This window comes from Microcaecilia unicolor, chromosome 11 (assembly GCF_901765095.1).
Source record: "Microcaecilia unicolor chromosome 11, aMicUni1.1, whole genome shotgun sequence".
NCBI classification, from domain to species: Eukaryota; Metazoa; Chordata; class Amphibia; order Gymnophiona; family Siphonopidae; genus Microcaecilia; species Microcaecilia unicolor.
Window position 1 is genome coordinate 195,446,856 of NC_044041.1, and position 217,941 is coordinate 195,664,796.

The 217,941-nt window shown below is 45.6% G+C and overlaps 5 protein-coding genes across 16 annotated transcripts; 3 read left to right on the forward strand and 2 right to left on the reverse strand.

The window, feature by feature from the left end:
* Positions 1 to 18,750: 18,750 nt before the first annotated feature.
* Positions 18,751 to 37,378, forward strand: PAFAH2 (platelet activating factor acetylhydrolase 2). 4 transcript variants are annotated; one of them, XM_030217351.1, is made up of 11 exons: positions 18,751 to 18,824; positions 24,348 to 24,460; positions 26,420 to 26,570; positions 26,868 to 26,964; positions 27,220 to 27,288; positions 31,590 to 31,731; positions 32,495 to 32,608; positions 33,566 to 33,657; positions 34,626 to 34,796; positions 36,295 to 36,443; positions 36,705 to 37,378. In XM_030217351.1, exons 2-11 carry the CDS (start codon positions 24,371 to 24,373, stop codon positions 36,797 to 36,799), a joined length of 1,170 nt encoding a protein of 389 aa, XP_030073211.1. In that variant the 5' UTR covers positions 18,751 to 18,824; positions 24,348 to 24,370; the 3' UTR covers positions 36,800 to 37,378. The 4 variants fall into 4 exon arrangements, with proteins under 4 accessions (XP_030073211.1, XP_030073210.1, XP_030073212.1 ...); XM_030217350.1 differs by having other exon boundaries at positions 18,751 to 18,820; XM_030217352.1 differs by lacking the exon at positions 18,751 to 18,824 and adding an exon at positions 18,837 to 18,968.
* Positions 37,379 to 51,675: 14,297 nt separating this feature from the next.
* STMN1 (stathmin 1) lies at positions 51,676 to 66,785 on the forward strand. Of its 3 annotated transcripts, XM_030217357.1 has the most exons (6): positions 51,693 to 51,709; positions 52,879 to 52,881; positions 58,354 to 58,422; positions 61,311 to 61,483; positions 61,765 to 61,956; positions 66,101 to 66,785. In XM_030217357.1, exons 3-6 carry the CDS (start codon positions 58,410 to 58,412, stop codon positions 66,158 to 66,160), a joined length of 438 nt encoding a protein of 145 aa, XP_030073217.1. In that variant the 5' UTR covers positions 51,693 to 51,709; positions 52,879 to 52,881; positions 58,354 to 58,409; the 3' UTR covers positions 66,161 to 66,785. The 3 variants fall into 3 exon arrangements, with proteins under 3 accessions (XP_030073215.1, XP_030073217.1, XP_030073216.1); XM_030217355.1 differs by lacking the exon at positions 52,879 to 52,881 and having other exon boundaries at positions 51,676 to 51,709; XM_030217356.1 differs by lacking the exon at positions 52,879 to 52,881 and having other exon boundaries at positions 51,697 to 51,715.
* Positions 66,786 to 77,304: 10,519 nt separating this feature from the next.
* AUNIP (aurora kinase A and ninein interacting protein) lies at positions 77,305 to 85,380 on the forward strand. The gene is made up of 3 exons (XM_030219080.1): positions 77,305 to 77,439; positions 81,048 to 81,201; positions 83,362 to 85,380. The coding sequence occupies exons 1-3, from the start codon at positions 77,368 to 77,370 to the stop codon at positions 84,399 to 84,401; spliced, it is 1,266 nt and encodes a 421-aa protein (XP_030074940.1). The 5' UTR covers positions 77,305 to 77,367; the 3' UTR covers positions 84,402 to 85,380.
* Positions 85,381 to 86,904: 1,524 nt separating this feature from the next.
* Positions 86,905 to 98,460, reverse strand: MTFR1L (mitochondrial fission regulator 1 like). 4 transcript variants are annotated; one of them, XM_030218003.1, is made up of 7 exons: positions 98,271 to 98,460; positions 98,015 to 98,131; positions 96,494 to 96,598; positions 95,735 to 95,844; positions 95,297 to 95,508; positions 93,672 to 93,984; positions 86,905 to 89,364 (listed from the first exon to the last, which is right to left on the reverse strand). In XM_030218003.1, the coding sequence occupies exons 2-7, from the start codon at positions 98,030 to 98,032 to the stop codon at positions 89,262 to 89,264; spliced, it is 861 nt and encodes a 286-aa protein (XP_030073863.1). In that variant the 5' UTR covers positions 98,033 to 98,131; positions 98,271 to 98,460; the 3' UTR covers positions 86,905 to 89,261. The 4 variants fall into 4 exon arrangements, with proteins under 4 accessions (XP_030073863.1, XP_030073860.1, XP_030073861.1 ...); XM_030218000.1 differs by having other exon boundaries at positions 93,672 to 94,005; positions 98,271 to 98,459; XM_030218001.1 differs by having other exon boundaries at positions 93,672 to 94,005; positions 98,015 to 98,100; positions 98,219 to 98,459.
* Positions 98,461 to 117,105: 18,645 nt separating this feature from the next.
* MAN1C1 (mannosidase alpha class 1C member 1) lies at positions 117,106 to 203,054 on the reverse strand. Of its 4 annotated transcripts, none has more exons than XM_030218791.1 (13): positions 202,580 to 203,054; positions 199,727 to 200,477; positions 171,985 to 172,081; positions 164,945 to 165,060; positions 163,095 to 163,175; positions 158,526 to 158,620; positions 156,280 to 156,403; positions 152,614 to 152,707; positions 135,868 to 135,983; positions 132,177 to 132,396; positions 126,519 to 126,691; positions 123,515 to 123,630; positions 117,106 to 119,718 (listed from the first exon to the last, which is right to left on the reverse strand). In XM_030218791.1, exons 2-13 carry the CDS (start codon positions 200,285 to 200,287, stop codon positions 119,598 to 119,600), a joined length of 1,914 nt encoding a protein of 637 aa, XP_030074651.1. In that variant the 5' UTR covers positions 200,288 to 200,477; positions 202,580 to 203,054; the 3' UTR covers positions 117,106 to 119,597. The 4 variants fall into 4 exon arrangements, with proteins under 4 accessions (XP_030074651.1, XP_030074652.1, XP_030074653.1 ...); XM_030218792.1 differs by lacking the exon at positions 202,580 to 203,054 and adding an exon at positions 202,046 to 202,097; XM_030218793.1 differs by lacking the exon at positions 202,580 to 203,054 and adding an exon at positions 201,995 to 202,047.
* Between the last annotated feature and the right edge of the window lie 14,887 nt (positions 203,055 to 217,941).

Consider the following 217,941-nt stretch of genomic DNA (forward strand, 5'->3'; position numbering starts at 1 on the left):
GTAGTTGCAAAAAACACAGAAAGGCAGTATATCAAGTCCCATTAACAAGATTCCATGCACAATCAAAGAGTAGCAACATTCCATGTAGAACCCCAAAGAATAGCAAGATTCCAGAATCCCAAAGAGTAAGGAATGGAGGAGTAGCCTAGTGGTTAGTGCAGCAGACCTTGATCCTGCGGAACTGGGTTTGGGTCCCACTGCAGCTCCTTGTGACTTTGGGCAAGTCACTTAACCCTCCACCGCCCCAGGTACAAATAAGTACCTATATATACTACCTAAATGCTTTGAATGTAGTTGCAAAAAACACAGACAGGCAGTATATCAAGTCCCATTCCCTTTCCCCTATCTCTCTGCCTTCCCTCTCCTTTGATTTTATCCATCCCTCTTGCCCTACTCCCTAACACACATTCTCTCTCTCTCCTTCCCACTACCTCTTCCCCTGTCATGGTTCTCCAAATCTGCTCCAGTGCAGGAACTGATCACACCTTCTGCTTGTTTTCTGGAATCACTCTTTGCCATAGCAACAAAACTTGACCTCATTTGAAGAGAGCTGGACCTGGTCAATCACTAATAAGCCATAAAGTCAGCCTATGTTATCATAACCTTTTTAAGGTACCCATGTCAGGATCCTTCCTCAAATGTGCCCTCATATACATTGGCAATAAGAGAGTAACTCTATAACAATGTGTCCATATATACAAGCATTTCCAATATACAGAAATGTAGGCACCTACTTAATACAAGTGTAACTGGTGAATTAGGTGTGAGCACTAATATTCTATAAGTTAGATGCTAAGGGGGTAATTCTCTGTAGCAGTTTTTTCCAAGTCCAGTCCTGGAGTGCCTCTTGCCAGTCAGGTTTTCAGGATATCCACAATGAATATGCATGAAAAACATTTGCACATAATGGAGGCAGCGTATGCAAATCAATTTCACGCATATTCATTGTGGATATCCTGAAAACCTGACTGACGAGGGGCACTCCAAGACTGGACTTGGAAAACACTGCTCTATAGATTGCCTCAAGTTAGGCATCAGAAGGATATGCACTAAATACAATTTGTATCAGGGCAAATGTGCTGACAATATTAGTGTAATCCACAGTTGATCCTAACTTGATTTGTAAGCACATAAGGGAAATGGGACTTGATATACTGCCTTTCTGAGGTTTTTGCACCAACATTCAAAGCAGTTTACATATATTCAGGTACTTATTTTGTACCGGGGCAATGGAGGGTTAAGTGACTTGCCCAGAGTCACAAGGAGCTGCAGTGGGAATTGAACTCAGTTCCTCAGGAGAAAGGTCTGCTGCATTAACCACTAGGCTACTCCTGCACTAGCAACATTCCATCTAGAATCTCAAATAATAGCAACAGAATCGTAATTAGTAGCAACGTTTGATGTTCCACTGCACTAACCACTAGGCTACTTCACCACTCCACTCATTCCACCAATAAGAGCCAACCTCATCAGTGATGTCACAATGGCTTGATTGCCCAATACTTGACTCACTTCTGATATTGTGATGTCATAAGGGAAAGGGAAATGGGACTTGATTGTCATGTTTTCAAAGCTGGAAACTGGGTTGTGAGCCCTTGGACCACTGCCGAGGAGCGGCAGCGGCAGGCAAAACCACCCCACACAGGAGACTAAGCAGATCAGGACTGGACCCAGGACTGGAGTTGCAGCAGAGGCAAACAAGCAGGACTAAAGCAGAGCAAGTACCCTTAAACTTCACCTGCACTAGGCCACTTTTCACCAAGAGTTGAGCTCCTGGCTTCAGGTGGCCGGCAGGACTTGCTGGACAGGGCAGGACTGGATAACAGCTAGGCAGCACAGGGACTGAGGGTCAGAGGGAAAAGGCATAAACAGGGACAGCAAGGCAGGGAAAGGATAGGCTAAAGGACAGGACTGAAAGCTGCTAGCAGCCACTGAAGCAGGGAACAAACACAGACAAACCCAAAACTAGTCAAAGACATACAAACAAGACACCAGACTGGGAAACAAGCAATACCCCAAACTAAACATAGACTAACTAGAACAGGCAAGATTTCAGGCTAGAACTAGAGCAAGGAAACAAAACTCAGGCTGAAGTGCAAAAGCACCAACATACCAGGGCCTTAGACGCAATGCAAATGCAAAGGCAAAGAAAGGCAAAGGCAGAGAGTATCAAAATGGCTAATAAGCCCAGCAGAACCTGGAGCTCAGCTGCAACAATCACCAGGCAACTAAGGGTGCTGTGCAGGTTCAAACAAAACAAGCAGGTCTGGCAGTCTGGAAGATCCGGACCGGACTGCGCTGAAATCTGGAACGGGTGACAGCACACAGACAATCTAATTCAGCCAGCACACAGAGACAGAACTAACTCACAAAGAACAGACAGAAGCCAGCTCAGAAGCTGACTACAGGAAATAAGGTGAGTCTGAGAGGGGTCACGGCCACAGACGTGACATTGATATACTGCCTTTCTGAGGTTTTTGCAACTACATTCAAAGTGGTTTACATATATTCAGGTACTTATTTTGTACCGGGACAATGGAGGGTTAAGTGACTTGCCCAGAGTCACAAGGAGCTGCAGTGGGAATTGAACTCAGTTCCTCAGGAGAAAAGTCTGCTGCATTAACCACTAGGCTACTCCTGCACTAGCAACATTCCATCTAGAATCTCAAATAATAGCAACAGAATCGTAATTAGTAGCAACGTTTGATGTTCCACTGCACTAACCACTAGGCTACTTCACCACTCCACTCATTCCACCAATAAGAGCCAACCTCATCAGTGATGTCACAATGGCTTGATTGCCCAATACTTGACTCACTTCTGATATTGTGATGTCATAAGGGAAAGGGAAATGGGACTTGATTGTCATGTTTTCAAAGCTGGAAACTGGGTTGTGAGCCCTTGGACCACTGCCGAGGAGCGGCAGCAGCAGGCAAAACCACCCCACACAGGAGACTAAGCAGATCAGGACTGGACCCAGGACTGGAGCTGCAGCAGAGGCAAACAAGCAGGACTAAAGCAGAGCAAGTACCCTTAAACTTCACCTGCACTAGGCCACTTTTCACCAAGAGTTGAGCTCCTGGCTTCAGGTGGCCGGCAGGACTTGCTGGACAGGGCAGGACTGGATAACAGCTAGGCAGCACAGGGACTGAGGGTCAGAGGGAAAAGGCATAAACAGGGACAGCAAGGCAGGGAAAGGATAGGCTAAAGGACAGGACTGAAAGCTGCTAGCAGCCACTGAAGCAGGGAACAAACACAGACAAACCCAAAACTAGTCAAAGACATACAAACAAGACACCAGACTGGGAAACAAGCAATACCCCAAACTAAACATAGACTAACTAGAACAGGCAAGATTTCAGGCTAGAACTAGAGCAAGGAAACAAAACTCAGGCTGAAGTGCAAAAGCACCAACATACCAGGGCCTTAGACGCAATGCAAATGCAAAGGCAAAGAAAGGCAAAGGCAGAGAGTATCAAAATGGCTAATAAGCCCAGCAGAACCTGGAGCTCAGCTGCAACAATCACCAGGCAACTAAGGGTGCTGTGCAGGTTCAAACAAAACAAGCAGGTCTGGCAGTCTGGAAGATCCGGACCGGACTGCGCTGAAATCTGGAACGGGTGACAGCACACAGACAATCTAATTCAGCCAGCACACAGAGACAGAACTAACTCACAAAGAACAGACAGAAGCCAGCTCAGAAGCTGACTACAGGAAATAAGGTGAGTCTGAGAGGGGTCACGGCCACAGACGTGACATTGATATACTGCCTTTCTGAGGTTTTTGCAACTACATTCAAAGTGGTTTACATATATTCAGGTACTTATTTTGTACCAGGGGCAATGGAGGGTTAAGTGACTTGCCCAGAGTCACAAGGAGCTGCAGTGGGAATTGAACTCAGTTCCCCAGGCTCAAAGTCCACTGCACTAACCACTAGGTTACTCCTCCACTAGCAACATTCCATGTAGAAGCCTGCCCTTGCAGATCAGCAATGCGGCCGCGCAGGCTTCTGTTTCTGTGAGTCTGACGTCCTGCACGTCAGACTCACAGAAACAGAAGCCTGCACAGCCACGTTGCTGATCTGCAAGGGCAGGCTTCTACATGGAATGTTGCTAATGGAATAGCAACATTAACATTCCATTTAGAATCTGAAATAGGGAAAAGGCAATTGGACTTGATATACCACCTTTCTGAGGTTTTTGCAACTACATTCAAAGAAGTTTACATAGTATATTCAGGTACTTATTTTGTACCAGGAGCATTGGAGGGTTAAGTGACTTGCCCAGAGTCACAAGGAGCTGCAGTGGGAATCAAACTCAGTTCCCCAGGATCAAAGTCCACTGCACTAACACTAGCCTACTCCTCCACTCCACTAGTGCAAAGGCTGGTATAAATGCTCAGGCGTGTAACTAATAGAACTCTATAAGTGCTGGCCACACCCCTGACCTGACCATGCCCCTCCCAGGTCCACACCCCTCTTGCAGTTGCATGCAACAGATTTTGCACATGCAATCTGCAGAATCCCAAAGAAGAGCAGTTAATGCACGTAACTGTTAATTAGTGCCAATTAGCACCAACTGTAGCCAATAATTGGTAGTTAACAGCAATTAGCAGCTAATTATAATCACCACAATCAGTTAAAAAAAAACTGACCACAGAGGCTGAATATTAACTCATTATCTCATGCATATTCATTGTGGAAATCTTGAAAACCTAACTGGATTGTGGTCCTTCAAAACCACAGTTGACCACCCCTGCTATAAAAGAAAGTATGCACCTACCTTCTTTTGTAAAATCCTAGTGTACCTGGATATATACACACATATGGGCAAGCTATAGATCTGGTGTGTGTGCACCTGTCCCATTGATAAATTTGTAACTTATGGTATTCTATATGTTACATGTGTAAATGTGTGATCCACTGTCCACTCAGAGGTCATCCATGTGCACGCCCACCTGTAAAATCTATGCTATTGTAGATGTGTGTGTATTTACAGAATAGTGCATAGTTGCATATGTGGACAAGTTCCTGGAGGAAAAGTCTATAGTCTGCTTTAAGATAGTCATGGGGGGAAGCACTGCTGTCCCTGGGACTGGTAGCATGAAATATTGCTACTCTTTGGGATTCTAGAATCTTGATGCTCTTTGGGGTTCTGGAATCTTGCTACTCTTTGGCATTCTGGAATCTTGCTACTCTTTGGGGTTCTGGAATCTTGCTACACTTTGAGATTCTGGAATCTTGCTACTCTTTGGGATTTTGGAATCTTGCTACTCTTTGGGGTTCTGGAATCTTGCTACACTTTGAGATTCTGGAATCTTGCTACTCTTTGGGATTTTGGAATCTTGCTACTCTTTGGGGTTTTGGAATCTTGCTACTCTTTGGGGTTCTGGAATCTTGCTACTCTTTGGGATTTTGGAATCTTGCTACTCTTTGGGGTTTTGGAATCTTGCTACTCTTTGGGGTTCTGGAATCTTGCTACTCTTTGGCATTCTGGAATCTTGCTACTCTTTGGGGTTCTGGAATCTTGCTACACTTTGAGATTCTGGAATCTTGCTACTCTTTGGGATTTTGGAATCTTGCTACTCTTTGGGGTTTTGGAATCTTGCTACTCTTTGGGGTTCTGGAATCCTGCTATGGCATCCAGATTTGTGCATCTAAATTTGGGCATGCTCCTGAGATGTGCATGCAAATTAGTTGGCTAATGAGCTGTTAACAACCGATTATTGAAGCTAATTGTCACTCATTAGCATCTGAATGTGCATCTGGCTGTGTACTGTTCTATAAGGCAATGCATCTAACTCCCATAGCATAGCGAGTGTCTCAAAAGGGGGCAGGGCCATGGGCATGTCATGGCATTCCAAAAATTTACGTTCATAGTTATAGAATATTGGCTCAGCCTGTCCAACTTGGTTTCAGCAGGCATAAGTCTTGCGCTTAAAGTTACGAGAATGGACACTAATTTTTGAGCCTGATTTATAGGATCCAGCCCAATTTGTGCATGTATACCAAATGAAGCTTAATATGTAACAGTATGATGTCCTATGATGCATTTTACAGGATTATTCTGAGAGGGGGAGTGTTGGAATGTCATGATTGTTGAGTTCATTATCAAAATCACAGGGGGATGGGTAGCAGTGCAAAACCGGAAGGTCATCTAGGGTGATTGATGGCCTCGCACCAGTTCTAGCTTAACATACGGGTGCATTTTGATTTTCACAAGAACCTGCAAATCTTTCTTTTTCTTGCATGGTGGGCAGCAGTTCAGCCTACAGTAGGAACCACACATTTCTAATTTAATCTTACATACACTACAGTTTCAGTTTTTGGATGGGGCCCAACCTCCTTCCTTGAGACAGCAGTAATTATGGTAGCTCTGAGGTAAGATAGGAACTTTCTGTGAAAACAACCAAACACATTTTGTCATATAGGAAAATGGCTTCCAGACAAACTTGGGTTTCTTTCGACTTTGGGGTTAGCTTTGTCAGCATCATTTCTGTCTACAAACAATCACTTTAATTATATCCCTCCAGCTCTGATTTGGCATACTTATTTAAAATTAAAAAAAAAAAAAGTTAAATAAAACAATATTTGGAGAACTCAAATGTAACAACTTGGCGTCATAATGTTACAAAATTACTAACTCATGAATTCAGAGGTAGATCTGTAATTGGTGAGATGGGTTAGAAAGGAAAGTCAGCCACACAATGAAGTGCAATGAAAATTATACAACAGATGCTCATGCTTCCCTGATCCCTTCCAGACCCTGGCATCTGGGCAAATCTCCAGCACTATTGGCACCTAATTATCCATCTCATGTATCCAACACACCAGTGAAATCAGCAGTTATACAGGAACAAAGGCTGCAACTGAACAACCACAAGTTCCATTGGGCAAACCTTTTGCAATACTAAGAAGCCTCTGTATTTCTCCATTGCTTATATGAACTCCAGACTCTAGCAAACTGCTCAGGCATGATAGATGGAGGAAATCAATGGGTCAAATGAAGCCTAAATCAGGGTACAATATACCCAAATAGTATGCCAGCTCCCACGCATGGAAGGGATAAAGGATATTTCATTTATCCTTATTCCTTCCCTCTGTCTCAGCGATTCAGTGAATGAGGGTGGCTCTGGAGATTAGTCATAAGTTTTAGTTAAGAAATTAGTATTTTCCTGTTCTGTTCGGCAAGAAAACATGTAATCCAGATCAAATGAGGTTTTGCGACAGGCCCTATTGAAAAACATCCAAATGTTTTGGAAAGTTTCAGCCATAAATGTCCCCAACTCCTCTCACCCACACCCAAGTGCTCACAAAGGACACAATTCATTCATATTTCACAGGAAACTATTCATCAGCTCTAGCAAAAATAAACACATCCCTTATGAATTTAAAAACATGATTTAGAGGTTCAGAAAATTTTGAGGAAAGTCAATATGCAGGATTTTAGATCAGTCCCTGCATTGTATACGCACTACATGATTGCTTGTTGTCAGAAAACTCTTTCACACAGTTAAGACTTTGCAAACCCCAGACCTGAACATCTCAAACTACATAAGCTTTGTATGAATCATCTCACAGTAATTCTTCCTAAACCTCTCAGGATTGGAAGTTAGTCTAGATGTAATCAAGAACCATACTTAAACCAAAACTGCATAGAAAGTTTTAGCCAGGAACACACTGCATCATCCTTGTATTCTCCATTAGCCTCCTGTTTCAGAATCACTGAGCCTCCATTTTCTTTCCCGATAGATCATTAATTCGACCTGGTAGCTCTTTGGGATCTTGACATAGTTTGGTCTTATTAGCCACAGTGACTCCCCACTGGACAGAACAATCCAGACATTGCCCTGAGTGGCAAGAACAAATCAAACTCGGGTCTACATATAAAGTATCACGTACCATGTAAAATGAGTTTATCATGTTGGGCAGACTGGATGGACCGTTCAGGTCTTTATCTACCGTCATTTACTATGTTACTCTTTGGGGTTCTACATGGAATGTTGCTACTAATTGGGATTCCGGAATCTTGTAACTCTTTAGGATTCCAGAATCTTCCGAACTTTTAGTACAAGAACAGTGCTGGCAGACTTCTACGGTCTGTGCCCTGAGAATGACAAGGAGAAATCAAACTCTGGTATAAAGTATCACATACCATGTAAAATGAGTTTATCTTGTTGGGTAGACTGGATGGACCGTACAGGTCTTTATCTGCCGTCATTTACTATGTTACTATTGCTTTCACATTGCCAGAAATGTCTTCCTTTTCCACGCTGTGATTTCAGATTCCTGATCATCAATAGTCTTTTCCTTCTGACAGGACAGACAACCTGTACTTTGACTTTTTTCAGGATTTCTAACAGTTGAGGATAACTAGTGTGTTTGACATGTTAGTCCACTTTAAAGGTAATACATAAAACTAAAACTAAAAGATTTAATAAAAGCTTAAAAAAGATAAGGTAATAATGTATTAAGGGGCCCTTTTACTAAACCACATTAAGCACTAATGCGCACTTAGAGGTAAAATATATAAATGGCACCTAAAAACTCCTCACTGAAACAAAAACTTTTAAGTGGTATTCTATAAGCCACGCCTAAAGTTTAGCACGGTTTATAGAATGCATGCTTAAGTGGAGAGTTACGCGGCCATTTGCACCAGTGAAAACGCATGCCTAGATGTACACATGGAGCACCATCATTCTGTAATTACATGCATAACTTGAAGCCCTGAAATGGCCACATAACTTGAAGCCACGCCTCGTTCTGCTTTGAAACGCCCACATAACTTGAAGCCACGCTTCATTCTGCTTTGAAATACCCACATAACTTGAAGCCACGCCCATTCTGCCCTGAAATGCCCATATAATGAAGCCACGCCCCATTCTGCCTCAAAATGCCCACACAAGAAGCCACACACCCATTCTGCCCTGAAATGCCCATATAATGAAGACACGCCCCATTCTGCCTCAAAATGCCCACATAACTTGAAGCCACGCCCTCGTTCTGCCCTGAAATGCCCATGACCCTCTCATTTCCATGTCTCCTTTTTTGGACCACATATAAATTTTAGGCACGGATCCCTCGCCTAACTTTATGCACCAGTGGCATAGCCAGAGGGGCGTAGCCAGACAGCAGATTTTGGGTGGGCCTAGGCAAGAAGTGGATGGACACCAAGTGTTCTCAACCCCCACCTCCCCCACAAAAACCTATATCTCAGTTGGCAGGAAAATGCTTCTTTCCACCATGGCAGTCTGCAGCAGGCATACGCTGAAAACTGAGCATGCACAGGTGCCGGTTATCATGGAGAGTAGCGTTTTCATTACCATCAGAGGGAAGTCTTCAGCTGGCAGAGCTTGAGATCCCCACCAGCTACCGCTAAATGTGTGCTACTGTTGGGTGGGCCTGAGTTCTAAGTGGGTGGGGCCTGGTCCACCCGGACCCACCTGTGGCTACGCTACTGAGCCAGACCCAGTATTTTGGATGGGCCCAGAGCTAACTTAGATGGGCCCTTCCACGGCACAGCACTCCATAGCCCCCACCCCCTGAGATATGAACAAAATTATAGATTTTTTCACCTACCCCACATCAACATCTCTCCTTCTCTGCGGCATCCTGGCATCTGACTGCCTGTCGCTGAACCCTGTCCCTCCCTGGTGTACCTTACAGGCGTCCCTGGCGCCTGCAGTGATTCAATTATTGCTGCCTGTGCTGGCTCCGCAGGCTTCCATCATCCAGGTCCCGCCAGACAGGAAATGATGAAAGCGAGGGTGGGACCCGACCAATGGAAGCCTGCAGGGCCGGTGCAGGCAGCAATAATGAATCACTGCAGGCGTCGGGGATGCCTGTAAGGTACACCGGGGAGGAACAGGAGGGATGGGGTTCAGCGACAGGTGGGCAGATGCCAGGATGCCATGGAGGAGAGATGTTGATGTGGGGTGCTGCCACTGGGTGGGCCTGTGCCCACCCAGGCCCACCCATAGCTACGCCAGTGATGCACATTGGTCCTAATTAAATCTAATTAGTGCCAATAATTGCTTGTTAAAAAGCCAATTAGTGCCACTAATTGACGTTATTGAATGTTTTAACATGTTCTATTCAATTCTTATGTACCTGTTATGAATCATTTACCTATTTCTCCCAATTCATTTGATGTTTATTATCATATCTAATCTATGCAATATTTTCATGTACCTTGATTGTAGCACCTTTTTGTATTTATCATTCCGTTAATGGTGATCACCATTGCGGCATAATGTAAGCCACATTAAGCCTGCAAATAGGTGGGAAAATGTGGGATACAAATGCAGCAAATAAATAAATAAATAAATAAATTATCATGCTTCCACAAATCGGGAATGCACCTAAATTTGCGTGCACAATTTTTGACAATCTTTACAGAATCAAAGAGTTAATGTGGGGAAAAAAGACTTACCACGAAATGCATTAAAGCGTTTTGTTGCAATTTGCCTGTCAGTGCGCACTAATCGTATGCCATTTTTTTCAGGAGGAGAGTGTGTCATGGGTGGGGAATGGGTATGAAGCGTCATCCAGCTAGCACATTTGCATTGGCATGCCCTAACTGGATAACAGTGACTTAACACCGGAACATTTAGCGACTCCTGAGTAGGAGGTGGTAAATGCTCCCATGTTAATATTTTTGCAGGTCTCACACACTAATGGAAAAAGTTAGCGCAGGACCTGCAAAAAGAAAATATTTTTTTAAAACCTATTTTAGGGCATGCTAGAAATGGGCTTAGCATACAGGAAAGTCCCACATTAAAACACTCTAAGCTAGAGAATGACACGGGGATAAAATTTGTCCCCGTCCCTGTGGGTTCTCTCTCCATATTCACCCCATCCCCACAGGCCCCATCTCCATCCCTGTCCCGTCCCCGCAGGCCCTGTCTCCGCCCTCACAGGTTCTGTCCCCATCCCATCCCCGTGGGCTCTGTTCTCATCTGCAGAAGCCTCAAACACTTAAGATTTTATATTTAAATCTTTGTATTAAAGTATAAAAAGGAACAATGTGCTGTGCAACTGTTGTGTATAAATTACAAATAAAAAAACAATAACAATGAGCAACTACAATAAACCCTCCCACCACCACCCTCTACCCTTCCAACCCCAACAAAAGCTGACTTCTACTACCCCATGATGGAAAATGAACAGAGCAGATCGTTAAAAGACAAACGTAATTTATTGTTAAGAACCAATTTAAAAATATATATACATACACATATGTGTATACAGTGGTGTAGGAAGGGTGGGCGGTCCGCCCCGGGTGCACGCCGCTGGGGGGGTGTCGGCTCCACGCTGGTGCACTGCCCTCTCTGCCCTGCAGTCGGGGCAGATCGGCCCTCTCACCCGTCCCTCGCCGCAGGTATGCGCTCTGGGGGGGGTGCGCTCCAGCGGGAGGAGGGTGCACCATGCTGCACCCGGGGGGGGGGGGGGTGCACAGCGGCGACCCACCCCGGGTGTCAGCTCCCCTCGCTACGGCTCTGTGTGTATATATATATATATATTTTTTTTAATTGGTTCTTAACAATAAATTACGTTTGTCTTTTAACGATCTGCTCTGTTCATTTTCCATCTTGGAGTTTGCAGACCGTCTGCCTTTGTGCTTTCTTGGACTTCTACTACCCCATGAAATCCTAATCCACCCTGTTAAAATGTCCATGGGTACAAAATACAACCTGTTCTGTATGCCCTAGAGGGGAGAAATATGCCCTATGAAGCACTGTTATGATTTTTTAATGTGTGGATGAATAAGAAGTCATGAACAATCTCAGGATTCAGTCTAGCTCTCCTGTCTTCCACAGTCCCACCTCCAATGGAAGATGTCTTCTTAGAAGATGAGCTGGTAGCAGAATGTACAGGATCTCCCATGCAAATTTTGCTAGCTGTGGCCAGCGTGTTGTTTTTCCAAAAAATAAAAATATTGTCGTCTGCATCAATCAAATGTTCATGATATTGTATTGTAAAGTTGTTGGATTCTTACAACAAATTACTTTCTTATGCATTATTCTTTGTTATGTGTCCTATACTGTTTATTGTAAGCCACATTGAACTCAAACTCGTTTGGGATAATGTGGGATATAAATGTCACAAATAAATAAATAAACATAACAGTCCAGTTCATGGCCCAGAACCAAATATTTGGGGATAATTCTTCCCACAGCAGCCAGCGTTTAAAAAAAATTGCCACGGCTGCAAACTGGATATCGGCAGGGTTAGCCTTTTGTTACTTTCCATCTGTTTCTTTTGAGTTTGTGCATTATTCTGTTTTGGTTTATTGTAAATGCTTGGTTGTATCTAGCCTTGACCCATGCGATTTGGCGGATTATAAGCCTTGCAAATAAATACCACTAGCATAACAATTATAACTTAGAGTAAATATTTGGAAGAAAAATCAGGTGGTTTTTTTTTTTAATGTTAACTGCTAGATTAGACCCAAATCAGTGCTGGGCCATATCCAGAACATTAGTAGTGCCTGGAAATTATGCAGGCATGGCCAATATTCAGTGCCCCACAGTTCTACTTCCTTTTTTGTCTATAATTAAGCCCTGCCCCTAACATACTTGAAAGCAAACAAGTCTGCTGAAAAAAAACTGATATGACTGAACAGACCTTATTTATTAATTTATTGTATTTATATTCTGCCTAGGTGAACATAAGAATAGCCATACTGGGTCAGACTGATGGTCCATCTAGCCAAGTATCCAGCTCCCAACAGTGGCCAATCCAGGTCACAAGTACCTGGCAGAAACCCAAATAGTAGCAACATTCCATGTAGAGTCTCAAAGAATAGCAAGATTCTAGAATCCCAAATAGTAGCAATATTCCAGAATCCTAAAGAGTAACAAGATTCTGGAATTCCAAACAGTAGCAACATTCCAGAATCCCAGAGTAACAAGATTCCGGAATCCTAAAGAGTAGCAAAATTCCATGCTACCAATCCCAGTGCAAGCAGTGGCTTCCCCAATGTCTATCTCAATAGCAGACTATGGACTTTTCCTCCAGAAACTTGTCCAAATATTTTTTAAACCCAGACACGCTAACCACTGTTACCACATTCTCTGGCAACAAGTTCCAGAGCTTAACCATTCATTGAGTGAAAAAAATATTTCCTCCTATTTGTTTTAAAAATATTTTCATGTAACTTCATTGAATGTCCCCTAGGTCTTTGTACTTTTTTGAGAGTAAAACATCGATTCACTTTTACCTGCTCTACACCACAGTCTGTGCTTATCAGTTGCTTATCCCCTAGCAAATACAACTCTTTTGGGTTTCTACACCCCATGGGCATCACTCTGTTAATCTGTACATGGAGTTCCTCTCTCATCAAGAAGGGAGAAACATTCTATACAGATTCAGATAGACTTTATTGGCCTAATGCAGTGGTTCCCAAACCCGTTCCTTAAGGCACCCCAGCCAGTTAGATTTTCAGGATATCTACAATGAATATTCATGAGAGAGGTTTGCATACAGTGGAAGCAGTGCATGCAAATATCTTTCATGAATATTAATTGTGGGTATCTTGAAAACCTGACTGGCTGGGGTGCCTCCAGGACCAGGTTTGGGAACCACTGGCCTAACGTGTTGCCAAAGTATTACATGTGGTAAGTAATTTTACAACAAAAATAAAATTAAAAATCAGCCCATGTTGTGTGTTTAGCTGCCTTTATACAACAGTGCACAGATGGTCTCACAAAGAGTTACATCTGATTCAAGTGTGTGCATGTACTCTAATGCAGGTAGGTGCATATTTCATAAAATAAAATACACAATATGCAATAGCTTTTCCCAAATGCAGACCTCTTAAAAGTACAAATGCTCTCGTTGAAACATGTACTTGCACATATACATCCACACAATTTTATCAAAGCTTTTTACACACGTAGAACATGCCTCACACAAAGTGCACTTTCTAAACTTATCTTCAAAGGGAAAATAATTTGTATAATCTGCAAAAACAGTAAAATAAAACTACAGAGCATAGGAAAGGTCTTGCACGTACAAAGTGTGAGAATGTAGCGTGCATGTGCAAGTCTGTCCATATGTAAACTTGGGTGCAACTGCATGAATCTAGGAGATGCTTCGCAAGCTCGTAATGTTTATCATCAGACACACACAAGGACTATGGCAAACTGTGGCTCTGGACGAGACAGGACTGGAGCTCTCAACTTAGGGATTTCCACAGACGTGTGCGCTGCTGCTCCTCCAGCCAGCTCCTGGACACCCCCAACATGAGTCAAAGCTGACCCAACGTATCAAAGTCATGCGATGACAAATCAGAAGAAGCAGACCCTCTACAACCAACCAATCCTCTTCATAAGTACATAAGTACATAAGTAGTGCCATACTGGGAAAGACCAAAGGTCCATCTAGCCCAGCATCCTGTCACCGACAGTGGCCAATCCAGGTCAAGGGCACCTGGCACGCTCCCCAAACGTAAAAACATTCCAGACAAGTTATACCTAAAAATGCGGAATTTTTCCAAGTCCATTTAATAGCGGTCTATGGACTTGTCCTTTAGGAATCTATCTAACCCCTTTTTAAACTCCGTCAAGCTAACCGCCCGTACCACGTTCTCCGGCAACGAATTCCAGAGTCTAATTACACGTTGGGTGAAGAAAAATTTTCTCCGATTCGTTTTAAATTTACCACACTGTAGCTTCAACTCATGCCCTCTAGTCCTAGTATTTTTGGATAGCGTGAACAGTCGCTTCACATCCACCCGATCCATTCCACTCATTATTTTATACACTTCTATCATATCTCCCCTCAGCCGTCTCTTCTCCAAGCTGAAAAGCCCTAGCCTTCTCAGCCTCTCTTCGTAGGAAAGTCGTCCCATCCCCACTATCATTTTCGTCGCCCTTCGCTGTACCTTTTCCAATTCTACTATATCTTTTTTGAGATACGGAGACCAGTACTGAACACAATACTCCAGGTGCGACCGCACCATGGAGCGATACAACGGCATTATAACATCCGCACACCTGGACTCCATACCCTTCCTAATAACACCCAACATTCTATTCGCTTTCCTAGCCGCAGCAGCACACTGAGCAGAAGGTTTCAGCGTATCATCGACGACGACACCCAGATCCCTTTCTTGATCCGTAACTCCTAACGCGGAACCTTGCAAGACGTAGCTATAATTCGGGTTCCTCTTACCCACATGCATCACTTTGCACTTGTCAACATTGAACTTCATCTGCCACTTGCACGCCCATTCTCCCAGTCTCGCAAGGTCCTCCTGTAATCGTTCACATTCCTCCTGCGACTTGACGACCCTGAATAATTTTGTGTCATCGGCGAATTTAATTACCTCACTAGTTATTCCCATCTCTAGGTCATTTATAAATACATTAAAAAGCAACGGACCCAGCACAGACCCCTGCGGGACCCCACTAACTACCCTCCTCCACTGAGAATACTGGCCACGCAATCCTACTCTCTGCTTCCTATCTTTCAACCAGTTCTTAATCCATAATAATACCCTACCTCCGATTCCATGGCTCTGCAATTTCTTCAGGAGTCTTTCGTGCGGCACTTTGTCAAACGCCTTCTGAAAATCCAGATATACAATATCAACCGGCTCCCCATTGTCCACATGTTTGCTTACCCCCTCAAAAAAATGCATTAGATTGGTGAGGCAAGACTTCCCTTCACTAAATCCGTGCTGACTTTGTCTCATCAGTCCATGTTTTTGTATATGCTCTGCAATTTTATTCTTAATAATAGCCTCCACCATCTTGCCCGGCACCGACGTCAGACTCACCGGTCTATAATTTCCCGGATCTCCTCTGGAACCCTTCTTAAAAATCGGAGTAACATTGGCTACCCTCCAGTCTTCCGGTACTACACTCGATTTTAGGGACAGATTGCATATTTCTAACAGTAGCTCCGCAAGTTCATTTTTTAGTTCTATTAATACTCTGGGATGAATACCATCAGGTCCCGGTGATTTACTACTCTTCAGCTTGCTGAACTGACCCATTACATCCTCCAAGGTTACAGAGAATTTGTTTAGTTTCTCCGACTCCCCCGCTTCAAATATTCTTTCCGGCACCGGTGTCCCCCCCAAATCCTCCTCGGTGAAGACCGAAGCAAAGAATTCATTTAATTTCTCCGCTACGGCTTTGTCCTCCTTGATCGCCCCTTTAACACCATTTTCGTCCAGCGGCCCAACCGACTCTTTGGCCGGTTTCCTGCTTTTAATGTATCTAAAAAAATTTTTACTATGTATTTTTGCTTCCAACGCTAATTTCTTCTCAAAGTCCTTTTTTGCCCTCCTTATCTCCGCTTTGCATTTGGCTTGGCATTCCTTATGATCTATCCTGTTACTTTCAGTTGGTTCTCTTCTCCACTTTCTGAAGGATTGTTTTTTGGCTCTAATGATTTCCTTTATCTTACTGTTTAGCCACGCCGGCTGACGTTTAGTCTTTTTTCCCTTTTTTCTAATACGTGGAATATATTTGTCCTGAACCTCCAGGATGGTGTTTTTAAACAGCATCCACGCCTGATGCAAGTTTTTTACTCTGCGAGCTGCTCCTTTCAGTCTTTTTTTCACCATTTTTCTCATTTTGTCGTAATCACCTTTTCTATAGTTAAACGCTAGCGTACTTGATTTCCTAGTTTCACTTCCTTCAATGCCAATATCAAAACCGATCATATTATGATCACTGTTATCAAGCGGCCCTCGTATCGTTACCCCCCTGCACTAGATCATGAGCACCACTAAGGACTAAGTCTAGTATTTTTCCTTCTCTTGTCGGCTCCTGAACTAGCTGTTCCATGAAGCTGTCCTTGATTTCATCAAGAAATCTTATGTCCCTTGCGTGTACAGATGTTACATTAACCCAGTCTATATGCGGGTAATTGAAATCCCCCATTATTATTGTGTTGCCCAGTTTGTTTGCGTCCCTGATTTCCTTTAACATTTCTGCATCCGTCTGTTCGTCCTGGCCAGGCGGACGGTAGTACACTCCTATCACTATCCTTTTCCCCTTTGCACATGGAATTTCAATCCACAGTGATTCCAAGGAGTGTTTTGTTTCCTGCAGAATTTTCAATCTATTTGATTCAAGGCTCTCGTTAATATACAATGCTACCCCTCCACCAATCCGATTCACCCTATCACTACGATATAATTTGTACCCCGGTATGACAGTGTCCCACTGGTTATCCTCCTTCCACCAGGTCTCAGAGATGCCTATTATATCTAATTTTTCATTTAGTGCAATATATTCCAACTCCCCCATCTTATTTCTTAGGCTCCTGGCATTCGCATATAGACATTTCAAACTATGTTTGTTGTTCCTAAGTACATCATGCTTAGTACTTGACAGTATTAATTGGCAATCTTTTGTCTGATTTTTATTGTTATTTAAAGATACCCGATCTACTACAATCTCTTTTGCAACCTCACTATCAGGATACTCTATCTTCCCTGTTATGGTGATATCTTTGAAAGATACCTTATCCCGAACCATGCTCTTTTGAGCGACTGTCGGCCTTCCCCCCATTTCTAGTTTAAAAGCTGCTCTATCTCCTTTTTAAACGCCGATGCCAGCAGCCTGGTCCCACTCTGGTTAAGATGGAGCCCATCCTTTCGGAATAGGCTCCCCCTTCCCCAGAATGTTTCCCAGTTCCTAACAAATCTAAAGCCCTCCTCCCTGCACCATCGTCTCATCCACGCATTGAGACTCTGGAGCTCTGCCTGTCTCTTGGGCCCTGCGCGTGGCACAGGTAGCATTTCAGAAAATGCTACCCTGGAGGATCTGGATTTCAGCTTTCTACCCCAGTCCAACATCTCTTCCTCTCTCAACATACCCACCCTCCCTCCCCCAGTCAGGCATTTCCCCTTCTCTCTCAACCTCCTACTCCCTGCCCCCCCAACTGATATCTCTCCCTAACCCCTGCCCCCTCATCCTAGTCTCTCTCTCTCAACCCTTGCCCCTCCTACCATCTCCACCACTCCCCATCCCCTACCATCTCCACCACTCCCCCATCCTTGCATCTCTCCCTTAACCCCACCCCTATCCTAGCATCTCTCCCCTCAACCCTGCCCCATCCAGCATCTTTCCCTCTCTCGACCTCCACCCCCATCCTAGCATCTCTCCCTCTCTCTTAACCCCAGCTCCCCTCCTGCCCCTTCCCCCTAATCCAGCATATCTCCCTTTCTCTCTCATCCCCTTAACCCCTCTTGCCTTCTCCCCCACTCGACTCTCTCAACTTCTCCCTCCCCAAAAATCCAGCCTCTCTCTTTCTATCTTCTCAACCACCTCCGAACCTCCTCCTACTACTACTATAAATCACTTCTATAGCGCTACCAGTCCTATGCAGCCCTTTACAATTAAACATGAAGAAAGACAGTCCCTGCTCAAAAGAGCTTACAATCTAAATCAGGACAAACAGACAGGACCAAAAAGGAGAAGGGAAGGACAGACAGAAGGACACATAAGGATAAGATAAAAGTTACAAGTCAGGAATCGAATTCTCTCCCTTTCCCTCTCAACTCCTTCCCCAACCCAGCATCTTTCTCTTTCAACCCTCTCCTGGTCCGTGTTCTCTTCCTCAACCCCACTCTCCCTCCTATCTCCAAACCCAGCTTTAATGCAAAAAGTATTGTTAAACCTCCTTCTTGCCGGTTGCAGGAGCTCAGACACTTTCCCTATCTGTACGTCCCGCCCCCTCTCTGACGCAACTTCTTTCCCCTTCCGCGTCCCGCCCCCTCTCTGACGCAACTTCCTGCTGCTGGCCAGGTCAGGTGACCGTGTGGAACGCGGAAGTGGGAACGTTGCGGTCGCATTTGCTGTAGGTAACTGGAATAAATCGCAGCTGCAAGACGCGTTTGAAAGTAGGACTGGGAGGAGTGGAGGGAGAGGGGGAGCTGCATGTGTGTGTGACTTGGGATTTATGGTCCTGGACTAAAGTCCGTTGCCGGTAAGGTCCAGGGAAACAGGTGAGATCAGCTGGTCTCTCCAGTTCTGGGCAGACAGGGTGGGTGTAGAAAGCAGCCTCATGCTATATTGGCAGTATATCATCAAATGTAATAAAATAAATAAATGCCACAGGTTGCGGAATCGGACTTTTGCAGCCGTTTTTATATCATTGTCCATATGCCCAACATGTTTCTGCACAGACAATCCACCTAGGCAGCCACCCAAAGGGGACGGTGTAAAAGCCGGATCTGCGGGATCCTCCGGATCTAAGTACTACCTTAAGCGGTTGTTTGTTTTGACGGCCGCAGCGATCACCGGGATTCCGCTGTATCCGGTTTTTACACCGTCCCCATACAGACGTTTCCAAAACAGCAACTCAAAGCAGTACCATCTGGGACTGCAAGAGCACAGTCTTCCTTGGACTTAGGTTGTGCTAATTTTTATTCATTGTTCTATATCATACAGATGGCAGATTTCAGTGAGAATATTCTTTTTCCTGATCGGTTCATCTTAACTGGCTGTAATCTGCCTTGTAAAGCCTGGTGTTTATAAAGACGATGGAATATATAGACATTAAATTGAAGTAGAATTAAACTCTCCTTTTATTGAGTTTCATCTGTTTTGTAGATAGTACGGGGGCTCGCCCCGCCCCTTTTAAGGTGGACGAGATTGTGCGCAAATGGGAGGGTCAGGGAGAATAATGAGTAATGTCCTGAGTTAAATACCATACACAGAGAAAACAAAAAAAAACATTAGGAGGTTAGAAGTAAAATGTTCATATGTATACGACTACCAAAAGAAAAATGATGTTTTAAAATGTTGGCGATCGAATCCGGGACGATCCTGCTGTATCCAGTTTTTACACCGTCCCCACCCAAAGCACTTCTAAGTAACATAGAGGCATATTTTCAAAGTACGTAGCTTTCCAAAGTTCCATAGGTTTCTATGGAACTTTGGAAGGCTAAGTGCTTTGAAAATATGCATAATAGTAACATAGTAGATGACGGCAGAAAAAGACCTGCACGGTCCATCCAGTCTGCCCAACAAGATAATTTCACGTGTGCTACTTTTTGTGTATACCTTACCTTGATTTGTATCTGCCATTGTCGGGGCACAGTATAAGTCTGCCCAGCACCAGCCCCGCCTCCCAATCTTGGCTAAGCTTTTGGGGATCCCTTTCTTCCCAGCAGGATTCCTTTATGTTTATCCCACGCATGTTCGAATTCCGTTACCGTTTTCATGCCCACCACCTCCCATGGGGGGTATCCAGCCCCTTTACTTAAAACCGGGGACACGTTTTAAGTTTTACAGCAGGGGCAGGATACCCATATAGGTGCGACCTTAGAAGTGCTTTGGGAAACTGCTAGGTGGATTGTCTGTCTAGTTCACACTTTTAAAATTTGCCCCTGCAGCAGGCACTGTATGCCGAAACATGTTGGCCATGTGGACTGTTGTATAAAGTGGTTTGGATTTAATAGTTCCACTTTTAAGCTCTTTGAGCAGGGACTGTCCTATTTTAAACTGTACAGCGCTGCGTAACCCTAGTAGCGCTTTAGAAATGTTAAGTAGTAGTAGTAGTATTACATATAGCAGTGATTTAACCAGAGCTGAGATTGTGATGTCATAATGCCTCATTCCACCAATGCCTAAGAGCCAACCTCATCAGTGATGTCACAATGGCTCGACTGTCCTATACTTGGCCCACTTCCCCCCTTAGTGTGAAGAGTTTCAGTCTCTGGTATCCAGAGCTGAGATTGTGATGTCATAATGCCTCATTCCACCAATGCCTAAGAGCCAACCTCATCAGTGATGTCACAATGGCTTGATTGTCCTATATTTGTCTCACTCTTATCTATTAGACTGTAAGCTCCTTTGAGCAGGGACTGTCCTTCTATGTTAAACTGTACAGCGCTGCGTAACCCTAGTAGCGCTTTAGAAATGTTAAATAGTAGTAGTTTTAGATAAGGTTGTTTTTAATTTAAAAAAAATTTTTTTTAACTGCTAGTGGTTCAATATTTGCAGCTCTGTGTTTTTGGTCAATCAATAGGATACCATGAAACCTCCATCAAATGCCATTGTTAAAGTTGACACGTGTTCTTGAAGCAATAATACATCCTTCTCAGCTTTTGAGTTAAGGTTGTTGGGTCTCTCAGCCATGAGTTCAGGATGGTATTGAGGGTGAAAATGAGAGCCTGGAAGATTGGGGAGGAGGAGCTAACATGACACCATTGTGCAAACTGTGGAGGATTAAGCATCCTGTTCAAATAAGTAAAATATTGCTTTCTCATGTAGTATAAGTGCTACTAACACCTGACAATCTTTTCTATGTGATGATCTGCCATGCACAGTCCAGAAACTCTTGAGGATGCCTGTGTACCACTTTTACGTTCATTAATTATGCATTTATGACATATCAGTAAGAATGTTTTCATATGACAACTGTATTTGCCTCTCAGAAGCTGGAGAAAGAGGTGGTGTATTAGTACAGCAAATTAAAAAAAAAAATGTAAGAAACACCTTTCCCCCCTCTTAACGTTGAACCATTAAAAAGAAATCCAATCCTGGCAGTTCTGTTCATGTATATATAGTAAGGGCTAACCTAGTTGCAGGCAAGCAGCTTTTGCAGTAACTGGAGGCCTCAGCCTTACAATCCAGAGATCTGCAGAGCTAGAGTAAAATGAACATTTTTGGAAGTTAAAAATGTATATTTAAATTTGAGGAAAAAAATATAAGCCCTGGAAAGTAACATAATAAAATTCTATTTTTTAAAGAAGAGACAATTTGAGACTTCCACCACCTTATTTTTTAGTTTTGGAAGTAAAAAAACAAAACAAATAAAAAATCCCTTCAAATTGAATATAACTGAGGCTCTGAAATAAATATATTTGTGGGTTGTTTTTAACAGTATGAAAGCACATGTAGATGTATACCGAAACTGACTACATTCTCTGGCAGGTGCCATGTATTTATACCCATATATTGGACTATTAAGTGGCTCATTTTATTATTCATTAATAGTGGGAGATTGAAAGTCCCAGCAGTGTTTAAGAGGAGTCAGAAAGCGAAGTTACTTACCTGTAGCAGGTATTCTGACCTATGAACTGACCAACTTCCGTAAACTACTAAAGTCCCACCAAATGTCTATTCTCTTCTCATTTCCATTATCCATGATGTATTGTAAGCCACATTGCACCTGCAAAGAGGTGGGAAAATATGGGATACAAATGCAATAAATAATAATAATAAAATAATTCTCCGAGGACAGCGGGGCTTATATTCTCACAAGTGGGTGACGCCGACCCACGTCGCACAGTCCTGAACTTATAATTAGCATAAGTAGAACTTTATGGAGTGCGAAACACTCCACCATGCATGCACGAGAGCCTTCCTGCCCACTGCGCGACAGCGGTCTCCTCAGTTGTATACTACAGCAAAAAAGTAAAAATAAGAAAGACAACTCCAAGGGGAGGTGGGAGAGACTGTGAGAATATAAGCCCTGCTGTCCTTGGAGAATACCTGCTACAGGTAAGTAACTTCGCTTTCTCCACCAAAAACAACAAACATGGGTCAACTGGGCTTCACAACGGCGAAGACATAACGCAGATTAACCTGAAACTATATACAATCTGAATGAGACAGAGTGCAGCCTGGAACAGAATAAAATGGGCTTAGGAGCGTGGAGTTGGATTCTAGAAGCCAGATTCTGCAACACTGCCCGAACTGACTGTCGTGTTGAGTATTCTGCTCAAAGCAATAGTGTGATATGAATGTGTGGATTGAAGACCACGTCGTAGCCTTGCAAATTTCTTCAATGGAGGCTGGCCTCAAGTGCAGAAAGCCATCTAGCAGCTCAGGAAGCAAGGCCCGGATGCGCTCATTGAGGGCCAACACCGGGAAAGATGGAGGTGTCGTTTGAGGTACAGGTTGCAGAACTGCCGAGGCCGATACGGAAAATGGCTCTTGGTTGCTGGGAGACCGATGCATCGGCACTTCCTGTATGGAGGGAGAACAGTCCTCTCGCTGCCGACACTTGTCAGGTGCCAAATCCTTCGACGCCCAGGAGCTCCCGGCACTATGCATCAAGTGCGATCGATGTCAGTGCTTCTTGGCCTTTGCACGAAGCTTGTCATCGAGGCTCCTCAGTGCCGACGAGGACGATGTCAAATCCACACGTCGCCTCGGGGTCAGCTCTGACAATGGATGGTCCTGGGGGCCCTGCACAGCAGGAGGCCTCGAGGCAAGTGGAGACCCACTTGATGCTTCACTAATCCCAGTGTCTAAGGATCTAACAGCAGCCATGCTTACTGAAGCTCCCGATGCCGGTGCAATGCTCGACGTTGATGCCGACGCCTCTGACCTCGATGCCAATGCCAACATCAAGGAACTGGACTTGGCTCCAAAAATTCTCTCTCATTGAGCCTCTCTGGAAACCTGGGTCCTCTTCATATAAAGGCAGAAAACACAGATAGTCGGGCTATGGTCTGGCCTGAGACACTGAAGACACCAAGAATGGGTGTCTTTCCCAGAGATTGTCCGATTGCACCAGGTACAATGCTTAAAGCCACTGGGAACCTTCGTGGACATGGAAGGAAAAACTTCCTCAGCTAAATTAAACGGAGTCATGGTGCCTGAAAAAGGGGCAAGGAGCAAAAAGGAAGGGAAAAATTCCCAGCCAAAGTCAAGGCCTTATGATGACGAAAAAGAAAGGAAACTTAAAACAGGGCAAAATCAAAATAAAAAATAAAGAAAAAAAGGCAAAAAAAAAAAAAATGGGAACACAAAAAAGGACGAAAAAGTTGCCGAAAGGCACGAGAAAGCTCTTTGGATCAAGCAAAGTGAGGAGACGGTTAAAAAAAATAATGCACCCTCTCCTCACCACAGTAGAAAAAGAACTGAGGAGACCGTGCTCTCACGGTGGGCAGGAAGGCACTCGCGCATGCGCGGTGGAGCGTTTCTCGTGCCCCACAAAGCTCTACTTATGCTAATCATAAGACCTGGACCGGGCCACTTGTGAGAATTAATGCCCTGCTTGTCCTCGGAGAATTCTAATAAGAAGTAGATGGGATTTGATCCATTTGTGATGAGCAGGAGATTTTATTTTTATTTATTGCATTTGTACCCCACATTATCCCACCTATTTGCAGGCTCAATGTGGCTTACAGAGTGTTATTATGACATAGTCATGACAGGATCTGAGATACCTCAATAATACTCATTTTCTAGGAAGGTTTTAGGATTAGAACTCGTAGGATAATGAATTAGTAGGTGATTGTTTGTCAACAGGTTGCAGATGGAGGAAGTGTAAATTTACCGAAGGGTTGAGAAAGAATAGTTTGCTTTTGTTTAATGAGAATTAAGAACATTCTATACAGTGTTTTCTGCCTTTTTCATTTTCTAAGGGGAGCTGGCATGTTAAGGAGCCATGGGAGGCAGACAGTCACTGGGGTTGCCTCCCGGGACGGGACCCCACCAGGTGGCCTGCACTGATGTGATGGTAGGCCTAAAACAGAAGGTACAGAGACATCTCGCTTCTTCCTCTAATGGGAAGAAATTATGATTTCTTAAATGTGGTTTAAAGATTGCTTATAGCGGGATAAAACATCTACAGATGTAACATATAGCAGGTTTCCTCAACAACTTGCATTACACATTCAGACACAAGGAGGGGTGTTTAACAGTGCACATTTCACATTTACTGTTATGCAGGTATGTAGTAGCAAAGGTGCCTGTGACATGAAGAGCTAGCATACATGATTAAACAAGCATGTATGCAGGTGTTCACAGGATCTACTACTGTTATTAGATAACTAGTAAAAAAAGCCCCGTTTCTGATGCAAATGAAACGGGGGCTAGCAATGTTTTCTTCTGTGTGCATGTGGGAGTGTGTGTGTCCCTGCCCTCTGGCCTCTCTCCCCTCCCCCCTCTGAGTCCTTCACTGTTACAGAGCCAGCGATTTGATTTCCTGCTCTGCTGTTTTCCTTCACTGACTGTGTTACAGAGAGGGCGGGGCAGACACTCATAGGGAAACCGGATATCTCGCCCCCTTCACACTTCCGGCTGGAGGCTTCATAGAACGTTGGTGTTGCCTTTTATAGAGAGAGATAGTAAAAAAGCCCCGTTTCTGATGCAAATGAAACGGGGGCTAGCAATGTTTTCTTCTGTGTGCATGTGGGAGTGTGTGTGTCCCTGCCCTCTGGCCTCTCTCCCCTCCCCCCTCTGAGTCCTTCACTGTTACAGAGCCAGCGATTTGATTTCCTGCTCTGCTGTTTTCCTTCACTGACTGTGTTACAGAGAGGGCGGGGCAGACACTCATAGGGAAACCGGATATCTCGCCCCCTTCACACTTCCGGCTGGAGGCTTCATAGAACGTTGGTGTTGCTTTTTATATAGAGAGATTACTAGACATGAGACAGTCTCTGCTCTGTGGAGCTTATAAACTAGTTGGGACATACAGACCAGAGACAGACCTGTCTTTTAGATTGTAAGCTCCTTGAGCAGGGACTGTCCTTCCATGTTAAATTGTACAGCGCTGCGTAACCCTAGTAGCGCTTTAGAAATGTTAAGTAGTAGTAGTAGAGCCTGCGAGAATTTAATTTACTTAGAAAACATAAAGTTTAGGGGTCCTTTTCCTATGAGGAAAGGCTAAAGCGGCTAGGGCTCTTCAGCTTGGAGAAGAGGCGGCTGAGGGGAGATATGATAGAGGTCTATAAAATAATGAGTGGAGTTGAACAGGTAGATGTGAAGCGTCTATTCACGCTTTCCAAAAATACTAGGACTAGGGGGCATGCGATGAAGCTACAATGTAGTAAATTTAAAACGAATCGAACAAAATGTTTCTTCACTCAACGTGTAATTAAACTCTGGAATTCGTTGCCAGAGAATGTGGTAAAGGCGGTTAGCTTAGCGGAGTTTAAAAAAGGTTTGGACAGCTCCCTAAAGGAAAAGTCCATAGACCGTTATTAAATGGACTTGGGGAAAAATCCACTATTTCTGGGATAAGCAGTATAAAATGTTTTGTACATTTTTGGGATCTTGCCAGGTACTTGTGTGCCAAGACCATTTTTACCACAGCCATGAAAAAACTCAGATTTTCTATTTATTTCATTAATGGCCGTGTGCTAATGTTTAAAAAAATTACTATGGGAGCACTTACTGCCACCTGTTTTGGAGGCAGGAAGGGGCTCCCATTTTATCCGTGCACTAACGTGGTAACGTAGATGCGCTAACTGGTTAGCACAGGAATGCCCACCCCACCCCTAAAGAAATTCAAAAAGATATTTGCTGTACAGTTAGTGCACGCACGTGTAAAAATTAACACGGGACGCTTTAGTACATACCGTGCCAGGCCACGTTTGTTGCATTGGGCGCCTAACGCAGCTTTGAAAAAGGGCCACTTAGTATGCAGTATTGCAGGAAAGGCCATTTTCTGAAATGGTTGTAAGTAGGATGCTGTGTTTATTTTTTTGCACAGAGCTCCTTCTTCAGGTTATACTACCCCTGCCTTCCTCATGAAAGCACAGAGCAGCCACTCTGGATCCCAGAATACCAGTACTGCTGTGGACTCGTCGAGTTTCTCAACTTGAAAAGCAGATGGTGGGCCACACTGTTTAACATTGCCTATGGTAAGAGCTCACCCTGGCGCGATTTAACTAAAGTTCATTATTGCAGGGTCGAGCAGTGGGGCGTAGAGCATAGCATGCATACTAGGCATTATTAATAATAATTTTAATCATGATGCTGGAACAAAGAATCCCACATGCTCATTGGCTGATTGCCGGTGGAAATTATGTGAAGGGTCTGGATTGGGCCCATGCACCTGTGAATAACTGAGACTGGCCCCTCCCCTATGAACCATACCACCAAGATCTTGGCCTGCCTTCAAGCCAAGCACTCATGAATCTTATTACTTTTTTACACAGGTTCCTGTAAAGTGCCAGTGAGCTGGAATGGGCCTTTTAAATCTACTGGCTCCAAGTTCCCCCTGATTATCTTCTCTCATGGACTAGGAGCCTTCCGGTAAGAGGCCTCTGAAAGCGTCTCTCTGAAAAGTGCAGATTGAGATGCTCAACCACCCGTAGAGACTGTAAGTTATATATATGGTCAGATTTGGGTGAGTTAATACTCTGAGAACCCTCCAAAATAAATATTAGATTATATATGTGAGAGTTGGTTTCCACGGTATTTAAATTGAATGTGAGATCAAGCTACCACCTGCATTATGGTATCCACGTTTTTATAGTATCTGGTTTGTATTTTGTTTTATGTTTGTAGAACATTGTATTCATCAGTCTGCATGGAGATGGCATCGCGAGGATTTATTGTGGTGGCTGTGGAACACAGGTGAGCAAAAAACTAGCTTTACAAGCACTAAAGACGTGCGTCCCTGGGCTGGTGTATTCTGCATTGCCTCCTACAAATAAGTCAAAACCCCTGGAGGGGAGTTTTGAGGAGCGGAGCCTGAGATTCACAGGTACGTTTTGATTTTTTGTTGAAGAAAAATTTATCTTGGAGCAGGCAATAATTCAGGTGACCCCCATGGAAGTAGCAGTTGTCTGTTCTTGAGCATTAACCACATTTATAATATAAAGGTGATTTTTCCGCACCAGTGGCGTAGCTACAGGTGGGCCTGGGTGGGCTGTGGCCCACCCAATTTGCACCCGGGCCCACCCAAAGCTGTGGCTCTCTTGATGTGTGGCTGGTGGGAATCCTCAAACCCCACCAGCTAAAGATTTCCTCCTTGTTAGGCAGCCAGTGTTCTGCCACACACCAGCCCCTCTGCACGGGCTCAGTTTTCACCAGGCGGAAGCACTGAGCATGTACGGAGTACTGGCAGTGGCGTCTTGCTTCTGCTGTTTGGAAGAGCACTGGCTGCCCGAGGAGGAGGAGGAAATCTTCAGCTCGGGTATTTAATATTTTGTGTTTGAGGGTAGGGGAAGAGCAGAGTTGAGGGCAGCCAGGAGGGGCTGAATTCCGTGCCCATCCATTTTTGGCTCAGGCCCACCCAAAATTGGCTGTCTGGCTACGCCCCTGTTCGGCACCGTCGGGCCCATAAAATGCGGCCAGTGACAGGGTTGCGTTTCCACCAGTTGATCTGTGCAGAAAGGGATAATTCGGCCCCCGCTCTCCATTTGTCCTTCACCTCTTTGCCAGCTGTGGTTGTGTTCTGGTGATCTGGACACCAAAAGCAATTCTATAGGCAGGTGCCAGAATTTAGACACTGATAGCGCTTACACACGTCCTTGGCGCCAGTAATTGAGCGTTATCCCCGGGATTCTATATATCGTGCCGAAATCCAAGAGTATTCTATAACAATGTGTGTAACTTAATTGGCTTAACAAGCCAATCAATATTGATATCAGCGCTTAAGCAATTATGAGCACTAATTGGGCAATAATTAGAATTTACACGCATAACCTGCCAAGCATATTCTGTTACGCACCGCGCCTAAATTCTAATGCTCGCATCCAGAAAGGGGAGTGGCTATGGGCATGTCATGGATGTTCTGAAAAACTGTTCACATAGTTATAAAATGTACCTGCTCCACGTGTAATTTAGGCGCCAGTATTTACACCAAGTTTGACTTGGCATAGACACGCCTACAGTTAGGCGCAGTCATGGCCACTATGTGTATTCTCTATACCCTGCATAAGTCTAAGCAGAGTTTATAGAATACACCTATATTCTGCGTATATAGAATCTAGTCCAATGTGCGTAAGCGCTAGGTGCAATTCTGTAATCGCTGTGCATAAGTCACTTAGGGCTGGATTCAGTAAATGGCACCAAAAATTGGACTGAGCACTCTCTATAGCAGTGATGGCAAACCTTTCAGAGACCGAGTACCCAAACAACAACCCAAAATCTAATTATTTATCGCAAAGTGCCAACAGGGCAATTTAACCTCCCTCCCTCCCAGTTTCAGGCCCCCTCCCTCCAAATTTTAAAAGTCATCTTACCTCGTCGGGGTTAGGGCGGCAGCAGCGGTAAAAAGGATGCAGGCTCGGCTCAGTGCTTAGTTCAGTTTTCCCTTCTCTCTCTCTCAGCTCTGGTCCCGCCCTTGCGGAAACAAGAAATGAGGGCGGGACCAGAGCTGAGGGAGAAGGGAAAACTGAACTAAGTACCGAGCCGAGCCTGCATGCTGCCGCCCTAACCCCTACGAGGTAAAATAGATGACTTTTAAAATTCGGAGGGAGGGGGCCTGGAACTCGAAGGGAGGAGGGAACAAACTTCCGGTGGGTCTCTCCTCTGCTCTGACACAACTTTGAACTGCTAGTGCGATCGCGCCAGCAGTTCATAGCGGCAGTACGACTCTGGCTGAGGTGACGGCGCATGTGCCAACAGAGAGGGCTCTGCATGCCCTCTCTGGCACGCATGCCATAGGTTCGCCATCACTGCTCTATAGAATAGCACTTGGCGTGCATTCCGGCGCCCAACTTTGGGCATGAGGACTTACTGAAACCCGGTGTGAATCCTGGCATGCAACTTGGGCACAGCCCCCCCCCCCAAATTTGGTAACACTATACGTCATTCTTTAGAAGACCCAGGCCCCTTTTGGGTTGCGCGTCAAGAGGATTTGGCCGCAGATCTTTATAGAATCACACACAGCCAGATCCACCTTCAAATCCACATTAGCCAGTTAACATCAATAATTGATTATTAGCAGTCAGTTATTGATCGTTAGTGGCTTGTTAACTAAATCAGTGTTTCCCATGTCCAGTCCTGGAGTACCCCTTGCCAGTCAGGTTTTCAGAATTTCTGTGGGTGGCCCTCTGTCCATCCCAGTGGCGTAGCTATGTGGGGCCTGGGCCCCCGTAGATTCAGCCCTGGACCCCTGCCGACGACCCTCTTGAACCCCCTCCCGCAACCAACCCTCCCCTGCCGTCACCGCCCGCGCTGCTGCTGCATCAGGTACCTTGCTTGCTGGCGGGGGTCCCCAAACCCCGCCAGCCGAAGAGTCTTCTTCAGCGCTGGAGAGAGACTTCGGTGCCTTCGTTCAACGAAGTTCGTTGTCTGATCAGCTATGTCTGACGCCTTACGTCCTGCACCGTGCATGTAGCCCCGTGAGTGCTTGGCTTGAAGGAAGGCCAAGATCTTGGTGGTATGGTTCATAGGGGAGGGGCCAGTTTACTCCGGCGCTGAAGAAGACTCTTCGGCTGGCGGGGTTTGGGGACCCCCACCAGCAAACAAGGTACCTGATGCGTCGGCGGGGCGGGCGACGACGGGTTGGTGGCGGGAGGGGGGGTTCAAGAGGGTTGTCGGCAGGGGGGTCCAAAGTGGCGGCGGCGGGCGGGCGCGGGATGGTCGGTGGCTAAACAGTGCCCCCCCCCCCACCTCGGGCTCTGGCCCCCCCTCCCGGCGAGGTCTGGCTACGCCCCTGCTCCATCCCTACTTTTTTTCTTTTTATTCTGTATGTAGGGGTATTTATTTTTATCCTTTGTTCTTTTGTCCCTTCTGTAAAAAAACATGAGATTGAAGTCTGGAAACATTCTTTTAACTTCCAAGGTACAAAAATATGGAATAGTCTATCTACAACAGTTCGCTTAACTCCTCCTTACCGTTCTTTTCAAACGGTCTTAAAAAAGTTATTTGTCCTTAATGTAATGTTTTATAAAAATGACTTGGATGGATATTTTTAAATTAAGATTATTGATTTTAATGTAATTCTATCCAGTTGGGATATCTCTGCTCTGTGATCCGCTTTGAATCGCAAGTTAAAAGCGGAATAGAAATCGCAGACTGGAATAGAAGTACCCAATAAACCAAAAGTGGCAATAATTAATTTGTCCTTTTTTTTTTTTTTTAGTTAAGACGCTGACATAATTCTGTTGGCATTTAACAAATTGTTGGGATCCCTCTTTCTGTCTTTCACTTTCTTGTTTTATTCTCAAAGGTTTAGACTTTTTGGAAGCTGCTCCTGTTCAGTTAAGTAAATGATTCACTGTTGTGCAAAGTTTAATTAGAACTTTGTGTAACATCAGAGTAAGTCTGTGCAAGAGATTCAAGCGCCCTAGGTGAACCTTCAGCTTTTCACCCCTCTCAATTAATTCTCAGGCCCTTAATCTGCCCCCCCCCCCCCCCCCCCACAAAAAAAGAAAGACCTTGTGCTTTTAAAGAAATAGGTAAATGAACTATTTGAAAACTGCTCACTCTTCCTGTGGGGGGAAAAAAGTCATATTGATGGTTCTTTGAGTTAGTGTCACTCTCAGGACCTATAGTTTTGCTCTGACAGCAGCTGTTCTTTGCAAAACATCCCACCCCCCCCCCCCCCCCCAGCTGCTGTACTAAGCGACTGCCTAGTGTTGCCTAATGGTCTGGCCCATCCCTGCATAAACGGTAAGGACCTTATAGAAGCTATTCATTCCAAGTGTAAAAAGACAAATAAAAGGAACCTGAGAAAATGAGCTTTTGAATAAGGTTTAATGTAAAACTTCAGAATGTGAGACCACTGATGCTGTAGCAGAGGTAAGTTATCTGGGAGGGTCAGTAGGCTGTTCTTGGCCCTTAATTCCAGTTTCCAGTTGTTATCTCAGTGCTGAGCGAGTGTGCGTTGTATCAGTCTCTGCCAGGCTTTGATCCCTTGGGGTTTTTTTTTTTTTAACGATTCTTTGTTCAGCTCTACACTAAGTCATTGTCTCCTTCTCCAGAGACCGTTCAGCCTCTGCAACATATTTTTATAAGGCAGAATCACTTGGGAGTGAGTGTCCTGAAGCTTACCTGGAGAAGGAGTGGATTGCTTTCCAAAAGATGCAAGCAGGGCAGAAGGAGTTTCACCTGCGAAATTCCCAGGTGCTGTGTATTGAGGGAGTTGGGAGGGCATCGGGCAAAACCAGTGGACAGGGCAGACTCAGTGGTCCACGTCTACATGGGGAAGGGAGTTTTAGGTTTAGTTCTTGCCTTTGTGTAGTTGTACCTCAGGGTGAGTTATATTCAGATACAGTGGATATTTTCCTGTTCCCAGAGAGCTTACAATTTAAGGGCCCAATATTCAAATTGCTGTCTTTGAAAATCTATTAGGGCTCCCGTCCTAAATTTATACTCGGAATTTCACTATCCTAAATTCAGGAGCAAAATGTTTGGTGACAATAGGGGCGGATTTAGGGCAGGGAAAAAAAAACTTAGGGCCCAGTATTCGAAAGGGAAGCATTCACAGGCGCCAAAATTACCGCGGGACGTAATGCATTTTCCTGCACAATAAGTACGCGTTAGTGCTTATCACCGCTTAGTAAAGGGGACCCCCTTAAAGAAGAGGTTGGGAAACTCAGCGCTGATTGAGGTAGAAAATCAATGGTCAGCCGATCCATAAGTGCCTCAGTTTTTGAGGTGGCTAGACTTGAATTTAGAGCTCTCTTTCCAGTTAGAAATTAAAGCACCTAAATTCAGCTGAAAAGTCAGGAAGCTGGAGCCCTTTAAATGTCAAGCCCTGTCTTTTATAGTGCAGTTCTTATGTTGCCGAGCATGCTGCCCGGGAAAAGAAAGATTTTCTGGCAGAAAATATTGTGTTTACCTTTGATTTTACCTCTCGGTAGCTCAATCTGCCGCCTCATTGCAGGTTCACCAGAGGGCTAACGAATGTGTCCGAGCCCTCGGTCTCATGAGGGACATCAACAGTGGCAAAACAGTGACAAACATCTTACACTCGGGCTTTGAGCTCTCTGCGCTGAAGGTATTTCAAAACTATCTAATGCAAAGAGCACTGATAAGGCAATTAGTTAGAAATGATGACCCTGTTTGTACTGAAAGTTGATGTTACTCTCATCTCTCTCAAGAGAGGGTTGACTGTTTTTGGGGCCTTGTGGACATGCTACAACATGGCCTGGGAGTCTTGTTTTGCAGCATCAGAGGGGTCTGGGCATGTCTCAGCCTGGAAGAGTGCTAGCAAGTGCAAACTGCTTAGGTCAAACTTGTCCAACTTTTTTTTTTTTAATCAGGGGCCACATTTTATATTTCGTAACTTTTGAAGTACCAAGACATATATCTGCACATGCACACTTGTGCTCTCTCTCTGTGTCTTGCCCCCTGCCACAGCCTTCACCCAGTTTGTCTCTCATGCCCCCCCCACCAGCCTTCACCCTCTATTTCTCCCATGTAATCCTCCCCAGCCTTCACCCAGCTTCTATCTCTCAAGTCCCCTCAGCCTTCACCTAGTCTTTCTTTCTTTCTCCCATGTAAACCCCACCACCACCAATCACCCAGTTTTTCCCCCTGAACAGGCTTCAGAAAAAGAAAATATATTGGGTTCAGGTTGGGCTCACGGTTTCAGTCTTGCGAGGCTTGAAACCGCGAGACCAACCCAAAATTTCGGCACCACAGCTCAGTTTCTTGCAAGCTTGAGCCGCACAGTTGCCGGAGATTCAGGTTGGTCTCGCAAGACTTGAAACCATGAGACCAATCCGAATTCCTGACACCGCGCAGCCCAAGCTTTCAAAGAGCCGCGTCGCGGTGGGAAAGATTCTGAGAATTGCCGAGCTTCTGCGAGCTAGGAAGAAGCACTTGGCAGGCTGGGTTCTGGCCCGAGGGCCGTAGGTTGGACAAACCTTGCTTAGGTGGTTCTTGCTGGCATGTCACAACCCTCCACCAGCCAAGAGTCTTCAGCCCTCCAAACTTTTCATCTTGTTCACAGAACAGCATTGATCTGGATAAAGTTGCAGTAATGGGTCACTCTTTCGGTGGTGCAACAGCCCTGCTGGCTCTGATAAAAGATGACCTATTTAAGTGAGTATCGAGACTATGGTTTTCCTACACAAAACTTGCAACCTGCAGATCTTCCAGGGTTTTCCCATTTTTCTCCTAACAGTAAGACAGGTATTCTACCAAAATAACCCGTGGCACCAGCCAGCCTGGAATTTTCAGAGGCAAACTCCATCAGGAGAGGTTTTGTGAAAATGTTGCTTGCAAGACTGTGGATACTTCAGTATTATACATGTCAGTGGGATTAAAAATGACCCCCTGCATGGGTTAGAATTGGGTATGATCTAAAAACCCAAGTTTCAGGATTCAGGAGTTTGTGATGTGTTTCGTTTCAGCATTAGATTGTGTGTTTAGCATAGTTTTGTTCACCAGATATGTTTCAAAGTTTGAATATGGCCCTTTGCTCCCAATACTCTGAAAAGCAATGAGAAAATGACAGACTCCACTGCACTAGGAGATTATTTCACATTGTAGATTTTCACTTCTTTCATTTGGTTGCAGTCCTTGGTCGGCTGCCACCCGGGGCAGATTGCCGCTGTGCACCCCCCACACCCCCCCGGTTGCATTCTTCCTACCTGCTGAGAGCAGCCGCGCGGCTGTCGGCTCCGCTGATTCCCTGCTCCCTCTGCCCCGGAACAGGAAGTAACAGCAGAGGGAGCAGGGAACCAGCGGAGCTGACAGCCCCTTCACCCCTCCTGCCGCGCGGCTGCTCCCTGCACCCCTCCTGCTGCATGCACCCTGGGCGGACTGCCCCGCCCTCGGTACGCCACTGGGTTGTATCAAGAATTAATGTAAGAAAAGTCAGACTGCTAAAAATGGGCGACTGGCTTTCTGTGTGGAAAGTATCAACAGACAGGCTTTGAGGACCAGTATCTGGTGATTCTGTTAACAGAACATCATCTTGCAACCCACCTAGGGCACGGTTCAGAACTACTCCTGTGCTGACTCTCTGAAGATAAGCAGCTGTGCTGAATGGCTGTTTCTCATTCTAGGTGCGCAGTAACTCTTGATGCTTGGATGTTCCCGGTGAGAGATGATCTTTTTTCTAAGATTCGGAAACCTGTGTTATTTATTAACTCGGAGAAATTCCAGACTCCTACCAGTGTGACCAAAATGAAGCGACTGAGCTCCAGAAACAGCCAGACCAAGATAATCACTATTCTGTAAGTAAGGTGCTCTCCAGGTCTCTCTTTTCTCCCTGCAAGCCGAAAGCTTCTATCTGCAAGTCTGGATTCTCCAGCCTTGGCCTCTCTCTGCATCTCTGATCTGTATCTGTTAATATGGAACCCTCCATCTGTTTCATCTCTGTGAATTCTTGCTTTTTAGCATAGACTTACCATGCCTGGTCTGTATCTGAACAGACTTGCTCAGTCTCTTCCAAAATATGGATTCTATCAGGCTGATAGACGGAGCTGGCCACCTCTGTTCTTGGTAATTATGAGTCATGCATGCATGTTGTCATCTTTAAATACTTTTCTTATATCAGACATGTTGCTTCCATTACCCAATCATTTACTACCTCATGACTCTACCCACAGCATACCCCTTCAGACACACCCACATCACATCACCCTGCAAGTGACCTAGTTCAGAGATCTTCACTATTTTTTCAAGCAGGGGCCAGTTTGTCAGTGGGAGAACCAAGACTATCATTGGACAAAGCAGCAAAAACCTTGTCAACTTTTACCATCTTGTCTCCACCCCCTTCTCTTTCATTCTAGTTTTCCTCCCTCTCCAGGTCTTAACCCCCCCCCCCAATGCTTTCTTCTTCAGAAGCTTGTTTGTGGTTTCATCTTTTAAACAGCTTTTTTTTTCTGTGAGAGTAGAGTGGGGTTCTGGGCAGCTTATAGCTCATTCACCGAGAGCTACGTGGTTAAACAGAATAATTGCTATGGAGGTCTGCCAGCAGCAAGTCTGAGAAAAAGGTGGGGGAGATTGTGTATTGGGGAAAGAATCAGGGGGCTACACTTAGGGTTAAAGGGGGCCACTATTGACTATTGGGCCGTGCAATGAAGAACATGGATTTAGCTAGTCACTCGTTCACACAGGAGACTACCCTTACCACCACTGAATCAGTCAGTATGCAGGAAAGACCTTTCCCCAAACATCCCACAGACCAGTGTCCCTTTGAATGACCCCCATCAGCCAATCAATCTCATTCAGAAAGGCTCCTGTCGTCATTACCAGAAAGGGCTTTCAAGACTCAGAAAGCTGATGCGCCGAAACAGAAATGTGTGAACACCGATTTCTGTCCAACAGAAGATGCCCACAATGTATACTCTAGAGCATCCAACGTTAGTGAAACGAGGGTTATGCTTATAGTTTAGGGAGTTGTCTAAGCAGTCCAAAGACTAGCGCGTCCAAGTTGTAGGTGATACCTGTTCATTCATTGATGAAGAGAGGATAACTCTCAGAAGCTTGTTGAAAATACATTTAGACCAGTAAAAATTATCACCCACAACTTGGTTGTTGACCCTCTTTGGCAATCACAATTCTCTGTTCAAGATGTGTAAACTTTACTGCAATTCTCTATGCCGTGTTCGTAGGAAAAGGTTTTTGTGTCGTTGCAATCAGCGGGCTTCTTTTTTTTTTGTTGATAATGTTTTATTAACCACCACCAACAGTTTACAAACCACCTTGGTTCTCTGTTTTTGTTTCCAGAGGGTCTGTGCATCAGAGTCAGACTGATTTCACCTTTTTGGTGGGAGCTGTACTAAGCAAGGTCTTTGAAACAAGGGGCACCATAGATCCATACGTGGGCCTGGAGATCAGCAATCAAGCATCACTGGCATTCCTTCAGAAACATCTTGGTAAGCAGGAGCAGTGCACGAGTACTTTTGCACATGTGTATCTTGTGTTATATCTGAATCAAGATTGCAGAGTATCTTTTTTTTTTTTTTTTTTTGTAAGCTGCTGGATCCTCCAAGTTTGTTTGATAGAAGCCCAAATTGAATAGAGGGATGGGACACTGCAGTCATAGAGCATCCTTATTTCCAGTACATCTGTTGCATCTTTCTAACATGGACGAATTGTTGTCTCCTTACCTGCCCTTAATCTCTGTCCTCATGTAGATCTGAAAGAGGAATTTCATCAGTGGAATGACCTGCTAGAAGGTATTGGCAACCATGTCATTCCAGAGGCTCCCTTCCTCCTGTCCAGCCTTTAACCAGTCTGAAGTCTAAGATGCAGAGAGATTTCGAGCAGTCTGCTGGAAAGAGTGACGGTCCACTCTCATTGCTGTTCAGCTGATAATTCAGCCTGTTAATTCATATATAGTTGATCATAAAGCCCTGGATGTACACTTCAGCTATTTGAACTGCACCCAAACACACAGTTTGGTAACCACACTGGAAAGAGAGTGCACATCTTCCTGACAGCAGCCACAAGAGTGCAGACTTGGAGCAAATTGAACAGCACTCATTTTTGGTGGCAGAGTCAAAGCTAGCCAAAGATCCCAAGCTTGAGCCATCAGAGCTGCCTAGAGAGAGCACAGACGTGGCCAGCATGTGTACGTTTGGGCCACGAACCAGACCTGAGAGCACACGCTTGTGCCATCAGAGCTGGCCAGAGATTGCAAACTACCCAGTGACTAAAGCTGGCGAGAGAGCACAAATCTCAATTACCTGAACTGGCCAAGGATTCTTCCTCTGTGGAGACTGTGGATGAGGCTCAGACTTTGCAGCACTGATATTACACAATGTACAGACATGTTTTAAAATTCATTAAATAAATATTTCTGAAAGTATTTTCTCACAGAACTCTTCTGATTTAAATTCTTAATTTCCCTGAACTTCCAAAACAACTGTGATCTGAGCTAAACAAAATTCAGGTTCCTTTTGCCAGTTGGGTTGAAAGGTTCTAGTTTGGTCTAGTTAGGCTGTGTGACTCTCAGAAAAAAGTATGCCAGCATAGCTGAGATTGTCCTACGAAACTAGGACTAGTCAATACTCGACACTTAGACTGATCCTCCAAATCTGAGTAATATGCAAGAGTTGCTTCTGTCATTTGTTATGTTTATTTAGAGAGGTGTGGTAGCCGTGTTAGTCCACTCTTAAGGTTATCAATAGAAATCAAACAAAATAAAACATGGAAAAGAAAATAAGATGATACCTTTTTTATTGGACATAACTTAATACATTTCTTGATTAGCTTTCGAAGGTTGCCCTTCTTCGTCAGATCAGAAATAAGCAAATGTGGTAGCAGGTAGTATATATAAGTGGGACATCCAAGCATTACTTTGACAGTCTGGGAGGGTGGGGGTGGGTAGGAGATATGCATGGGGACATTAAAGCATTTCATTGATATTCTAACAGGATGGGTGTGGGTAGGTGAGAGGAGGGTGGTAAACAGAGAAATACAATTTTATGGTTTATAATGGGCTAGGAACCCCAGATCCTTGTTAAGTCCTGTCTGTTGGGTGTCAAAATATTCAATCATTCTGACTTCAAAGGTCTTACGTTCCTGTATTGTTTTAAAGTTACCTTTCAGGATTCTAACTATGAAATCACTGGTGCAGTGTCCTGGTCTTGTAAAATGCTGGCCCACCGGGGTGGGAACCTGACTGGCACCGGCTATCTTCATGTGATGTCTGTGCAGATTGAATCTTGTCTTAAGCCTCTGGCCTGCTTCTCCAATATAGCATCCTTCATTCCATTTTTTACACTGAATGATATATACCACAAGAAATGCATAAAGTTATGTCCAATAAAAAAGGTATCATCTTATTTTCTTTTCCATGTTTTATTTTGTTTGATTTCTATTGATAACCGTATGTTTATTTAAAACTTGATATATTGCCTTTACATAATAATAGGTCAAAGCAGTTGACAGGATAAAATATTGACATAAATCAAAGAAAAAGAATACCATTACCACTAGGAAAGTAGATAATCATCTACACAAAGATAAAATAAAGTACCTACATTTAAAAATTGCAAGTTACAGTATGTGCAATCCAAACAGGAACAGGCTAGGTGAAGCTAACAAGAACTAGACTGAAAAAAAAAACAGAGCTTTAATTTGTTTTGAAAATTTGTCAAAGAAAATTCAGACCTAATATCAGAAGGTAAATTATTCCATTTGGATTATTGCAAAATCATTTATTTAGGGATTTCCAATTCACTTCTCAAAAGATTAGACACATTGCAGAATACAGCCCATGTCTCGTCCACTCTGAAAGATCACCACTTGTTACTGGTGACTTATCGCATTCAATTCAAAACATTGTTTTTGGCTTTCAAAGCTTTTCAACAGAGTACACCCTTTTATCTTTCCTCATTGACCATACCACGTTCTTCAGCACGTGTCTTGCGATCTATTAATGATCACCATATGGTACTACCAGGACCACGCTCTGCCCTAGAGATCACGTCATAGTGCTTTTTCTAAAGGTGTGGCTGTTGCAAGAGCAGTGAGTGAGACAGCCCTTTCAGGGGTGGGTACCGGGGAGATGGCAGGTATAAATGTTAGCACTGAATGTGGATGCTATTTTAATTCCCTTCTGTGCATGGTATCTTTCCTCAGTGGCATAGGAAGGGGGTGGGGCGGTCCGCCCCGGGTGCACGCCGCTGGTTCTCTGCTCCTTCTGCCCTGGAACAGGTTAATTTCTGTTCCGGGGCAGAGAGAGCAGGGAACCAACGGAGCCGACGCAGCTCCCAGCGACGTGCACTCGGGGGCGGATCGGCCCTCTCACCCGCCCCTTGCTTCCTAATTCAAGTAAAGGAGTGTGGTAGCCGTGTTAGTCCACTCTTAAGGTTATCAATAGAAATCAAACAAAATAAAACATGGAAAAGAAAATAAGATGATACCTTTTTTATTGGACATAACTTAATACATTTCTTGATTAGCTTTCGAAGGTTGCCCTTCTTCGTCAGATCGGAAATAAGCAAATGTGCTAGCTGACAGTGTATATAAGTGAAAACATTCAAGCATTACTATGACAGTCTGACAGGGTGGGAGGATGGGGGTGGGTCGGAGGTATGCATGGGGACATCAAAGCACATAATTCAAGTAAGAATGTGCTCGGGGGGGGGGGGAAGGGTGCGCGCTGAGGGGGGGGGGCGCCGTGCTGCGGCGACCCACCATGGGTGTCAGCCGCCCTCGCTACGGCACTGTCTTTCCTATGGCATTTTGTAGTTCTTTTCTATACTTTTTGTTTTGTTTGTAAACCGCTGTGATCTGTCCGTCAGTTTCAGCAATATATCAAGTCTTGAATAGATAAAAATAAAATAAATATTCCCCAGCTGGGCTAGAGAGGGCTTTGATGGCAACTCCAGTAATTGCAACTTGAAGACAGTGCCGGGCAGACTTAAGGTCTGTGTCCCACAAATGAAAAGATGGATTCGGATAGGCTGGAGTGGACTTTGATGGCAACTCCAATAGCTGGAACCTAAGGACAGTGCCAGGCAGACTTCTACAGTTGATGTCCCAGAAATGCTAAAGAAAGACCATGATCAAGTATTTTATATCACATTCATTGTTAGTTTAATCATGAATTGATAATGAGTGTGGCTGCTGGGCAGACTGGATGGATTGTTCAGGTCTTTATCTGTCATCATTTACTTAGTTACTATGTACATTTAACCAGCCAGGAGCCATAAACCACTTGTGCAGGTCTATCCACCGATATTCACCAGCACTTAACCGGTTAGTACCGGTGAATACCGTGTTTCCCCGAAAATAGGACATCCCCCGAATATAAGACCTAGTAGAGGTCTTGTTGCAATTGGAAAATATAAGGCCTCCCCCAAAAGTAAGACCTAGCAAAGTTTTTTTTCTTTTAAAGCAGGGCCGCTGAGAGCCGAACAGGGCCGTCGCCCCCCCACCCGGGGTCGCCGGGCCTCCCCTCCACCCACCCTCCATCGCTCCCGGAAGTTGGAACTAACCTTAAACGCCTCCTTTCACCTTCGCACTCGCAGCAGCAGGGCAGACCTCTCCTTCCTTCCGCGTCCCGCCCTCACCTGACGTAACGTCTGCGAGGGCGGGGCACGGAAGGAAGGAGAGGTCTGCCCTGCTGCTGCGAGTGCGAAGGTGAAAGGAGGCGTTTAAGGTTAGTTCCAACTTCTGGGAGCTACGGGGGGGGGGGGGGGGGGGGGAGGGGGCGCAACCCCGATGTTTCCCCCAAAAATAAGACATCCCCTGAAAATAAGACCTAGCGCGTCTTGGGGAGCAAAAATTAATATAAGTGTCTTATTTTCAGGGAAACACGGTATCAGTACTACCCACAGTCTGGGGTCAGAGTGCGATAATTAGCACTTATCCGCTTAGATTAACCAGGCAATTCAGACAACATAAAACACATCTTTATGCAGTGTCGATAGGGCAGTTAAGTGCTGAATATTGCACATCTAGATAAGAAAGAAACGGCCATAAACCTTGGTATTCAGTGCCAGTGCTGGGACATGGCCTGGAATTGAATACCCAAGTATAATGCCACCAGTTGAATACTCACCCTAGAGTGTCTAGTGCCGTGAGTAATGACCCTGTACTGTGCCAGGAGAAGATCTAGGAAGTGAGCGCAGATCCACTTTCCAGACAGTCACATGTATTTCCTCCTGCTCCTTTACCCTATCTATTGGGAAACAATAAAGCAGTAAGATTTTTATTCCTTCTGTTCTTCTTAAATTTTAAAGTAGTCCAGGAATTAGGAATGTGCTGCCAGGTGTTTTATTGCAGAGGCAACTGCATGCGAATTTCTGAATTACAATTTTAAGACTTGTCTGAATCCACTTTAGATGAAGGTATTGTACAATTATGGTACCTGAGAGACAACTCTGAGCTTATAGGGTACCTAAGAGACATTTAAATGATGATCCAGCTAAACTGGGAAACTGTATCTTAGAGATTATTCTGCTGGGACATGTGATTCTTCACCTATAGGGATCTGTAGCTAGCTTTAAAATATCTACCCCTAGTTCCATGGAGAATAGAAAGCTCTACCTGCTGGTAAAGATGATAAATATACTGTAGCACTAATTGTGGGGCATCAAGTCCTCAGACGTTGGGGTTGGATTTGGTTTAGAAGCAAGCAGATGATGGGAAGGTGTCTGGTTGATATTATTATTAACATTTGTATAGCGCTACCAGACGCACGCAGCGCTGAACATCCAACAAAGAGCTTACAATCTAAAAATAAGACAGACAAAACAAAGACAAGGGAAGTACTGGGTGAGAAGGAACAAGGGGGGGGGGGGGCAAATTGAGTAGTGGCTAGGAGCCAAAAGCAGTGGTGAAAAGGTGGGTTTTTAGCATAGATTTGAAAACAGAGATGGAGCTAGACGTATAGGCTTCCCACATCTTTGTGACAAGAGACAGTGACAAAAGCACGTCAAGTGATAATTTGCTGACTGAGTTCACTGGCCAAAATCTGCTCAATGGATATGTGGGCTCCACAGGGACAGTTGACATTATATCAGCCTCAGCCATGCAGGGCAATCCTTCAGAAGTGGAGTGTTTGCCAAAAGGATGACTCTGAAAACCAGGTCAGATGGGAAGGAGAAAGAGCAGCAAAACTATCGACTGAAAGACAAATCCCTAGTATGGGAGCTAAGTCCAAATCTCAAAGTCTTGAGACTATGACACTACTACTACTTAACATTTCTAAAACGCTACTAGGGTTATGTAGCGCTGTACAATTAAACAAAGAAGGACAGTCCCTGCTCAAAAGAGCTTACAGTCTAAAGGACACAAAAATACAGTCAGTCAAATTGGGGCAGTCTAGATTTCCTGAATGGAGGTATCATGGTTAGGTGCCAAAGGCGACATTGAAGAAGTGGGCTTTGAGCAAGGATTTGCAGATGGGCAGGGAGGCGGCCTGGCGTATGGGCTCAGGGAGTTTATTCCAAGCATAGGGTGAGGCGAGGCAGAAAGGGCGGAGCCTGGAGTTGGACACAAGTGACTTAATGAAAGTACATCGCATATGCTAAATAAACAGAGTACAAAAAATGGGACCAGCCACATCTTCTTGTGGGCTACGATCTGGGTTTAGTAATGTGTGTTAACATGTTAATGCGTGCAAACACCATTAATGAGCGTTATTAGTAAACAGGTCCCAGTGCATAACATGGGACCTGCAGTAAGTAATATGCATTAGCACACGGTAATGCCAGTAGTTCCTCTTACTAAATCTAGCCCTGAAGTTGGTAAGACACAATACTTTCTGTGGCCGGTCCCCAAAGAAACATGTTAAATAGGCTTTTATTGATGGGGGGCTTAAGTTGTCACAGTTAAGAGGCTCCTATGTTGCTAAAGCAGTTCAAGAGACTTAGAAAGGGGGGATACAAAGTGAAGGCCTACTGGCTTCACTTTTGCTGTAATAAGGGTGGATGAGCACAAGGTTCTATGTCCGAGCAAAACGAAAGCCCACATCTGTGCGTGTGCTGAATTTAAGGATTTTGAATAACTACTACAGCACGTGCTGATAGTGGAAAAGAAATACAAGCTTTGTTTTCTTGTTTGATGGTTAGCACTCAGAATCGAACTCAGAAAAAAAAAATAGCTGACATTACTTAAGACTTTGTGGTGCTCAAAAAACACAAAATTTAACTGAAGCTCCACTAGATGCTGTTCTGCCTTTTAATGGCTTGGTATCCACTCCGTCCTCAAGGACTACCAAGGTTTTCAGAATATCCCTAATGCATATGCATGACAGAGATTTGCATGTCTGCTACCTATATTGCTTGCAAATCTCTCAGAGTATCCCTATTCCAATCTAGTTAGTGTAAATTGAACATTAATCCAGTAACTATCATGCTTCTTTAATATTAATATTATTAAACCTTTAAATATTGATCTTGTATAAAACACGTATACAATATTGATCTCACATTTCTACCCAATCATTGTCATCATTCACTCCCTTATAACTCTCATACTCCCTCCCACATTACATCTATTGTTTTATGATTTACTCATTCCCTGTAATCGTTTCCATACTTTTATATCCATTATCAAAACACAAAATGCGCCGTTATCTGTAGTAATTGCAAAGCTCCTCTCAATTACTGCACATTTATTTCCACTTATCTCATTATAATGTTGCTACAAGTGTATTCTCCATATCTCATAACCAAATCCTCCGATGGTAATGTTCTTAGTCCAAAACCGACCAGTTCTCCATTTCCTCGGTTCTGCTCTTAAGTACATAAGCACCGCCATACTGGGAAAAGACCAAGGGTCCATCAAGCCCAGCATCCTGTCTCCGACAGCGGCCAAGCCAGGCTTCAAGAACCCGGCAAATCTGCTTCATCAACTTCACATTCACTCAAAACTACCGTCAATATTTAAAGGTGTAATAAAAGTACTAAATATTAAAGAAGCATGGTAGTTACTGGATTAATATTCTCATGCATATTAGGGATATTCTAAAAACCTGAACTGTTGGTAGTCCTTGAGGACTGGGTATGTGAAAGTCACTGTCTTAAAGAATGCCCTGTGATTTCCAAGTAACCTAGTAATTCAGTACACAGTTCTTTAGTCTTAGTACCTGGGCCATGTAGATCAAAACAGTTGGGTGAGGGAAATGGAAAAAGTACTCCAAGTAAATACTTGACCTTGGACCCTGAAAGGAAGTACAGGGAGTGGCATGACCTAAAACAGTGGTTCTCAACCCCATCCTTGGAACACACCTAGCCAGTAAGGTTTTCCCAGATACCCACAATGAATATGCATGAGATAAATTTGAATGTGCTATCTCCATGCATATTTATTATGGGTGTCCTGAAAACCTGACTGGCTGGGTGTGTCCCGAGGACTGGGTTGAGAACCATTAGTAAAAACATTACCTCATCATTGATGGCTGTGTGCAGTCTGGAGGGAATTGGGAGACGGGGGTGTTCATTTCATGAGTCTCTCTGTCTTGCCTGGATCTCAAGGATCCCAATAGACTTTGTATAAAATCCCAGTGGTTGATTGCTTTCTGATTTATTCATGTGGGTTCTGCAAAGAGTAATTGGGCAAGAGATCTCTCCTTCGGCAATCTATGGAAAACAAGCTGAACGTGTCTGAGATCATTTACTGACTATAAATTACAGTTAATATCACCAGTAATGTTATGTCCAAATGAATATTACTGTTTCAGCTCTGGACTACATGGAGCAGTCTTGTTAATGGTAAGCAAAAAGATGTGTTGGTAATAGTCAGCAGACTTTAAAACTATTATTTTAAAGGAAATTTCCAGAATTATAGGGGTATTTTTCCCCCAATGAGTTTTTTTTAATCTATAGAATACATTTTGAAAAACTGGCTGCATCATTTTAAGAGTTACCATCAATGTGCAGAGAAACTCACCTAGCTTTTTCCACCAAAGCAGTACTAATGTAAGAAAAAAAAACCATGCTGGCTCAGACCAAGATCCATTGAGCCCAGCATCCTGTTTCTGACTGTGGCCAGTCTAGGTCGCAAGTGCCTGGCTGCTTGTTTCCTCTAGCATAGGTAGGCCCAGTGCCAGAGGAAACAGGACATGGACGGGATGACGCAGAAAGTTACGTTAACCAGGATGGAGTCAGTCGGGTGGCTACTACAATGGTCAGTGGTCTTCATCACAAAGCATAGAGACAGACTCAGAGACCTCAATGTGTATGCCTTGAAAAAAAAAGAGGGAATATGATTGAGGCATTTAAATATTTATAAGACATAAATGCACTGAAAGGAAGCTCTGGAATGAGAGAGCATAAAATGAAGTTGAAGGGGGTAGACTCAAAAGTAACCTAAGGAAGTACTTCTTTACAGAAAGGGTGGTAGATACATGGAATGACCTTCCAGTGGAAGTGATGGAGACGAGGACTGTATCTGAATCCCTTAGGGGGAGGAAGAGATAGCAGATTATATGACTGTGACGACTGGATGGGCCATAGGACCTTTATCTGACATCAAAATGCTTCTATGTTGATATGCCTAAGCCCCCACACTTCTGACTTTGAAACAAATAATATTCAAAAAGGTCTACACCCTGCAAAGAAATAGAAGCACCCTAGCATGGGAGGCAATGTAACTAGAAATGTTGTTGATGTGTATAAGGTGTTAATTCTGAACATAGATCGCAAGTGTTGTTTTAAGGGATTATGTAAGGCTTGGCTTGCCTGGCACTAGATTTCCAAACAAGACTTCTAGGAGGGAAGGGACCAGTCTCTATTCAGATGTGAAATGAGCTCTTTGGAGGGACAGAGATGAAGCCTACCCATTTTCAACCAACAAATTAAAAGGATGGCTCCTTCTGCATGGGGTCATCTGGCCATTTAACATGTGAAAAGCAAATATTTCTTGGACAAAGCTTGAAAACAAGGCCTTAATTTTCAAAATAATAGGACTTCGCTAAGTTTTACTCGGAAACAAAGACGGCCTCTTAACAGATCATGGATCTTGTGTTTATTGTAGTTGAATGATTCCTGGTTACATGAAGATGTCTTATATTTTCCTCTTAACACGAGAACTGTGATCTTGTAGTCCTTTAAATCCTACCCATGGCCCCAGGGGTCTGGCCATCTGTCCTAGTTTGAAAGCCACAGATCCAAGCTTAAAAGAAGAGGTATTGCCAATTCAGGCTATACTCGTTCATTGTGGAAGGCAGAAAAAGGATAAGCTAGTGATGCTGTTCATGACAGATGCTATGCGTGCCTTTCAAGTCTCCCTATTTCATTGGTGTCCACAGTAACTGGGTCTGTATTTCTTATGCTTTTAATCGTGCTTCTTTTAAATGGAACTGTATACCACTAAGGTGGCTGTATAAAATGTTTGGGGAGTAAATATTACCCCTCCTCTCCAACCAGCAAACCTCCAGCAACAGAAGATTTCTGCTCTGCTCTCAGTCTAGACTCTAGAACAGTTCCACTTTCTTCCACTATCTCACAGTGCAACACATCGTTTTTTGGGCTTTGAACAAAATCAAATACAAGAACTGAGCTGTGCATTGAAACCTGCCAATCCTACCATATATAGATTCAGACCATCCAGAAAACTTTGAGCCGTGTCTTGCTATTTCTTACTGCATCTGCCTTCATCAAAGCAAAGTTGCACAGTTTTATGTTCAGGCGTGACCCAATTGTAAACATGCTGTTGACCTGCCACCCATGCAGGAAACTACAATTAGTAAACCATTGTTATCAGGCATTATGCTGAAATGAGAGAGACCTTGTCACTGGTTGCATTACTTATATGTGTTTCTCCGTGCCAGGCAGGTTGTACATTACAGAGAACGTAAGACATAGAAGATTTAGTGCATAAGTGTGATGCAAACCTGTAGCCTGGATAAACTGTTTTTATAGAAGATGAATGGAATGTCATTCCAAGCTTAATGTCACAACAGATGCAAACATATCTCCCCCAGCAAGCCTGCATAGTCTGGGCCTCCAGTCCTTCCTTATTCCCATCAACAGTTTCCATGGAGACCGAGATAGCACAGCAGCAGGTGCAGCAGTGGTGGTGGGGGGGTGGGATCAGAGTCTTGCCAAGGGTTGAGATGGGGGGGGGGGGGGGGATCGGAGTCTTGCCAAGGGTTGAGATGGGGGGAAGGGGTAAGCCAGAAACAACCCAGGGTTTCTGCTGCTGTAACAAATTACCCCATATCCTCCACCTTCCAATCCATTTTATCAGGGGATCTTGCTGGGACTTCAGAAGCCATCGCAGGTGATCAGAGTCAGTTGTCCACACACATGTCAAACAGAACAATCACAACCAGACATAATTGCCTACCTAGATCAATTTTGGGACAACATAGGTTCCCTCAGAATTAGCTATATAGTAATATGCATCCTTCTTGGGATCCACTGTTATCAGTAAATACACGTCTTTTGCATCACTCTAAGTTACGGACAAGCATGATGTTAAGGAGGTCAGATATATTTTTTTTACCCATAATGATGTGCCACGGCAGACTGATCTCCCACGAATTAGCTGACATCTGTGCAAATTGAACTATATTTGAAGGTGTTAAAACAGACTGTATAAATAGATATTGAAATTGTTAAGACTGCACTGTTCTTGGTACATCACTTTATATTTCCTCAGTCAAAATTATTTTGAAGTTTGAAGCCCATGTTGATGGTACATTCAACAAAAGATTTTATGTAACCCAAAGTATTCAGCATGATTTCAAACAAGAACGTAAGACCTTTGAAGTCAGAATGATTGAATATTTTAACACCCAACAGAAAGGACTTAACAAGGATCTGGGGTTCCTAGCCCATTATAAACCATAAAGCTGTATGTTTCTGTTGATCACCCCACCCCTCACCTATCCACACCCATCCTGTTAAAATATCAATGATATGCTTTGATGTCCCCATGCATACCTCCTACCCACCCCCATCCTCCCACCCTGTCAGACTGTCATAGTAATGCTTGAATGTTTTCACTTACATACACTGTCAGCTAGCACATTTGCTTATTTCCGATCTGAGGAAGAAGGGCAACCTTCGAAAGCTAATCAAGAAATGTATTAAGTTATGTCCAATAAAAAAGGTATCATCTTATTTTCTTTTCCATGTTTTATTTTGTTTGATTTCTATTGATAAGCAGGAACTACAAAATGCTCTTCTGAACATAGCTCCTATTCTGCTGTTTTTAATAGACAGACTTGATCTAATTTCTGTTTGAATAGGTGTTATTTAACTGTTTCATGACCGAAGTGGTTTGAGAACATTACTATATTTAAAGCAAATTGTACAAAAGGCTAATTAGGAACTGTGACATAAGTAGTTCTAGCTAGGTCATTTTTCTTGTTTACCTCCATTTTCAAAGCAATAACAAAGATGCATTACCGAAATTTTCTTTTCCCTGTTAATATTTAATAATCGTTAGCAATTGACTCGCTGCTCAAGATCCCAGGTGAAATCTTTCTCTCTGACACTTTTAAGTGTTATATTGCTGCTTACCACGGTAGTAGCAGGCTTTGTCTTCATCCTCTGAACAGAACCTGCTGAGCAACTTTGATTATCGATTTCTCAAAGATATCCGAGTCATCAGTTTCATTTTACAAAATACTCAAAAGTAATGCTGAACGCAAATTAAAGAGGACAGTATATATGAGATTTGGGATACTAATTTTGAATCTACAGATTGTCTCATTAAAGTGGCCTGTAATATGTTTGTAGATCGCAATAAAATGCATAAATATCGAAATTTGAAGAGCTTACTAGTTGGGGATGGAAAATGGGTTGTGCTTAGATAAAGGAATTGGTACCATATAGTTCTTCCTTTTCTCATAATGGGGACTAGATTGGTATATTAACTTTTATGAATTTTTAAGTACATGTGTATTGTTAGATATGTATATACTATGATGTATATTATCTTTTTCTTGCCATTTTAAAATTATTTTGTAATATATTTACAGAATTCATTTAAAACAAAAATATCACATCATTTTATATAGCACAATTTGTGGAATATTTAAAGGAAAATTGGCATTTCCTCTGATTTTATTCAAGCTGAAATTGCAGTGAGGGAGATCATACTGATTCTACTTAAATGCCTCAACTCTACAATGCATCTATACATACATTGCAGTGGACATTTTTATTTCTTATTTCCTTGTCCCTTATTGTACCCATTTATTCCTACCTTACCCTTTTTCTAATTGTATTTGTTTAATACCTACCGTACTTGGCGTTCACCATTACGGTATTTTGTAAGTCACATTGAGCCTGCTAATATGTGGGATATAAATGTTACAGATAAATAAATAAATGTTTGAATCTACAACCTGCTTAGCAGCTGAAAGGGATAATTTGCAATGACAGAATTCCAAAAAGGTGTGGCTAAAAACAGAGGTTCTGTATACTACTACAAATCATTTCTATAGCGCTACCAGTCTGTATACAGTAGAGGTTCTCAGCCCAGTCCCACACCTAGCAAGATGGTTTTCAGGATGGCCATGGTGAATACGCAAGAACATAAAGAGTTGCTATCTGGGACAGACTGAAGGTCTATCAAGCCCAGCATCCTGTTTCCAACAGTGGCCAATCCAGGTTACAATACCCAGCAAGATCCCAAAACAGTACATTCTATGCTGCTTATCCTAGAAATAAGCAGTGGATTTTCCCCAGGTCCATCTTAATAATGGCTTATGGACTTTTCTTTTAGGAAGCTAGCCAAACCTTTTTTAAACCCCGCTAAGCTAACTGCTTTTACCACATTCTCTGGCAACAAATTCCAGAGTTTAATTACACTTTAAGTAAAGAAATATTTTCTCCAATTTGTTTTAAATTTACTACTTTGTAGCTTTATTGCATGTCCCCTAGTCCAAGTATTTTTGGAAAGCGTAAACAAGCAATTCACATGTACTGGTTCCACTCCACTCACTATTTTATAGATCTCTATAGCTCTCCTCAGCTGTCTTTTCTCCAAGCTGAAGAGCCCTAGCCACTTTAGCCTTTCCTCATAGGGAAGTCGCCCCATCCCCTTTATCATTTTCATCACTTTTCTCTGTACCTTTTCTAATTCTACTATTTTTAGATGCGGTGACTAGAATTGCACACAGTATTCAAGGTCCAGTCGCACCATGGAGCAATACAAAGGCATTATGGCATCCTAAATTTTGTCACTTCACTGGCTTCCTATCCGTTTCTGCATATAGTTCAAACTCCTCTTATTGACCTATAAGTGCATTCACTCTGCAGCTCCTCAGTACCTCTCCACTGTCATCTCTCCCTGGGAACTCCGTTCACTGGGTAAATCTCTCTTATCTGCACTCTTCTCCTCCACTGCTAACTCCAGACTCCGTTCCTTTTATCTTGCTGCACCATATGCCTGGAATAGACTTCCTGAGCTGGTATGTCAAGCTCCATCTCTGGCCGTCTTCAAATCTAAGCTAAAAGCCCACCTTTTTGATGCTGCTTTTAACTCCTAACCCTTATTCACTTGTTCAGAACCCTTATTTTATCATCCTCACTTTAATATTCTCTTATCTCTTGTTTGTCCGTCCTAATTAGATTGTAAGCTCTGTGAAGCAGGGACTGTCTCTTCATGTTCAAGTGTACAGTGCTGTGTACGTCTAGTAGCGCTTTAGGTGATAAGTAGTAGTAGTATTCCATTCCTCATAATACCTACCTTTCTATTTGCTTTCTTAGCCGCACTGCATACTGAGCAGAGGGTTTTAAATGTATCATCGATGACACCTAGATCCCTTTCCTGGTTGGTGATTCCTAATGTGGAACCTTGCATCGTGTAACTATAGTTCAGGTTCCTCTTTCCCATGTGCATTGCTTTGCACTTGCTCACATTGTCATCTGCCATTTTGATGCCCAGTCTCGTAAGGTCCTGTTGTAATTTTTCACAATCCTCTTGCGATTAAACAACTTCGAATAACTTTGTGTCCTCAGCAATTACCTCACTAGTTACTCCCATCTCCAGATAATTAAAAATATGCTAAAAAGCCGCAGTCCAAGTACAGACACCTGGGGAACCCCACTAACTACCCTTCTCCATTGAGAATACTGTCCATTTAACCCTACTCTCTGTTTTCTATCACTTAACCAGTTTTTAATCCACGATAGAACACTGCCTTCTATCCCTTGACTCTGCAATTTCCTCTGGAGTCTTTCATGAGGTACTTCTGAAAATCCAGATACACAATATCAACCTAGTTACCTTTATCCACGTTTGTTCACCCCTTCAGGATTTTCTCATTAATCCATGGTTTATCAATAGTCTCTAAATTTCATGCATATTGTTTGTGGAGGTCCTGTGGACCTACCTGGCTGTGTCCTGGCGATTGGGTTGAGAAGCCCTGTTGTATAGCACAGAGGAGGTAGATTGCAAGGGGTCAGTTACAACTCTAAAGACAAAGAGGGGGTGGAGGGTTTATCCTGCAGCTACAACTCTAAGCAGTCTTTTTTTGGCATTTATTATAGGTCCTTAATCGGATTATGCACAACTACATTTCCCAAGATGCGCCCCGTTCAAATTGTTTACCTAGGAGTAGGAGATGTCATCCTCCCTTACATAGGCGGGTGAGGGGGCGGCACGTGCCCAGTCTCTCCACCAATGTCAGTGAGGCTGGCTGCGTCACGTGGCGGCGTTTGGCGCTTTTGTTCGCCACCGTTGGGGCATTTATGCTCACTTAGGCAGGCTGCCGGAGCAGGTGGGTGTGAGTAGCGAGCTACTGTTTTACTTCATCCTCTCTCTCCCCTTTCTGAATCGATGTAAACCGCTTTGAATGTAGTTGCAAAAAACTTCAGAAAGGCGCTATATCAAGTCCCATTTCCCTTTACGGCTGACCAAAAACTCCCTCCCTTCCCCCCCCCTATAAGCGAAGACCCCCCTCCCCCCCTTTGTTTACTCGGACGGACCCTTTCGGCAGTGCATTTATTGGGTGGGCGGGTGCGACTAGAGGATTTGCCAGCATCTTTTTAGTGAGACAGGTGGAGGTGGTGGTTGCAGACGGGGGGGGGGGGGGGGGGTGCGCGCGTGCTGCTCCCCGTGCTCGGCATTCGCTCTGCAATTTGGACAAGGAGCGAGTGAACAATAAATAACGGGTGTATCATCGTGAGCTATTCTAGTAACCCCCTCCCCCACCCCCCCCCCGAACTTCGGTGGAGAAGCGCACTAGTCGCCTCCTGTCTACCTTATCACCACGGTTGACCGTCCGTATAGATCGTTCTGTCATTATTTCCTCGTGGAGACAGAAGTTGGAAATAGGTGGTGGGGGAGGGCATTTGCTTGTTCTCACCGCCCGGGGCTACCCGCCATTCTGCAGGTTTGAACGCTGGGTTCAACCGCTTATCATGTGGTGGCCGTGCGCGCGCCGCCAGGCCTCGCTGATTGACAGTTCCGGGAGCCAAACGGGGTCCGCCTAAGCGCCCTTCTGCTCCGCCCTCCCTCCTGTAAAGAGGTGGGGCTCCTGTGATGGGCGGGACAGGGCTGGCGTGCGCTTTATGCTGGATGCGGCCGTTTTGTTCCTCGCGCTTCATTGTTTTGAATTCTTTTGGACGCGTGCGGTGGTGGGCTAGAATAACAGGCTTTGTCGCGATTGGCTAAGCTGGCGACGCGCCATTGGCCAATCCGTGGCAAGGGGGCGGGGTGCTGAGCCCCTTTGTTGTACTAGTTAGGGCGGTGGTGTGGGACCGCAGGTTGTTTTGAAGCTGAATTGAGATGGTGGAATTGGAATACGCTTTCCATTGCGTCCCACAGATCAGTCCAGAGACTTGTGGGTTATGTCCCTCAACCATCAATTGGAGATAGAGAGAACTCCAAGGTTTGCTATATGTGGTCATGTGCAGCCATCCAAACCTCAGTATTCTCTCTATCCAGCAGGTGGAGGGTCATACCAGTGCAGCTAAGTAGTGATCTGGCTCCTATCCCGTTCCCTCTGGAACTGTTGAGCCTGTAGGGGGGTTGAGAAGCTGTTTGTAGCTAGGGGTATACCTGATGTAGCCAAGTCCCTCCCCGTCTCTGCTCCCAGCCTCCCAAATTACGTCCTGGGTCTGAGGGCCGGCTGCACTTCTCTCCTGCCTCTGCTACAAACTAATAAAATAAAAAAAAACACGTTTGGGGCCGTGCGGGTTTTAATTTCCTCAGACCAAACTTGGGCACTAGACTGAGGCCAGTTTCTGCGCGTGGGAGGGCTGTGTTTCCTGACTTCTCCAGCGACGAGAATGCCAATGCCATCAAGGAAGCATATCTGCATATTCCCATTTGGCTGCCGCATCAGCGGTTCCTCCGCTTCGCGGTTCCTAGTCAGCATTACCAATTTCAGGCCATGCCATTCGGGCTGGTGACAGCCCCTCGTACCTTTTCCAAGGTTATGGTGGTCGTCGCCGCTTACGTGCGGTCTCAGAGAATTCAGGTTCACCCGTATCTAGACAATTGGCTCATCCGCGCACCCTCTCGCGAGGACAGTGCCCGGGTGCTTCACCTACTCCGTTCTCTGGGGTGGGTAGTACCTGGGGGTGCTGCTCGATACCCAGGTTGGCAAAGTGTTTAAGCCAGAGGCGCGCAGGCTACTCCTACAGAGTCAACTTTCTTCCCTGTTGCAGAACCCGGCGCCCAGCGCTTGGGACTATGTACAGGTGCTGGGGTCCACGGCAGCCACCTTAGATGTGGTGCCAGGGGTCATATGCACCCCCTGCAGTGATCCCTCCTCTGCCATTAGTCACCTCTGTCAGAGGATTATACGATCCGGATTCCTTGGACCCCACGCGCCCGGTTAGCCATGCGCTGGTGGCTGCTAGCGCTGAATCTGCAGAGGGGAATGCCCCTCATGTCTCTGAATTGGCTGGTGGTGACCACAGATGCCAGCCTGTCAGGTTGGGGGGGGGGGCGCATTGTCTCTCGGTCAGACAGCCCAGGGAATCTGGTCTCAGACGGAAGTGGCTTGGCCAATCAATCTTTTGGAATTACGGGCAATTCGTCTGGCGCTGCAGGCGTTCAGGATGATTCTGCATGGACAGTCAGGGTTCTATCTGACAATGCCACGGTGGTGGCCTATGTCAACAGACAGGGGCACCAGGAGCGCTCAGCTCGCGAAGGAGGCGGTGCTTCTATGCGTATGGTTGGAGCATCATCTGTACTTCCTGTTGGCAGCTCACATTGCAGGAGTCCTAAATACTCAGGCGGACTTCCTCAGCCGGAATCAGCTGGATCCAGGAGTGGGAGCTTTCACAACAGGCGTTCCATCAGATCACGGAGCTCTGGGGGATTCCGGCGTTCAATCTGATGGCTCGCTGCTCCAGTACCAAAACCTCCCGGTTTTTCAGCAGGGAGTATGGGTCCGAAGGCATAGACGCTCTTCTTCAGCCCTGGCCAGAGGTCCTTCTGTACGTGTTTCCTCCGTGGCCCATGATAGGTCGGGTGATTGGGCCACGACATTCAGGTGATCCTGGTGGCTCTGGACTGGGCCAGATGGCCTTGGTACGCGGATCTGGTTCGGTTAATAGTCGACAAGCTGTTTCGGTTGTCGGTGCAACCCGACCTGCTGCGCCAGGGCCCAGTAGTAATGGAGAATCCCACTCGCTTTGGGCTTATGGCATGGCTCTTGAAAGGGCACGTCTCAGATGGAGGGGCTATTCCAAGAAGGTCATAGTTAGATGTTGCAGGCTCAGAAGCGCTCTACATCATCGACCTATGCGCGTGTCTGGCGCACCTTTGTCTCGTGGTGTGCTTCTTCGGGACTTGCAGCAGAGTCGGCTTCGATACAATCAATCCTGGATTTTTTGCAGGACAGACTGGATAAAGCTCTATCCTTGAGCTCCTTGAAAGGTGCAGGTGGTGGCCTTGGCGTGTTAGGGGCCGTCTACATGGTCGCTCCCTGGCATTTGGATGTGGTGCGATTTCTGTGTGTGTGGGGGGGGGGGGGTTAACCATGTTCGGCCACGGTTTCCGGTTCTTCCGGAGTGGAGCCTCAATTTGGTACTGCGGGCGATGCTGCGTCCTCCGTTTGAGCCTCTGTCTGAGGCACCTCTAAAGGATATTACGTTGAAGGCTGTGTTTCTGGTGGCCATGGCCTCGGCAAGGCGGGTGTCGGAGCTTCAAGCTTTATCCTGCAGGGATCTCTTTCTACGTTTCGCTGGGGTCTGCATCAGGACAGTTCCATCCTTCCTGCCCAAAGTGGTGTCTTGCTTTCATTTGAACCAGTCGGTGATGTTGCCAGCTTTTCAGAAGGCAGACTATCCAGACAACTTCCGGGCTTTGCGCTGTTTGGACGTGAGCTGTGTTCTTATCCGGTATTTGGAGGTCACAAATTCCTTCCGGCGTTCGGACCATTTGTGCTCTTTGCAGGATGGAATAAGGATAACATGGCTTCGAAAGCCACAGTGGCACGGTGGCTGTGGGAGGCGATTGTCTCCGCATATTTAGTTCTGGGGAAAGTGGCTCCTCTTCACGTGCGGGCCCATTCGACAAGGGCTCAAGCTACATCCTTTGCGGAGTGTCGTTTAGTGCCGTTGGAAAAGATTTGCAGGGCGGCAACTTGGGCTTCGGTGCATACCTTTGCAAGGAAACTACCGTTTGGATGTGGCTGCGCGGCAGGACGCAGCGTTTGGGGCTTTTGTGCAGGCTGTTGGGGCCGAAGGGTCACACCCTACTTGAGGACTGCTTTGGTACATCCCACAAGTCTCTGGATTGAGCTGTGGGACGCAGATCAATCCAGAGGCCCTCCCTGGTACTAGTATTCTATGAGTTTGTTGTTTTCTCTATAGGTTTGTTCAATTCCGGTTCATCTGTTTGGTCTGTTGGAATTTAAAAAAAAAAAGAAAGAAAGAAATGAAGAGAAGCAAGACAATTCGTCAGTGGCAGCTGGTTAGCTGTGGAGCACTGTGGTTGCAGTGACATACAGTGGGGGAAATAAGTATTTGATCCCTTGCTGATTTTGTAAGTTTGCCCACTGACAAAGACATGAGCAGCCCATAATTGAAGGGTAGGTTATTGGTAACAGTGAGAGATAGCACATCACAAATTAAATCCGGAAAATCACATTGTGGAAAGTATATGAATTTATTTGCATTCTGCAGAGGGAAATAAGTATTTAATCCCTCTGGCAAACAAGACCTAATACTTGGTGGCAAAACCCTTGTTGGCAAGCACAGCGGTCAGACGTCTTCTGTAGTTGATGATGAGGTTTGCACACATGTCAGGAGGAATTTTGGTCCACTCCTCTTTGCAGATCATCTCTAAATCATTAAGAGTTCTGGGCTGTCGCTTGGCAACTCGCAGCTTCAGCTCCCTCCATAAGTTTTCAATGGGATTAAGGTCTGGTGACTGGCTAGGCCACTCCATGACCCTAATGTGCTTCTTCCTGAGCCACTCCTTTGTTGCCTTGGCTGTATGTTTTGGGTCATTGTCGTGCTGGAAGACCCAGCCACGACCCATTTTTAAGGCCCTGGCGGAGGGAAGGAGGTTGTCACTCAGAATTGTACGGTACATGGCCCCATCCATTCTCCCATTGATGCGGTGAAGTAGTCCTGTGCCCTTAGCAGAGAAACACCCCCAAAACATAACATTTCCACCTCCATGCTTGACAGTGGGGACGGTGTTCTTTGGGTCATAGGCAGCATTTCTCTTCCTCCAAACACGGCGAGTTTAGTTCATGCCAAAGAGCTCAATTTTTGTCTCATCTGACCACAGCACCTTCTCCCAATCACTCTCGACATCATCCAGGTGTTCACTGGCAAACTTCAGACGGGCCGTCACATGTGCCTTCCGGAGCAGGGGGACCTTGCAGGCACTGCAGGATTGCAATCCGTTATGTCGTAATGTGTTACCAATGGTTTTCGTGGTGACAGTGGTCCCAGCTGCCTTGAGATCATTGACAAGTTCCCCCCTTGTAGTTGTAGGCTGATTTCTAACCTTCCTCATGATCAAGGATACCCCACGAGGTGAGATTTTGCGTGGAGCCCCAGATCTTTGTCGATTGACAGTCATTTTGTACTTCTTCCATTTTCTTACTATGGCACCAACAGTTGTCTCCTTCTCGCCCAGCGTCTTACTGATGGTTTTGTAGCCCATTCCAGCCTTGTGCAGGTGTATGATCTTGTCCCTGACATCCTTAGACAGCTCCTTGCTCTTGGCCATTTTGTAGAGGTTAGGGTCTGACTGATTCACTGAGTCTGTGGACAGGTGTCTTTCATACAGGTGACCATTGCCGACAGCTGTCTGTCATGCAGGTAACGAGTTGATTTGGAGCATCTACCTGGTCTGTAGGGGCCAGATCTCTTACTGGTTGGTGGGGGATCAAATACTTATTTCCCTCTGCAGAATGCAAATAAATTCATATACTTTCCACAATGTGATTTTCCGGATTTAATTTGTGATGTGCTATCTCTCACTGTTACCAATAACCTACCCTTCAATTATGGGCTGCTCATGTCTTTGTCAGTGGGCAAACTTACAAAATCAGCAAGGGATCAAATACTTATTTCCCCCACTGTAAATTCCCGTGCAGTACATTTTGGTACAGTGGGAGAGGCAGGAGAGTGCGCTTCGTAATGTCTGGGGTTTCTGTCTACTGCTTTGGTAAGACCTAATTTTACCTTAGCCACGGTAATAAACTCTAGGAACCTAAAGAAAAGATAGAAGTAAAATAATTATGCATGTTTTCATGCCACTGACTTCAAATCAATCGTAAAAGAATTGCAAGCAACGTGCAACCTGCTACTGAATCAGTACTGGTAATGGCTCTATTGTAAAAGCAAACCGTACAGTGATCAACACCTTACAGCAGCTGCAATTAAGTATAGTGTGCACTGATGAGCAAGCATTCAGCCCAAATATACACAGTACAACCCCAACATACGTGTAAAAGTAGTCACACTTGTCTTTAGAATTGGTATTATGGGAGAGAAACAGTAGCTGTAGAAGCGATATGAACAAAATTTGAAGGTATTTATTTGTACCTTGTACAAAATGGAGATCCTAAGCCCTCCAGAGAGGTTATTTACCCATCGTATTTAAATGTAATTTGCCTTGAGCTGCTACTGTAAAGGCTTGAGTTAAAAGTAGCAGATAAGTACAGTAAATGTTTTCATATAAGCTGTCTGTCTACTGAATGGCTGTCATATTGCTTCATGATGGTTGAGCATATGCGACTGGAGGTGCCTGATTTGACATTTGAAAACTGGCTTTTTTGTCATAGGGTCTTGCCTTTCTTTGTATGAAAGTATGCTGGTAATGTGAAATACTGCATATTTAAATGTTACGGCAGTATGGCTGTAGAAAGGTACATCTAATGTGTCCAGTTTTGTTTATAGTGCAATAACATGACCACAGCTGAAGGCATTTTTTGTCTTTTAGGTATCTCATCTGAATTTAGTGGTGCATATTTTGAAGTGTTTTACTTTTCGTCTGTTATGGCTACTTCAGGTAGGTGACTTATTTTTACTATAAGCGAAATGTCATGCTGGGGTTTTGTTCCTTAATTTGAAATGAAAACCAAAATTCAATGACAGGTTTATTGGGAAAGAAAGGTAGGAGGCCCCTGCAAGTCCAGTAGAGTTCGATTCCCGGCACAGGCAGCTCCTTGTGACTCTGGGCAAGTCACTTAACCCTCCATTGCCCCATGTAAGCCGCATTGAGCCTGCCATGAGTGGGAAAGCGCGGGGTACAAATGTAACAAAACAAAAAAAACAGTGGTGTTGGTTTTTGGTTTGTTTGTTTTTTGCTAGATACCCTTGTTAACCCTTTAGTTACATAACTATAGATCTGTGTGCCTGTTCATGTCTGTCCATGCATGACTTTTTCATGGAAGTGAAGCCATGCAGTTAACATGAGGACTATTCACCTGATATTTAAAAGGGTTTAACCAGGCAGGAAAGGCTCCTGCCCAGTTAAACCCAGCTGAGTGACCTGGCACCTAATATTCAGCAGCACTTAACTGCTGACAAATTGTTGAATATTGGCGCTAACCAGCCATCTCCTAATGGATAGGTTAGAGGCAGAGTGTGGGTAGAGCACCTACTTAGCAAGTTAGCAGTGACTTTTCAGTCCATTAACTGGCTAAGTAACTGCATAAATTAGGACAGTATTTTTCTTGCTGTCCTAAACTTTGTGCTAAAGTTAACTGGACATCAGTCTGAATATTAGTCAGTGACCGTTGATACCCTTATTCAGTGCCAGAGGCCGCATATGCCCCAGCCTAGATATCTGGCATCAGTTCTGTCTGCAGCGCTGACATTGCATACTGCTGCAGGCCCTATATATTGAGGCTGTAAAAATGAACAAAAGTAGCAAGCTTTTCCTTTCACTGTTATGGATGTGGTAGCCATGAGAGAGAGAGAGACTAAGGAGGTGGCCAGTCCCAAAGTACTTAAGAAGCTGCTATGGGTACTGGGTCAGAGGCTTTCCTTAAACCTTAGGCGATGTCAAGAAATGCAAGCCCAGAAACCAGAGGTTACTTACTTCTCCACCTCCAACTACAGAAACTTACATACAAAACCATATACACGGCAGGAGTTACCTGGGCTCCAAATGGTGGAACTCGATACCAAAAGCCATAAGAAGCATAACCAAATCTTCAGTTCAGAAAGGAACTGAAATCCTACCTCGTAAAAAAATTTCTACAACTAACCATGTAAGCTATTGATGACCTTTTCATGTCCTAACTTGTAAAAAAAACAATGTCATTTCACCAAACTGCAAATTGTAAGCTACTTTGAACTGAAACCTGTTTTTGGATAACAGTGGGATATAAGAATGTATGTATAAATAAATAAATTTTAAATATGATCCCGATGATGGCATACTTAACAACCTTCCTTGCTCTTCGTCCCCCTCCGACTTATTCAAAGTATAAAAACATCATTGGGTCTTGGGTTCTGCAAGCATAATTGACACAATTCTGTACATGAGTTTTCAGTCTGACAGGAAGCTATGCACGAGGAGGGGGGGACAGCCATAGGTTGTCACTGACCAATGTCCTATGCTAGCAGCAGCACCAAGAAAAAGGCAGGCACAGGGACGTTCTCTGTGCGCTGCGCCTGGCTGTATGGGGACCCAGAAATGGGAAGTTACCACTTGATGTAACTTCCTGTTTCTTGGTCCAGCAGAGCCAGCGGCAGCTTGCAGTGGGGAAACGTCCCTGCGCCTCCCTTTTGCTTGCTGCTGCAGTGAAGCAGCGGACTAGTAGTGCAGGAGCCCAAACCACCTTTAGATTGTAAGCTCCTTTGAGCAGGGACTGTCCTTCTTTGTTAAACTGTACAGTGCTGCGTAACCCTAGTAGCGCTTTAGAAATGTTTAGTAGTAAAATGAGTGAGTCAGCGGGAGGGGGAGAACACAGAGAGACGAGAAGGGTCAATGTGATGGGGGAGGAGGGAAGAGATGGGGCAAAGCTAGATAAGGGGGGAGAGAGAGCAGTGCAGTCTATGGGAAGGGAAAAAGAGGGGTCAATGCAGAATATGGAGGGTGTGGAGAGATAAAACTGTGTAGATCATGGGGGGGGGGGGGGGAATGTGGGTTGGGAAAGAGCAATGCATAATATGATTGAGAAGAGATTTGGCAATGCAGAATATGGGGGCAGGATGAAGCAATAAAATATAGAAAATGTATATGTAAAAAATCTTTAGCAAAAAGATATGTATATGCAGTGGTGTGCTGATAAATGTTTAACAGGCTCTCTCCCTGGTCCACCTCTGCCCCCCCCCCCCCCCCCAAATTGCAGAGCTGGCTATAGCCGGGGAGAGAGCCTGGGTGGGGGAGGGGGGCAATGCATTACTCCAGGAAAAAAAATTAAATGATCCCAGGTTCAAATCTAATTCATGTAGGGATAAAATGCCATAAATAAGTAAATAAATATAAACTTTTAATGTTGAGCACCTGATTCTCAAAGTGGACATATTCCAACACTATAAGAGGACACAGGGCTGGTGGTTGGGAGGTGGGGCTAGTGCTGGGCAGACTTAATACGGTCTGTGCCAGAGCCGGTGGTGGGAGGCGGGGATAGTGCTGGGCAGACTTATACGGTCAATTGCAAGAAAAATTAGTAAGGGCTAGTTTATCTTAATAGATAATGCGTGTACTGTTGAATTGAGTTCCCAATTGAGATTCCTGCTAATTGAACTGCTGGCTGGAAATACTTTTGCAATGAAAATCTGACAAGGAGAGAGGCTTACTGTTAAGCCACCACATAAAACTGTTGGAGAGGGTTTTCAACAAATTCCACACTTGAGGAGAATGTGTGGGAGATGTTTCCTTTGAGTAAACTGGATTAAGATTTTTCCTACTCTATAAAAACTTTATTGGCTTTTTTGCTCTAGATATGCAGGTGAAAGAACTAGAGAAGCGTGCCTCTGGGCAAGCATTTGAACTTATACTGAGTCCTCGGTCAAGTGAATCAGCCCCAGAGTTTCCCCTGTCTCCTCCCAAAAAGAAAGATGTTTCACTGGAAGAAATTCAGAGGAAATTAGAAGCTGCAGAAGAAAGGCGCAAGGTAAATAGTCATATTTATAATTAGAACTTGACATTTGGGAGGGTCTCTCATTAACTCAGTATCTCCATTCTAAGTGCTAAGGTCTATTGGTTAGTATTAAACAGACGACTCATAAAAATTCTCCACTTTTGTATTAACAGCACAGTTGAAATTGTTTACATCAGCAACTTGTTTACCAGTTTAAAACAGTTTTCTGTAACCTTGGTGTGTGCATTGCTTATATCCACAGGTGACTATTAGCCTAGATTTTGATATCTAATTACTTGTTGTGGAATATTTAGTCTCATGAAGCTGAAGTCTTAAAGCAACTGGCTGAGAAACGGGAGCATGAAAAAGAAGTGCTTCAAAAAGCAATAGAAGAAAATAATCTCTTCAGCAAAATGGCAGAAGAGAAACTGACCCATAAGATGGAAGCCAACAAAGAGAATCGGGAGGCACAGATGGCTGCTAAGCTTGAGCGCTTGCGAGAGAAGGTAGGTTGAGATTTTGAAAATAGAAATTCAGACTTAAGTTCTAGGTCCTGGATTTATATTTGACCTGTCTGCTGCCCTCAAGTTCTGAAGACATTTGTTTTCTAGGTTACTGTATCACAAAAATAGATCAGATATTTAGAGGAATATTTTCAAAGCACAGACTTAAAGTTCTGTAGGTTACTATGTAGCTTTGTAAGCCTTAAGTGCTTTGAAAATGAGCCCCTTAGTATACTGATCTTTTTAATACCTATTTTTAATCCCTCTGCAGTTCTACCTAGTTCTGCTGTGGATTGACTCAGTCTATTGGGACTTCATTTTGGGGGAGGGGAGCACATGGTCTGCATACTTAAACAGTTAAGATTCTATCTAGTGCAGAAATGGGCATCCTGTGGGCCAAATGCAGCCTCCCACTGAATTGTATGCAGCATATGAGACCACCCATGTTATTAACCAGAATTTTGTCAATTTTAGTGTGTTAACATTTGTATTGATTCAACAAAATACATCATTCAACATTCCAAATGATCAAGAGGCTGCATGCTTGAAGCAGTGCCCCCCCCCCCCCCCCAGCTCCACTTCTTTAATATCTGGATTAGCATAAATATCTCGAAGCAAAGGATCGAGGGTGAGAACAAATAACAGCGGAGAAAGTGGACACCTCTGGTGTGTTCCATGGAGAATGGGAAAAGTCTCTGATAAAATCCCGTTAATGACAATTTTTGCCCTGGGGTTCAGCATATAAAAGCTGAACATAACGAAGAAAACGGTCCCTAAAACCGCCCTCAAGACTGAAAATAAAAAAAATCTTGGCACACCCAGTTGCAGGCCTTCTCAGCATCAAAGCTCGCTAACAGAGAAGGCAAAGCCTCCCACCCCCGCTGTTCCAGAGAAACAAGAATTTTTGACAATAGAATGGCCTTTGGCAAATCCAACTTGGGCCTTGTAGTAAAGTCTATTTCGGCTGGGAACTTTTCAGTACTGAGTATTGCCTTTTAGTCTGGCGTCTGTGCCCAGAGTGTTTACAAAGTGTCTGGCGGTAGTAGCAGCGTCGCTACGCAGACTGGGAGTGCATGTGTTCCCTTATCTCAACGATTGGCTTGTGAAGAGCACCTCAGAGGCAGATGCTCTACAGTCCATGCGAATGATAATTCAGGTGCTACAGCTACTGGGTTTCGCGATCAATTACTCCAAGTCCCTTCTCACCCCAGTACAGAAGTTGGAATTCATTGGGGCTCTGTTGAACACAAAGACAGCTCGAGCTTATCTTCCCGACGCAAGGACAGACAACCTCCTGTCCATGGTTCGAGCATCTCAACAGATAACGGCTCAGCAGATGTTGAGACTTCTGGGGCACATGGCCTCCACAGTTCATGTAACTCCCATGGCACATCTACATATGAGATCAGCTCAGTGGACCCTAGCTTCCCAGTGGTATCAAGAGGATGTAATCCAACTGTCCACCGATTTTCGGAATTCCCTTCAGTGGTGGATGATTCGATCCAATTTGACCTTGGGACGTTCATTCCAAATTCCTCAGCCACAAAAAGTACTGACAACGGATGCATCCCTCCTGGGGTGGGGAGCTCACGTAGATGGGCTTCACACTCAAGGAGCTTGGTCCTTTCAGGAAAAAGGTCTTCAGATCAACCTCCTGGAACTGCGAGCGATCTGGAACACTCTAAAGGCTTTCAGAGATTGGCTGTCCAACCAAATCATTTTAATTCAGACAGACAATCAGGTTGCTATGTATTACACCAACAAGCAGGGGGGCACCGGATCTTGCCCTCTGTGTCAGGAAGCCGTCCAGATGTGGCTTTGGGCGCACCGTCACGGCATGTTTCTGCAAGCCACTCATCTGGCAGACGTAAACAACAGTCTGGCCAACAGACTGAGCGGGATAATGCAACTTCATGAGTGGTTACTGAACATGGGAGTAGCCCGCAAGATCTTCCGAGCGTGGGGCACCCCCTCGGCGGATCTTTTTGCCACTCAGATCAATCACAAGGTCCCTCAGTTCTGTTCCAGGCTTCAGGCCCATGACAGACTAGCATCTGATGCCTTTCTCCTACATTGGGGAACAGGCCTTCTGTATGCGTATCCTCCCATACCTCTAGTAGGGAAGACTTTGCTGAAACTCAAGCAAAACCGCGGAAACAGGATTCTGATTGCGCCCTCTTGGCCCCATCAGATTTGGTTCCCTCTTCTTCTAGAGTTGTCCTCCGAAGAACCGTGGCGATTGGACTGTTTTCCGACCCTCATCACCCAGAACGAGGGGTCGCTTCTACATCCCAACCTCCAGTCTCTGGCCCTCACGGCCTGGATGTTGAGAGCTTAGAAATTGCCTCCTTAGGTCTTTCAGAGGGTGTCTCCCGAGTCTTGCTTGCTTCCAGGAAAGAGTCCACAAAAAAAATGCAACTCTTTCAAATGGAGATTTGCCATTTGGTGTGACAGCAAGGCCCTAAATCCTTTTTCTTGTCCTACGCGGACCCTGCTTGAATACCTTCTACACTTGTTGGAATCTGGTCTGAAGACCAACTCCGTAAGGGTTCACTTTAGTGCGATTAGTGCTTATCGCTGTGTAGAGGGTAAGCCTATCTCTGGACAGCCTTTAGTAGTTCGCTTCATGAGAAGTTTGCTTTTGTCAAAGCCCACAGTCAAACCTCCACCAGTGTCATGGGATCTCAACATCGTTCTCACCCAGTTGATGAAAGCTCCTTTTTGAGCCACTGAATTTCTGCCATCTGAAGTACTTGACCTGGAAGGTCATTTTCTTGGTGGCTGTTACTTCAGCTCGTAGGGTCAGTGAGCTTCAGGCCTTAGTAGTGCATGCACCTTATATTAAGTTTCATCACAACAGAGTAGTCCTCCGCACTCACCCTAAGTTCCTGCCAAAGGTGGTGTCGGAGTTCCATCTGAACCAGTCAATTGTCTTGCCAACATTTTTTCCCTGTTCTCATACCCGCTCTGGCGAAAGCAGTTTGCATACCTTGGACTACAAGAGAGCATTGGCCTTTTACGTGGAGCGGACAAAGCCCTTTAGACAGGCCGCCCAGTTGTTTGTTTCTTTCGACCCCAACAGGAGAGGAGTCGCCATCGGAAAATGCACAATCTCTAATTGGCTAGCAGATTGTATTTTTCACTTATGCACAGGCTGGGTTGTCTCTAGAGGACCATGTCACGGCTCATAATGTAAGAGCCATGGCTGCGTCAATGGCTCACTTAAAGTGAGCCTCCATTGAAGAGATTTGCAAGGCTGCAAAGTGGTCATCAGTCCACACATTCACATCTCACTGCTGCCTTCAGCAGGATACCCGACGCAACAGTCGGTTTGGGCAGTAGGTGCTGCAGAATCTGTTCGGGGTTTCGAATCCAACTCCACCCCCTTAGACCCAATTTTGTTCTGTTCCAAGCTGCACTCTCAGTTAGTTGTTTACTGTTTCAGATCAATCTATGTTATGTCCTCGCCGTTGCGAGCCCAATTGACCAATGTTCATTGTTTTGAGTGAGCCTGGGTGCTAGGAATACCCCACATGTGAGAACAAGCAGCCTGCTTGTCCTCGGAAAAAGCGAAGATACTTACCTGTAGCAGGTATTTTCCGAGGACAGCAGGCTGATTGTTCTCACAAACCCACCCACCTCCCCTTTGGAGGAGTTGTTTGTTTGTTTTAATGCTTTTTCATTAAACTGAGGAGGCAGGCTCATGCGACGGGCGGGAAGTCATTTGCGCATGTGCGGTTCGCGCACCAGAAGGGTCTGGCAAAACTTTTTATTTTTGCTGATGAAAAATTTGCTGTTTCCTGGGCGGACGTCGACCCACATGTGAGAACAATCAGCCTGCTGTCCTCTGTAAGTATCTTCGCTGTATGGGATGTTCTTTATCAATTTACACCAGGTGATGTGGGCCCAATCTATAAGTATTAGGAACAGTATTGTGAGATTATGCAATCATGTGTTTAGATGAGATGACTAAACTTGTACCTTAGTCAGTAACGAACATAAACTTGGTAGCACTGGGGAAATGTGGTCCCTCGTGTTGCTTGGTAAATGGCTACTTTCTAGAATTGGTGGGTGTCTACTTGCCTTTCTTTGATTAGGCCTAGGTAACGAGTTTTGCATTAAAATTGTTATTCTTTTCCCTTCTTAGGACAAGAAAGTGGAAGAAGTTCGAAAGAACAAAGAATCCAAAGATGATGCTGAGAATTGAATTATGCTATTCAATCTGGCAGTGTGGGTTTTTTTTTTTTTTTTTAATTTACTGTAATATCCAAAGATGGGTTTTCTTTACTCACTGGTCAGTGTTTATATTGTTTCCAGAGTGACCCTAGAAGCTGTAATGTAGAACTGTATAGTTGATCAAAACTACACATGCTAGGTGTCCTAAAGCAATGCAAAGTTTCACTTTTTTTAAGTGTTCTAAAATCTATAGATGTAGCTGTTGCATCCCTTTTTCTACTAAGTACAATTAATACTGGATTGATAGCTAGTCAACTCTGTACATGTTTGAAAGAGAATAGGATTCTTTTTTGAAACATTTAGTCCCTGTTACATGCTGAATATTGCAACTTAATCTGTATGTGACTTAGTCTGCAATATACTGTAATTTGTTTACAGTTTACTTAATAAACTACAGTACATGTATAAGCATGGTTTATGTGCTATTTGTACAGACACTGTTAAGGTATGTCATTGCCCTACACATGCAGCTGAGGGCTGTGTTCTGAGAGTAAACTAATTTTATGTATTTCCCCCTCTTGTTTACACATACTTCATCTTAAAACTAGACTAAGACAATTGACCTGGCAACCTTTTTTGAACCTTAGAAATGTATTAAAAAAAAAGTAATTACATATTTAGTTGTGGCAGTCATGCCAATAACATCCTTTATCAACCTCAGCTAAAAAAAAAGGGGGAGGGGGGGAGGCAACAGATTTGTAGCTCATGGTGTAATGACTTTTTTCAAAGCATATTCTTGTAATGTGTTCCCTTAAGTACTATATAATTATTCTCAATTGACATGCAGAATGTTAATGCTATCAGACCACACGTGTATGGTCAAAATTAGTGCTCAGTGAATAAGTTTCCCATGCTGCTTAATTGCCACATGCTTCCTTCAGTTCTTCTGCTGGTTCTGAAGTAGAAGAAATAGCATGGTCCTTGATTCTCATACCTTTTTGGCTGCTTGCTAAATTAAAATAAAGGTCTCCATTTTCTCTCTCATCCTTATTTCACTTTGTTCATTATTGAGCTTGATCTAGAGACTCTGTTTAGCTATGTTGGGATGTAAGCATTGCCCCAACTGCATGAGCATTACACTCATTATTCTCAAAGGACAAGCTGGCCATAATTCTCAAGTGGGTAACGCGGACCCACATTGCCTGGTACGGAGCTTATGACAAGCTTTGTGGAGCGCAAGACACACGTCACCTCGCATGTGAGTGCCTTCCTGCCTGCTGCAAGAGCACGGTTACCGCTGTTCTTTTTCTACCACAGTGAAGAGGGGCCACTCTTGGTAGCAGCTCTTCTTTTGTCTGGTCTGGAAAGAGCTTTTTGTTGCCTTCGTGTTTTTTGTCCACTTCTTTTTTGGTGTGCCCGTGTTCAGGTACCCTTTTTCTCTCCCCTTACAATTTGTTTTCTGTGTTATTAGGCTGGGTTTTTCCCTTTTTCTGATGCCTTGCCTCTTTTTCTGGCACCATCGCTTCATTTGATTTGGCTGCAGAGGTTTTTCCATCCATGTCCACTCAAGTTTCCAGTGGCTTCAAGCGCTGTACCTGGTGCAGTCGGACCATCTGTGGCAAGGTGTCTCCAATGTTTAGGGTCCGACCATAGCCCTGCTAACTGTGGACCCAGGTTGCCAAAGAGGCTCAATGCAAATGGATTTTTGGAGCCAGGTCCGATTTCCTCAACGTTGGCATCCGCATGGCTGCTGCTAGACCTATTGACACTGGAAGCAGTAGTGCATCGAGTGGGTCCTCCACCTGTCTCGATGCCGACTGCTGGGCCCAGGGCCATCCACAGTTGGATCAGACCCTGAGGCAATGTGAGGATTCGACGACGTCCTCGGCACCGAGGAGCCTCGATGCTCGGCTTTGGGCAAAGACCAAGAAGCATTGGCATCAATAGTCCTCTATGCATGGTGCCAGGAGCTCCAAGACGTCTGAGGATTCAGCACTCAAAAAGCGGCAGTGCCAGGACTGTTCCCCCTGCCATTCAAGAGGTGCCGCTGCGTCAGTCTCCCAGCAACCAGGACCCGGCTCCTGTTTTGGCCCCATCAGTTCAGCCTGTCTCTGAGCCAGCCTCACAGCCTTTCCCAGTGTCTATCCTTTGAGCGCATTTGGGCCTTGCTCCCCCAGCTGATGGATGGCCTCTTGCAACAGTGTGCATCAGGGGTGCTTGCGCCTGCCCTGCTGCGGCCCCACTTGGCAGCCTGCGGTGCAGCCACCGATGCCAGTGTTGCGTGTGGCCCTGGTGTCAACTGCCACCCAAGTTGTTTAGAACTATTGAGAATTATTGTTTACTTGTCCTCGGAGAAAGTGAAGGATAGATACCTGTAGCAGGTATTCTCTGAGGACAGCAGGCCTTATATTCTCACAAAACCACTCGCCTCCCCATGGGGTTGTCTCCTTTTCTTTCTTTTTATGTTGTTGTATTTAACTGTGATGGCCGGGAAGAAACTCATGCATGTGTGGTGGAGTGAGTCTTGCTTGCCACAAAGCTCTTGTAAAGCTTGTCATAAGATCTGGAGCGGGCAATGTGGGACCATCTTACCCATTTGTGAGAATAAGGCCTGTTGTCCTCAGAATACCTACTACAGGTAAGTATTTTCACTTTTTGGCCCCATTGCATGGTCTGAACAAAGATGTCACCTACTATAAGGCTCTTTGTTTATCTGTTCTTATGATGCCATGTAGGAGCAGTTCTCTGCAGCCAAGGAGATCAATTCCTGGTGGGAAGAGATCTTGTGAGTGGGCTCCACCCCTAACTATTACCACATAAGCAACAGCTGAAGCCCCTGCTGTGCTCCCCCCCCCCCCCCCCCCCCCCCCCCCCCCCCCCCCCCCCCCCCAAAGTACCAGTAGAGGAATAGAAAGCCTCATCCTCTCTGTCAGGCCAGTTAGCCTTGCTTTGGTTCAGGGAGTGGACCTCTTAATAATACCAGCTGTTCTATAGTGTCACTCCAGACTGGTACAGACAAATGCATTAAGCATGTCTACCAACCGGTGGAGACAATTACTGAGTTCTATATAACCTATAAGTGGACTGTGCAGTCCCTCCTGCTGTCTGTCATTAAAATAGCAAAGGAGCAATCTGACAATAGCGTAAGGCAATAATATAACCTTACCCCCTCAGAGCTGATGGTCCACCAGCTAATGCAGAAGACCAGATGATACTGCCCATGAAATGAACCAAAGACTCCCTTTGAGGAAAAGAAACAGATGTTTAGTCAGTGTGAGGTAATGGGTCAAATAAAGACTTGTCACCTTGCGTGGTGCTTCCTGCATATCTCTTGTTCTCTACAAGTTGTCCAGAGATGAGAGGTCCACATATGGTTTTCTTATCTGGTTAGTGTTAGGTAGTGAGTTGTTTAAGGATGTCGTGTTTATCCTTACTGCTTGTCTTTAGATTGTAAGCTCCTTTGAGCAGGGACTGTCCTTCTATGTTAAATTGTACAGCGCTGCGTAACCCTAGTAGCGCTTTAGAAATGTCTAGTAGTAGTAGTCTACACAAATATTGAGGAGCTGGACTGGATGCCAAGGAAGATATGTCTCGGCTAAGATTTCAGTTCTCTGTCTCCACCTGCTGCTTGATGGACATCATTTTCTTTCCATTAGTCCATTCCACTATTCCAGAATCTGTGGGGATAGTTGTCAGGTAAGACCTAATTTCTCTTTTTTTTTTTTTTTTTTAAATTTGTCAAATTGTTTTATTAATGCTTCAAAAATTACAAAGTCATATAGAACAATTCTCCTTCAGAATACAAAAATAAAGGACAATAAAACAGTAACATCCAAGCTTTGTTAACAGTCATTTTCCCCCTCCCCGGTCTCCTTCTCCATACTAATTTCTCTTTTGTCCTTCACAAGTTGTATAAAAATTGAACTAATTTCTATATCTAGCATGTTTTTTTTTTTGAGAGGAGGAGAGAGGTATATAGTGATATGACAAGCCTATTTCTTCCACATGGGTAATCTATTTCACAGGTTCACCAAAAGCATAACATTTTGGAAGGATTAAGTTTCAGCTCTAGATAACAATGCAGATGCATTTTCTACTATCGAGGGATAATACTGAGATATTACTGTTAAGGTCTTCAAAACCTTAAAGAAGCATTTTTAACATCTTCATGGCACAGTTATGTCTGCACTAAATCAAAGCGAGAGTCCTGTACCCTGTCAGTTTTTTGTGACAATCTTGTTTATATTAATATTTTCTCTGCTAAGAAAACATTCTGGGATTGTTCATTATTGTGAAAGCAGTATTTTTTCCTTTCTATATGTTAAGGATACATTTCACAGAAGATTCTCAGCTGCTGTCAACAGTGTTGTCTGGTCTACAATCGCATCATTGTTTTGGTACCTCAGCAAGTGTCAGCTGCTGCTTTGCGTCAAATTTAAAACAAATTTGGAGCCTCCCTGTGCTGCTAGCCTGTGATACTTACACAAGGAACTGACATTTTTCTCAGATTTTGATTAGACTTTTTCCTTGTCGCTAATCATTTGTCTTTTCAACTTCAGTGAGCGACATAAGAGCTTGCAATTTATTCAGTTAACCCTTTTTAAAGGGTAGAAAGAGGCTCATTGGAGAATCTCTTAGCTTTCCAAGCGGCAAGACTAGATAAAACGGTTTTGAATTTTATGCTTCCTGCTTTAGATTACAGGCGTTTTAGATGCATGATTAAGACATACCTGTTTAGGAAATTTGTGTTATTCTGTAGATTAACGATTATTGGTCGTTTATTATCTTGTCATTTACTTTATTGTAAAATTTAAAGGGAATTTTATTTTTTGTCATACTGTAGTGTTGTTAATCTCTGGTAACTTTCAGATTAATCTGTTGTAATCCACATAGAACCAAAAGGTAGATAGCGAACTATAAAATATTGTGTTATGTTAAGCAAAATATTAGGAAATCCAGGTTTCTAATGAAGGAAAAATTTGATAGCCTTTACATGAAAACCTATGGAGGGGAGCAAATGTAAAAATGGCCCAGAGTACTTCAAGAACAGCATCTTACTCTACACCCCGCCAAGGTCACTAAGGTCTTCCCAAGGAGTATCCTTAACCACACATTCTCCAAAGGACATCGCTTGCTGTAATACCCACCAGCGAGCCTTCTCCACAGTAGCCTCCATACTCTGGAATGGACTATCTCTACTTCAGGAAGCAGATAAAAGCTTTGCTCATCAACAGATCTTTCATCAAAGAAGGAACTAACTTGCCAGTTACACACACACACTAACACTACAGCAGGACATGTTTATCCACTCCTACCCTAAGATACATTCAAGCACTTTTCTGACCTCATGTGCAACTTTCGTTAAATTAGTCCTCTTTTTCTTACTCCTGTTTTATCTATATGTTTAATCTTTGCTTACACCTTATGCTGTCTTAAAATGTTTTATGGTGTTTCCTCATGGCTGAAATCCAATCTTTTGTTTCTCAGTACTGCTAAGTGTGAAACAATTCTTTTCTCACCATTCACCAGTACAGTATTCCCACTGCAGCTCCTTGTGACTCAGGGCAAGTCACTTAACCCTCCATTGCCCCTGGTACAAAGTAAGTACCTGAATATATGTAAACCGCTTTGAATGTAGTTGCAAAAATCTCAGAAAGGCGATATATCAAGTCCCATTTCCCTTTCCCTTCTCTAGATGGCATTACCTTATCCTTCAAGGATACAATCAAGATTCTAGGTGTTACATTTGATCTGGCTCTAACCTTTAAACCTCACATTGATTCGGTTCTTCGTGTATCCTTTTTTGCATTTCATTGTCTTCTGTCTGTCCACACCATTCTTTCTGCCTCAATTTTATGTCCACTTATTCATGCACTAGTTATATCCCGTGTAGACTATTGTAACTCTCTTTTAGCGGGTCTAACTTTCCAGAGTGTAAAGCATCTACAACTCATTCAGTTGACAGCACGTAAACTACACAATGCACAATGTTTTGATCGTGTCACTCCTCTGCTGATATCTGAACACTGGTTTCCTATTTCAACCCATATAAAGTTTAAGATTCTACTGTTGGTCTATAAATCTAGGTCCCCTTCTGCCCCTTCTATTTTAGCAAGGTTCTTATTCCTTACTCTCCTTTGCATTGCCTTAGATCGGCCAATAATAATCTTCTATGCTTACCACCACCTTCTCTCGCCCATCTTACTAGTACTCGAGATTCTGCCTTTAGCTATTTAGGCCCTAAACTCTGAAATGAGCTTCCCCATCAGATTCAAGATCAACCCACCATTTCATCTTTCAAACTAGCATTAAAAACTCACCTTTTCAGAACTGCATTTACCCTTCCATCATAACTTTTCTCATCTACTCTGCTAATGGGTTTTTCTGCCCTTTTCTCTTTTCTTTCTTTCCCTTTTCCCTTCCTCACTCCAGGGTGTTCCTTTACATCCCTTCTTCTTTATTTTTTTCTCATTTTTCTCTTTTTTATCTGTATGGTTTTTAGTTTTGTAAACCGCATTGAAGCCTAGGTTAGGCCCCATGCAGTATATCAAGCATGTGAAATAAATAAATATGGTAATGAAGCATACTGTCAAAACAATAGAGGTAAGCATGTGTACATACAATTACTCAATGCAAGGCCTGCTAGCTAGCAGTAGATAACAAGTAACTACAACACTTACAGAAAACTGCAAAAGTGGAAGGTAATGAATGCCTCAGTGCTAAACACCCCAAACAGGCCCAATGTGCTACAGCAGTTACAATCACTGGTAACTTAACCACCAAAACAAGTGGAGAAAAAAAGCACAAGGAAAAAAAAAACCTCATTATATGGTGACTCCATCTAATGCAACACAAGTGAGTACTATACCTTACTTTGCAGTGTTAGTTAAATATTTTTACTGCTGTAATTGCTTATGTTTGACTTATTCTTGCAATACACTGCCTTGTATTGCTAGTGTGACACATTTAGGGAAAGGGATTGGGACTTGATATACCACCTTTTTGTGATTTTTGCAACTACATTATATATATATATATATATATATATATATATATATATATATATATATACTCAAATACAAAGCAACCTACGCATCCAGCTTCTATATAAGCACACAATTATGGAACGCACTGCAAAAGCTGTGAAAACAACCTATGACCACATAAACTTCAGGAAATCACTGAAAACCTACCTATTCAAAAAGGCATACCCCACCGGCCCAACATAGATACCTACACTCTGCAACACAGCAAAACCAAAGCTCGTAATGGACACTATATAACCTTTCCTCAACCCCCACTGTACGTGATACACATGTCCTTTTATTCGACCACAATATCACCTTGTATTTGTTTCTTTACCGGACTTGGTGAATGCCGCTATTCAACCACATTATCACTTTGTATTTGTTTCTCTACCGGACTAGGTGAATGTCTTTACGGTACTATGTAAGCCACATTAAGCCTGCAAATAGGTGGGAAAACGTGGGATACAAATGTAACAAACAAATAAATATACAGGCACTTATTTGTACCTGGGGCAACGGAGGGTTAAATGACTTGCCCAGAGTCACAAGGAGCTGCAGTGGGTTCGTTTCAGCCTACAATATGACAATAACGTGTTGTACAATGAATGCAAAATGAATTAAATCTCATGGAGCTACCAGAAGCAATGGGACATAAAAGACTGGATTCAGTAGTGCCCGAGTTTAGGCACTGGCACAATTTTTGCTAAACTCTTATTTTATAAAGCACGCTCTTCGTCAAGCACCCTTTCTAGACTAGTGCTTAGTGCCCAGTCCTGCACCCAACGTAAACCTCTTCACCCAGGAACATAACATTACTAATGATCGTACTGGACATCATGCAATCTTCATCCCTTCCGATCCTCCACCTATACCTCATTCGATCACTATATAACCTTGTATTTGTTATCAACTGACTGGGCAAGCGCCTTTGACGGTACTATATAAGCCACATTGAGCCTGCAAATAGGTGGGAAAATGTGGGGTACAAATGCAACAAATAAAAGTTGTAAAAGCCTGAAGTATAAATCAATATACGCATCAGGTTTCTCTTACATATGCACACAGCTCTGGAATTCTCTACCAAAACACCTGAAATCTTCGAATAATCATCTAGAATTCCGGAAAAAAAAAAAACCCTAAAATCTCACCTGTTGAAGAAGGCATACCCCACAGTATCTGACAAACACCGAATAATGAACTATGGCATTTTAATCAGGAAACGGACAGTTTTCAACCCCGACACATGATCACACCCTAACATTTTGTCTGAATCACCCCAACCTATTTACCGATACTTCTTTACTGTACTTGTCACTGTAATAGTACCCCTATACTGTATTTGTTCACACCATAGTCTGCAACCACCTCTCCGGAACTATGTAAGCCACTTTGAGCTTACTAATAAGGAGGAAAAGGTGGGATACAAATGTAATAAATAAATGAGGGAGTGTCAGTAATGTACACAGTAAAACATTCATATAGTTGAATTACGGTACACAGAGTCTTTTACTCACATAAGTCCAAGTACATTCAACAGCAGCAACTGTTTTAGTGAGAAATATGTTTTTAGAAATAGTGGTGTATCTTGAGGAAAAAAGAGACAAAAAAGTTGGAATCAAGTTCCAGGAAAGCAGTCTGAGGGACAAAGGTTCAAAGTTGCAAAACCTTTATTCTTCAATAGTCTTTCCAAAAGTACACACAACCTTGCCCCATCAAACGTGTAAACAATCTTGACCCTACATGAGCTGTGTTTTGGCATAGGAGCCTTCCTCAGGGGTCTTCAAACGCACGAAGGGAAACAAATAGGTGGTTAAAAAAAAAAAAGGTACTACAAACATCAAATCGTTGAACTCCAAAGTACTGTTGAACCAAAATCCAACAAATTATTATATAATCATTGGAATAAGTACGAACCACCAAATTGTATATATGTCTTAATTACCCATTGAAATGCAAGTCCTTGAAGGAAAAGGGAAGAAAGTCATGGTTTTTGGTGAAATCTAAGAGCGCTGATAACTCGCACAAAGCGTTGTAGATATAGTTAATAGCCTTTCAGTGAAGGTGGTGAGGGCAAAAGAGGTGACAGAATTAGAGCATGGGACAAGCAGAAACAGGGCTGGCCCAAACCATTAGGCATGACTAGGCAGTCGCTTAGAGTTGCAGCTTCTTGGGGACAGCAAAGAACATCTGTAGCCAAAGCAAAAGCGTATTTTCTGATCACACAGACTCAAACAACCAGCAGCACATACTTTAACCTGCATCTTTACAGGGTTATTGGGTGATTATCATGATCAAAATCTTGGGGGGGGAGGGAAGGGTGCTGCAGGCTAAGGGCCTGAAAGCAATTGATATACAGATGCTCAAAACCCCAGCACTGTTCGGAACAACACCGGAAAAATACTGCCATATCAGTGTGGTGAAGGTATTTCCTAATACTCAACGCTAGGTATATGCAATTTTAGGCACGGTTAGTGTTGAGCATTAGGGAGTTTAGGGGGAGAACTGTGCTTCGCATATGCCTTGAGATTTGTGTGTCAAGCACAGCTCTTAAGAGCATGCCTGGAATGCCAGATGGGAAGGAGGATAAGAGCTGTGCTGGTTGTATCAGTCTGGGATCTGACCCAGATTTACCATGGTGGGTTGACTGCATAGTGGACTTGATGGCCTTTGGCAGACTCAGCATGGCATTTCTTGTATTTCAATCTCTCGGATTTCTCTGGACAAGCACGTGCTCACGTTTTCACACCATCGTTCCCAAATGGTTCAGTCATCACCCAAGTTTCTATATGCTCTTCACATTGTACCTTTTAGCTCCTGTTTTCGGTTTCTGCTTCTTGTATCTTTTGACCTGCTGCGCTGGGAGGCGGGGAAGGGGACCTTCTCCTGCCTGTTCTGCACCCCTATGCTAGCTCCGAGCTGACATAGGGTTTACACCCTTGTTTGGAGCGCCGTGCAGGCAGGAATAGGAAGTCAATTAACGTGTGTTTGCATTCTCATTGTGCTCGGAGCTAGCAAGCTCTTTGGTTCATGTGCTTGCTAGCTTGCCTTTGAGCATATGGCATTAGCACATGCGAGTGCTAGTTCAGCACTAAAGGCCTTTAGCGCCCGCATTTGCTTCTGAGCATCGGGGCCTGAGGGAGGTGTAAGGCTCAAAGTTTGCCTAGGGTGCTCACCACCCCTGCATCAGCTCTGGGCAGAGAGCTTAATGCTGAAGAAGTGGGGAAATGGGACTTGATATATACCGCCTTTCTGAGGTTTTTGCAACATTCAAAGCAGTTTACATATATTCAGGTACTTATTTTGTACCAGGGGCAATGGAGGGTTAAGTGATGTAGTGGGAATTGAACTCAGTTCCCCAGGATCAAAGTCCACTGCACTAACCACTAGGCTACTCCTCCACTCATTGAGGAAAATATATCACTTGTGGTTTCTGGCACTGCAGAAAAGAAATACTTTGGGCAAATTAGATGGGCCTTGGCTGCCATCATATTTTTTTCCCTTTCTTTACTTTTGTAAATATAATCCATTACAACTTTCTGCTGTCCTCTAATGTGTACATTAGAAGTAACATCCACACTGACCCAATCCCTGCTCTTTTTTTCTGGAACCATATGGTAATCCTACCTATAATTTAGCCTTACTTTGGGTGTGCCCTGTTTTTTTTTTTAACTTGCAAACTACCAAAGCAGGACACTTCTATCAAGTAACCGTGAAGCAGAAGAGAAGATTTTATAGCCAGTCCGGGTTTTGAAATATAATCCCCAAAGCAGGATAATATTCCAGAAAAAGGAGGCCGGATTGAGCCAGCCGGGTTTTACTTCCACTGCTTTCAATGGAAAAGCAATGGAAGTAAAACCCGGCTGGCTCAATCCGTCCTCCTTTTTCTGGAGCCATATGGTAACCCTATTTTACCCATTGCAATCACTGCTACAGGACTCACAGAGTGCACAGAGAAGAAGGCCAGAAACCCACAGCTGGCAACAAGAAAACTTCTAACAATTGCTACAACAGCCAGGCGTCTCGGCGTTTGTACTCAGGCACTGTTACGGCCAGCCCGACTGGCAGAAGGACCTCTCCGGCACCATCACGGACAGCTCTGAGGCCGCGAGGACCAAGCGGGTAAATCAAACGTTCGTTCGTGCTCTTCGCTGCTTTTGTCTTACCGTTGGAGACTCTAGAGTCGCGGGCGCTGGAAGAGGCGGTTCCGGGTATGGACCGGGGCCAGGCCGAATCCTGCGGAGTCTGGCTGGACACTGCCCGGTTGAAGAAGCCCAAGAGACAGGTACTGCGAGCCCAGCTGTGCACGAGACGAGACCGCGCGGTGATGACGCCTTTACGGCTCGCGCCCTGGAGTGCTAAGAGCATGCTCTGCTGATAAGGGCTGCTAAAGTGCTGGCACCCCTCCCCCTCCCCCATATTAAGCAAGCTCCTTCATTATGTCCAGGGAAGCGGAGTTTGCAATGGTCTTTAGCAACCCTTCGGTCACTTTCAAATGTTGGCGCCAATGTGCACAGTACTACTACTACTATTTAGCATTTTTATAGCGCTGCACAAACATAGAAGAAAGAGTCCCTGCTGAAAGAGCTTACAATCTAATAGACAAGAAATAAAGTAATCAAATCAATTAATGTGTACAGGAAGGAGGAGACAACAATTGTCTCAAAAATATGCAAACTGCTGCTCAGCCTGTACTGATTCAGCACCATCCTTCTGCATTATTTATTTCTTTGCAACTGCGCTAGGAGGCAGATTTAAGTAGTGATATATATTTTTCCTCCCCCCCCCCCCCCCCCAAATCATACACAATTCTGTAAGTGCAGCAGCAACAATATGAAAACTGAAGAAAGGATTAGGTAACATAGTAGATGACGGCAGAAAAAGACCTGCACGGTCCATCCAGTCTGCCCAACAAGACAAACTCATATGTGCTACTTTTTGTGTATACCTGACCTTGATTTGTATCTGCCATTTTCAGGGCACAGACCTTAGAATTAGAAACAGGCAGGGTTGCCAGGTGGAAATTTTTTTTCCCACCCAAACCCCGCCCTGAGACACCCGCCCCCACCGTCATCGCCCCCGCCTCCCCCGTCATCGGCCCCACCTCCGCTGTCGTCGGCCCCGCCCAAAACATCACTAACCCCGCCCCCCACTGCTGAAAAAACCGCCCAAAAAACCGCCCTGAAGCCCAAAAGCAGCCCAAAAAACCGCAACCCACCGCGGGCAAAAATTTCCCGCGGCGGGTCGCGGAAAAACGCCCACCTGGCAACACTGGAAACAGGGTGGGTTGAAAAAATTTTTCCTACACAAAGTTAAACCCCGCCCCTGATGTACCCCCGACGTAGTGCTGACGTCATTAACCCCGCCCCTGACATCGTTAACCCAGCCTCTGCGGGGCTTCTATTGGACCAAATTAGACCAATAGAAGCCCCAGAAAACCACCCAATCACCGCAACGCGGCTTTTTAAAAGCCGCCCAATTTCCCGCAGCAGGCAAAAATTGCCCGCAACGGGCCGCGGAAAGCCGCCCAATTGGGCAGGAAAACCACAGACCTGGCAACCTTGCTTAGAAATCTTGCCCAGCACTACCCCGCCTCCCCCGCCACCCAATCTCGGCTAAGCTTCTGAGGATCCATTTCTTCTGAACAGGATTCCTTTATGTTTATCCCACGCACGTTTGAATTCAGTTACCGTTTTCATCTCTACCACCTCCCGGGGGAGGACATTCCAAGCATCCACCACTCTCTCCGTGAAAAAATACTTCCTAACGTTTTTCTTGAGTCTGCCCCCCCCCCCCCCCCCCCCCTTCAATCTCATTTCATGCCCTCTAGTTCTACCGCCTTCCCATCTCTGGGAAAAGGTTTGCTTACGGATTAATACCTTTCAAATAGTTGAACGTCTGTATCACATCACCTCTATTTCTCTTTTCCTCCAGGGTATACATGTTCAGGTATACAAGTTATGCCTACTGCTGCTGCAGTTCTGGTAATGGCTCTAATATCTGTAAGTCTAAGTCATAAAACTGTTAATAAAGTGGAACTATAAAAATCTCAGGTTCCATTGTGTTAGCCTTTTTACCTTACCTTTTATCACATGAAGCTGACCTGTCCACTTGTTACAATCATTTAATAGCTTTTGGCAATTGTACGTGGTCTCCATCTTTTGTCTCTTTCCATGTTTATTACCTCCCTTGTAAAAATGATTTCAAAGTATAAATAGAATAATATCTCTACTTCAGGAAGCAGGTGAAAGGTTGGCTCACTAACTTCTGCCATGATCTACTATGTTACAATGTATGTTCTTAGTCTAACACATACACACACAGTGACACAGGTTGCACATACTGCAGCAGGACACGTTTAACCAGTCCTACCCTGAGATTACAATTATCTCTCTGACCTCATGTGCAAATTTCTTTAGTCACCTTATATTCTAACTCCTCATACCTATCTCTATGTTCCATCTTTGCTTATACCCTATGCTGTCTATTAAAATGTTCTATTACATATTGTACCTGTATACAATATGTAAGCCGCATTGAGCCTGCCATGAGTGGGAAAGCGCGGGGTACAAATGTAACAAAAATAAAAATTGTAAGTAGTATAGTATATTATGCTATACTTTGTATTATTTGAATATTTTTGCTGCTGTAATTGTCTATTGCTTATGTCTGATTTATTCTTACTGTAACATCACCTTGAGTGAATTCTTTCAAAAAGGCAGTAAATAAATCCTAATAATAATTAAAAAAAATAGTACGGAATCTTAGTGAAGATTAGGTGGCAACGCCGGTAATTGGAAAGTGAAACCGGTGCTGGGCAGACTTCTACTGTCTACGCCCTGATCGTGACTGAATAGATATAGATGGGCTGGAGTGTAAATGTTATGGGGTTTTGACATTAGCTTCAGAACTTAGTGCAAGAACAGTGCTGGGCAGACTTCTACGGCCTGTGACCTGAGAAAGGCAAGGACAAATCAAACTCGGCTATAAAGTATCACATACCATGTAAAATGAGTTTATCTTGTTGGGCAGACTGGATGGACCATACAGGTCTTTATCTGCCGTCATTTACTATGCTACATAAAAGTTGTAGCAGTACTGTGCAAGTTTCAGGATCAAAAACTACGATAGTAGGATAGCCTAGAACAGTGATGGGCAACCTTTTGAGCTGTGTCAAAATTCGCCAAAAAAACGAGCATATCAGGGGTGGTGTGTCATTTTGAGAAAATAAAACCCATAATTTTGCGATATTTATAGTTTAAATAACAGAAATGTATAATTGTAATATATAACTGTATTTAATAAACCAAAAACTAATTATTTAACTTACCTGCTTAGTGACTTCTTTGTTCATCTGTCAGTCGGTTTCTTTTGTTGGTCTTGATATTATTTAACTTGTGTGGCGTGCCGTGAACTAAGATAAGTGAGGGGGAGGGGGAATTCTTTAACTAACCTGCCTATTAGTGACTTTTTTGTTGCTGAATTTCATTGGCTAAATCTTCAATTGAAGCCGGGGCAGAGGGAGCAGCAGGGAGGGAACGAGCGGAGGACTCGGAGGGAACCAATAGGAGTGTGCACGGCAAACATGCACCAGGAGGGGGGGGTGATTTCGCGGGGAGGGGGGGCGCATCGGCAATCCGCCCCGGGTATCAGCAAGCCTGGGAAGCCACTGCTTCTCTGTATACGGCCGCGTGTCATCGAAAATGGCTACGCATGTCAGTGCTGACACGCGTGTCATAGGTTCACCATCAGGGGCCTAGAAAGATGATACATTTCATGCTTTAGTTTCCTAGATAAGTATTGCTTTAGTTAGGAATTACCTGACAAATTCTATATGCATGTGTTTCTCTGATGACTATTTGCAATACCTATTGTTTTTAATTTTTCCCCCAGACTTTGTTGTTTGGTCCTACCTCAAAGCTACTGTCTCCATTTCTCGGGAGGAATGTCAGTTGGCACAGTGCACGTGAATTTACTCAGACAAAAACTATTCGTCCTTGCAACAAACAGACTACAATTTCCTCATTTTTCATTCCTAAACCAGCAGGTATCTGTCGTGTATACTTGACAATTGCATGTTTGTAGTTTTGGTCAGAATATACATACAATTTTGTTTTTATTTATTTGGATTTTGCTCACACCATTTCATTGGTAATTTAAGGCGAGTTCATTTTATGAAAAAACAATTAACAAGGAGTGAGGAAACATTGTTTCAGCTGGGGTGCCTTCGTCAGGAGCCAATCTTAACTGTACTAAAACACAGCCAGGTTAAGGCTTTTGACAATGCGCTTGCAGTTTACATCATCCTGCTTTGGCTTCTTCATCTTTGTTTCCTCAGCCCTTGTTGATTGGTTTTGCACGTGATCATGAGGCTTGGAGTTTCTCCGTCTTTTGGTTGAGTTACTTTTATGTACAGCAGGTATTTCCCTGGCCTCAGAGACCTAATTCTAATAACACCTTGTATTTGTTCATACCGGAACTGGCGAACGCCATTATGGTACTTTGTAAGCCACATTGAGCCTGCAAATAGGTGGGAAAATGTGGGATACAAATGTAACAAACAAATAAATAATACCCTAATCAGTCTAGGAGTTGATATTCAAAGTGATTTAGCCAGACAGGAGAGACTCCTGCCCAGGTAAATCGCTCCACTGATATCAGCACTAACTGCTTCAAGCAAAACCAGCTATTTTGTGGGTGATCCGGAGCCACAGTTGACACTTATACGATTGAGAACACAATAGCAGCCATACTGGGACAGACCAATGGTCCATCTAGCCCAGCATCCCATTTCCAGCAGTGGCCAATCCAGGTCACAAGTACCTGGCAAAAACCCAGATCGTAGCGACAGTCCATGCTACAATTCCCAGAGTGGAGGACTGGCCTAATGGTTAGCGCAGCGGACTATGATCCTGGCAACCTACGTTCAATTCCCATTGCAGCTCCTTGTGACATTGGGCAAGTCATTTAACCCTCCTTTGCCCCAGGTACCAAAACTTAGATTGTGAGCCCTCTAGGGACAGAGAAAGTACCTGCATATAATGTGCACAGCACTGCATACATCTAGTAGCACTACAGCAATGATTAGTAATAGTAGTAGCAAGCAGTGGTTTCCTCACAGGATATTCAGCACTTATTCCCATCTAAAACACAGTCCTATGTTTGACTGGTTTAACTTAAGCTGTTAGGTGTTATCGCATTTAACCAGATAAATGATAGCGAGCCGCACATAACTGGATGTTCTGCGCCAGTACCCTGACAAGGCCCTGCCTTGAATACCAAGGCATAATGCTAGTGATTGTTTACAGTCTTAACACAAGTTATGCACTTAAATCATAAACAAGCCCCATGCAGAGATATTTGATTTAGCTCAGCCCTTTTTCAGTTGTAGTCAAGGTGAGCTACATTTAGGTTCAGTGGGTGTTTTCCCTGAGTTCATGGTAGTAAATCTAGACCGTGTACTTGAGGCAATGGAGGGTGAGCTAACTTGCCTCAGATCACAAAGAGCATTAATGGAATTTGTTTCCTCAATTTCCTGGCTCTCGGCCTGGCGCTCTATCAGCCTCCCTAATACTAGAACATTGTGCGCCCAACATTGTAGGCGCAAGTTATAGAATAAGGTCAGTTGAGAGCTGATAATTGGTATGAGTAATAATAGGTTATAATTGGTGCTAATTAGTTATACAATAGCGACTAAGGGTAGTTATGCATATATTTGGCACAGTGAAATCCCAGAGCACATAACTTTAACAGGAGCGTGATGCAGGGATGGGTAGGTCAGGCACGTGTCTGACAGTTATGAGCGCAAGTTCTAGAATACTAACACCTAACTCCCATTATAGAATTTGTGCTTAGCAAGCAGCATTCCAGCACCTAAATTTCAGCAACCTTTTGAGAAGTTACCCCCTAGGTGATTACTATGCTAATTTTCTTGGTAAAGGTTTGTAATGTATATTACCTGTCAGGTTACTAAAATGATTCCAAACATAAGCACCCCCCCCCCCCTTCCAAATGAGTCTATGCGTGGAAAGCTGGAATGGCAAGACCAAACTGCATTGGGCTGATGATCTAAGTGTTTGCAGACAGAAGCTTTTACCCCTAACCTCAATCCCTGAAACATATTGACTACATATGGAAAAAAGTGAAATCAATTACTATGATCTTTTGTTCATTCTCTAACAAGAAGCAAAAACATTTTTTTTTCCAGGCAAAGAGAATAAGAGAGAGAGAGCACAGGTTGCCCAGTCCTCACCAGCTATCACCTGGAAAAGCAACAAAAGAAAAGCCGATGTAAGCTGGAAGGAACCGTGCCATAAGAGGAGCAGTACTGAACTCTTCCAAGGAATTGCAGAGGGAGACGAGCCATGTTTCAGATCTGAGACACCAAAGAGGCAGGAGTGGGATTACAACCCAACTTCTCAGTCACAGGAGGTTCAACAGGTTGATTTTAATCTAGCTTCCACGTGGAAGGAAATCCAGCTACAAGACCATACATTACTTACCAGTCCTCATAAATTAACAGAGCAGAATATGTTCTTGAAAAGCAACTATGAAGTGTCTAATGCAGCTGAATATCAGCCTTGTGCTAGGCAGGATGAGAATGGAGACTCTGGAAGTCAACTTGATTTTACCCAAGACTCTGAGGGCCACCATGTTATTGCACACAGGAGCAAACATGATTCAGTTAGTTTAAGTGAGTTTATTAGTAACAGAAAGATGACTACAGTGGAAATAAGTAGTCCCACCCTGAGAGATCAGTGGGACTTGGAGAACAGTGACCCTACAGAAGTGGAAAGAAGCTTCTCTCCTACTGGCAAGCAGAGAAGTGCCTGGAAAGTGGAATCTCTGAAATGCCAGGAAAAAGTCTCTAGGTTTCCTTGGAAAAGAGAAAGTCCTGCTAAAGCTACATTTGGCATCAAATCTATGAGCCTTGAGGAGGAGGAGGAGCAGATTGTATCAGAAAGCCAGTTGTTCACTCAAGACAGCCAGGGACATACAGTCATATCCCACCATTATCTCCACAGCAGTCCTAGAAAGAAAGTACTGGCTCTGCACGACAGGACAAACCAGCTTCAGAGCAACGAGGGAATCACTATTAAGGCTCTCCCTTCTAAGGACTGCTGTAGGATTTTCTCTTGTTGCACAACAGATGCTTTGGCCAACTCACAGGACCTGGATCTACAGTCTCACTATAGTCTTTTCTTTACACAGGATTCTGAAGGAAATACAGTTATTAAACATGTGTGATTATTAAACAAATCACATAACTTACTGCCCTTTCCCCCCCTGGGTGGTAGTTCTAAAATGCACCCGAAAGCAGAGCTTGACCTAGACTAAAATGTACTGGCAAGCAGGAGCTGTTCATGTCTGAAATTTCACTGCTGTCCCGCCCCATCCACTTGAAAAAAAAACAAAACTATTTAATGTGCTGCTTAATTTCTTTTTAATTTGAAAACATGTCCAAGAGCTGAGTATGGGCAGGGTGGGTAGCCCAAATGCAGAGACAGCTGCTGTAGACCCGATTCAGCATGTCATCTTTGTCTCAAATTTAATTGAATTTTGCTTTTTTTAGATGTGGACATGGAATTTTGGCACTTAATACCTCTCCTAGGGTCTACATAGTTACATGTCCATCATATCTCATTCAGCTAATAGCACAATGCTGTCATCTAACGGAGACAAAAAGGCAGTAAGACTGTGACTATAGATGTGTAAAAAAGTGGAAGGCAGTTATCTCTCCTGTACAGCGATGTTAGTACCCACTAAAAGATGCCACAGACATGGTCAGACTTGCTAATTTATTATATATTTAAGACCATTACTCTTTTAAGGTTTAATATGTATGCATATGGGTAGAACAAGTTTCTATTAACTCCTGCACACTTTTAACCTCAGAATCATTTTGTAATCCTCATGCATTGGTTACTACTCTCTGTAAAAGCTCCAGGGAATTCCAAAATTACCCACGCTTATATCAATTTATTTTTTTGATTGGTGCCATTGTCCAGGTCCTGCCACTTCTGAGGAAGTGGAACTGATCTTTCAGCCATCATGCTGTGAGGTCTGTAGTTTGTATATAGCAGGTTCTTAAATGGGACTGGCTGGGTTTTAAGGTGATTTCAGCAGAAAAGTCCATCGGTCACAATTTAGTCTGGCAGGAATGAGGCTGGACATACATTTTAGTTATGTCAGTTTTGCCATGATTACACATTTGTTTATATGTTTATCTTTTTAGCTTCATAACTCATTGGCTTTGATATTTAAATATGATTTTATAACATTGTTTATAATGTGTGTGTATGGTGGGGGTTGTTCATAATATATTTTTCTTTGTTTGTGAGATACGATATGAATTTTGCAAACAATTGTGTGTTCTATGTATATACTAGTAAAACATGCCCGTTTCAGGCGCAAATGAAACAGGCGCTAGCAAGGTTTTCCTCCTGAACCGCCCCGCCTCCCTCCCTGCTCACCCCTTCGGCGTTGTGAAGGCACTGACCGCCATTGTTGCGGACCTCGTCAACGTACGCCAACGCCACCTTCAATGTGCTGAGTCGTTGGTTGTGAAGCCACTGACGCCATTGCTCCGCCCTCGACGTCATCCTGTTTGTTGACGCCCCAACACAGTGATTTCGGTGGCTTCACCACCACGAACCCTTCGAACCGGAAGGAAGTGCCCGGCGGACCTGACAGTGACGTCAGTGTCCTCAGAACGTTGAGGGTGAGTTTTATTATATAGGATATTGTTTTTTAAAACTCCTGACAGACTTCTGAGCCAAAACAAAGTGTCGGGTCTTTTAATAAAAGCTATTTTTAAGAGCACACTTCTTTTAATGTGTGTTTTCTCTTACATATTCATCGGGATAGTTTTGACTCATGGGGGGGGGGGGGGGGGGGGGGTGTCAGAGAGAGATTTGTCTTTAGCCCCAGTCCTTTTTATACTGAATTGCTGTTGGTTAAGCAGTTGCCATGCTTTGTTTAGGATGAGCCCTTTATCTTCACTAAGGTGGGGGGTCTTTTACTAAAAAAGATTAGCTCGTTATCTGCAGCATGGCCCAAAGGAATAAAATGGGCCCTGATGCAAATAACTCCTAGCAAGACACTCAATTGATTCTTCTCAGCCACCAAGGATCTTCTTTTGCTGAGAAGAGGCAACAGAAATGGCAAAGACACCCTACTAACTTCAATGGAGACAAAGGCCTCCTGCTAAACAAAGCATGGCAACCACTCATTCAAAAGAAATTCAGTGTAAAAAGGACTGGGCCCAAGGACAATTGTCTTTCTGCACCCCCCCCCCCCCCCCCCCCCTTCCTAAAGTTTTTAGAATATGACCCACAGGAATTCCCCCCCAACTGTCCCAATGAATTTCCAGCCCCATTCCCGTCAATTTAAAATCATGACCAATGAACTTTCCTACCAAAATCTCCTTCCTTCCTAAGGAAACTACCCATCTCAAAACCCTAGCCAATCGTATTTGAGAACCCACTATAAAGACAAAGTGCAGCCCTCCCAGTAGACCCTGGGATCTTGCCAGGTACTTGTGACCTGGATTGGCCACTGTTGGAAACAGGATACTAGGCTTGATGGCCCTTCTGCTCCACTACGGCAAATGCCTATGTTCTGACCCTGCAGGAAGCCCAGAGTCTGCTAGCTGCAACCATCGGTTCCACTTATGCAGATGCGGCAAGACCCAGCTAACTGCAACAACCATGCCACCAGCCGCAGAAGCTTAAGAACAATTTTTGATCTGTTATCAGACTAGTTCTAAATAAATTGATTCAAATCTGTTTTTCATTTATTGTATAAGCAAATAATAGCAAACAAGGGTATAAGTACTAATGCCTCGTGTTTTTATGGCAAGTTCATACTAGAAAAATACAATTTACAAAATAATTTATTTATATGTTTATTAAAATTACCTTTAACCAAAATGCCTCTATTTTCCAGTCCATAGTACCACATTCTGTACTGTTTACCTAAAATGCACCATACAAAAATGTATGTACTCAAGGCCCTTCTAAATACAGTCAGTCTTTCAAGGCAAAAACCAAAACTTGCACTTAACACAGTATTGCCTAATCTACTTCCTGGTATACATAAGGCTGTGCATAGTACAGAAAACTGCCTACCTTGATGATTTTAGACTTCGAATAGGTCAAAAAATATCGCAAGCAGTTTTCCTTAAACAAAAATGTTAAAATATGACCTATAATGTAGAACTTTCTGAAACTCTCTTGGGGCCCTGTTTACTAAACCGCACTAGCGTTTTTAGTGCCCGCTAAAACTAGAGACACCCTTAGGAATATATGGGAGTCTCTAGCATCTAGTGCATGCTAAAAATGCTACTGCACCTTAGTAAACAGGGCCCTTGGTTTGGTGCATGAAAACAGGCAGAAATTACAAAGATACCCTTTTTTTGTAGCATGGCATGTAACAGAGCTAGTTTTTGAAGCATCACATCTAGTGACTAGAACAGACACACTATCTCATCAAAACCCTAGTTTTGTAGCTTGGACCAGATGTCAGCTTTGTAAAATATATGTAAAGCTTGAAATGTGCTGGACTGCAAAGTCCCTTCTTGCAACTTAAAAAAAAAAAAAAAAAGACTTACAAAATTGTTTTTCATTATATTTTGAAGACAGTTTCAAAATCATTTACTAAGGTAAAGCAAGAAACGGGTACAGACTTCCACAGCATGTCTGCTTTGATTTAGAGATGGACAAAAGGGGGGGGGGGGGGGGGTAGAGATTAACATCTTCAAATCTTCATGCAATATTTTATAAAGAAAACATTTTGCTGCATAAAAATGCAGATGAGAAGTTTGGAGGTACTTTAACTGACAGATTTTACAGGTAACCCTGTGTAGTTTTCTCTTTGAAAGTTAGCTACAAGGGCTGTAGGTTCAAAGTGACACTGGACAGTGCAGTAATAGGGGCTATTAAAAATGGCACTATATATTTCTTGCAGATTAACAGTTACTCAAGTTTCTTTATTAGTACTATGGATCTAGCTCCAAGGCTGTTCCCAGAAAATCCTTTTTGAATAAGACCCTGTCTCTGAACATTTCTCACATAGTAAACGATGGAGAGGGAGTGAGGTTCTTCTAATGGTTTAGACAGAGCTTCCATACAAGAACTTAAGAAGTCACTTTATGAAAATGTTGACTGGAGTGGAGAAAAACTCACACAGATTTTTCTTCTCCCACACTGCAGTGGGAAGAGCAGGCTGGCTACACCTGGATATGCTACAAGAAAGAATCTTCACACAACCAGGGCCTGAAGGTCAGCTGGAATAGACATTTTTTCTTTGCTCTGCTACCTGGGATATTTAAGGAACTAATTTTTAAGCGGAGAACTAAATGCATAGGCCATGTAATTGGTGTATTGTTCCATACGGGCACCCATGACTTTATTAGGAAACTTTGTGTGATGTTTGCTAACCTATTAACGAACAGCTTCCAATCAGAATAAACTGGTGGCTTCTAGCAATTGTAGGGACGCTATAAGAGTAGGACATTTATACACTGCATATGGCAGACCAAAGATTAACATTTGGAGAGGTGCTGAGTGTATATGATAAATAGGCATTTGGCCAAGGCTCTAGTTGCATGTGTGTATAAATAACAGCTGATAGAAGAAAACTATTTACGCATTTGAGATAGATAACCTGTTACTGAAGACTTTGGAGCTACACCGGAAGTGTTTTGGGGTTTTTTTTTTTTGACGTGCAATACAGTATGGACATAAACATGAAAAATGTAACAAGATTTTCTCCATTAAACCTATCCAGTCTCCCAAAATCAAAGCATCTCAAGCTGTTGGAAAACCCATTTTCTCCAACAGGAATCGTTCTCTTTACCTTAAAAAGCTAGGTTTCAAGAAACAAACTAAAACGTGGGCCCCGTTGGTGAAAGGCACTACAAAACTGCCTTACGATGCTCTTGTGGGGGTCACAGGCCTCAGGTGATTGCCCTGTGGCTATGAGGTACTCACTAATTCAAAAAAAAAAAAAACCGACACCTTTCCTTTCAATAACAAGTAAAGGTGAACTAGGTGCTTGCAGGGGTGTAACATGCTCCTTATATAGTTCTAAACTATTCAATACTTATTAATTCCTATCTCCCTCCTTCAGAGCAAATTTTCGTCTTACAACTTCCGAGATAAGATTAATGGGGTCTTCTTCCTTCAGTGAAGTTTGATTCCTGCCAGACCTATAAGAGAGAAAAATCTAATTTAGTAACAGCATTTCTCATCTAATGATACCTACCTGCGTAATTCAGCAATTCTTGGTACATGATCATACATTAGAATACGGGTATTATTTACTAACAGTTAACGAGGTCTGTGATAAATAGTGTGCAGGACACCTCAGGGTCAAAAAAGTTAAAACCAAGTCAAATCAACTTTTGCTCCTTTCATAGTAACATAGTAGATGACGGCAGAAAAAGACCCGCACGGTCCATCCAGTCTGCCCAACAAGACAAACTCATATGTGCTAGTTTTTGTGTATATCTTACCTTGATTTGTAACTGTCATCTTCAAGGCACAGACCGTATAAGTCTGCCCAGCACTATCCCTCCCCCCCCTCCCACCACCGGTTCTGGCACAGACCGTATAAGTCTGCCCAGCACTATCACCAGCCCCGCCTCCCACCACCAGCTCTTAGCACTAAGGAAATCAATTGGAAAGGTGTCCAAACTTTTGTACAAGCTATACTCACTATTATTTTTGACACAATCATCAAATGTAGAAATTAGGTCTTGCCTGATAATTTTCTTTCCATTAGTACTTTCCACATTTCCAGAACCTATGGGATAGTTGTGTCCATCAACAAGCAGGTGGAGATAGAGAACTGAAAACTGAGCCGAGACGTCTCTCTTGGCACCCAGTTCAGCTAAACAACTTGCTAACCTAACACTAGCAAGATGAGCAAACGTGTGGACCTCTCATCTCTGGACAATTTGTAGAGAAGAGATATGCAGGAAGCCCCATGCAAGGTGACAGTCATTATTTAACCCATTACTTCGCGCCATCTAAACATCTCAGAAACCTCGAGGAGGCTGTGGAATAGTGGGAAGGACTAATGGAAAGAAAATCATCAGGTTAAGACCTAATTTCTCCTTCCATTACGTAGCTCACCACTATTCCAGAACCTGTGGGATGTTCAAAAGCAATCCCTAGAGTGGGTAGGAGCCTGGTGCCACTGAGGACCAGAGCCCCAAAACTAGCTTCCGAGCGTGGCTTGGCAAAGGTATGCCGCGTCGACCATGTCGCCACCTTGCAAATATCCACCGGAGACAGTAAGGTAGCCTCCGCCCAGGATGTCACAGTACACCTCATAAAATAAGCCCGCAAGGCCTTAGGAGCCTGCTTCCTCACAAGCAAATAAGCTAACACGATAAGTCTCCTTCAGCCATCTACCAATTGTGGGATTGGAAGCCATAAGGCCAAGCCTCTGTTTACCAAAAAGCACAAACAGTCTGATTTACAAAACTCATTCATGATTTCCAGATATCTAATGAGGGCTCTACGTACATTGAGAAACTTCAAGGAAGAATACTGAGCCTTTTCGTCACTCTGCAAAAAGGATGGAAGCTCCAGTTTCAAGGGTCAGAGGATTTGATATACCACCTTTCTGTGGTACAGCCAAAGCGGTACTCTCTCTGTCCCTAGTGGGCTCACAATCTAAGTTTTGTACCTTGGGCAATGGAGGATTAAGCAATTGGTCGAGATGAAATAGTGATACCACTGTCGGAAGAAAGGAAGGAACCGTGCACAGGGAGATCCCTGCCTCCAAAAAGAAAAGAAAGGGACCCTGACAAGACAGCCTGAAGCCCCAAAACCCTACATGCCAACGCAACAGCCACCAAGAACATTATCTTTAGCGCAACATCTTTCAAAGAGATCCAGAGGAATTTAAAAGGAGGCTTCTGAAGAGCCCAAAGCACTAAATTAAAGTTCCACTCGACATGGCATATGAAAGGGAGGCCGCAAACAGCCTGCTCCCTGCAAGAATTGAATGATATCCAGGTGAGCTGCATGAGAAGTCTTCTGTAGTCGGCCCCTGAAACAGGCTAAACCCACAACCATTTCTGAAGACCGGCTTGGAGAAACGTTAGGATGTGTGTGATCTAAGCAGAGAAGGGAGAAAGTCCATGCTCAGACCACCAGCCCTGAACGTCCTCCACACCTTCGCATACATCATGAATGTATAGCGTTTCCAAGCCTGAAGACGGTAGCAATGATCGAATCAGAATAGCCTTTTCGTCTCAGCCAAGCCTTTTCAATGACCAAGCTGTAAGACCAAAAGGGTATGGATTCACTATGAGCACTGGACCTTGCTTCAGTAGGCCGTGCACCTGTGGAAGTACAGAAGCGGAGAACCCCATCGGTCCACTATCAGCTGAAGCCCCTGGCTGGATCCCATTCTCCTGGGTTCAAGGAGTGCCTGCTGACAAAGGCCATCTCTACATTCAAGGACCCTGTGATGTAAGCTGCCGACAAACCGGGGGTTCCTTCGTTCCTGGCCGTGCGAACAGGTACTGCTAGACCACCAGGGATAGTGGCGTAAGGAGAGGGGAGGTGACGGGGGAGGGAAGTTGATGAGGGGAAGAAAAATCTCTGTTTCCTGGCCCGGAGCGCTGCTGCTAGCTGCCCGGCTGCATCGTGTCTGAGTCCGGCTCTCGGCGATTCAAAATGGCCGCTGAGAGTTGAAGCTGCCTCGCGAGACTTCAACTCTCGGCGGCCATTTTGAAATGCCGAGAGCCGGAATCCCACACGATGCAGCAAGGCACCTACCAGCACCGCTACGGCCAGGAAAGAGGGGGGTCTTTCTTTCCTGCCCCAACCGAACAGGTACCTCTAGACCAACAGGGACACAACCGTAAGGGGAGGGGAAAGGAGTCCGGTGCCGGCTAGGGCCCGTTTCATCAAAGGCAGAAACGGGCCTTTTTTACTAGTTAAAAATATATCATCCTTTGGGAGCATTATGTTCAGCAGAAAATAATTTATTAGATATACTATCTGCGCTCTACCACCTTTGAGGTTGAAGGCCCAGGCCTATGGAATTTCTTACCTTTTGACTTACGCAAGGTTGAACAAATTCTGATATTTTACAAGCAAAGGCCTATTTTAAAAAGCCTTTTCATTAAAATTAGGTATTCATTGTGCGATTTATGAATAATAAAGGAACAGTTTTTGGAAATTATGAGATGTTTTATAAGATTATTATATGGCGTTATATCAGGTGTGATTATGATGATATCCTGTGGTCAATTTATTACGTTATGTATATTGTGTATGTTTTACCACTGTAATCCTCCAAGAATTTCAAAACGGGGAAGGATATAAATGTTTTTATAAATACATAAATAGTACAGAGGCTCTCAGCCCAGTTCGCAAAACACACATAGCCAGGTTTTCAGGATATTCACAATGAATAGATACGTGGATAAAAAAAAAAATATTTATTAAAAATAGGTGGAAATAAAATTAGAAAGCCCGATATTTCCACCTATTTTTAATAAATATTATTTTTTGCATTCACGTATCCTACTAGGACTAGGGAGCATGCGATGAAACTACAGTGTAGTAAATTTAAAACAAATAAGAAGAACGTTTTCTTCACCCAACGCATAATTAAACTCTGGAATTCGTTGCCGGAGAACGTGGTGAAGGCGGTTAGCTTGGCAGAGTTTAAAAAGGGGTTAGACAGTTTCCTAAAGGACAAGTCCATAAACCACTACTAAATGGACTTGGGAAAAATCCACAATTCCAGGAATAACATGTATAGAATGTTTGCACGTTTGGGAAGCTTGCTAGATGCCCTTGGCCTGGATTGGCTGCTGTCGTGGACAGGATGCTGGGCTCGATGGACCCTTGGTCTTTTCCCAGTGTGGCATTACTTATGTACTTATGTCCTCTACTTGGCTCACTTTTATTACATAGAGCAGTGATTTAACCTATTGTGATGTCATAGTGGCTCATTCCACCAATAAGAGCCAACCTCATTAGTGATGTCACAATGGCTTGATTGTATAGAATGTTTGTACGTTTGGGAAGCTTGCCAGGTGCCCTTGGCCTGGATTGGCCGCTGTCGTGGACAGGATGCTGGGCTCGATGGACCCTTGGTCTTTTCCCAGTGTGGCATTACTTATGGTTGTTTTCCATCTTGGAATTTGCAGATCGGTTACCCTGTTGTTTTCTTGGATATTCACAATGAATATGCAGGAGAAATTTATGTGTACTACTTCCACTGTAGGCAAATTTATCTCATGCATATTCATTGTGGATTTTTTGAAAACCTGACTGGCTAGGTGTGTCCCAAAGACTTGGTTAAAATCTACTGACATAGATATAATGTTCTGAGATCACTAAATTCCCCCTCCCCTCCCCGATACTTATGCAATGGAAAAAACAGACCCAGACCTAGCAAGTAGTGGATTATGCATCTCCTAGCTCTTCCAGGATGTTTTATCTATATGATCAGAATCATTTCTTGTAAGATTTCTGTACTTACCAGTCCTTATTCTGTTTCATCCTATGAATGTCCTTAAGAATGCCCATCATGTCCGCAAAACTATTGGACTTTGAAAGAGACAAAGACTCCTCCTCTTCCCCAGCGACATTTGTGTCTTTTTGTCCTTGAGCAGCAAAATCTGATGCAGTAAAATCTGATGTCGAAGCACCAAACAGAGAGACAGATGACAGTTCTGGGCTGTCCAATTCTTCCTCCTCCGTGATGTCACTGATGACAAAAGAGGTGGTTGACTGAAGCGGGGATCCAAGACACGGCAACGATGAAGACAGGTTTGAACTTCCTGATGGGAAATCTGGGAGCATTAAAGTGGAAGCTGAAACACAAACAAGTATACATACAGTCTGAAATTAATACAGCTAATTCAGTCTTCTAAATACAGTATCAGAAGGGAGAATAATAAAAATTTAGTTCTAGGAAGAAGTTCTTTGTCCCCTCCACCTTCCCCTACTTAAGACATTAGCTAAAGTACCATTGCTGTTTGGTTTCCAGTCATCTCCTGGACAACAGCAGCAAATCCCCCCCCCCCCCCATATGTGACTCATAGCAGCAAGCAGTTTTAAAGTGCTGACTGCCACAGGCTGAATATTCAATGTCCAGTCACTGGTACTGAAGATCTGGGTCAACCATGGACACAGAAGTTATGCAGGTGCCGACTCCTACATGACTCTGCCCACAGATCGTCTTGACACTAATTACATAGCGCGGTAGTGGTCAGAGGGGGATTTTCAGCTGCACTGTGGGGGTTCAGTGCCACTGAATATCCAGAGGCAGCCCACTAATTGCGGTTTAAGCAGTTAAGAGTGTTTTCAGCCTGCTTAAACCCCTTTGTAAATGAGTTACATGAAAATGTATCAGGCACCAAAGGACTAATATAAATCACAGATTTACTTTTTTAATATATTAAATGAACACATTCCCAATACACTATCTTAACTATAGAACATTACAAACCAGCTGATCATGGAAAGTGTGCTATCTAAAGAATATAGTAATTTAGTAGATGACAGCAGATAAAGACCTGCACGGTCCATCCAGTCTGCTCAATAAGATAAACCTATAGCATATGGTATGATATGATATTACATGTGCATACTTGATCTTGATCTGTCTTTGTCATTTTTGGGGCACAGACCCTATAAGTCCGCCCAGTACTGGCTTTATTCCCCAACTACTGGACTTGCTATCGAAACCACACTCCAGCCCATCCAGATCTGTACAACCATGATTGGGGCACAGACCGTAGTATTCTGCCCAGCACTGGCCTTTATTACCATCTAAGCAACACTATGTTTGTTTTGATTCCATTCTCATTCCATATTAGGATTCCTTTGTGTTTATCCCACACATTTTTCAATTCTGCTATCGTTTTTGTCTCCACCACTTCCTACGGGAAGGCATTCAAGGTGGCTACCACTCTCTCCGCAAAAAGGCACAAATTTCATTAACTCTGCAGCAGCCAAGAGAAGCAAAGCGCTCTGCAAAGACCATCATCAGTTTAAGTGTAATGAGACAGTGAGAGTGAAAATTCTTAGGAGAGACTAGCTTTGGTCAGTCTGTTACTTCTTTCAGCAGATGAGTATTTTAGGACAGTGGTCTGCTCGCACCTGAATCTCCAGCTACAATTTTAGCAATCTGGCTTCGCAAGTGACTCAGCTCATCCTGCAGCCGTGCCGTCCGATTAAGACCAGAAAAGCCTGGTTTCTTCAGGGCACTTGAGGTTTCCTCTTTAATTCTTAGATTAGGCACTGATGAATTCCTCTGCATCACCAGCAGGGGGCTGGGCTTCCACTTATACTTCAGTGGTCTAGTGTCACTCCTAAAACAAAACCATTAGAAAAAATGTCACTACATGTAAGAAAAGAAAAACATTTACCGGAGTTCTGACAGTCTCCTCCACCAGCTGAGAACACAAATTCCATTTTGAGACTGGTTACCTCACACAGATTACTTCCCTGATAACCTTCAATGTGGAAGCAACAAAACTCATTTTAACACACACACTCACTGAATAGTACTTTATGCTGCAACAAAACATAGCATACCTGACTCTAGCATACGTTTCATCTTCATCTGCTGCAATCCAAGCAATATCAGCCAATGTGGGTACAAAAGGGGCATCACACAAATATATCTCAGATATGTCTGGGAGGACCTACAAGAACCAAATATAGTTAAGTTCCAAACTATTATCTGTTTATATTCAGATTCAACAATAAGCCTCACATGTATCACAGCAGAGATACCGTATTTTTCCGACTATAAGACGCACTTTTTTCCCCCAAAATTTGGGAGGAAAATGGGGGGTGCGTCTTATAGTCCGAAGGTAGCGTTTTTGGACCTCCGTCCCGTACTTACACGATTCCATGTTCCCTGGTGGTCTAGTGACGTCGGGGCAGGAAAGAGCCCCCTCTTTCCTGCCCATCGCGCTGCTCTCCGTGCTCCTCAATGCTTTCTGACGGTCTCGGCGAGATTCAAAATGGCCGCCGAGACTTCAATTCTCGGCGGCCATTTTGAATCTCGCCGAGACAGTCAGGCAGCAATGCATACAGGAGTATGGAGAGCAGCGCGCTGGGCAGGAAAGAGGGGGCTCTTTCCTGCCCCGACGTCACTAGACCACCAGGGAACATGGAATCGTGTAAGTACGGGACGGAGGTCCAAAACTCGGACAAGACGCACCGGAGCACCTAGGTTTTAGAGGAGGGAAAGAGGAAAAAATTTTTTTTCCTATTTCCCTCCTCTAAAACCTAGGTGCGTCTTATGGTCCGAAAAATACGGTAAATCAAACCAAACCTTTTCCATACCTCAAAATGAGCTCTAGGGCAAGGTTTCAAAGGAAGATTTGACCCAATTCTTCTTACAACACTGCGGGCTGAGCCATAGGGTTTGTTTTGCCACACTGGAATAGTCTGTGGAAGAAAAAGATTTATCAAAGGCCATAACCTGAAGGAAATGCCCCAATAGTAGTCCATACTATCTTCAATTTCAAATTAAACTGAGCGCATCAGCCAAACAAAATACCTCATATTCAAAGTTAATTTAAAGAAGATATCAATATGCAAGCAGATATCATGTCAACTCAACAGTTAAGGGCCAGAATGAGAAAAATCAGAAGTGGATATTAAAATCCATTCCACATTTTAACATGCCAAATCAATGTTCTTTGTAATTCATGACCCTTAACCCTTTATCTGTCATCACATCACAATCAGACATAAAACTGACACCTGTTTTAATATTGGTGGGGACTAGAAGCAATGAGGCAAAGTGAAGAATGCATCATTTATTTACTTGATAGTGATATTTATCAGATTATACGCCTGTATACCTTATTGCCCATGCCACAAGAATCAGAAAAGTGTCCTTTGATGTGTTCTGTTTTTTTTATTTTTTTAAGAGTGAAGCATGAAACTAATAGCCAGAGCCTGTCAGAAAATGAGGGCGATTGTTAAGGTCCATGATTATATCTTATTAAGGTTAAAAACTAAATGTTTGATTGGGTACGATATTTGAAATCCCTGAAAGCTGTTTATTTATTTGTTCTATCTAACCCAGAGGTATCTAATAAAGAGGAAACTGATGCAGCCTTGGGTGATTTATTTACTCCTAAGTATTGGTGGGTGGACTACCTACCGTCTTATTTATTTATTGCATTTGTATCCCACATTTCCCCACTTATTTGCAGGCTCAATGTGGCTTACATAGTTTTGTTAACATTGTCGTTCAAGGATATCGGACACAGTTAGTATAGTGCAGAGATTCGGTAGGGAAGAGAGAAGGAGGAGGGAGTGGTTAGGGTGGTTACAGAAGGTGGGCTTTCATAACTGAGTGGGTTGGTGAGGTGGATTATTGAGGTTGGTTCTCATTGTAGGCTTTGTTGAAGAAGTATGTCTTCAGCGATTTGGGAGGGATAAATATACCCTAAAAATTAAACAGCGTGTGGAGCATACCTCTGGGATGGGTAAAACAAATAAATAAAGCTTTCCAAAACCATAAGCTGAACAGTTATTTATCATCTGCTTGGAAAACTACTATCATGTTTTATCATTACCATGCTCTAACATGAATTATCATGCTTTATCATTATCTGCCTTACAATATTTGCTTGTTATTCTACTATCCTGCTTTATCATTATCATGTTACCCAAGATCCTTATGCAATACTAAATGTATAATTTCTTATATATTTCCACTATCCATGATGTATTGTAAGCCACATTGAGCCTGCAAAGAGGTGGGAAAATGTGGGATACAAATGCAACAAATGGCTGGTGCCCAGGACGGCGCAGAATCGGACTTGGGTTTGCCGCCCCTCCCCCACTTACAGCCGCGCCTGTGTCCATGGCAGAGGCCGCACGCGCTGGCCCGGGCAGAAGGGGGATCCGGGGCACATCGGCCACTTCTTAGCTCATCTTTCAGCACAGCAGCAGTCGGGCTTCCTCCTTGGGAAACGGAGAAACCAAAAGTCAACGAGAACGCTGTAAGCAAGAGAAAGCGATTTACCGGAACCCCCCCTCCCCTCCCCCAACAAATACGCCAAGCCTGGGAGCGGAGTCCGGATCCGGCCCCCCTTCCACTCACCGCTTCACGCGCGGGCGACCGGCCAAGCGATATAACGGGACTCAGAGCTGGCGCGCGCGCTGCCCGCGTCCACGGTGACCTCTTACGCACCACGCAACGACCCGCCGGTCCGCCAAGCTCACAGGCACAACCCGCCGCGGCCGCCGCCAACCACCACCGCCCCCTCCCCTTTCAGCGGTCCAAAGGACAGGTCGTCCGTTCTGCCGGACGTGACGTCACCGCGCTTTTGCGTAACGCGTCCTTTCCTGCCTTCAAAGGTGACGGAGGAGGTAAAAGAAAGAGAGAGACGACGCGTCTCCATGGCGACGACTGCGTGGGTGGGTGGGTTCTGGAGCGCAGTTAGGGTTCTACTATATACCCCGTCCTTGCCGGACTCCACCAGTCCGGTTTTTCAAGACAGCCACTATGAATGCACAAATTTACAGGCACTACTTCCACTAGTGAGGTAATTAAATTCGCCGATGACACAAAATTATTCAGGGTCGTCAAGTCGCAGGAGGAATGTGAACGATTACAGGAGGACCTTGCGAGACTGGGAGAATGGGCGTGCAAGTGGCAGATGAAGTTCAATGTTGACAAGTGCAAAGTGATGCATGTGGGTAAGAGGAACCCGAATTATAGCTACGTCTTGCAAGGTTCCGCGTTAGGAGTTACAGATCAAGAAAGGGATCTGGGTGTTGTCGTCGATGATACGCTGAAACCTTCTGCTCAGTGTGCTGCTGCGGCTAGGAAAGCGAATAGAATGTTGGGTGTTATTAGGAAGGGTATGGAGTCCAGGTGTGCGGATGTTATAATGCCGTTGTATCGCTCCATGGTGCGACCGCACCTGGAGTATTGTGTTCAGTACTGGTCTCCGTATCTCAAAAAAGATATAGTAGAATTGGAAAAGGTACAGCGAAGGGCGACGAAAATGATAGTGGGGATGGGACGACTTTCCTATGAAGAGAGGCTGAGAAGGCTAGGGCTTTTCAGCTTGGAGAAGAGACGGCTGAGGGGAGATATGATAGAAGTGTATAAAATAATGAGTGGAATGGATCGGGTGGATGTGAAGCGACTGTTCACGCTATCCAAAAATACTAGGACTAGAGGGCATGAGTTGAAGCTACAGTGTGGTAAATTTAAAACGAATCGGAGAAAATTTTTCTTCACCCAACGTGTAATTAGACTCTGGAATTCGTTGCCGGAGAACGTGGTACGGGCGGTTAGCTTGACGGAGTTTAAAAAGGGGTTAGATTCCTAAAGGACAAGTCCATAGACCGCTATTAAATGGACTTGGAAAAATTCCGCATTTTTAGGTATAACTTGTCTGGAATGTTTTTACGTTTGGGGAGCGTGCCAGGTGCCCTTGACCTGGATTGGCCACTGTTGGTGACAGGATGCTGGGCTAGATGGACCTTTGGTCTTTCCCAGTATGGCACTACTTATGTACTTATGTACTTATATGCAAATCTAGCTCATTCATATTTAATATGAGCAGAACCGCAGCCTTGTCCTATTCCTCCCATCTCCTCCCCATGGAAGGTGGCCCTCTGTCAACAGGGAGATATTGAAGTGTGGAGGAGTGGCCTAGCGGTTAGGGTGGTGGACTTTGGTCCTGAGGAACTGAGTTCGATTTCCACTTCAGGCACAGGCAGCTCCTTGTGACTCTGGGCAAGTCACTTAACCCTCCATTGCCCCATGTCAGCCGCATTGAGCCTGCCATGAGTGGGAAAGCGCAGGGTACAAATGGAACAAAAATAAAATAGATACTATTGGAGATTCTACATGGAATGTTGCTATTCCACTAGCAACATTCCATGTAGAAGGCTGCGCAGGCTTCTGTTTCTGTGAGTCTGTCGTCCTGCACGTACGTGCAGGACGTCAGACTCACAGAAGCAGAAGCCTGCGCGGCCACATTGGTGATCTGCAAGGGCCGACTTCTACATGGAATGTTGCTAGTGGAATAGCAACATTCCATGTAGAATCTCAAATAGTAGCAATAGTGGAGGAGTGGACTTTGGTCCTGGGGAACTGAGTTTGATTCCCACTTCAGGCACAGGCAGCTCCTTGTGACTCTGGGCAAGTCACTTAACCCTCCATTGCCCCATGTAAGCCGCATTGAGCCTGCCATGAGTGGGAAAGCGCAGGGTACAAATGGAACAAAAATAAAATATATACTATTGGAGATTGAATGTTGCTGTTCCACTATGTAGAAGCCTGCGCGGCCACATTGGTGATCTGCAAGGGCCGACTTCTACATGGAATGTTGCTAGTGGAATAGCAACATTCCATGTAGAATCTCAAATAGTAGCAGCAGTGGAGGAGTGGCCTAGTGGTTAGGGTGGTGGACTTTGGTCCTGGGGAACTGAGTTGGATTCCCACTTCAGGCACAGGCAGCTCTTTGTGACTCTGGGCAAGTCACTTAACCCTCCATTGCCCCATGTAAGCAGCGGGGTACAAATGTACCAAAAAAAAAAAAGTCAGAAAATTCATCACAGCGTGTTGTATGGTCTGGATTAAGACAACAGGTACTGCCTGTATCCAACCAACATAAGGTAGATCACATATTCTGTAAAATAAATATGAGCTTTACTCAGTGCCTATAACATTTGCAGAATAAGAGATGATTTCAAAATCAAGACATCCAGGCAGAGGGCATGTTATCCACGTCCCCATACTTTTTACCTCAGTGACCTGTAACAGAGTCTGTAGGTAAAAAGTATCTGCAAACTTTGAGTGTCTTTGGCGCGCTGGCATTTTTTAGCACACATTAAAAATAGGTACGCACTGAACACTAATGACGCCAATGTATTCCTATGGGCATCTTTAGCATTTAGCACAGGGGCGTAGCTATGTGGGGCCACGGGGGCCTGGGGCCCCGTAGATTTTGCCCTGGACCCCCCTGCCAACGACCCTCTCAACGCCCCCCCTCCCGCCACCAACCCGCCGTCAACCTGCTGTCACCGTCGCCTACCTTTGCTAGCGGGGGACCCCAACCCCCGCCAGCCGAGGTCCTCTTCTTCCTTCGTTCTGTTTCTGAGTCTGACAGACGTCAGAGTAGCCATAGACGTCAGACTCAGAAACAGAACGAAGGAAGAAGAGGACCTCGGCTGGCGGGGGTTGGGGGTCCCCCGCCAGCAAAAGTAGGCAATGGCGGGGGAGGGTTGGCGGTGTGAGGGTGGGTCGAGAGGGTTGTCGGCAGGGGGGGGGGGTCAAAGTTGTTGTTGGTGGTGGTGGCGGGGGGGGGGGGGGCTGAAACGTGCCCCCTCACCCCAGGCTCTGGACCCCTCTCCCGCCGAAGTCTGGCTACGCTTCTGGTTTAGCACACGCCTATTTTCAACGTGCACAAAAAACACCAGCATGCCTAAGTCAAAGACCTCCTTTGCAAACTACCCATGTTTTGAAAACTGCTTGCAGTCTGAGAGGACGGCTAATGCTATCCTACAGCACAGCCAAGTCTTCTCCCACTCCCAAACAATGATGCCGAAGAAACAGTCCTCCACTGCTGAAGACCAGGCACCCCAGCCAAACACCAGGCACTTCAGCCGAAGACCAGGCACCCCAGCGACACCAGCCAGAATTTCTTTAGCTTTTTCTGCCCAAGCCAGCAAGCGCTCTTCTTTCCACCATCAGTTCCTCTTCTCTTGCTTCCAGAGAAGTATTTTCAATAGGCCAGTATCATCTGTGAACAGAAGGGGCTCAATATTCAGAGTGATTTAAGTGGGCTGGAGAGGCTCTGGCCTGCTTAAATCACAGTGAGCCACCCAAACACTGATATTCAGGGGCACCAAACCAGGCAGTACTGCTGAATATTATCTTTGACCGTCCGTGATAAGAGTGGGTAGGTCAGGGGCAGTACAAGGGACGGCAATAGGGAAGAGCTGGCAGTTATGCGAGTGACAGCTATAGTGCCAGGGCCTGCATAACAAACCCGGCCAAATTAGGAAACCTTGTCCAGGTTAAGTATGCGAGTCTCGACACTGAATAACAGCTGAGACCAGCATAACCATTTTTTCGCTCTTTTAAGCTCCCCGATCCACCTCCCGGCCTCCAAAAATAAGTACATAAGTACATAAGTAGTGCCATACTGGGAAAGACCAAAGGTCCATCTAGCCCAGCATCCTGTCACCGACAGTGGCCAATCCAGGTCAAGGGCACCTGGCACGCTCCCCAAACGTAAAAACATTCCAGACAAGTTATACCTAAAAATGCGGAATTTTTCCAAGTCCATTTAATAGCGGTCTATGGACTTGTCCTTTAGGAATCTATCTAACCCCTTTTTAAACTCCGTCAAGCTAACCGCCCGTACCACGTTCTCCGGCAACGAATTCCAGAGTCTAATTACACGTTGGGTGAAGAAAAATTTTCTCCGATTCGTTTTAAATTTACCACACTGTAGCTTCAACTCATGCCCTCTAGTCCTATTATTTTGGATAGCGTGAACAGTCGCTTCACATCCACCCGATCCATCCACTCATTATTTTATACACTTCTATCATATCTCCCCTCAGCCGTCTCTTCTCCAAGCTGAAAAGCCCTAGCCTTCTCAGCCTCTCTTCATAGGAAAGTCGTCCCATCCCCATTATCATTTTCGTCGCCCTTCGCTGTACCTTTTCCAATTCTACTATATCTTTTTTGAGATACGGAGACCAGTACTGAACACAATACTCCAGGTGCGGTCGCACCATGGAGCGATACAACGGCATTATAACATCCGCACACCTGGACTCCATACCCTTCCTAATAACACCCAACATTCTATTTGCTTTCCTAGCCGCAGCAGCACACTGAGCAGAAGGTTTCAGCGTATCATCGACGACGACACCCAGATCCCTTTCTTGATCCGTAACTCCTAACGCGGAACCTTGCAAGACGTAGCTATAATTCGGGTTCCTCTTACCCACATGCATCACTTTGCACTTGTCAACATTGAACTTCATCTGCCACTTGCACGCCCATTCTCCCAGTCTCGCAAGGTCCTCCTGTAATCGTTCACATTCCTCCTGCGACTTGACGACCCTGAATAATTTTGTGTCATCGGCGAATTTAATTACCTCACTAGTTATTCCCATCTCTAGGTCATTTATAAATACATTAAAAAGCAACGGACCCAGCACAGACCCCTGCGGGACCCCACTAACTACCCTCCTCCACTGAGAATACTGGCCACGCAATCCTACTCTCTGCTTCCTATCTTTCAACCAGTTCTTAATCCATAATAATACCCTACCTCCGATTCCATGACTCTGCAATTTCTTCAGGAGTCTTTCGTGCGGCACTTTGTCAAACGCCTTCTGAAAATCCAGATATACAATATCAACCGGCTCCCCATTGTCCACATGTTTGCTTACCCCCTCAAAAAAATGCATTAGATTGGTGAGGCAAGACTTCCCTTCACTAAATCCGTGCTGACTTTGTCTCATCAGTCCATGTTTTTGTATATGCTCTGCAATTTTATTCTTAATAATAGCCTCCACCATCTTGCCCGGCACCGACGTCAGACTCACCGGTCTATAATTTCCCAGATCTCCTCTGGAACCTTTCTTAAAAATCGGAGTAACATTGGCTACCCTCCAGTCTTCCGGTATTACACTCGTTTTTAGGGACAGATTGCATATTTCTAACAGTAGCTCCGCAAGTTCATTTTTTAGTTCTATTAATACTCTGGGATGAATACCATCAGGTCCCGGTGATTTACTACTCTTCAGCTTGCTGAACTGACCCATTACATCCTCCAAGGTTACAGAGAATTTGTTTAGTTTCTCCGACTCCCCCGCTTCAAATATTCTTTCCGGCACCGGTGTCCCCCCCAAATCCTCCTCGGTGAAGACCGAAGCAAAGAATTCATTTAATTTCTCCGCTACGGCTTTGTCCTCCTTGATCGCCCCTTTAACACCATTTTCGTCCAGCGGCCCAACCGACTCTTTGGCCGGTTTCCTGCTTTTAATGTATCTAAAAAAGTTTTTACTATGTATTTTTGCTTCCAACGCTAATTTCTTCTCAAAGTCCTTTTTTGCCCTCCTTATCTCCGCTTTGCATTTGGCTTGGCATTCCTTATGATCTATCCTGTTACTTTCAGTTGGTTCTCTTCTCCACTTTCTGAAGGATTGTTTTTTGGCTCTAATGATTTCCTTTATCTTACTGTTTAGCCACGCCGGCTGACGTTTAGTCTTTTTTCCCTTTTTTCTAATACGTGGAATATATTTGTCCTGAACCTCCAGGATGGTGTTTTTAAACAGCATCCACGCCTGATGCAAGTTTTTTACTCTGCGAGCTGCTCCTTTCAGTCTTTTTTTCACCATTTTTCTCATTTTGTCGTAATCACCTTTTCTATAGTTAAACGCTAGCGTACTTGATTTCCTAGTTTCACTTCCTTCAATGCCAATATCAAAACCGATCATATTATGATCACTGTTATCAAGCGGCCCTCGTATCGTTACCCCCTGCACTAGATCATGAGCACCACTAAGGACTAAGTCTAGTATTTTTCCTTCTCTTGTCGGCTCCTGAACTAGCTGTTCCATGAAGCTGTCCTTGATTTCATCAAGAAATCTTATGTCCCTTGCGTGTACAGATGTTACATTACCCCAGTCTATATGCGGGTAATTGAAATCCCCCATTATTATTGTGTTGCCCAGTTTGTTTGCGTCCCTGATTTCCTTTAACATTTCCGCATCCGTCTGTTCGTCCTGGCCAGGCGGACGGTAGTACACTCCTATCACTATCCTTTTCCCCTTTGCACATGGAATTTCAATCCACAGTGATTCCAAGGAGTGTTTTGCTTCCTGCAGAATTTTCAATCTATTTGATTCAAGGCTCTCGTTAATATACAATGCTACCCCTCCACCAATCCGATTCACCCTATCACTACGATATAATTTGTACCCCGGTATGACAGTGTCCCACTGGTTATCCTCCTTCCACCAGGTCTCAGAGATGCCTATTATATCTAATTTTTCATTTAGTGCAATATATTCTAACTCCCCCATCTTATTTCTTAGGCTCCTGGCATTCGCATATAGACATTTCAAACTATGTTTGTTGTTCCTAAGTACATCATGCTTAGTACTTGACAGTATTAATTGGCAATCTTTTGTCTGATTTTTATTGTTATTTAAAGATACCCGATCTACTACAATCTCTTTTGCAACCTCACTATCAGGATACTCTATCTTCCCTGTTATGGTGATATCTTTGAAAGATACCTTATCCCGAACCATGCTCTTTTGAGCGACTGTCGGCCTTCCCCCCATTTCTAGTTTAAAATCTCCCCCCTCTCCCTAGTCCAAGGTGGGATGTGGTAACAGTGGTTAGCGTATCTGGGTTTTAAAAAGGTTTGGACAAATTCCTGGAGGAAAAGTCCATAGTCTTCTATTGAGACAGACATGGGAAGTAACTGCTTGCCCTGGGATTTGTAGTATGGAGTGTTGCCATGATTTGGGTTTCTGCCAGGTACTTGTGACCTGGCTTGGCCATTGTTTGGAAAACAGGATACTGGGCTAGATGGACCATTGGTCTGACCCAGTATGGCTACTCTTATGTTTTTATGAGACACAACCCCCCTCTCCCCAGAATGGCCTCTACCCCCCCCCCCCCCCCAGACCTACCTAATATCCCTAGTGGTCCAAATGGGAGCAGGAGTGAAGCCCTCTTGTTCTTGCCCCGTGCGACTGCCTTTAGAAAATGGCTGCCACAACCTCTCACGACAGCCTCGAAGGACTACACAGGAATCTGAATATCGGCCGAAGATGTCCTAGAAGCTGAATTTTGAGTGCCATTCATAGAGTCCCTCCATACCACCTATGCAAACCCCTACAGAATACTGCTTAGGTGCCAGTTTTGAGTCTATTATTTTTATTTATTTTTTTATTTATTGCACTTGTATCCCACATTTTCCCACCTATTTGCAGGCTCAATGTGGCTTACAATACCTGTAATGGCAACGCCATTCCAGGTTACAGAAATACATTTGGTGTTAAAAAGATGACAAGAGTAGTAAACTTAACATATCGATCTGATCAGACAGTTGAAGGAAAAATAAAGACATTCATAATCAGGGAGGCGTAGTGGTGTGTTGTAGTTGTTATGGATTTTCGTGGTAAGCTTTGGTGAAGAGAGAGGTTTTCAACGATTTGCCGAAGTTAGTTATTTCATTGATTGTTTTTAGGTGTTTTGGAAGAGCATTCCACAACTGCGTGCTCATGTAGGAAAAGCTAGACGCGTGTGTCAGTTTGTATTTTAATCCTTTGCAGTGTTCTGTACATTTACACGCATTAATGGGCCATAAATCCAGACACTCCGTTACAAGCTGCTGTTCAGATCTGTAGCACCGAGGATCATCAGATTAATGGAGACCATTTTTCTACAGATTGATCTTTTAGTCAGTACACTCCATTAAATCATATTACTGGGGCATCGTTTACTTGTCCTTTGCAAACAGACGTTGGTGAGGCCCCACCTGGAGTATTGTGTTCAGTTTTGGAGGCCGTACCTTGCGAAGGATGTTAAAAAAATGGAAGCGGTGCAAAGAAAAGCTACGAAGATGGTATGGGAGTTGCTTTCCAAGACGTATGAAGAGAGACTTGCTGACCTGAACATGTATACTCTGGAGGAAAGGAGGAACAGGGGTGATATGATACAGACGTTCAAATATTTGAAAGGTATTAATCCGCAAACGAATCTTTTCCGGAGATGGGAAAGCGGTAGAACGAGAGAACATGAAATGAGATTGAAGGGGGGCAGACTCAAAAAAGATGTCAGGAAGTATTTTTTCATGGAGAGGGTGGTGGACGCTTGGAATGCTCTCCCGCGGGAGGTGGTGGAGATGAAAACGGTAACGGAATTCAAACATGCGTGGGATAGGCATAAAGGAATCCTGTGCAGAAGGAATGGATCCACAGAAGCTTAGCTGAAATTGGGTGGCGGGGTGAAGAGGGGTTGGTGGTTGAGAGGCTAGGATAGGGGAGGGCAGACTTATACGGGGTCTGTGCCGGAGCCGGTGATGGGAGGTGGGACTGGTGGTTGGGAGGCGGGAAATACTGCTGGACAGACTTATATGGTCTGTGCCCTGAAAAAGACAGGTACAAATCAAGGTAAGGTATACACATATGAGTTTATCGTGGGCAGACTAGATGGACCGTGCTGGTCTTTTTCTGCTGTCATCTACTATGTTACTATGTAAACAGGAAGGACAATCATAGCTCCTCAGCTGGGGAGATGTTAAGCCAGCCCTGGCTTTACTCCACTGTTTGCAGAGAGCAAGTCTCCCTATTCAATCCCAATTCCCTGCATGCGATGGGGTAAAGCCAGAACTGGCTCCGTCTGTGGCCCATGAACATGGAACTCTATGGTTACCCTACTTATAAGGACCCCTTCAAGGCAAAAATAAAACAAGACAAGATAATCATTTTATGGATATTATCAGTTCCCTTGTCGCCCAGTAACTCAGCTAATGAAATGCATAGCACAGGTCTATCTAATTGCTCAGTGAAGACATATGAAAAGTTCTATTAAAAGATTGTCAAAGGAATTAACAATGCATTCCCACGACGCAAATCAGAGATTCATAATGGGAAGTAACGTTGTTATGTATTATTTTATGACTGAGCTCGTTCTGTAATAGAAACAATTGACTCATTATCAGAAGGTCCCAATGAAGATACATTTCTTGCAACAAGAACATCTGAAAATCTTATTTCATTCAATGTAATCAGGCCTGGCAGTTTCACTTTGTTCCTGCTACAGAGCTTCCCCCCTACCTTTAATGTTGTAGGAAACAGGTCTGTTCTCTCTTGGGCGTCCTTCCCTTTTATTTCTCTGTATTATCTGAATAGAATATAGCTCCCCAAACTATATGTTTCCATTTCTTGCTGTTTTATTTATTGTGATCTATTAACCACCTTTTTGAAAGAGATTCACTCAAGATGGAGAATAGCAGGTAAATAAGTCAAAATAACATTCTTTTTTTTTTGTTTTGTTTTACTGCTGGTGATGGGTTTGGGGTAAACAGTGGACATGATCCTGTACTGCCTGGAATATAGGTGGTGGTAGGGGGTTCACTCACACACTAATGGGGAAATTAACGCATGGCCATTAACACTGGAAATGGATCTGGAGGGTGGAACTTAGTGGGAGGGTGCTGAGATGATCGAGTTTTTACTGAGGAGCCCTTGGATTCCTGTGGATAGTCTTGAAGTTCAGCAAGGTGGGGAGGGGTTGCTTCAAATGTTGGGCTATATTAGCAGCACCATCGATATAGGAGGGGGGAGGGATAGAGGTACTTGTTTGATCTACTAGTGTTTCATTGGATGTTTATTGTTGTTTCATATCATGTTTACCTGCAACATTTCAATGATGATGGGTAAGTATTGGGAGAGTGGGGTGAAAATTTGTAAAAGTTGATGATGGCTCTATTATTCAGCTTTTGTGGCGTCTGCCTTGATTTTGGAACCACTGTACATATTTGACATGTCATAATAAAAATGCTGAAACTAATACTGGAAATAGAAAAATCGGCCATTTTACTCCTGTGGCAAAAATGGCCTTAGCATAAGTACATAAGTATTGCCATACTGGGAAAGACCAAAGGTACATCAAGTCCAGCATCCTGTTTCCAACAGTGGCCAATCCAGGTCACAAATACCTGGCAAGATACCCAAAAAGTACAAAACATTTATACTGCTTATCAAAGAAATATTTTCCCCAAGTCCAATTTAATAATGGTCTATGGATTTTTCCTTTAGGAAGCTGTCCAAACCTTTTTAAAACTCCGCTAAGTTAACCGCCTTTACCACATTCTCTGGCAACGAATTCCAGAGTTTAATTACACATTGATCGAAGAAAAATTTCTCCAATTTGTTTTAAATTTACCACATTGTAGCTTCATCACATGCCCCCTCGTCCTAGTATTTTTGGAAAGCGTAAACAGATGCTTCACATCTACCCATTCAACTCCACTCATTATTTTATAGACCTCTATCATATCTCCCCTCAGCCGCCTTTTCTCCAAGCTGAAGAGCCCTAGCTGCTTTAGACTTTCCTCATAGGGAAGTCATCCCTTCTCTTTTATCATTTTTGTCACCCTTCTCTTCACCTTTTCTAATTCCACTATATCTTTTTTGAGATGCGGTCGCACCATAGAGCGATACAAAGGCATTATAACATCCTCATTTTTGTTTTCCATTCCTTTCCTAATAATACCTAACATTCTATTTGCTTTCTTAGCCGCAGCAGCACACTGAGCAGAAGGTTTCAACGTATCATCAACGATGACGCCTAGATCCCTTTCTTGGTCCGTGACTCCTAATGTAGAACCTTGCATGACGTAGCTATAATTCGGGTTTCTCTTTCCCACATGCATCACTTTACACTTGCTCACATTAAACGTCATCTACCATTTAGATGCCCAGTCTCGTAAGGTACTCTTCTAATTTTTCACAATCCTCCCGCAATTTAACGACTTTGAATAACTTTGTGTCATCAGCAAATTTAATTACCTCACTAGTTACTCCCATCTCTAGGTCATTTATAAATATATAAAAAAGCAGCGGTCCCAACACAGAGCCCTGGGGAACCCCACTAACTACCCTTCTCCATTGAGAATACTGACCATTTAACCCTACTCTCTGTTTTCTATCTTTTAACCAGTTTTTAATCCACAATAGAACACTACCTCCTATCCCATGACTCTCCATTTTCCTCTGCAGTCTTTCATGAAGTACTTTGTCAAATGCCTTCTGAAAATCCAGATACAAAATATCAACCGGCTCACCTTTATCCACATGTTTGTTCACCCCATCAAAGAAATGTAGTAGATTGGTGAGGCAAGATTTCCCTTCACTAAATCCACGTTGATTTGTCTCATTAATCCATGCTTTTGAATATGCTCTGTAATTTTTTTCTTAATAATAGGCTCTACCATTTTGCCCGGCACCAACGTCAGACTCACCGGTCTATAATTTCCCGGATCTCCTCTGGAACCTTTTTAAAAAATCGGCGTTACATTGGCTACCCTTCAATCTTCCGGTACCATGCTCAATTTTAAGGATAAATTACATATTACTAACAATAGCTCCGCAAGCTCATTTTTCAGTTCTATCAGTACTCTGGGATGAATACCATCCGGTCCAGGAGATTTGCTACTCTTCAGTTTGTAGAACTGCCCCATTACATCCTCCATGTTTACAGAAAATTCATTACGTTTCTCCGACTCATCAGCTTCGAATATCATTTCTGGCACCGGTATCCCACCCAAATCTTCCTCGGTAAAGACCAAAGCAAAGAATTCATTTAATCTCTCCGCTACGGCTTTGTCTTCCCTGATCACCCCTTTTACTCCTCGGTCATCTAGCGGTCCAACCAATTCTTTTGCCAGCTTCCTGCTTTTAATATACCTAATGACCCGTATAAGGACACACTAAGGCCACCTTGTACCTCAGTTTGATGGAAGGGCCCCTTCGTTGGGGAATGGGAACTAATCAGGTCATGGGCGGAGAATGGGTGTAGTAAATTTAAAACAAATCAGAGAAAACATTTCTTCACCCAACGCATAATTAAACTCTGGAATTCGTTGCTGGAGAACATGGTGAAGGCGGTTAGCTTAGCAGAGTTTAAAAGGGGGTTAGACGGTTTCCTAAAGGACAAGTCCATAAACCACTACTAAATGGACTTGGGAAAAATCCACAATTCCAGGAATAACATGTATAGAATGTTTGTACGTTTGGGAAGCTTGCCAGGTGCCCTTGGCCTGGATTGGCCGCTGTCGTGGACAGGATGCTGGGCTCGATGGACCCTTGGTCTTTTCCCAGTGTGGCATTACTTATGTACTTATGTCCTCTACTTGGCTCACTTTTATTACATAGAGCAGTGATTTAACCTATTGTGATGTCATAGTGGCTCATTCCACCAATAAGAGCCAACCTCATTAGTGATGTCACAATGGCTTGATTGTATAGAATGTTTGTACGTTTGGGAAGCTTGCCAGGTGCCCTTGGCCTGGATTGGCTGCTGTCATGGACAGGATGCTGGGCTCGATGGACCCTTGGTCTTTTCCCAGTGTGGCATTACTTATGTACTTATGACTGCGGTACTTACCGGACACTGTCACTGGTGGGTTCACGTAGCGCTGCCCTTTTACTAAGCTAGAATAAAAGAAGCCCTGCGGTAGCATTGGCGTATAGATTTAACCGTGTGCCAATGCCCCTTTTACTGCAGAAGGTAAAAGGCAAAACTAAAAAAAAAGAAAAAGGATACGTTACGTGGCAAGTGCACATTTGTCATTTCCAGGGGGGAGCCCTTACCAGTGCCTATTTGGGAGCATTAACCTGGTGGTAATCGGGCAGCAACCGGAAAACAGAAGAACCCTCGTAGCCACACAGACAAATCAGTCACAACAAGGGCGACGAAAAAAAGGAGGGGACAGCAGACGATGTACAAACTTGCACCTTTATTGAACATCCAGGACTCGACGCGAGTCGTGTTTCGGCCCACAGGGGCCTTCCTCAGGAGTCTCTTGGATTGGATATCTGCTGATAATGAGATGATACCCAAAATGATGTAGGTCAGGGGCGTATCTGACCTTCAGCAGTAGGGGGGGCCAGAGCCAAGGTGAGGGGGCACATTTTAGCCCCCCCCTGGTGCCGCCACCACTCCCCACCGCCGCCATCATCGCCAACACCCCCCCCCCCCCGCCGTGCAGGACGTCAGACTCAGAAACCTGAAAGGAAGGAAGAAGACTTGGGCTGGCAGGGGATGGGGTTCCCGCCAGCCCAGGTAGGCGACGGCGAGTGAGCGGGCAGGCGAGCGGGCAGGGGGGGGGTCGATGGCAGGGGGGTCCAGGGCCAAATCTATGGGGGCCCTGGCCCCCGTGGCCCCATAGCAGCGACGCCCCTGATGTAGGTATGTTCAATACCTTGCTATATGCCTTACAAAACACCTCATAAAACGCTTGAACTCAGTTTGTACTTCAGAGAGTTCAAGCGTTTTATGAGGTGTTTTGTAAGGCATACAGCAAGATTTTTTTTCGTCACCCTTCTTGTGACTGATTTGTTTGGTAACCGGGCAGCACCACCGAGTAAGCCCCTGGCAGTAAAAATAAATTCCTCTATTGCTGAAAATGGCATGCGCTGGGAGCGGCACCACTGCCATCTCTTGCAGAAGGCTGGTGGGATTGGCGTGCGACAATGTCACGGTAGCCTCTACCCCGGCATTGTAAAAGGGACCCTTAATGCACGCTACTGAACATTTGTGTGCGGTGACTTCCGAGAAGATGCTGGGCACAACCCCCAACAAATACCACACAGCTTTGCACTAACTTCATGTTCTTTTGTACTTTGAAGGCACTGTAGGTGCAAAAACTTAGCACATCTTAGTAAATATGCCCCAACATTGAGAGCATAAATCCTTTGAATACCGAGCTCGATATTAGTAAACATGGTATTGAGATTTTGTAAATAGTTGAGGAAGACTTCCTGAAAACTAGATGCTAAAGCCCTCAGGGCCACAGTTAGTCATCATGGCTGGCAAGAGCCAATCCAGCCTCAAATCCTGACAGGTTTTACTTTTATTTGTATGAATTCACATCATATTTACATGGGAATAGTTCATAAGTTTCCCCCACGAATGGTCTGGTGTCCTCCGTTATCATGAAACCCAGACTGATTTTTTGTAATGAACTAATGCTGAAATAATAAAAAAAAAATCTAATATAATAATTCGCACCTCCAATGTTCTGAAGCTGAATCCGTGGCAGCGTGGCAGTGAAGCCGTGTAGCGTTCGCAGGGTTTGTAATCGCCCCGCCCTCGAGGGAACTCTGTACAGTTGCCATGGAAAGAAACACGACGTCAGAAGGAGAAGGGACCAACCACAGGTTCACACTCGCTCATATAATATTCACCCACCGGAAGTTCGCTCCCTCCCTCCGAGTTCCAGAGTCGTCGTCCGTCCCCCCTCCCTCCCAATTCCAGGGTCATCGTCTGTCCCTCCCTCCCTCCCTTCCAGTTCCAGGCCCCCTCCCTCCGAATTTTAAAAGTCATCCTGACTTACCTCGCGCGGTAAAAAGCGTGCAGGCTCGGCATTTACTTCAGTTTTCCCTTCTCTGTCTCTCAGCTCTGGTCCCGCCCTCATTTCCTGTTTCCGCAAGGGCGGGACCAGAGCTGAGAGACAGAGAAGGGAAAACTGAAGTAAGTGCCGAGCCTGCACGCTTTTTACCACTGCTGCCGGCCACTGTAACCCCGACGAAATCAGGATGACTTTTAAAATTCAGAGGGAGGAGGCCTGGAGCTGGAAGGGAGGGAGGGAGGGAGGGACGAAGACCTTGGAACTGGGAAGGGAGGAGGGACCCTGGAACTGGGAGGGAGGGAGAGGGGGACCCTGGAATTGGGAGGGAGGGTAATGGCAGAAGGTGATTGCCTTGCTAGCACCCATTTCATTTCAATGAGAAACGGGCTTTTTTTATTACTAGTATATATATATATATATAAAAGAAAAAAAATAAAATTTACAGTTATGCAGGCTGCTAAATAAACGATTGTTGCTGAGATGCACTGGCTATCTTAGTTTCACATTCCAAGCACCCGTCAACATCACGGTAGTCAGTACTTACACACAACTGAAGTGCACAGGCGGAAAAAAAGGAACACAGAACAGGTAACTTTGCAAAAATTATATTCAAATTCTAGAAACCAATTTTAAACTCAAGTCAAACAATGTACAGGTTAAGAGCTGCTTAAAGCAGTACAGCTGGTAAACACTGTGTGTCAGAATCAGTAAGACAAAGAGTTATCATACAATGGCTCAGAGTCACAGAGCTACATCATGTGTGCAGGGCACATGCGTGTGCCAGGATTGCATTACCCCCCCCCCCCACACACACACATTGCTCCCACCTCTGCTACATGGTGAAAATAAGAGTTATAAAATTATTCTTTACTGAAATCAAAATCAGTTTATAGTCACAGTTCGACAGACAGCAATGGGAGTCAGAGGCTGGCAATTCACATCCAAACAAAATACAGAAAGCTTACAATATTCAGCAAGTGCGAGTGTAGGCAACGCCAGTCCTGAGAACTGCAGCCAGATCTGGTTTTATTCCTGCCTACACTTGGTTCCAAGACCCCGAGCTCCGGTTACAGAGAGAAGCGGGTCTGCCTCCACTTTTGAGGCCCATATCTACATCTTTTTTATCTTTAAAACGTTCCCTCTACAGTTACAGCCACTTTGGAAAACTGGGGGCTGGGTGCGAACCCGCTTTATCCTGCTCGTTTCTTTTCTGTTTATCGGCTCCTCTTGCCTGAAAAAAGAATGAACACCTTAGCAGGAGTGACCCGAGCTAGAATCGTGCCCTGTGCAACACACCTCTGAGTGCCCCACCCTGCTCACTGTGCTACGGCCACTGCAGGAGAGCCAATGAACGGGAAACAATTTTTGAACCTCCTTCTCCCTTGTGTGGCCACACTGCAAACACAGCCTGAAGCTTAGAATGTCTTTTTCTATATCTGATATTACCAGACACTTAGCTGAGTCATGAGACATAGAGGGGCATAATCGAACGGGGCGCCCAAGTTTTCCTGAGGGCGCCCTCGCAGGACGTCCCGGCGAAGGGGCGGGGAAACCCAGATTATCGAAACAAGATGGGTGGCCATCTTTGGTTTCGATAATACGGTCGGGGATGCCCAAATCTCAACATTTAGGTCGACCTTAGAGATGGTCGACATAAATGTTGAGATGGTCGACCTTAGAGATGGTCGTCCCTGGTTTTTGGCCATAATGGAAACCGAGGATGCCCATCTCAAAAATGACCAAATCCAACTCATTTGGTCGTAGGAGGAGCCAGCATTCATAGTGCACTGGTCCCCCTGACATGCCAGGACACCAACCGGGCACCCTAGGGGACACTGCAGTGGACTGATGCACTAACTGAACGGAAAAAGCCCTTCCCTTAGCGATTCGGAAAGGACCGGGCATGCTTGAAGGAAATCGCATGCAAATGAGCTGCTCGCTGTTAGCTCATTTGCACACGATTTCCTTCCTAAGGAGGGGAAGCCAGTGCAGAGCAGCCAAGCAGTATGCATGGCTGCTCTGTGCATACCAAAGACGGCTTCATACACGCAGACAAGCTGCGTGTATAACAGCTGTCTACAACCTTAAAAACACACAAGTCCAGGTGAAAACATCCATTTTTGAGTATAGGTGAAGGACGTCCAGGTGTTGGGTGCCTTTGCTATGCCTCTGTCCCTGCAACGGGCAGTTGAGGATGTCCAAAATGTGGATGTTTCTGTGAGAAGGATGTCCATGCCTTTGCTATGCCTCCGACACCCCCTTTATTTATTTATTTGGATTTTGGATCACAAGTAGCAGCAGTGGGATTTGAACTGGCCACCTCTGCATTGCAAGACCAGTGCTCTAACCACTAGGCCACGCCTCCACTCCAGAATCTTAGGCCACTCCTCCACTCCAGAATCTTGCTATTCTTTGGGGTTCTACATGGAATGTTGCTACTCTTTGAGAGTCTGGAATCTTGCCACTCTTTAAGATTCCAGAATCTTTATTTATTTAGATTTTGCTCACACCTTTTTCAATAGTAGCTCAAGGTAAGTTACATTCAGGTACTCTGGGATATTTCTCTGTCCCAGGAGGGCTCACAATCTAAGTTTGTACCTGAGGCAGTGGAGGGTTAAGTGACTTGCCCAACATCACAAGGAGCAGCAGCGGGATTTGAACTGGCCACCTCTGCATTGCAAGACCAGTGCTCTAACCACTAGGCCACTCCTCCACTCCACTCCCTTGAAATTTGTCCAAAATGTTTGAAAGAAGGAAGTCCATGCCTTCGCTATGCCTCCGCTGACACACACACACCTCCTCCCCCAGGGACCTGCATACTGCTGCGATGGAGCGGAGTATATTTGAGGCTGGCAAAAAAAGTTTTTAAAGTTGTTTTTTCCAGGTTGGGAGGGGGTTAGTCAACATTGGGGGAGTCAGGGGAGGTCATTCCCGATTCCTTCCGGTGGTCATCTGGTCAGTTCGGGCACCTTTTTGAGGCTTGGTCGTAATAAAAAAATGGACCAAGTAAAGTCGGCCAAGTGCTGATCATGGACGCCTTTCTTTTTTCCATTATCGCTCAAGGACGACCATCTGTTAGGCACGCCCCAGTCCCGCCTTCGCTACGCCTCCGACACGCCCCCGGGAACTTTGGTTGTCCCTGCGACGAGAAGCAGTTGGGGATGCCCAAAATCAGCTTTCGATTATGCCGATTTGGGCGACCCTGAGAGAAGGACGCCCATCTCCCGATTTGTGTCGAAAGACGGGCGCCCTTCTCTTTCAAAAATAAGCCTGACAGTAACTTAACACAGTAGATGATGGCAGACAAAGACCTCTATGGTCATTCAGTCTGCACAAGATAAACTCATAGTAAAAGGTATGATGTGATACCACATACATATACTTGATCTCGATTTGTCCTTGCCATTTTTAGGGCACAGACCGTAGAATTCTGCCCAGCACAGGCTTTACTTTCCAATTATCAGTGTTACCATCTAATTACTGCTAATCTTGTTTGGTTCCATGCCTTCTATGCAGGATTCCTTTGTGTTTATCCCACACATCAGGGGCGTAGCTACTATGGGGCCACGGGGCCCTGGACCCCCTGCCGTGACCCTCTCGACCCCCCCTTCCCGCCGCCAACCCTCCCCCGCCGCCGTCGCGTACCTCGGCCGCGCGGTGTTGCTTGCTGAATGATCTGATCAAGTTTCTGTGCGTGCGTCTGACATCCTGCACGTACAACAGATTCAAACTTGATCAGATCATTTGGCAACACCGTGTGGCCGAGAAGAGGACTTTGGCTGGCGGGGGTTTGGGTCCCCCGCCAGCACAGGTAAGCGGTGGGAGAGGGTTGGTGGCGGGAAGGAGGGGTCGAGAGGGCTGTGGTGTCGGCGTCGGGAGGGGGTGAAAGTTGGCGGCAGCGGGCGGGGGGAGGGCGCTAAAATGTGCCCCCTCACCTCGGGCTCTGGATTCACCTCCTGTCGAAGTCTGGCTATGCCCCTGCCACTCATAAACCCCCGGATTCTATATATCGAGCCGAGAGAGTGACTGTCTGATTGACATCAACTAAAAAACACATCCTAATCCACATACAAGGTTCAGTAAGTATGTAGGAGAAAGGACTAGCCATTAACTTGAGCAGGGTGGAGGGAAGGGGGTGGGGGCTCAAAGCAACAGAGCAACACTGTGTCAGTGACTGGAACGAGGTCTCATTTTTGCACAGGCTTATCAGTAGAGAGATGGCTTCCACGTTAAGCACTGTGTTAAAAGATCATTCAGTAGGTCCTGCTGAAAATCTGTATTGATGTGTCTGGAAAAACCAAGCATACTGGTAGCCTTTGAGGCAAAGTTATTTAGGTTGCCTAAGTGTTTGAATGTGAAGACCGAACATCACATCCCAAAAACACATTCTGCAGTAAAGTCAATTACGAGATGAATTATTGCCTACACGCTTGTTAAGGTAACAAGGGAATCAGTCTGTCTAGTTTATATTAAATTAGCATTTTAATAGCGAGCGCTTCAGAGGCTTAACCAACCACATCAGGCAACCCATTTAACAGCAGTGAGCATTTTATCCACGAAACCTGACCACAGAAAGGAAAAATTATTACAAAAGCTTCACAGCATTGAAATACCCTCATTGGTCCCCCTCCCCAGCACATCCATGAAACAAAACATTAAAAAGGTTACTTGAGTAGCCTCATTTGCAATTTCCATGTGCAAATTCCAGCCATTTGCATGCAGGGCAGGATTAATTCTTCGGTGGGCCCCTCATCATAATGTATAATATATTTTAAAACTCCCCAAAATGGGGCCCCCGTATGGTCCTGAATGCAGTGGACAACCAACAATCAGGGAAGCAGCACTGCCAAGTGGAAGACAGTGCACAGGGGCATAAGGAGAACAGACTTCCGAGGGGCATGAGCGACTGGCATCCTGCACCCCCCCCCCCCTTCTTTCTAACAACAGCTGACTTACCAAACCTCTGTCCTGGGAAACATTAAATCACACACCCGAGAGGCCCCTCCTCTTAAACACTGGGCCCTAGGCGCATGCCTGGCTTGCCTATGCTTTAATCCTGCCCTGCTTATATGTAAATGACATCCACGTGTACATGGTGATTTTAGACAGGGCTCGTGTCCATAATATGCAGAAATTGCGAGTTGGGAGTATGGTTTGGAAAGTCAAAAACCTACAGGTGCGGTCCTTGTTTCATAAAGAGAATGCACATGTAAGCGCAAGCTGCCAACTGGATCCAGAGTTGCAGAACAGGGTTGATCCAGTTCTGGATTTATCCCATTGAATGCAGGGACTTGTAAGGAAAGCAAGACTACAAGTCCCAGCATGCACTGTTCTGAGACTCCGAATCCAGTTGGCAGCCTTGGTGTAGAAACTAATACTTTCACGTGGGGATTTACAGCTGCTCCATGGCACATATAGATTTTTTTTTTTTTAAAGTGCTTGTCTCGGCCAGCCCCTTTACAGGAGGCATTAAGCGAGGTCTCCCCCTTAATCCCTCATTCTTTATTTCCCCCTCCAAACTGAAAATGAAGATTGTGGCCTCTGTATTTAATTAGCAGCATTCGCCGACAAAGTGGCTGACAATAATGTGGGATGCACCAATTCATATGTGTATAAATCGCCAAGTATCTTTGTAAAATGGATGGTCCTGTTGCACATGCCGGCAAACACACATGGACTCCTGAAGGTATTTTAGAAAAAAACATCCTTTTCTAAAATCTCACCAGAATTGGGTAACATCCTGACCCGGACATCTCAATTCGGATCTCTATATTCTATGTAAAACGGAGACTCCACGCGTGGTAAAACATTATTTGACAGCAAGCCACAAGGACACATCATTTCAGCTTCCAGGTCCCAGTGGACGATTCTTTTGCCTGTTACGAGGAATCTGTTTTTTTTTTTTTTGAAAACGCATTCATAAAAAGTGACAAAATTCAAAATATAATCTATGGCAGGGAAATAAAAGCTAAAAAGGAAAAGGAGATTATTGAATGAGAAATGTCCAGTCTCTGGTGAGAAACAGGTCAGTGATACATTCATCCTTTTTAGGAATACGAAGGGTGCCCTTTTTCACATGGTCCACCGTCAATTTGTGCAACTATATCGTGAGTTCTTCGTGTCTCCTTACAGGAGAAAGGAATTTGCTTTTTAGGTGCATTTTGTCCACATTGGTGACACCATCAGGAAACAAAGCTGTCCCCAAAACACCATTTCAGGAACACAGAAAGAATATATCCTTTTCTGGAAAGGACAATCATCAGCCAGTTATACTGAGACAGAAGAGAGGCTCACAGCTGCTCCCCTATTTTAATGGTGACATGGTTTATAGGGAGCGGGTGGGCTTCGGTGTTGAATACCCAATCTTCCAGAGACAGCACGTCATCTTCCGAGAACAGGAGATAGAGGTACCTGCATCAACAAACAGGAACAAAGCAAAAAAGATGGAAGAAATTAGAAACCCAGCAGCACAGAGAAAGCAGCCGTGCGTCTTCAGGTTTCGCCCTGGATGTTCTGCATTACGGACTGGGTTTCCATAGTTTTTGGTTGCTGAGAATCCACAGAAAGGTTCATGTTTCTAAAACACAGTTGGGATTTTATCATGTATAAACAGGGAGTTATGCACGGTGAATCAGCCTTAAATGCGCCATGCGAATTTTCAGCCGTACATCATTTTATTGCAAATGTAAAATTACCAACACAGAATTCCAAGAAGAAGGGGACCCCACAGCCCAAAATAAACTTACCTCAAAGAAACATTAAATATGAGGCAAGACACTATCTCAGGCTACACCTCCCACATTGCTAAAAAAAAAGTGATCTACTCTGCAGACCTAGGAACCAAACGGTGGAACTCCTTAGCACCCAAAATAAGAAATGTACAGGAATATACTAGATTCCGCAAAATCCTCAAATCGTTCCTATTCAAACAAATCCTCACAAAGAACAACCATATTGCAAAAAACTAATTATGACCCGAATTGGTTATTACTCTATTTACCATTAACTTTTTCTTTGCTTCATGTACAATTTCTCATTCATAATAGATTTTCTAAATGCTAAACATCCATCGTTATCCCAATATGTTTATGATACTGTATTGCAAAATTGGATTCTTACAACAAAGTACTTTCTTATGCATTATTCTTTGTTATGTATTTTATACTGTTTATTGTAAGCCACATTGAACTCAAATTTGTTTGGGATAATGTGGGATATAAATGTCACAAATAAATAAGTAAAATAAATAAATAAATCCTTCCATCCCCATTTCTGAACAGGTATATTTACAACGACACATTCAGTCACATAGGGGTCCTTACTAAGGTGCGCTGAAAAATGACCCGCGCTGGTGTAGACGTGTGTATTAGACGTGCGCAGGTCCATTTTTCAGCGCACCTACAAAAAAGGCCTTTTTTGTTTTTGGCCGAAAATGGACATGCGGCAAAATGAAAATTGGCGTGCTTCCATTTTGGGCCTGAGACCTTACCGCCACCCACTGACTTAGCGGTAAGGTCTCACACGTTAACCAGGCAGTAATCATCAGCGCACGTACAATGCCGATTACCACCCGGTTAGCGCCGAAAGGAGAATAAAAAATATTTTCTGGTGCGCAGAACGGACATGCATCAAAAATGAAATTACAGCCTGGGCTACGCGGTAGCCGGGTGGCAGTTCAAAACTGACGCATGTAGGATGCGCGTATGCACCTACGCGGCTTCGTAAAAAAGGCTCCTTAACTACTCAAAGTCAGCTTGTGTGCATATCGTGCTCGTGAACATTCAATTGCTCCCGTATATTCTGCAATGTAGGTGTATTAACGAAAATTTGCCCTAAACCTCCAAATTCTATTACAGCTCATTTTACAAGGAGAAAGAAATATAAAAAATGGAACGCTACTAAGAATTACGTTTATGGGTTTCAAGAATCTTTTTTTACCTAAGTATGTAATCTGGAAGTCCCCTTGCATTCCATTTTTATTTCCAGAAAACGATAAACTACTGTTTGATTTCTTAGTTTCTGTGGCATTGAAATTAATAATATCGCATTGAGTGGAGGAGTGGCCTAGTGGTTAGGGTGGTGGACTTTGGTCCTGGGGAACTGAGGAACTGAGTTCGATTCCCACTTCAGGCACAGGCAGCTCCTTGTGACTCTGGGCAAGTCACTTAACCCTCCATTGCCCCAGGTACAAATAAGTACCTAAGCCGCATTGAGCCCGCCATGAGTGGGAAAGCGCGGGGTACAAATGTAACAAAAATAAAATAGATACTATTGGAGATTCTACATGGAATGTTGCTATTATTGGAGATTCTACATGGAATGTTGCTATTCCACGAGCAACATTCCATGTAGAAGGCTGCGCAGGCTTCTGTTTCTTTGAGTCTGATGTCCTGCACGTCCGTGCAGGACGTCAGACTCACAGAAGCAGAAGCCTGCGTGGCCACATTGGTGATCTGCAAGGGCCGACGTCTACATGGAATGTTGCTAGTGGAATAGCAACATTCCATGTAGAATCTCAAATAGTAGCAACAGTGGAGGAGTGGCCTAGTGGTTAGGGTGGTGGACTTTGGTCCTGGGGAACTGAGTTTGATTCCCACTTCAGGCACAGGCAGCTCCTTGTGACTCTGGGCAAGTCACTTAACCCTCCATTGCCCCACGTAAGCCGCATTGAGCCTGCCATGAGTGGGAAAGCGCAGGGTACAAATGTAACTAAAATAAAAAAAAATTGGAAAGATAACGCTCAAGTCAATGTTATCCTTTGGTGGAACTGGATTTTATTAGACAAAAAATATGAGCAGTCTGCAATAAACTCTATTCCTGGACAAAAAATTAGTCATCAGAAATGGAAAACTCTAGACCTTTTTCTCTCATATGCAGCTTAAAGTTCTAGAACTGATTTGCTTGAACTCAGCTTTGTATGCCTTATCATATTGTGCATTGGCACGTTGTTGTTTTTTTTTTTTTTCTCTTGTTAGATGTATCAAAAATTTAATATATAAAAAAAAAGAATTACGTTTATGAAACATAATGTCGTGGATAAACTCTACTAACTCCTACCTTTTCCCCAGTTACCATCTCTAAGAATTAAGTCAATTTTCTTCATTGGGTAGGTTCCAACAACACATAGGGGCTGATATTCAAACCGCAGGAGTTAACCCCGCTAACTCCCACGGTCAGCGCTAAACCTGGATATGCAATGCCTGGCCATTTCCAGTAACCAGCACTGAATATTCGGTTTATTTTTGGCCAGTTTGAACATAACTGGCTAAGCTGATAGTCAGACTTAGCCGGTTAAGTTCAAACTGGCCAAATAGACCCCATGTATTCACGCAGCCAAATATAGGGGCCTACGCACGCCCAACGCGGGCCAATTCGGCCCACATGGCCCAGGCAGTAATTTCGTTTTTTCACACGCGTCCACTACGCGTGCCAGAAAATTTCCAGCGTGCAGCGCTAACCAGACACTAATTGGCACTGTATGCGCACAGACGATTACCGGTTAACGCGTGAGACCTTACCGCTAAGTCAACGGGTGGCGGTAAGGGCTCAGGCCCAAAATGGACGTGCGCTAATTTTAATTTTGCCGCATGTCCATTTTCAGCTCCCCCCAAAAAGGCCTTTTTTGCAGGCGTGCTGAAAAATGGACCTGCACGCGTCCAATACACGTATCTACAACAGCGCAGGCCATTTTTCGGTGCACCTTAGTAGAAGGGCCCCATAGCCTCTAAAATGGGGCTGAAGATTGGCGGATAGCTGGTTATAACTCCCAATGTAACTGTCAATTCACTAGCCGCTATTCAGTGGGTTAGCTAGTTACAAGGCATTCAACCAGCCAGGTACGAGTTACGAGACATTTAACCAGCCAGATACTGATCCTGACCGGTTAAATGCTTTGAACATGGGGGGGGGATACTGATTACCATTCAAAGACATCAAGCATTTACGTGGAAATCTCAAGCAAGTCAACTTATGCCAGGCACTGACCTGACGTAAGTGGAAGCTTTACTCTAGTATTTTACAATGGTTTAGGTGTGCCCAGAAGCTGGTACAGAATTGATGCTGAGCCCCCTATAGGCCCCCTATAGGCCGTAGCACCAACTCGCATAGAAGATGCTTTCTTAAATGAACCTGCTACAAAGGAAGCGATGCCATCCTTCCGTAACTGCTGCACACACAGATTCAGTAATTCTGCAAGGTTTGTACTCACTTCAGGGTCTCAGCTAGGAAAAAACTCTGCTGCACGTTATCGTGGCTTGGCGTTGTGCTGTAAACATCACGAATCCCAGAAAACCCAGTGTCTATTCTGCAGTATTTCTCCAGTGCCTAGAAACAGACAAAGTCATTCCTTTATTGAGCAGACTAGCCGTTATGCCCGTTAAAACGGGCGAGATTTCCAACTACCCTCCTCGCCAGGTCGCCGCCGCCCCTTCCCCCCCCCTCGAGGTCGCCGCTACAGTCCCGTCCCCCCTCCCCCCGGAGTCGCCGGCCCGGGCCCTCTCTTCGCGATTCAACTTACAGCGCCGAAACCGCAGCAGGCAGATCAGCTGAGCTGCCATTGGCCTTCCTTCTCTGCCTGTGTCCCGCCCACGTGTGACGTAGCGTCGGCGAGGGCAGGACAGAGGAAGGGAAGGCCGACGGCAGCTCAACTGATCTGCCTGCTGCGTTTTCAGCGCTGTAAGTTGAATTGTAAAGAGGGCCCGGGCCGGGTGGAGGGGGCGGCAGCGGTGACTCCGATTGGGGGAGGAGCGGTAGCGACCTCGGCGGTTCCCTCCCTTCCTCCCCTTCGCGCAGTTTCCCTCTCTGTCCCGCTCCCGTCATCACGTATTGATGCAGGGGCGGGACAGAGAGGGAAAGTCTCTACTGCGCATTTGCGGGTGAGTACGGTCACTCGCAATTTATATGATTGATGCTCACACAGCTGGATCCATCTACTAGGCAATTAAACGAGCCACTGAGTCTGCCTGGCAGACTGCAGGTGTGGTGAGGACTAGAAGCTCAGGCAGAAATGCAGAGGCTCACACAGTCAGCTCTTCTGGACGGGCTTCATAGGAGAGACCAAGGAGGGCTGATGTTCAAGCAACATCTTCTGGTTAGATATGGAAGGGTACTGGCTGTGAACTAAATACCTGAACAAGAAAATTGTAAACCGCTTAGGTCTAGGCGGTATAAAAAAACTGAAAAGAAATAAGAACTATAATAAATAGGGGATCTTATTGTCTGCCTACCTAAGATAGTGCAGTAAAGGACCAAACCTGTCCTGGATTCCTTACAAGCAGTCACAATCTACAGCGGGCAATCTGCACATGTCCTTATGAAGGTGGGCAGAAATGTAGATGGCGTGTTTGGTCCTTTTTCTGCCACTAAGTACTGGGCCGTTGAATTCCTGATGTTTTTCTACATCTGACCCTAATACAGATGGTTACAAGGCTACGAACTCTGTGGCTACTTCAGGTGCAAGGGCTACTCAGTTATTTAACTAGTGGAGGAGTAGCCTAGTGGTTGGTGCAGTGGACTTTGATCCTGGGGAACTGAGTTCGATTCCCACTGCAGCTCCTTGTGACTCTGGGCAAGTCACTTAAACCTCCATTGCCCCTGGTACAAAATAAGTACCTGAATGTATGTAAACCGCTTTGAATGTAGTTGCAAAAACCTCAGAAAGGCAGTGTATCAAGTCCCAGTTCCCTTTCCCTTATGACATCACAATATCTGAGCCAAGTATCGGGCAATCAAGCCATTGTGACATCACTGATGAGGTTGGCTCTTATTGGTGGAATGAGTGGAGGAGTAGCCTAGTGGTTAGTGCAGTGGACTTTGATCCTGGGGAACTGAGTTCGATTCCCACTGCAGCTCCCTGTGACTCTGGGCAAGTCACTTAACCCTCCATTGCCCCTGGTACAAAATAAGTACCTGAATGTATGTAAACTGCTTTGAATGTAGTTGCAAAAACCTCAGAAAGGCAGTGTATCAAGTCCCATTTCCCTATTTGAGATTCTACATGGAATGTTGCTATTCCACTACCAACATTCCATGTAGAAGCCTGCCCTTGCAGATCAGCAATGCGGCCGCGCAGGCTTCTGTTTCTGCGAGTCTGATGTCCTGCACGTCATTGCTGATCTGCAAGGGCAGGCTTCTACATGGAATGCTGCTAGTGGAGGAGTAGGCCAGTGGTTAGTGCAGCGGACTCTGATTCTGGGGAACTGGGTTCAATTCCCACTGCAACTCCTTGTGACTCTGGGCAAGTCACTCAACCCTCCATTGCCCCTGGTACAAATATATGTAAACCGCTTTGAATGTAGTTGCAAAAACCCAGTGGCGTACCAAGGGAGGGTGGTGGGAGCGGTCCACCCCGGGTGTCAACGGGTGGGAGGGGTGCTCTGCTGGTGAGTCCCTACCAGCTCCATCCACCTGGCAGCTGTGTGGTGCGGCGCCTCATATCTGCCCTGCTGTAAGAGAAGAAAATCGCCTCGTTGGCCCTTCCCTCACTCTGTCCCGTCCTCGAGGAAATAGGATGTTACATCAGAGGGCGGGACACAGTGAGGGAAGGGCCGACAAGGCGATTTTCTTCTTTTACAGCAGTGCAGAGTTGTGCGAGGCGCCGGGTGCAGGTGGGGACTGGGTCGGGGGGGGGGGGGGGTGCCGCTGTGTTACGCTGGGGGGGGGGGGGGGGGTGCTGCCATGTTACACCGGGGGGGGGGGGGGGGGGTGCCATGTTGCCCTGCAGCTGGGGGGGGGGGGGAGTGTGCACAGCAGCGATCTGCCCCGGGTGGCAGTGAACCACAGAACGCGACTGCAAAAACCTCAGAAAGGCAGTATATCAAGTCCCAGTCCCATTTCCCATCAAATAACAGCAGGCCAAGAGGGCACATCCTCTCTTTTGCTGATACAGTGATTATCCTCAGCCTGGAGCCAGGCATGAGAGCATCATCCGAACTTGCAAACATGGGTCTGATATAAGCCAGCAAACTTCACCTTTCAGCAAAGACCGACTCCTCCCCCTCCCCAGGGGCTGTGAACAGCTCTGGGCAACATATTCAATCCCAGCTGACCCAAGATTCAACTCAGGGCTCAAACTGGAAACTAAACAGCGGTCAAACCCTCACCAGATTTAGTTTGAATTAAGTCATTTTAACTTCCCAGCTTTCACTCCCTCTTTTCACATTTCTTTACAAACAGAAGCGCTGCCTTCAGGGGCAGCAGGGCACCCTCCCTACCTGGACAACCTCCCAGCCCCAAGCCCTGTACTTGGGGTCGTGCGTCAGCCTCCACATGTACATGTAGCTCTCTACCACCTCCGGCCGCAGAATGTAATACCTCTCGCTGAGCCGGGTGGCTGTCGCTTCTACCCCGGAATCAAATCGGAAGGCTTCCGGACCAAGATTGGTATCTAAAGGGGTAGAGAAAAATCAAACAAAAAAAAAAATCTGTCAGTCTGTCATGTTTGTGAGTGCCAGTCCTATCAGCTGGTCATGCTTGAGTCAACATTGAGACAGAGGTGCTCAGCGTTTATGTTTCAACATTTTTATTGATGGAACCATATAAATTCACAAACAACAGTTCCAAGTATAACCATAACAATCAGTAGACGCTGAATAGCTACCGAACAGAGATATGCCAAAGGTTTTACATTTTCCACCCCCCACCCCTCCCCCAAACCCCACCCCCCAACTAAGATGAAATACACATCTTGATATAACCTCTTGTCTTATTAAATGCGACAGGTGCGATTCCCCATCTGTCCTACAACCCAAAGGTAACAGAACGTCATTGCACACAATTCAAACCAACAGAATCCAAGACTCTCCAGGATTAACATAAATCAAAAGCAAATCACTTATCTCTATTCACACCTGACTAAACCACCCCAGTGCCTTCTCCTCCCCACCCCCCTCCCTGTTACATGCACATAGATCAGCAATTCAAAATATAACTTCTTCCTTTATGAGGTAGAGTAACCCAAAGTGGCTGCCACCTAACCCAAAACCGAGTCCCTGGAACACTATGGTGGTCAGCGTTTATATAAACACCGAATGACATGACTAACGTAGACCTTGACATTCAGCGCCAGCCGAAACGCAGATAACGGAGTAGAGGAGAACCAGAGACCAGGGTTGAAATCTTACTGACAGTCCAAGATGGCAAGTCACTTAACCTTCCATTGCTTCAGATATAAGCTTAGGGGTCCTTTTACTAAGCTGCGGTAAAAAGTGACCCTTAGCACTTTCTTGAATGGGTCTCTCCCCTACGCTGTCCATTTTTACCACACCTGTAAAACGGCCAATTTTCTATTTTTTTTTCAATTAACAGCCATGCACTAATGCTGTCATTAGAGCGTGCCCATGTTGGAAAATTATCACGTGAGGACTTTCCATCACCCATTTTGTAGGCTTTAAGGGATCATGTGGTATTCCTGCGCTAATCAGTTAGCGTGCATCTATGTAGACGCACTATTAGCGCAAGAATGCCCACTCTCCGCCCCCCACAAATATTTTTTAGTGTGCGGATCCCAGACGCAGATTTGGAACCTAACGCAGCTTCGTAAAAGAGCGCCTAAGATTGTAAACCCTACGGGACAGGGAAATACCTCACGTACCTGAATGTAACTCACCTTGAGCTACCACTGGAAAGATGTGAGCTAAAACAGTACTGAATAAGTATCCAGAAATTATATGGGTGTAGCTGATGTTCTGTGTCATGCATGCATAGCTAATCAGGGACATAAGAATAGCCATACTGGGTCAGACCAATGGTCCATCCAATTAGTAGCAACATTTCATGCTACCCATCCCAGGGCAAGCAGTGGCTTCCCCTATGTCCATCTCAATAACTGACTATGGACTTTTCCTCCAAGAACTTGTCCAAACCTTTTTTAAACCCAGCTATAATAACTGCTATTACTACATCCTCCAGCAACGAGTTCCAGAGCTTAAATATTCTTTGATTGAAAAAAATATTTACATGTAATTTAACTGAGTGCCCCCTGGTCTCGGTACTTTTAGAAAGAGTGAAAATTCGATTCACTTCTACCCATTCTACACCACTCAGGATTTTGTAGACCTCAATCATATCTCCCCTCATCTGTCTCTTTTCCAAGCTGAAGAACCCTAACCTCTTTAGCCTTTCCTCATACGAGAGGAGTTCCATCCCCTTTATCATTTTGGTTGCTTTTAACTCCTAACCCTTATTCACTTGTTCAGAACCCTTATTTTATCATCCTCACTTTAATATTACCTTATCTCTTGTTTGTCTGTCCTAATTAGATTGTGAGCTCTGTCGAGCAGGGACTGTCTCTTCATGTTAAAGTGTACAGCACTGCATACGTCTAGTAGCGCTATAGAAATGATAAGTAGTAGTAGTAGTCTTTGGGATTCTGGAATCTTGCTACTCTTTGGGATTCTGCAAAGTATTTTGCTACTCTGGGATTTCGGAATCTTGCTGCTCTTTGGGATTCTACATGGAATCTTGCTACTCTTTGGGATTCCAGAATCTTGCTACTCTTTGTCCTTATCCATTATTTGTCCTGTTTGTGTGGCCTAATTAGATTGTAAGCTCTGTCGAGCAGGGACTGTCTCTTCATGTTGAAGTGTACAGCGTTGCGTACGTCTAGTAGCGGTATAGAAATGATAAGTAGTAGTAGTCTTTGGGATTCCGGAATCTTGCTGTTCTTTGGGATTCTGCACGGAATCTTGCTACTCTTTGGGATTCCGGAATCTTGCTACTCTTTGTCCTTATCTCTTATTTGCCCTGTTTGTCTGTCCTAATTAGATTGTAAGCTCTGTCGAGCAGGGACTGTCTCTTCACGTTCAAGTGTACAGCGTTGCGTACGTCTAGTAGCGGTATAGAAATGATAAGTAGAAGTAGTAGGAGGAGGTTGCTCTTCTTTGAAACTTTTCTAATTCCAAAATATCGTTTTTGAGAAATGGCCACCAAAACTCAACACAATACTCTAGGAAAAGGTAGGACCTGCTATTCCATGCTCCTGCTTACCCAGTTAGCCATGTGGACACCAGTACTGAACATCACTGGTGCCAGCAGCCCAGATTCTGCCTCCGAATCAGCCCAGCACTGCCCAGACAATGCCACAGAAGTCGGAGGGTATCTCCAGCGGCACTGCCCCTGAACATCTCCTCCTGACCCATTGAGAAGGAAACTCTCCTGCCTGGTTGAATCACTTTGACTACTGGGTCCAATATTTTTCTATAACAGACCTTTATGTCACATCAGGAAGATGGGGAGGAAGGTGGCACAAGACGCTCTCCTCGCCCCTGAGCAAGCTGTTTCCAGTTTCTTACCAAATGGCACTGGCCAGTTCTGCTCTGCTTGGTGGTAGAGTCAATCTTGGTTTTCATAAATTAATCAGGGGCTCCCAGGATCCCTCTCTGCCACCATCGTTGCTCCCCTCCCCAGGTGTCCAACGGCAAAAAAATATCAAGTGTTTTCTTTATAACAAATACTGCTTTATTTGTGCATTCAGGGGCAGAGTGTGTGGTGCATACCGTGTGGATTTCCAACCTGGGCTGAAGGTGAGTTACAGCTCAGGAATAGCAACTAGGTCCCTGCTCCAGAGGGCTTACAATCTAAGGTGGCATCTAGAGCAATGCAATGTGAAATGCCTTACCCAAGATCAAAAGAACTGTCACTGGCAGGGGGTGGGATTTGAACCCTGGCTTTCTCAGCTCTTAGCTCCCTGCTCTGACAAATTAGGCCACGCCTCCAATGGATCTCAACCAATGACATGGCTCAAGTAGTAGGCAAGAGAACTAACCACCCTAGGCGAACTGCCAGCCTTGCACCCCCTTCAATTAAATGTCCAGCCTTTAGCCCTTCTCCCCTTCCACAACTGTCTAATAATTAAACTCAACAATGATGATCACCCCACAACAATTGTATAAAAAGGCATAATTGAATGTCATACTTTTATTAAATATTTAGGGGCGCCTTTGCTAAAGTTTAGCATGTGCTAACGGATATTACCGTGTGCTAAGTGTCACATGGCCCATAGGTATGAAACAGAATGCACAGCATTTAGAAAAGGAGCCCCTAAACTTGCTGCCTCCCCTCACGAAGCTGCTGCCCTAGGCAACCACTTAGTCTTGCCTAATCGTTGGGCCAGCCCTGTCCATCAGTTCAAACTCTTTTCTAATTTGTGCTTTGAATGCTCTTGGTGCTCCCCAAAACTCCATTCTGTAGGCGGAAAGGGGTCTCCTGAGTTCCCTCTCTCAGCCCTGCCTCTGTGACACAATGGGGTCCTTTTACTAAAGCCGCATAAGCGAATACGCGGGCCCAACATGCGCCATAATGGAGTTACCGCCCGGCTACCGTGTGGCTCTTGCGGTCCGATACGCGTGCCTGAAAAATCACTTGACGCGCTTAGGTCATTACTGCCCGGTCACCGCGTGAGTCTTTACCGCTAGGTCAACGGCTGGCGGTAAAGGTCTCAGACCCAAAATGGACGCGCGGCAATTTTCATTTTGCCGCACGTCCGTTTTTGGCAAAAATTTTAAAAAGGCATTTCTGCCAGGTGCGCTGAAAAATGATTCTGCGTGCACCCAAAACACGCGTCCACATTACCGCAGGCCATTTTTCGGCACACCTTAGTAAAAGGACCCCTAGGCTTAGTACAGGCAGCTTCCATCTTTCCACTGTTTCTTCTTTTTTTTTTTTTAACTTTATTTATTGATTTTAAAGTAACATAATAATTATAAAAACATATAACAGCATATAATATTGAACAATGAAAAACAGAACAGTATGCGCAACATACTTTAGAGAGCTAATTCCCTTCACAAGATACATAGTTGTCTATCAGCGACCATGCTCTATGGAAAGAGGAGATGCAGCCATTTCCTCATATCGCCTATAAGAACACAGCAGATTCCACCATTCGTGATATGATACAAGCTGATTATTCTTCCAATGTAATGCAATCAGATGAAGAGCAAGAGAAATCATTAAGTGTTTAATCTATTCTAACACAAAATTAATTTATAGTGTTACCAGCTATCCCCAGCGATGAAGCAGGATTTTAATCTTTACTTTCCAATTCTGGCTTGATCTTATTTAATGCAATTTTTAGTCATTAGGAGCAAATATACCTTTTAATAAGTAAAGGGCCACTGGGTGGGAAAGCAGAACTAAGAAGAGAATGAAGACCACAAACCGGCAATAGTACAAAAGTACATAAGTATTACCACACTGGGACAGACCAAAGGTCCATCAAGCCCAGCATCCTGTTTCCAACAGTGGCCAATCCAGCTCACAAATACCTAAAAAGATCCCGAAAAAGTTCAATACATTTTAGGATGCTTATCATAAGCAGTGGATTTTCTCAAGGCAATTTAATAATGGTCTATGAACATTTCCTTTAGGAAGCTGTCCAGACCCTTTTTAAATCCCGCTAAGCTAACCGCCTTTACCACATTCTCTGGCAACGAATTCCAGAGTTTAATTACACACTGAGTGAAGAAATATTTTCTCTGATTCGTATTAAATTTATACTTTGTAGCTTCATTGCATGCCCCCTAGTCCTAGTATTTTTGGAAAGAGTAAACAAACAATTCACATCTACCCATTCCACTCCACTCATTATTTTATAGACCTCTATCATATCTCCCCTCAGCTGTATTTTCTCCAAGCTGAAGAGCCCTAGCCGCGTCAGCCTTTCCTCATAGGGAAGTCGTCCCATCCCCTTTATCATTTTCGTTGCCTTTCTCTGTACCTTTTCTAATTCCACTATATTCCCCCATTACACTCTGCGAAGGCCCTTCTTCATTTCACGGGGTCCCACTGCTGCCTATCACCCAGACCCAGGTACAACAGTCCTCAAGCACTGAACCAGGATACAAAGCGGACGCTGGCCGGCATTATTTTACCTGAGCGGGTGTAGGACTCGTGGCAGGTGTGCGTGAGCTCTGCGGCCAGATCCAGGTAATGCTGCTGCTTCTCTTCCTCAGCGTCTTCGGCTCCCAGGGCAATCATGCCCCCTGAGAAACAGGCCAGGTGTCCCATCTTGTGGTCCAAAATACCACCTCGCCATTCTGCGATGTAAGTCAGTCCACCAGCAGACTTCTTTATGAGATTCACTTCTATTGCCTGGGAAGTTGGAACATTTGTGTTTAAAAAAAAATCTTTACGCAGAGCCGCCTGCTTTTTTCAGAATCTCAGCTTCACTAAGGGGTCCTTGTGCTAAGCTTCGTTAGGCTCTAATGTGAGTCAAACACAGGAAACATGGACTAACGTGGGATGAGCTAAAGTGACACATTCATTCATTTTTGCATTTGAGCACAGAAATGGAAAGATCCAAGCGTCGCCCTCCAAACATTTTTGGTTAAAGTCTGGAAAATTGCTGGATTGGAAAGACTAGTCTGACTACAGAAACGCAAACCCTGGAAATAACCTCTCTTTTGGGCTCCTACACTCCCTTAACTTAGCCTACTGATGGCATCAATGTACATAAATGGATCTGTGAACATAAAATGTTAATTTTACTACAGGAGGAGTAGTCTAGTGGTTAGTGCAGCAGACTTTGATCCTGGGGAACTGAGTTCGATTCCTACTGCAGCTTCTTGTGACTCTGGGCAAGTCACTTAACCCTCCATTGCCCCTGGTACAAAATAAATAGTAGTTGCAAAAACCTCAGAAAGGCAGTATATCAAGTCCCATTTCCCTTATGACATCACAATATCAGAAGTGAGCCAAGTATCAGGCAATCAAGCCATTGTGACATCACTGATGAGGTTGGCTATTATTGGTGGAATGAGTGGAGGAGTAGCCTAGTGGTTAGTGCTGTGGACTTTGATCCCTCAGGAACTGAGTTCGATTCCCACTGCAGCTCCTTGTGACTCTGGGCAAGTCACTTAACCTTCCATTGCCCCTGGTACAAAATAAGGACCTGAATATATGTAAACCGCTTTGAATGTAGTTGCAAAAACCTCAGAAAGGCACTATATCAAGTCCCATTTCCCTATTTAAGATTCTAGATGGAATGTTGCAACTATTGAGATTCTGTTGCTACTATTTGAGATTCTACATGGAATGTTAATGTTGCTATTCCACTAGCAATATTCAATGTAAAAGCCTGCCCTTGCAGATCAGCAACGCAGTTGTGCAGGCTTCTGTTTCTGTGAGTCTGACGTCCTGCACGTACGTGCAGGATGTCAGACTCATAGAAACAGAAGCCTGCACAGCCGCACTGCTGATCTGCAGGGGCAGGCTTCTACATGGAATGTTGCTAATGCAGGAGTAGCCTAGTGGTTAATGCAGTGGACTTTGATCCTGGGGAACTGAGTTCAATTCCCACTGCAGCTCCTTGTGACTCTGGGCAAGTCACCTAACCCTCCATTGCCCCTCGTACAAAACAAGTACCTGAATATACGTAAACCACTTTGAATGTAGTTGCAAAAACCTCAGAAAGGCAGTATATCAAGTCCCATTTCCCTTACATGGAGTCCTTTTACTAAGGTGCGCTGAAAAATGGCCTGTGGTAGTGTACATGCGTGTTTTGGGCGCATACAGAATTATTTTTTAGCGCACCTACAAAAAAAATGCCTTTTTTAAATTTTTTACCGAAAACAGACGTACGGCAAAAAATGAAAATTGCTGTGCGTCCATTTTGGGTCTGAGACCTTACCGCAAGCCATTGACCTAGCAGTAAGGTCTCACGCGGTAACCAGATGGTAATGGTCTACGCGCATCAAATGCCAATTGATGCGCGTAGCTGACACGTGCCAGAAAATAAAAAAAATATTTTTCAGATACGCATAGTGGATGTGCGCCCAAAACTGAAATTACCGCAAGGGCCATGCAGTAACCAGGTGGTAACTCCAATTTGGCGTGCATTGGGCACGCATAGGCGCCTACGCAGCTTAGTAAAAGGGACCCTATGAGGCATATTTTCAAAGCACTTTGGGAGGCTAAGTTCCATAGGTTTCTATGGAACTTTGGGAGGCTAAGTGCTTTGAAAATAAGCCTCTATATGTTTTAAAACAAATACCTGTACTGTTTTCTGGATTCTGCTTCCCTTCCTGGAGTATATTTCTTCTATCTGCTCTTTCTTGTTACTATTGATTCCTATATATATGGAATTAGTTATAGATTATATTTTCCAGCCTTTCTGAAAATGCTTGTACAATGTATAATGTTCATTATTTGATGTATTTTTGATCTGCTGCATTGTTATTATTCTGGTTATTATGATAACAAATAAAATCATTTGAAAGAAAAAAAAGTATTTTACTGTAGATTCATTCAAGATCTTCGTTCAGTCGTTTTTGTTGCTTCGATTTGACTATCGCGACCTTGAATTGATGGGTTGCTCTAAGACCTTTGTTAAACAGACTACAGACTGCTTAAAACATTGAAGTCGGGCTGATTTATGGTCTAACCAGATTTGATTCAGTTCTAAGTTATTATTCTAGGTTGCATTGGTTGCCGATCAGGGCGCGGACTGATTTTAAATTGTGGTGTATGGTTTTTAAGATTTTGACTGGACAGGCTCCTGCTTATATGATGCTTTTGTTAATGTTACTCCATAGTACCACTTCAAGATACAATACTAGGGATCAAACTATTATTGCGTTTGTTGGAAGCAACGAAACTGAAATCGAGCAAACACCACTCTGCATAAATCAATAAGGAACGAGGTACCTCTATCACTTAGGTCTAGTAGCCATTATCTTAGCTTTTGGAAGTATTTAAAAGCATTCTTTTTTGATACATTTTGTCTTTGTACCTTTCTTAATAACATTGTCTATCGTAAGAACATTATAATTTGTGGTTTAATTGTGTTTTTCTTATGTAATTCCTGAACGTTACGGTTTGGTCTCTTTTTTTTTTGTAATCTGCTCTGAACTATGTAGGTTGTAGAAGAATATATAACATAATATAACGTAACATAACACTAAATATTTTTTTTTTATATATTTTTTCACCCAGCAGTTTCTTCCAATCAGAACCTAGTTTGGGATTGTGGTACCAGCAACTTTCATTTACAACCCTGACATTTTTCTTTTCCCCTATGTTACATCTGTTCTCACCCACCCAATGTTCCTACGTACTTAAGACCACTTTTACAAAACCGCCCTATCGATTCTCGGTGCAGCAAATGAGAAGTCTACTCAATTTGTGGCTTTGTAAAAGAAGCCCTTAGTCTAGTCGCTGCAGTTTGGTCCTGGGCCAGGGACCATGCAGAAAGGCTCCTTCTGAAATCTTGCAAGCATGTGCCCTGAATCCAGCCACTAGGTGTCACCCCTGAGCAATGACCATGACTTTACCCCCCACTCCAGGATCCCCAGCCCTGGCTGGCTTGGGAACAGGAGAGTCAACTTGGTGGTTGAATCAAGGATCTTCCATATGACTAACCAAAGAAGATATTAAAAATCTGCTTGGGTCAAAATTGTTCTACATCAATGCTTAGATTAAAAGAAACTAAAATTTAGATTTCCTGAGCAGAAATCCTGATTAACCATCACATATCAGGTAACTGGAATGCAAGACACATGAGCTAGCTGGGGGATGTCAGGAAACAGCTGAAAGGAGGGAGTAGAGCACGGACGAGCCTCCTACCTCCAGCGCTTTGTAGTACATTTCCTTTGCTTCTGAGTCCGTCTTTGCCGACATGAGCCAGGATTTGATCAAATATTCATAAAAGCTGTCACCAAGCCCTCCGACTGAGACGTGGTCTGAAATGGCACAAAGAAGGGTTACTCTACATTGACTTTTCAGTTTTCCATGAACTCCAAAACTCACAGGGTAAAAACTATGTTCCCAGCCTGCAGCTATGGAAGACTCATGCCTTGGACATGTGGCAAAGGTCCCTCACTGCGACCACTCAACCAAGCATGCACAAAAGTACAAAACAGCACAGCGATACCGAATCATGATTCCATTGCAAAGCACCAGGGGTGTTCAACCAATCAAATCACTGGACCATGGAACACACCTCCCCTCTGCCAACCTCCCTTGCCCCATGTTGGATTTTCTGTACAGTGCTCCAGTTAGTGCTATGGTAGTTGGACAATTCCATTGCAGGGTGTGGAGGGAACTTTTCCCAAGCCATCCTTTTTTAAACATACAGGCCCTTTTAGTAAAGTGCAGTATAATTTGCAATTACCATGCCTTAACGCAGGAATTTACCACATGATAGCTGCAAAGTGTATGCAGAACCTAGGGTGGGCGGAACCAGGATTCTCCCATTTAGGTCTGTTTTAAATTACTGGTCTTTTTACCACCGCCCCAAATTAGTACTCACCAGCCACCCGCAATTTAGAAAGATTAAAGACTAGAAAGGCCATGCGTATGAGAAAAGCAATTCTTTAATTACTTACCAAGATACAGATACAAATTGGTATTTTCTCATATGGGAAAGCAGCACTGTTACATAAAAATGTAATCTGTGACTGTCCCTTCCAACGTACTGCTCTGGTACAGCTGTTTTTATACCTTTTGTGTTAAGCAATGCTTCACGTTACTTCAGCACTTATCTTCCTCAGAGATCATTCTGTTCTCTGTTCTCATCATCTATTTTCCCTTAAGTTGCTAAATCACATTCTTCTGTCCATCCATAATTGCGCCTTTCCCACGCCAGCTTGCAAGTAGGAATGTCTTATCAGATCGGGGGTCTCTGGTCCCCATACTTCTCAGCCTTTTTGCCCTGTTTCAAAGTGCCCTTTCGCTCTGTTTCAGAGTGCCCAATCGTGCTCATTATTTACAGGTCCCTCGTTAATGTTCCCATTAGCACGCGATACCGCCGGCAGTTAACACAGAAGCACTTAGCACCTCCTATTTAGGAGGCAGTAAATGGTCCAGCGTTAACTGCGCTTTAGCCAGTTAGGTCATGGTAAGTGCAGCAGGCTACCTGGATAACATGTCCACACCCATTCTCTCCTTTCCTGCACAAAAAACCCCCCATTTAACATACAGTTTACTGCGCGGTAACTACTAGAATACCGCAAAACCCCTTACTGCAGTTGTTCGCTAGCAGTTACCACACAGTAAACCATGCGCTAACCCTGGGATTCTATATTTGGCGCCTTAATTTCTGTGTGGAAATCAAAGCGTATTTTATAATAATGCACATAACTTAACTAGTTAACTAGCTAATCGGCGCTGTCAATTGGAAGTTAACAAGCAATTATCAGCACTAACTGGCATTAAGTTTTTTTGCACAAAACTCGCTAAGCGTATTCTGTAACGTGATGTGTCTAAATTCTAAGTTGTATAGTTGGAAAGGGGGTGTGGCCATGGGCAGGGCCTGGGAATTTCTAAAATCTATGTGCGTTGTTATAGATTACACCTGCTCTGCGCCTAATTTAGGCATCAGGATTTACACTACGTAAAACATGGCGTAAATAAACACGACTACATTTGGCCGGGCGGAGAGGCGCTCGGTGTTTTTCTATATACCGCGCAGAACTTTAAGCCTATTCTATAAAATTTAGGCATACTTTACACAATATTCCTAGGCATATTTCTTTCCACCCAGAATTTGCAGCGCCATATATGGAATCAAGCCTTAGTGCTTAATGCACTTTACTAAAAGAGCCCTGTAGTTTTTTGTTTTTTTACTATGAAACATCTGTGCTGGGTGAAGGGTGCAGGCGCTTCTCTGCTCTTGTTTTTCCATCCTCTCAGCACGATGCCAGCAGTGACAGGCGCTCATTCAATAACATTCTTAGCACAGACTTGTTGCAGATCTGTTTTTTTTTTTTTTTTTTTAATACCACCGGCACTGAGCACATCCTGATCTCAACTTAAATCTCTACGTTCAGTGTGAAACGATACAAGTGTTTCCAAATAGACTAGATCGGGGGGGGGGGGGGGGGGGGGGGGGGGGGTTCTCAGTCCAGCCCTCAGCACAGTCAGCCAGTCTGGTTTTCAGGATATCCACGATGAATATGCATGAGACTGATGAGCATACAACCAAGACTGTGATTGCAACTCCATTTCATGCATTATCCTAGAAATAAGCAGTTGATTTTCCCAAGTCCATCTTAATAATAGCTTATAGACTTTTCTTTTAGGAAATTTTAGCCAAACCTTATTTAAACCCTGCTAAGCTAACCGCTTTTACCACATTCTCTGACAATGAATTCCAGAGTTTAATTACACACTGAGTGAAGAAATATTTTCTCCAGTTTGTTTTAAATTTACTACTTACTAACAAGAACAATTAACAGAATGTACAGACCTCTTCAGTCAGCCTTTCCTATTCTGTTAAGCTTTCAACTCAATGGGAACCTGCTACAGCTCCATCTGAATCTTTAGTCTTTCCACTTATCTCTATTTCTAGTTAGCTACAAGACCTTCTTTCCCCTCATCCCATTTGGAATCTCCTCCCTTAGCCACTGCACAACAGTCCAAGGGACTCAGACCACAGCACCTTCCAGGAATTGCTGCATGCTTGTTGTCCAGTCAACCAGCAGATGTCACTGTTGATCAATAGTTAATATGCCCTTCCTACCTAATGGAGAAGGGGGTGCAGTGCTCCCAAGGTGCTCTTTCTAACAACAAGCTTTAAGTGCTGTGGAAGAAGAGGGTCACTGTCTCTTGTTTGACTGCATATGCCAAAGTATAAACAGCCAGGTGTGACAGCTTACATTTTAAAGTCTGCTACCTTCTCATAAGTACATAAGTACATAAGTAGTGCCATACTGGGAAAGACCAAAGGTCCATCTAGCCCAGCATCCTGTCACCGACAGTGGCCAATCCAGGTCAAGGGCACCTGGCACGCTCCCCAAACGTAAAAACATTCCAGACAAGTTATACCTAAAAATGAGGAATTTTTCCAGTCCATTTAATAGCGGTCTATGGACTTGTCCTTTAGGAATCTATCTAACCCCTTTTTAAACTCCGTCAAGCTAACCGCCCGTACCACGTTCTCCGGCAATGAATTCCAGAGTCTAATTACACGTTGGGTGAAGAAAAATTTTCTCCGATTCGTTTTAAATTTACCACACTGTAGCTTCAACTCATGCCCTCTAGTCCTAGTATTTTTGGATAGCGTGAACAGTCGCTTCACATCCACCCGATCCATTCCACTCATTATTTTATACACTTCTATCATATCTCCCCTCAGCCGTCTCTTCTCCAAGCTGAAAAGCCCTAGCCTTCTCAGCCTCTCTTCATAGGAAAGTCGTCCCATCCCCACTATCATTTTCGTCGCCCTTCGCTGTACCTTTTCCAATTCTACTATATCTTTTTTGAGATACGGAGACCAGTACTGAACACAATACTCCAGGTGCGGTCGCACCATGGAGCGATACAACGGCATTATAACATCCGCACACCTGGACTCCATACCCTTCTTAATAACACCCAACATTCTATTCGCTTTCCTAGCCGCAGCAGCACACTGAGCAGAAGGTTTCAGCGTATCATCGACGACGACACCCAGATCCCTTTCTTGATCCGTAACTCCTAACGCGGAACCTTGCAAGACGTAGCTATAATTCGGGTTCCTCTTACCCACATGCATCACTTTGCACTTGTCAACATTGAACTTCATCTGCCACTTGCACGCCCATTCTCCCAGTCTCGCAAGGTCCTCCTGTAATCGTTCACATTCCTCCTGCGACTTGACGACCCTGAATAATTTTGTGTCATCGGCGAATTTAATTACCTCACTAGTTATTCCCATCTCTAGGTCATTTATAAATACATTAAAAAGCAACGGACCCAGCACAGACCCCTGCGGGACCCCACTAACTACCCTCCTCCACTGAGAATACTGGCCACGCAATCCTACTCTCTGCTTCCTATCTTTCAACCAGTTCTTAATCCATAATAATACCCTACCTCCGATTCCATGACTCTGCAATTTCTTCAGGAGTCTTTCGTGCGGCACTTTGTCAAACGCCTTCTGAAAATCCAGATATACAATATCAACCGGCTCCCCATTGTCCACATGTTTGCTTACCCCCTCAAAAAAATGCATTAGATTGGTGAGGCAAGACTTCCCTTCACTAAATCCGTGCTGACTTTGTCTCATCAGTCCATGTTTTTGTATATGCTCTGCAATTTTATTCTTAATAATAGCCTCCACCATCTTGCCCGGCACCGACGTCAGACTCACCGGTCTATAATTTCCCGGATCTCCTCTGGAACCTTTCTTAAAAATCGGAGTAACATTGGCTACCCTCCAGTCTTCCGGTATTACACTCGATTTTAGGGACAGATTGCATATTTCTAACAGTAGCTCCGCAAGTTCATTTTTTAGTTCTATTAATACTCTGGGATGAATACCATCAGGTCCCGGTGATTTACTACTCTTCAGCTTGCTGAACTGACCCATTACATCCTCCAAGGTTACAGAGAATTTGTTTAGTTTCTCCGACTCCCCCGCTTCAAATATTCTTTCCGGCACCGGTGTCCCCCCCAAATCCTCCTCGGTGAAGACCGAAGCAAAGAATTCATTTAATTTCTCCGCTACGGCTTTGTCCTCCTTGATCGCCCCTTTAACACCATTTTCGTCCAGCGGCCCAACCGACTCTTTGGCCGGTTTCCTGCTTTTAATGTATCTAAAAAAGTTTTTACTATGTATTTTTGCTTCCAACGCTAATTTCTTCTCAAAGTCCTTTTTTGCCCTCCTTATCTCCGCTTTGCATTTGGCTTGGCATTCCTTATGATCTATCCTGTTACTTTCAGTTGGTTCTCTTCTCCACTTTCTGAAGGATTGTTTTTTGGCTCTAATGATTTCCTTTATCTTACTGTTTAGCCACGCCGGCTGACGTTTAGTCTTTTTTCCCTTTTTTCTAATACATGGAATATATTTGTCCTGAACCTCCAGGATGGTGTTTTTAAACAGCATCCACGCCTGATGCAAGTTTTTTACTCTGCGAGCTGCTCCTTTCAGTCTTTTTTTCACCATTTTTCTCATTTTGTCGTAATCACCCTTTCTATAGTTAAACGCTAGCGTACTTGATTTCCTAGTTTCACTTCCTTCAATGCCAATATCAAAACCGATCATATTATGATCACTGTTATCAAGCGGCCCTCGTATCGTTACCCCCTGCACTAGATCATGAGCACCACTAAGGACTAAGTCTAGTATTTTTCCTTCTCTTGTCGGCTCCTGAACTAGCTGTTCCATGAAGCTGTCCTTGATTTCATCAAGAAATCTTATGTCCCTTGCGTGTACAGATGTTACATTACCCCAGTCTATATGCGGGTAATTGAAATCCCCCATTATTATTGTGTTGCCCAGTTTGTTTGCGTCCCTGATTTCCTTTAACATTTCCGCATCCGTCTGTTCGTCCTGGCCAGGCGGACGGTAGTACACTCCTATCACTATCCTTTTCCCCTTTGCACATGGAATTTCAATCCACAGTGATTCCAAGGAGTGTTTTGCTTCCTGCAGAATTTTCAATCTATTTGATTCAAGGCTCTCGTTAATATACAATGCTACCCCTCCACCAATCCGATTCACCCTATCACTACGATATAATTTGTACCCCGGTATGACAGTGTCCCACTGGTTATCCTCCTTCCACCAGGTCTCAGAGATGCCTATTATATCTAATTTTTCATTTAGTGCAATATATTCTAACTCCCCCATCTTATTTCTTAGGCTCCTGGCATTCGCATATAGACATTTCAAACTATGTTTGTTGTTCCTAAGTACATCATGCTTAGTACTTGACAGTATTAATTGGCAATCTTTTGTCTGATTTTTATTGTTATTTAAAGATACCCGATCGGAGAGCACGTGACGTGATGAGCTGAGTGGACGTGTGCTGCTTTAGCTCTTGGGCCCTCGCTCCAGAAACCGCTTGAATATTGCAACACGAGAGATTAAACAGGGAAATTTAAAGCTGGCGTACCTTAATGGACAAATATCTTAAACAGTCTCCACCCGGAATGGCGCTACGAACGGGGAAAAAAGATAAGGAGAAAAGTAAAATGTCAGCGCCAGACCCGAAAATGGCGGAGGACCCGCTTCCGGCGCAACAAAATTTTACAGCGTCGCAACTTGAACAGTTAACGCTTGCAGTTGCAAATGCTTGGCAGCCAAAATGGGACGCTTTAGATTTAAAATTGGACGCTTTCAATACGAAAATGGAAGGTTTGGAAACCCGAATGGAGGATGCAGAGACCAGGGTGTCCGCCTTGGAGGACGATTCGCAAGGCTACAGCACAGATTTGCGGGAGGTAAAACGGCAGCTTCAAGAGCACATGGATAAGCTGGAAGATCTAGAAAATCGCTCCCGCAGGAACAATGTGCGGATAGTGGGCCTTTCCGAGAAAATACCTGACAAGAACCTGGTGGACTGGCTCACGGGATGGTTATCTAAGGAATTGGCCTTGACAGACTCATTTGGGCAGTTGGTTATTGAAAGGGCACATCGAATTGGCCGAATCAGAGAAAATCAAGAGCGACCAAGAGTGGTGGTTGCGCGGTTGCTCAATTATCGTCATAAAATGGAAGTCCTACAAGGATTTAAGATACGTAGAGGTGAACTAAAACATGAGGGACGGCAAATCCTGATTTTTCAGGATTACTCAACTGGAGTGCAGGAGAGACGGCGTAAATTTCACCCTATATGCTCATCGCTGGCCCAAAAACAAGTTCGATTTGTTCTGCAGTACCCAGCCTCCCTGAAAGTGCAAGTCCAAGGACAATGGCAGACTTTTAAATCATTGGAAGAAGCAAAAACAAGCCTCCGAGATCAAGGCATGCTGGACGGAGTCTAAAGATGTTGGTAATATAAAGGAGACCAGATACTAAATGTTGCAGTAATTATAGTTATAAACATGTGTCATATATAGGAGTTGGGGGCTCTCGACACGCTAGGTGCTTTCTTGCTAATTCCGGGGCTAGGCCTGGGAATCTGGCTATAGGGTTAGAACGGTTGGGGGGGAATGAGGGGACTCAGGGAGAAAGGTTAATATTACAAAGACAAGTACTAGACGTTAAAGAGAAGCGAAACTTATTACATGGGAACCGGGAGAAGTGTATAATGGAATTGGGAGGTACTTTTAGAGTTTGTTCTAGAGAGTGGGGTCTTGGAGCTGAGGAGACCTGTAAAACCTGGGGCGTAGCAGGACACTGGAAATGGGGTGGTTTAAAAGATGACCACTAGACTAATATCATGGAACGTGGGTGGGATTAGTTCCCCAATTAAAAGATCTAAGATACTCTCTGCACTTAAGAGACACAGAGCGGATATTGCGTGCTTACAAGAGACGCGGTTAACTGATCTGGAACATTCTAAACTACAAAAGCATTGGGTCGGAGAAGTATTTGCAGCGTCAACACAGAGTCGTAGGGGGGGGGTGGCGGTGCTATTTAGAAAGGGGCTCCCATATAAAGCGACAGTATTGGAAAGGGGGGCTCGGGGGGACCATATAATGTTGAAGGTTTGGTTAGCGGGGAGAATTTTGTTGCTTTTGGTTTTATATGGGCCTAATAATCATGATGCATCCTTCCTCACCAACCTAGCAGGGAAGTGCCTGCAAAGTCATGGTGGAGAGTTGATAGTGGTTGGGGATTTCAATGCAGTCCTGGATCCCCGGCAGGATTGTTCTAGCACAAAGGATTCTCAGTATAGAGGAGTGCGGGCTAGAGAATTTCAGACATTCTCCAAGACCCTTGATCTGGTAGATCCGTGGAGGATTTATCACCCAGGAGAGAAAGATTACACGCACAGGTCAAGGGCGCATGGCACGTTTGCCAGGATAGACTATATATTACTAGCCCGCAACATATTTCACCTAGTAGACACAGCACATATAGGCCCAGAAGAAGTGGCAGATCATGCTATGATATGGATAGATATTAAAGTTACCACAGATACAACTGGACAGAGAGGGTGGAGATATCCGGCGGGCTTATATCATGATACACGGTTGCGGTCACATGTGCAGCGGAACTGGGACCAATATATAGAACATAATAAATGGCATGCCACCCATCAGCCCGAGTTGTTCTGGATGGCCTCTAAGGCGGTCATCCGGGGAACCATTATAGCTTATTGCAGTGCTAAGAACAAGAAGAGGGCTGTGGGCATATTGAACTTAGAGCGCCAGTTGCAGAGGGCTAAGAGAATTCACCTTCACCACCCCACAATAGCTAATTTGGAAAATTTGAAGGCTACACAGGTGGCCCTTAATAGTCTATTACATGAAGGGGAATTGAGATCGGCCCTTTTTTACAAATACAAATTACAAAAACATGGCAATCGGGCAGGCAGAATGTTAGGGCGCTTAATAAAAAATTCAGGAGCCCCGAGGACAGTGGCAGCATTGAAAGATAAAAAAGGGAACTTAATTACGGACCGTCGAAAGATTGGGCAAGCATTCACAGATTATTTCTCAGCCCTATATAAATTAAGACAAGCTCCCTCGGAACGAGAGATACAACAATATATAGCACAGGCAAAGCTCCCAAAAATAACAGGGGAACAGCTGGGGAACTTGAATAAACCTTTGACATTGATAGAAGTACAAGCTGTGATTAAAACATTGAAGCTCTGGTCAGCTCCAGGGCCAGATGGATTTTCAGGAGAGTACTATAAAATACTATCAGGGAAGGCCCTAGCATCTCTACTGGAATACTATCGGGAGGTAATAGAAAAAAGGGAATTTCCACAGTATGCAAATTCAGCGCTCATAACTTTGATACCCAAGCCAGGGAAGCCATTAGACAATGTCGAATCCTATCGACCAATTTCGCTGTTAAACGTTGATACAAAAATTTTGGCAAAACTGATGGCTGTGAGGTTGGCGGAATATCTACCATCATTGATAGGCCCCGAGCAGGTGGGGTTTGTGAAAGGCCGTCAGTCCGTACATAATATTAGGAAAACTTTGATGGCCATGGCGATCAGTCAACAACAGGGGGCGCCCACCCTGGTATTAAGTTTAGACGCTGAAAAGGCGTTTGACCAGGTGGGGTGGACGTTCATGTTCCAGACACTGGCGGCCATGGGTATAGAAGGCTGGTTCATGTACGCAGTCCAAACGCTCTATTGTCAACCCAAAGCGGGAGTGTTCATTAATGGTGTCCGGGAACCAGAGTTTACAATACAGCGTGGTACTAGACAAGGTTGTCCCCTATCCCCTTTGTTGTTTATCATGACCCTGGAACCCTTACTGCGTATGGTCTCTTTGGCTCCAGATCTTCAAGGGGTTAAGTTAGCAGGGCAGGATATCAGAATATTAGCTTATGCAGATGATTTGTTAGTAATTCTACGAGAGCCCCCACGGACCTTACCAAGATTGTTGCAGCAAATTGAACAGTATGGGAATCACTCAGGTTTTTGTCTAAATCTACATAAATCTATGGCCTTGCCGGTGTTGCCAGAAGAGCAGATAAATTGGCTAGGGACTTTCCCATTACAGTGGACACAGAACTCTTTGAAATATTTGGGAGTCACAATTACCAGGGATCTAACAAAACTTTATGGGCAGAATGTGCAGAGATTGTTGCAGGACACTACCAAACAGTTGGAGGTCTGGGGGAACCTACCACTCTCACTCATGGGAAGAATTGCACTATTTAACATGGTGATAGTCCCCAGGTGGTTATACACATTCCAATCACTCCCACTATTCCTAAAAAAGGTGGATGAACAGAAGTTGATAAAACTGGTGCAAACTTTCCTTTGGAGAAAGAAAAAGCCACGACTGTCTTACACAACATTAACTGTCCCGGTGGAGTATGGAGGCCTGGGCTTGCTGAACATTAAGTATATGACGGTGGCAAGTGGAATGCGTCATGTAAATGACTGGTTTCGTGGAACCCAGGATTACTCGGATACTCATATAGAGTTACAACTATATCCTGAGACGCACTTCAGTGCCTTCTTACATACGGCAGGGCCTTCCCTGCCGTATATACTACAGCGGACAGGAATAGTGAGGTCGGCGAAAGCGGTGTGGCAATGGGTTTGTAAATTGCACAAATTTTCATCAAAAACTACCCCATTTCTGCCGATTTGCGGGAATCCCGCCTTTCCACCTGGAACTTTATACCCAGCTTTTCACAGATGGAAGCGTAAAGGGATGGTATACCTATTACATGCAGTTACCCTTGAAGGAAGGATAAAGCCGTTCCAAGAGCTCCGGGAAGAATTTGATCTGCTCCCCTCAGATGAGTTTCATTATGGACAGCTAAAACACTACATACAGTCTTTGCCCTGGGAGGATTTAGCTGAAGATGTTCAAGAAGAGCTGGCTTCGGCATTTTCTCTAGCAGCGCAGCAACGGGTTCCACTAAAATTTCATCATAGACATATCAGAGATACTGTTCCGGAACCTGACTTTGTAAAGCTGTTAACTCAGTGGAAAGAGGATATTCAGTTGGACCTTACAGTAGCGCAATTTAAAGCTTACATTTTGACTATGAAGAGACGTACCATCATGATGTCGCATTGGGAGACTCAATATAAAGTGGCACTCAGACTTTATATCCCCCCCAGGAGGGCTTTCCATATGGGGGTCTCCCCGTGGGGGGAGTGTCCTAAATGCAAGGAGGCTGGAGCTACCTTGGGGCATATGCTTTGGACATGCAGAGGCATAGCTAAATTTTGGAAACAGCTTACACAATATGTTTCTACTATCTGGCGAACCAGATGGACATGCAATTCGGGATTGTTGCTGGGACACCCAGTGTTTATTCACCCAATACCAAAAGGATTCACAGCCTTTGTATACAGGGCTACTGTGACTGCCATGCAGGTGATTTTGTCTGAATGGGTGACCAGTCAATACCCATCATACTCTCAGTGGCGGACACGAATGATTTTGATGATGCGGATGGAGAGGACGGGAGTGGTTGACTTTAGCTCCAGGACAGGGTTGCGGTTCCAGAATATATGGAGCCCGCTATTAAATACAATGACCCCGGTTGCGAGAAGTAGACTGTTGAACTTCTAGTATTAAGTTTTGTTCACATAGGAGAGAGGGAAGGGAGGGAGAGGGAGGGGATTATTGGGGGGAAGGTTGGGGGGGGTTGTTGGGAAGGGAGGGATTATAATAAAAAACGAAAACAATTTGTTTCTGTAAATTTCAGCAAACTCACATTACCTGTAATAATGAAGAATTGTTATTGTGAATGCAAGTGATAAAGTTGTATAGTGATATATGTACAGGATACTGGTTTTGAATAAAAATGATAAATCATAAAGATACCCGATCTACTACAGTCTCTTTTGCAACCTCACTATCAGGATACTCTATCTTCCCTGTTATGGTGATATCTTTGAAAGATACCTTATCCCGAACCATGCTCTTTTGAGCGACTGTCGGCCTTCCCCCCATTTCTAGTTTAAAAGCTGCTCTATCTCCTTCTTAAACGCCGATGCCAGCAGCCTGGTCCCACTCTGGTTAAGATGGAGCCCATCCTTTCGGAATAGGCTCCCCCTTCCCCAGAATGTTGCCCAGTTCCTAACAAATCTAAAGCCCTCCTCCCTGCACCATCGTCTCATCCACGCATTGAGACTCTGGAGCTCTGCCTGTCTCTTGGGCCCTGCGCGTGGCACAGGTAGCATTTCAGAAAATGCTACCCTGGAGGATCTGGATTTCAGCTTTCTACCTAAGAGCCTAAATTTTGCTTCCAGAACCTCTCTCCCACATTTTCCTATGTCATTGGTACCCACATGTACCAAGACAGCGGACTCCTCCCCAGCACTATCTAGAATCCTATCTAGGTGACACGTGAGGTCCGCCACCTTCGCACCAGGCAGGCAAGTCACCAGGCGATCCTCACGTCCACCAGCCACCCAGCTATCTATATGCCTAATGATCGAATCACCAAGTACAACAGCTGTCCTAACCTTTCCCTCCCGGGCAACATTTGGAGATATATCCTCGGTGCGAAAGGATAATACATCCCCTGGTGGGCAGGTCCTGGCTACAGGAGTACTTCCTACTTCACCAGGGTGATGCTCTCCTTCTAGGAGACCTCCCTCCTCCAAGGTAGCACAGGGGCTACCTGACTGGAGGTGGGACTTCTCTACAACATCCCTGTAGGTCTCCTCTATGTACCTCTCTGTCTCCCTCAGCTCCATCAAGTCTGCTACTCTAGCCTCAAGGGAACGGACACGTTCTCTGAGAGCTAGGAGCTCTTTGCATCGGGCACACACATATGACACCTCACCAATTGGGAGATAATCATACATGTGACACTCAATGCAAAAGACTGGATAGCACCCCTCTCGCTGCTGGACTGCTGACTCCATCTTAGTGTTTTTTGAGTTTTTCCGTAATTTAAAACTTGCTAAAGTATTAAGGATATCAGCCTATCACTAACTTACAGTTCCTCCTTTAAACCCCAATCTTCAAGTTCCGAAAGCACAAGCAAAATTTGTTCACTTACCAGAGAAATATCCTCTTCTCCCAGAACTTATTAGAAGGAAAGTCCTCCACAGCACCTGGTAGGAGCACTGTGCACCTTGAGCAGAGGCCCCGAGTGGATCGGAACGGACCTGGGAGTCACTCTGGCGAAGGCTCCGAGGATATGCAGATGAGCTGCAAGTCCTCCACGGCACCTGAGAAGGCAACCGGTGGGAGAGCTGGGCACCTCTCAACCAAGAAAAGGCTTACCAGGGGTTAGGCCGAAGCCAGCATTCCTCCCCCTGAGGGTCACCTGATCCTGGCTAAGAAGTACCTGGTAGCTCTCCATCAAAACAAATATGACAGGTACATCTTTCTCAATTGACAATTATGCCACATAAGCTTTTAGCAACCCAGACATGCCTTGTTTTGCATACCTTTCAGATGTATTTAGAACATGCCATTCAGGCAGTCCAAGACAGGAAAATGACTCATTCTGAATGAATGCTTTACAAGATTTCTAATTAAGATGGTTACAGTATCTCATTTCAGTAAAAATAAGGATCCTCCCCGACACTTCTTGAGAAAATGAGGTTTTTTAGTGCCATATGTGCTACTGTAAACCTTAAGTATGGTGTTTTACCAACTTTAAATTAAAACAACTGTTCATTTGCAATTAAAAAGAAATCCCAAACGCTAATGAAAAGTCCTCTCTTTACTACATGCAAACCAATATTCAGTTATCAGCATTTAATACTGGGCTCCGTGCTACACCTTGTGCAAAATCATCTTTCTGGTGCTCACGGGGAAAAGTGTTTGACCATGGCTTTTGCGCTATTAGGTCAAAATAATGCACATGAGTTCCCCTATCAGGCTAACAGGGCTTCCCCTGTGCTCATTCATGCAGAACTTGCTAATTGCCTTAAGGCTTTCTGGTGATCTGTAATCCTCACAGACCAGTGGTGTAGCTACGTGGGGCCTTGGGGGGCCTGGACCCTGTAGATGTGGCCCTGGACCCCCCTGCCGATGACCCTCTCGACCCCCCCTCCCGCCGCCAACCCGCCGTCGCCTGCCTTTGCTGTACTGTCTCGCTGCCCTTCCCTATGCATGAAAGAAGAAACGGAGGGGCCCGTGTACAAAGGCACGGTAGGCTCTTCGCGTTTGCAGCGTGCCCAAAAACGAGACTACCGCCAGGCTAGCATGCCTCCCTTGCGGTAATTTCGGATTTGGCACGCACCCATATCACTGGGACAAATGATTTATTTCCTACCGCGTGCGGTGTTTCCAGCGTTAAATCGGCAGTTGGCGGCTGCTGACCGGTTACCGCGAGTGTAGCGCGTGAGCTCTTACCGCTAGATCGATGGGCTCAGGCCGTAAATAGGCGCACGCTGGTTTCAATTTTACCGCAGGCCCTTTTCCCATTGGAAAAAAAAAAGTCTTTTTTCCCAGATGTGGTAAAAACTGGCCCGGTGAGCGCCAATATATACGTGCCCACACTGCTGCAGGCCACGTTTTGCCGTGGTTCAGTAAAAGGACCCTGAAGTGAGAGGGGATGTGAGTCACTGCCCCAGGCACCCTTTTCCTAAAGGGTGTTAAGCCCTTAGCGCAAGGTTAGAACGCGAGAACAGGATACTGCAGTGGATCCCAAACATAATCGGCTCACAGTACCCTCAGGAGGAGTAGCCTAGTGGTTAGTGCAGCAGACTTTGATCCTGGGGAACTGAGTTCGATTCCCACTGCAGCTCCTTGTGACCAGTGGCGTAGCCAGACAGCCAGTTTTGGATGGGCCTGAGCCCAAAGTAGGTGGGCACAAAATTTGTGTTTTGAGTGAACTGAAATGACGGCCGTGCGGGGGAGGAGGGGGGTGGAAAGTGGAAACACATTACAAATTGGCTTCCTTACCTTGCTTACAGTGGACTAGATAGGTTCATTTCCACTCTGGTCTTGGGCAGCGCTTTCTCCCTTCTCCATCCCCTCCCGAGTTTTGCATTTCTCCCTCTCTTCTGCCTGCTCTCCCCGTCCGCTTGGTCTGGTAATTTTTACTGCCCTGAAGCGCCGTTCTCTCTCCAGCACCGGTGATTCCCATAGTCAGCCTTCTGCCAGCACAAATCGTCGGGGGCCTCTCCTCAGGTGCGCGTCCCACCTTTGCGGAAAACAAGAAGTTGCAGAGTAGGCGGAACGTGCCTAAGGAGAGGCCCCGACGATGCACGCTGGCAGAAGGCTGACTATGGGAATCGCCGGTGCTGGAGGGAGAACGGTGCTTCAGGGCAGTAAAAGTGAGCAGACCACGTGAACGGGGAGAGCAGGCAGAAGAGGCAGGAAAAGATTGGAGCCTCGCTTGGGAGAGCTACGCCATTGGTTGGGTTGGGGCAAGTTAGGGTGGGCGGGCCTGGAGCCAAAGTGGCTGGGCCTGGGCCCATCCAGGCCCGCCCGTGGCTACGCCCCTGCTTGTGACTCTGGGCATCACTTAACCCTCCATTGCCCCTGGTACGAAATAAGTACCTGAATATATGTAAACCACTTTGAATGTAGTTGCAAAAACCTCAGAAAGGCGGTATATCAAGTCCCATTTCCCATTCCCTATTTGAGATTCTACATGGAATGTTGCTACCATTGGAGATTCTAGATGGAATGTTGCTACTATTGAGATTCTGTTGCTACTATTTGAGATTTTACATGGTATGTGCAGGACATCAGACTCACAGAAACAGAAGCCTGCGCGGCCGCATTGCTGATCTGCAAGGGCAGGCTTCTACATGAACTGTTACTAGTGGAGGAGTAGCCTAGTGGTTACTACAGTGGACTTTGATCCTGCGGAACTGAGTTCAATTCCCACTGCAGCTCCTTGTGACTCTGGACAAGTCACTTAATCCTCCATTGCCCCAGGTACAAAATAAGTATCTGAATATATGTAAACTGCTTCGAATGTAGTTGCAAAAACCTCAGAAAGGCAGTATATCAAGTCCAATTTCCCTTTCCCTAGGCTACACATTTCCACTAAGGTCTGCCCCCCCTTCCCCCAATGGCACTGAATCCTACTTTTGCTGGGGGTGAAGCCCAAACCCCACCAGTGGAAGAGGTCCGCTACCCGAGGCCCCAAGGTCCATGCCGCTTCATCCGCCAATGCCGGCACTCCCGCACATGCTCAGTTCAACTCCCGCAGCACCCCGTTTTGGGAACCGCTGGGCTACCGTATAAGCCATTAAAGTGTTTTACAGTATTCTGCCTGTTTGCGTGCGCTACTTATTTAAAAAAAATATTTTTAGAGGCAGCGTGTCATGCACAGAGAGTGGGCGTTCCTGTGTTACCCAGCTACCGCGCACTAACCGGATAACGCAGAGTTAATGCAGGACTATTTAGCATCTCCTAAACTGGAAACAGTAAGTGCTTTCGTGTTAATTTTTTTGCAGATTTTATGCGCACGACCTGTAAAAAAAAAAAAAAAAAAAAAGTGCCCTCTAAAGTATCGCGTTAAATCTGGGCTTAACGTACAGGAAAATTCCACCTAAGAACGCGTAAAAACCCAGATTTTACTACACTTTACTAAAAGGAGCCCTTAGCACTGTGAGTTGTGCAGGATGTTTTTCATTTCATTATTCATTTTGGTTCGCTAGTGATCAGGATGTGAGGGGGGAGGGGGGTTATTTTGTTTCTTCTTTTATTTTGGTTTGTTTCACTTTTATTCACAATAAACGGTTTTAACATGCCTGAAAACCATTGAATCCACGCTAAATTGAAAGAAGGAAAGGACACTTTTTGTTTTGAGAATGATTCAAAGCTAGATGAATGTTGGCATTTCTCTATCTGGCACCAATGAGATCTTGAGGGCTCACAACATACACGGATGATACTCTTCCAAAAGCTTGCCTTGTACCTTCTTCCTGTGGGACAAACCTTCAGATGTCACTTCCACACTCTCACACACACACTGAGTCCCTTTCAACCTCCAGCAGAGCCTAAGTGAGAAGGGCCAGGAATCTAAATCAGTCCCCATTAGTAATTAACATCACCATAGGAAGAGGAGATTTCTGTACATACGCTGAACCCAGTTTCCACTAACAGGGCTAAGAAAATTGGGGTACAAGCCATGAGGTTTCTCGATCCTTTTCAAAACCTGCCGGACGTTCATTACCTAGAAATAAAAGAGAAGTTGACTTGAGACGCTTGATGGACTGGGCAAGACAAATAATCCCCCCCCCCCCCCTCCAGTGGCGTAGCCAAGGGTGGGCCCGGATGGGCCCAGGCCCACCCAGTAGCAGCACACCTATGATGTGACTGGCAGAGATCCCCAAGTCCCACCAGCCGAAAACTCCCAACAACTGTCCCTCCTGCGTACCTTGTAAATAGCAGATCTTCGCCTGCAGCAAGTGATACATACTGCTCGCACCGGCCCCACAGCCTTCCCTCTGACATATTCCCGCCTGTGCGGAAACAGGAAGTTGAATCAGTGGGAAGGCTGTGAGGCCAACATGAGCAGCGTGTATTAGTTGCTGCTCGCTGCCGGTGAAAATCTGCTATTTAAAAGGTATGCGGGAGAGGGGGGATGTTTGAGAGATCATACGGCATGCTGGCGAGAGACCAAATCACCTGTAGGATGGGGCAGGGTTCTACTGCCCACCCATTTTGGGCCCAGGCCCACCCAAAATTGGGTGTCTGGCTACGCCCCTGCCCCCCCCCCACCCTTCTGAATTGATATTATAATGATGAGATTCTGTCCTACAGGAACCTTCAGGGGTAACTTTAGTCACCCGCAAACACCAAACTTCTAAGGTACAGTAAAACAAACATCAGGTCATATGAGCTGTACGAGATATAGTGAAAAAGATTCTGATCTGGTACCAGCAAACTGACTGGGATTAAACCCCAGAACTGCCCAAGTGAACCAAGCACAAAGGAGTCAATTCTATAAAGGGTGTTAAAAATTAGGCACCCAAAATCTAGACGCTAAGCTAGAATTCTCTAACAGAAAATTTATGCACCTAATCTGTTACAGAAATACTTGCGTAAGTCAGCAATCAGACACCTACTGCCCAACATTCAGCGCTATTAGGGGCCCTTTCACTAAACTGCGTAGGCGGTGGCTTCGTGTGCCCAATGCACGCCAATTTGGAACTACTGGCTACCACGTTGCCCAGGCAGTAATTTCATTTTTTTATGCGCGTCCACTATGCGCGCCAGAAATTTTCCTAGCACGCAGCGCTAACCGGGCAGTAATCGGCAGTGTACGCTCGCAGACAATTACTGCCCGGTTAACGTGTGAGACTTTACCGCTAAGTCAATGGCCGGTGGTAAAGTCTCAGACCAATATGGATGCGCACCAATTTTTATTTTGCCACACGTCCATTTTCGGCAAAAAAAAAAAAGGCCTTTTTTGCAGGTGCGCTGAAAAATGGGCCTGTGCACGTCCAATATATGTGCCTACACCAGCGCAGGCCATTTTTCAGTCTACCTTAGTAAAAGGACCCCACAGCCGGCCAGGAATGGCTCTGGACCGATTAAATAGCCTTAAACTGGCTAAGTTCTAATATTCAGCACGACACAGCTGGCTATCTCAGCTGAATATCAGCGCTTAACAGCTAGCCTGGTCACTGGCTACGTCAAGTGACATAGCCGGTTAGCGCCAAAATTCACCGGCTAATTAAGCAGGTCTATCTTTGGCCACTACAACTTTGTCAGCTGATAAATATCGACTTAACCCCAAAAAAACCTACCGCACGTGGTGTTTCTGGCATTAATCGGCAGTTGGCACATGCTGACTGGTCACTGCGCATGTAGCGCTTGAGCCCTTATCACCAGGCCAATGGGTGGCAGTGGTCTCAAGCCAAAAATGTAGGCACACTTGTTTCAATTTCAGCACAAACGTCATTTTCCGGGCCCTTAAAAAAGAGCCGTTTTCCTAGATGCAGTAAAAACAATCGCCCACTAAGCGCCAAAAAGACGCGCTCGCACTACCGCAGACCACTTTTTACCACAGCTTAGTAAAAGGACCCCTCGGTTATAGAAGTGCCATTTCACCACTTCCATTACTTGCTGTTTGAGCGCCAAAAGGTCGGCGCATTTGCTGACTCACGCTACTATTTCTAACACGTATCAGGCGCATAAATATGCTGTTCTAGAACAATCAAAGTGTTCAGCACTCCCGGGCTCCACATTCTCAGAAATGTTTGATGTGCAGCTCTTCTGCAATAAGAAACATTTCTCACTACAACCAGTTGCTTCGAAAATGCGCTAAAAGTGGGCATTTCATCTCGGTGACATAAAGGACAATTCTAGAACATATGTAAATGCCAGTACAGTGCCTAAACGCTATTCTGTAAATAACACCATAAGTGTTGCCATACCGGGACAGACCGAAGGTCCATCAGACCCCGTCTCTGTTTCCAACAGTGGCCAATCCAGGTCACAAGTACCTGGCAAGATCTCAGGACCAGTGGCGTAGGAAGGGGGGGGGGGGCGGTCCGCCCCAGGTGCACACCGCTGGGGGGTGTCGGCGCCTCGCTGGTTCCTTGCTCTCTCTGCCCCGGAACAGGTTACTTCCTGTTCCGGGGCAGAGAGAGCAGGGAACCAGCGAGGCGCCGACACCCCCCAGCGGCGTGCACTCGGCAGATTGGCTCTCCCGCCCGCCCCTCACCGCCTTCCAGGTATGTTCTCGGGGGGGGGGGGGGGGGGGGGGGTTGCGCCACGCTGCACTCCAGGGGGGGGGGGGTGCACAGCGGTGACCCGCCCCGGGTGTCAGCTGCCCTCACGATGCCACTGCTCAGGACAGTAAAGCAGACTTTATGTTGCTTATCCTAGAAATAAGCAGTGGATTTTCCCCAAGTCCATCTTAATAATGGCTTACGGACTTTTCTTTCGGGAAATTATCCAAACCTTTTTTTAAACCCTGCTAAGCTAACTGCTGTTACCACATTCTCTGGCAATGAATTATCTGATTTGTTTTAAATGTACTATTTAGTAACTTCATTGCGTGCCCTCTAGTCTGCTTAATTCACACATCATGTACTTGCACGAGGAGTGGACAAGGGGTGAAGCATGAGCAGGATCTAGGCGGGGCTCTCATTTACGCACATAACTTATAGAATACTGTACACCGCACACATCCCCGCACACTTAGCTGCATGCACTTAAGAGCTGGTTTGTGCAAAGTTAGGCACTTTGATAGCCGCTTACAATAGAACTCTATAAAGAAAAGCAGGCAGTTATGTTCCTATCGCACACCCTCTGGGCATCTAACGGAAGGCTCCCAGTATAGAATATTCGATAATGCTACATACAGAAAACCCCAACACGTCAAAACATTCAGGGGTCCTTCTACTAAGGTGCGCTGAAAAATGGCCTGCGCTAGTGTAGGCATGTTTTGGATATGCGCAGATCCATTGTTCAGCGCGCCTTTTAAACCATTTTTTGCCGAAAATGGACGTGCGGTACAATTAAAAGTGGAGCGCGTCCATTTTGGGTCTGAGACCCCCCACCACCAGCCATCGACTTAGCAGTGCGTTAACTGTGCAGTAATCGCCTACGCGCATCAAGTCGGAGTTACCGTCCGATTTTTCTGGCGCGCCCGTAGTGGTCGCACATCAAAAATGAAATTACCGCACGGGCCACATGGTAACTCCGAACTGGACGCACGTTGGGCACACGTAAGCACCTAGGTGGCTTACTAAAAAGGCCTCTTGCTGCTCGAGTGAAATGTCAGCCACTTGCCTTCTCTGTAAACAACGGGTTTCCGGATACTTGACTGAGTTGTAAAAATTCTAAATGCAGGGTTCCAAATTCTGCCAGGATACTGCTTCCCGCCGACGCCCAGCCCCAACTCCAACTCAGACCGCTGAAAAACAAGAGCCCAGTTACACAAGCACTCTTCGTATCAAGCAGGGGCGTAGCCAGACAGCAGATTTTGGGTGGGCCTAGGCAAGAAGTGGGTGGGCACCAAATGTTCTCTCCCTCACCCCCACAACAATATCTCAGCTGGTGGGAAAATGCTTCTCTCCAGTCTCCATCTTGGTAGTCTGCAGCAGGCATGCGCTGAAAACTGAGCATGCGAAGGTGCCAGTATTGTGGGGAGCAGCATTTTCATTACCATGTGCTACTGTTGGATGGACCTGAGCCCTAAGTGGGTTTGCCGGGTTCTAGAAGCCTGGATTGGCCACTGTCGGAGACAGGATGCTGGACTTGACGGACACTTGGTCTTTTCCCTGTATGGCGGTGCTTATGTACTTATGTACTAACTTTTGGAGCCCCATTTACTAAGCCGCATAAGTGTCTATGCACGCCCAATGCATGCCAACATGGAGTTACCACGTGGCTCTTGCGGTAATTTCATTTTTGTTGCGCGTCCAAAAAATAGTTTTTTCTTTTCGGACGTGCGTATTGGGCGCGTGTAGACCGTTACCACCCAGTTACTGCGCGAGTCTTTACTGCTAGGTCAATGGCTAGCGGTAAGGTCTCAGACCCAAAATGGACGTGCAGCAATTTTCATTTTGCTGCACGTCCATTTTCAGCAAAAATTTTTAAAAAGGCATTTTTTTACAGGTGCGCTGGGAGTAGGGAGCAGCCGCTCCCTCTGCCCTGGAACACGAAGTGACAGCAGAAGGAGCAGGGACCCAGCGGAGCTGGCAGCCGAGTGGCTGCTCCCCGCACCCCTCCTGCCGCGTGCACCTGGGGCGGACCACCCCCACCGTCCCACCTTCGGTACACAACTGCATAATAGTGTGCAAAGGATAAGTAAAAGATAACTAGAGAGATCGCCACAAATGGGAGAGATATAATCACATGTGTATTTGTTGGCATGGATGGAATTACATGTCTGATGTGCCCATAAAGTTAGGTTGATACAGCCTGGATACACATAACTTTGCTTGAACTGAGGGGTGGAGTTTCTGGGAACAGGTTTGAGGAGGGGTTTACATTTACCCACACACTTTATAAAATATAAACACATTAGAAGTACATAAGTATTGCCATACTGGGACAGATCAAAAGTCCATCAAGCCCAGTATCCCGTTTCCAACAGTGGCCAATCCAGGTCACATACCTAGCAGAGATCCCAAAAAAGTACAAAACATTTTACACTGCTTATCCCAGAAATAGTGGATTTTCCCCAAGTCCAATTTAATAATGGTCTATGGACTTTTCCTTTAGGAAGCCGTCCAAACCTTTTTAAAACTCTGCTAAGATAACCGCCTTTACCATATTCTCTGGCAACGAATTCCAGAGTTTAATTACACATTGAGTGAAGAAACATTTTCTTTGACTCGTATTAAATTTACTACTTTGTAGCTTCATCGCATGCCCCCTAGTCCTAGTATTTTTGGAAAGCGTAAACAGACGCTTCACGTCTACCCGTTCCACTCCACTCATTATTTTATAGACCTCTATCATATCTCCCCTCAGCCGCCTTTTCTCCAAGCTCAAGAGCCCTAGCCACTTTAGCCTTTCCTCATAGGGAAGCCGCCCCATCCCCCTTATCATTTTCGTCGCCCTTCTCTGCACCTTTTCTAATTCCACATTCAGATAAGTCAACTTGGAAAGTTTGTGTGTGCTCAGGAGTAGGTATAAATATGTGCACCTAAATTCCATGGGGTAATTTTCAAAGAGAAGGTAGGTGCATACATTCATTTTGAAAATCTGCCTGTACCCGCACAGGGAAGAGGATGCATGTACTCAACTAGAAAATTAACCCCTTTGAGCGCAGTTTTGAAAATATTTTCCACTCTGCAGCTAAAATCACTGCATATAGGATTTATGGTGCCAACTTTTCATCTGCCAGGAACAGGTGCAAAGTCATAGGTAATTAAGTACCCATGGTGCAGCCAGCCCTAAATTTTCAAAATGAAACCCTGCAGGGAGTTTCTGTTTGAAAATGATGTTGCACCAGGAGCCTGAATCCCCACATACATTTCAAATACTGTCCTATTAAAGCAGTTAACATCAGTAAAACTATGTCTTACTTTCCAAGGTTAATGATGCCCCTTGGGATGCCAGTTGGAGTATTAAATGCTGGTAAAAGTTTGCCACCTAGTTCAATAGCTTTAGTTCGGAACACCTACAATAAAGTAGTGCAAAAAAAAAGTTTTCAGAACCAACACATTTAAAACTGGTTAAATTTCCTTTTGTGAATACTGCACAAAGAACTTAGCATCTGAAGTTCAGAATGTGTTCTGCTGATGAATGAATCAGGAAAGGGTGGACCATGTCTACCCCCTTCATTAACCATCCAAAAACATCATTGGTAGAAAGCATGCTGAGCTGGGATCTGAATGATGCAAGCTAAGTGGTTATGGAGCAACAATGGCAATTTTTTTCCCCAAAAGTCTCACTTTTGACACAGTTATCTGTGTCACAAAGAGACGGGAAGTAAGCAAAGGCACAGGAAAACAAATCCTGCAACCCTCCCCCCCCCCCCCTCATATGCTGATGCTCAGAACTCTGGCACTATAGGGAACAGTGCCGGAAAATAACACAGAAATAACTTCCCAATGCTCAATGTTAACAGCATGCAAATTATGCGTGCTGTACAAGGGGGAGGAACGTGCCCGGCGCATGCGCACAAGAGTTCTGTGATAAGCAAAGCTTTTGTGCACATGTCCATTCAAACCTTGAAGTGCAGGACACACATTGGAACTGTTCTTCTGCCCCTTAAATATAAGCTTTTAACATTTTTTTTCACTTGAAAAGCTTATATTGAAGCGCAGAAAACAGGCGCCAATGTCTGCTTCCGCTTTCAGTTTTGCTCAGACTCCCCCACTAATTTCTTCCTCACCACCGGCGCTCAGAGGTTTGCACAGGCTTCTTAAAAAAAACAGCAGGAAAAATCTTCAGAAATCCTCAATGCAACCTCAGAGCTAGCGGTAGGTTCCCAGCGTTAGGGCAGGGTTTTTTTTTGTGCTGTTTCTCTGAGCATTTGCCTACAAATAAGTACATAAGTACATAAGTACATAAGTAGTGCCATACTGGGAAAGACCAAAGGTCCATCTAGCCCAGCATCCTGTCACCGACAGTGGCCAATCCAGGTCAAGGGCACCTGGCACGCTCCCCAAACGTAAAAACATTCCAGACAAGTTATACCAAGTCCATTTAATAGCGGTCTATGGACTTGTCCTTTAGGAATCTATCTAACCCCTTTTTAAACTCCGTCAAGCTAACCGCCCGTACCACGTTCTCCGGCAACGAATTCCAGAGTCTAATTACACGTTGGGTGAAGAAACATTTTCTCCGATTCGTTTTAAATTTACCACACTGTAGCTTCAACTCATGCCCTCTAGTCCTAGTATTTTTGGATAGCGTGAACAGTCGCTTCACATCCACCCGATCCATTCCACTCATTATTTTATACACTTCTATCATATCTCCCCTCAGCCGTCTCTTCTCCAAGCTGAAAAGCCCTAGCCTTCTCAGCCTCTCTTCGTAGGAAAGTCGTCCCATCCCCACTATCATTTTCGTCGCCCTTCGCTGTACCTTTTCCAATTCTACTATATCTTTTTTGAGATACGGAGACCAGTACTGAACACAATACTCCAGGTGCGGTCGCACCATGGAGCGATACAACGGCATTATAACATCCGCACACCTGGACTCCATACCCTTCCTAATAACACCCAACATTCTATTCGCTTTCCTAGCCGCAGCAGCACACTGAGCAGAAGGTTTCAGCGTATCATCGACGACGACACCCAGATCCCTTTCTTGATCCGTAACTCCTAACGCGGAACCTTGCAAGACGTAGCTATAATTCGGGTTCCTCTTACCCACATGCATCACTTTGCACTTGTCACAGGGGCGGACTGACCATTCGGGCAACCCTACCATGCCCGAGGGCCCAGAGGCTGTGCCCGGATGCCCGGCGTGCCACTGGTGTTCTAGTGGCCTTAGCAGGGGGAACGTGTTTCTTTCCTGCCCAGCCTGCTGGGCTGCCGCTATTCCGCCCTGCCTGGCACCACCGCATTTTAAAAACTGGCAGCCAAGACTCCCTGCGGAAGTCTTGCAAGACTGTCAAGACCCGCGAGAGTGCCACGGGAAGTCTCATCCGCCATTTTGAAAACACAGTGGTGCCAGCAGGCGGGGGAATAATGGCAGCGCAGAGGGCAAGAAAGAACATGCCCCCCCCCCCCCCAGAGGCCACCAGACTACCAGGACCCCTCAGGTAGGACCTGGGCAGTGGGGGCGTCAGCTGTGGCAGCAGGGGGGTGTTGGTCAGCGGCCGGGTGCCCCCGTGCCTACATTTAAATGCAATTTGCACTAATCTCTGGCGAACGTTGTTTCCTGAACTAGAGCCTTCTGCACACATTAAGTACTGCTGGCGTTAGGTTTTGAGCATTACTACTTAACATTTCTATAGCGCTACTAGGGTTACGCAGCGCTGTACAATTTAACATAAAAGGACAGGCCCTGCTCAAAGAGCTTACAATCTAATAGATAAGAGTGAGCCAAGAATAGGACAATCAAGCCATTGTGACATCACTGATGAGGTTGGCTCTTAGGCATTGGTGGAATGAGGCATTATGACATCACAATCTCAGCTCTGGTTAAATCACTGCTATATGTAATACTACTACTACTACTTAACATTTCTATAGCGCTACTAGGGTTACGCAGCGCTGTACAAATTAACAAAGAGAGACAGTCCCTGCTCAAAGAGCTTACAATCTAATAGATAAGAGTGAGACAAATATAGGACAATCAAGCCATTGTGACATCACTGATGAGGTTGGCTCTTAGGCATTGGTGGAATGAGGCATTATGACATCACAATCTCAGCTCTGGATACTAGAGACTGAAACTAAGGGGGGAAGTGGGCCAAGTATAGGACAGTCGAGCCATTGTGACATCACTGATGAGGTTGGCTCTTAGGCATTGGTGGAATGAGGCATTATGACATCACAATCTCAGCTCTGGTTAAATCACTGCTATATGTAATACTACTACTACTACTTAACATTTCTAAAGCGCTACTAGGGTTACGCAGCGCTGTACAATTTAACATAAAAGGACAGGCCCTGCTCAAAGAGCTTACAATCTAAAGGCTCATCAGTGCATTCTTCAATCCTCTCCTATCTCAGAATTAAAATGCAAATGTAATGGATAAAAATGTACGCATGGCTTTACACAAACTTAAGACACAGGGTACCAGGAATAGTTGTCTATCACAAAGAGAGTGACTGTCTGCAGTTCTACCCAGGGGCGTATCTGAGGTTCGGCGGTAGGGCGGGCAGGGGCTAGAGTGAGGGGGCACATTATAACGCCCCCCCCCCCCCGCCGTTAACCCTCCCCACCACTGTTAACCCTCCCCCGCCTACCGCCAACCCTTTCCCCGCCTACCGCGGTCACCTACCCCCCCGAGGTCCGCTCCTGCCGTTTTTTTTAAATATTACTTCAGCTGGTGGGGGACCCCAACCCCCGCCAGCCCAGCCGAGGTCTTCTTTAACTTCTTCATCCTCGTGCTGTTCCTGCAATGCATCCTTCCAGTTGGACGGAGTTTGACGTCGCAGCACGTTGACGTCCTGCACGTACAACGTGCTGCGACGTCAAACTCCGTCCGACTGGAAGGATGCATTGCAGGAACAGCACGAGGATGAAGAAGTTAAAGACCTCGGCTGGGCTGGCGGGGGTTGGGGTCCCCCGCCAGCTGAAGTAATATTTTATAAAACCGGCAGGAGCGGACCTCGGGGGGTAGGTAACCGCGGTAGGCGGGGAAAGGGTTGGCGGTAGGCGGGGGAGGGTTAACGGCGGTAGGGGGGGTGCAGGGTGAAATCTGTAGGGGCCCAGGCCCCTGTGGCCCCACGCAGATACGCCCCTGGTTCTACCTATGAAATGAATGATAAATGAGCTGTCAGGCGCAATCAGAGACGCCACTGCTTATCCAAGCATCAAGACTTTATATTTATAGACAGGGGCTTAGCCAGACAGCAGATTTTGGGTGGGCCTAGGCAAGAAGTGGGTGGGCACCAAATGTTCTCTCCTCCACCCCCACATCAAAAAAATATCTCAGCTGGTGGGAAAATGCTTCTCTCCAGTCTCCACCTTGGTAGTCGGCAGCAGGCATGCGCTGAAAACTGAGCATGCGAAGGTGCCAGTATTGTGGAGAGCAGCATTTTCATTACCATGTGCTACTGTTGGTTGGGCCTGAGCCCTAAGTGGGTGGGCCTTGGCCCACCCAGGCCCACCGGTGGCTACGCCACTGTTTATAGATGCTTGGTAATAGATTGGGGAGGGTTTTAGTTCAAACAAAAATTTGTCTGACCCACAGTGAAATAACCCACTTGTTGTGCACTGTAGTTTTGAGGTGGGGAGAGGCAGAAGCACCCCCTGTCTGTTGCTTAGTCCACTGATAGTAGGGGGTATATTCGCCCCATGCAGAACACAGTACAGAGAGAGCTGCAGTCACTGGTTCACTGTTCATGTGGGAGGTGGGAGATGAGGAGGGGGAGGGTCATCACCAGCTTGTCACTGCAGGATCTGAAAAATCTCTTAGACTTGGTAGCCCTCCCCCCCCCCCAGCAGGGAGAACTTGAAAATCTTACCTCTTCTCCAGTAAGATAATAGGCAGACAGCAGTCCTCCCACATAACGAATGTTTACTTCAAACAAAGACGCCTCTCCATTCTAAACCAAGGATGGGAAAAAAGGGTCACATTCAATCTACTATCAGTGCACAGTATTCACGATCCCAGAATTCATTTAGCAACAGTGAACTGCGACCAAAAAAAACCTTCCCCTTACCAAATCATAAGCTAGAACCATAAAACACAGTGGGTCCCATATACATGGGCAGCGCTTGGACCGTCCACCACCGGCATTAAGCCTGGACATTAAAGGCTGGGCCATTTCCGGTGCCTGGCATTGAATGTCTGGTATTTTTTTGGCTGCTAAATACTTATCCGGTTTAGCCAATATTTAGCGGTTGGCCAGTTACGTTATAAGACTTCTATTTATGCGGTCCAATTTAACCGCTAATCTTACCCGCTCTGGCGCCGAACATGTGCGCCTAATTGGATAAGTCCTGCGATATAGCTAGTTTAGTGGTAGGCGCTAACCGCGCATATTCATCTCCCGCTGAATATTCGCAGTTAGCTGGAAAAAACGCTATTTAAGAGGGTCAGCGGCTGTTTCTGATCAGTTATATAGCGCTGAATGTCGAGGGAATTGTAAAAAAAAAAAAACCACACCAGTTAACAAATATAAAATACAGACAATATCAGCACAGTCACAATCTTAAAAAGGCTTTGAATTAAAACCCAGATCAATGTTCAGATCTAAAAAGAGAATGCACCATCCCCCGATGCTAATCTTTCTTCCAGGCTTTATTTATCTTTATATAAACTTTTACGGTAATAGCTCTAATTAGCAAAAAGAGGGGAAACATTGAGGGCCCCTTTTTACCAAGCTGCGGCAAAAGTAGGCCTGCGCTGGCGTGTGTTTTACACGCGCGCTGAGGCCCCCTTTTACCTCAGCGGTTAAAAGGGAAGTCTCTCTTTCCTGCAGGAAATGGCCATGCGGCAAGTAAAGCACTTGCCAAAAGGCCATTTCGGGGGGGGGGGGGGGCATTGAGGTGGCGGTTAGGGCTCCTGCGCTAACCGGGCAGTGATTACCGCCGGGTACACTCCGGCATTACAAAAATAAATATATTTTTGTAGCGCCAACTAAGGGTGGGAAGTACCACTGGGCTGCTGAGGTAGCCCGCCGGTACTTCTTGTTTAGCCAGCAGCAAGCCTGCATTGGGCTTACCGCCGCTTAGTAAAAGGGGCCCTCATTAACTTAACGCACCATGCACTGCCAGGACTGTACATAGATAGGTGCTATCTTAGGGCCTAAGCTAGCAGTGGGAAAACAACAGCCCGCAGGCCAAATCCAGCAGACCAGGTCACAGGTCCCACTGATACTGGTTTCCTGGCCACCCTGGAGATATCATCGCCAAAGACCTGAAATATTCACCTTGGTTGATGCACTCAGATGTCTGTACCATCTTAGGTGCAACATTTGGAGACTTTGGTGATGACATCACCGAGGCAACCGAGGTAAAGAGCCACCCCGAGAAGCCAAAGGAAAAAATCAGAATTTGCACAGGGGATGACAGGGAAGATGGCTGTTGCCAGATGTTTTAACCGCTTTTCGGTGACGGTGGTTGCTAAAGGTGGAATTAGAAATTGAAAAAAATCAATTCAACTCTCTCCAGACAGGTGGGAAGAGGATGATGGGAGCTGATTGAGAAGAGGGCTTCTCAGACTCCAGATCCCAGACCCCTCCCAGCCTTCAACCCCCATCATAGCTCCAAATGTGACCATCCCTGGATTAAGCAGTCAGGTTCTGACAACACAGACCCTCTCTGTTCCTGTAAACCAGACCCTCCCCATCACTCCCAAACATTAACTCACCACATTCAGGTCAAGGCCCTTTTCCACCCATTCCTTTGCCTCCTGGAACTCCTCCTTAAACTGCATGATATAAAGAGTGTCCAGTGCATCCACAATGGTAGCACCTCGAAGCCCCCCTGCATTGCAAAAATAAAAGGATTTAATGCCAGTAAAATTATAACTAGACCCTTCGTTTTTATCTTTCTTTCCAAATTATAGCACCAAAGCATTGATGTCATTTCATGCTATCAGTTTTGAAAAGATCTCGCAAACAAACAGGTATAGAAATAAAAATCCTTACCCTTTGCTCCAAGCCTTTCAGGTTTTTGAGAAGAATACAGTTTTAAAAAATCAGGGAAAGGCTGAAGCGACCAGGGCTCTTCAGCTTGGAGAAAAGACAGCTGAGGGGAGATATGATAGAGGTCTATAAAATAATGAGTGGAGTGGAACGGGTAGACGTGAAGCGTTTGTTTACTCCTCCTAAAAATACTAGGACTAGGGAGCATGTGATGAAGCTACAAAGTAGTAAATTTAAAATGAATTGGAGAAAAGTTTTCTTCACTCAACATGTAATTAAACTCTGGAATTCGTTGCCAGAGAATGTGGTAAAGGTGGTTAGCTTAGCAGGGTTTAAAAAAAAAGGTTTGGACGGCTTCCTAAAGGAAAAGTCCAAAGACCGTTATTAAAATGACTTGGGGGAAAATCCACTGCTTATTTCTGGGATAAGCAGCATAAAATGTATTGAACTTTCTTGGGACCTTGCCAGGTATTTGTGACCTGGATTGGCCACTGTTGGAAACAGGATGCTGGGCTTGATGGACCTCTGGTCTGACCCAGTGTAGCAATACTTATGTACTAACAGCCACCAGCTCCCTTGATGCAGCAGCGTACAAACCAGAATCATGCCCTGCGTGACACACCACCTGGTGATTTCACCCCATCCATCGTACAACAGTCAAGAACAAGAGTCCATAGACAGGGAAAAAAGTTTAGTGCCCTCACCTCCCTTGCACCCTGGGCAGCCACACCACTCGCACAGCCCTGACTTGATGCCCTGCAGGTGATGTCATTGTGTACAGAACTAGAAGAGATGGTTTTAAAAATCCGGAATGAAAAATGAGACAATAAGATATACTAATCGCTCTGCAGCATGCAACTCTATAAAATTCTGGACACAGATAACAGAAGCTGTGTTGAGAAAGTACGTTTTGAGTCAGGGGACTGTTTCCTGTGATACTGTGTAAGAGCATTCTACATTGCTGCCGATGATAGGAATGACTGCTTGTGCTTGCACTGTTGCTGGCAGCTCCTACATTTTCCAAGCCCACGTTCTTATTGTAAATACAATAATCTGGAAGCTGGAGGCTTTCAAAACAGAAAAGATGAGCCCATGGAAACTCTAGTGGTCTCACAGTTCTTCCTTCACAATGGGGCTTGGGAGAGGTGATCTGGTAAGGATTGAGGACACTGAATGTGAAAGTACATCTCATGATTGCACAGCTGCAAATCTACGTATTGGATTTATTAAACCAGGGGCGTAGCCAGACTTTGGCGGGAGGGGGTTCCAGAGCCCGAGGTGAAGGGGCACATTTTAGCCCCCCCCCCCCCGGCATCACCACCCCTCCCCCGTCCCTTTCGACCCCCCCCCTCCCACTGCCGCTAACCCTCCCCCACCACTGCCAGGTACCTTTGCTGGCAGGGGTCCCCAACCCTCGCCAGTCGAAGTCCCCTCCAGCGCTGGTCTCCGAGTCCGGCGCGCTAGCAGATCTGGATTTTGTTTCTGGGAGTCTTGACGTCCTGCACGTTCCTACGTGCAGGACGTCAGGACTCACAGGAACAGAATCCAGATCAGCAATGCACCAGAGACCGGCGCTGAAGAGGACTTCGGCTGGCAGGGGTTAGGGACCCCCGCCAGCAAAGATACCTGACCGCGGCGGCGGGGGAGGGTTGTCGGCAGCGGGAGGTCAAATGTGGCAGGGGGTGGGGGTGAAAGCAGGAAGGCAAGGGCTAAATCTGCAGGGTCCCATGCCCCCGTGGCCCCACCTAGCTATGTCCCTGTTTTAAACCACTGGACCCTGTGGCCATTATTACATAGACAGTTCAACTAAAAAAAAAAAAAAAAAAACAAGAGCACCAGTCAACATTGCATTTTTGTGTCTGCCATAGGGAAATTTGTATTGATAATCCATCTTAAGTAGAGAGGTGTGGTAGCCGTGTTAGTCCACTCTTAAAGGTTATCAATAGAAATCAAACAAAATAAAACATGGAAAAGAAAATAAGATGAAACCTTTTTTATTGGACATAATACATTTCTTGATTAGCTTTCGAAGGTTGCCCTTCTTCCTCAGATCGGAAATATATCATTCACTGTAAAAAATGTAACGAAGGAGGCTATATTGGAGAAACAGGCCAGATGCTTAAGACAAGATTCAATCTGCACAGACATCACATGAAAATAGCCAGTGCCAGTCAAGCCCCCACCCCTGTGGGCCAACACTTTACAAGACCAGAACACTGCACCAGTGATTTCACAGTAAGGATCCTGAAAGGTAACTTTAAAACAATACAGGAACGTAAGACCTTTGAAATAAGAATGATTGAATATTTTAACACCCAACAAACAGGACAATAAGGATCTGGGTTTTCTAACTCATTATAAAACATAAAGTTGTATTTCTCTGTTTATTTCTCTGTTTATTACCCTCCTCTCACCTACCAACACGCATTCTGTTAGAATATCAATGCAGTGCTTTGATGTCCCCATGCATACCCCCACCCTCCCACTCTGTCAGACTGTCAAAGTAATGCTTTGATGTTTCTCTTATATATACTATCTGCTACCACATTTGCTTATTTCCGATCTGATGAAGAAGGGCAACCTTCGAAAGCTAATCAAGAAATGTATTAAGTTATGTCCAATAAAAAAGGTGGTATCTTATTTTCTTTTCCATGTTTTATTTTGTTTGATTTCTATTGCTAATCCAGAAAGAGATGTGAAGAAAACCTGCCAACACCTTTGACCAACTCCACCGTAGCAAGAAAACAACAGACTCCATCCTGGCCCCAAACATAACGATCGCTTTAAATCCCCTGATCAACATGTTCCAGTATAGCAACAGCCACCACTGTCCTTCTCTTGAAAGCAACTTGTCCAGTTATGTTTCAAATTTATTTAAAACTATTTAAAAAAGTTCAGTTTCAGAAAGCAATGAAACGGGTGCTAGCAAGGTTTTCCGCGATCAGCGCAATCGCCGGTATCCGAGTCCTGCTCCCCGCTCCCATGTGCTGCAGCGCGCGCGAGCTTCTCGCCTACCTGACAATGTCCCATGGTATCGGCTGCAGAAGAGGAGGACGCAGACCGTTGGCCCTCGCTGGCGCTCCGTTCGGTTTCCTGGGCAGGGGGAGGAGTAGGGGAACACGCTCCACATTGGACACTCGCGGCTCCTCCCCGTCCCTGACGTTTCCCTACTCCTCCCCCTCCACATTGGACACTCGCGGCTCCTCCCCTCTCCCTGACGTTTCCCTACTCCACCTCCACATTGGACACTCGTGGCTCCTCCCCTCTCCCTGACATTTCCCTACTCCGCCTCCACATTGGACACTCGTGACTCCTTCCCTCTCCCTGACGTTTCCCTACTCCACATTGGACACTCGTGGCTCCTCCCCTCTCCCTGACGTCACGATCTACTCCATGAAGGACACCACCACCGGAAGCCACCAGGCAGCCTCAGAACGTTGGAGGTGAGCTTTATTATATAGGATATCGTACCCAGAACTATATCCACTGGTAATAACTTTCCTCAGTGTTTATTCTGGGCTTCAAAGACAAATGTCAGGTTCTAGCCTCGTTTATCACTACAGTATGTATCTCAGGAGCCCCTGTTTCAGTGCACTGCATGCGACTGTATCTGTTAATGGGTTTTTTTCTTCTTCCAAACAGCTATAGAGCGTGACATGCAATTTATAGTAACCCTGGAAAAGCTCATACCGTCAGAACACAGCATGCTGCAGTGGGATGTATTAAGAGAAAGTAAAATTGACAAAGGATTCCACTTTAAAGAAGACAGAGAATAAAACCACAGGGGCAGAAAGGGAAAGGTGGTGGAACTGCCCGAAAGGGAGTCTTAAAGGATTAATGAACAACAACTGTAATTAAAGATGGCAGGACCCCGACGAGGCAGAGTGGGAACAGCATGCCTACAAAAAGGGCTGAAGGTCTCTACAAGGATGAACAGAGGGCTTGAAGGGTTGAATCCTGGGCCATGAACTGACGGATTTTGGGAGTGCGGGGGCAGGACACCAGTACAGGCTTAACCAGCTGTGGAGAGGGAAGGGCTCAGAGCAGGGGCATAGCCAGACTTCGATGGGAGGGAGGGCCAGAGCCCAAGGTGGGGGTCCTCTCCTCCTCCGACCTCCTGTTGCCAACCCAGCGGCCGTTACCGCCTCCCTGCCACTGCCCTCCTGCTGCCGCTTCCGCCCCCCCTGCCGCTGCTCCCCCCCACCGCCACTGCGAAGGTACCTTGGCTGGTAGGGGTCCCCAACCCCCGCCAGTTAAAGCGTTTGTCCCGCACTGGTCTCACACGCGAGCATGCTCAGTTTCACTAAAACGAGCGTACACAGCGACTGAAAACAGGACAGGGCGCCAGGCAATGTGAGACCAGCGCGGGACAAACGCTTTAGCTGGCGGGGGTTGGGGACCCCCACCAGCCAATCTGGGGGGGGGGGGGCCAAGCCCCCGTGGCCTCCAGTAGCTATGCCACTGGCTCAGAGCCCTCACCAAGCAGAAGATGTGTCAAGGCAGGGACTCAACAGGCTCCTTTCTTTTTGCTATCCTGATCCTTCCTGTGTTCAGCTCAACCTGAAGTGATCCCTGTTGGGTTATGTCTTTCTCTTGATTAGGAGTCAAAAAGCAGAAAGGAAGGCGGTCCGCCAAATCCAATATGGAAGATAAAACAACAAGGCAGACCTTGTAAGCAAATCTTTATGAATAGATTAAAAGCTCCCAGAATTTCAACACAAAATGCCCGACATGGCCAAGTTTCGCCAGTACAAATGGCTGCATCAGGGGCAGTAGGTCACCATTTGATATAAAATTCAAAAATCAGCCTGGCTGGTGCAGTTGTTAAAACATAGCAAGCTAGATTCTGGGATCAGTCTCTCGTAAAAACGCTGTGATTGCAGTGAAAGCACTGGTGACCTACTGACCCTGACGCAGCCATTTGTACTGGCGAAACATGGCCAGGTCGGGGCATTTTATGTTGAAATTCTGAGAGCTTTTAATTTATTAATAAAGACTGTGTTTCTTGTTTTATCTTTCTCTTGATTAGGGAAGAGACATAGGTCAGCCCAAAAAAAAACCTGATGTAGTCCAGACTCGTAAATGAAAACCAAATATATTATTGATATCCCCCTCCCATCAGTCCCCAGCTAGAAACCATGCAAACGCTCCTTCCAGAACACCGGGATCATGGTTTCCAAATTCAGCCACAAGCTGCTGCCGCTCCCCTCCCCCCAAGGTCCTGTAGAAGCTGCCTCTGCAGCTTCTCCCAACCCAAAATGACCCAAGGGCTGCAAGATAAGACCTGAAAGTCTGCTAAGCCACCACTTCGGCCCTTCAGCCAAGATGTGGAACGGTCAATGCAAAAGCAGGGGCAGTGAAATCCACAGACTCCCATACTTAACACTTTATACTTGTAGACACATCAGGCAAACACTTACATTGGGACAGGGGCGTAGCCAGACACCCAATTTTGGGTGGGCCTGGGCCCAAGATGGGTGGGCAGAAGAACTCCGCCCTGTCCCACAAGTGATTTGGTCTCTTCCTATTTCCGCATAGGCATCAGAGGGAAGGCTGGTATGCAGGAAGGACAGGAATTTTCGACTGGTGGGGCTTGGGAATCCCTGCCAGACACTTCATAGGTGTGCTGCTGCTGGGTGGGCCTGAGCCCAAAGTAGCTGGGCCTGGGCCCACCCAGGCCCACCTTCGGCTACGCCACTGAGTCGGAAGCAGCAACTATTATAAAAAGAAGATAAGACTGGGGCTTCCAAATACTTACGCATGCAACCCAAAGCTTTTCTTCTGGCATTCAATTTAAAAGGAGCCTCAACAATTCATGAAAACAAAATATAAAATCAGGCATGCTTTCAGGCTGAAAACTCCGAAATCTCACAAGGGTGAGAAGCATAAAGGAAGATGTAAAAGGACTCAGGTTTGTAAAGAAGGGACGAGAGACAGCAGGACGGGTGGAAAAAGTCAGAGAGTCCATGAGCGTGCCAGACTGACTGAAGCAGAGGGGAGACCTTTCTAACCAGTGGCGTTCCTTGGTTGGCTGGCACCAGGGGCGCATCGCCGTTGTGCACCCCCCCCCCTCCCCGGTACAGTGTCATTGTCCCCTCCCCCATGGGTGCATCTTCGTCGTCCCTCCCCCGGCGCATCATCTGAAGACACCCCCCTCCCCCCAGATGCATTGCCTCTTACCTCTTGGGGTGCTGGGAGCTGGCACGCGGATGTCGGCTCCGCCGGTTCCTTGCTCCCTTTGCCCTGGAACAGGAAGTAACATCAGAGGGAGCTGGGAACTGGCAGACAGCCACGCGGCTGCTCCCTGCACCCCTCCCCCCCCGCAGCGTGCATCTGGGGCGGACTGCCCCCACCGCCCCTCCCTCGGTACACCACTAACATCCAAAAGACAGATTTTCCTCTCAATACTAGGTAGGCTGGATGTTGGCAAGCAGTGGTAGGGGGGGGGGGTTGTGTTGGAGAGGGGTAGTAATTCAACAAAGTCTGTGGCACAGGCAGACAAAGGAAGCCATGCGGAACAGCTGGAGAGAGGGTTGAAGGCCAGGGGATTTTTGCTGCCTCTCAGTGCAGCATCCTTCCTAAGCACTGGATTATAAGCCACATATCCAGGTTTCTAAACAGTCTGCAAAACGTTACTGCCAAGATCTTTTCATAAGCATTAATTCTTACTTAGAACAGGAGAATGTTCTCAATCCAAATGCACTTTTTTTTTTTTTTAAGAAAAGATACATTTCTGCAAGCAAAATTGCTTAACGGAACTCACCAAACATATTCCCGATGTGCCCATTTTTCGTTAACGGCCTCAGTTCATTCTTTCCCCAGGCGTAGCGCTTGTAGTTATCCCAAGCAAACCTCATCATCTGCAGCCAAAGGGGAGAACAGGAAAAGTCAGCCCTCCCTCTGCCACTATCCTGTACCATCTTTGATTTGTACATGGTTTGAGCAAATACGAAATTCAAACGAATCATGCAAATGTCACGTGACAAAGCGGAAACTTTTTTTTAAAGTGGGGTGGGAAAAAGAGAGTCTGGATCAAATATACTACACCATCGGTCTTAATCTTAGCCCTGGAGTGGAGGAGTAGCCTAGTGGTTAATGCAGCAGACTCTGAGCCTGGGGAACTGGGTTCGATTCCCACTGCAGCTCCCTGTGACTCTGGGCAAGTCGCTTAACCCTCCATTGCCCCAGGTACAAATAAGTACATACATGTAAACCGCTTTGAATGTAGTTGCAAAAACCATAGAAAGGCGGTATATCAAGTCCTATTAAAAAGATTCCATGCACAATCTCAAAGAGCAGCAACATTCCATGTAGAACCCCAAAGAATAGCAAAATTCCAGAATCCCAAGAAGTGGAGGAGTAGCCTAGAGGTTAGTGCAGCGGACTTTGATCCTGGGGAACTGGGTTTGGTTCCCACTGCAGCTCCCTGTGACTCTGGGCAAGTCACTTAACCCTCCATTGCCCCAGGTACAAAAGAAGTACCTGAATATATGTAAACCGCTTTGAATGTAGTTGTAAAAACCACAGAAAAGCAGTATATCAAGCTCCATTCCCTTCATGCAGCCAGCACTCCTGATGTCTTGCTGGCTAGGGGTTGGCACTATATCACTACTCATTTTTACAGTCTTACTATGTTAACAATATTGTTATCCAGAATCACATTGTGCCCTTCCTGGTTCCCACTCACCTAGTTCTGGTGATACCATAGCTGGTCAGGCTTGACTTTTCAACAATTTTTACTGGTAACCAGCATGTGATACATTTCCAAAAATTTCAACCGTACAATAAACAGTCTATCATAACATCCTTCAACGGAACACATTCGAATTATGTTTCATTTAATTTTCTCCCCATTTACTCCCTACCCACCCCCCCAACCCTTCCCACCTTACCGCCATCTTTACTAGAACATTGAATTACAAAAAGAGAAAATTTTTTTTACTGCATGTCATCTATGGCTCACCCATCATTCCAAAGATCACACGCCTATCGAAACTTTACATGAACTATCAACAGTGGCGTACCAAGGGGGGTGCCACAGCGCGCGCCTGTTGCCCTGTCTCCCAGTTCGCAATTCGCATGTGTTCACTGCTCCCTCTGAGTCTGCCCCGGAACAGGTTACTTCCTGTTCCGAGGCAGACTCAAAGGGAGCAGTGAACACATGCGAATTGTGAACTCGGAGACAGGGCAACAGGCGCGTGCCGCGGCACCCCCCCCCCCAGCGGCGTGTCATTTCGCTGGGGGGGGGGTCGCATTGGCGATCCGCCCCGGGTGTCAGCTAGGGTTGGAACGCCACTGACTATCAATCCTCATTCTCCTCGGAAATCCCGTCCTTACCCCCAACCCCTTCAACTATGTCCCAGGAGGTCTACGCTCATATGACCTCCCTAAACATTAAAACATTATTACCCTAGCTACACGCTGTCCGATTCCCACAGATCAGCAAGCTGCTTCATTTAATTAGAACAATATCTTTCAAAGGTAACATTCCTAACCAAAACCACCCCCTTCTCCTGCAACTGGTCAGGCTTTAAAAAGCTCCATAATGACTGTGATAGGCAGGAGCAGAACCTAGATGTCAGATGTACTTAAGAAATCTGTAATGCATGCAAATTTTTCTCACACCTACATTCCTGTGGATCTCCTGAAAACCTGACTGGCTGTGGGATAACAAGGTCTGGGAAGCCTGGGTCTGAGTCACATTGCAGCCTTTCGACTCTTCCATCATGCTGACCAGAATCATTTCTTGCATAAGGGCTCTCAGTCTGGGTTGCTCCCTCCCAAGCTGCTGATACTTAAGAGTGAACAGAACTGGACCCAACATTAACCATCTCACACCAGTAAGACCCAACACGACCAGTGTGATTTAACACAGTTCCATTCCAGCAGATATTGGTGTTTATACAATGGTAACAGGGGCAGAGACTCCTTATGGGGCCTCATTTGCATAAGTAGTTACATAAGTCTGTAGGAAGTGAAAGCAGGACCACATGGGAAACAGTCACTCATGTACAGAGCCAACCCTGAATGCTAAATACTCTCTCTTCACAAGCTTTTGTCTCAATGCCGCCATATTGTTATCAGGGTCATTCCACAGTCATGACTGGTCCCAAAGTAGGGTATCTTACTGGTGCCATCTGCAATTTGCCAATCCTCCCACTCCCCCAACCCCCCTCCATCCACAGCTGTATGACAGCGTTCAAAAAACAGTCCAGGTCTTATTCAGCCTCAATTTACCTCAACTATATTGGCAAAATGTTTTGTGTTACGGCAAATCATTCATTCTCTCCTAACGTTTAGTAGACAGCTTAATTGCAAACCAGTGGCGTAGCCACAGGTGGGCCGGGGTGGGCGGGGCCCACCCACTTTGGACTCAGGCCCGCCCAAAATTGTGACACTCTTGCTGTGGCTGGTGGGGATTCCCAAACCTTGCCAGCCGAAGATTTTCTCTCCTTGGGCACCAGCGCTCTTCCAAATGTCAGCCAGCGGCACTTGCCCGGAGACCAGCCCTTCTGCACATGCTCAGTTTTCGCACATGCATAAGCACTGAGCATGCATGACAAGCCGGTAACAGCATGAGTTTGAGGCAAGTGCTTGCCGGCTGCCGTTTGAAACAGTGCTGGCTGCTCGAGGAGGAGGAAATCTTTAGGAAGCAGGGTTTGGGGATCCCCGCCTGCTCAAGTATTTAATCTTTGGGGTTTGTGGGCAGGGAAGGGTGGAGAGAGGAGCAAACCAGAGGGCGATTGGGGGGGATGTGAATTCCAGGCCCACCCACCTTGGGCTCAGGCCCACCCAAATGTGACCATCTGCTGCAAACAGAGAATAGCAAAATCCATCCTCTGATCTAGGGGTTATCAAATTCTGGTTCTCAAGGGATGCAAAACCAGTTGGGTTTTCAGAATATTTCTAATGAATATCCAGGCAGCAGACTGGCATACAGTGAAGGCAATGGATATGCAAATCCATCTCCTGCCATATCACCTCAGGAGCAGCTCAAACTCCTGCAAGGACTCTGAACCTCTAAAAGAAAATTACCAGTTATTATTTCAGTCATTCACTTCTACAGCTTTTCAACATGAACGGCTTTCCAAATCTGGCTTTTTTTCTTTTTCAAGAAATTCCAGGCATGAATCTTACCAATACAGCGCTCAGGACCCATCGGCCTCGGCTGTGGCAATCAGTGTTTCAGACAGCAGCAGTTAATTCCTTATCAGGCCGAACGTGAGTAGATAAATGTCTGCCAAAGGTCTAGGAGAGCTTTAATCCTCCCCTACACTTCACTTTATTTTAATTATAAAGTGGCTCATTACTAAATCACGTCGACTTTCATGTCAGGGCCTAATGTGCTTAATTATAGCAGGGGAGAGCTAATGGCTCAGCATTACATTCCGTGGGCACAGGACACTCGGGGCTGTCATTTGTTTTAACTGTGCTGACTTTAATCCCAGCTTTAACAGAAGCATTTCCATCGAGACACCATCCCTTCCAGTACTAGAAGGAAAGGAAGCTGCCAGTTTGGGAAGTGGGTTCTTTTCCGCTATTCCCAGAATATTTTGCACAATATTAAAAATTGATCCAAACCCATTTTCAGCTGCACTTCACCGGTTAAGTACCAATAATCCCATATCTCATTTACATTTCCTTTGAATATCAATTGCTATTCCACAGTCGATAAGTTCAGTATTGGCTATTTATTTATTTATGTATGTGAGTGTTAAGGGGATGGGGCTTTTCGTAGTATATACAAGGAGCTGCAGTGGGGATCAAACCCAGTTCCCCAGGATCAAAGTCCGCTGCACTAACCACTAGGCTACTCCTTCACTCCTTACGATTCCGGAATCTTGCTATTCTTTGGGGTTCTACATGGAATGTTGCCACTCTTTGAGATTCTGCATGGAATCTTGTCACTCTTTAGGATTCCAGAATCTTGCTATTCTTTGGGGTTCTACATGGAATGTTGCTACTCTTTGAGATTGTGCATGAAATCTTGTTAATGGGACTTGATATACTGCCTTTCTGTGGTTTTTGCAACTACATTCAAAGCAATTTACATATATACAAGGAGCTGCAGTGGGAATCAAAACCAGTTCCCCAGGATCAAAGTCCGCTGTACTAACCACTAGGCTACTTTGTTACTCCTCCACTCCCTTGGATTCTGGAATCTTGCTATTCTTTGGGGTTCTACATGGAATGTTGTCACTCTTTAGGATTCCAGAATCTTGCTATTCTTTGGGGTTATTCATGGAATGTTGCTACTCTTTGAGATTGTGCATGAAATCTTGTTAATGGGACTTGATACCATGTTTCCCTGAAAATAGGACCTACCCCGAAAATAAGACCTACCGGGGTTTTCCTGCAAATTTAAAATATAAGACATCCCCCCAAAAGTAAGACCTACCAAACTTGTTTTTTAAGCAGTGCCGCCGAGAGCCACCCGAGGTCGCGCCCCCCCCCCCACCCGAGGTCGCCGGGCCCCCCCTCCGTCGCTCCCGGAACTAACCTGAAGTTCCTTTCACCTTCGCAAGTTCGGATTCGGAGCAGCAGCATGGCAGACCTCTCCTTCCTTCCGTGTCCCGCCCTCGCCTGACGTAACATAACGTCAGGCGAGGGCGGGGCACGGAAGGAAGGAGAGGTCTGCCCTGCTGCTGCTTGCTGCTCCGAATCCGAACTTGCGAAGGTGAAAGGAGCTTCAGGTTAGTTCCGGGAGCGACGGAGGGGGGGGGCCAGGCGACCTCGGGTGGTGGTGGGGGGGCGAGCGACTGATGTTTCCCAGAAAATAAGACATCCCCCCGAAAATAAGACCTAGCGCGTTTTGGGGAGGAAAAATAAATATAAAACAGTGTCTTATTTTCAGGGAAACACGGTATGCCTTTCTGTGGGTTTTGCAACTACATTCATAGTGGTTTACATAGTATATACAGGTACTTATTTGTTCCTGGGGCAATGGAGGGTTAAGTGATTTGCCCAGAGTCACAAAAAACTGCAGTGGGAATCGAACCCAGTCCCCCAGGATCAAAGTCCGCTACACTAACCACTAGGCTACTTCATAGATTCTGTAAATGACGCCCAAATTTGTGAGCCAAAAACAAATGCAAGCCAAGAGCTATTCTACGAATGGCTCTCCAAGTTGAGCGCTGTTTCTAGAATGGCGCATAGTGCCGGGATCCACGTCTAACTTTTGGGCGCAAGGATTTACACCAACTGGAACCGCGCATAAATTAGGCACGGGTCCCCTGAAACCTATAATACTGTGCACATATTTAGAAAACATCCCTGACCCATCCATGCCCCTCCCATGGCCATGTTCCCTTTTCAGTTACTCGCTAAAGTTTGCGCACGTATTTTTATAGAATACTTCATAGTAAGATGCATGTGCAAATCCAAATGATTCCCAATTAACGCCAATGATTGTTAGCAGCCAATTACTGGTGCTAATTGGCTTGTTACTCAATTAAATTAAATTAAAATGGTCAAATTTGTGCATGCAATTTTTAGTGCCATATATAGAAACTGGGGTCACGAATTTAATAAAGTGCATGAAACAACGTGGGGCCCTTTTACTAAGGCGCGTGAAATTGGAACTACCACCTCACTACCACATGCCCCGAGCAGTAATTCCATTTTTGACTTGCGTCCAAAACACACATGGCGCTTACCTGGCGGTAATCGGCAGTTTACGCGCGCTGACGCTTACCACCCGGCTAGCGCGTGAGGCCTTACCGCTAAGTCAACGGGTGGGCGGTAAGGTCTCAGGCCAAAAATGAACACATGTTGGTCTTAATTTTGTGGCGCGTCCATTTTCAGCCACAAAATAAAAAGGCCATTTTTTTCCCAGGCGCGCTAAAAAATGGACCTTTGCGTGTCCAAAGCACACACCTACACCAGCGCAGGCCACTTTTCGGTGCACCTTAGTAATAGGGCCCCTTAATGAGCAGAATAGCGCACACCAGTGGCATAGCTACGTGGGGCCTGAGGGGGCCTGGGCCCCCGTAGATTTCATCCTGGACCCCCCTTCCGACGACCCTCTCAATTCCCCCCTCCCACCGCGAACCCTCCCCCGCCGCCGCCTACCTTTGCTTTTGCTGGCGGGAGACCCCAATCCCCGCCAGCCGACGTCCTCTTCATCCTGCAGTCAGTGCAAAGTCTTCGTTCCCTTGCTGACGTCCTGCACATTGTACATGCAGGACGTCAGACTCAGAGAACATAACGAAGCCTTGCAAGGCTTCATTCTGTTCTCTGACATACAATGTGCAGGACGTCAACTCAGCAACAGAGCGAAGACTTTGCACTGACTGCAGGATGAAGAGGACGTCGGCTGGCGGGGATTGGGGTCTCCTGCCAGCAAAAGCAAAGGTAGGCGGCGGCGGGGGAGGGTTCTTGGCGGGAGGGGGGTCAAGAGGGTCGTCTTGGGAGGTCGTGAAAGGTGGCGGTGGGTCGGCAATGGCGGGCGGGGGGGTGTCGGCAATGGCGGGGGGGGGGGGCTAAAATATGCCCCCTCCCACCTAAGTCTGGCTACGCCCCTGGCGCACACTGTTTGCATTTTTACAAAGGCGCGTAAGGACCTTCGCGCATCCAGCACACGTTAAATTGGCATTACCGCCTGGCTACCACAAGCCCCAGACGGGTAATTCTGAATTTGGCTCGCACCAAAAACAAACGGTAGAAAATATTTTCCATTTTCTACCGCGTGGCACTTACTTGGCGGTAAACGGCAGTGTGCGCGCGCTGCATGCCTACCGCCCGGGTAGGGTGTGACTCCTTACCACTAATTCAATGGTTGGCGGTAAGGTCTCAGGTCAAAAGTGGACAAGCGCTGGCTTTTATTTTGCCGCACGACCATTTTCCGGCCCCTTAAAACAGGCCCTTTTTTCCCCAGAGCGCGGCAAAAAAAATGGCCCAGCGCATTCCCCAAATTTATGCTCTCACTGACGCAGGCCTCTTTTTGCCGTGGCTTAGTAAAAGAGCCCCACAGTAACTGTTACCACGCCAGCAAGACAATGCGCATTAATTCGTGCCTTGATTTAATGAGTGTTGGAGATGAGGAACTGGGGCAGGTTATGGGCAGAGAATGGAAGTGGACTGCACACTGCACTTAGGGGGTCGTTTACTAAAGTGCGCTAATGTTTTTAGCGCACGCTAAAAATAGGCACACTCTAAATGCTAGAGATGCCAATGTATTCCTATTTTTAGCACCCGCTAAAAACGCTAGCGCACCTTAAAGACCCCCTGAGCGCCCGCTACCTACTACATCCTGTCACTTGTGTATTTATGTTTCAACAATGTTTTTTTTTAAAATTTAAGATTTTCTTTATTGAAATGTTGAATAAAAACAATCACACAATACACTTAACTGCAGCCACAAGGCTACCAACTCTCCAAAATTCCTCAAACTCATCTGTAATACATAATCAACATTATATTTTTCCCCCTACCCAACCCTTCGAGTTTCAACAATGTTTTATTGATGGTGTTAAAAAAAACAAACAGATTTTACAGTCAACATATTCCATATATAGCCTGATGTCTCATTATTAACAAGCCAAACTAAGAAATCTATCGATTTCACCATCAATATTTATCCCTCCCCCCCTCCCTACCTCCTCCCCCTTCCATGTATCGACAATTTTTATTTATGACTTACCATATGAACCCACCGTTGTTATATATACTCAAATATTTTATACAGTAACTCCCTTCCCCCCATGCCCCATCCTACATCCCTTCCCACTCACCCCTATTATGTCCAACATATTTATTTGATATCACCAAACAACCCACCCCCACAGTCTCCAGAAACCAAACCCCTTCCCCCCTCCTCCCTCCCTCCTCCTCTATCAGAAGCAGTCAACGCCTAGACCTTCTGTCTCCTAATGTGGGCATTATCTGTCATCAACAAGTCGAAGGTTATTAAGAATGAGGCTACGCCCCTTGGAACTCAACACTTGTAGGTAAGGTCCCCAAACCGCCAGATATGTTTTGCACCTCTTAGGTGACCCTTTCGCATCCTTTGCTTCCCAACCTGCCAATCGGTGAACCTGATTTCTCCAATGCCAGTAAGCTGACTGTTCTTCTACTGTCCAATATTGCATAATGACTTTTTTCCCCACTAAAGCAAGTTTGTGACACAATATTGTCTCACTAGTAAAAAAAGGCCCGTTTCTGACACAAATGAAACAGGCGCTAGCAAGGTTTTCCTCAGAGTGTGTATGTTTGAGAGAGTGTATGTGAGAGTGACTGTGTGTGTGAGAGAGAGAGACAGACAGAGAGAGTGAATGTGCGAGTGTGTGTGTGTGTGAGAGAGAGAGTGAGTGGGTGATAGTGTGTCTATGAGAGAGAGAGTGTGTGTGTGTGAGAATGAGTGTGCAAGTGCGTATGTGAGACACAGTGTGAGAGAGAGAGAGTGTGTTTCACACAGATACAGTGTGTACAAGAGTGAGACACAGACTCTCTGTGAGACTGAGTGTATGAGACCAAGAGTGTGTGTGAGTGACTGTGTGACACATAGAGAGTGAATGTGATATGGTGTGAGACATAGAGTGTGTGAGAGACAGTGTGTGAGAGTGAGAGAGAGAGAGAGAGAGAGAGAGTGTGTGTGTGTGTGTGTGTGTGACAGAGATACCTCCCCCCTCTCTGGTGTCAGGCCCCCCCTCTCTCTCTCTCTGGTGTCTGAGCGTTACTGTGCAGGACGCTGAGCTCTGGCTGTGCTTCAAGGAACTGACCAATCCTATTTAATAGAATGCACCTCCAACATTCTGAAGCCGAGAAACCTCGTGTGGTTGGTCACTTCTGCTTGTGACGAACCCGGAAGTACGTGATGTCAATTCAGGAGATGGATACAGAGAGCAGGAATGCCTCAGCCATGCAGTCAGCTTCAGAATGTTGGAGGTGCGTTTTATTATATAGGAGATTTATTCAGTGCTAACTGCTCCACCGTCCCACTTATGTCCCGTGCTAGTAGCTGACTCATGAATCTTTGAATTTGCTCCCAATAGCATTTAATGATAGGGCATCCCCAAAGGGCATGCGCCAGGGTGTGAACCGATTGCTTGCATTTCTGACAAATGTGAACTCCCCTAATCCCTATATGTGCCAATTGCATCCCCGCCATATATGCCCTAAGTGTCACTCGGAGCCCACATTCCCGCAATCTAGCATCGGCTCACTTGTGCATTTAATACAAGTACGCTTACCGGCTGAAGAGAAGGCGCCGAGTGCCTCCATGCTAACTGCGAATAAAGTTATCGTGCAATAAAGAACTTTTATGTGCCCTGAAGTGTACTAACATGGCAACCACAGTACCGTTACGACAAACGCCATTAAAAAGTTACAGACAATGGAAGTTGTGTTCCTCACAGGAACTGCCAAGCCTGACTATAAAAAGACTTTTTTAATGAACAGGAAACTCCCCCATTGCTGGGCTCCAAGAACAAGCTCAATACAAAGGGGTAGCACAATAGTAATTTATGAACTTGTCTTTAAGCATTTTTCTTTTCTGTACAAAAGGCATTAGAGGTGTTTTTCAAAACCAGCCAAAAAAAAAATCAACCCAGACACCCTTAAAATGTCTCCAGTCAGTGCCTGCGGCAAATCTCTGTACAAAAAGGACTGAAAGCTGGGTGAGAACTCGCAACTTGGAGACACCATTGAGATACAGAAAACGTGCAGAACTGGAACAAGGGATCAGGCATCTTACCTACACTTTTAGCCTTGTGCTCCCCCTCCCCCAAATTATTTTCAGGTCGCCAGGCCCCTTCCCTAAGACAGGGGGTCCTCAAATCCAGCCCCACAACCCAGCCAGGTTTTCAGGATTTCCACACTGAATATGTATGAGATCTATTTGCATTGATTGATTCTATTGCACGCAAATAGGTCTCATGCATATTCATTTTGGAAATCCTGAAAACCAGGCTGGGTTATGAACCTTGAGGACTGGATTTGTGGACCCCTGTCCTAAGATTAGATAATTAAACTCGATTATAATTAAGCCCATCAATTCCCCCAGACTGATGCTGTGATTGGACATCATTCCTCTAATTCCATACATAACGTTCAAAAGTGCGCACAGAAATTTGGGCATATGCCCAAATAAGTGTGCGTAATTTAACTGTTCCGACAGCCAATTAACGCTGATCATTGGGCACTAACAATCGATTATCGGTGCTAATTGGAATTTACGCACCCATCCTTATAGTCGCTGTTCTACAAAGATGTACAGGTAAATGTTTCCGTGCAGACGCAAAAAGGGGGAGTGGCCATAGGAGGGGCATGGGTGGGCTCAGGGATGTTTCTAGGATTTGCGCACAGTGTTATACAATTTGGGGGATCTGCAGCAGGGTTCAGTTGGTGTAAATCCTCAGATCCCGGAGCTAAACTTCCGCCCAACTTTTAACGCTGTTTACAGAATACAGTTTAGCATGCCATTATTTTGGGGGCCCACAGAATTAAATCCCATATCTTCCATATGAAATGAGGGCAATTTCCAAGATCAACCAACCCAGAGAAACAGCTATTTACCTAGGTAATCAGGATTTTTCAAAACTGCTCGCCCTCCCCGGGGGTAAAGTTCCTTGAGCTTCTGGAGCTTTCAAGAGCTACTGTTTATAGCTGCTCCTTGCCATCCTAGACCATCACCTAACCCAGAGGTAGGCAATTCCAGTCTTCGAGAGCCGCAGACAGGTCAGGTTTTCAGGATATCCACAATGATTATTGTGATATCCCCCTTCTCACTCAGGGTGACCTGGTTCTCAATATGCAAATCATATGCAGATTAGTGTGCTACCCCTTCACACTCAGGGTGACCTGGTTTCCACTCAGCAAATTAAGCAGGTCTCACCAACTGCATATTTCTCAGGCCACTCTTTATTCCAGCCCCTGGGCACACTTCTTCTAGCTTAACACTTTATACTTTCATAGATCTTCACCTTGAGCCTCCCTACACAGATACATGGGCTCAGTACTATACCAATACTTTGGGGACTCTCAACCCCAGGCTTTGCAGCCTGCTTCTCCCAGTACTTTAGACACACAGTCTCCCCTTTGAACACACAGTTCTAGACACACAGTCCCTCCACTGAACACACAGTTCCTATAAGTACTGAGGACACACAGTCAAACACTAATGCTTTAGGGACTTCTTTCTTACCCCAGGACTTTCAGCCTGCTGATCTCCTTTGGACACCCAGTCCACCCCAAGTCCATAAGGTTAGCCAGTATCTTTCAGGGGCTCTCTCTTCCCCCGCTGTTAGCTCACTTCCCTTCCTTTCACAACTCAGGTGGGGTATAAAGTGGTTAATTAGCAGGGTTGCCAGGTGGAAAATTTTTTTCCCACCCAAACCAGCCTAAATCCAGCCCAAAACCCGCCCAAACTCAAACCCCGCCCCTGACACCCCCACCCCCGCGTCATCACCCCCGCCCCCACCATCATCACCCGGCCCCCGCCGTCATCAACCCCGCCCCCGCCGTCATCGGCCCCGCCTCCCCCATCATCGGCCCCGCCTCCCCCGTCATCAGCCCCGCCTCCCCCGTCATCGGCCCCGCCCAAAACGTCACTAACCCCGCCCCCCGCGGCCGAAAAAAACGCCCAAAAAACAGCCCAAAAGACCAAAAAGCAGCCCAAAAAACCGCAACCCGCCGCGGGCAAAAATTTCCCACGGCGGGTCACGGAAAACCACCCACCTGGCAACACTGTTAATTAGCTACACAGGACCCAGCCCATAACCGCCTGCACCTGTGGACCTCCCAGGGCTCTCCCCGGTCCTAGCGACCGCCACCTTCTTCTAGCGCACTCTAGTGGCCTACACCGTATAGGACACCCTCTTACTTATCACAATATGCAGGAGATAGATTTTAATACCAAGGAGGCAGTGCTTGCAAATCTATCTTCTGCATATTCATTGTGGATATCCTGAAAACCCGACTTGCCTGCGGCTCTCGAGGACCGGAGTTGCCTACCCCTGACCTAACCTGCCTGGTGGTTCAGCCAGCCCGACCTCTACACCCCAGGACTATTCTGAATTCTCTGTTACAACACTGACATGGTCTCAAAAAGGACTTAACAAATTTTATATTTAGACCAGTGTTTTTCAACCCTCTCCTGGAGGCACACCTAACCTGCCAGGTTTTTACGATCACAATGAATATGCTTGAAATAAAATGACATATAATGGGTCTCTGCATTATGCAAATTTGTTTTCTGCGTATTAATTGCGGCAATCCTGCAAAGCTGACTGGTTAGGCGTTCCTTCCGGAGAGGGTTACGAAGCACTGCTTTAGACAATGAAATGCCCAACCTGGTCCTCGTCATGTGCCCATAGCTTGTAATTATTCTCTTTACTCACAAGGGGGAAGAAAGCAGTTTAGACATTGAAATACGGAAGAGAATAAACAACCATCATGCCAGAAAGGACAGGATGAGCTGGGCCTGGCTTTTATCCCCACTGCTCAGCCTGTCCTGGATAACAGTGCGTCAAAATTCAAGTACACTAGGTATTTCCCTCTCCCCAGAGAGCTCACAATCTAAGGCATAAGTACATAAGTAATGCCACACTGGGAAAAGACCAAAGGTCCATCGACCCCAGCATCATGTCCACGACAGCGGCCAATCCAGGCCAAGGGCACCTGGCAAGCTTCCCAAACGTACAAACATTCTATATATGTTATTCCTGGAATTGTGGATTTTTCCCAAGTCCATTTAGTAGCGGTTTATGGACTTGTCCTTTAGGAAACCGTCTAACCCCCTTTTAAACTCTGCCAAGCTAACCGCCTTCACCACGTTCTCCGGCAACGAATGCCAGAGTTTAATTATGCGTTGGGTGAAGAAACATTTTCTCCGATTTGTTTTAAATTTACTACACTGTAGTTTCATCGCATGCCCCCTAGTCCTAGTATTTTTGGAAAGCGTGAACAGATGCTTCACATCCACCTGTTCCACTCCACTCATTATTTATATACCTCTATCATGTCTCCCCTCAGCTGTCTCTTCTCCAAGCTGAAAAGCCCTAGCCTCCTTAGTCTTTCTTCATAGGGAAGTCGTCCCATCCCCGCTATCATTTTAGTCGCCCTTCGCTCCACCTTTTCCAATTCTACTATATCTTTCTTGAGATGCCTAAGATCACAAGGGGCAGCAGTGGGATTTGAATCAGACTTCTCTGGGTCTTGGTCTGCTGCTTCCAGGTTACTCTTCCACCTCCAGATCAAGTTCAAGGAGTGAAGGGAACTTCACATGCACCCCCCCCAAACCTCAAACCAGTCAAGCAGACTGTATAGGGAACCCTGTGGCCAGCCAAAATGTGTGGCCCACGAGAACACAGCAGGCTCCCCACTCCGGGCTCTTTCCCAGAGCTGAGAGTTTTCTAAGCATTAATTCTTACTTAGAACAGGAGAATGTACTTGTCAAAAACACCTTTTTTTTTTTTTTTTTTTTAAAGGAAAGATATATTTCTGCAAGCAAAATTGCTTAACAGAACTCACCAAGCATATTCTCAATGTTAGTGGTCTCAGAGATGCGGGACTGCAGGTGAGGTCTTTCAGTCAGAGCACTGGTGTCCTTATTCTAAATAATAATTCTCACCCCCAACGTTCTGAGGCTGCCTGGAACCGTGGTCTGGTAGATGGAGTAGATCATCTCACTGATTGGCTGTGTCTCGGATGACGTCACCAGCCCGACGCACACCAACAAACCGTGACCCAGGCAGGAGGAGTAGGGAAACAAGCGGAGCGTGTTTCCCTACTCCTCCCCCTGCCAACCGCTTCAAAAAGCGCCAGCAACATCCCTCTCCTCTCCCAAACCGCTGCCGCCCAGCTGACGAAAAAACCACCGCCCCTTGGAGCCTGAGTTGTTTTGTTGCACAGTGGGGAAAGTGAAACAAATGCGCTACAGCGATGTGGGTAAGCAAAACCGCGACCCAGGCAGGGGGAGGAGTAGGGAAACACGCGGAGCGTGTTTCCCTACTCCTCTCCCTGCCAACCGCCCTAAAAAAACCGCTGCCTCCCTCCCTCTCCTCTCCCGAACTGCTGCCGCCCTCCCCGAAACTCCCCCCAGCTGACGAAAAAACCGCCGCCCCTAGGAGCCTCAGTTGTGCCTGCCTGCCTCCCATTTAATTTCCATCAGAAACGGGTGCGCTACAGCGATGTGGGTAAGCAAAAGTGAAAGATGATGCATGTAACTGTACAGCTATGCAACCATGCTTGGACGGAATGGAACTGGGAGGGAGGGATGAGGACCCTGGGAGGGAGGGAGGGGGGGTGAGGACCCAAGGAGGGAGCGGGGGTGAGGACCCAGGGAGGGAGGGAGGGAGGATGAGGACCCTGGAACTGGGAGGGAGGGGAGGGGAGGCCCTGGATTACACTCTCATTCTCACACACACACTCTCGCACCCAGTCTCAATCTCTCTGTCACACAAACTCACACATTCACTCTCTCTCTATCACACACTCACTCTCACATACACTCTGTAAAACAAACACACTCCGAGGAAAACCTTGCTAGTGCCCATTTCCTTTCAAACAGAAACGGGCCTTTTTTACTAGTTTATAAGTAAAAGTCAACAAGGCTGGAGGAACCCAGGGTATAGCTCCTGGACATATCTGCATGTTGCATAAGCTACCCCTGAACAGCAGTGTTGCTGTACCTCTGGCTGCCGGTACTCAAACAGGATCAATGTGCCTGAAGGCAGGCAGCTGGTACTCAAACAGGATCAATGTGCCTGAAGGCAGGCAGCCCGTACTCAAACAGGATCAATGGTTCTCTTCCTACCTCTCCCTCCGCACCTTTAGTGTTCACTCTGGTGGATCCTCTTCTACTTCTATCCCTCTGCCTGTCGGCGTACCTCAGGGTTCTGTTCTTGGTCCCCTCCTCTTTTCTATCTACACTTCTTCCCTTGGTTCATTAATCTCATCCCATGGCTTTTCCTACCATCTCTATGCTGATGACTCCCAAATCTACCTTTCTACCCCTGATATCTCACCTTGCATCCAAACCAAAGTTTCAGCGTGCTTGTCTGACATTGCTGTCTGGATGTCTCAACGCCACCTGAAATTAAATATGACCAAAACCGAGCTTCTCATTTTCCCCCCATTTTCTATTTCTGTTGATGGCTCTCTCATTCTCCCTGTCTCCTCAGCTCGAAACCTTGGGGTCATCTTTGACTCTTCTCTCTCCTTCTCTGCTCATATCCAGCAGATTGCCAAGATCTGTCGTTTCTTTCTTTACAACATCCGTAAAATCCGCCCCTTTCTTTCCGAGCACTCTACCAAAACCCTCATCCACACCCTTGTCACCTCTCGTTTAGACTATTGCAATCTGCTTCTTGCTGGCCTCCCACTTAGTCACCTCTCCCCTCTCCAGTCAGTTCAAAACTCTGCTGCCCGCCTCATCTTCCGCCAGGGTCGCTTTACTCATACTACCCCTCTCCTCAAGACCCTTCACTGGCTCCCTATCCGTTTTCGCATCCTGTTCAAACTTCTTCTACTAACCTATAAATGTACTCACTCTGCTGCTCCCCAGTATCTCTCCACACTCGTCCTTCCCTACACCCCTTCCCGTGCACTCCGCTCCATGGATAAATCCTTCTTATCTGTTCCCTTCTCCACTACTGCCAACTCCAGACTTCGCGCCTTTTGTCTCGCTGCACCCTACGCCTGGAATAAACTTCCTGAGCCCCTACGTCTTGCCCCATCCTTGGCCACCTTTAAATCTAGACTGAAAGCCCACCTCTTTAACATTGCTTTTGACTCGTAACCACTTGTAACCACTCGCCTCCACCTACCCTCCTCTCCTCCTTCCTGTACATATTAATTGATTTGATTATTTTATTTTTTGTCTGTTAGATTGTAAGCTCTTTGAGCAGGGACTGTCTTTCTTCTATGTTTGTGCAGCGCTGCGTATGCTTTGTAGCGCTATAGAAATGCTAAATAGTAGTAGTAGTAGTAGTAATGTGCCTGAAGGCAGGCAGCCGAGTTATCTTGTAAAAATATCCAGCTGTAACTCTCCTTAACCCAGAGACAGTCTGGTTTTAAAAGCAATGATACTTTTTGGTCTTAAGCTAAATGGAGCTACATCTCCGGCCTTTGAGCTTTCCTCTGGGCTTTTTCCGACTGTGTGTTGAATTATTTCCAGAAAAGTTCCTCATTAGCTCAGTGATGTTAAGAGCCCAGAGAGTTACGGTTGACGTCTGGACACTGCCAGCACTGCTGGAACAGAGAGCCAAAAGCAGTGTCCTATCCCTCACCTCATGCAAAAAAAAAAAAGAAAAAGGCAACATTTGTCGTAAAAGTTTCCTAAGCAAAAATTCAAAAACAGGAAGTGGGCCCTGTACTGCACAGCAAAGGCAAAAAGCCAATGTGTTTTTGCTATGATGGTCTCTTCTCTGCCTCTGGCTCAAACTGCCAAGCACAGAGCAGCTTCTGCCTGTCAGGGAACTATCAGGGTAGAAGTGCAGCAAACAGCCTGCACCTGGTGGTTATCCCCAGCACTTGAGGATCTACAAACCAGTGAAGGTGGAGTCCATCCTTTCGGAACAGGCTCCCCCTTCCCCAGAATGCTGTCCAGTTCCTAACAAATCTAAATCCCTCACCCTTGCACCATCATCTCAACCATGCATTGAGACTGCGGGGCTCTGCCTGCCTCTTGGGTTCTGCATGTGGAACAGGGAGAATTAACCAAAACTGCTACCCTGGAGGATCTTGGATTTCAGTTTTCTACCTAAGAGCCTAAATTTGGCTTCCAGAACATCCTATGTCATTGGTACTCACATGTACCAAGGCAGCTGGCTCCTCCCCAGCACTATCTAAAATCTGATCTAGGTGATGAGTGAGGTCCACCACCTTCGCACCAGGCAGGCAAGTGACCCAGCAATCCTCACATCCACCAGCCACCCAGCTATCTACATGTCTAATGATCAAATCACCAACTACAGCAGCTGTCCTAACCCTTCTCTCCTGAGCAGAAGCTCCTGGAGACACATCTTCAGTGTGAGAGGATATCACATCCCCTGGCTAGAGGATTACTTCCTACTTCACCAGAGTGGTGCTCTCCTTCTAGGAGACCTACCTCCTCCAAGGCAGCACAGAGGCTGCCGGACTGGAAGTGGGACTTCTCTACAATGTCCCTGTAGGCCTCCTCTACATACCTCTCTGTCTCCCTCAGCTCCTCCAAGTTTGCTACTCTAGCCTCAACAGAACCGGCTCATTCACTGAGAGCTAGGAGCTCTTTGCATTGAGCACACACATATAACCTCTTGCCAACTGGGCGATAATTATACATGTGACATTCAATGCAAAACACTGGATAGCACTCCTCTTCCTGCTGGACTGCTGTCTGCATCTTAGAGTTATTGTGTTGTTTAAATTCTTAAGGGATGTTAGATTTATGTAAAGAACCTTAAGATTATATGGTATATTGTGTGATTTATTTAGTGTTTGCTTCTCAGAAAGTAATTAAATGTAATTAAAACGATAATGAAAACTCCCCTCTTGTTATAATTAGAATAACTGACTATTAGCTAAGACGATAAATGAAGAGACATGCTAGGAGTGGGTGGGATTAAAGACTGAACTAGGCCCTGCTGTGTCTTCTAGAGGCTATCTGTTAATGCTGTATACTGTGGTTCAAGTTTTAGAGACTATGGGGGGAAAAGGTAAGGAGACTAGTTAATAAAAAGTTTGCTTTTTAAAATTCTAACTAACTGTCTTTGCCAACCTTACCTCTTTTAAACATAGTAAAGTAAACAACAGTTTGGCATTCATGAAGACTGTACAGCAGCGTTATGAAATATGTCTCTGTCATGCCATGTGATGCTATAAAGTTTGTGGTTCCCAGATCGGTGCCCAAAATAATCAGTTAATGGGCTCTAATGATTTAATTATTGGAGCTAACAAGCACTAAATTGGCCCCTTGTGTCAAATTTCCCCCGTCAATTATAGAATCTGGCCCATGATACATTTGCTTTCAGGCACAGTATGGTGCACATACGGAAGGTAATTCTGTGACAGGTGCCGATAGTAAGAGGGTACATCAAATTCCAACAGTCAAAAATTCAAATGGTGGGGCTACTTATATAAATTCAAACAAAAGCCCAACACCTCCAGCACTGTAGAAATAGGGACCAGTTCACAGAACTATCTCCATGACAAACCTTGATCAAAGATGCAACTTCAATTCTTCATACAAAAAGGTTTGGTTTTTTTTTAAACTTTTTTATCATTTTTTTAATCTTAAAAACAGCTTAACTTTTAGCTTGACTTGACTTTACTTGACCAGTGCTGGACAAACGCTTCCCCTGGCAGGGGTCCCCATCCCCCGCCAGCCAAACCAGGGGCCCCAGAAACAATTTGGGGGGGGCCCCAGGCCCCCAGTAGCTGTGCCACTGCTGCCACATTTAGATTATTGGAATGTTTTAATTTTTGGCATTACTAAAAAAATACCAGGGGAAATTGTAACTAATACAGAACCCAGCAGTGAGGCTGAATTTTAAACTGAATAGATATAGTATTGTTTCATCATGTCTCATCAAATTGCACTACCTTCCTATAGCTGAAAGAATTACGTTTAAAGCTGCTTGTATGGTTTTTTCAAATTTTATACTGTTCTACATCTGAAATTGCAGATCAATATTGTATCACTAGTAAAAAAAGGCCCGTTTCTGACACAAATGAAACGGGCTCTAGCAAGGTTTTCCTTGGAGTGTGTATGTTTGAGAGAGCGTATGTGAGAGTGACTGTGTGTGAGAGAGAGAGTGAATGTGCAAGTGTGTGTGTGTGAGAGAGAGAGTGAGTCTGGGTGCGAGTGTGTCTGTGAGAGAGAGAGTGTGTGTGTGAGAATGAGAGTATGTGCAAGTGCGTATGTGAGACACAGCGTGTGAGAGAGTATGTTTCACACAGATACAGTGTGTGCGAGAGAGAGAGAGAGAGTGAGTGTGAGAGACACAGACTCTCTGTGACACTGAGTGTATGAGACCAAGAGAGTGTGTGAGTGAATGTGTGACACAGAGAGTGTGAATGTGATACAGTGTGAGACATAGAGTGTGTGAGAGTGAGAGAGAGAGAGTGTGTGAGAGAGTGAGTGTGTGAGAGAGTGTGTGTGTGACAGAGATACCTCCCCCCTCCCTCCCTCTCTCTGGTGTCAGGCCCCCCCTCTCTCTCTGGTGTCTGAGCGTTACTGTGCAGGACGCTGAGCTCTGGCTGTGCTTCAAGGAACTGACCAATCCTATTTAATAGAATGCACCTCCAACATTCTGAAGCCCAGAAACATCGTGTGGTTGGTCACTTCTGCTTGTGATGAACCCGGAAGTACGTGATGTCAATTCAGGAGATGGATAGAGAGAGCAGGAATGCCTCAGCCATGCAATCAGCTTCAGAATGTTGGAGGTGCGTTTTATTATATAGGATTATGTATTGGCCGATCTGATCGATTGTGAGAACAATTGGTTTTATCTCCGCCTTTTTATAATAGAGTTCGGTTTCAGAAGATATTTAATTACATCTTTTCTGTTTTAGGCGTTTCCTTATGGAATTCATTACCCCTTGTCATTAGGTTGGATAATAATTATCTTAGTTTTAGAAAGAAGTTACAACATTTTTTGTTTCCGAAGAGTGATATGTGATGGTTTCTAATTGTTCAACGAATTGTTTATTTGGTGTTTTATTATATATGTTGTAAACCGCACTGAACCCTCGAAAGGGGAATTTGGCTTTATGTAAGACTAGTAAAAAAGGCCCGTTTCTGGAACGAATGAAACGGGCGCTAGCAAGGTTTTTCTTGGAAGTGTGTATGTTTGAGAGAGAGAGAGAGAGAGAGAGAGAGAGAGAGAGAGAGAGAGAGAGAGAGAGAGAGAGAGAGAGCCAGAGTGAATGTGCGGGTGTGTGACAGAGTGAGACTGTCTGTGTGACAGTGTGTGTGTGAGAATGAGAGTGTGTGACAGGGCCCCCTCCCCTGTTCCTAATGCCCCTCACCCCGTTCCCTCCCCTCCTTTTCTTCCTCCTTCCCACACTTTGGGTTCCTTAAGGCTTTCAAAAGTCTATGTACCCCCGTGGCCCTAACGCCCAGTATCCGGATACCCCACCGCTTTCCTCCTCACCCCTCCCCCAAGATGTAATACTTTCACGTCTTTCATTTTTTCTTTTTTTTAAAGTGTCCTATCTACCCTGTGTACAAATGCCCGGCATTCAGATTGTGTTTCTCTCGTAAATTTTCATTTCTTTCATTCATTCATTCAGAACTTGCCCCCCCCCCCCCCAACACTTTTGGTTCCTTCAGTCTTTTTAAAACTGTCCTATGTACCCTGTGTGCTAATGGCCAGCATTGAGATTGTTTTCCTGTTTCAAATTTGCATGTCTTTCAGTCATTCACAACTCCCCCCCCCCCTTCTCCAGTTTAACACTTTCCTTTCCTTCAGTCTTTTAAAACTCTCCTATCTACCCTGTGTCCTAATGGCCAGCATTCAGATTGTTTTCCTTTCCCAAATGTTCATGTCTTTCAGTCGTTCAGAACTCCCCCCCTCCCCCCATTTAACACTTTGGGTTCCTTCAGTCTTTTAAAACTCTCCTATCAACCCTGTGTCCTAATGGCCAGCACTCAGATTGTTTTGCTTTGCCAAATTGTCTGTCACTGAGGTCAGTGCTTGCCTGCCTAGCAGACCGCTTCCAGCAGGCACGGTCCCAAGCACATCCTGTTGGAAGTGAGAATTATTATATAGGATTTGTTTTGCTTTGATTTGATTTAGAAGTTAGCCAGAACACAAGTAAATTATGGAATATTATAATTTATGCATGCATTTGCAAGCTCCATCCAGACACATGTGAACTGGCAAAGTCTAATGAGTCATTACAACACAGCACATAGTTTCTGCTGGTCACTATTGTCTGACAGGTCATTTACGCAAGTAAAAGACTACAATGCCTGCCATTAATGCTCGTTCCTGCTGCCCAACACTTGGTCTAGAATCACCCCTAGGGTGTCCCAAGAAATTCAATTATCACAATCTTAACAGAGATTGGGTGGCGACGCCGATAACTGGGAAACAAAAGGGGAGCTGGGCAGACTTCTAGGGTCTATGCCCTGATTGTGACTGAACAGATAGGGATGGGCTGGAGTGTAAATTTTAAGGGGCTTCGACGTTAGCTTCAGAACTTAGTACAAGAACAGTACTGGGCAGACTTCTACGGTCTGTGCCCTGAGAATGGCAAGGACAAATCAAACTCGGGTATAAAGTATCACATACCATGTAAAATGAGTTTATCTTGTTGGGCAGACTGGATGGACCGCTCAGGTCTTTATCTGCCATCATTTACTATGTTACTCTTTGGGGTTCTACATGGAATGTTGCTACTAATTGGGATTCCGGAATCTTGTAACTCTTTAGGATTCCAGAATCTTCAGAAATTTTAGTACAAGAACAGTGCTGGGCAGACTTCTATGGTCTGTGCCCTGAGAATGGCAAGGACAAATCAAACTCGGGTATAAAGTACCACATACCATGTAAAATGAGTTTATCTTGTTGGGCAGACTGGATGGACCGTTCAGGTCTTTATCTGCCGTCATTTACTATGTTACTCTTTGGGGTTCTACATGGAATGTTGCTACTAACTGGGATTCTGGAATCTTGTAACTCTTTAGGATTCCAGAATCTTCAGAAATTTTAGTACAAGAACAGTGCTGGGCAGACTTCTATGGTCTGTGCCCTGAGAATGGCAAGGACAAATCAAACTCGGGTATAAAGTATCACATACCATGTAAAATGAGTTTATCTTGTTGGGCAGACTGGATGGACCCTTCAGGTCTTTATCTGCCGTCATTTACTATGTTACTATGTTACTCTCCGGAGTTCTACATGGAATGTTGCTACTAATTGGGATTCCAGAATGTTGTAACTCTTTAGGATTCCAGAACCTTCAGAACTTTTAGTACAACAACAGTGCTGGGCAGACTTCTACGGTCTGTGCCCTGAGAATGGCAAGGACAAATCAAACTCGGGTATAAAGTATCACATACCATGTAAAATGAGTTTATCTTGTTGGGCAGACTGGAGGGACCGTACAGGTCTTTATCTTCCGTCATTTACTATGTTACTCTTTGGGGTTCTACATGGAATGTTGCTACTAATTGGGATTCCAGAATCTTGTAACTCTTTAGGATTCCAGAACCTTCAGTACAAGAATAGTGCTGGGCAGACTTCTACGGTCTGTGCCCTGAGAATGGCAAGGACAAATCAAACTTGGGTATACAAACAAAGTATCACATACCATGTAAATGAGTTTGTCTTGCTGGGCAGGCTGGATGGACCATGCAGGTCTTTATCTGCCGTCATTTACTATATTACTATGTTACAATGGTTTGGACTAAGAAGACAACCTCACTATCTTACTCAACAGTGTCTTTAACAATCATAACCAATTAACATTTTTCCTAGCTTAATGTGATCACCTGATCAGCTAATGCTCATGAACAAATTTTGTTTCACCCTCCTGCTGTCAGCCAGGTTTCCTCTCTGTTTATGATCAAGTGCTCGTGAAAGGTGCCAGCACTGAAAATCACTGTTTTTCATTTATCCACAAAACAGCTGTAGCATGGGCAGGGTTTGGGTGGAGAGGACACACGTAGAGCATCAGCTGAGGGGAGATATGATAGAGGTCTATAAAATAATGAGTGGAGTGGAACGGGTAGATGTGAATCGTTCGTTTCCTCTTTCCAAAAATACTAGGACTAGGGGGCATGCAATGAAGCTACAAAGGAGTAAATTTAAAATGAATTGGAGAAAATGTTTCTTCACTCAATGTGTAATTAAATTCTGGAATTTGTTGCCAGAGAATGTGGTAAAGGTGGTTAGCTTAGCAGGGTTTAAAAAAGGTCTGGACGGCTTCCTAAAGGAAAAGTCCATAGACCATTATTAAAATGACTTGGGGAGAATCCACTGCTGATTTCTGGGATAAGCAGCATAAAATATATTGAACTTTTTTGGGATCTTGCCAGGTACATGCGACCTGCATTGGCCACTGTAGGAAACAGGATGCTGGACTTGATGGACCTTTGGTCTGTCCCAGTGTGGCAATACTTCTGTACTTAGCCCAGGGCCTTAGAGAAGCTAAGTGACATCACTGAGGCCTGGCAGCAACTGGGCCCCAGTGGGGGTAATTTGATAACAGACGGCCTATGTATCAATTTTAAGCCCAAAGACGACTCTGTACAGTGTAAAACAGACTCCCAGAACCAGCTTCAATAGTGTGCAAATGGCCACATATACATTTACATCTGTGACCCTGGACTTCAGGCTTGTGCCCGAGTAGTGTATAAAATACACTGAGACATTGCAACTCCGCCTCCACACCAGCCAAACTACACCCCCGGGAACATCTGTGGGCCTACTTTTTACATGTGAAATGCAGTCATGAAATTTTAGGAAAGTCCTTCTCTGTGTGAAAACAAACTTTGCACATGGAAAGGGCTTTATCAAAATGGCCCAATGTGACTAATGCAAGCTCTGAGCACGGGCGAAACACTGCAAGTCGCTCCTGTATACCAATATACGCTGCAAGCTTCCCCCACTTACCCCCCCCCCCCCCCCCGGTCAATGTGTTTCAACCCTGCTCCAGAGGGCCCTCCCCTGGGGGGAGAGGACCAAACTACCTTCATGTCTATGTAATTCTTCAGCTACATTGCCAATAAGATGTAAAAGTGTCTCTCCACTAGAAACTAGATTCAAAACACCGACTCATAGGCCACTGAAAACACTGAAAGGATTGAATAATTTCCAGTCACTATCAAATCACTGAACTAAAGATGACAAGCCCCATCCTTTGAATCCTCCATTCCTAGAGGAGAAAGGCTCACTATCCAAATGCTCGTCCCCTGAGCCCTCCTACCCTAGAGGTGACAGTCTCTGGGTTCCTGTACTTGTGCCCTGAGCCCTCCTATCCTAGAGGTGACAGTCTCTGGGTTCCTGTACTTGTGCCCTGAGCCCTCTTATCCTAGAGGTGACAGTCTCTGGATTCCTGTACTTGTGCCCCGAGCCCTCCTATCCTAGAGGTGACAGTCTCTGGATTCCTGTACTTGTGCTCCGAGCCCTCCTATCTTAGGAGGTGACAGTCTCTGGATTCCTGTACTTGTGCCCCGAGCCCTCCTTATCCCAGAGGTGACAGTCTCTGGATCCCTGTACTTGTGCCCCGAGCCCTCCTTAGAGGTGACAGTCTCTGAATTCCTGTACTTGTGCCCTGAGCTTCCTATCCTAGAGGTGACAGTCTCTGGATTCCTGTACTTGTGCCCTGAGCCCTCCTTATCCCAGAGGTGACAGTCTCTGGATTCCTGTACTTGTGCCCCGAGCCCTCCTTATCCCAGAGGTGACAGTCTCTGGATCCCTGTACTTGTGCCCTGAGCTTCCTATCCTAGAGGTGACAGTCTCTGGATTCCTGTACTTGTGCCCTGAGCCCTCCCTATCCCAGAGGTGACAGTCTCTGGATTCCTGTACTTGTGCCCCGAGCCCTCCTTATCCCAGAGGTGACAGTCTCTGGATCCCTGTACTTGTGCCCCGAGCCCTCCTTAGAGGTGACAGTCTCTGAATTCCTGTACTTGTGCCCTGAGCTTCCTATCCTAGAGGTGACAGTCTCTGGATTCCTGTACTTGTGCCCTGAGCCCTCCTTATCCCAGAGGTGACAGTCTCTGGATCCCTGTACTTGTGCCCCGAGCCCTCCTTAGAGGTGACAGTCTCTGAATTCCTGTACTTGTGCCCTGAGCTTCCTATCCTAGAGGTGACAGTCTCTGGATTCCTGTACTTGTGCACTGAGCTTCCTATCCTAGAGGTGACAGTCTCTGGATCCCTGTACTTGTGCCCCGAGCCCTCCTATCCTAGAGGTGACAGTCTCTGGATTCCTGTACTTGTGCCCCGAGCCCTCCTTAGAGGTGACAGTCTCTGGATTCCTGTACTTGTGCACTGAGCTTCCTATCCTAGAGGTGACAGTCTCTGGATTCCTGTACTTGTGCCCCGAGCCCTCCCTATCCCAGAGGTGACAGTCTCTGGATTCCTGTACTTGTGCACTGAGCTTCCTATCCTAGAGGTGACAGTCTCTGAATTCCTGTACTTGTGCCCCGAGCCCTCCTATCCTAGAGGTGACAGTCTCTGGATTCCTGTACTTGTGCCCCGAGCCCTCCTTATCCCAGAGGTGACAGTCTCTGGATCCCTGTACTTGTGCCCCGAGCCCTCCTTAGAGGTGACAGTCTCTGAATTCCTGTACTTGTGCCCTGAGCTTCCTATCCTAGAGGTGACAGTCTCTGGATTCCTGTACTTGTGCACTGAGCTTCCTATCCTAGAGGTGACAGTCTCTGGATTCCTGTACTTGTGCCCCGAGCCCTCCCTATCCCAGAGGTGACAGTCTCTGGATTCCTGTACTTGTGCACTGAGCTTCCTATCCTAGAGGTGACAGTCTCTGGATTCCTGTACTTGTGCCCCGAGCCCTCCCTATCCCAGAGGTGACAGTCTCTGGATTCCTGTACTTGTGCACTGAGCTTCCTATCCTAGAGGTGACAGTCTCTGGATCCCTGTACTTGTGCCCCGAGCCCTCCTTAGAGGTGACAGTCTCTGAATTCCTGTACTTGTGCCCTGAGCTTCCTATCCTAGAGGTGACAGTCTCTGGATTCCTGTACTTGTGCACTGAGCTTCCTATCCTAGAGGTGACAGTCTCTGGATCCCTGTACTTGTGCCCCGAGCCCTCCTATCCTAGAGGTGACAGTCTCTGGATTCCTGTACTTGTGCCCCGAGCCCTCCTTATCCCAGAGGTGACAGTCTCTGGATCCCTGTACTTGTGCCCCGAGCCCTCCTTAGAGGTGACAGTCTCTGAATTCCTGTACTTGTGCCCTGAGCTTCCTATCCTAGAGGTGACAGTCTCTGGATTCCTGTACTTGTGCACTGAGCTTCCTATCCTAGAGGTGACAGTCTCTGGATTCCTGTACTTGTGCACTGAGCTTCCTATCCTAGAGGTGACAGTCTCTGGATTCCTGTACTTGTGCCCCGAGCCCTCCCTATCCCAGAGGTGACAGTCTCTGGATTCCTGTACTTGTGCACTGAGCTTCCTATCCTAGAGGTGACAGTCTCTGGATTCCTGTACTTGTGCCCCGAGCCCTCCCTATCCCAGAGGTGACAGTCTCTGGATTCCTGTACTTGTGCCCCGAGCCCTCCTATCCTAGAGGTGACAGTCTCTGGATCCCTGTACTTGTGCCGCGAGCCCTCCTTAGAGGTCACGGTTGAGTGTTCTTTACATTTGCGCTCATTGTTGCAGAACGCGGGGAATATGCCCCTAATTTAGGCGTCTATATTTGCACCGCATTTCAGTTGGTAGAAATGGCTGCGTAAGCGCCATTCTATAAACCGCACCTAACGTTAAGTGCGGCTTATAAAATAGCGCTTTTTTTTTTTGCGCCATAGATAGAATTCACCCCTATACGTTTTTACAAAATCTCCGGGAAGGAAAACAGGAAACCCAGAACTGCTTCGCTAGGAGGGTCCTTTGTAAAGGGGTCAGCGCCTGAAATAAATCCCGACAAAGTGATCTTGTTGCAAGTGTTTCTCGGTGCACTCTGGGCTTCTTTTCTTTCACAGAGAAATTGCAACTCTAAACCCACAGCTTCAAGAGGGGCAAAAACCAGGGCTAGGTCAGCGGGTTACCTGCCCACTTTGCGATTCACTTCCACCTGGCCCCTGCCCCTCCTTTAAAATGAGGCACCTATGCACGTCCAACGTGCATCAGTTTGGAACTACCGCCTGGCTCCTGCAAGCCCCGAGCCATAATTCCATTTTTTACGAGGCAGAAACTACCGCGTGACGCTAACCTGGTCGGTAATCGGCAGCATATGCGTGCTGACGATTACCACCTGCTTAACGTGTGAGACCTTACCACTAAGTCAGTGGGTGGTGGTAAGGTCTCAGGCCCAAAATGGATGTGGTCCAATTTTTATTTTGCTGTAAAAATGGACCGACGCACATCTGTTACATGCGTCTACACCGGCGAAGGCCATTTTTCAGTGCACCTTAGTAAAAAGGCCCCCTAGACAATAAATATGCAGGAGATAGATCTGAAAATTAGCGAAAACTCCTTTATCTCCCTAATTCTAGAATGTTGCGCATCAAATTTCTGACTAGCGCACAAATTTGCATACATAACTTTCAAAATAAGGTCAATTGTACACATAACTTACAGCCCAATGATCAAAGGTAAACTAGCGCCAGACTAGCAACCGCATTTATCTACGCCCCCATGATCATCGCGCTGACAGCGCCCGAGCGAAGCAATAGCGTGCAGCTCATTTAAATCAGAGAACAGCACTTTGATCATAAGGGCAGAACTGCGCCTTAACCCTATGCCAGCTCAGAGCTGGTGTAAGGGTTACGGTTCTCTTCCCACACCTCCACTGGACCCCCAGACCCCCCTCCAAAAATGAGGCCCAAGCCCCCACACCCCACCCGAACAGCGGATTACTCAACTAATCTGATCATCAATAATTAAAGAGATCACTGAGACTTTACCTCCTTGATTTTCAGTCGTTTTTGGAAGGTTTCCGAATCCTCCACCTCACCTCCTTTCCCCAGCGGTGGGTTTCGAAGACTCTTTCGGAAACTCTGGTAATCAAACTCCAAGCCAGCTTCATCTTTCCGGTCCCGGGACATCTCGTTGTGCTGCTGGGCAGTAGCAGCTGTGATTTCAGCCTCCTCTTCCTTCCCAGGGCTGCCATCCTCTTGCCCGTAGGCTGGCACTCTAAGACCCAATTTTTCCGCACTAGTGATGAATTTTGAGCTGTCCCTGAGCCTGTCTCGAGTCTTCCATTGATTCGCATGAACCTCGTGCTTTCTGCCAACCCCTTCTAAGGACTTCCTGAGTATTTTCTCGGCTGGGGTGTCCAGCTCACCTTCCGCTGTTTGTGGCCTTGGAAGGAAGATCCTTTTAAACCGAGACGAATCAGGTAAAAGGAAAAGTGCCCCGAAACAAAGAGTGATCAATCCGGACAGGAAGAGCAACACTAGAAACCTCTGCGAGAGACGAACACCAAATCCAGTTGGGGACATACCAGACCATTTCCGGATGAGCATAATTTCAAGCACATTTGATGGATTATCTAAACATAAGAATTTGCAATCCTGTGGTATCCCTTTCACAGTTCACGTTAAAAACAGGACTAGTTTATGGAGAGGAAGTCACAGTCTCTGGGGGTCAAGGGGCATCACTTTATCACTCCCTGTGTTTCACACATCTCACCAAATCCGATCAGGAGGGCCCATACTGTAAGAGGGACACAGATAACACATAGGGATGTTAAACATTATGCAGGAATGCAACCCGGATCATATAAGACAAGACAGAACCACACAAGAATCTATCTGTCTCCTGAAAAACTTTGCCATGCAAATCGGGTACAAAATAAATCATTCCTCTCTATGACTCACCTGCTCTTCTGGATGGGTTAACTGTCATCTGCTGCAAAGCCAACTTATCTGAGGAAAATGGAGCTGTGCTCTTTGCCCGCCCCACATAGCAACCATCACTAGCCATAAACATTCCAGAAAGGGAATATTCTCTTCCCTTTGTTTGGCAATATTGCCAGATGGAAGAACTCACCCTGATCTTCTTCAGGCATGTTGGCTCTGCAGTAGCTAAGGCATTCAGAAATAAACAGAAACATTTAAACGCTTTTTGAACATCACAGAGGGAACATAAGCGATACCCAGAATGGACTTATTCCGCTGAACAGATGATTTCACAATTCCAACGGCCATAAAGAAACAGAAATGTGTTGTTTGGAAAACTGCAGCTGGAGTTAAAAACAAAACTAAAACGAAATAAGAATACCAGATTTTACAGAATTATTCAAAGGAGCAATGCCAGCTGGACCTACCTTCCACCCTCCCTCCCCCACCAGATATTTTAATTGTACTGATATACCTACTTGGTTGGGGGGGGGAGGGTGGGACCGTGGCCTGGGTGCCAACTGAGGGGGGAGCTGGAGGAGGAGTTGGAAAATCACAAAACAGGGGGCCTTTATGATGTGAGGTGTGTCGGGGTGTTACAAGGATAAACCGTTGCCCCCCCCCCCCCCTTGGGCACGATTAGGCAGTTGCCTAGGGCAGCAACTTCTGGAGGGGAAGCAAAGAGCAGCTGCAGACAGAGTAAAGCAACAGATCCTGAGAGCCAGACAAACTCTAAGAACCATCAATATGTAAATTTCCAAAACAGCCCATTTACATGGTTATTATATGACTTCGGCTCTGCCCTCATTATTTATGTGAATGAGGTCTTAGGGAAGTGGGACAGATTAGGAGCCTGACGGTTAACAGGGTGGGGGGGGGGGGGAGGAGGGGGCAAAAGGCTGAAGGTTGCCAAGGGTACCCGATACCCTTTCATTGGCCCTGCTGGGCACTGGAGACCACTCCTTAATTGACAGATAAAACGAATCAATGAGTTTCCTTCCGCCTTGTATTTAATGCTTGAGAAGAGTTTAAAGTTATTTTAAAACTCTTCCTGGTGGTATCAAGCGAGCTGAGGAGCTGCTGTGGCTTCCTTTGAAAGAGTTTTCAAAAGGAGGGGTGGGGGATTAGTTAGAAGAAACTACGACAGAGTTAAAAGAAAGGTGATGGGGCTGCAGCGGGAGGATCCGGCTAGCGCAGCTTTAACACCAGACAAGACTGAAAAAGGAACAGCAGCCACCATCCCTCTGCAGTCGGCATTACCATGCAATGCAATGGATTTTCTTTAATAAACAACGGGCTTTGACCCCCCCCCCCTCCCCTCCCCACTCTCACCTCACAGCCCTCTTTTCATCTTTTATGACCACAATTAAACAAAAACCTTACGTCCGATGCAGGGAGCTGTCCGTGCGGTTCAGCGGGTCCCGTTCGATCATTAGTTCAGGCTGTTACGAAAGGATGAGGGGTGTGTGTGTGTGTGTGGGGGGGGTTTAGGGTCTGATGCCAAACGCAAAGGGAACTGTAAATACAGAAGACTGGCACCCACCACCACCACCGTGAGCTAAAGAATCTCAGACAGAAAGGTCGTGTCGAACGAAAAAGGCAGATTTATGGCTGCAACATGAAAAGCGTATGTCAACCCCGCCAGAAAACTGAAAACGTACATCTTTAAGAGGTTCAGATCTTGCACGTCCATATTCCCTACCCAGACACTTCATTTTGCTCTTGATGCGTAACTTTCCAGAGGCTGCCAAGGAACAAAACAAGGTAGTTAAAAAAAAAAACCCCCATTAAATGTAAAAGACAGCCTAAATACCCAAATAACGATACCACGTTAAATCCGCCCTTCCCTTCTCCACAAAAACAGAGAGACGGCATTTTCACCTCCCCCCATAAAAAATAGTTACCAAATGCATTTACCCCCACTGGCCAGTTCCGGGTGGTATTGTGCATGGTCTCTCCACGGAAGCTGAGGCTGGAAATCCAGAGCTGAGCTGCCTTTCCTCTGTTAAGTTTCCTGCGACAAAGTGACTCTTCCAGGATCAGCCCCGAGGGTGGGCGCTGGATGCAGAAGGGACCCAGCTCAGCAGCAGTTCCTGTGCAAAAACGGTCACCCACAATAACTGAAGCCTGAAAAGCAACTGTAAAACAGGAAAGGTGGACTGCGCTGCACAGGCACCGAGCTTGGGCGCCTTCCTAGTTCCTGCTGCATCTGTGCACCTGCAACCTTGCTGCTGCCTCACACCGACATCCCTGTGACCTGCTCCCGCGCCATTGCCTGCGCCTGAGCATTTCTCCAGCCCCTGCTGCTGCTGCCGCCCTTCCTGCTCTTTCTCCGCCTCCTGCAGGGACCTGCGCAGCCCTCCAGGTGCCTCCTCTGCCTGCGACGTGCCTGTCACCAGCCTTCCCGAGTCCAGATGTAAGCCCGCCTCTCATTGGCCGACTTCTGCAGTTCACCATTGGCCGCTGAACGCGCCTCTCCGATTGGACCGTGTGAGTTCCCTGCCCCAGTTTGGCTCCCGTTCTTCCCTCCATCACTTTCCCCCTCTCTCTCGTCTGGGTGACAATTAACTCAGGCTTCCTGCTGGTGCCGAAGATGCGATTGTGTCACACAGCCGGAGCCGAGCAGCAGAGCCTGGATGACTCCCCCCACCCCCCCGCTCCCGTCCCCTCCTTTTGCTGAGGAACACATGCAACGGTGCAAGAGTTTGGGAGAAAGATGCCTAGTGTTGTAAACATAATTGCTGACGAGAGTAGGAAGTGCAGGTCAGACATCAGTTATTGTGCTTCGAGGATGTCTTCATTGTACGAACCTTTTCCGGAGGTGCGAAGGCGGTAGAACGAGAGGACATGAAATGAGATTGAAGGGGGGCAGACTCAAGAAAAATGTCAGGAAGTATTTTTTCACGGAGAGAGTAGTGGATGCTTGGAATGCCCTCCCACGGGAGGTGGTGGAATTGAAAACGGTAACGGAATTCAAACACGTGTGGGATAAACATAAAGGAATCCTGTTCAGAAAGAATGGATCCTAAGGAGCTTAGCCGAGATTGGGTGGCAGAGCTGCTGGCAGGAGGCGGGGATGGTGCTGGGCAGACTTATACGGTCTGTGCCAGGGCTGGTGGTTGGGAGGCGGGGATAGTGCTGGGCAGACTTATACGGTCTGTGCCAGAGCCGGTGGTGGGAGGAGGGGCTGGTGGTTGGGAGGCGGGGATAGTGCTGGGCAGACTTATACGGTCTGTGCCAGAGCCGGTGGTGGGAGGCAGGGCTGGTGGTTGGGAGGCGGGGATAGTGCTGGGCAGACTTATACGGTCTGTGCCAGAGCCGGTGGTGGGAGGAGGGGCTGGTGGTTGGGAGGCGGGGATAGTGCTGGGCAGACTTACACAGTCTGTGCCCTGAAAAGGACAGGTACAAATCAAGGTAAGGTATACAGAAAAAGTAGCACATGTGAGTTTATCTTGTTGGGCAGACTGGATGGACCATGCAGGTCTTTTTCTGCCGTCATCTACTATGTTACTCTGTTACTATATTTGTCTTGGCTTGCAGTGTATGTTTTGTAAATAAATGTCTTTATTCCCACTTCAAATGCATCAGATAAAGCAAGGAAACTAGGGAAGAAGCGGGTCATGTTTTTTTTTATTTTTTAGCTACCAAAGAAACTGGGTGAATGTTTTTACATGCCTACTTTCCTCAGTGTATGCATTTGGGCGGGTTGTGATATGTTCAGCAATCTAAGGCTTGTTTTTTTTTTTAATCTTTTTGTTTGTTTGTTTTGTTACATTTGTACCCTGCGCTTTCCCACTCATGGCAGGCTCAATGCGGCTTACATGGGGCAATGGAGGGTTAAGTGACTTGCCCAGAGTCACAAGGAGCTGCCTGTGCCTGAAGTGGGAATCGAACTCAGTTCCCCAGGACCAAAGTCCACCACCCTAACCACTAGGCCACTCCTCCACTGTTGCTACTATTTGAGATTCTACATGGAACATTCCATGTAGAAGTCGGCCCTTGCAGATCACCAATGTGGCCGGGCAGGCTTCTGCTTCTGTGAGTCCGACGTCCTGCACGTACGTGCAGGACATCAGACTCACAGAAACAGAAGCCTGCGCAGCCTTCTACATGGAATGTTGCTAGTGGAACAGCAATATTCCAAGTAGAATCTCCAATAGTATCTATTTTATTTTTGTTACATTTGTACCCTGCGCTTTCCCACTCATGGCAGGCTCAATGCGGCTTACATGGGGCAATGGAGGGTTAAGTGACTTGCCCAGAGTCACAAGGAGCTGCCTGTGCTGGGAATCAAACTCAGTTCCCCAGGACCAAAGTCCACCACCCTAACCACTAGGCCACTCCTCCACTGTTGCTACTATTTGAGATTCTACATGGAATGTTGCAGATCACCAATGTGGCCACGCAGGCTTCTGCTTCTGTGAGTCTGACGTCCTGCAGGAAGTTACATCAGACGGGGGCGGGACACAGGGAGGGAAGGCCCGAAGGGAGGCGATCTGCCGCTGCGCTTTCACACGGAGGTGAGGCGCTGCCGATTTGAATGCAGTGGGCCCGGTGGTGGATGGAGGGAGCTGTCGACGGAGCCGCGGGCACGTGAGACCGGGAACTGCGACGCTGGGCCCCCTTGGAGGCCCAGGCACGGGGAATTTTGTCCCCCCTGCCCCCCCTCTCGGTGGCCCTGCCGCCATGCAATACAGCAAGGCCGTCTATATTGTTGCATGAAAAGTGGGATTGGGGTGGCGCCTGCTGTGAAGCAAGGCAGCCCCATCCCGCACCGGCTCAAGCGTGAGCCAGGCATTGCCCCTAGGGCTACACCGGCCCTGCAAGCAGGGCACCCCTCTTGGCCAATCTCAGTGGTATTTCAAATGAAAAAAACTATAGCACATGACTGCAGGGGACAGCCACAGGGGGGAACGCACGGGCACGTCAAACTATTACAGGCTTTGGTTATAGAAGCATGTTATTTACATGCTGCTAACATGTTCCCAGGCTTTGGTTTCAAACTATAGGCCAGTGACATCTATCCCACTGTGTGTAAAACTCATGGAGGGGGTATTTGCTGTGCAGTTAGCTCAATATATAGGTAAGTACGACATCTTGCATTATACCCAGTCAGATTTTCGGTCACTTTATAGTACTGAGACTCTAGTAGGATTTATTTTGGATTCGGTATATCGGTGGCTGAGTGAAGGAAAGATGATTTTTGCTCCTTCAGTTTGACCTTTCATCTGCTTTCGATCTGGTTGACTTTGACGTATTGCTGGGAAGTCTTGATAGTGTAGGTGTGACTGGTCAAGTGTTGTGCTGGTTTCGGAGGTTTGCGATGTCTCAGAGACACAGGGTTCTTCTGGGGTTGGAGTCTTCGGAGAGTTGGCGTGCCACAAGGTTCTCCCTTGTCACCTTTACTTTTTAATTTTTATGTTCACTCTTTCAGCTTTGAGTTTGATAGGTTGGGTGACCGTTCATATAGTTATGCGGATGACATCACTGTAGTCCTTCCGGTGGTAACTACAGTTGCAGTGGAACTGGCAACTCTGCAGAATACTATTTCTTTTTTTTCTTCTTTTTTTTTTATTGAGGTTTTCAAAAATACAGCAAACAAAAGAAAAAAAAAACAACTTATACAAAACAATGTTATACATTAAGCTGAGATCAAACATTAGGCAATACAGTTAGACAGCTGATGACAGAAAGAGGTCGAGAGTTTTCCATTTCTGAGAACCATAATGAGACCCAGGAATATCAGTCACTGAACGTTGCTCATATTTCTTGTACAATAAGACCCAATTCCACCAAAGAACGACATTGACTGGAGAGTTGCCTTTCCAATGCGATATTATGAATTTCAACGCAATAGAGACCAAGAAGTCAAAAGCAGTTTATCGCTCTCTGCAAATAGAAATGGGGTGCAAATTGACTTCCAGATCACATACTTTGGTAGAAAAGAGTCCTGAAACCCAAAAGTCCTTTGCAGCTTATCCCAAACATCTGCCCAGAACAATACCAGCCTGCGTTGTTTTCAGATTTTCTTGTCTATTGTATAAGGCCCTTTTTGGTACGGTGCCTTCGTATTTGGTGGATTGTTTTTTTTTTGTTGCTTTTTTTTAATCTTATTCGACCCTTGGAGACTTTGAAGGGCATTCTCGAAAGAAACATCTAAGTTTGGATTTGAACGTCTTTGTAAAACATCCAAATCCGGAGGCGGGAAAACCCGTATTTTCGAAAAAAGATGGCCATGCATCTTTTGTTTAGAAAATACCGTCAAAGACGTCCAAATCCTTAAGTTTGGACATCCTTGGATTTGGACATCTTTGAGTTTCGGCGATTTTCGAAACCAAAGACATCAAAGTCAAAAACATCATGTGAGAGGAGCCAACATTTGTAGTGCCCTGGTCCCCCTGACATGCCAGGACACCAACCGAGCACCCTAGGGGGCACTGCAGTGAACTTCATAAAATGCTCTCAGGAACATAGCTCCCTTACCTTGTGTGCTGAGCCCCCCAAACCCACTACCCCCAACTGTACACCACTACCATAGCCCTTACAGATGAGGGGGGCACCTATATGTGGGTACAGTGGGTTTTGGAGGGCTCGCTGTTTCCTCCACAAATGTAACAGGTGGGGGGGGGGGTTATGGGCATGGGTACACCTGTCTGAAGTGCACTGCACCCACAAAAAACTGCTCTAGGGACCTGCTAGTGCTATCATGGACCGGAATATGACATTTCAGGCTTGCACGAAATATTTTTAAAGATGTTTTTGGAGGGTGGGAGGGGGTTAGTGACCACTCGGGGAGCAATGGGAGGTCATCCCCGATTCTCTCTGGTGGTCATCTGGTCATTTCGGGCACCTTTTTGTACCTTATTCGTAAAAAAAAAAAAAACACAGCCGGGTGAAAACGTCCAAGTGTTAGGCACGCCCAACTCCCGCCTTCCCTACGCCTCAGACACGGCCCCTTGAAATTTGGCCATCCTTGCAACAGACTTCAGTTGGAGACGTCCAAAATCGGGTTTCAGTTATACTGAGTTGCACGTCTCTGGGAGACGGACGTCCATGTTCCGATTTATGTCGAAAGATGGGCGTCCATCTCTTTCGAAAATGAGCCTGTTTGTCATTTATTAATCAACATTCATTATTCAATAAGAAGTGGGGGGGGGGGGGGGGGGAAGCAACAATATGTGGAATGTCAGTTGGCTTTCCAAACAACCAGGTAGGGGGAAAGAAATAACAAAAACCCAGTAATATGCTAGGGGGGCGTCTGGATTGTAGGAAGCACCTGAAAACCTACCTGTTAGCCAAGAGTTATGATTTGTTGTGGTTGGGTTCAGATAATGTTTTATGGTTATTTTGTGATTGTATTATATTTCCTGCTTATTACCAGTCTCTTTTAGTGTAATCCACATCAAACTGCAAGGTGTTCGTGGGATGCAAGAATAAATTTATGGTATGTCGCATTACATTTAGGTGCGCAGATTTACACTTACCGTAGACATGGCGTACGCAGGCACTCCTAAACGCCAACTTAATCTCATATTCTGTAACAGAATCTGGGTGCCCAGAAACCATTATACAATTTATGCTCAGTGCAATAGACTTTCCCTAATCACTTTTAGGTTTTAGAGTTGCAGCTGCTCCTCAGGGCACATTGTCCTACCTTCCCCACCTTTTGGGGGGGGGGGGGGGGGGAGAGTACAACTTATTTAGCAGAAGCAATAACATACTGCTGATGAAGCTTGAAGAAGTATTGAGAATTCACAGCAAGGGTTGCCATAATAAGAAAATTACTAAGACCTCTTTGGTCAAAGTAGAGGGAATTGGAGCACTGCTGTCCCGGCCTTCTCCACTACCTCAAAGGACCACCAGGGGGGGTGCTTGTGCACATACAGAGGGTGGGTAATTTTCAAACAATCCATTCACCTAAATGACTTCAGAGATCACTTTCACGGAGGGGATGCTTAAACCAGACATTCTGTACACAGCCAGTCAAGTGTCAAGATAACCACAATGAATACGCATAAGAAATTGGCCTGGACTACATCCAAGTTATGCCGACTCTCTGATGCATACTCAGGCCATCCTGAAAACCTGATTGGCAAGGTCTGTCGAGAACTGGGATAACAGCCACCGTTCTAACTTGAAAAACCGTCTTTGTGAGTAGCTGAGGTAACCTTAAGAAACCCTTACCTCTCAACTCCACAAGCCGAGGCTTTAAAGAACCCCCCCCCCCCTTCAGAAACGCTATTAGTGGGGCTAAGGTGCTTTATGGAAAGCAAAAACACACACAAGTAAGAAAAAGCAAGAGCAGAGCATCAGCCACAGGATTTGCAGCATGTTAAACGGAGCAGCACCTCTCCATAGCAACATAAGACATTGCAGCTCCATGCTCCACTTGCAGGCCAACACAACAGAATTAAGCCCCTGCTGAAACCAACCACAATCCTACGTTTTCCTCAGAAATTGGTTCCTGCTCTTTCCCATTCAAGATACTTAGACCCCCCCCCCCCTCCCCAATAAACAGATGACCCTACTAGATGATTCTCCAAGGGGCTTTCACGTCGATCAGACCTAAGGGCTTGACGTGACTAATTACCATCACCTTAAGTACTCACGCCCCTCCAGAAGGGAAATTTCCACACCACCGGCATTATTTTCCCCTCCCCGGATATCAAACCAGCAGCTGCTGCTGCCATTACTTTCTCCTCAGCTGCTAGAGCCACATGGGGGACCCACATGGTTCCAAAATGCAGGGAAAAGGTGGCATAAGAGGAATAGGATCTTCAGTAGCTGCCTCTTATGCCACCTTGTTGACATACACGAATAGCTTGGGCTGCTCTTTGGTGGAAAAGGTCAAAGTAGTTGTCCCCTGTAAGTAACATAGTAAATGATGGCAGATAGACCCGACCGGTATCTTTTTGTGTGTGGGGTGGGAAAGGAGGTAGACAATGAAACCATCAACCGTAAGGTAACCCCCCCCCCCCCCCCCCCCTATAAGTCATTCATGCTGATTGGATGGACCGGTCAGGTCTATCTGCCATCATTTACTATCAGGCTCATTTTCAAAAGAGAAACACATCCAATCAGCATTTTTTCTTCAGCCACAGCTACTGCCTCAAAGTTTGTACACATCCAACCGTGGCCTGGAGGAGTAGCCCAATGGCTTTGATCCCAGCAACCTGGGTTCAATTTCTACTGCAGCTCCTTGCGACCTTGGTCAAGTCACTTAACCCTCCATTGCCACAGGTGCAAAAAAAAAGACCTTAAGATTGCGAGTTCAATGGGACACAGAAAGCACCTGCATATATTATTATTATTTGTATAGCGCTACCAGATGCACGCAGCGCTGAACACCTGATATAAAGAGACAGCCCCTGCTCAAAAGAGCTTACAATCTAAAAATAGACAGACAAGACAGTTATGGGTGAGGGAAGTAATGGGTGAGAAGGGACAAGGGGAGGGCAATTGAGTAGTGGCTAGGAGCTAAAAGCAGCAGTGAAAAGGTGGGTTTTCAGCATAGATTTGAAAACAGGTAGAGATGGAGCTAGACGTATAGGTCCAGGAAGTCTATTCCAGGCATAAGGTGCCGCGAGAGAAAAGGAGCGAAGCCTGGAGTTAGTGGAGGAGAAGGGGGACGACAAGAGAGATTTGTCCAGCGAGCGGAGTTCACGGGGAGGAATGTAGGGAGAGATGAGAGTGGAGAGGTAATGGGGGGGCTGCAGAGTGGATGCATTTAAAGGTCAATACGAGAAGTTTAAACTGAATGTGGAAGCGGACAGGGAGCTAGTGTGGGTATAACGATTCTGGCGGAAAATAAGTCGTGCCGCAAAAAATTTGGACAGATTGGAGAGGAGAGAGATGGCTGAGCGGAAGACCAGTGAGAAGTAAATTGCAATAGTCCAAGTGAGAGGCGACAAGGGTGTGGACAAGGGTTTTGGTAGTGTATTCAGAAAGGAAAGGGTGAATTTTGCTAATGTTGTAGATAAAGAAATATATCTAAGTAGCCCTATAGAAATGATTAGTAGTACATTTGTGGGCCAATACTCAAAACCCAATGCCGGCAGTAGGGGTGATTCACACCAGCACTAATGTGTGCAGACGGCTCTAGCACCAGAAGGGGAAAAAAAACCCCACATACGTGCCAAAGATTAGCGCAAACAAATGAGAATGAGGTCAGTAGCTGTTCCTTCCCACTGCCGAGAAACAGCGCTCACAAAACCTGCTCTACCACTGGAAACCTAGCGCCAACTCCAAGGTCAGATTGAGGGGTTAGAAGACAGGATTCCTCATGCTTTTCCTTTTAAACGCTGTAGGGTTTTCTTTTATTTGTAAGAGGAAAGGAGTGTCTGAGCACCTGTAATGACGAACAAAGGTGTGGGAGGCCGAGCAAACCCCCAAAGTGGAAGCAGACCTTGGTGCTTGGTTTCTGTGCTTAAATAGAAGCTTTTCAAGTGAAAAATGTTTGGAGAAGCAGGGCCACCGAGAGACAAGGCCGGGCCCATCGCTGCAGTCCGCGGTCTCACCTGCCTGCCTCCACAGCTCCGGGCCCCCTTCATTCAAAGCGGCAGTCGCAGATCGCATCTCCCGTGTCCCACCCTCGTCTGATGTAACTTCCGGTTTCCGCGAGGGCGGGACACAGGGAGGGAAGGCCCAAAGGGAGGCAATCTGCGACTGCCGCTTTGAACGCAGGGAGCCCGGAGCCGAGGAGGCAGGCAGGTGAGACCGGGGACTGCAGCGCTGGCGGCCTGACCCCTGCGCCGGGCCCCCCTTGGAGGTCCAGGGAATTTTGCCCCCCATGCCCCCCCCCCTCGGCGGCCCTGTGGAGAAGCTTCTGTTTACGGAGCAGAATGGTGCCAACATGTGCCCACACTTCCAGGTTTGCATGGGGATGCACACAAAATCCCCACTTACCGCAAAACTCTTGTTGCACATGCACCAGCCATGTTCATCCCCCTTGCAGAAGGAGCATCAGCCCATTGAAAAGCGAGCCAATGCTTCAGAGAAAAGGAAGCAAAATGGAAGAAGGTGAGAGGTGCCAGCAGGAAAGAATTGAGCCTGCTGCGTTTTGAGCTCTGGGAAGTCTGTGCTTAGCAATAGAAGGCAGGCTGGCCAAAGAAGCAACTGCAATACCAAGACAAAAACACAGCTCGGCCTTTCAAAACCTTTAGCAGCAAGCTTTGAACACAGCCTGAAGCTGTGCCAGCTAGAAGGGGAAGGAAGAGATGGATGAGAAGGTGCTAATCTGAACACTGAAAGACGGGCAGCGTTATTACCAATAGTAGCCAGTGAACAGCTTCCAGCTTTAGCACTTGATACGTGGCAGGAAAAGGCTCCAGATTACATTTTTTTTTTTTTTTTTGGAAACAGCTGCAGTTGTACAATGCCAGAGCTCAGCAGAAAGCAGCTCACAGATTTCTTAGCCTTCAAAATAGGTTTAATATACTTCACCCCCCCCCCCCCAAATCAGATCACCAGCGGAAACGGCAACACATTTTTGGAATTGCATTCCTGCAGATTTTATTGGGGGGGGGGGGGGGATTGAGATTCACATCAACTGAAAGTTTTTTTGTTTTTTTTTTTCTGACTAATCACATTCTTGATGGAAGACCGGACAGGCCTTCCCAGCAGATTAATCCAGCCCCATCCTGAGGGCTATTCCAACATGCAACCACACAGCCGGTCAAAGGAGACAGGGGCACAGACCTCAGCCCCCCCCCCCCCCCCCGTAGTGGCCACAATGCAGTGGGGAGAAGGGCACATCACTCCAGGTAGGAAAGGAACCTGCCTGAGAGAACGTTCCTGAATCAAGGCTGTTTTACCTCGCTGTATAGTATTCAGTTTTTCTTAGGAATTCAAACATGCGTGGGATAAACATAAAGGAATCCTGTTCAGAAGAAATGGATCCTCAGGAGCTTAGCCGAGATTGGATAACAGAGCCGGTAGTGGGAGGCGGGGCTGGTGGTTGGGAGGCGGGGATAGTGCTGGGCAGACTTGTACAGTCTGTGCCAGAGCCGGTGGTGGGAGGCGGGGCTGGTGGTTGGGAGGTGGGGATAGTGCTGGGCAGACTTATAGGGTCTGTACCAGAGCAGATGGTGGGAGGCGGGACTGGTGGTTGGGAGGCGGGGATAGTGCTGGGCAGACTTGTACAGTCTGTGCCAGAGCCGGTGGTGGGAGGCGGGGCTGGTGGTTGGGAGGCAGGGCTAGCGCTGGGCAGACTTGCACGTTCTGTGCCCTGAAAAAGACAGGTACAAATCAAGGTAAGGTATACACAAAAAAAGTGGCACATTTCTTGGGCAGACTGGATGGACCGTGCAGGTCTTTTTCTGCCGTCATCTACTATGTTACGTTACATTACGAACCATTGCTCAGCCAGCTAAAGAATCCTTTGGCTAATGGTTCTTGAAGCATTAAGCCCTGTCCCCTAACTCCTTCCCAAAGCAGACACAAATCTAAGGGGATCCATTTATCATTTTGTACAGATTCTGGTTACTGCAGCCAGACTTTTGCAATGCATGCACTCTGCCACCTACTGATCTAAAAGCATAAAGATATTTTTTGTGGGGGGGGAGGGGCTGAGAGGCCCGCAGAGTTCCAGAACCAGCTCAAGCACTGCAAGCGTTTTGGCACCTCATCAGCTGCTATTATCTTTTGAATGGGTCTTATTATTCTCAAACCCTGCTGGCTGTCAATGTAGCTCAGTTAACAGCTGTTGAAATAGCAGGGGGAGAGGAGGGATTTCTTACAGGCTTAAAGAAAGATTGATATTTAGACCTTTTCATAACAAAAACCATAAACTACAGTGTTACTATAACACAAAGACAGACACACGTTACTTCTGATACGACTATTTTAACTAGAAGGTCAATTAAAAATTTAACCGCTAAATGTAAATCGGTGCCATACTTTTGCATCACACGCACTTCAGTTAGAGAACAACATTAAGGTGGACATTTAATGGCATGCCAGCTACTCAGACCCCTTTATTTTGTGGGCGTCAGCCTCAGGTTAATATACCTGCCCCTCAAAATTAACAAAACCAGTGGCTGAGGCTCCAGGGTAGGGTTAACTGTAGTGGGCCCCACATTGTTCATTTTAAAGGACTTGTTTAGCTCCCACAAATGAGGCCCTGCAGGGATGTTTGCCCGCAGAGGAAAAATGCAGTAGGTAAGCAACAATGCTCACCACTGAAGGACAGTGCACAGGTCGTGGGGGGGGGGGGGGGGGGGGGGGGGGGGGGGAGCAGACAGTCCTTTACAGGCTGACTGGATGGACCGTTCCGATCTTTATCTGCCATTGTTTACTATGTTACTCTTTGGGGTTCTACATGGAATGTTGCTACTAATTGGGATTCCAGAATCTTGTAACTCTTTAGGATTCCAGAATCTTTAGAACTTAGTACAAGAACCGTGCTGGGTAGACTTCTATGGTCTTTGCCCTGAGAATGGCAAGGACAAATCAAACTCAGGTATACATATAAAGTATCACATACCATGTAAATGAGTTTCTTGTTGGGCAGACTGGATGGACTGTACAGGTCTTTATCTGTCATCATTTACTGTGTTACCCTACTCTTCCCCCTCCCCCCCCAAAGGCAGGGGTGGGCAACCTCAGGCTGAGGGCTGCAACCCAGTAGGGCTGTCAGGATTTCCCCAGTGAATATGCATGAAATCTGCATACAATGGAGGCACAGCATGCAAAGAGATCTCATGTAGATTCATTGGAGAAATCTTGAAAACCTCATTGGGACACAGCCCTTGAGAACTGAGGTTGCCCACCACTGCATTACAGCAAAGATTATTCCTTTGTCCACCCAGATACTATGGCAGGAGGTGGGCAACCCTGGTCCTCGAGGGCCACAACCCAACCATGTTTTCCTCTATGCATATGCCCAAGATCTTTGCACACACTGCCTCTTTTATGCAAATAGATCTTGCATATTCATTGGGGAAATACTGAAAACCTGACTGGGTTGTGGCCCTCAAAGACGGAGGTTGCCCACCCCTGCTCCATGGCCTCAGCCCACAGCAACAAGTTCTATTACAAACACTTAAGAGGATTTTACCTCCTTCTCCTCTCCTCTCCGCCCCTCCCCCCCCCCCCCCCCCCCCCCCCCCATCCCACCATGTCTAAATTGAGTACTAACATGCATTTGTCAACCCTGGATATCGTTTGCTAGTGTTGTAGAAATATGGTGTACTGATTTGATAAAAACACAAGGAAGTGTTTATTCAGACTTCTTAATGCTCACGGCACTAATACATGCCAAATACCAGAGCCCCCTGCAGATTACTTGGTTCATTCCTCATTTTCCCCCCCAACCCCACCTCCCCGCTCCCCCCGTTTTCTATTTCTGTTGATGGCTCTCTCATTTTCCCCGTCTCCTCAGCTCGAAACCTTGGGGTCATCTTTGACTCTTCTCTCTCCTTCTCTGCTTATATCCAGCAGATCGCCAAGACCTGTCGTTTCTTTCTTTACAACATCCGTAAAATCCGCCCCTTTCTTTCCGAGCACTCTACCAAAACCCTCATCCACACCCTTGTCACCTCTCATTTAGACTACTGCAATCTGCTTCTTGCTGGCCTCCCACTTAGTCACCTCTCCCCTCTCCAGTCAGTTCAAAACTCTGCTGCCCGTCTCATCTTCCGCCAGGGTCGCTTTACTCATACTACCCCTCTCCTCAAGACCCTTCACTGGCTCCCTATCTGTTTTCGCATCCTGTTCAAACTTCTTCTACTAACCTATAAATGTACTCACTCTGCTGCTCCCCAGTATCTCTCCACACTCGTCCATCCCTACACCCCCTTCCCGTGCACTCCGCTCCATGGATAAATCCTTCTTATCTGTTCCCTTCTCCACTACTGCCAACTCCAGACTTCGCGCCTTCTGTCTCGCTGCACCCTACGCCTGGAATAAACTTCCTGAGCCCCTACGTCTTGCCCCATCCTTGGCCACCTTTAAATCTAGACTGAAAGCCCACCTCTTCAACATTGCTTTTGACTTGTAACCACTCGCCTCCACCTACCCTCCTCTCCTCTTTCCTCTACACATTAATTGATTTGCTTGCTTTATTTTTTGTGTATTAGATTGTAAGCTCTTTGAGCAGGGACTGTCTTTCTTCTATGTTTGTGCAGCGCTGCGTACGCCTTGTAGCGCTATAGAAGTGATAAGTAGTAGTAGTAGTCTCTTGTAACCAGAGCTAATATTGTGATGTCATAATGCCTCAGTCCACCAATAAGAGCCAACCTCATCAGTGATGTCACAATGGCTTGATTGTCCTATACTTGGCTCACTTTTATTACATAGCTCTTTGAGCAGGGACTGTCTTTCTTCTATGTTTGTGCAGCGCTGCGTACGCCTTGTAGCGCTATAGAAATGCTAAATAGTAGTAGTTGTAGTAATTACATGCATGTTCTACCCCAGCAGGACAACCAAACAAAGCAAACACTGGGCCTTCAGGTTGACACAGCTGAAGGCGTTCTATAAACGAGTTGTTCAAACAACGGGTAATATAACATGATTGTTTATTCCACATCTTTGTCAACTTATTATCTTGCTGACCTATAGGAGTCCCTTGACCCCTGATGCAGGCGTTTGTACGCCGAAACACGGACCGTGTCGGGTCTCCATTATAAATAAAGAACTACATTTTTCTCAATCCTGAAGGCCCAGTGTTTGCTTTGTTTGGTTGTTCTTGTATACTGTATTCTCTCTCTTTTGTGACTGTCTACCCCAGCAGGAGACATGATCAAGATCCAACGACGGAAGTAATTGGCTGAACCACCAAGAGGCAGACTAGTCCAGCACAACAGATCCTGGGTCTGTATGTTGCCACTGGACCTAACATGTACAAGTTTCTCATGGCTCTATGCAAAGATCCAGAGGTTCTGCCCCTGCATCCAAATCAGGTATGTTGGCAGCAGCAGCTCTGTTCTTACAAAAGAACATTCATTAACGAGTAAGGCTTCAGTAGTATTCCAAAACCCAGAATTTTAATGCTCTAAATTGCATTTTTACAACAATATTTACAGTGTATACATATATCACAGGTGCAAACAGAAATGTTATTCCATTTCAAGAACGTTAAGGGTGAAAATACTGGAACTGACAGCTCAGTAAGTTACAAGTGACCCCCGACAGTCATACCTATCACTGGTTAAATGTGTACCAGCATGGTTCACGTGCTTTTCAGCACTTTCTGTACAGAAAATTTAAGATGACAGATGGTAAAAGCCACATAGGTGCAGCAGACCAGCGTTCGATTCTTATGTGGCTCATCGGGCTTAGCTCACAGGTTGCTGGAGCACATCCCAGAGAGATGCGGCTTATGAGTTTTAGAGGCTCACCACCATGATGGCTGGGTTAGATAAATAAAAATATGCTCCTTCCCACTTCAACTAGCTGCGAAGGAAGCCTCATGGTGGAGCCTTCAGTAGGGGCCTGTTCCAACTGAAATGGAGGCAACAGAGAAGCTTTGGGATGAAGCTGCTAAGGAAGCCTCATGGTGGAGCCTTCAGTAGGGGCCTGTTCCAACTGAAATGGAGGCAACAGAGAAGCTTTGGGATGAAGCTGCTAAGGAAGCCTCATGGTGGAGCCTTCAGTAGTGGCCTGTTCCAACTGAAATGGAGGCAACAGAGAAGCTTTGGGATGAAGCTGCTAAGGAAGCCTCATGGTGGAGCCTTCAGTAGGGGCCTGTTCCAACTGAAATGGAGGCAACAGAGAAGCTTTGGGATGAAGCTGCGAAGGAAGCCTCATGGTGGAGCCTTCAGTAGGGGCCTGTTCCAACTGAAATGGAGGCAACAGAGAAGCTTTGGGATGAAGCTGCTAAGGAAGCCTCATGGTGGAGCCTTCAGTAGGGGCCTGTTCCAACTGAAATGGAGGCAACAGAGAAGCTTTGGGATGAAGTATCAAGGGCTCATTGTGGTCCCTTTTCAGACTACCTAGTGCCAATAGAACTTTAAGAGTAAAAAAAAGTCGTTCCCTCCTTAGGTTAACAGTCCATTTCAATCTACTGACAGTCACAAAATGGGTGGTGGGGTGGGGAACTGCCCTCACTTGGTTCATTCCTGGTACTTTATGGAAGCTACAGTTTTATCCAGGTCTGTGGTCTTTGTAGGGTGTCGATAGGGCATCGCACATGGTCAAGCTGCCTCATCTCTTTGTTCATGCCATCTTAAGTGCAAATCTTTAAAAAGGACACATCTGTACCAGGCTCCTGAGGGGACAATGGTCCATTGTCATTGGTAGATAATTGTAGGCAACAAGGGTCAGACAGCAAGGAATGAGAC

What these genes read in the sequence shown, in the direction of transcription:
- MAN1C1 (XM_030218791.1), bottom strand. Translation starts at nt 200,287, where the DNA reads ATGCTCATCCGGAAATGGTCTGGTATGTCCCCAACTGGATTTGGTGTT. An exon ending in AACGACTGAAAATCAAGGAG is followed by an intron (nt 172,082 to 199,726) that starts GTAAAGTCTCAG and finishes CTTTGGCTGCAG; the next exon opens with ATGATGAGGTTTGCTTGGGA. An exon ending in ATTATCTTACTGGAGAAGAG is followed by an intron (nt 158,621 to 163,094) that starts GTAAGATTTTCA and finishes ACTTTATTGTAG; the next exon opens with GTGTTCCGAACTAAAGCTAT.
- STMN1 (XM_030217355.1), top strand. An exon ending in CTGCAGAAGAAAGGCGCAAG is followed by an intron (nt 61,484 to 61,764) that starts GTAAATAGTCAT and finishes TGGAATATTTAG; the next exon opens with TCTCATGAAGCTGAAGTCTT. An exon ending in TTGAGCGCTTGCGAGAGAAG is followed by an intron (nt 61,957 to 66,100) that starts GTAGGTTGAGAT and finishes TTCCCTTCTTAG; the next exon opens with GACAAGAAAGTGGAAGAAGT.
- AUNIP (XM_030219080.1), top strand. Translation starts at nt 77,368, where the DNA reads ATGGACCGGGGCCAGGCCGAATCCTGCGGAGTCTGGCTGGACACTGCC. An exon ending in TGAAGAAGCCCAAGAGACAG is followed by an intron (nt 77,440 to 81,047) that starts GTACTGCGAGCC and finishes TTTTTCCCCCAG; the next exon opens with ACTTTGTTGTTTGGTCCTAC. An exon ending in TTTCATTCCTAAACCAGCAG is followed by an intron (nt 81,202 to 83,361) that starts GTATCTGTCGTG and finishes TTTTTTTTCCAG; the next exon opens with GCAAAGAGAATAAGAGAGAG.
- PAFAH2 (XM_030217351.1), top strand. Translation starts at nt 24,371, where the DNA reads ATGGGAGGCAGACAGTCACTGGGGTTGCCTCCCGGGACGGGACCCCAC. An exon ending in GTGGTGGCTGTGGAACACAG is followed by an intron (nt 27,289 to 31,589) that starts GTGAGCAAAAAA and finishes CTCCTTCTCCAG; the next exon opens with AGACCGTTCAGCCTCTGCAA. An exon ending in ACCAAGATAATCACTATTCT is followed by an intron (nt 34,797 to 36,294) that starts GTAAGTAAGGTG and finishes TTTTGTTTCCAG; the next exon opens with AGGGTCTGTGCATCAGAGTC.
- MTFR1L (XM_030218000.1), bottom strand. An exon ending in GAAACGTATGCTAGAGTCAG is followed by an intron (nt 95,509 to 95,734) that starts GTATGCTATGTT and finishes GTTTTGTTTTAG; the next exon opens with GAGTGACACTAGACCACTGA. An exon ending in ATGAAACAGAATAAGGACTG is followed by an intron (nt 89,365 to 93,671) that starts GTAAGTACAGAA and finishes TCTCTCTTATAG; the next exon opens with GTCTGGCAGGAATCAAACTT.